This window comes from Microtus oregoni, unplaced genomic scaffold (genome assembly GCF_018167655.1).
Source record: "Microtus oregoni isolate MIOR12 unplaced genomic scaffold, Mior012 000003F_ref0000135, whole genome shotgun sequence".
Taxonomy (NCBI): domain Eukaryota; kingdom Metazoa; phylum Chordata; class Mammalia; order Rodentia; family Cricetidae; genus Microtus; species Microtus oregoni.
In genome coordinates this window covers 13,614,614-13,902,328 of record NW_024543062.1, presented here as the reverse complement: position 1 = coordinate 13,902,328, position 287,715 = coordinate 13,614,614, and the positions used below count along the sequence as shown (strand labels likewise).

General features: G+C 44.7%; 7 protein-coding genes and 1 long non-coding RNA gene across 14 annotated transcripts; 4 read left to right on the top strand and 4 right to left on the bottom strand.

Annotated features, from left to right (window-relative positions):
- Positions 1-74,819: 74,819 nt before the first annotated feature.
- Positions 74,820-89,464, top strand: Kctd7 (potassium channel tetramerization domain containing 7). Its single transcript, XM_041648953.1, has 4 exons — positions 74,820-75,118; positions 77,919-78,088; positions 82,159-82,337; positions 82,774-89,464. Exons 1-4 carry the CDS (start codon positions 74,975-74,977, stop codon positions 83,148-83,150), a joined length of 870 nt encoding a protein of 289 aa, XP_041504887.1. The 5' UTR covers positions 74,820-74,974; the 3' UTR covers positions 83,151-89,464.
- A 12,910-nt stretch (positions 89,465-102,374) lies between these two features.
- Rabgef1 (RAB guanine nucleotide exchange factor 1) lies at positions 102,375-156,092 on the top strand. 5 transcript variants are annotated; one of them, XM_041648285.1, is made up of 9 exons: positions 102,375-102,468; positions 125,424-125,609; positions 129,922-130,088; positions 137,988-138,154; positions 147,899-147,980; positions 149,006-149,138; positions 150,246-150,337; positions 152,299-152,555; positions 153,582-156,092. In XM_041648285.1, the coding sequence occupies exons 2-9, from the start codon at positions 125,431-125,433 to the stop codon at positions 153,978-153,980; spliced, it is 1,476 nt and encodes a 491-aa protein (XP_041504219.1). In that variant the 5' UTR covers positions 102,375-102,468; positions 125,424-125,430; the 3' UTR covers positions 153,981-156,092. The 5 variants fall into 5 exon arrangements, with proteins under 5 accessions (XP_041504219.1, XP_041504215.1, XP_041504216.1 ...); XM_041648281.1 differs by having other exon boundaries at positions 137,985-138,154; XM_041648282.1 differs by having other exon boundaries at positions 102,377-102,443; positions 137,985-138,154.
- LOC121445914 (eukaryotic translation initiation factor 1-like) lies at positions 124,664-125,400 on the bottom strand. The gene is made up of 2 exons (XM_041648088.1): positions 125,358-125,400; positions 124,664-125,076 (listed from the first exon to the last, which is right to left on the bottom strand). The coding sequence occupies exons 1-2, from the start codon at positions 125,398-125,400 to the stop codon at positions 124,664-124,666; spliced, it is 456 nt and encodes a 151-aa protein (XP_041504022.1).
- A 6,528-nt stretch (positions 156,093-162,620) lies between the features above and the next one.
- On the bottom strand, positions 162,621-165,017 carry LOC121446569 (cactin-like). Its single transcript, XM_041649257.1, has one exon. It carries the CDS (start codon positions 165,015-165,017, stop codon positions 162,795-162,797), a length of 2,223 nt encoding a protein of 740 aa, XP_041505191.1. The 3' UTR covers positions 162,621-162,794.
- Positions 165,018-173,172: 8,155 nt separating this feature from the next.
- Positions 173,173-179,097, bottom strand: LOC121446445. Its single transcript, XR_005974057.1, has 3 exons — positions 179,000-179,097; positions 176,794-176,862; positions 173,173-173,697 (listed from the first exon to the last, which is right to left on the bottom strand). It is a non-coding gene; the product is annotated as an uncharacterized LOC121446445 (long non-coding RNA).
- Positions 179,098-179,207: 110 nt separating this feature from the next.
- Positions 179,208-198,319, top strand: Tmem248 (transmembrane protein 248). Its single transcript, XM_041648703.1, has 7 exons — positions 179,208-179,459; positions 184,544-184,721; positions 186,676-186,961; positions 191,634-191,784; positions 192,964-193,147; positions 194,896-195,039; positions 195,811-198,319. The coding sequence occupies exons 2-7, from the start codon at positions 184,563-184,565 to the stop codon at positions 195,829-195,831; spliced, it is 945 nt and encodes a 314-aa protein (XP_041504637.1). The 5' UTR covers positions 179,208-179,459; positions 184,544-184,562; the 3' UTR covers positions 195,832-198,319.
- A 2,255-nt stretch (positions 198,320-200,574) lies between these two features.
- On the bottom strand, positions 200,575-207,714 carry Sbds (SBDS ribosome maturation factor). Of its 2 annotated transcripts, none has more exons than XM_041649355.1 (5): positions 207,420-207,714; positions 206,369-206,498; positions 203,306-203,506; positions 202,903-203,067; positions 200,575-201,269 (listed from the first exon to the last, which is right to left on the bottom strand). In XM_041649355.1, the coding sequence occupies exons 1-5, from the start codon at positions 207,545-207,547 to the stop codon at positions 201,141-201,143; spliced, it is 753 nt and encodes a 250-aa protein (XP_041505289.1). In that variant the 5' UTR covers positions 207,548-207,714; the 3' UTR covers positions 200,575-201,140. The 2 variants fall into 2 exon arrangements, with proteins under 2 accessions (XP_041505289.1, XP_041505290.1); XM_041649356.1 differs by having other exon boundaries at positions 207,497-207,703.
- Positions 207,715-209,572: 1,858 nt separating this feature from the next.
- Positions 209,573-287,456, top strand: LOC121446069 (S-adenosyl-L-methionine-dependent tRNA 4-demethylwyosine synthase TYW1). Of its 2 annotated transcripts, XM_041648432.1 has the most exons (16): positions 209,573-209,710; positions 211,168-211,298; positions 214,055-214,177; positions 217,400-217,501; positions 218,875-219,069; positions 219,631-219,912; positions 225,247-225,369; positions 226,652-226,769; positions 228,216-228,268; positions 233,958-234,076; positions 235,382-235,491; positions 243,241-243,418; positions 244,028-244,163; positions 267,454-267,564; positions 277,539-277,706; positions 286,914-287,456. In XM_041648432.1, the coding sequence occupies exons 1-16, from the start codon at positions 209,707-209,709 to the stop codon at positions 287,133-287,135; spliced, it is 2,175 nt and encodes a 724-aa protein (XP_041504366.1). In that variant the 5' UTR covers positions 209,573-209,706; the 3' UTR covers positions 287,136-287,456. The 2 variants fall into 2 exon arrangements, with proteins under 2 accessions (XP_041504366.1, XP_041504367.1); XM_041648433.1 differs by lacking the exons at positions 267,454-267,564; positions 277,539-277,706; positions 286,914-287,456 and adding an exon at positions 262,047-262,278.
- Positions 287,457-287,715: the final 259 nt, after the last annotated feature.

The following is a 287,715-nucleotide window of genomic DNA, read 5'->3' as shown; positions in this document are numbered from 1 at the left end:
GGTAATACATGCCTGTAATTCCATCTGGTTGGTGGTAATACATGCCTGTAAATCCAACATCTGGGAGGTAATGCTTGCCTGTAATTCCATAAGGTGTGTGGTAAAACATGATTGTAATTCCATACGGTGGGTGGTAATGCATGCCTGTAATTCCATCTGGTTGTTGGTAACACATTCCTGTAATTCCCTCTAGTTGGTGGTAGTACATGTCTGTAATTCCCCGTTGTTGGTGGTAATACTTTCCTGTAATTCCATAAGGTGAGTGGTAAAACATGCTTGTAATTTTATATGGTGGGTGATAAAACATGCCTGTAATTCCATCTCGTGGGGGTAATAAATGCGTGTAATTCCATGTGGTTGGTGGTAATACATGTCTGTAATTCCATCTGTTTGTGGTAATACATGCCTGTAATTCCATATGATGGGTGGTAATTTCTGCCTGTAATTCCATATGGTATGTCGTGAAACATGCCTGTAATTCCATCTGGTGGGTGGCAATACATACCTGTAATTTCATATGTTGTTTCGTAGTACATCGCTGTAACTCCCTCTTATTGGTGGTAATACATGCCTGTAAATCCACCTTCTTGGAGGTAATTATTGCCTGTAACTCCAAAAGGTGTGTGGTAAAACATGCCTGTAATTCCATATGGTGGGTGATAAAACATGCCTGTAATTCCATCTGGTTGGTAGTAAAACATGTTTGTAATTCCCCGTTGTTGGTGGTAATACTTGCCTGTAAATCCAACTTCTGGGAAGTAATACTTTCTTTTAATTCCACACGGTGAGTGGTAAAACATGCCTGTAATTCCATATGGTGGGTGGTAAAGATTGCCTGAAATTCGATCTTGTTGGTGGGAATAAATGCCTGTAATTCCATGTGGTTGGTAGTAATACATGCCTGTAATTCCATCAGTTTGTGGTAATACATGCCTGTAATTCCATCCTTTGAATTGTTATATATTCCTGTAATTTCATCTGGTGGTCTGTAAAACATGCCTGTAATTCCATCAATTGGGTGATAAAAAAGACTGTAATTCCATCTGAGGGGTGGTAACACATGACTTTAACTCCATCTTGTTGGTGGTAATAAATGCTTGTAATACCATCTGGTTGGTGGTAATACATGCCTGTAAATCCATCTTCAGAGAGGTAATACTTTCTTGTAATTCCATATGATAGGTGGCAATGCATGCCTGTAATTCCATCTAGTGTTTGGTGAGTGATGCCTGTAATTACATGTGGTGATATTAATACATGCCTGTAATTCCATTGTGTGGGTAGTAATATATTTTTGTAATTCCATAATCGAGTCGTAATACATGCCAGAAATTCCATCAATTTGGTGGTAGTACAGCCTATAATTCCATCTGATGGTTGGTAACACATGTCTGTAATTCCATCTTCTCAGTGGTAATGCATGCCTGTAATTCCATATGGTATGTGGTGAAACATGCCTGTAATTCCATCTAATTGGGGGTAATGCGTACCTGTAATTCCATTTGGTGGTTGATGACACATACCTGTAATTGCCTGTGGTAGTATTAATACGTGCGTGTAATTCCATTTGTGTGGGTATTAATACATGGCTGTATTCCATATGGTGTGTTGTAATAGATCCCTGTAATTCCATGATTGGGTGGTAATACATGCCTGTAATTCCATCCTTTGAATTGTTATAAATTCCTGTAATTCCATCTGGTGGGCTGTAAAACATGCCTGAAATTCCAACTAGTGGGTAGTGTACATGCCTGTAATTCCATCAATTGGGTGATAATAAAGACTGTAATTCCATCTGATGGATGGAAATACATGCTTGTAACTCCATTTGGTTGGTGACAATACATGCCTGTACATCCAACTTCTGGGAGGTAATACTTGCCTCTAATTCCATCAGGTGAGTGGTAAAACATGCTTGTAAATCCAGATGGTGGGTGGTAATGTATGCCTGTAATTCCATCTGGTTGTTGGTAATACATGCCTGTAATTACATCTGGTGGTTCGTAGTACATGACTTTAATTCCCTCTTATTGGTGGTAATACTTGCCTGTAAATCCATCTTCTGGGAGGTAATACTTGCCTGTAATTCCATAAAGTGTGTGGTAAAACATGCTTGTAATTCCATATGTTGGGTGATAAAACATGCCTGTAATTCCATCTGGTTGGTTGTAATAAATGCCTGTAATTCCATGTGGTTTGTGGTAATACAAGCCTGTAATTCCATCTGGTTGGTGGTAATACATGCCTGTAAATCCACCGTCTGGTAGGAAATACTTGCCTGTAATTCCATAAGAGTGTGGTAAAACATGCTTGTAATTTCATATGGTGGGTGATAAAACATACCTGTAATTCCATCTCGTTGGGGTAATAAATGCCTGTAATTCCATGTGGTTAGTGATAATACATGCCTGTACATCCAACTTTGGGGAGGTTATACTTGCCTGTAATTCCGTAAGGTGAGTGGTAAAACATGCTCGAAATTCCATATGGTGGGTGGTAATGAATGCCTGTAATTCCATCTGGTTGGTGGTAATACATACCGGTAAATCCAAATTCTGGGAGGAAATACTTGCCTGTAACTCCAAAAGGTGTGTGGTAAAACATGCTTGTAATTCCATATGGTTGGTGATAAAACATGCCTGTAATTCCATCTTCTTGGTGGTAATAAATGCCTGTAATTCCATGTGATTGGTGGTAATACATGCCTGTAATTCCATCTTGTTGGTGGTAATACATGCCTGTAAATCCAACATCTGGGAGGTAATGCTTGCCTGTAATTCCATAAGGTGTGTGGTAAAACATGATTGTAATTCCATACGGTGGGTGGTAATGCATGCCTGTAATTCCATCTGGTTGTTGGTAACACATTCCTGTAATTCCCTCTAGTTGGTGGTAGTACATGTCTGTAATTCCCCGTTGTTGGTGGTAATACTTTCCTGTAATTCCATAAGGTGAGTGGTAAAACATGCTTGTAATTTTATATGGTGGGTGATAAAACATGCCTGTAATTCCATCTCGTTGGTGGTAATAAATGCGTGTAATTCCATGTGGTTGGTGGTAATACATGTCTGTAATTCCATCTGTTTGTGGTAATACATGCCTGTAATTCCATATGATGGGTGGTAATTTCTGCCTGTAATTCCATATGGTATGTCGTGAAACATGCCTGTAATTCCATCTGGTGGGTGGCAATACATACCTGTAATTTCATCTGTTGTTTCGTAGTACATCGCTGTAACTCCCTCTTATTGGTGGTAATACATGCCTGTAAATCCACCTTCTTGGAGGTAATTATTGCCTGTAACTCCAAAAGGTGTGTGGTAAAACATGCCTGTAATTCCATATGGTGGGTGATAAAACATGCCTGTAATTCCATCTGGTTGGTGGTAATAAATGCCTGTAATTCCATGTGGTTGGTGGTTATACATGCCTGTAATTCCATCTGGTTGGTGGTAATACATGCCTGTACATCCAAGTTCTGGGAGGTAATACTTGCCTGTAAGTCCATAAGGTGTGTGGTAAATCATGCTTGTAATTCCATGCGGAAGGTGGTAATGCATGCCTGTAATTCCATCTGGTTGTTGGTAAAACATGCCTGTAATTCCATCTGGTTGGTAGTAAAACATGTTTGTAATTCCCCGTTGTTGGTGGTAATACTTGCCTGTAAATCCAACTTCTGGGAAGTAATACTTTATTTTAATTCCACACGGTGAGTGGTAAAACATGCCTGTAATTCCCTATGGTGGGTGGTAAAGATTGCCTGAAATTCCATCTTGTTGGTGGGAATAAATGCCTGTAATTCCATGTGGTTGGTGGTAATACATGCCTGTAATTCCATCAGTTTGTGGTAATACATGCCTGTAATTCCATCCTTTGAATTGTTATATATTCCTGTAATTTCATCTGGTGGGCTGTAAAACATGCCTGTAATTCCATCAATTGGGTGATAAAAAAGACTGTAATTCCATCTGAGGCGTGGTAACACATGACTTTAACTCCATCTTGTTGGTGCTAATAAATGCTTGTAATACCATCTGGTTGGTGGTAATACATGCCTGTAAATCCATCGTCAGGGAGGTAATACTTTCTTGTAATTCCATATGATAGGTGGCAATGCATGCCTGTAATTCCATCTAGTGTTTGGTGAGTGATGCCTGTAATTACATGTGGTGATATTAATACATGCCTGTAATTCCATTGTGTGGGTAGTAATATATTTTTGTAATTCCATAATCGAGTCGTAATACATGCCAGAAATTCCATCAATTTGGTGGTAGTACAGCCTATAATTCCATCTGATGGTTGGTAACACATGTCTGTAATTCCATCTTCTCAGTGGTAATGCATGCCTGTAATTCCATATGGTATGTGGTGAAACATGCCTGTAATTCCATCTAATTGGGGGTAATGCGTACCTGTAATTCCATTTGGTGGTTGATGACACATACCTGTAATTGCCTGTGGTAGTATTAATACGTACGTGTAATTCCATTTGTGTGGGTATTAATACATGGCTGTATTCCATATGGTGTGTTGTAATAGATCCCTGTAATTCCATGATTGGGTGGTAATACATGCCTGTAATTCCATCCTTTGAATTGTTATAAATTCCTGTAATTCCATCTGGTGGGCTGTAAAACATGCCTGAAATTCCAACTAGTGGGTAGTGTACATGCCTGTAATTCCATCAATTGGGTGATAATAAAGACTGTAATTCCATCTGATGGATGGAAATACATGCTTGTAACTCCATTTGGTTGGTGATAATACATGCCTGTACATCCAACTTCTGGGAGGTAATACTTGCCTCTAATTCCATCAGGTGAGTGGTAAAACATGCTTGTAAATCCAGATGGTGGGTGGTAATGTATGCCTGTAATTCCATCTGGTTGTTGGTAATACATGCCTGTAATTACATCTGGTGGTTCGTAGTACATGACTTTAATTCCCTCTTATTGGTGGTAATACTTGCCTGTAAATCCATCTTCTGGGAGGTAATACTTGCCTGTAATTCCATAAAGTGTGTGGTAAAACATGCTTGTAATTCCATATGTTGGGTGATAAAACATGCCTGTAATTCCATCTGGTTGGTGGTAATAAATGCCTGTAATTCCATGTGGTTGGTGGTAATACAAGCCTGTAATTCCATCTGGTTGGTGGTAATACATGCCTGTAAATCCACCATCTGGTAGGAAATACTTGCCTGTAATTCCATAAGAGTGTGGTAAAACATGCTTGTAATTTCATATGGTGGGTGATAAAACATACCTGTAATTCCATCTCGTTGGGGTAATAAATGCCTGTAATTCCATGTGGTTAGTGATAATACATGCCTGTACATCCAACTTTGGGGAGGTTATACTTGCCTGTAATTCCGTAAGGTGAGTGGTAAAACATGCTCGAAATTCCATATGGTGGGTGGTAATGAATGCCTGTAATTCCATCTGGTTGGTGGTAATACATACCGGTAAATCCAAATTCTGGGAGGAAATACTTGCCTGTAACTCCAAAAGGTGTGTGGTAAAACATGCTTGTAATTCCATATGGTTGGTGATAAAACATGCCTGTAATTCCATCTTCTTGGTGGTAATAAATGCCTGTAATTCCATGTGGTTGGTGGTAATACATGCCTGTAATTCCATCTGGTTGGTGGTAATACATGCCTGTAAATCCAACATCTGGGAGGTAATGCTTGCCTGTAATTCCATAAGGTGTGTGGTAAAACATGATTGTAATTCCATACGGTGGGTGGTAATGCATGCCTGTAATTCCATCTGGTTGTTGGTAACACATTCCTGTAATTCCCTCTAGTTGGTGGTAGTACATGTCTGTAATTCCCCGTTGTTGGTGGTAATACTTTCCTGTAATTCCATAAGGTGAGTGGTAAAACATGCTTGTAATTTTATATGGTGGGTGATAAAACATGCCTGTAATTCCATCTCGTTGGTGGTAATAAATGCGTGTAATTCCATGTGGTTGGTGGTAATACATGTCTGTAATTCCATCTGTTTGTGGTAATACATGCCTGTAATTCCATATGATGGGTGGTAATTTCTGCCTGTAATTCCATATGGTATGTCGTGAAACATGCCTGTAATTCCATCTGGTGCGTGGCAATACATACCTGTAATTTCATCTGTTGTTTCGTAGTACATCCCTGTAACTCCCTCTTATTGGTGGTAATACATGCCTGTAAATCCACCTTCTTGGAGGTAATTATTGCCTGTAACTCCAAAAGGTGTGTGGTAAAACATGCCTGTAATTCCATATGGTGGGTGATAAAACATGCCTGTAATTCCATCTGGTTGGTGGTAATAAATGCCTGTAATTCCACGTGGTTGGTGGTTATACATGCCTGTATTTCCATCTGGTTGGTGGTAATACATGCCTGTACATCCAAGTTCTGGGAGGTAATACTTGCCTGTAAGTCCATAAGGTGTGTGGTAAATCATGCTTGTAATTCCATGCGGAGGGTGGTAATGCATGCCTGTAATTCCATCAGGTTGTTGGCAAAACATGCCTGTAATTCCATCTGGTGCGTGGCAATACATACCTGTAATTCCATCTAGTCAGTTGTAATACATGACTGTAATCCATCTCAAGGGTGGTAATATATGCTTGTAATTCCATTTTGTCGGTAAGTAAACATGACTGTAATTCCATTGGTGGTTTGTACGACATGCCTGTAATTCCATCAATTGGGTGGTAATACGTGCCTGTAATTCATTCTTGTGGTTGGTAATACATGCTAGTAATTCCATCTAGTGGCTTGTAATTCTTGCCTGTAATTATATTTTGTTGGTGGTAAAACATGCCTGTAATTCCATCTCATTGGTGGTAATGCATGCCTGTAATACCATCTGGTGGTTGGTGCCACATGCTTGTAATTGCCTGTGGTTGTAACAATACATGTCTGTAATTCCATTTGTGTGGGTATTAATACATGCCTGTATTCCATATGGTGTATTGTAATAGATGCCTGTAATTCCATGATTGGGTGGTAATACATGCCTGTAATTCCATCCTTTGAATTGTTATATATTCCTGTAATTTCATCTGGTGGGCTGTAAAACATGCCTGTAATTCCATCAATTGGGTGATAAAAAAGAGTGTAATTCCATCTGAGGGGTGGTAACACATGACTTTAACTCCATCTTGTTGGTGGTAATAAATGCTTGTAATACCATCTGGTTGGTGGTAATACATGCCTGTAAATCCATTTTCAGAGAGGTAATACTTTCTTGTAATTCCATATGATAGGTGGCAATGCATGCCTGTAATTCCATCTAGTGTTTGGTGAGTGATGCCTGTAATTACATGTGGTGATATTAATACATGCCTGTAATTCCATTGTGTGGGTAGTAATATATTTTTGTAATTCCATAATCGAGTCGTAATACATGCCAGAAATTCCATCAATTTGGTGGTAGTACAGCCTATAATTCCATCTGATGGTTGGTAACACATGTCTGTAATTCCATCTTCTCAGTGGTAATGCATGCCTGTAATTCCATATGGTATGTGGTGAAACATGCCTGTAATTCCATCTAATTGGGGGTAATGCGTACCTGTAATTCCATTTGGTGGTTGATGACACATACCTGTAATTGCCTGTGGTAGTATTAATACGTGCGTGTAATTCCATTTGTGTGGGTATTAATACATGGCTGTATTCCATATGGTGTGTTGTAATAGATCCCTGTAATTCCATGATTGGGTGGTAATACATGCCTGTAATTCCATCCTTTGAATTGTTATAAATTCCTGTAATTCCATCTGGTGGGCTGTAAAACATGCCTGAAATTCCAACTAGTGGGTAGTGTACATGCCTGTAATTCCATCAATTGGGTGATAATAAAGACTGTAATTCCATCTGATGGATGGAAATACATGCTTGTAACTCCATTTGGTTGGTGATAATACATGCCTGTACATCCAACTTCTGGGAGGTAATACTTGCCTCTAATTCCATCAGGTGAGTGGTAAAACATGCTTGTAAATCCAGATGGTGGGTGGTAATGTATGCCTGTAATTCCATCTGGTTGTTGGTAATACATGCCTGTAATTACATCTGGTGGTTCGTAGTACATGACTTTAATTCCCTCTTATTGGTGGTAATACTTGCCTGTAAATCCATATTCTGGGAGGTAATACTTGCCTGTAATTCCATAAAGTGTGTGGTAAAACATGCTTGTAATTCCATATGGTGGGTGATAAAACATGCCTGTAATTCCATCTGGTTCGTTGTAATAAATGCCTGTAATTCCATGTGGTTGGTGGTAATACAAGCCTGTAATTCCATCTGGTTGGTGGTAATACATGCCTGTAAATCCACCGTCTGGTAGGAAATACTTGCCTGTAATTCCATAAGAGTGTGGTAAAACATGCTTGTAATTTCATATGGTGGGTGATAAAACATACCTGTAATTCCATCTCGTTGGGGTAATAAATGCCTGTAATTCCATGTGGTTAGTGATAATACATGCCTGTACATCCAACTTTGGGGAGGTTATACTTGCCTGTAATTCCGTAAGGTGAGTGGTAAAACATGCTCGAAATTCCATATGGTGGGTGGTAATGAATGCCTGTAATTCCATCTGGTTGGTGGTAATACATACCGGTAAATCCAAATTCTGGGAGGAAATACTTGCCTGTAACTCCAAAAGGTGTGTGGTAAAACATGCTTGTAATTCCATATGGTTGGTGATAAAACATGCCTGTAATTCCATCTTCTTGGTGGTAATAAATGCCTGTAATTCCATGTGGTTGGTGGTAATACATGCCTGTAATTCCATCTGGTTGGTGGTAATACATGCCTGTAAATCCAACATCTGGGAGGTAATGCTTGCCTGTAATTCCATAAGGTGTGTGGTAAAACATGATTGTAATTCCATACGGTGGGTGGTAATGCATGCCTGTAATTCCATCTGGTTGTTGGTAACACATTCCTGTAATTCCCTCTAGTTGGTGGTAGTACATGTCTGTAATTCCCCGTTGTTGGTGGTAATACTTTCCTGTAATTCCATAAGGTGAGTGGTAAAACATGCTTGTAATTTTATATGGTGGGTGATAAAACATGCCTGTAATTCCATCTCGTTGGTGGTAATAAATGCGTGTAATTCCATGTGGTTGGTGGTAATACATGTCTGTAATTCCATCTGTTTGTGGTAATACATGCCTGTAATTCCATATGATGGGTGGTAATTTCTGCCTGTAATTCCATATGGTATGTCGTGAAACATGCCTGTAATTCCATCTGGTGCGTGGCAATACATACCTGTAATTTCATCTGTTGTTTCGTAGTACATCCCTGTAACTCCCTCTTATTGGTGGTAATACATGCCTGTAAATCCACCTTCTTGGAGGTAATTATTGCCTGTAACTCCAAAAGGTGTGTGGTAAAACATGCCTGTAATTCCATATGGTGGGTGATAAAACATGCCTGTAATTCCATCTGGTTGGTGGTAATAAATGCCTGTAATTCCACGTGGTTGGTGGTTATACATGCCTGTATTTCCATCTGGTTGGTGGTAATACATGCCTGTACATCCAAGTTCTGGGAGGTAATACTTGCCTGTAAGTCCATAAGGTGTGTGGTAAATCATGCTTGTAATTCCATGCGGAGGGTGGTAATGCATGCCTGTAATTCCATCTGGTTGTTGGCAAAACATGCCTGTAATTCCATCTGGTGCGTGGCAATACATACCTGTAATTCCATCTAGTCAGTTGTAATACATGACTGTAATCCATCTCAAGGGTGGTAATATATGCTTGTAATTCCATTTTGTCGGTAAGTAAACATGACTGTAATTCCATTGGTGGTTTGTACGACATGCCTGTAATTCCATCAATTGGGTGGTAATACGTGCCTGTAATTCATTCTTGTGGTTGGTAATACATGCTAGTAATTCCATCTAGTGGCTTGTAATTCTTGCCTGTAATTATATTTTGTTGGTGGTAAAACATGCCTGTAATTCCATCTCATTGGTGGTAATGCATGCCTGTAATACCATCTGGTGGTTGGTGCCACATGCTTGTAATTGCCTGTGGTTGTAACAATACATGTCTGTAATTCCATTTGTGTGGGTATTAATACATGCCTGTATTCCATATGGTGTATTGTAATAGATGCCTGTAATTCCATGATTGGGTGGTAATACATGCCTGTAATTCCATCCTTTGAATTGTTATATATTCCTGTAATTTCATCTGGTGGGCTGTAAAACATGCCTGTAATTCCATCAATTGGGTGATAAAAAAGACTGTAATTCCATCTGAGGGGTGGTAACACATGACTTTAACTCCATCTTGTTGGTGGTAATAAATGCTTGTAATACCATCTGGTTGGTGGTAATACATGCCTGTAAATCCATTTTCAGAGAGGTAATACTTTCTTGTAATTCCATATGATAGGTGGCAATGCATGCCTGTAATTCCATCTAGTGTTTGGTGAGTGATGCCTGTAATTACATGTGGTGATATTAATACATGCCTGTAATTCCATTGTGTGGGTAGTAATATATTTTTGTAATTCCATAATCGAGTCGTAATACATGCCAGAAATTCCATCAATTTGGTGGTAGTACAGCCTATAATTCCATCTGATGGTTGGTAACACATGTCTGTAATTCCATCTTCTCAGTGGTAATGCATGCCTGTAATTCCATATGGTATGTGGTGAAACATGCCTGTAATTCCATCTAATTGGGGGTAATGCGTACCTGTAATTCCATTTGGTGGTTGATGACACATACCTGTAATTGCCTGTGGTAGTATTAATACGTGCGTGTAATTCCATTTGTGTGGGTATTAATACATGGCTGTATTCCATATGGTGTGTTGTAATAGATCCCTGTAATTCCATGATTGGGTGGTAATACATGCCTGTAATTCCATCCTTTGAATTGTTATAAATTCCTGTAATTCCATCTGGTGGGCTGTAAAACATGCCTGAAATTCCAACTAGTGGGTAGTGTACATGCCTGTAATTCCATCAATTGGGTGATAATAAAGACTGTAATTCCATCTGATGGATGGAAATACATGCTTGTAACTCCATTTGGTTGGTGATAATACATGCCTGTACATCCAACTTCTGGGAGGTAATACTTGCCTCTAATTCCATCAGGTGAGTGGTAAAACATGCTTGTAAATCCAGATGGTGGGTGGTAATGTATGCCTGTAATTCCATCTGGTTGTTGGTAATACATGCCTGTAATTACATCTGGTGGTTCGTAGTACATGACTTTAATTCCCTCTTATTGGTGGTAATACTTGCCTGTAAATCCATATTCTGGGAGGTAATACTTGCCTGTAATTCCATAAAGTGTGTGGTAAAACATGCTTGTAATTCCATATGGTGGGTGATAAAACATGCCTGTAATTCCATCTGGTTCGTTGTAATAAATGCCTGTAATTCCATGTGGTTGGTGGTAATACAAGCCTGTAATTCCATCTGGTTGGTGGTAATACATGCCTGTAAATCCACCGTCTGGTAGGAAATACTTGCCTGTAATTCCATAAGAGTGTGGTAAAACATGCTTGTAATTTCATATGGTGGGTGATAAAACATACCTGTAATTCCATCTCGTTGGGGTAATAAATGCCTGTAATTCCATGTGGTTAGTGATAATACATGCCTGTACATCCAACTTTGGGGAGGTTATACTTGCCTGTAATTCCGTAAGGTGAGTGGTAAAACATGCTCGAAATTTCATATGGTGGGTGGTAATGAATGCCTGTAATTCCATCTGGTTGGTGGTAATACATACCGGTAAATCCAAATTCTGGGAGGAAATACTTGCCTGTAACTCCAAAAGGTGTGTGGTAAAACATGCTTGTAATTCCATATGGTTGGTGATAAAACATGCCTGTAATTCCATCTTCTTGGTGGTAATAAATGCCTGTAATTCCATGTGGTTGGTGGTAATACATGCCTGTAATTCCATCTGGTTGGTGGTAATACATGCCTGTAAATCCAACATCTGGGAGGTAATGCTTGCCTGTAATTCCATAAGGTGTGTGGTAAAACATGATTGTAATTCCATATGGTGGGTGGTAATGCATGCCTGTAATTCCATCTGGTTGTTGGTAACACATTCCTGTAATTCCCTCTAGTTGGTGGTAGTACATGTCTGTAATTCCCCGTTGTTGGTGGTAATACTTTCCTGTAATTCCATAAGGTGAGTGGTAAAACATGCTTGTAATTTTATATGGTGGGTGATAAAACATGCCTGTAATTCCATCTCGTTGGTGGTAATAAATGCGTGTAATTCCATGTGGTTGGTGGTAATACATGTCTGTAATTCCATCTGTTTGTGGTAATACATGCCTGTAATTCCATATGATGGGTGGTAATTTCTGCCTGTAATTCCATATGGTATGTCGTGAAACATGCCTGTAATTCCATCTGGTGCGTGGCAATACATACCTGTAATTTCATCTGTTGTTTCGTAGTACATCCCTGTAACTCCCTCTTATTGGTGGTAATACATGCCTGTAAATCCAACTTCTTGGAGGTAATTATTGCCTGTAACTCCAAAAGGTGTGTGGTAAAACATGCCTGTAATTCCATATGGTGGGTGATAAAACATGCCTGTAATTCCATCTGGTTGGTGGTAATAAATGCCTGTAATTCCATGTGGTTGGTGGTTATACATGCCTGTAATTCCATCTGGTTGGTGGTAATACATGCCTGTACATCCAAGTTCTGGGAGGTAATACTTGCCTGTAAGTCCATAAGGTGTGTGGTAAATCATGCTTGTAATTCCATGCGGAGGGTGGTAATGCATGCCTGTAATTCCATCTGGTTGTTGGTAAAACATGCCTGTAATTCCATCTGGTTGGTAGTAATACATGTTTGTAATTCCCCGTTGTTGGTGGTAATACTTGCCTGTAAATCCAACTTCTGGGAAGTAATACTTTCTTTTAATTCCACACGGTGAGTGGTAAAACATGCCTGTAATTCCATATGGTGGGTGGTAAAGATTGCCTGAAATGCCATCTTGTTGGTGGGAATAAATGCCTGTAATTCCATGTGGTTGGTGGTAATACATGCCTGTAATTCCATCAGTTTGTGGTAATACATGCCTGTAATTCCATCAGTTTGTGGTAATACATGCCTGTAATTACATCTGTTTGTGGTAATACATGCCTGTAATTCCATATGATTCGTGGTAATTTCGGCCTGTAATTCCAAATGGTATGTCGTGAAACATGCCTGTAATTCCATCTGGTGCGTGGCAATACATACCTGTAATTCCATCTAGTCAGTTGTAATACATGACTGTAATCCATCTCAAGGGTGGTAATATATGCTTGTAATTCCATTTTGTCGGTAAGAAAACATGACTGTAATTCCATTGGTGGTTTGTACGACATGCCTGTAATTCCATCAATTGGGTGGTAATACGTGCCTGTAATTCATTCTTGTGGTTGGTAATACATGCTAGTAATTCCATCTAGTGGCTTGTAATTCTTGCCTGTAATTATATTTTGTTGGTGGTAAAACATGCCTGTAATTCCATCTCATTGGTGGTAATGCATGCCTGTAATACCATCTGGTGGTTGGTGCCACATGCTTGTAATTGCCTGTGGTTGTAGCAATACATGTCTGTAATTCCATTTGTGTGGGTATTAATACATGCCTGTATTCCATATGGTGTATTGTAATAGATGCCTGTAATTCCATGATTGGGTGGTAATACATGCCTGTAATTCCATCCTTTGAATTGTTATATATTCCTGTAATTTCATCTGGTGGGCTGTAAAACATGCCTGTAATTCCATCAATTGGGTGATAAAAAAGACTGTAATTCCATCTGAGGGGTGGTAACACATGACTTTAACTCCATCTTGTTGGTGGTAATAAATGCTTGTAATACCATCTGGTTGGTGGTAATACATGCCTGTAAATCCATCTTCAGAGAGGTAATACTTTCTTGTAATTCCATATGATAGGTGGCAATGCATGCCTGTAATTCCATCTAGTGTTTGGTGAGTGATGCCTGTAATTACATGTGGTGATATTAATACATGCCTGTAATTCCATTGTGTGGGTAGTAATATATTTTTGTAATTCCATAATCGAGTCGTAATACATGCCAGAAATTCCATCAATTTGGTGGTAGTACAGCCTATAATTCCATCTGATGGTTGGTAACACATGTCTGTAATTCCATCTTCTCAGTGGTAATGCATGCCTGTAATTCCATATGGTATGTGGTGAAACATGCCTGTAATTCCATCTAATTGGGGGTAATGCGTACCTGTAATTCCATTTGGTGGTTGATGACACATACCTGTAATTGCCTGTGGTAGTATTAATACGTGTGTGTAATTCTATTTGTGTGGGTATTAATACATGGCTGTATTCCATATGGTGTGTTGTAATAGATCCCTGTAATTCCATGATTGGGTGGTAATACATGCCTGTAATTCCATCCTTTGAATTGTTATAAATTCCTGTAATTCCATCTGGTGGGCTGTAAAACATGCCTGAAATTCCAACTAGTGGGTAGTGTACATGCCTGTAATTCCATCAATTGGGTGATAATAAAGACTGTAATTCCATCTGATGGATGGAAATACATGCTTGTAACTCCATTTGGTTGGTGACAATACATGCCTGTACATCCAACTTCTGGGAGGTAATACTTGCCTCTAATTCCATCAGGTGAGTGGTAAAACATGCTTGTAAATCCAGATGGTGGGTGGTAATGTATGCCTGTAATTCCATCTGGTTGTTGGTAATACATGCCTGTAATTACATCTGGTGGTTCGTAGTACATGACTTTAATTCCCTCTTATTGGTGGTAATACTTGCCTGTAAATCCATCTTCTGGGAGGTAATACTTGCCTGTAATTCCATAAAGTGTGTGGTAAAACATGCTTGTAATTCCATATGTTGGGTGATAAAACATGCCTGTAATTCCATCTGGTTGGTTGTAATAAATGCCTGTAATTCCATGTGGTTGGTGGTAATACAAGCCTGTAATTCCATCTGGTTGGTGGTAATACATGCCTGTAAATCCACCGTCTGGTAGGAAATACTTGCCTGTAATTCCATAAGAGTGTGGTAAAACATGCTTGTAATTTCATATGGTGGGTGATAAAACATACCTGTAATTCCATCTCGTTGGGGTAATAAATGCCTGTAATTCCATATGATGGGTGGTAATTTCTGCCTGTAACTCCAAAAGCTGTGTGGTAAAACATGCCTGTAATTCCATATGGTGGGTGATAAAACATGCCTGTAATTCCATCTCGTTGGTGGTAATAAATGCCTGTAATTCCATGTGGTTGGTGGTAATACATGCCTGTAATTCCATCAGTTTGTGGTAATACATGTCTGTAATTCCATCTGTTTGTGGTAATACATGCCTGTAATTCCATATGATGGGTGGTAATTTCTGCCTGTAATTCCATATGGTATGTCGTGAAATATGCCTGTAATTCCATCTGGTGCGTGGCAATACATACCTGTAATTTCATCTGTTGTTTCGTAGTACATCCCTGTAACTCCCTCTTATTGGTGGTAATACATGCCTGTAAATCCACCTTCTGGGAGGTAATACTTGCCTGTATCTCCAAAAGGTGTGTGGTAAAACATGCCTGTAATTCCATATGGTGGGTGATAAAACATGCCTGTAATTCCATCTGGTTGGTGGTAATAAATGCCTGTAATTCCATGTGGTTGGTGGTTATACATGCCTGTAATTCCATCTGGTTGGTGGTAATACATGCCTGTACATCCAAGTTCTGGGAGGTAATACTTGCCTGTAAGTCCATAAGGTGTGTGGTAAATCATGCTTGTAATTCCATGCGGAGGGTGGTAATGCATGCCTGTAATTCCATCTGGTTGTTGGTAAAACATGCCTGTAATTCCATCTGGTTGGTAGTAATACATGTTTGTAATTCCCCGTTGTTGGTGGTAATACTTGCCTGTAAATCCAACTTCTGGGAAGTAATACTTTCTTTTAATTCCACACGGTGAGTGGTAAAACATGCCTGTAATTCCATATGGTGGGTGGTAAAGATTGCCTGAAATGCCATCTTGTTGGTGGGAATAAATGCCTGTAATTCCATGTGGTTGGTGGTAATACATGCCTGTAATTCCATCAGTTTGTGGTAATACATGCCTGTAATTCCATCAGTTTGTGGTAATACATGCCTGTAATTCCATCAGTTTGTGGTAATACATGCCTGTAATTCCATATGATTCGTGGTAATTTCGGCCTGTAATTCCAAATGGTATGTCGTGAAACATGCCTGTAATTCCATCTGGTGCGTGGCAATACATACCTGTAATTCCATCTAGTCAGTTGTAATACATGACTGTAATCCATCTCAAGGGTGGTAATATATGCTTGTAATTCCATTTTGTCGGTAAGAAAACATGACTGTAATTCCATTGGTGGTTTGTACGACATGCCTGTAATTCCATCAATTGGGTGGTAATACGTGCCTGTAATTCATTCTTGTGGTTGGTAATACATGCTAGTAATTCCATCTAGTGGCTTGTAATTCTTGCCTGTAATTATATTTTGTTGGTGGTAAAACATGCCTGTAATTCCATCTCATTGGTGGTAATGCATGCCTGTAATACCATCTGGTGGTTGGTGCCACATGCTTGTAATTGCCTGTGGTTGTAGCAATACATGTCTGTAATTCCATTTGTGTGGGTATTAATACATGCCTGTATTCCATATGGTGTATTGTAATAGATGCCTGTAATTCCATGATTGGGTGGTAATACATGCCTGTAATTCCATCCTTTGAATTGTTATATATTCCTGTAATTTCATCTGGTGGGCTGTAAAACATGCCTGTAATTCCATCAATTGGGTGATAAAAAAGACTGTAATTCCATCTGAGGGGTGGTAACACATGACTTTAACTCCATCTTGTTGGTGGTAATAAATGCTTGTAATACCATCTGGTTGGTGGTAATACATGCCTGTAAATCCATCTTCAGAGAGGTAATACTTTCTTGTAATTCCATATGATAGGGCAATGCATGCCTGTAATTCCATCTAGTGTTTGGTGAGTGATGCCTGTAATTACATGTGGTGATATTAATACATGCCTGTAATTCCATTGTGTGGGTAGTAATATATTTTTGTAATTCCATAATCGAGTCGTAATACATGCCAGAAATTCCATCAATTTGGTGGTAGTACAGCCTATAATTCCATCTGATGGTTGGTAACACATGTCTGTAATTCCATCTTCTCAGTGGTAATGCATGCCTGTAATTCCATATGGTATGTGGTGAAACATGCCTGTAATTCCATCTAATTGGGGGTAATGCGTACCTGTAATTCCATTTGGTGGTTGATGACACATACCTGTAATTGCCTGTGGTAGTATTAATACGTGTGTGTAATTCTATTTGTGTGGGTATTAATACATGGCTGTATTCCATATGGTGTGTTGTAATAGATCCCTGTAATTCCATGATTGGGTGGTAATACATGCCTGTAATTCCATCCTTTGAATTGTTATAAATTCCTGTAATTCCATCTGGTGGGCTGTAAAACATGCCTGAAATTCCAACTAGTGGGTAGTGTACATGCCTGTAATTCCATCAATTGGGTGATAATAAAGACTGTAATTCCATCTGATGGATGGAAATACATGCTTGTAACTCCATTTGGTTGGTGATAATACATGCCTGTACATCCAACTTCTGGGAGGTAATACTTGCCTCTAATTCCATCAGGTGAGTGGTAAAACATGCTTGTAAATCCAGATGGTGGGTGGTAATGTATGCCTGTAATTCCATCTGGTTGTTGGTAATACATGCCTGTAATTACATCTGGTGGTTCGTAGTACATGACTTTAATTCCCTCTTATTGGTGGTAATACTTGCCTGTAAATCCATCTTCTGGGAGGTAATACTTGCCTGTAATTCCATAAAGTGTGTGGTAAAACATGCTTGTAATTCCATATGTTGGGTGATAAAACATGCCTGTAATTCCATCTGGTTGGTTGTAATAAATGCCTGTAATTCCATGTGGTTGGTGGTAATACAAGCCTGTAATTCCATCTGGTTGGTGGTAATACATGCCTGTAAATCCACCGTCTGGTAGGAAATACTTGCCTGTAATTCCATAAGAGTGTGGTAAAACATGCTTGTAATTTCATATGGTGGGTGATCAAACATACCTGTAATTCCATCTCGTTGGGGTAATAAATGCCTGTAATTCCATGTGGTTAGTGATAATACATGCCTGTACATCCAACTTTGGGGAGGTTATACTTGCCTGTAATTCCGTAAGGTGAGTGGTAAAACATGCTCGAAATTCCATATGGTGGGTGGTAATGAATGCCTGTAATTCCATCTGGTTGGTGGTAATACATACCGGTAAATCCAAATTCTGGGAGGAAATACTTGCCTGTAACTCCAAAAGGTGTGTGGTAAAACATGCTTGTAATTCCATATGGTTGGTGATAAAACATGCCTGTAATTCCATCTTCTTGGTGGTAATAAATGCCTGTAATTCCATGTGGTTGGTGGTAATACATGCCTGTAATTCCATCTGGTTGGTGGTAATACATGCCTGTAAATCCAACATCTGGGAGGTAATGCTTGCCTGTAATTCCATAAGGTGTGTGGTAAAACATGATTGTAATTCCATACGGTGGGTGGTAATGCATGCCTGTAATTCCATCTGGTTGTTGGTAACACATTCCTGTAATTCCCTCTAGTTGGTGGTAGTACATGTCTGTAATTCCCCGTTGTTGGTGGTAATACTTTCCTGTAATTCCATAAGGTGAGTGGTAAAACATGCTTGTAATTTTATATGGTGGGTGATAAAACATGCCTGTAATTCCATCTCGTTGGTGGTAATAAATGCGTGTAATTCCATGTGGTTGGTGGTAATACATGTCTGTAATTCCATCTGTTTGTGGTAATACATGCCTGTAATTCCATATGATGGGTGGTAATTTCTGCCTGTAATTCCATATGGTATGTCGTGAAACATGCCTGTAATTCCATCTGGTGCGTGGCAATACATACCTGTAATTTCATCTGTTGTTTCGTAGTACATCCCTGTAACTCCCTCTTATTGGTGGTAATACATGCCTGTAAATCCACCTTCTTGGAGGTAATTATTGCCTGTAACTCCAAAAGGTGTGTGGTAAAACATGCCTGTAATTCCATATGGTGGGTGATAAAACATGCCTGTAATTCCATCTGGTTGGTGGTAATAAATGCCTGTAATTCCATGTGGTTGGTGGTTATACATGCCTGTAATTCCATCTGGTTGGTGGTAATACATGCCTGTACATCCAAGTTCTGGGAGGTAATACTTGCCTGTAAGTCCATAAGGTGTGTGGTAAATCATGCTTGTAATTCCATGCGTAGGGTGGTAATGCATGCCTGTAATTCCATCTGGTTGTTGGTAAAACATGCCTGTAATTCCATCTGGTTGGTAGTAATACATGTTTGTAATTCCCCGTTGTTGGTGGTAATACTTGCCTGTAAATCCAACTTCTGGGAAGTAATACTTTCTTTTAATTCCACACGGTGAGTGGTAAAACATGCCTGTAATTCCATATGGTGTGTGGTAAAGATTGCCTGAAATTCCATCTTGTTGGTGGGAATAAATGCCTGTAATTCCATGTGGTTGGTGGTAATACATGCCTATAATTCCATCAGTTTGTGGTAATACATGCCTGTAATTCCATCAGTTTGTGGTAATACATGCCTGTAATTACATCTGTTTGTGGTAATACATGCCTGTAATTCCATATGATTCGTGGTAATTTCGGCCTGTAATTCCAAATGGTATGTCGTGAAACATGCCTGTAATTCCATCTGGTGCGTGGCAATACATACCTGTAATTCCATCTAGTCAGTTGTAATACATGACTGTAATCCATCTCAAGGGTGGTAATATATGCTTGTAATTCCATTTTGTCGGTAAGAAAACATGACTGTAATTCCATTGGTGGTTTGTACGACATGCCTGTAATTCCATCAATTGGGTGGTAATACGTGCCTGTAATTCATTCTTGTGGTTGGTAATACATGCTAGTAATTCCATCTAGTGGCTTGTAATTCTTGCCTGTAATTATATTTTGTTGGTGGTAAAACATGCCTGTAATTCCATCTCATTGGTGGTAATGCATGCCTGTAATACCATCTGGTGGTTGGTGCCACATGCTTGTAATTGCCTGTGGTTGTAGCAATACATGTCTGTAATTCCATTTGTGTGGGTATTAATACATGCCTGTATTCCATATGGTGTATTGTAATAGATGCCTGTAATTCCATGATTGGGTGGTAATACATGCCTGTAATTCCATCCTTTGAATTGTTATATATTCCTGTAATTTCATCTGGTGGGCTGTAAAACATGCCTGTAATTCCATCAATTGGGTGATAAAAAAGACTGTAATTCCATCTGAGGGGTGGTAACACATGACTTTAACTCCATCTTGTTGGTGGTAATAAATGCTTGTAATACCATCTGGTTGGTGGTAATACATGCCTGTAAATCCATCTTCAGAGAGGTAATACTTTCTTGTAATTCCATATGATAGGTGGCAATGCATGCCTGTAATTCCATCTAGTGTTTGGTGAGTGATGCCTGTAATTACATGTGGTGATATTAATACATGCCTGTAATTCCATTGTGTGGGTAGTAATATATTTTTGTAATTCCATAATCGAGTCGTAATACATGCCAGAAATTCCATCAATTTGGTGGTAGTACAGCCTATAATTCCATCTGATGGTTGGTAACACATGTCTGTAATTCCATCTTCTCAGTGGTAATGCATGCCTGTAATTCCATATGGTATGTGGTGAAACATGCCTGTAATTCCATCTAATTGGGGGTAATGCGTACCTGTAATTCCATTTGGTGGTTGATGACACATACCTGTAATTGCCTGTGGTAGTATTAATACGTGTGTGTAATTCTATTTGTGTGGGTATTAATACATGGCTGTATTCCATATGGTGTGTTGTAATAGATCCCTGTAATTCCATGATTGGGTGGTAATACATGCCTGTAATTCCATCCTTTGAATTGTTATAAATTCCTGTAATTCCATCTGGTGGGCTGTAAAACATGCCTGAAATTCCAACTAGTGGGTAGTGTACATGCCTGTAATTCCATCAATTGGGTGATAATAAAGACTGTAATTCCATCTGATGGATGGAAATACATGCTTGTAACTCCATTTGGTTGGTGACAATACATGCCTGTACATCCAACTTCTGGGAGGTAATACTTGCCTCTAATTCCATCAGGTGAGTGGTAAAACATGCTTGTAAATCCAGATGGTGGGTGGTAATGTATGCCTGTAATTCCATCTGGTTGTTGGTAATACATGCCTGTAATTACATCTGGTGGTTCGTAGTACATGACTTTAATTCCCTCTTATTGGTGGTAATACTTGCCTGTAAATCCATCTTCTGGGAGGTAATACTTGCCTGTAATTCCATAAAGTGTGTGGTAAAACATGCTTGTAATTCCATATGTTGGGTGATAAAACATGCCTGTAATTCCATCTGGTTGGTTGTAATAAATGCCTGTAATTCCATGTGGTTGGTGGTAATACAAGCCTGTAATTCCATCTGGTTGGAGGTAATACATGCCTGTAAATCCACCGTCTGGTAGGAAATACTTGCCTGTAATTCCATAAGAGTGTGGTAAAACATGCTTGTAATTTCATATGGTGGGTGATCAAACATACCTGTAATTCCATCTCGTTGGGGTAATAAATGCCTGTAATTCCATGTGGTTAGTGATAATACATGCCTGTACATCCAACTTTGGGGAGGTTATACTTGCCTGTAATTCCGTAAGGTGAGTGGTAAAACATGCTCGAAATTCCATATGGTGGGTGGTAATGAATGCCTGTAATTCCATCTGGTTGGTGGTAATACATACCGGTAAATCCAAATTCTGGGAGGAAATACTTGCCTGTAACTCCAAAAGGTGTGTGGTAAAACATGCTTGTAATTCCATATGGTTGGTGATAAAACATGCCTGTAATTCCATCTTCTTGGTGGTAATAAATGCCTGTAATTCCATGTGGTTGGTGGTAATACATGCCTGTAATTCCATCTGGTTGGTGGTAATACATGCCTGTAAATCCAACATCTGGGAGGTAATGCTTGCCTGTAATTCCATAAGGTGTGTGGTAAAACATGATTGTAATTCCATACGGTGGGTGGTAATGCATGCCTGTAATTCCATCTGGTTGTTGGTAACACATTCCTGTAATTCCCTCTAGTTGGTGGTAGTACATGTCTGTAATTCCCCGTTGTTGGTGGTAATACTTTCCTGTAATTCCATAAGGTGAGTGGTAAAACATGCTTGTAATTTTATATGGTGGGTGATAAAACATGCCTGTAATTCCATCTCGTTGGTGGTAATAAATGCGTGTAATTCCATGTGGTTGGTGGTAATACATGTCTGTAATTCCATCTGTTTGTGGTAATACATGCCTGTAATTCCATATGATGGGTGGTAATTTCTGCCTGTAATTCCATATGGTATGTCGTGAAACATGCCTGTAATTCCATCTGGTGCGTGGCAATACATACCTGTAATTTCATCTGTTGTTTCGTAGTACATCCCTGTAACTCCCTCTTATTGGTGGTAATACATGCCTGTAAATCCACCTTCTTGGAGGTAATTATTGCCTGTAACTCCAAAAGGTGTGTGGTAAAACATGCCTGTAATTCCATATGGTGGGTGATAAAACATGCCTGTAATTCCATCTGGTTGGTGGTAATAAATGCCTGTAATTCCATGTGGTTGGTGGTTATACATGCCTGTAATTCCATCTGGTTGGTGGTAATACATGCCTGTACATCCAAGTTCTGGGAGGTAATACTTGCCTGTAAGTCCATAAGGTGTGTGGTAAATCATGCTTGTAATTCCATGCGTAGGGTGGTAATGCATGCCTGTAATTCCATCTGGTTGTTGGTAAAACATGCCTGTAATTCCATCTGGTTGGTAGTAATACATGTTTGTAATTCCCCGTTGTTGGTGGTAATACTTGCCTGTAAATCCAACTTCTGGGAAGTAATACTTTCTTTTAATTCCACACGGTGAGTGGTAAAACATGCCTGTAATTCCATATGGTGTGTGGTAAAGATTGCCTGAAATTCCATCTTGTTGGTGGGAATAAATGCCTGTAATTCCATGTGGTTGGTGGTAATACATGCCTGTAATTCCATCAGTTTGTGGTAATACATGCCTGTAATTCCATCAGTTTGTGGTAATACATGCCTGTAATTACATCTGTTTGTGGTAATACATGCCTGTAATTCCATATGATTCGTGGTAATTTCGGCCTGTAATTCCAAATGGTATGTCGTGAAACATGCCTGTAATTCCATCTGGTGCGTGGCAATACATACCTGTAATTCCATCTAGTCAGTTGTAATACATGACTGTAATCCATCTCAAGGGTGGTAATATATGCTTGTAATTCCATTTTGTCGGTAAGAAAACATGACTGTAATTCCATTGGTGGTTTGTACGACATGCCTGTAATTCCATCAATTGGGTGGTAATACGTGCCTGTAATTCATTCTTGTGGTTGGTAATACATGCTAGTAATTCCATCTAGTGGCTTGTAATTCTTGCCTGTAATTATATTTTGTTGGTGGTAAAACATGCCTGTAATTCCATCTCATTGGTGGTAATGCATGCCTGTAATACCATCTGGTGGTTGGTGCCACATGCTTGTAATTGCCTGTGGTTGTAGCAATACATGTCTGTAATTCCATTTGTGTGGGTATTAATACATGCCTGTATTCCATATGGTGTATTGTAATAGATGCCTGTAATTCCATGATTGGGTGGTAATACATGCCTGTAATTCCATCCTTTGAATTGTTATATATTCCTGTAATTTCATCTGGTGGGCTGTAAAACATGCCTGTAATTCCATCAATTGGGTGATAAAAAAGACTGTAATTCCATCTGAGGGGTGGTAACACATGACTTTAACTCCATCTTGTTGGTGGTAATAAATGCTTGTAATACCATCTGGTTGGTGGTAATACATGCCTGTAAATCCATCTTCAGAGAGGTAATACTTTCTTGTAATTCCATATGATAGGTGGCAATGCATGCCTGTAATTCCATCTAGTGTTTGGTGAGTGATGCCTGTAATTACATGTGGTGATATTAATACATGCCTGTAATTCCATTGTGTGGGTAGTAATATATTTTTGTAATTCCATAATCGAGTCGTAATACATGCCAGAAATTCCATCAATTTGGTGGTAGTACAGCCTATAATTCCATCTGATGGTTGGTAACACATGTCTGTAATTCCATCTTCTCAGTGGTAATGCATGCCTGTAATTCCATATGGTATGTGGTGAAACATGCCTGTAATTCCATCTAATTGGGGGTAATGCGTACCTGTAATTCCATTTGGTGGTTGATGACACATACCTGTAATTGCCTGTGGTAGTATTAATACGTGTGTGTAATTCTATTTGTGTGGGTATTAATACATGGCTGTATTCCATATGGTGTGTTGTAATAGATCCCTGTAATTCCATGATTGGGTGGTAATACATGCCTGTAATTCCATCCTTTGAATTGTTATAAATTCCTGTAATTCCATCTGGTGGGCTGTAAAACATGCCTGAAATTCCAACTAGTGGGTAGTGTACATGCCTGTAATTCCATCAATTGGGTGATAATAAAGACTGTAATTCCATCTGATGGATGGAAATACATGCTTGTAACTCCATTTGGTTGGTGACAATACATGCCTGTACATCCAACTTCTGGGAGGTAATACTTGCCTCTAATTCCATCAGGTGAGTGGTAAAACATGCTTGTAAATCCAGATGGTGGGTGGTAATGTATGCCTGTAATTCCATCTGGTTGTTGGTAATACATGCCTGTAATTACATCTGGTGGTTCGTAGTACATGACTTTAATTCCCTCTTATTGGTGGTAATACTTGCCTGTAAATCCATCTTCTGGGAGGTAATACTTGCCTGTAATTCCATAAAGTGTGTGGTAAAACATGCTTGTAATTCCATATGTTGGGTGATAAAACATGCCTGTAATTCCATCTGGTTGGTTGTAATAAATGCCTGTAATTCCATGTGGTTGGTGGTAATACAAGCCTGTAATTCCATCTGGTTGGTGGTAATACATGCCTGTAAATCCACCGTCTGGTAGGAAATACTTGCCTGTAATTCCATAAGAGTGTGGTAAAACATGCTTGTAATTTCATATGGTGGGTGATAAAACATACCTGTAATTCCATCTCGTTGGGGTAATAAATGCCTGTAATTCCATATGATGGGTGGTAATTTCTGCCTGTAACTCCAAAAGCTGTGTGGTAAAACATGCCTGTAATTCCATATGGTGGGTGATAAAACATGCCTGTAATTCCATCTCGTTGGTGGTAATAAATGCCTGTAATTCCATGTGGTTGGTGGTAATACATGCCTGTAATTCCATCAGTTTGTGGTAATACATGTCTGTAATTCCATCTGTTTGTGGTAATACATGCCTGTAATTCCATATGATGGGTGGTAATTTCTGCCTGTAATTCCATATGGTATGTCGTGAAATATGCCTGTAATTCCATCTGGTGCGTGGCAATACATACCTGTAATTTCATCTGTTGTTTCGTAGTACATCCCTGTAACTCCCTCTTATTGGTGGTAATACATGCCTGTAAATCCACCTTCTGGGAGGTAATACTTGCCTGTATCTCCAAAAGGTGTGTGGTAAAACATGCCTGTAATTCCATATGGTGGGTGATAAAACATGCCTGTAATTCCATCTGGTTGGTGGTAATAAATGCCTGTAATTCCATGTGGTTGGTGGTTATACATGCCTGTAATTCCATCTGGTTGGTGGTAATACATGCCTGTACATCCAAGTTCTGGGAGGTAATACTTGCCTGTAAGTCCATAAGGTGTGTGGTAAATCATGCTTGTAATTCCATGCGGAGGGTGGTAATGCATGCCTGTAATTCCATCTGGTTGTTGGTAAAACATGCCTGTAATTCCATCTGGTTGGTAGTAATACATGTTTGTAATTCCCCGTTGTTGGTGGTAATACTTGCCTGTAAATCCAACTTCTGGGAAGTAATACTTTCTTTTAATTCCACACGGTGAGTGGTAAAACATGCCTGTAATTCCATATGGTGTGTGGTAAAGATTGCCTGAAATTCCATCTTGTTGGTGGGAATAAATGCCTGTAATTCCATGTGGTTGGTGGTAATACATGCCTGTAATTCCATCAGTTTGTGGTAATACATGCCTGTAATTCCATCAGTTTGTGGTAATACATGCTTGTAATAACATCTGTTTGTGGTAATACATGCCTGTAATTCCATATGATTCGTGGTAATTTCGGCCTGTAATTCCAAATGGTATGTCGTGAAACATGCCTGTAATTCCATCTGGTGCGTGGCAATACATACCTGTAATTCCATCTAGTCAGTTGTAATACATGACTGTAATCCATCTCAAGGGTGGTAATATATGCTTGTAATTCCATTTTGTCGGTAAGAAAACATGACTGTAATTCCATTGGTGGTTTGTACGACATGCCTGTAATTCCATCAATTGGGTGGTAATACGTGCCTGTAATTCATTCTTGTGGTTGGTAATACATGCTAGTAATTCCATCTAGTGGCTTGTAATTCTTGCCTGTAATTATATTTTGTTGGTGGTAAAACATGCCTGTAATTCCATCTCATTGGTGGTAATGCATGCCTGTAATACCATCTGGTGGTTGGTGCCACATGCTTGTAATTGCCTGTGGTTGTAGCAATACATGTCTGTAATTCCATTTGTGTGGGTATTAATACATGCCTGTATTCCATATGGTGTATTGTAATAGATGCCTGTAATTCCATGATTGGGTGGTAATACATGCCTGTAATTCCATCCTTTGAATTGTTATATATTCCTGTAATTTCATCTGGTGGGCTGTAAAACATGCCTGTAATTCCATCAATTGGGTGATAAAAAAGACTGTAATTCCATCTGAGGGGTGGTAACACATGACTTTAACTCCATCTTGTTGGTGGTAATAAATGCTTGTAATACCATCTGGTTGGTGGTAATACATGCCTGTAAATCCATCTTCAGAGAGGTAATACTTTCTTGTAATTCCATATGATAGGTGGCAATGCATGCCTGTAATTCCATCTAGTGTTTGGTGAGTGATGCCTGTAATTACATGTGGTGATATTAATACATGCCTGTAATTCCATTGTGTGGGTAGTAATATATTTTTGTAATTCCATAATCGAGTCGTAATACATGCCAGAAATTCCATCAATTTGGTGGTAGTACAGCCTATAATTCCATCTGATGGTTGGTAACACATGTCTGTAATTCCATCTTCTCAGTGGTAATGCATGCCTGTAATTCCATATGGTATGTGGTGAAACATGCCTGTAATTCCATCTAATTGGGGGTAATGCGTACCTGTAATTCCATTTGGTGGTTGATGACACATACCTGTAATTGCCTGTGGTAGTATTAATACGTGTGTGTAATTCTATTTGTGTGGGTATTAATACATGGCTGTATTCCATATGGTGTGTTGTAATAGATCCCTGTAATTCCATGATTGGGTGGTAATACATGCCTGTAATTCCATCCTTTGAATTGTTATAAATTCCTGTAATTCCATCTGGTGGGCTGTAAAACATGCCTGAAATTCCAACTAGTGGGTAGTGTACATGCCTGTAATTCCATCAATTGGGTGATAATAAAGACTGTAATTCCATCTGATGGATGGAAATACATGCTTGTAACTCCATTTGGTTGGTGACAATACATGCCTGTACATCCAACTTCTGGGAGGTAATACTTGCCTCTAATTCCATCAGGTGAGTGGTAAAACATGCTTGTAAATCCAGATGGTGGGTGGTAATGTATGCCTGTAATTCCATCTGGTTGTTGGTAATACATGCCTGTAATTACATCTGGTGGTTCGTAGTACATGACTTTAATTCCCTCTTATTGGTGGTAATACTTGCCTGTAAATCCATCTTCTGGGAGGTAATACTTGCCTGTAATTCCATAAAGTGTGTGGTAAAACATGCTTGTAATTCCATATGTTGGGTGATAAAACATGCCTGTAATTCCATCTGGTTGGTTGTAATAAATGCCTGTAATTCCATGTGGTTGGTGGTAATACAAGCCTGTAATTCCATCTGGTTGGTGGTAATACATGCCTGTAAATCCACCGTCTGGTAGGAAATACTTGCCTGTAATTCCATAAGAGTGTGGTAAAACATAGGTGTAATTTCTTATGGTGGGTGACAAAACATACCTGTAATTCCTTCCTGTTGGGGTAAAAAAAATGCCTGTAATTCCATGTGGATGGCCATAATACATGCCTGTACATACTACTTCGGCGAGGTAATACTAGCCTGTAATTCCGTAAGGTGAGTGATAAAACATGCTTGAAATTCCATATGGTGGGTTGTAATTGATGCCTGTAATTCCATCTGGATGGGGGTAATACATGCCTGTAATTCCATCTGGTTGGTGGTAATAAATGCCTGTAATTCCATATGGTTGGTGTTAATACATGCCTGTAATTCCATCTTGGTGGTTATACATGCCTGTAATTCCATCTGGAGGTTCGTAGTACATGCCTGTAATTCCCTCTTATTGGTGGTGATACTTGCCTATAAATCCAACTTCTGGGTGGTAATACTTCCCTTCACTCCATAAGGTGTGTTGTAAAACATAATTCTAATTCCATATGTTGGGTGATAAAACATGCCTGTAATTCCATGTGGTTGGTGGAAATACAAGCCTGTGGTAATATATGCTTGTAAATCCAACTTCTGGGAGGTAATACTTGCCTCTAATTCCATAAGATGAGTGGTAAAACATGCTTGAAATTTCATATTGTGGGTGATAAAACATACCTGTAATTCCATCTCGTTGTGGTAATAAATGCCTGTAATTCCATGTGGTTGGTGATAATACATTCCTGTATATCTAACTTCCGGGAGGTAATACTTGCCTGTAATTCCGTAAGGTGAGTGGTAAAAGACGCTTGAAATTCCATATGGTGGGAGATAAAACATGCCTGTAATTCCATCTTGATGGTCGTAATAAATGCCTGTAATTCCATGTGTTTGGTGGTAATACAAGCCTGTAATTCCATATGGTTAGTGGTAATAAATGCCTGTAATTCCATGTGGTTGGTGAAAATACTTGCCTGTACATCCATCTTCTGCGAGGTAATAATTGCCTGTAACTGCATAAGGTGTGTGGTAAAACATGCCTGTAATTCTTTATGTTGGTTGTTAAAACATGCCTGTCATTCCATCTGGTTGGTTGTAATAAATGCCTGTAATTCCATGTGGTTTTGGTAATACAAGCCTGTAATTCCATCTGGTTGGTGGTAATACATGCCTGGAAATCCAACTTCTGGGAGGTAATCCTTGCCTGTAATTCCATAAGATGTTTGTTAAAACACGCTTGTAATTTAATATGGTGGATGATAAAACATACCTGTTATTCCATGTCGTTGGGTAAAAAAATGCCTGTAATTCCATGAGCTTTGTGATAATCCATGCCTTTACATCTAACTTCGGGGAGGTAATACTTGCCGGTAATTCCGTAAGGTGAGTGGTAAAACATTTTTGAAATTCTATATGGTGGGTGGTAATGCATGCCTGTAATCCATCTGGTTGTTGGTAATACATGCCTGTAATTCCATCTGGCGGTTGGTACTACATGCCTGTAATATCATCTTATTGGTGGTAATACTTACCTGTAAATCGAACTTCTGGGAGGTAATACTTGCCTCTAACTCCATAAGGTTTGTGGTAAAACATGCTTGTAATTCCATATGGTGGGTGATAAAGCATGGCTGTACTTCCATCTGCTTGGTGGTAATAAATGCCTGAAATTCCATGTGGTTGGTGGTAATACATGTCTGTAATTCCATCTGGTTGGTGGTAATACATGCATGTAGATCCAACTACAGGGACGAAATACTCTCCTGTAATTCCATAAGGTGTCTGGTAAAACATGCTTGTAATGCCGTATGGAGGGTGATAAAACATGCCTGTAATACCATCTGGTTGGTGGTAATAAATGCCTGTGATTCCATGTGGTTGGTGGTAATAAGCCTGTAAATCCATCTTCTGCGAGGTAATACTTGCCTGTAATTCCATAAGATGTGTGGTAAAACATGCTTGTAATTTCATATGTTGGCTGATAAAAAAAAACCTCTAACTCCATCTCGTTCGGGTTAAAACGCCTGTAATTCCATGTGGATGGTCGTAATACATGCCTGTACATCGAACTTCGGCGAGGTAATACTTGCCTGTAATGCCAAAAGGTGAGTGGTCAAACATGCTTGTAATTCCATAGGATTGGTTGTAATGCATCCCTGTAATTCCATCTGGTTGGTGGTAATACATGTAATTCCATCTGGTGGTTGGTAGTACATGCCTGTAATTCCATCTTATTGGTGGTAATACTTGCCTGTAAATCCAACATCTGGGAGGTAATACTTGCCTGTAATTCCATTAGATGTGTGGCAAAACATGCTTGTAATTCCATACGGTCTGCGATAAAACATGCCTGTAATTCCATCTGGTTGGTGGTAATAAATGCCTGTAATTCCATGTGGTTGGTGGTAAAACATGCTTGCAATTTCATCTGGTTGGTGGTAATACATGCTTGTAAATCCATCTTCTGGGAGGTAATACTTGCCTGTAATTCCATAAGGTGTGTGGTAAAAAATGCTTGTAATTCCATACGGTAGGTGGTAATGCATGCCTGTAATTCCATCTGGTTGTTGGTAATACATGCCTGTATTTCCCTCGGGGTGGTGGTAATACATGTCTTCAATTTCTTGTTGTTGGTAGTAATACATGCCTGTAAATCCAACTTCTGCGAGGTAATACTTTCCTGTAATCCCATAACGTGTGTGGTAAAACATGCTTGTAATTCCACACAGTGGGTGGTAATGCATGCCTGTAATTCCATCTGGTTGTTGGTAATACATGCCTGTAATTTTATCTAGTGGCTTGTAATTCTTGCCTGTAATTATGTTTTGTTGGAGGTAAAACATGCCTGTAATTCCATCTCATTGTCGGTGATGCGTACCTGTAATTCCATCTGGTGGTTTGTGACACAGGCCTGTAATTGCCTGTGCTAGTAGTAATACATGCCTGTAATTCCATTTGTGTGGGTATTAATACATGGCTGTATTCCATATGGTGTGTTGTAATAGATGCCTGTAATTCCATGATTGGGTGGTAATACATGCCTGTAATTCCATCCTTTGAATTGTTATAAATTCCTGTAATTCCATCTGGTGGGCTGTAAAACATGCCTGTAATTCCAACAAGTGTGTAGTATACATGCCTGTAATTCCATCAATTGGGTGATAATAAAGACTGTAATTCCGTCTGATGGATGGTAATACATGCCTGTAACTCCATCTGGTTGGTGAATCCATGCCTGTACATCCAACTTCTGGGAGGTAATACACGCTTTAATTCCATAAGTTGAGTGGTAAAGCATGCTTGTAATTCCATATGGTGGGTGGTGATGCATGCCTGTAATTCCATCTGGTTGGTGGTAATACATGCCTGTAATTCCATCTTTTTGGTGGTAATACATGCCTGTAAATCCAATCCTGTGGTGTAATACTTGCCTGTATTTCCATAAGGTATGTGGTAAAACATGCTTGTAATTCCATACGGTTGGTGGTAATGCATGCCTGTAATTCCATCTGGTTGGTGGTAATACATGCCTGTAATTCCATGAGGTTTTGGTAATACATTTCTGTAATTCCCTGTTGTTGGTGGTAATACTTGCTTGAAATTCCAACTTCAGGGAGGTAATACTTTCCTGTAATCCCATAAGGTGTATGGTAAAACATGCTTCTAATATCATATGTTGGGTGATAAAACATGCCTGTAATTCCATCTCGTTGGTGGTAATAAATGCATGTAATTCCATGTGGTTGGTGGTAATACATGCCTGTAATTCCATCTGTTTTTGGTAATACATGCCTGTAATTCCATATGATGGGTGGTAATATCTGCCTGTTATTCCATATAATATGTCGTGAAATGTGCGTGTAAATCTTCTCGTGCGTGGCAATACATACCTGTAATTTTATCTAGTCAGTTGTAAAACATGACTGTATTTCCATCTAAAGGGTGGTAATATATGCTTGTAATTCCATTTTGTCGTTAAGAAAATGTGACCGTATTTCCATCCGGTGGTCTGTAAGACATGCCTGTAATTCCATCATTTGGGTGGTAATATGTGCCTGTAATTCCATCTGGTGGTTGGTACTACATGCCATCAATATGATCTTATTGGTGGTAATACTTGCCTGTAAATTGAAATTCTGGGAGGTAATACTTGCCTGTAATTCCATAAGGTGAGTGGTAAAACATGCTTGTAATTCCATATGGTGGGTGATAAGGCATGCCTGTAATTCCATCTGGTTGGTGGTAATACATGCCTGTATTTCCATCTAGTGGCTTGTAATTCTTGCCTGTAATTATATTTTGTTGGAGGTAAAACATGCCTGTAATTCCATCTCATTGGGGGTGATGCGTACCTGTAATTCCATCTGGTGGTTGGTGACACATGCCTGTAATTGCCTGTGCTATTAGTAATACATGCCTGTATTTCCATTTGTGTGGGTATTAATACATGCCTGTATTCCATATGGTGTGTTGTAATAGATGCCTGTAATTCCATGATTGGGTGGTAATTCATGCCTGTATTTCCATCCTTTGAATTGTTATAAATTCCTGTAATTCCATCTGGTGGGCTGTAAAACATGCCTGTAATTCCAACAAGTGGGAAGTATACATGCCTGTAATTCCATCAATTGGGTGATAATAAAGACTGTTATTCCGTCTGATGGATGGTAATACATGCCTTTAACTCCATCAGGTTGGTGAATCCATGCCTGTACATCCAACTTCTGGGAGGTAATACATGCTTTAATTCCATAAGTTGAGTGGTAAAGCATGCTTGTAATTCCATATGGTGGGTGGTAATGCATGTCTGTAATTCCATCTGGTTGGTAGTAATACATGCCTGTAATTCCATCTGGTGGTTGGTAGTACATGCCTGTAATTCCCTCTTTTTTTAGTTATTAATTTATTATATTATGTGTATAGCATTCCTTCCACGTGTGCCTGCAAGCCAGAAGGGGGAGCCAGGTCTCATTACAAATGGCTGTAAGCCACCATGTGATTGCTGGGAATTGAACTCAGGACCTCTGGAAGAGCACTCAGTGCTCTTAACCTCTGAGCCATCTCTCCAGCCCCTGTAATTGCCTCTTATTGGTGGTAAAACTTGCCTGTAAATACAACTTCTAGGAGGTAATACTGGCCTGTAACTCCATAAGGTGTGTGGTAAAACATGCTTGTAATTCCATATGGTTGTTGATAAGACATGCCTGTAATTCCATTTGGTTGGTGGTAATAAATGCCTTTAAATCCATGTGGTTGGTGGTAATGCATGCCTGTAATTCCATCTTTTTGGTGGTAATACGTGCCTGTAAATCCAATCCTGTGATGTAATACTTGCCTGTAATTCCATAAGTTGTGTGGTAAAACATGCTTGTAATTCCATACGGTTGGCGGTAATGCATGCCTGTAATTCCATCTGGTTGGTGGTAATACATGCCTGTAAATCCAAATTCTGGGAGGTAATACTTGCCTGTAATTCCATAAGATGTGCGGTAAAACATGATTGTAATTTCATATAGTGGGTGATAAATCATTCCTGTAATTCCATCTGGTTGGTGGTAATAAATGCCAGTAATTCCATGTTGTTGGTGGTACTACATGCTTGTAATTCCATCTGGTTGGTGGTAATACATGCCTGTAAATCCAACTTCTGGGAGGTAATACTTGCCTGTAATTCCATAAGGTGTGTGGTAAAAAATGCTTGTAATTCCATACGGTAGGTGGTAATGCATGCCTGTAATTCCATCTGGTTGTTGGTAATACATGCCTTTATTTCCCTCCGGTTGGTGGTAATACATGTCTTTCATTTCCTGTTGTTGGTAGTAATACTTGCCTGTAAATCCAACTTCTGGAAGGTAATACTTTCCTGTAATTCCATAACGTGTGTGGTAAAACATGCTTGTAATTCCACACAGTGGGTGGTAATGCATGCCTGTAATTCCATCTGGTTGTTGGTAATCCATGCCCCTAATTCCATCTAGTGGCTTGTAATTCTTGCCTGTAATTATATTTTGTTGGAGGTAAAACATGCCTGTAATTCCATCTTATTGGGGGTGATGCGTACCTGTAATTCCATCTGGTGGTTGGTGACACATGCCTGTAATTGCCTGTGCTGGTAGTAATTACATGCCTGTAATTCCATTTGTGTGGGTGTTAATACATGCCTGTATTCCATATGGTGTGTTGTAATAGATGCCTGTAATTCCATGATTGGGTGGTAATACATGCCTGTAATTCCATCCTTTGAATTGTTATAAATTCCTGTAATTCCATCTGGTGGGCTGTAAAACATGCCTGTAATTCCAACAAGTGGGAAGTATACATGCCTGTAATTCCATCAATTGGGTGATAATAAAGACTGCAATTCCGTCTGAAGGATGGCAATACATGCCTGTAACTACATCTGGTTGGTGAATCCATGCCTGTACATCCAACTTCTGGGAGGTAATACATGCTTTAATTCCATAAGTTGAGTGGTAAAGCATTCTTGTAATTCCATATGGTGGGTGGTAATGCATGCCTGTAATTCCATCTGGTTGGTAGTAATACATGCCTGTAATTCCATCTGGTGGTTGGTAGTACATGCCTGTAATTCCCTCTTATTGGTGGTAATACTTGCCTGTAAATCCAACTTCTGGGAGGTAATACTTGCCTTTAACTCCATAAGGTGTGTGGTAAAACATGCTTGTAATTCCATATGGTGGGTGATAAGACATGCCTGTAATTCCATCTGGTTGGTGGTAATAAATGCCTGTAATTCCATATGGTTGGTGGTAATACAAGCCTGCAATTCCATCTGGTTGGTGTTAATATATGCCTGTAATTCCATGTGTTTGGTGGTAATAAAGGTCTGTAATTTCATCTGGTTGGTGGTAATACATGCCTGTACATCCAATGTCTGGGAGGTAATACTTGCCTTTAATTCCAAAAGGTGAGTGGTAAAACATGCTTGTAATTCCATATGGTGGGTTTTAATTCATGCCTGTAAATCCATCTGGTTGTTGGTAATACATGCCTGTATTCCATCTGGTTGGTGGTAAGACATGCCTGTAAATCCAAATTCTGGGAGGTAATACTTGCCTGTAATTCCATTTTATTATGTCTTACTTTATTATTATCCCTTAGAAGCCTGTTTGTTTTTCTTTTTTAAAAAAGATTTATTTATTATATATACAGTGTTCTACAGCATGCAGCCCAGAAGAGGACACCAGATCTCATTATAGATGGTTGTGAGTCACCATATGGTTGCTGGGAATTGAACTCAGAACCTCCAGAAGACCAGACAGTGCTCTTATCTTTTGAGTCATCTCCTAAGCCTGCCTGTTTGCTTTCTAATGAGAGACACAAAGGGAGTGGATCTGGATGGGAGGGGAGGTTGGGAGGAACTGGGAGGAGTATAGAGTGGGGAAATTGTAATCAGGATATACTATGTGAGAAAAAAAAAAAGCTATTTTCAACAAAAGGAAAAACAATTTCAAAAAAACAAAAAAAAACAAAAAACAAAAAAAAGATGTGTTGTAAAACATGATTGTAATTTCATATGGTGGGTGATAAATCATACCTGTAATTCCATCTCGTTGGCGTAATAAATGCCTGTACATCCAAATTCTGGGAGGTAATACTTGCCTGTAATTCCATAAGATGTGTTGTAAAACATGATTGTAATTTCATGTGGTGGGGGATAAATCATACCTGTAATTCCATCTTGTTGGCGTAATAAATGCCTGTAATTACATGTGGTTGGTGGTAATACATGCCTGTAATTCCATCTGGTTGGTGGTAATACATGCCTTTAAATCCATGTGGTTGGTGGTAATACATGCCTGTAATTCCATCTTTTTGGTGGTAATACGTGCCTGTAAATCCAATCATGTGATGTAATACTTGCCTGTAATTCCATAAGGTGTGTGGTAAAACATGCTTGTAATTCCATCTGGTTGTTGGTAATGCATGCCTGTAATTCCATCTGGTTGTTGGTAATACATGCCTGTAATTCCATGTGGTTTTGGTAATACATTTCTGTAATTCCCTGTTGTTGGTGGTAAAACTTGCTTGAATTCCAACTTCTGGGAGGTAATACTTTCCTGTTATTTCATAAGGTGTATGGTAAAACATGCTTCTAATTTCATATGTTGGGTGATAAAACATGCCTGTAATTCCATCTGGTTGGTGGTAATACATGCCTGTAATTCCATCTGGTTGGTGGTAATACATGCCTGTAAATCCAAATTCTGGGAGGTAATACTTGACTGTACTTCCATAAGATGTGTGGTAAAACATGGTTGTAATTTCATATGGTGGGTGATAAATCATACCTGTAATTCCATCTCGTTGAGGTAATAAATGCCTGTAATTCCATGTGGTTGGTGGTAATACATGCCTGTACATCCAACTTCGGGGAGGTAATACTTGCCTGTAATTCCGTAAGGTGAGTGGTAAAACATGTTTGAAATTCCGTATGGTGGGTGATAACGCATGCCTGTAATTCCATCTGGTTGGTGGTAATACATGCCTGTATTTCCATCTGGTGGTTGGTAGTACATGCCTGTAATTCCATCTTATTGGTGGTAATACTTGCCTGTAAATCCAACTTCTGGGAGGTAATAGTTGCCTGTAACTCCATAAGGTGTGTGGTAAACATGCTTGTAATACCATATTGTAGGTGATGAAGCATGCCTGTAATTCCATCTGGTTGGTGGTAATAAATGCCTGCAATTCCATGTGCTTGGTGAAAATACATGCCTGTACATCCATCTTCTGGGAGGTAATACTTGCCTTTAATTCCATAAGGTGAGTGGTAAATCATGTTTGTAATTCCATATGGTGGGTGGTAATGCATGCCTGTAATTCCATCTGGTTGGTGGTAATACATGCAGTAATCCCATCTGGTGGTTCGTAGTACATGCCTGTAATTCCCTCTTATTGGTGGAAATACTTGCCTGTAAATCCAACTTCTGGGAGGTAATACTCGCCTGTAACTCAATAAGGTGTGTGGTAAAACATGCTTGTAATTCCATATGATGGTTGATAAAACATGCCTGTCATTCCATCTGCTTGCTGGTAATAAATGCCTGTAATTCCATGTGGTTTTTGGTAATACAAGCCTGTAATTCCATCTGGTTGGTGGTAATACATGCCTGGAAATCCAACTTCTGGGTGGTAATACTTGCCTTTAATTCCATAAGATGTTTGTTAAAACACGCTTGTAATTTAAAATGGTGGGTGATAAAACATACCTGTAATTCCATCTTGTTGGGTAAAAAAATGCCTGTAATTCCATGTGCTTCATGATAATCCATGCCTTTACATCTACCTTCGGGGAGGTAATACTTGACTGTAATTCCGTAAGGTGAGTGGTAAAACATGCTTGAAATTCCATATGGTTGTTGGTAATGCGTGCCTGTATTCCATCTGGTTGTTGGTAATACATGCCTGTAATTCCAACTGGTGGTTGGTACTACATGCCTGTAATATCATCTTATTGGTGGTAATACCTGCCTGTAAATCCAACTTCTGGGAGGTAATACTTGCCTGTAACTCCATAAGGTGTGTGGTAAAACATGCTTGTAATTGCATATTGTGGGTGATAAAGCATGCCTGTAATTCCATCTGGTTGATGGTAATTAATGCCAGTAATTCCATGTGGTTGGTGGTAATACATGGCTGTAACTCCATCCTTTGAATTGTTATAAATTCCTGTAATTCCATCTGCTTGGTGGTAATACATGCCTGTAAATACAAATTCTGGGAGGTAATACTTGCCTGTCATTCCATAAGGTGTGTGGTAAAAAAATGCTTGTAATTCCATATGGTAGGTGGTAATGCATGCCTATAATTCCATCGTGTTGTTGGTAGTACATGCCTGTAATTTTCTCGGGTTGGTGGTAATATATGTCTTGAATTTCCTGTTGTTGATAGTAATACTTGCCTGTAAATTCAACTTCTGCGAGGTAATACTTTCCTGTAATTCCATAACGTGTGTGGTAAAACATGCTTGTAATTCCACAGAGTGGGTGGTAATGCATGCCTGTAATTCCATCTGGTTTTTGGTAATACATGCCTGTAATTCCATCTAGTTTCTTGTAATTCTTGCCTGTAATTATATTTTGTTGGAGGTAAAACATGTCTGTAATTCCATCTCATTGGGGGTGATGCGTACCTGTAATTCCATCTGGTGGTTGGTGACACATGCCTGTAATTGCCTGTGCTAGTAGTAATACATGCCTGTAATTCCATTTATGAGTGTATTAATACATGCCTGTATTCCATATGGTGTGTTGTAATGGATGCCTGTAATTCCATGATTGGGTGGTAATACATGCCTGTAATTCCATCCTTTGAATTGTTATAAATTCCTGTAATTCTATCTGGTTGGCTGTAAAACATGCCTGTAACTCCAACAAGTGGGTAGTATACATGCCAGTAATTCCATCAATTGGGTGATAATAAAGACTGCAATTCCGTCTGAAGGATGGCAATACATGCCTGTAACTACATCTGGTTGGTGAATCCATGCCTGTACATCCAACTTCTGGGAGGTAATACATGCTTTAATTCCATAAGTTGAGTGGTAAAGCATTCTTGTAATTCCATATGGTGGGTGGTAATGCATGCCTGTAATTCCATCTGGTTGGTAGTAATACATGCCTGTAATTCCATCTGGTGGTTGGTAGTACATGCCTGTAATTCCCTCTTATTGGTGGTAATACTTGCCTGTAAATCCAACTTCTGGGAGGTAATACTTGCCTTTAACTCCATAAGGTGTGTGGTAAAACATGCTTGTAATTCCATATGGTGGGTGATAAGACATGCCTGTAATTCCATCTGGTTGGTGGTAATAAATGCCTGTAATTCCATATGGTTGGTGGTAATACAAGCCTGCAATTCCATCTGGTTGGTGTTAATATATGCCTGTAATTCCATGTGTTTGGTGGTAATAAAGGTCTGTAATTTCATCTGGTTGGTGGTAATACATGCCTGTACATCCAATGTCTGGGAGGTAATACTTGCCTTTAATTCCAAAAGGTGAGTGGTAAAACATGCTTGTAATTCCATATGGTGGGTTTTAATTCATGCCTGTAAATCCATCTGGTTGTTGGTAATACATGCCTGTATTCCATCTGGTTGGTGGTAAGACATGCCTGTAAATCCAAATTCTGGGAGGTAATACTTGCCTGTAATTCCATTTTATTATGTCTTACTTTATTATTATCCCTTAGAAGCCTGTTTGTTTTTCTTTTTTAAAAAAGATTTATTTATTATATATACAGTGTTCTACAGCATGCAGCCCAGAAGAGGACACCAGATCTCATTATAGATGGTTGTGAGTCACCATATGGTTGCTGGGAATTGAACTCAGAACCTCCAGAAGACCAGACAGTGCTCTTATCTTTTGAGTCATCTCCTAAGCCTGCCTGTTTGCTTTCTAATGAGAGACACAAAGGGAGTGGATCTGGATGGGAGGGGAGGTTGGGAGGAACTGGGAGGAGTATAGAGTGGGGAAATTGTAATCAGGATATACTATGTGAGAAAAAAAAAAGCTATTTTCAACAAAAGGAAAAACAATTTCAAAAAAACAAAAAAAAACAAAAAACAAAAAAAAGATGTGTTGTAAAACATGATTGTAATTTCATATGGTGGGTGATAAATCATACCTGTAATTCCATCTCGTTGGCGTAATAAATGCCTGTACATCCAAATTCTGGGAGGTAATACTTGCCTGTAATTCCATAAGATGTGTTGTAAAACATGATTGTAATTTCATATGGTGGGGGATAAATCATACCTGTAATTCCATCTTGTTGGCGTAATAAATGCCTGTAATTACATGTGGTTGGTGGTAATACATGCCTGTAATTCCATCTGGTTGGTGGTAATACATGCCTTTAAATCCATGTGGTTGGTGGTAATACATGCCTGTAATTCCATCTTTTTGGTGGTAATACGTGCCTGTAAATCCAATCATGTGATGTAATACTTGCCTGTAATTCCATAAGGTGTGTGGTAAAACATGCTTGTAATTCCATCTGGTTGTTGGTAATGCATGCCTGTAATTCCATCTGGTTGTTGGTAATACATGCCTGTAATTCCATGTGGTTTTGGTAATACATTTCTGTAATTCCCTGTTGTTGGTGGTAAAACTTGCTTGAATTCCAACTTCTGGGAGGTAATACTTTCCTGTTATTTCATAAGGTGTATGGTAAAACATGCTTCTAATTTCATATGTTGGGTGATAAAACATGCCTGTAATTCCATCTGGTTGGTGGTAATACATGCCTGTAATTCCATCTGGTTGGTGGTAATACATGCCTGTAAATCCAAATTCTGGGAGGTAATACTTGACTGTACTTCCATAAGATGTGTGGTAAAACATGGTTGTAATTTCATATGGTGGGTGATAAATCATACCTGTAATTCCATCTCGTTGAGGTAATAAATGCCTGTAATTCCATGTGGTTGGTGGTAATACATGCCTGTACATCCAACTTCGGGGAGGTAATACTTGCCTGTAATTCCGTAAGGTGAGTGGTAAAACATGTTTGAAATTCCGTATGGTGGGTGATAACGCATGCCTGTAATTCCATCTGGTTGGTGGTAATACATGCCTGTATTTCCATCTGGTGGTTGGTAGTACATGCCTGTAATTCCATCTTATTGGTGGTAATACTTGCCTGTAAATCCAACTTCTGGGAGGTAATAGTTGCCTGTAACTCCATAAGGTGTGTGGTAAACATGCTTGTAATACCATATTGTAGGTGATGAAGCATGCCTGTAATTCCATCTGGTTGGTGGTAATAAATGCCTGTAATTCCATATGGTTGGTGGTAATACAAGCCTGCAATTCCATCTGGTTGGTGTTAATATATGCCTGTAATTCCATGTGTTTGGTGGTAATAAAGGTCTGTAATTTCATCTGGTTGGTGGTAATACATGCCTGTACATCCAATGTCTGGGAGGTAATACTTGCCTTTAATTCCAAAAGGTGAGTGGTAAAACATGCTTGTAATTCCATATGGTGGGTTTTAATTCATGCCTGTAAATCCATCTGGTTGTTGGTAATACATGCCTGTATTCCATCTGGTTGGTGGTAAGACATGCCTGTAAATCCAAATTCTGGGAGGTAATACTTGCCTGTAATTCCATTTTATTATGTCTTACTTTATTATTATCCCTTAGAAGCCTGTTTGTTTTTCTTTTTTAAAAAAGATTTATTTATTATATATACAGTGTTCTACAGCATGCAGCCCAGAAGAGGACACCAGATCTCATTATAGATGGTTGTGAGTCACCATATGGTTGCTGGGAATTGAACTCAGAACCTCCAGAAGACCAGACAGTGCTCTTATCTTTTGAGTCATCTCCTAAGCCTGCCTGTTTGCTTTCTAATGAGAGACACAAAGGGAGTGGATCTGGATGGGAGGGGAGGTTGGGAGGAACTGGGAGGAGTATAGAGTGGGGAAATTGTAATCAGGATATACTATGTGAGAAAAAAAAAAGCTATTTTCAACAAAAGGAAAAACAATTTCAAAAAAACAAAAAAAAACAAAAAACAAAAAAAAGATGTGTTGTAAAACATGATTGTAATTTCATATGGTGGGTGATAAATCATACCTGTAATTCCATCTCGTTGGCGTAATAAATGCCTGTACATCCAAATTCTGGGAGGTAATACTTGCCTGTAATTCCATAAGATGTGTTGTAAAACATGATTGTAATTTCATATGGTGGGGGATAAATCATACCTGTAATTCCATCTTGTTGGCGTAATAAATGCCTGTAATTACATGTGGTTGGTGGTAATACATGCCTGTAATTCCATCTGGTTGGTGGTAATACATGCCTTTAAATCCATGTGGTTGGTGGTAATACATGCCTGTAATTCCATCTTTTTGGTGGTAATACGTGCCTGTAAATCCAATCATGTGATGTAATACTTGCCTGTAATTCCATAAGGTGTGTGGTAAAACATGCTTGTAATTCCATCTGGTTGTTGGTAATGCATGCCTGTAATTCCATCTGGTTGTTGGTAATACATGCCTGTAATTCCATGTGGTTTTGGTAATACATTTCTGTAATTCCCTGTTGTTGGTGGTAAAACTTGCTTGAATTCCAACTTCTGGGAGGTAATACTTTCCTGTTATTTCATAAGGTGTATGGTAAAACATGCTTCTAATTTCATATGTTGGGTGATAAAACATGCCTGTAATTCCATCTGGTTGGTGGTAATACATGCCTGTAATTCCATCTGGTTGGTGGTAATACATGCCTGTAAATCCAAATTCTGGGAGGTAATACTTGACTGTACTTCCATAAGATGTGTGGTAAAACATGGTTGTAATTTCATATGGTGGGTGATAAATCATACCTGTAATTCCATCTCGTTGAGGTAATAAATGCCTGTAATTCCATGTGGTTGGTGGTAATACATGCCTGTACATCCAACTTCGGGGAGGTAATACTTGCCTGTAATTCCGTAAGGTGAGTGGTAAAACATGTTTGAAATTCCGTATGGTGGGTGATAACGCATGCCTGTAATTCCATCTGGTTGGTGGTAATACATGCCTGTATTTCCATCTGGTGGTTGGTAGTACATGCCTGTAATTCCATCTTATTGGTGGTAATACTTGCCTGTAAATCCAACTTCTGGGAGGTAATAGTTGCCTGTAACTCCATAAGGTGTGTGGTAAACATGCTTGTAATACCATATTGTAGGTGATGAAGCATGCCTGTAATTCCATCTGGTTGGTGGTAATAAATGCCTGCAATTCCATGTGCTTGGTGAAAATACATGCCTGTACATCCATCTTCTGGGAGGTAATACTTGCCTTTAATTCCATAAGGTGAGTGGTAAATCATGCTTGTAATTCCATATGGTGGGTGGTAATGCATGCCTGTAATTCCATCTGGTTGGTGGTAATACATGCAGTAATCCCATCTGGTGGTTCGTAGTACATGCCTGTAATTCCCTCTTATTGGTGGAAATACTTGCCTGTAAATCCAACTTCTGGGAGGTAATACTCGCCTGTAACTCAATAAGGTGTGTGGTAAAACATGCTTGTAATTCCATATGATGGTTGATAAAACATGCCTGTCATTCCATCTGCTTGCTGGTAATAAATGCCTGTAATTCCATGTGGTTTTTGGTAATACAAGCCTGTAATTCCATCTGGTTGGTGGTAATACATGCCTGGAAATCCAACTTCTGGGTGGTAATACTTGCCTTTAATTCCATAAGATGTTTGTTAAAACACGCTTGTAATTTAAAATGGTGGGTGATAAAACATACCTGTAATTCCATCTTGTTGGGTAAAAAAATGCCTGTAATTCCATGTGCTTCATGATAATCCATGCCTTTACATCTACCTTCGGGGAGGTAATACTTGACTGTAATTCCGTAAGGTGAGTGGTAAAACATGCTTGAAATTCCATATGGTTGTTGGTAATGCGTGCCTGTATTCCATCTGGTTGTTGGTAATACATGCCTGTAATTCCAACTGGTGGTTGGTACTACATGCCTGTAATATCATCTTATTGGTGGTAATACCTGCCTGTAAATCCAACTTCTGGGAGGTAATACTTGCCTGTAACTCCATAAGGTGTGTGGTAAAACATGCTTGTAATTGCATATTGTGGGTGATAAAGCATGCCTGTAATTCCATCTGGTTGATGGTAATTAATGCCAGTAATTCCATGTGGTTGGTGGTAATACATGGCTGTAACTCCATCCTTTGAATTGTTATAAATTCCTGTAATTCCATCTGCTTGGTGGTAATACATGCCTGTAAATACAAATTCTGGGAGGTAATACTTGCCTGTCATTCCATAAGGTGTGTGGTAAAAAAATGCTTGTAATTCCATATGGTAGGTGGTAATGCATGCCTATAATTCCATCGTGTTGTTGGTAGTACATGCCTGTAATTTTCTCGGGTTGGTGGTAATATATGTCTTGAATTTCCTGTTGTTGATAGTAATACTTGCCTGTAAATTCAACTTCTGCGAGGTAATACTTTCCTGTAATTCCATAACGTGTGTGGTAAAACATGCTTGTAATTCCACAGAGTGGGTGGTAATGCATGCCTGTAATTCCATCTGGTTTTTGGTAATACATGCCTGTAATTCCATCTAGTTTCTTGTAATTCTTGCCTGTAATTATATTTTGTTGGAGGTAAAACATGTCTGTAATTCCATCTCATTGGGGGTGATGCGTACCTGTAATTCCATCTGGTGGTTGGTGACACATGCCTGTAATTGCCTGTGCTAGTAGTAATACATGCCTGTAATTCCATTTATGAGTGTATTAATACATGCCTGTATTCCATATGGTGTGTTGTAATGGATGCCTGTAATTCCATGATTGGGTGGTAATACATGCCTGTAATTCCATCCTTTGAATTGTTATAAATTCCTGTAATTCTATCTGGTTGGCTGTAAAACATGCCTGTAACTCCAACAAGTGGGTAGTATACATGCCAGTAATTCCATCAATTGGGTGATAATAAAGACTGTAATTCCATCTGAAGGATGGTAATGCATGCCTGTAACTTCATCTGGTTGTTGAATCCATGATTGTATATTGAACTTCTGGGAGGTAATACATGGTTTAATTCCACAAGTTGAGTGGTAAAGCATGTTTGTAATTCCATCTGGTGGGTGGTAATGCATGCCTGTAATTGCAATCGGTTGGTGGTAATACATGCCTGTAATTCCATCTGGCTGTTGGTAGTACATGTCTAAAGTTCCCTCTTATTGGTGGTAATACTTGCCTGTAAATACAACTTCTGGGAGGTTATACTTGCCTGTAACTCCATAAGGTGTGTGGTAAAACATGCTTGTAATTCCATATGGTGGGTTATAAAACATGCCTGTAATTCCATCTGGTTGGTGGTAATAAATGCCTGTAATTCCATGTGGTTGGTGGTATGACAAGCATGGAATTCCATCTGGTTGGTGGGAATACATGCCTGTACATCCAAATTCTGGGAGGTAATTCTTGCCTTTAATTCCATAAGGTGAGTGGTAAAACATGCTTGTAATTCCATATGGTGGGTGGTAATGCATGCCTGTACTTCCATCTGTTTGGTGGTAGTACATGCAGTAATTCCATCTGGTGGTTCGTAGTACATGCCTGTAATTCCCTCTTATTGGTGATTATACTTGCTTGTAAATCCAACTTCTGGGAGGTAATACTTGCCTGTAACTGCATAAGGTGTGTGGTAAAACATGCTTGTAATTCCATATGGTGGTAGAAAAATCATGCCTGTCATTCCATCTGTTTGGTGGTAATAAATGGCTGTAATTCCCTGTGGTTTGTGGTAATAGAAGCCTATAATTCTATCTGGTTCGTGGTAATACATGCCTGCACATCCATCTAGTGGCTTGTAATTCTTGCCTGTAATTATATTTTGTTGGTGGTAAAACATGCCTGTAATTCCATCTCATTGGGGATAATGTGTGCCTGTAATTCCATCTGGTGGTTCTTGACTCATGCCTGTAATTGCCTTTGGTTGTATTAATACATGCCTGTAATTCCATTTGTGTGGTTATTAATACATGCCTGTATTCCATATGGTGTGTTGTAATAGATGCCTGTAATTCCATGATTGGGTGGTAATACATGCCTGTAATTCCATCCTTTGAATTGTTATAAATTCCTGTAATTCCATCTGATGGGCTATAAAACATGCCTGCAATTCCAACTTGTGGGTAGTATACATGCCTGTAATTTCATCAATTGGGTGATAATAAAGACTGTAATTCCATCTGAGGATGGTAATACATGCCTGTAACTCCATCTGGTTGGTGATAATACATGCCTGTACATCCAACTTATGGGAGGTAATACTTGCCTGTAATTTTATAAGGTGAGTGGTAAAGCATGCTTGTAATTCCATATGGTGGGTTGTAATGCATGCTTGTAATTCCATTTGGTTGGTGGTAATACATGCCTTTAATTCCATCTGGTGTTTGGTAGTACATGTCTGTAATTCCCTCTTATTTGTGGTAATACATGCCTGTAAATCCAACTTCTGGGAGGTACTACTTGCCTCTAACTCCATAAGGTGTTGGTAAAACATGTTTGTAATTCCATATGGTGGGTGATAAAACATGCCTGTAATTCTATCTGGTTGGTGGTAATAAATGCCTTTAATTCCATGTGGTTTGCAGTAATACATGCCTGTAATTCCATCCGGTTGGTCGTAATACATGCCTGTAAATCCAACTTCTGGTAGGTAATACTTGCCTGTAACTCCATAAAGTGTGTGGTAAAACATGCTTGTAATTCCATCTGGTTGGTGGTAATAAATGCCTGTAATTCCATCTGGTTGGTGGTAATAAATGCCTGTAATTCCATGTGTTTGGAGGTAATATATGCCTGTAAATCCAATTTCTGGGAGGTAATACTTGCCTGTAATTCCATCAGGTGTGTGGTAAAACATGCTTGTAATTCCATACGGTGGGTGGTAATGCATGCTAGTAATTCCATCTGGTTGTTGGTAATACATGCCTGTAATTCCATCTGGTTGGTGGTAATACATGCCTGTAATTCAATCTTGTAGGTGGTAATACTTGCCTGTAATTCTATAAGGTGTGTGGTAAAACATGCTTGTAATTCCATATGGTGGGTGTTAAAACATGCCTGTAATTCCATGTGTTTTGTGGTAATAAATGCCTGTAATTCCATGTGGTTGGTGGTAATACATGCCTGTGATTCCATCTGGATGGTGGTAATATATGCCTGTAATTCCAAATTCTGGGAGGTAATACTTGCCTGTAATTCCATCAGGAGTGTTGTAAAACATGCTTGTAATTCCATACGGTGGGCGGTAATGCATGCCAGTAATTCCATCTGGTTGTTGGTAATACATGCCTGTAATTCCATCTGGTTGGTGGTAATACATGCCTGTAATTCAATCTTGTAGGTGGTTATACTTGCCTGTAATTCCATAAGGTGTGTGGTAAAACATGATTGTAATTCCATATGGTGGGTGTTAAAACATGCCTGTAATTCCATGTGGTTGGTGGTAATGCATGCCTGTAATTCCATCTGGTTGTTGGTAATACATGCCTGTAATTCCATCCGGTGGTTGGTAATACATGCCTGTAATTCCCTCTTGTTGCTGGTAATACTTGCCTTTAAATCCAACTTCTGGGAGGTAACACTTGCCTGTTTTTCCATAAGGTGTGTGGTAAAACATGCTTATAATTTCATATGGTGGGTGATAAAACATGCCTGTAATTCCATCTCGTTGGTGGTAATAAATGCCTGTAATTCCATGTGGTTGGTGGTAATACATGCCTGTAATTCCATATGATGGGTGGTAATTTCTGCCTGTAAGTCCATATGATATGTGGTGACACATGCCTGTAATTCCATCTGGTGTGTGGCAATACATACCTGTAAGTCCATCATGTCAGTTGTAATGCATGACTGTAATTCCATCTCTAGGGTGGTAATATGTGCTTGTAATTCCATTTTGTCGGTAAGAAAACATTACTGTAATTCCATCTGGTTGTTTCTAAGCCATGCCTGTAATTCCATCAATTGGGTGGTAATACCTGCCTGTAATTCCTTCTTGTGGTTGGTAATACATGCCTGTAATTCCATCTAGGGGCTTATAATTCTTGCCTGTAATTATATTTTGTTGGTGGTAAAACATGCCTGTAATTCCATCTAATTGGTGGTAATGCGTGCCTGGAATTCCATCTGGTGGTTGGTGACACATGCCTGTAATTGCCTGTGCTAGTAGTAATACATGCCTGTAATTCCATCGTGGGGGTAGTAATACATGCCTGTATTCCATATGGTGTGTTGTAATAGATGCCTGAAATTCCATGATTGGGTGGTAATACATGCCTGTAATTCCATCCTTTGAATTGTTATAAATTCCTGTAATTTCGTCTGGTGGGCTGTAAAACATCCCTGTTATTCCAACATGTGGGTAGTATACATGCCCGTAATTCCATCAATTGAGTGAAAATAAAGACTGTAATTCCATCTGAGGGGTGGTAATACATGCCTGTTACTCCATCTGGTTGGTGATAATACATGCCTGTAATTACATCTGGTTCGTGGTAAAACATGCCTGTAAATCCAACTCCTGGGATGTAATACTTGTTTGTAATTCCATATGATGGCTGGTAATGCATGCCTGTAATTCCATCTAGTGGTTGGTGAGAGATGCCTGTAATTACATGTGGTGATATTAATACATGACTGTAATTCCATTTCTTGGGTAGTAATACATTCCTGTAATCCCATAATCGGGTCGTAATACATTCCTGTAATTCCCTCAATTTCATGGTAGTACAGCCTATAATTCCATCTGATGGTTGGTAAAACATGCCTGTAATTCCATCTTCTCAGTGGTAATGCATGCCTGTAATTCCATATGCTATGTGGTGAAACATGCCTGTAATTCCATCTGGTGGGTGGTAATACATACCTATCAGTCCATTTACTCAGTTGTAATACTTGACTGTAATTCCATCTCAAGTGTGGTAATATATGCTTGAAATTCCATTTTGTCGGTAAGAAAACATGATTGTAATTCCATCTGGTGGTTTGTAAGACATGCCTGTAATTCCATCAATTGGGTAATAATACTTGCCTGTAATTCCTTTTTGTGGTTGGTAATACATGCCTGTAATTCCATCTAGTGGCTTGTAATTCTTGCCTGTAATTATATTTTGTTGGTGGAAAACATGCCTGTAATTCCATCTCATTGGTGGTAATGCGTGCCTGGAATTCCATCTGGTCGTTGGTGACACATGCCTGTAATTGCCTGTGCTAGTAGTAATACATGCCTGTAATTCCATCGTGTGGTTATTTTTTTTTAAAATATTTATTTATTTATTACGTATACAATATTCTTTCTGCGTGTATGCCTGAAGGCCAGAAGAGGGCACCATACCTCATTTCAGATGGCTGTGAGCCACCATGTGGTTGCTGGGAATTGAACTCAGGACCTTTGGAAGAGCAGGCAACGCTCTTAACCACTGAGCCATCTCTCCAGCCCCCTATCGTGTGGTTATTAATACATGCCTGTATTCCATATGGTGTGTTGTAATAGATGCCTGTAATTCCATGATTGGGTGGTAATACATGGCTATAATTCCATTTTTTGAATGTTATAAATTCCTGTAATTCCATCTGGTGGGCTGTAAAACATGCCTGTAATTCCAACTTGTGGGTAGTATACCTGCCTGTAATTCCATCATTTGGGTGATAATAAAGACTGTAATTCCATCTGATGGATGGTAATACATGCCTGTAACTCCATCTGGTTGTTGATAATACATGCCTGTTCATCCAACTTCTGGGAGGTAATACTTGCCTGTAATTCCATAAGGTGTGTGGTAAAACATGCTTGTAATTCCATAAGGTGGGTGGTAATGCATACCTGTAATTTCATCTGGTTGGTGGTAATACATGCCTGTAATTCCATCTGGTTGGAGGTAAATCATGCTTCTAATTCTTTCTGGTGTTTGGTGTGACATGCCCGTATTTACATGTAGTGGTAGTAATACATGTCTGTAATTCCATTGTGTGGGTAGTAATAAATTCCTGTAATTCCATCTTGTTGGTGGTAATACTGCCTGTAATTCCATAATTGGGTGGTTATACATGCCTGTAATTCCATCAATTTGGTGATAATACAGCCTATAATTCCATCTGGTGGGTGGTAAGACATACCTGTAATTCCATCTTTTCAGTGGTAATGCATGCCTGTAATTCCATATGGTATGTGGTAAAACATGCCTGTAATTCCATCTGGTGGATGGTAATACATACCTTTTATTCCATCTAGTCAGTTGTAATACATGACAGTAATTCCATTTCAAGGGTGGTAATATGTGCTTGTAATTCCATTTTGTCGGTAAGAAAACATGACTGTAATTTCTTCTGGTGGTTTGTAAGACATGCCTGTAATTCCATCAATCGGGTAGTAATACGTGCCTGTAATTCCTTCTTGTGGTTGGTAATACATGCCTGTAATTCCATCTAGTGGCTTGTAATTCTTGCCTGTAATTATATTTTGTTGGTGGTAAAACATGCCTGTTATTCCATTTCATTGGGGGTAATTTTTGCCTATAATTCCATCCGGTGGTTGGTGACACATGGCTGTAATTCCCTGTGGTAGTAGTAATACATGCCTGTAATTCCATCGTGTGGGTAGTAATACATACCTGTATTCCATATGGTGTGTTGTAATAGATGCCTGTACTTCCATGATTGGTTGGTAAAACATGCCTGTAATTCCATCTCTTGGTAATAATAGATGCCTGTAATTACATCTCATGTATGGTAATACATACCTGTAATTTCATATCAGTAACACATGCATGTAATTCTTATCTTGGTAATAATATATACCTGTAATTCCATGTCTTTGTAATATCACATACCTGTAATTTCATTTCGAGGGTAGTAATACATGCCTCTAATTCCTTCTCATTGTAATAATACAAGCCCGTAATTCCACCTTGTCGGTAAGCCTACAGAATGGGAAAACCTCTTCACTAACCCCATTTCAGACAGAGATCTGATCTCCAAAATATACAAAGAACTCAATAAATTGGACATCAAAATATCACATAATCCAATAAAAAAAAATTGAGTACAGACCTAAACAGAGAACTCTCAACAGAGGAATCTAAAATGGCTGAAAGACACTTAAGGAAATGTTCCACATTCTTAGTCATCAAAGAAATGCAAATCAAAACAACTCTGAGATTCCATCTTACATCTGTAGGAATGGCCAAGATCAAAATCACTGATGGCAACTTATCCTGGATAGGTTGTGGGGTAAAGGGAATACCTCTGCATTGTTGGTGGGAGTGCAAGCTGGTACAGTCCCTTTGGACGTCAGTGTGGTGATTTCTCAGAAAATTAGGAAACAACATTTCTCAAGACCCAGTAATACCATGTTTGGGTATATATCCAAAGGATGCTCAATCGTGCCACAAGGACATGTGTTCAACCATGTTCATAGCAACTTTGTTTGTCATAGCCAGAACCTGGAATCAGCCTAAATGCCCCTCAATCGAACAATGGGTAAGGAAAATGTGGTACATTTACACAACGAAGTACTACACAGCAGAAAATATAACGACAGCTTGAATTATGCAGGAAAATGGATGGAGCTAGAAAACATTATTTTGAGTGAGGTAACCCAGACACAGAGAGACAATTATCACGTGTACTCACTCATAGGTGGTTTTTAAACATAAAGCAAAGAAAGCCAGCCTACAAACCACAAGCCCAGAGAATTTAGACAATGAGGACACTAAGAGAGACTTACATAGATCTAATCTACATGGGAAGTAGAAAGTAGAAAAAGACAAGATCTCCTGAGTAAATTGGGAGCATGGGGACATTGGGGGAGGATTGGAGGGGAACGGGAGAGGCAGGGAGGGGAGCAGAGAAAAATGTAGAACTCAATAAATATCAGTTAAAAAAAGGGAAAAAATGAAAAAAAGAAATGCTTAATAAACACCCCCTGGGTAATCAAGACCCCCTGAGGAAAACATAATTCCATCTCGTCTGTAGTAACACATCACTGTAATTTCATCTCAAGGGTGGTAATACATGTCTGTACTTGCATCCCTTAGTCATATCTGCCTGGAATTCCATCTCGTGGCTGGTAATACAGGCCTCTAATTCCATCTCGTGGGTAGGAATACATGCTTATAATTCCATCTTAGAAATACATGCCTGTGGTTCCATCTCTTGGTAATACATGCCTGTAATTTCATCTCTTGATAATAATACATGCTTGGAATCCCATTAAGTGAGTGGTAATACATGCCTGTAATTCCATCACGTGGGTAGTAATACATACCTGTAATTTCATCTTGGTAATACATTCCTGTAGTTCCATCTCTTGGTAATACATGACTGTAATTACATCTCTTAGTAATACAAGCCTATAATTCCATTTTGTGAGTGGTAATACATGCCTCTAATTCCATCTCGTGGGTAGGAATATATGCCTGCGATTCCATCTTGGTTTTAATGCCTATAATTCCATCTCTTGGTAATTCATGCATGCAATTCCATCTCTCAGTAATACATGCCTGTAATTCAAAATTTTGGTAAGAATACATGCTTGTAAATCCATCTTGTGGGTGGTAATACACGCCTGTAATTCCATCTTCATAACACATGCCTGTAGTTCCATCTCTTTGTAATAATACGTACCTGTAATTCCATTTTGAGGGTAGTAATACATTTCTGTAATTCCATCTTGTTGTAATAATACAAGCCTGTAATTCCATCTCATGGGTGGTAATATATGCTTGTAATTCCATCTTGTCGGTCAGCCTACAGAATGGGAAAAGATCTACACTAACCCCACATCAAACAGAGGTCTGATCTCCAAAATATACAAATAACTCAAGAAATTGGACACCAAAAGATCACATAATCCAATAAAAAATGGAGTCCAGTGGAGAGTCTAGGACCTTCCAGGAACTTGGCCAGAGCCAGGACCTCTGCCAGCATGGGTGTGAGTGAACCTAGGTCCTCCGAGGGAATAGGCAGGAACCAGAGATCACGGCGGGGCCAGGCGCAAATCTGGGACCTCAGAGAGAGTAGACCTGAGCCAGGTCCTCTGTGGGTTCAGGCATTGGTTTGGGACATCAAAGGGAATAGGCAGGAACCTGGAACCCCTGTGGGTCCCAGCACGAGTCTGAGACCTTTGAGGAAGTAAGCAGGTCCTCTGCAGGTTAGGGCACACCCGAGCCTAAAACTTTTCAGGCAGTAGACCAGAACCAGAAACCTTTCCAGGTCCAACTCCAACCTAAGGACTTCTGCAGGAGAGAATCTAGACTAAGATTTACAGATAAAGGTCAAAACTGGTAACCTAAACCAAAGTTGCCCTGAGGCAAGGAACTCCACCTTGGGCAACAAATTCCACAGGAATGGAATTGTTTTTGTTTTATTTATTTATTTATTTATTTATTTATGATTTCTGTCTCTTCCCCACCACCGCCTCCCATTTCCCTCCCCCTCCCCCAAACAAGTCCCCCTCCCTCATCAGCCCAAACAGCAATCAGGGTTCCCTACCCTGTGGGAAGTCCAAGGACGTAGAGAAGTGAAATAAGGAGAACCCAAAGAAAAACATATAGGCATCCTCCTGAATATTAACCTTCATCAGGCGATGAAAGGAGACAGAGACAGAGACCAACATTGGAGCACCAGAAAGAAATCTCAAGGTCCAAATCAGGAGCAGAAGGAGAGAGAGCACGAGCAAGGAACTCGGGACCGTGAGGCACACTGTGACAATGGGGATGTTCTATCGGGAACTCACCAAGGCCAGCTGGCCTGGGTCTGTGTCAGGAGCCAATTTTCTCCTAGGATTATTACAGGAACCATCACCCTGGGGAGTCTGCAGAGAACCCCACACCCCTAATTGTGTTAGGAATTGTTCTATTGACAGAGCCTACCCCACACCCAAATTGGCTGTTAATGGAGAGCTATCTGTTAGTGGAACCCATCCCACATTCCAAACTATCTAGAGAACTAGGTGTGTCAACTCGTGACTTCCTGGCCTAGGTGACCTGACCAAAGGTAACCTCCTGGCTATGTGACCAACACGGACCACGTGACCAACGTGAACCACACGGCAAGAGCCCAGGCCCCTGTGCCCACCCCCAACTCCTTACCCTATATAAGCTGTACCCCATCTCTAATAAACGGAGGCTCTGACAAACCTAGCATGGCCTCCTTCCTCTCTCTCAGCTCATATCTTACAGATAGTGCCTCTCCGGGACCTTGGAATAACTGAACTGCCAGGCGGGTTACAAACCCTAGACTAAGTAACCCGCCAAGGCAATCAACAGTGGCGCCTGAACCAGCGACTCGGAGCATGGCCAACTATTGGACGACGCGCAGTCCCGGGACAACAACAAGAAGAAAAAACAAGATTCTGCGGCTGTAGAACTCAGACAGATCTGCAGAATGAGGTAGGCGCAGGATCACTGTCGTCCAAAAAGATATGGGACTTTCAAGGGAAGAGAAATTCATACAGGAATTTAATCAATCAGGGAGAGAGGAGTAAGAGTCAAAAACAGAGATTTATGTGTTTGCTTTATGTGTTTGCTTGCGGACTCAAAAGGGAGTTCCTCGAGATGCGAGAAGTTAGGGTACAATCCACACAGCTACGCCTGCCAAGCAGGCTGGCTGCTAGGGCTAGAGAGCCTATGTCTTTAACCCCCTGCCATATGGAGCGAAAGCTGACAGGCAGGTTTGCTATACAGAAATCTAGACTCAAAAAGCTGCAGCTTCATTTAGGACAGTAAATATGCTTCTTTTCCATTTTAAAAATCTTGCTTCTTGGTCAAAAATCTTTAGTTTGTAGGTGTATAAGTTTATGTCTAAGGTAGATTAATTTCAGTACTGTGTTTCTGTAAAAAAGTTTTAAAATCAAAGATTGTGATACATTCAGAGGATTTTAAAAATTGTTTAGGCTATCCTGAGTTTTTATTTCTTTCTTATAAAGTTGAGGATTGTTCTTTTGAGATCTGTAAAAAGTTTTGCTATAATTTTAATGAACATTTACATTAAATCTATATGTGAGTTCTGTGAGGAATGTTGCTATAATTTTTAATGGACATTTACACTGAATCTGTAAACTGCTTTCAGTAAAATTGTCATTTTTGCTGTGTTTCTTCTGCTTTCCCAAGAAAGTAGGGGATCTTTCAAGATTTAAAGTTCTTATCCTACAAGTTTTTCCTTTTGTACAGCCCGCTCTTGGGTGGGAGGTATTGTTTCAGCTTGAGGTCCTTTCCTGCTGCCAGGTGTGGCATCAGGGTGGCCTGCTGAGACTCAGGCCTCTAAATTTATCAAGGGCCAGAGTTATACTCTAACAAGTGATAATGGTTAAAAATAAAAAAAAAAATTCTGCCTTCACAGGCAGAGATGACAGGACTCAAACTTCTGTCCTGCTTGCTTAGAGTTACTCCAAGATATTTTGTGGTATTCATGGATATTTAAAAGGATGATGTCTCATTTATCCTAGGTGTAAAAGAGGTACATTTGGATTTTCAGATTCTGGCTATGGTAGGGTAATTCTGCTGTAAGCAAGGCTGAGCACATGGTCTTATAGTTAAACAACTTTGTATTTAGGCCCAAAAGGGGTATTACTAAGTTTTGAGGTGGATATTTGCCTGATTTTAAAAAATAGACAGAATGAGGGTCCCTCAGTGCTGGGGAGACTCTCACTCGGGTCTCGGGATGGCGTGGGCCCCTGCATAGCTCGCCAGAGACCGTCCTTACTGAGGTCACGCACGTGGCCTTGGTTGACGCGGGAGGAGTTCGGCCCTGAGTGACTGGGAGAAAAAATTTTTGAGAAAAGGGACCACAGCCCAGTGGTCCAGGAGGGTCATAAAAATTTCAAAAATCCAGTGGTGGTCACAGGAGGACAGCTCCCTGCCTCGGGACCACTCCAAGGTCGTAATCAGCTAGTTCCTCAAGTAGTACCTACAGGGGGAAACTCCCTGTTTATCAAGATTATTCTCAAGATATGGTCTGGCTTTCTCTTGGGCTAGTTCCTAAAACAGTGATAATAGCAATGGGGAGGCTCCCTGTTTCTTGGGACTGTTATCAGGATTGCAGTCTAACTTTGTCTTCAGGTAGTTCCTGGTGCAGGGTCGCTGAACAGGCTAGTCCTGGATTTTTGATTCTCCTCTTCCTGCTGGGGGGTGTGTGTGTCTGGATTCATCCAGGATTTTCAATATTAGGTATGTTCCAAAGGTGGCTGTGCCAGTATGCACTTCCAGCACCGGTCTGCACTTCCAGCAATAAAGTTTTTTCTTTACCCACATTTTCTTAAGCATAAATTGTTAACAATAATTTTTAATCTTGGTCATTTCTACAAGGATAAGATAAAATCTCAGAGTTTTAACTTGCATTTCTCTGATGGTTAAAGGATATTATATTTAAACATTTTTTAAATGTCTCTCAATCATTTTTAAGCTCATCTGCTGAGAGTTTTCAGTTTAGGTCTGTAACAAATATTTTTATTGGATTAATTTTTAATAACTAAGTTCCTGAATTTTTCATATATTTTTGAAATGGGTTTACGATAAGTAAAGATCCTTTCCCACTATATAGCCTTGTTATACAAAAGTTTCTCAGTTCAGGAGATTTATGGTTTCTCCAAATGTTTATGCCACTGAGGCTGTGTTTGAGATGTGGCAAAGTGTGCTTCAAAAAATTTTTCTCTATGAGGTTCAACATAATTTTTATATGCTGAGGCCTTTGGCTCATTTAAACTGAAGTTTTGTACATGGAGATGGATGTAGATCTATTTTCATTTTTCTACATGTTGGTATCTAATGAGGCCTAAATCATTAGTTCTTTTTTTTTTTTATGGGTTTTCTTTTTCACTTTTTTTTTTTTTTTTGATTTTTCGAGACAGGGTTTCTCCGTAGCTTTTGGTTCCTGTCCTGGAACTAGCTCTGTAGACCAGGCTGGCCTCAAACTCACAGAGATCCGCCTGCCTCTGCCTCCCAAGTGCTGGGATTAAAGGCGTGCGCCACCACCGCCCGGCTAAATCATTAGTTAAAATGCTTCCTTTTTCCACTTTCCTATCTGCAAGGCAGACTTAAAACTTAAGAGGAGGATAGCTTACAAACTTTTAATTAGATATACAATGGTTAAAGCTCTAGTCATAATATTCTTATGGGAGACCTTGAGCCGCTAGGTAAAATTCTTACAAAAAAACAGTTTCCAATAGAGAGCTTAAAGAAAGCTGCCTAACAGGTACTCAAGCAGGTAAAATATAAATCAACAGGTAAAGTATACAATAATCAACAAATACAGTATATTAATTATAATTCAGCTATGGCAAATGTGTATATTAAATGTAAAACTTATTCTACAACAGTTTTATAAAAAAAATGCTGTTTATGGCTAAACCTTCTCAGTTTTGCCAGTTAAGATATTAAACTCTTAATTTAGAACAGTAGCCTGTCGGATACAAAAGGGCAGGATAAAAGCTAAAAAAAAAAAATGGTTTGACAAAATGTTGACTATGATCAATACTTCTTTTTTTTTTTGGTTTTTTTTTTTTTTTTTTTTGGTTTTTCGAGACAGGGTTTCTCTGTAGCTTTGGAGCCTGTCCTGGAACTCCCTTTGTAGACCAGGCTGGTCTCGAACTCACAGAGATCCCCCTGTCTCTGCCTCCCGAGTGCTGGGATTAAAGGCGTGCGCCACCACCGCCCGGCTAGTACTTCTTATACTAAACAATAGATTCATTGATAATTTTAAGATTGATTCGTGGACAATTATGTTTGCTCAATTCAAAGGCAAAAACAATAATCTTTTCCCAGATGATCATTACTACAATTCACACAACTGTATTTTGCTAATGTTATAGCAAAAAATCCCTTAAAGGATTTTATGCTAAATTTTACAAATGGCTCTTCCAATGGAAGAACTGCATATATGCCTAATAAAAAAAATTGTGGAGCGTAACAAGGCTCCTTGAAAGCAACTCATAAAAAGTTGCAAGCAGATCCTGATGCAAACGGATCTGGTGTGATAACACCAAGCTAATCTTTGCTAAGGCAAGGTGGAAAAGCCCTTGCAATGCATTATGAAAAAACCCGACCTATATATATTTGGGGTCAAGGATATGTTTATGCTTGTTTTCACAGAAAGAAAATAAAAGCTGGATCTGATGATGTCATGGCTGCAGACACCACACAGAGGAGTTCCAGAGGCGACTGGGGAGAGGTCCTTGGTCCGGCCTTTCCTGCCCCCAAGGAGAGGAGTGCCTGATAACACAACCTGCTACACCACTCTGCAGGGTGTCAATTCTGCCCCTAGAGAGTCCAGGGAGACCCGCCTGAGATAAGTGCCAGGATGTGCTTCAGATAGCTGACTCCAGCTCACCTTACTCAGGAATCCCACCTGCTCTGAAGCACAAATGCTAAGCTGCTTCTGATGCAGACTAAACATCTGACAGTTTTAATCTTTGGGACACAGAACTCATTTTAATTAAAATACTAACCTCTCTTCACTTAAGAAGGGGAAAGATTGGGGGTTCCTGTCACTGTTGCTCAGAGACTGGAACTGATGGTATTTGATAACAACAATGTATGTCATTGTGCTCTTACCACAATTGACCTGATACTTATAACTGCTTATAGATGTTGGGAAAGGATTGACACATGCTGTAAAGTGTTTGGGTTTAATGCATATGTTAAAAATTTTAGATTTAGATCCCTTTTACACTGCCCTAATTGTTGGCAGGCAGCACACGTAATTTTATGTGGAGTAGGCATTTAGGAAGGAGGATGTACCAAAGGCCAGACTAAAAGGTGAATACTGGGTTTGGAAAACGCCCTTTCTTCTTGTCTGGAAGATGGAGTTATTGGTGCCCAAAATTATATCATTATATTTTGTTTGAGGAGTTCCTCACAGTCTTTTCATTAATGATAGACGCAGGGGCACAATGACGGGAGTTAGTGTGGACCCTCGCCTGAACAGCATACCATACAGAGGTTGTAGAAACCGGCTCAAAATGGCATGTACCAGGCACGAGGGGTGCACTCCACATGGCCTAAGACAGGGTGCCCTGTGATCTGCTTACTTTAAATCTCGCTAGATACCTTTCATTTGAGGAGCTCCAAGGACGGGTGACTTGTGGCAGGACATCCCCCAACCTAAGACAGGATACTGGGAATCCTAGGATGGGTAAGGGGGAAAAAGGACCTGGTCCTCACTCGACCTAAGAATAAGGCACCCCTCTGTTCCCAGGAGAGGTAAATTGCTTTACCATTCGAGAGGAGGGTCTCTCCTGGTCCCAGTCCCTTCTCCTTTGGATCTGACACCATGGTTGGACTCTGACCTGGTGCCCTCCACTTAATAGCTGCCTGTCTTTATAAAAGAAAGGGGGATCTGTCAGGAGCCAATTTTCTCCTAGGATTATTACAGGAACCATCACCCTGGGGAGTCTGTTAGGAATTGTTCTATTGACAGAGCCTACCCCACACCCAAATTGGCTGTTAATGGAGAGCTATCTGTTAGTGGAACCCATCCCACATTCCAAACTATCTAGAGAACTAGGTGTGTCAACTCGTGACTTCCTGGCCTAGGTGACCTGACCAAAGGTAACCTCCTGGCTATGTGACCAACACGGACCACGTGACCAATGTGAACCACACGGCAAGAGCCCAGGCCCCTGTGCCCACCCCCCAACTCCTTACCCTATATAAGCTGTACCCCATCTCTAATAAACGGAGGCTCTGACAAACCTAGCATGACCTCCTTCCTCTCTCTCAGCTCATATCTTACAGATAGTGCCTCTCTGGGACCCTGGAATAACTGAACTGCCAGGCGGGTTACTAACCCTAGACTAAGTAACCCGCCAAGGCAATCAACAGGTCTGAAAAAGCCTGGGATAAAACACAGGAGTGGAATTGAATGAGACTCCTAGGACAGAGAGAGCTGGAGGAAACAAGCTCCACCTAGAGCAGAAGCCAGGAAGGAGTAAACCCAGCCCTGGGAGCCAACCCAGTCCTAGAACACTGGCAGTCCAGGATTGAGCCAAAGACCTGACTCAAAGTCTGTGACCTCCACCGGAACTGGAGTGGGACTGAACCAGTTACCTAAGACACAGAGAGAAAAAGCTCCACCAGGAGCAGAAGCCAAAAGCAAACCCAGTCCCAGGACATGGGCAGATCAGGATTGAACCAGCGACCAGATCCAGAGTCAGCGATTGCCACCAGAACAGATCTAACTCCAAACCGGAGACTTCTGCAAGAGGAGATCCAGACCAAGATTTACAGAAACAGATCAAAGCCAGAAGCCTAGGCCAAAGTAGACCTGAGACAGCAAACTTCAAGGGAGGAAACCAAAGCACAGGAGCACTGAGCTACCTCCAGGAACAGGAATAACCAACAGGGTAACTAGAACTGTGACACTGACTGTACCACGAGGAACAGCTATCTTAGCTTTGGATTCACTGACACCTAGAAGATTATTCAACAGAATCTCAGACAGCCCCCACCACACCTATTAGAGGAAAAGATGAGTAGAAAAGGTAAGATCACATGAGCAACACAAAGAGCAGCACAACACCAGTAAAACCTGAAGACCCTACAAAAGTAAGATGAACCAGAAGAAAATGATCAAAAAATAACCTCAAGAGAATGTTTGAAATTCTTAAAGATGAAATGAGAAATTATAAGACTTTAAGACAATCCTGAAGCCATTCTTTGACAATTCTGAATTCTCTCAGCCTCTGTGCCATAGTGCTTCTCCTCCTGGTTGAGGATTAACAAAAAGGACTTAGTCTCTTTCACCCATACCACACCAAAAAAAAAAAATCTAAAATCACAATCACTTTCACTAAAAAAAAAGAGCTAACCAGTTAACAAACAATACTTAAAATTTATAATTATAATCCAAAAAAAAGACATAGGGATTCTGTTCACCCTATAAATTATTATAACACTTCCAATGACCATAATACTAGGGCCCAACTTAGTATTATCTGACCAGGGCCAGCTAGCCCCTGCTGAGATAGCCCCCCTTTCCAGGGCCCTGGGCCCCACTCCTAGTCCTAAAAACCCTTCTACAACTCCTGCTTCACTGCTGGCAAGCTCTAATACAGGCCAGCGACTGTTTAATCTGATAGTGGGAGCCTTTTCTTTGCTAAATAGTACTGACCCCAGCTTGACACAATCATGTTGGCTATGCGTGTCAGCAGGACCTCCCTATTATGAAAAAACAACACTGGTTTGTTAATCTCTGTGTACAGATCCAATTGGTCTTCCAAATTTACTAATATCTCAAGATTGAGATATTTGGCCAAATAAGAGGAGTGAATGTAAGACTTTAAGACAATCCTAAAGCCATTTTTGACAATTCTGAATTCTCTCAGCCTCTGTGCCATAGTGCTTCCCCTCCTCCCCTGGGAACCAAGGACCTAACAGCTACACTTGCACGTACTCAGTTCCTGAACAATTACCCATATGTATGCTTTGGTTCGGTCCCCTGGGAAACGGGGTCAAAATGACCTCTTACCTCATCTGATCTGACAACAGCTCTCCAATCAATTATTAGTAATAGCCCTTTCAAATAAGCCAATCAGAATAGTCAAAGAACAATCCCCCTTGCTTCTGTGGCCCCTTTAAAAGTAGACTGTACCAGCTATTCGAGGTCCCTCGGCTTCCCGAATGCTGGGGGACCCTGTCATGACAGAATTAAAAAAATCTTCATGCTTTTGCATCGGCTGTAATATATAAGATGGTCTCTGGGGGCAACTCCTTCTCGGTGTTTGGACGTTAGAATCCAACAAAATCACCTTAAAGAAATGGAGAAAAAACAAAAAATTGGAAGATATCAGCAAATCACTTAGAGAAAACCAAGAAGAAGAAGAAGAAGAAGAAGAAGAAGAAGAAGAAGAAGAAGAATTCAAACATATAACAGAAACTATTCAGGACTTGAAAACTGAGATAGAAAAAATAAAGAAAACACAAGCTGAAGGAATTATTAAAACAGAAATCATGAGGAAAAGAACAGGAACCACAACTCAAGTACGAACAACAGAATACAAGAAATAGAAGAGAGAATCTCAAGTGCTGAAGAAAAAATAGAGGAAATAGACTCATCAGTTAAAGAAAACATTAAATCTAACAAAAGCTTAACCCAAAATATCCATGAAATATGGGACAATATAAAAAGGCCAAATCTTAGAATAATAGGTATAGAAGAAGGAGAAGTTCAATTCAAAGTCACAAAAAATTTATTTAACAAAATCATAGAAGAAAACTTTCCCTACCTAAAGAAAGATATACCTATGAAGATACAAGAAGCTTACAGAACACCAAATAGACTGGATCCAAAAAAAAAGTTCTCTCGCCACATAATAATCAAAACACTAAACATACAGACTAAAGAAAGAATATTAAGAGCTGCAAAAGAAAAAAGCCAAGTAACATATAAAGGTATACCTATCAGAATTACACTTGACTTCTCAGTGGAGACAATGAAAGCCAGAAAGTCATGGTCAAACATTATTCAGACATTAAGAGACCACGGATGCCAGCCCAGACTTCTATACCCAGCAAAACTGTCAATCACCATTGACAGACAAAACAAGATATTCCATGACAAATCTAGATTTCACCAATATCTAGCCACAAACCCAACCCTACACAAAATACTAGAAGGAAAATTCCAACCCAAGGAAAATGACTACATCAACAAAAACACAGACAATTGATGATCTCATCACAGCAAATCCCAAAGAAGAAAACATGCACAAATTAACATCACCAACGATGAAAACTAAATTAACAGGAGATAGCAACCACCAGTCATTAATATCCCTTAATGTAAATGGACTCATATCACCCATAAAAAAGGCACAGGCTAACAGATTGATACGAAAACACAATCCATACCTCTTCTGCATACAGGAAACACATCTCAACCTCAAAGACAGACATTGTCTCAGAGTAAAAGGTTGGGAAAAAATATACCAGTCAAATGGACCTGAGAAACTAGCAGGTGCAGCTATCCTAATATGTAACAAAATAGACTTCAAGCTAAAAATCAATCAAAAGAGACAAAGAAGAACATTTCATATTAGTCACAGGAAAAATCCATCAAGAGGAAATTTCAATACTGAACATCTATGCCCCAAATACAAGGGCACCCTCATATGTCAAAGAAACACTTCTAAAGCTTAAATCATATTAAACCCCACAAACTAATAGTGGGAGCCTTCAACACTCCCCTCTCGCCACTGGACACGTCAATCAGACAAAAAAAAAAAACAGAGAAATAAGAGAACAGATGTTATGACTCAAATGGACTTAACAGACATCTATAGGATATTCCATCCAAACAGAAAAGAATATACCTTCTTCCCAGTACCTCATGAAACCTTCTCAAAAATTGACCACATACTCGGTAACAAAACAAGCCTCAACAAATACAAAAAAATTGGAATAACCCAATGTACCTTATCAGATCACCATGCTTTAAAACTAGAAGTCAACAGCAATACCCATTCCAGAAAACCCACAAGCACATGGAAATTCAACAGTGCTCACCTGAATCATAATGGGTGAAGGATGAAATAAAGGGGGAAATTAAAGACTTCCTAAAATTCAATGAAAATGACCACACAACATACCCAAATTTATGGGACACAATGAAAGCAGTGTTAAAAGGCAATTTCACAGCACTAAATGCCTACATAAAGAAGCTGGAAAAATCCCACACTAGTGAATTAACAGAACATTTCAAAACTTTAGAACAAAAAGAAGCAAACTCACCTAAAAGAACTAGACAAAGGAAATAAACAAATTAAGAGCTGAAATCAACAAAATAGAAACAAAGAAAACAATACAAAGAATCAATGAGATAAAGGGTTGGTTCTTTGAGAAATTCAACAAAATAGACAAATCATTATCCAAACTAACCAAAAGGCAGAGAGAGAATGTCCAAATTAACAAAATCAGAAGTGAAAAGGGGACAACAGACATGGAGGAAATACAGAGGACCATCAGATCATATTTTGAAAACCTGTACTCCACAAAATTGAAAAACTTGAAGGAAATGGACAACTTTCTGGATAAATATCACTTGCCAAAATTAAATCAAGACCAGATAAACAAATTAAACAGACCTATAACTGCTGAAGAAATAGAAACAGTCATCAAAAGTCTCCCAACCAAAAAAAGCCCAGGACCAGATGGTTTCAGCTCAGAATTCTACAAAACTTTCAAAGAGGAACTAATACCAATATTCCTCAAATTATTCCACACAAGAGAAACAGAGGGAACATTGCCAAACTCTTTTTATGAGGCTACAATTAGCCTAATACCCAAACCACAGAAAGACAATACTAAGAGAGAATTACAGACCAATCTCACTCATGAACATTGATGCAAAAATACTAAATAAAATACTAGCAAATCGAATCCAAGAACACATCAGAACCATCATCCACATGACCAAGTCGGCTTCATCCCACAGATGCAGGGATGGTTCAACATACGAAAATCTGTCAACGTTATCTACTATATAAACAAGCTGAAAAATAAAAATCACATGATCATCTCATTAGATGCCAAAAAAGCATTTGACAAAATACAACATCCCTTCATGATAAAGGTCTTGGAGAGAGCATTTACACAATAGAGTACTACACAGCAGAAAAAATAATGACAGCTTGAATTATGCAGGAAAATGGATGGAGCTAGAAAACATTTTGAGTGAGGTAACCCAGACACAGAGAGACAATTATCACGTGTACTCACTCATAGGTGGTTTTTAAACATAAAGCAAAGAAAGCCAGCCTACAAACCACAAGCCCAGAGAATTTAGACAATGAGGACACTAAGAGAGACTTACATAGATCTAATCTACATGGGAAGTAGAAAGTAGAAAAAGACAAGATCTCCTGAGTAAATTGGGAGCATGGGGACATTGGGGGAGGATTGGAGGGGAACAGGAGAGGCAGGGAGGGGAGCAGAGAAAAATGTAGAACTCAATAAATATCAGTTAAAAAAAGGGAAAAAATGAAAAAAAGAAATGCTTAATAAACACCCCCTGGGTAATCAAGACCCCCTGAGGAAAACATAATTCCATCTCGTCTGTAGTAACACATCACTGTAATTTCATCTCAAGGGTGGTAATACATGTCTGTACTTGCATCCCTTAGTCATACCTGCCTGGAATTCCATCTCGTGGCTGGTAATACAGGCCTCTAATTCCATCTTGTGGGTAGGAATACATGCTTATAATTCCATCTTAGAAATACATGCCTGTGGTTCCATCTCTTGGTAATACATGCCTGTAATTTCATCTCTTGATAATAATACATGCTTGGAATCCCATTAAGTGGGTGGTAATACATGCCTGTAATTCCATCACGTGGGTAGTAATACATACCTGTAATTTCATCTTGGTAATACATTCCTGTAGTTCCATCTCTTGGTAATACATGACTGTAATTACATCTTTTAGTAATACAAGCCTATAATTCCATTTTGTGAGTGGTAATACATGCCTCTAATTGCATCTCGTGGGTAGGAATACATGCTTGCAATTCCATCTTGGTTATACATGCCTGTAATTCCATTCATGGCTGGTAGTACAAGCCTGCAATTCCATCTTGGTTTTAATGCCTATAATTCCATCTCTTGGTAATTCATGCATGCAATTCCATCTTTAAGTAATACATGCCTATAATTCAAAATTTTGGTAAGAATACATGCTTGTAAATACATCTCGTGGGTGGTAATACATGCCTGTAATTCCCTCTTCATAATACATGCCTGTAATTCCATCTCTTTGTAATAATACATACCTGTAATTCCATTTCGTGGCTGGTAATACATGCCTGTAATTTTATTTCATGGGTGTAATACATGGCTACAATTCCATCTCGTTTGTGATAATACATGTCTGTATTTCCAGCTCAGTTATACATGCCTGTAATGACATCTCTTGGTAATACATGCCTGTAATTCCATCTTATTATACAACATGCCTGTAATTCCATCTCGTGATTTTAATAATACCTGTAATTCCATATCGGTAATACATGCCTGTCATTTCATCTTGGTCATACAAGCTTGTAATTCCATCTCTTTGTTATACATGCCTGTAATTCCATCTCTTAGTAATCCATGCCTCTATTCACATCGTGTGAGTGGTATACATGCCTGTATTTCCATCTGGTGCGTGGTAATACATGCCTGTAAATCCATCTTGGTAATATATACCTGTAATTTCATCTCTTAGGAATACGTGCCTATAGTTCCATCTCATGGGTGGTAATACATGCCTGTAATTCCATCACTTGGGAGGTCAGTCAAGGAGTATTCGGAATTAGAGGCAATCTTGGGCTATATGAGATCTTTGTCAAAATAAAAAAGGACTGGAGAAATGGTTCAGTGGTTAAGAATACTGCCTTTTCACAGAGCCCAAGTTCAGTTCCTAGCACCCATGAGGTGACTCCCAGCTGTCACCCTTTCTGACATCATCCAGCACAGCCCAGATGGTGTACATGCAAACATACAGCAAAACACTAATACACATAAAATTTAAAAATAGTTTTTAAAAATAAAAACAGGGGGGCTGGAGAGATGGCTCAGTGGTTAAGAGCACTGCCTGCTCTTCCAAAGGTCATGAGTTCAATTCCCGGCAACCACATGGTGGCTCATAACCATTTGTAATGAGGTCTGCTGCCCTCTTCTGGTATGCAGACATACACACAGACAGAATATTGTATACTGTATACATAATAAATAAATATTTAAAAAAAATAAATAAAAATAAAAATAAAAACAGAAAGGAAGGAGAAAAATATAGCAATGCCTTAACCAGGCATTCTGAGGAGGATTACCGAGTTCCTTCAAGGCCCAGTGGGAGACACTTTGCCTGAAGCTGGGGCCTGAATGATTGATCTCTCAGTGGGTGAGTGCTGTGCTGAGACTTATGTTTGTCAAGATAATTAATAAGTTCAGGGAAATAAAGTATCTTGCCCAACGCTGCCCACTGAGTAACTGTTGGGGGTGGAGCACAAATCCAGGGAGCCTGGACCCAGAGCCTGGGTCTTAATCATCACCTTCCAATGACCATCTTCAAACACGACTTTTTCCCTTACTCATCATTAGTACTGCCGAGGACTTTTTAAATACCACCCTAGACTTAGTAATTTGACAGCCATGATTGTGTACTAAGAGCTTTACGTAGATTACTGTCTTTAGGACTTCAAGACAGTGTGGAAATCAAGGAAAACATATGTAAACCCGTATTTCTTCTTTTTTTTCTTATTTAAATAACTTTTTTTCCATTTATTTTACTTACCTACCAATTTCCCCTCCCTGCTCTCCTCCCATCCCTTCCCTTCCCATCTGCCCCCTCCCCATCCACTCCACCTCCCTCCATCCAGAAAGGGACAGGCCCCCCACTGGCCGGTAGAAAGCCAGGCACTTCTAGTTGAGGCAGGACCAAGCTCCTCCCCCGACGTTGGGGCGGGGCCTGGTAATCCAACGTGGGGAACAGGTTACCAGAAGCCAGCTAAGAGCCAGGGAGAGGTCCTGCTCTCACTGTTGGAAGTCTTACTGTTGGGCTGGAGAGGTGGCTCAGAGGTTAAGAGGCTGCTCCTCCGGAGGTCCTGATCTGGCGCCCTCTTCTGGTCCGCAGGCGCACATGGTGACAGAACATTGTTACGTAATAATTCTGAGGGGGGGAGGGAGAGAGGACTGGGGGGATGGAATGATGAGTACAAGGGGGAGCAGGTTGGGTGGGCTGAGTGCAGGTTGTGGGTTGAAGGCAGAATGGAGGGGGAGAGGAACAAAAGCGCCATCTTGATGGGGTGGCTTTTGCCAGGGACCCACAAAGATGACCCCAACTAAGACTTCTAGCAATGGGGGGGGGGGGTTCAAACTGGCCACCTACTGTAAGCAGATTGGTGACAAACTTAACTTATAGTATTAGTTTTTAAAAACTGGCCGGCAGGCCGGGCGATGGTGGCGCACGCCTTTAATCCCAGCACTCAGGAGGCAGAGGCAGGCGGATCTCTGGGAGTTCGAGACCACCCTGGTCTACAGAGCTAGTTCCAGGATAGGCTCCAAAGCCACAGAGAAACCCCGTCTCAAAAAAAAAAAAAAAAAAAAAAAAAAAAAACTGGCCGGCAGGTGATGGGCCAGGCAAGACATTCCTTTTTGCTTCAAAATCAGGCTGGGTTTTTGTTTGTTTTTTATTATTTTGAGTCTTTTTTTGTTTTTAAAGACTCATTTTAGTTTTTGCCTGTATCTTGTATGTCTGGTGCCATAATGGCTAGAAGAGGGTGTGGGATCCACTTGAAGTTCCAGATAATTGTGAGCCACCATTGAACCAGATCCTCTGGAAAATCAGCAAACATTCTTAACCTCTGAGCCATCTCCGCAGCCTCTAAAGGTTGTAATTTGTAATTGTGTCTGTGTGTGTGCAGGCACACATGAGTTCAGTGCCCATGGAGGCCAGAGGGGCCATCAGATCCCTTAAAGCCAAAGTTAAAACTGTTTGTGAGCCCCTTGATACATAAAATGGGAACCAAAGTCTGGTTCTCTGTAAGAGCAGTGTTTGTTTTTTTTGAAACAGGATTCACTATGTAGCCCAGGCTGGCCCCAGTTTCCTGAGTGCTGGGATTACAAACATGCCACCAAACATCTGTATTTGTAAAGACTGAAAACCATGTCCCGTCTGCAGGGCTCTCCATGTCAAGTTGCTTCTGCTACATTGTCGCTGTTCCCTGTGTGCCTTCCAGGACTTTGTGTCTTTGCAAAGAGAACACTGTCATATGTGGAACTGTGAGAGAGAGGTAAATTTTATTCCTTTAGAACTCTTAATTTCTTTTTCTCCTTAAGGTTTGGTTGATTTAATTATTCTTGTATCTTTTGCTCTGTAAAGTTTAAATTATAACAAAATAGTTTGTGATTTTGAGCGCGTGGGGGGGGGCACTTGTATAAGGCTTATTTTAATATTTTTTTGTTTGTTTCCTGAGGTGGTCTACTCTCTGTATAGTCAAGGTTGCTTTGACTTTTCCATCCTCTTACCTCCGCCTCCCAGGTGCTAGGTGTCAGGAGTTCACTACCATGCCTGGCCCTGTCTTGTTAAACAAGTCTCATTTTCTCCGGGGTTATTAAAGATCTAACGTTGGTTCATTTTCACAGCAAAGCCTCTGTTTTGTGGTTACATAGTGTAGAAATGACCTCATTGTGGGCTTTGGTGGAGAAGCCTAAAGTGCCCTCTGTTGGCTAAACATGGAATGACTGTGGGATTTTCAGAAATAGACGAATCAGAATGTCGGAAGCTGTGTCTACTTTGCGTCCAGTGAGCCGGCTAGTGAGTAGAGGCAGCTGCTGTCCAGCCTGGCCGCTTGAGTTCTATCCCAGGACCTCACGTGGTGAGCGACGGAACTGAATCCTGCATGTTGTCCTCAAATAAAGAGATGAAAGGGATTGTTTTTAAAAAGAGGAAGCAGGGCTGGAGCTGCGGCTCAGTGGTCGGGAACACCTGTTGCTCCTGCAGAGGACCCCGGTGTCTTCTGCACGTACCAGCTGTCTCACAACTGTCTGTAGCTCCAGTTCCGGGATCCGGCGCCCTCTTCTCAACTTTTCAGGCGGGCGCTAGGCAGACATTCAGTGCATATACATTATACACATACGGGCTAGACATTTAGAAAAACAAATCTTTAAAATTTTTAAAAATTAACAAAAAGGAGAAAGTTTTGTCTACAAAAAGAGTCCACTGCATTGAGCCTCTTTTTTTTTTTCGGGGTGGGGGTGGTGTTTTTGGTTTTTGCTTTTTTTGTTTTTCTCTGTGGCTCTGGAACCTTCCTGGAACTCACACTGTAGATTGGGTTGGCCTCGAACTCACAGAGACCCACCTGCCTCTGCCTCCCAAATGTGGATGGTGTGCGCCATCACCACCACTGGCAACACATTTATTTTCTAATGACTTATTACTTAACCTGCCCCTTTGAGCTAAGATTACCAATATTGATGCTGTCAAGACATGGCTCTTTTTCCATCTTCACAACTAGATCATTGAAAGGTGACTTAAGGGTGAAACAGTCTCCTGTCCGTAAGGCAGATGGAGCTGGCTTAGAGAGAACACAGTGAGGCTAAGATTTATGGTTTCCTTTTACAGCGATGGCAAAAGATAACCAGGGAGCCAAATCTGGCCACACACTCACTCATTTCGGTCTTGTCTGTGGCTGTTCTCCTGCTACATTGACAGATACCAGAAGGCTTGCCAAATCTAGAAACCTTGGCTCTGTGGCTCTGGGCAGGAAAGCCTGGCCAACATACACTCTTGCTATTTTAATCCTATATCGCCTTGGGACTAGTATTTCCCAGTGCCTGAAAGTTTCTAGCCAACCTAAAGAGTTCAGCTGAATTCAGTTCCAAATAAACACCAGAACTTAAGAGCTAGTAAATCAGGTGTGATGGTGTATGCCTGTGGCGGAGGTAGGAGGATTAGAAGTTCAAAGTCATCCTGGGCTGCTAAAGGAGTTGTAGGCCAGTCCTGGGATATGTGAGGCCCTGTCTCAAAATAAAGACTGGAGAGAGACGGCTCAACATTTAAGAGCACTGGCTGCTCTTCCAAAGGAACCGGGTTCAATTCTCCACATACATGACAGCTCACAACTGTCTGCAATTCCCGTTCCAGGGGATCTGACACCCTCACACAGACATACATGCAGGCAAAACACCAATGTATGTAAAGTAAAAATAAATTATTAAAAAATTTTTTCTTTGTGGAGAGTTGGCAAAACAATTGCACTGAGTGCCTAATTTCAGGGCTTGATGTCAAATGACTTGTTTATCCGATTCTTGGGGGAGTTCCAGGGCCTAACAGCCTCTGTTCTCTGAGAGGAGACTCACCCAGCCCATCCTCAGCACTCCCTGACCTTTCTGCACAGCCTCTGGGTGCTGCTGGGAGTGGTGTGGAGGGTCAGCAAGCAAACTGTCCATCCCAGACATCTCCTTTAGGCCTTCCTAGTTTCCCAACAACCCTCACTCCAGGCTGCTGACCTTGGATTTCCCAAACCGTGTAAACAAAACCAAGAGGGAAAGTACATTCCTAAGGGAAATTCTTGGCAGAAAATAGAAGAAAGCTCCAGCACATAAAAATGATTACGTAGGCATTGTCCCGCCTGACATTTTGGGGCTCTGTGTTTTCTTTCCTTTCTTCTTTCTTTCTCTCCCCCACTCTCACTTTTTTTGTTGTTAGATTTTGTTGTTGTTTTTATTCTTTTGAGACAGGGTTTCTCTGTGTAGACTTGACTGTCCTGGAATTCACTCTGTAGACCAGGCTGGCCTCGAATTCACAAAGGTCCACTTGCCTCTGCCTCCCAAGAGCTGGGATTAAAGGTGTGCGCCACCACTACCCAGTCCACTTTCATTTTTGAGACAGGGTCTCACATAGCTCAACCTGGCCGCAAACCCACTCTCTAGTCAGAATAACCTTCAATTTCTGATCCTGTTTCTACCTCCATGGTGCTGGGAGTTATAGGTCTTATTTTTGTATTTCTTTGTGTGTTTGTGCGCACATGCTCACATGGATGCCGTGGTGTGGGTGCGGAGGTTGGAGGACAGTTTCCAGGAGTTGGTTCTCTCCCACCACATGGGCTTCAGTGTTCGCACACAGGGTGGTGGCACGTGCCTTGACTTGATGAACCACCTCATCAGTCTGAGTTTTATTTTGATTATTGTCTCAGTATCCAGTTAATATATTACTGGGGGTGGAACACAGGGTTTAGTTCCTTGTAGGAACTCTACCAACTAAACTACAGCGTCAACCGTTTGTTTTTTAGGTCTCACTATGTATCCCGATCTGGCCTCAAACTCTTCCTGCCTCAGTCTCCCAAGGGCAGCGGTTGCAGGTGACTGCCACCCCCACTCGGATCCTCAGCCTTTCAGAATGTCTTCTCCATGCTCCTTAGCCACATGTCTTTCTCACGCAGACTCCTAAGAGGGGAGAGGTCCTCTGGCAGAGTGGATAAACGAGGAAAATCAATCCAGCGAACCAACCTGGGCCTGCTCAGATGTCTTATTATGTATGATAAAATTCTTTCTGTTGCCTAAACCAAAATCTGGTTGCAATTTCTGTTGCAATGGAAGCACTCTCTCATAAGGAAGAGAGGAAATTGTTGAGTTGGTGGCGGCTTTTGCTAGCTTGTGCTCCCCTGACAGGACTTCAGGGAACTCAGGCTACCCTCTAACTCATTATATCTCTGAGGATGACCGTCTGTGTCCATCTCCCAGGTGCTGGCACTACAGGTCTATGCCCCTACGCCCTGGCTTCATTTTCCATTTCTGTCAAGGTATGAGAGTATATTAGGAACTCAGTGAGAAAGTAGTTTAAAATCTGAAGTCTGGGCTGGAGAAAAGACTCAGTGGTTAAGAGCACTGACTGCTCTTCCAGAGGATCTGAGTTCTGATCCCAGCACCCACACTGGGGCAGCTTAGATCCACTTTCACTCCAACTACAGGGACCTGATGCCCTCTTCTGGCCTCCAAGGGCGCCTGTACATACTCACACACAAAGCAGGACAAAAACCTGACTGACTTCTCTGTCCCGGTTTTCTTTGTGTCAAAGTCCTGGTTGATTCTACATAGGTATGCTTATCATTTGAGTCATCTGCCAGAACCTATCCCTTCAGGATGGGCAAAAAGACGAGTGGCTGAGGCATCTTACTGTCCACTCTTGACACTGTCCTCTTCCAGGTGGATTCTCGGAACAGAAGAGACTCACAGCAAAGACACCCACCCACAACCCCCTGGGGGGCCATTGTCCACGATGGCAAGGCCACAGGGGAAGCAGGAGTGATCCTAATCAGCTTGTCTCCAGCTGAAAGGATTTCTCTGGACCACCTCACAGAATCCGAACCAAGACAACCCACTTGACTGGGGCTGCTTTATTTGCGTATCTTGTCTCCTCTGCCCCAATCCATCATCTACTTAAACCCCAAGTTCACGTCAATTATCAGATGAACTTGGAGGTAACAGGAGTCCTTTAGCATTTTCTCTTCCCAGTGTGGCTGCGTGGATTAACTCTCTGGTTTTCTCTTTAAGTGGTTTACTGAAACGGGTGACAAAGCCTGTCTGAGCTGCTGAAAGGTACAGGGTTGTATTTTTTTTTCTGAAGGAGCCTCCCCAACAGGTCACACAGTCCCTGAGTGACTGAGGTGTGTTGCGTCAATAGGTCATCTGGCTAGCTGGGACGATCCTTCTGGAAGAGCTTGTTTCCAACTGTGTCCTGGTGCAGAGGTCATGATGCCATCATGGTGAGGTCATCTAGAGCTGCAGGTATAGAGAATGACACAGCAGGGATGGCAAGGACTCAGCAGTCAGCCAAGTTTTACTGAAGTCATACACATAGCAAAAGACACACACTCCCTGCCAGGGGAGAAGGGATTTGGAAATCCAGCCTAAAGGTGGGCTTGAGTCTTTTCGTGGTATAGGGTGGATCTCCATCCCTATTAAACACACAGGAGGGAGCTGATAACCCATACCGTTATGAAAGCTGAGTTATGTCTGGGCAGGTCTAAGAGAGAAGGGGAACCCTGCTGGCAGGGGTGGAGGTAGGGTGGTAGGGGTGGTGTTGAACTGCTGGCTTTTGCTCTTGGTGAAGCACCTGATCTGTTTGCCATCTTGTCTACCCATAGGGCTTCTTTGCCAACCTGTCAGGAGAAGCTATCATTCATTGATCTCACTGGGTCCTATTTTGGTTTTCTTTCTTTTTTTTTCCCCTCCATGATTTTTATTTTATTTTTTTTCCTTTTAAGTATCTTTTTTCATCATGCAGTCCAAGGTGGACTCGAACATGCTGTAGCCGAGGCTGGCCTTGACTCCCAAGCCTCTCCCAAGTACTGGGATTACAGTGTGAGACACCATGCCCAACTCTATTGTTGTTGTTATTATTATTATTAGAGACGAGTTGAATTCTCAGAAATCCTTCTAAGCCTCCCAAGTCGCTGCGATTAAAAGTGTATGCCACTAAGACTGGTTTTTTCTTCTTCTTCTTCTTCTTCTTCTTCTTCTTCTTCTTCTTCTTCTTCTTCTTCTTCTTCTTCAGATTTCTGTGTGAGTCCACGGAAAAAGCCTAGCACAGCAGCCATGCCCTTGCGGTTCAAGAAGGGCCAACCACATTGTTGCAGGGCTCTACTTCCATCTTCTACACTGCCGGTGCCCTCAGCCCTGCTCAGCGCATCCTCAGAGACAGCCTGCCCAGGCCTCTCTTTACTATGGAGACAAACAAGCTAGTACTGGGTGCTTGCGGCTGGTGAAGACAAGGTGGCTTGGAGCTTCGCGCCCGCTAGTCAGAGAGCCAATGCCAGCTGGACCAAGGCGCTGTCCCTATGAGCGAGCTTCGTGCCCGTTAGATGGCCAAAAAGAGCGGGGCGATCGGCAAGCCGGCTGTCAGCTGTCATTCTAGCTCCAGGCTCGAACGTGTTTTCTCTAAGGTCGGACCAGACCTTTATCGGTCAGGGCGGGGCTAATCACACTTCGCCCACAGCGGGAGGCGGCAAGGTCGGGGCAGAGATGCTACCTGCGCCGCGGTCGCTAGGTAAGCGGCCTGGACCAGGGGAGGCAGCGCTCCCGTTAGTCAGCGAGCCAATCAGAGTGGAACAAGCCGAACCCGCGACCCCGCCTCGAGGCCAAGCGTATTTCCGCTCTGATTGGACGAGTCCCCTGCCAATCACAGCAGGAGCCAGTGAAGTCTCGGCCAATAGCAAGAAGCGCCTGGTTCCGATTTGCGGCGTATGGTCCACGCGGTGGTGGCCGATCGCGGTCGGCGCCTGGAGATCGCCTCCCCTTGGCCAAACCCTCGAGCAAGCCGGCGTCGCGCGCGCCCGTCCGTCAGCGAGCCAATCAGAACTGGGCAGGCCTGCGGCCACTTCGGCTTCAGGTCGAGCTGTTTGCTCTGTGATTGGACGAACCTCCCGACAATCAAGGCGGAGCTAGCGGAGGCTCGGCCAATAGCAGGAGGCGCCCAGGTCAGACCAACGACTAACTGTAGGCGCGGTGGTCGTTAGACGGTTGGAGGGCAGCGCACGACGTCCTGCCTACTGCTGCGCGCTGGCCCTCGGCGTCGGGCGCCCGCCGGCGTCCCGTCTCGTCATGTCAGGCGCTGCTTGGCTTTAGTTCTCCAGGCCTCCGCCCACCCGCCTACCCGAAGCCGCGCCCACCGCCCAGAGCCAGAGGGATGGTGGTAGTCACCGGGCGGGAGCCAGACAGCCGTCACTCGGACGGTGCCATGTCCAGCTCCGAAGCCGAGGACGACTTCCTGGAGCCGGCCACTCCGACGGCCACGCAAGCGGGGAACGGGCTGCCCCTGCTGCCCCAGGAGGTACCTGGACCGAGCGATGGAGGGGGGAAGGGAGGACTGGTGCGTTTAGAACTGACCTTGGGAGGTGAGCCTCCAAAGGAGCTGTCCACCACTGATGCCACTGGTGCACGAGGTGTGTCCTCCCTGCCCGGGGTCACCTGCACCCCGTGTGCCTCCTTCCTATAATCAGTAGCTACCAGGATGTCCAGTTCCACTCCTGTATCCTATCTCCCCTTTATCATCTAGAGGAGGACTCGGGACTTTTCAACACATAGCACGTTCCATACAATCCAAAAGGAGGCCCTGGGTTGCCCAGGTGTATTCTCCAGCAGTCCAGACAGTGGTGTAGGAAGCTGTGCTCAGATAACCTACATGGTGCCTTGGTATGATTTGGGGAAAGGACACACCCGCGCGGAGCGACCTCTCCCATCCAGTTGCTTTCATGCAGTGAACAATCTGCATCAGCACACGGGGCAATTTCATTTAGATGGACAGAAATGAATGGTAGAGCATCGGGAGCAAAGAAAACAGCACGAACAAGGGCGTAAAGGTGATAAATTCTGGAACTAGCAGGGGGGCACTGAAGGCTTGAACTCTAGAGCAGAGATGGTGGGATTGGCCTGCTCAGTCATCTGCTACTGTGCTCTGGCACACGGTGACTTCGTATAGTAGTCCTTCGTGGGTGTGACACTTTGCACCAGCAGTGACTCTCGAGACAAGCAGGCAGATGGGTACAGAAGTGGAGACTTCAGCCCACAGAGTTGTCTGAAGGGGCCGGCTGGGTGAGGCTCTCAGGCAGCAGCAGCCAGTATTGCATTCCAGTTAGGAGCCCCGAATTGCCCACATCATGGGAATCTTGAGAAAATAAGCAAAATTTTAGATATAACTGCAGTCAGGGAAAAGAGCCAGTAGAGATACAGTGGAGGGGTTTGTGTGTGTGTGTGTGTGTGTGTGTGTGTATGCGTGTGTATGCGCGCGCGCACTGTCATTAGATAAAAGATGTGGTTTGAAGGAAAGGGCACGACTCCCCAGACTGCGGGCCAGGTGTTCAGTCCCAGCTTCCTATGAATCACATCCCTCCATGCAATACTGAGAACCCTCTTAGGTGTTTTCTCTCACATGTGGTTCAAAGAAGTGGATGAGTATGAATTCCCTCTAACACAGACTCCCGAAGTGCAAAGCGTTGTACCAAGACGACATTTGAGTCTTGGCACACACGCAGAATGGATTTGAGTTTCTGTAGAAAAGTAGAAGGCATTTTGCACTGAGGGTTGAAATTTGCTGGGCATGGTGCTGCACACCTTGAATCCCCACACAGCAGAGGTAGAGGCAGATGGATCTTTGTGAGTTCTAGGACAGTGAGGACTACATAGTGAGACTGTCTCAAAAAAAAAAAAAAGAGTTGAGTTCATACTTAGAATTGTACATCCTGTGTGTTTCATTAATTGATTTTGTGGATTTCCGTTTTTACTATAAGGCAGGTCTTAAGTAAGTTGCATTCTTTCTTTTTATGAGACAGGGCCTCTCTATGCAGCACCCTGATTAGCCTATCTCACTTTGTAGACCAGGTTGGCCTCAAAGAGATTATTCTTCCTCTGCCTCCCAAGTGTCGGGATTAAAGGTTTGCACCATCGTGCCTAGCTGTGCCTTTTTTTTCTTTTTTCTTTTTTTTTTTTTTTTGCAAAGGACTTGTGAAAACTAGGGGAAAGGACTTTCACCATAGCTAGAGTGATGTCATCACATTGAAAAATAACAGTTATGCTGGGATAAAATTTTAGTTGATTTGGAGGCAGTCTATGGGAAAGTTAGATCGGAAACAGTTCTTTCATATATAGTTTAGAGAAAATAGAGCATTGAAATATTTTTTTTTTAATTCTCAAGCATTTCAGGAAGGGACCCTTGTGAGGGTCCCACGACTAACCTTTACCACCATTTTCCTGTCATCACTTAGCCCTTGCCATGCAAACCTTAGGGGACTTGAAACCAATAAGTCACTCTGGTTTGAGAGGAGAGGAGTGGAGTGCAGTGGATGATGGGGATGGGGATGCTGAGAGAGAGAAGCTCAGCCTTAGGTGCCCTGCATAGCATGTGAGGTCTGGGTAAGAAAGGGATGAGGACCGGATGCCTCGGGCCATTGGAACACAGCTGGTCCCTGGTAACCACTGGCAAGCACACACAGTCTTTGCGCATTTAGGATGTGTGTTAGGATGCCTGGCATCTGGTAAAATGGGTTGACAGAGGAAAAAGATTGCCATTGCATTGTTCCAGAGGAACAGAGGAGAACATGGCGCATGCAGGGAAGACATAATGGAGGACTAGATACAGAATTCTGTCCTGGGGACCTGAGAGGGAGGACAGAGCAGTAGTGGCCACGGAACCTTAGAGAATAAACCAGTGCTGCCAGTTGACCTCGTGCCTTGGTGTGAATTAGAAAAGGGCACACACCTGGGTTGATAGGTGATGCTCATCCAGGTGCTTGCCTGGTGAACAACCTATACCACCACATTTGGCAAGTTCATTGGCTGGCTGGACAGGAGGAGGCTAGTAAGAGCGTTTGTGGCCAAGGAGATGGCATGTATAAGGACATTGGGATGATATGTTCAGGAAGGGGAAGAGGATGAACGCTGAGCAGTGTGGGGTTGTACTGAAGAGGGACCTGGTGTAAGAGATGTTAGGTAGAATGAGCAGGACTCCAGAGAAGAGGAGAGACGGGGAAAAAGAGAGTATTCAGATGGTCCCCAAGTTTGGGGTGATTGAGTGGTGTGACATTAACGAGCCTAGGCAGACTGCCAGTCTGAAAGCTGTGCGGGTTCCTTTCCAGTTTCCTGAGGTTGTCCCCCTTAACATTGGAGGGGCTCACTTTACCACACGCCTGTCTACCCTGCGGCGCTATGAAGACACCATGTTGGCTGCCATGTTCAGCGGGCGACATTACATTCCTACAGACTCTGAGGGCCGGTACTTCATTGACCGAGATGGCACGCACTTTGGGTATGTCTCTTCCTCTGCAATCAGCTCCATAGTCACAGCAAGCAAGTAGCCTAGGATTCGGTCTTGAGTGTTGCCATATTCTATGGTACCAGAGGAGATAGCCTGGTGGTGGGATTTAATAAATGTTCTTATTGACTTAGACTAAAACACTTAGTTGCTTTGCCAGAGGAGGTGAAGAAAGCAAGAGAAAAACATTTTTTTTAAAGATTTATTTATTATCTATACAGTGTTCTGCCTGTGTGTATGCCTGCAGGGCAGAAGAGGGCACCAGGTCTCATTACAGATGATTGTGAGCCACCATGTTGTTGCTGGTGATTTTACTCAGGACCTCTGAAAGAGTAGCCAGAGCTTTAACTGCTGAGACATCTCTCCAGCTCTGAGAAAAAAAAATTAAAATATTTGGAGACAGGGTTTTTCTATGTAGCCCTGGCTATCCTGAAACTCACTCTGTAGACCAGGCTAGCCTTGAACTCAGAGATCTGTCTGCCTCCCAAGTGCTAGGATTAAAGGCATGAGCCACCACTGCCTAGCCAATAAATTCTAATACTGGCAGGATTTTATGGAACTTTTCCCATCTCATTCAGTTTGAGACTTGGGGAGTTATCTCTATGGAGAAGAATGCATTTGGAGTCAGAGACTGTCAAAAAGCATCTTGGAGAACACCTGTACATTTAGATTCTGGGGCTCAATAATACCATGCAAATTGGGTATGTGGCACTCAGCTATAATCCCAGCTTTTGAGAGGTGTAAACAGAAAGATTGCAAGTTGTTTCTAGGGCAGCTTGGGTTACATAAGGAGACCCTTAACACTCCCAACAAACAACACCTACCGCAACACGGAGGAGGCCTGGTCTCTACCAGTGGTTCTGAGGCTTGCAGTGGCTCAAAACAAAAAGGGTGAGGGGAAGGCTGGTGCGGGATAGCTACCCCTTTGTCTTGCTAAGAAACCCTTAAAAAGCAAACTTGTATTGTTCCTGAGATTTTAACAACACACATACACACACCACAGTCTCAATGTATTTGATATATATATTCTAAAGAAATGCATGTGTGATTTATACACCTTCCCATGAAAACACTTCTGGCAAACCTTATAAAGAATGTCTCAACTTAATTGCTTTTGTTTGTTTTTTGAGACAGGGTTTCTCAGTGTAGCTTTGGTGCCTGTCCTGGAACTCTCCATTGGATCAGGCTGGCCTTGAACTCACAGAGATGATGCACCTGCCTCTGCCTCCCAAGTGCCGGGATTAAAGGTGTGTGCCTCCATCACCTGGCTCAACGCAGTTTTGTTTTAAGATTTATTTTTATTTATGCATGTGTCTCTCTTGTGTGTATCGGATACCCTCAGAGGCCAGAGTAGGATGTTGGATCCCCTAGAACTGGAGTCACAAACAGTCGCGAGCTGCCATTGTGGGTGGTAAGGACTGTTTTCTGGAAGAATAGCAAGTGCTCTTAACATCTTAGCCATCTATTTCCTTGTTGATATGAGAAATAATTGTAGCTGTCTGGTGGGCTTGTCAAAGAGGGTTAAGTAAAGAGCCTGTATGTGGCCTCAGCTAGGTCACATCTTCAGAGCACATGGCTGGAATCCTCTGTTCCTTTGGTCTAGCTGTAGAGATGACTAGAGGATTGGCATGGCCTTTGACCTTGAACCAATGGTGGGGAAGCGGAAACTCTTCAACTGATCTATACGTCTTTGCGTTGACCTCCAGTAAGGTTTGCCTACAAGGGCCATTTTTGTCCTTAGAAAGGAGCCTCTGGCCGAATTCTTTGTTTTGCAGTGTCTGGTTCTCCCCAGTGGGCTATCAGCTGCCTCTGGTGGTGAGGAAACAAAGTGTCACATCACCCTGTAACTATAAAAAGATTTTTGTTTGCAGGCATTTGGGGAGGAAAGTGCTGGCCCCAGCTGGCAGCTCTTAGCTGGGCTTGGCCCAGGGTTCTGTTTGTCAGAGTGCATAAGGGTTTATTGACGATCCCAGAGGACTGAAATTCAGGGGGTGGGAGTGGCTAGAGAGATGCTCAGAGGTTAAGTGCGTGCACTGCTCTTGCAGGGGACCTGAGTTAAGGCCCCAGCACCCATGTCAGGTGGCTCTCAATAGCTTGGAACTTGAGTTCTCGGGGGTCTGGTACCTTTACCCTCCTCAGGGCGCCTGCACTCTGTGCCCGCATCCATTCCCACACACCAGACAGTGAAAAATAATAAAAATCTTTAAAAGGGCTGTGGGGGGCTGGAGAGCTGGCTCAGTGGTTAAGAGCACAAACTCTTCTTCTAGAGGTCCCGAGTTCAATTCCCAGCAACCACATGGTGGCTCACAACCATCTATAATAAAATCTGGTGCCCTCTTCTGGGGTGCAGGTACCAAAAAAAAAAAAAAAAAAAAAAAGGGCTGTGAGGAGGAAGAACAGGATCCAAATTAAGGCTTATATGCCAGTGCCCTGTTGGCTAGAAAGTGGCCAAAATATAGCAGAAAGCAAGATGTAGGCATTGATGTGTGGGCTGCTGGACCCCAGTAGTCTGGTTTATCAGCAGGAGATAGAGTTCTTCAAAGATTCACAGTATTAGGCCAGGGTATTAGGAAGGGTACACACACCTTTGCTGGCAGAGTTCATGCATCGACACTACCATCATGGGGACTGCTTGGGCCTGGAGGGAGTCCCTCCTTGTGTGGACAGCACTTTGGTTTGGCTGTTTCTAATGAAGTCAGGACCATTGTTGCAGATCAGCGTCAGTTGTGTCCAGAGCTGAGCCTTTGCCAGCTGTGGCTCCTTCAACAAGTGTCTTCCATAACCTCTTAGGTCCCAGCCAGGCCCCATTTATAGACAGGAACTAAGAGAGACCCTGCCCTAGAATGTCATTAAAAGGATCAAATGGGTGGCATGTGATTAGTGGCTAATGCAGATTAATACTTGGTGTTAAGCTGGGCAGTGGTGGTGACACCTTTAATCCCAGTACTCAGGAGGCAGAGGCAGGAAGATCTCTGAGTTTGAGGCCAGCCTGGTCTATAGAGTGGTTTCCAGGTCAGCCAGGGCTGTAGAGGGAGACCTTGTATTGAAAAAAACAAAACAAAAAACAAAACAAAAAATGGTGTTAGCTCTTGTCATATTACAATTTAGATTAACTATTGATGTAACAGACTAATTTAAGGGTTTCTTTACTGTCTTCCATAACCACGGCAATAGGCCTGACTAATGTTACTCTCAGCACTAGCTAGAGAGTCTGAAGAGGATCAGAAGGACTGAATTATACCAGGCAGTGCTGGTCACAATTTTAAACCCAGCACTAGGGAGGCAGAGGCAGGTGGATATCTGTGAAGTCAAGGTCATCCTGGTCTACAAAGCAAGTTCCAGGATGGCCAGGATAGTTACACAGAGAAACCCTGTCTCAAAAAAAATAATAATAATAAAAGGACTGAATATGTACTTTAAGAAACTATATATGGCTGGGTGGTGGTGGCGCACATCTTTAATTCCAGCACTCAGGAGGCAGAGGCTCAAGGCCAGCCTGGTCTACAAGAGCTAGTTCCAGGACAGCCACAGAGCTACACAGAGAAACCCTGTCTAAGAAACTATATATGACTTTCCTTAGTTTTAAAACCAGTTAATTCCCATGTTGTTAGGTATTTTGTCTTCTCCATAGAGCTATAGAATAACTAATGGTGGGGATGTGGGACAAGGAGAGTTTGTTGTTAGCACTGGGCATGTAAAGCTTCAGTTACTCTACTACGCCTGCACTTATGTTATGAGTGAGCTTTTTGTTGTTGCTCAAAAGACAGGTTTTCTCACTCATTCTGTAGACCAGGCTGGCCTCAAACTCAAGGGGATCCTCCTGCCTCCGCCTTCCAAGTGCCGGGATTAAAGGTGTGCACCACCACAATCCTGTGAGGTACTTTTCTTATTTTCTTTCATCTTGTACGTGATGACACCCAAGGCACACAAAGGCCAAGTTCACGTACCAAAGTTATACAGCTGACAATGTGGCCCAGATTCTTCTCCAGCCACCTTGACAGCCCCACCCACTCACCTCTCACCCCCATGATCCTTATCTCCTTCTCACCCTTTTTCCTGCACAGAGATGTGCTGAACTTCCTGCGCTCAGGGGATCTGCCACCCCGGGAGCATGTGCGAGCCGTGCACAAAGAGGCCCAGTACTACGCCATTGGGCCCCTCCTGGAGCAGCTGGAGAACATGCAGCCGCTGAAGGGCGAGAAAGTGCGCCAGGCCTTTCTGGGGCTCATGCCCTATTACAAAGGTGAGGGGTCAGCTGCCCTACACACCTGGGGAAAGGGGTTGCAAGGCATCTTTCAACTCCAGGCCTTTCCCAAAAGTGGGTGGGTCCAGAATTCATCCAGATTAGGAGAAAATGTTCCCCTCCTTCAGTAACGCTGGGACTTTTCAAGTTTGGGAAGGACATCTCCCGTACACTCCCACAGTTTTCTCAGGACAGCCAGCAGATAGATAACATTTCAAGAGGATAGCCCTCACCCTGTGTGGGGTTCCTAGCTTTGGAATACCATGGGCCTTGTTGAAGTGTGCCCTTGCTGAGTCCATGGAGTCCCCTCTTGAAATCAGCCTCTTCCCCTCTGCATCTTGTCACTGGGTATCTGTCCCTTTTTGTTTGCCTGTATCTCTCTTTCTCCCTCCTACTCCACCCTGCCCCTTGACGGCTGTTGTGTTAAACTCTATAGACCATTTGGAGCGGATTGTGGAGATTGCCCGGCTGCGCGCAGTACAGCGGAAGGCCCGCTTTGCCAAGCTCAAAGTCTGTGTCTTCAAGGAAGAGATGCCCATCACCCCCTATGAGTGTCCCCTCCTCAACTCTCTTCGCTTTGAGCGGAGTGAGAGTGATGGACAGCTCTTTGAGCACCACTGTGAAGTAGATGTGTCTTTTGGGCCCTGGGAGGCAGTGGCTGATGTATATGACCTGTTACACTGTCTGGTCACGGACCTCTCAGCCCAAGGCCTCACAGTGGATCACCAGTGCATCGGGGTGTGTGACAAGCACCTTGTCAACCACTACTACTGCAAACGCCCCATCTATGAGTTCAAAATCACATGGTGGTGAGTACCAGTAGCCAAGTCCCATGAAAGAGGTGTCCATCCTCTCGGGCGGCTCTGGGAATCTGATCCCCAGAGGAGCTGCTGACTGTCCCCGAACCTCCTGAGGTGAGGACAGTGTGCTGAGGCACAGATGCAAAGGCACGGGTGCTGCTGCAGTCCCCTGGCTTGGGGACTCAATCTGCACTCACCCCATCTTTTCCTCGAGGCATGGCGTCTTCACTGGAGGCCACAGGATTTAGTGGGGAGGATATCATCGGAAGTCCGGAGAGGTTTGATACCTTCTTGACACCTTGCAAGAGAGCATCTGCCCATTTTAGAGCCATGTTGCTGATGAAGGTGTCAATCACTTCCTCACCCTCTTTGAATATTCCTGTGCTCAGTGTGTCAGTCAGAATAAGGAGTGTGGTAGGGGATTTACCCAAGTGTCCACCCTGTAGCCCTGGCCAAAGAAGAAAGAGTCCTTTTCTCCCCAATGTGCTCCTTGCTCTTCCAGTGACTATAGTACCTTGTCTTAGGATGTGGAAACATATGTCCCGCACTTCCAGAACATGCCCGTCACCTTCTCTTTGAGATTAACCACAGCTGCCAAAGCCATGTACCAGTTGAGCCTTAGAAAAACCACAATGTTTACAGCCGTGCCCTGGAGCTTTGGCTTTACATTCTTTGCAGAGTTATACTCTTTATAGGACTGGAAGGTTTCAAAGGTTCTCTCCAAAGATTCCCCAAGTTAGGCAGACAGGGAGTCTAGGAACTCGTAACATGTAGCATCCCTCCAGAGGCCGAGATCACGGCTTGCTGCCAAGTCTTGTGTTAGGATCCAGTGTGGTGAACCTCTTTGGCACGGAAACTCTCTTTCTTCGGAAGCTACTGTTTGGGCTTGAGGGAGAGGAAAGTAAGTCCCAGGTGGAGGCATAACCATCCTAGGAGCTGAAGATGATTGTAGTAAATGTGTGTGTTCTACTTCCTGCTTCAAAAAGAGAAAACAGTCCACAATAATTTCTTGCTCAGAGGTCAGGATGCAGCATGTAGCCCCCAAAGAGAGAGATGTGTAGCTCTCTTCCGAGGGCATTACATGTCCACACTGCACAATGGGTTCTATGTAATCGTAGGTATCCTTGACCGTTTCTGGATAGTATTTTTTTTTTAATTAAACTTTTTTTAAAAAAATATATAAGGAATTGGCAGCACCCCCAATATTAGTCTTGTAAAGTCAGAGTGGTCCAGTCAGACACTTGGGGGTTAGAGGCATCCATGAGCCTCAGAGGACCAGAAGGCCAAGCCCTGGGCTCTGAGCTGAACTTCTCAGTGCAGGTGGAGGGGGTGACTTTCCAGGGCTCCTGGGAGAACACATGGTTTTGACCTTGTGCTTCACTCTGAGTGTAACAGAGGTAGAGGCTGAGGTCCAAGAGCGAGGGAGCAGCAGCCGTTTTCCAGGATAGAGTTCTCTCTGTGGTCCTCAGCAAACAATAGGATCTTCTGGGGTCATGAAGCCCCTGCTTGGCTCTTAGCCCAACACCGTGGCTCTGACCTTGTCTTAGCAAAGAAGCTCTTTGTTTAAATAGGTTTTATTTTTATTTTGTGGACAGGGTCTCATGTAGCCCAGATTGGCCTCAAATTAGCTCTATAGCTAAGGACAACCTTATACTCTTGACCTTCCTGCCTCTACCTCCAAAGCTCTGGGGGACATAGGCATGTCCCACCACACCTGGCTCTTGTGTTCATTTTTTTTCTTAATAACATAAACAGAGTTTGCAGAGTAGCCAGCTGTTTGCATTACAACATACTACTCATGCTTAACTCACTCAGAATATACAAATTTAACTTTAAACCATTAACTTCATGACCAAAACAGGGCAAGAAACATATTTGAAACTCTGGTTTTCTGTCCCTGAGGTTGCAAAATTATCCCTGAGAAATGGACTCACCTTGTAAGACCAATTAATATGGAGGTAGTTAAGTTCCTTTTATGGGAATTTATGAATAATCAATGCAATATACACAAGTCGTGACTGCAGGTCAAGGTCAGACCATCAAAGCATTTGCCCATCCATGGCGATGGTCCCATCTGTCCCAAAGTGCCACCCTTCTTGATTGTTTATTGGAGCAGTGGCCCCTGTTAGGCTTGTTGGGAACTGGAGAATGGCTCCATTCGAAGTGGGGAAATCCTTGGGTCTACCAGTTCACCTGTGGTGAAACAATTGCCCCGCCCAGAGGCCTTCATTGGCCATTATGTTCTGGTACTCCTGTTCCATTTTACTGATCTGCTCAGTTGTCAAGTTGGGTGTTACTGAGGGAGCACCAGTTGGGGACTTTAGGGTATTTCTAAAGGATCTACTTGGGGTGATTGAGATGTTTCCTTGTCAATGTCCAAAGAAGGATAGACTGGGGGAGGTGGTGGCTCAATGAAGTAGGAATGGGTCCAACTCTACCCGGTTTCAGGGATTGCAGTGAGGTTTTCCCTGGCTAAAGCAGGTGGAAGCTTTTGCCCTGAAGCATCTGGGCTTTCCTGCAACCCCAAGGTTGTTGCTGTTGTCTCATAGGAAAAGCCTGATCTTGGGGTGTCTGCTGACTAGTGTCCACTGAGTTGTTTTGGGAGCTTCTTTCTTCAGGTTGCTTAGTCTCATCAACTGGGCTCTTGCGTGACCAGTAAGGTCCAACCAGAAAACCAGGAGTGGCAATGAGTGAGCCATAGTCCTCTTCATACTCATCATCTAAGCTTGCATCTAAGATCTGAAAAGAGGGATCCTGGTCTTACACATCTCTGCCATGGGTTATTATTGGATCTTTACCTCCTGCAGCTAAATCATCCAGGTGTTGGAGGCCTTACTCCCTGGCACTGGTTTCCTGATCATCTGGACCCCTAGTAGAGGTATTCGAAGGGGCAGGCTGCTGGGGTGCTTGACATAGAAGAGCCTTGAGGTGTTGGGCTCCCTTGATTTGCAGTGTGAACCAAAGCTGCAAGTTGTTGGATTTTTTCCCCCTCTTTGCTACAAGCGTCATCTCTGCCTTGATGTCCAATGTTGTAGTTTTTAGGTTTTGTTTTTTTTTTTTGTATGGAAGTCCACCAGGATTCCCTGTTCAGCATGATCAAGGTCTAGTTGGTCTATCTCTTGCTCTTCAGCATGCTTTTTTGGGCGTCTCTCAGCCTTACTGGCAGCTTGTCAGAATTGCTGGTATTGTTCTCCAACAGTAACACCCACTAGAGTACCACCATGAGCCGTAGCTGTGCCCGGTGCAACGACTGACAACTGGGGAAACAGTCTGTGTTCCAGGCTGTTGACTCCTCAGAGATTGAGACTCCGTGCGGACGGAGCATATTCTTGGCCAGCTCCTGCAGTGCGAGCTTGAAACTGTCAACCTCTGCTTGAACCATTACTGTCCAGACAAGAGTAGAGAGTGATCTGATTGCCTTCTTTGCGGAAGATGTGGTCTAAACAGTCTTAACTGTCAAGAGACCTGAGCATCTTCCTTGGGCTACCGGATTGGAAATACTGCTAGCAGAATCATGCCCAGCTTCCACGTTGGTTCCTTGATGGGTCAACATGAATTTGAAGGTAAAGCTGGCCTGCGTGATCCCAGAGATCACCATCATGAACCCGGGAGTGTTCCAACCCTGGGGATGTTGTATTAGGCCCTGCTCAGCATGAACGGGTATTTGGCACTGAACTTTTTCCAGGCATACCCTCTCACCTACAACTAGCTTCGGTAAAAAACAGGCTACAGGAAGAAAGAAATTGCCCTACTTTCCAATGTTCATTATGGTTGTTGGCAAGAGCTAAGAGGGCTTGTTGTGTTCAGCTGCCAAGCCCTGTGTCAAGACAAAATTCAGTCAAGTTGCTGGTTGTCTTATTTTCTAAGATGCAGAAAACCAGTCTGTGCCGTTCAAGATAACGTCTGGCCACCCTTTGCTCAAAATTCCCCGAGTTTCCTTCTTAGGGATGCTGGGTGTGCAAAGTCAACAGGCAGCTGTCCAATAAGTCCCCTAATTCAACCCCAGCCTGTATAGCGCGGATTATCTGTAGACATAGTTCAGTGGGTTCTGGGGCCCGGTGTGAAGGATTCCACTGGTTGTGTCCTGAAGTTGAATATGCTATGTAGCTCGAAGTCCTCTTGGGTTGGAGAATGAGAAGTGGGATCTGCCCCCAAATGGTTTTGATTTTGCCGTGTCAAGGATGCATCTTAAACCTGACTGGAAGCGAAAGTTGGAACACTAGGGCAGTCAGTGTTAATGCCAGTGCTCGATGGAGTGAAGAACTGATCGTCCCATTTTTAAACTGTTAGTGAAGCACACTGTTGAGAATGTTGTCCATATCAGCAGAGAGCTGACAATTGAGCGGGGGACTTCTAGTAACTAGGCCTGGGACCCTTTCTCTTCCTGCTAGAGAGTCCTTCAGTGCTTGGAAATTTAGAGTCCACAAATATAAGACAGAGGGAAAACTCATCTGCTCAAAACCAGGCCCAGACTGATTGCTTAATACAAAGATGCTGGGGAAAGACATTGTCTCTATACTTCCTGGAGACAGTTTCTCCGTCTCCTTTTTTATTCTCAGGATGATAGGTTTTGTACCGTTGTGGCAAGAGAATGTTCCAGGCCACTGGAGCAGACAGAGGAGGGGCACTAGATAACCAGCTCAGAATTCCCTCCCCTCCCCTTTCAATTCCTTTATTATTATTTTTTAAATAGTTGACTTGATGTTTGCAATATTAGGGCAGACCGTATGCCAAATCTTCTTGTGTGTATGTGTTTTTTTAAATAACAAAACCCTTTTTAAGCCAGTGACTTCTGTACTTTCTTGCAGCACAGAAACTTTTCTTTGTACTATAAAATATATTTATTATAATTTTCCCTTGACTAGTGAAATATGAAATAAAGCAATATATATTGGGATCTGGGGTGTGGTTTCATAAGAGAACACACCTGCCTACTATGCACAATGCCCTAGGTTCCCTTCTCAGCACCACAAAAAAAAAAAAAGAAAGAAAAAAAAAAGACAAGCATCATGTCAAACTATATCTTTGATTTTTGGGGCTCTACACTCACTTTCTACTCTCTTGGAGCTTTTCTTAAATGGAATAAAAGAATTCATCAGCCTATTCTGGCCCTCTCTAATGAGAAGCTGAGCTTATTCTGAAATACGCTGTTGTATGTGGTGGCTGCAGATGGCTTCCAAATGAAGGGGTCGTGTCTGTGGAAATTACCTCCGTCTGTCCGTTTGATCCCTTTCCAGTTGCAATTGCTTAGACCCAGACCAAAAGATTTGCAAGGAAAGCTTTTCCTTGGTCCACAGGAGGTCTGTCCTCAAAATGATTTGTGCGCTGTGTCAATACCTCTCGCGGTGTGAGTGAGACCAGTTGTTGCTGAAGCAGACCCAAGTGCCTAGCCTTGAGCTTCCCTCCTGTTTGACTCTGGGCACTTTTTCTCCTGGGTGGCATGCTCACTGGTCAGGACAGTGAGAGATTTGATAGCGGCACATGGTGCAGCGTTAGAGTCGAGGCAGAGAAGACTGAGGGAGAGCCACATTGAAACAAAATATTCCAAGGTGTGTGTGTCGGGGGGAGGGGTTCATTGTTACTGATCTAATAAAGGAACCATCACCATCCATAACCTTTCTCTGTGTGCTCACCTGGCTGCCCAGTACTTCCAACGCTGAAAGCCAACAATACTCTGGACCCTCCTGTTCATTTCTCTTGGGGTTTGGGGTGTCTGGGAACTAACTGCCTGAACTCTGTGTCTTGGGCTGATCAAGTTCTGAGTTGCTCTCTGGAGGACTACCACACACCTGCAACACAGAGCCAGTGGGGAGCAGGGTAGGGGGGAGGTGTCGTGTGATGCTGGGCTGAGTCCTGAGACAGACGTCACCCAGCACACTTTTCCCACAAAGCATTTTGATCCTAGGAAGAATGTCAAGTGTCCTTCTGCATAGTTTTAAACCATATTTGATTGTAATATAAACAGTTAAGCTCTCTCGGTGCAGGCTCTTGCCTGGAGGGGATGCCCGTTATTCTTAAGGGAGCCTTCCCTTATCTAAAGGCAAGATGTTGGGAACTGGGATGGAAGAGACATTTGGGGAGGCAATTTTGGGGGAAAATATCTGTAGTGGGGAGGGTTAGATTGGGAGTGTGGGAACAGATTGGGTGTCAGAACAGACATGGCCTTCTGAGTGTGGGAGGTCAGCTGGATCCATTGTCTTCATTTGCATAATTTTGTTTTTGTGTACTGACTATAACACTTCCTGTGTTCAATAGCGTACCTGTTTGTGACTACTCTTGCATATAGAGCCTCAGTTCCGTTGGATGACATTAAAATCAAGAACTAGAACCTGGGTGCTGTGCCTTGCTTTACTGACTGAGGTCGTCTCTGCTTTGCCAGCAAATGTCTTGACCACTGCTTTAGATCTGGTGTTTGGGGATGCCACAATAAAATAATAGCCCCAGTGCTGGACTTCTGGGCTAACGGAGTCGAGGGGAAGTCACCCTGAGAAGGCCCTATGGGAGCTCAGACAGGAGCGTGCCCACACCAGCACAAGCACTGCTCAGTCCCTGTTGAAAGTGCCCAGGGGAGAACGCTCTGTCCAGTCACCACTTTTTCAAGGGAGAAATAGTGGCTCAAAGCATGTATGAGCCTGAGTGTTTAAGTCCAAGACCCCCGAGGAAGTGAGTGGAATTTGTTTTCCCTGAGAGCAGAGTGTGGCACCTCCCTGGCTAACCTCATCAGGACACTCCTTGGAATCATTTCCTGGATTAACCATGCAGATGAGTTCTGAAGTCTCTAGGCTGCACAACTGTCTAGTACAATGGTTCTCAACTTGTGGGTTGCGACCCCTTGGGGGAGTCAAACAACCCTTTCACAGGGATCATGCACGTATCAGATATTGGCATTACGATTCATAACAGTAGCAAAATCACAGGAAGTAGCAATGAACATTTTATGGTTAGGGATCACAACATGAACTGTACTAAAGGGTTGGAGCATTGGGAAGATTGAGAACCACTAATCTCTGATTCCCTCAAATCTCTGATTGGTCCGTCTGTTAACTAAAGCTGTGCCTCACCCTTGCTGAGTGTTTTCCCTGGCCCGCTGGTGATGCGACACCTTAGCCGCTGGAAATGAGCTTCCGGGTGAACCCACAGAGCAGAGCCAGGCTCCCTCGTGCAGATCAGTAGCTGCCTCTGGGGCCTAAGCACGGAATCTTGAAAGGCACATATGACAGCTTCTTTGATACAGGAACCCGTGGGAATTTTACATCATGCAAACTAATTCCACTCACCTCCAGTCCCTCCATATCCTCCCACCCCCTGCAGTGCCTCCGCCAATTAAAACACACACACACACACATACACACACACACACACACACACACACACACACAAACACACCTCTTCGCTCCATCTTTTCCACCTCTTCATTCACCCTACTGGCATTGGGAGCCAAGATGTATCACATAGTATTATTCTCTTTTGCTCACTTTTGCTCAGTCAGCTCTACTTGGTACAAGTCTCTGAAAACCCTGACTCTTAATTGAAGGAGAACATTAAAAAAAACCCTAATTTATAGCCATTTTTTAATTTTTCTCTTTTGAAGCATGGAGCTTAATATGGCCTTAACCTTGGAATTCCACTGCTTCGGCCTCCCGAGTTCTGGGGTCACTTGTGGGTCCCACCTTGACATTGACTGTCCTTGTGACTGAGATAAGTGTCTGAGATGGAGGAAGGCCTTGTCCTGGGACAGCGAGGTCAGGATGACCTCCTTGTTTAGTGATGGCATGCTGGTTGGGCCCTGGGTCTGGGAAAGCCTGCGCTAGTGGAACTGCAGCCTTCTGGAGCTAACTGCACACACACACTGGGCATTTCACATGTGAGGGGCTATCTCAGGGTATGGCCTCTCTTCCAGGGACCTGTGGGGTTGGAAGAGCCGAGCTCCATGCTCAGTTGCTCCAGGTCTGGCTTCGGCTCGTGGCCTTAGACCCAGGCTTTCTACCCTCCTGTGCGGACCTCTGGCTTAGTGAAGGCATCTTGACTGAATTTACTTACCAGTTCATTTTTGGTTTTTTTTTTAATATTTATTTATTATGTATACAATATTCTGTCTGTGTGCATGTCTGCAGGCCAGAAGAGGGCATCAGACCTCTTTACAGATGGTTGTGAGCCACCATGTGGTTGTCGGGAATTGAACTCAGGACCTTTGGAAGAGCAGGCAATGCTCTTAACCACTGAGCCATCTCTCATTTTTGGTTTGTCTTATTTACAGCAGGACCCCTTCACTTCTTTGTAGCCTGTCATGTTCTTTCGCTCGTTCTCCCCACCTCCCTCCTTTTCCTTCTTCCTATTTCCCTTCTCTATATCCCTGCTTGATAGGTGTTTTGTTTGAGAAAGGAGCTTCCTGTGGAGCCCAGGCCAACCTCACACTTGCAACAATCCCCCTGCCTCTGCCTTCTAAGTGCTGGAATGACAGACACGTGCCACCTTCCTCTCATGTGACCTCGAATCAAAGCCCATGTGTGAGAAGGAAGCGGATGAAGGTTGTTAACCTGAGCAGCTGCTTCTCCCCCAGTCACTTTGGGGGACTCTTACTCTCTGGAGGCTAACATGCTTCATTTCTGCCTTCAGTGAAGACAGTGCTACTGTAGAATTCATACATTGGGGTTACCCACTCGATCCAGTAGCCAGAACTGTACTTCCTCTTCCAAAATCTCACACTCCCCAACATAAAATCACAGCCAGAGTAGCCTTTGGCTTGGGGTGGCTTAATGACTGAATGGCAAGGATTTCTGCCGGAACACAGTTGTTCAGAAAAAGCATCCAAAGATCTTGGGATCCACCTGTATCAACTTCGTGTTCTGCAAAAACTACCAGGGATGGAGCGCATCGTGCTCTCCCAGAGGACCTTAGTTTGGGTCCCAGCACAGATGTCGGGCAGATCACAACCACCTGTGACCCTAGCTTCAGGGGATCTGATCTTGGGTACTGGCCTCTTTGGGCCCCTGTATTCACACACACTTCACATGTCCACACTCAAATGGATGGATGAATGAATGAATGAATGAATAAAATATAAAAACTACCAGAGATAATTTATAGAAAAGGTTGATTTTGAGCCTGTGGTGGAGTAAAGCCATTCACAACATGGTTGGGAAGGAGAAGAGATCAGGGCCCTAGAATCTGTCTTGAGGGATCTCAAACAGCGGTTCTCAACCCCTTTGAGGATAAATGACCCTTTCACAGGGATTGCCCAAGACCAGAGGAAAACACAAATACAATTCATAACAGTACAAAACACGATTCCTAACACATTACGAGTCATAACAGTAGCAAAATTACAGTTATGAAGTTGCAACAAAAATAATTTTATGGTTTGGGGTGGGGAGGCCTACCACACCTTGAGGAACTGCATTACAGGGTTACAGGGTTAGGAAGGCTGAGAACCTAATGCCCCTTGGTAGGCCCTACCTTTGAAAGGCTCCTTTACCGCTCAGTAGTGCCAAGTTGGAGACAGGGTCTCATGTCTCCCAGCTAGCTTTGAACCCGTGGAATCGAACACTCTTATTGCTCCAGCCTCTAGAGACAGTGGGATTGTTTTTTTTAATTAATTTATTTATTTATTAAAGATTTCTGTCTCTTCCCCGCCACCGCCTCCCATTTCCCTCCCCCTCCCCCAATTAAGTCCCCCCCCCCCACTCAGCCCGAAAAGCAATCAGGGTTCCCTGTCCTGTGGGAAGTCCAAGGAATCCCCACCTCCATCCAGGTCTAGTAAGTTGAGCATCCAAACTGCCTAGGCTCCCACAAAGCCAGTACGTGCAGTAGGATCAAAAACCCATTGCCATTGTTCTTGAGTTCTCAGTAGTCCACACTGTCCGCTATGTTCAGAGAGTCCTGTTTTATCCCAGGCTTTTCCAGACCCAGGCCAGCTGGTCTTGGTGAGTTCCCGATAGAACATCCCCATTGTCTCAGTGTGTGGGTGCACCCCTCATGGTCCTGAGTTCCTTGCTCGTGCTCTCTCTCCTTCTGCTCCTGATTTGGACCTTGAGATTTCAGTCCTGTGCTCCAGTGTGGGTCTCTGTCTCTGTCTCCTTTCATCGCTTACGGTTAATAGAGACAGTGGGATTGTGACTGCATGCCAATACCCGGCCAGGGACCAGGCCTGCCTCCAGCCGTCACTAACAGACACCTAAGGTCCACGGCGTATCATTAAAAATCTTCTCCCACCTGCCACCAAATGGAAACAGGGCATTTGTGTGCCGAAGGAAAATCCAGCCAACTGTGTGAAAGACTCAGAACCATCCAGAAATACTCCATGCCTCGAGGGTGGAAACTGGAAGGAGATTCCATGCAAATTTTCTAGAGTGTTCTGCCTTCCACGATATGATTCCCCCTTCCACAGAGCATGACTTGGAGGAGTCTCCTGCTGTGTTAGAGCCTGTGATTTGATTTTGAGTTCGGGTTTTGTTTTAGTTTTGAGCTTCCCTCCCATAGCCTTGCCTGGCCTCAGACATGCTGTATAGCCAAGGGTGACTTCGAGCTCCGGATATTCCTGCTTCCATATTCCAGGCAAGTAAGTCTCACTACACCTTCCTCTATTTTATATTTATTTTTGTTGATACAGGTTCACATTCCCTGACTGGCTTGGAACTCATGGCGATCCTCCTGCTTCAGTCTTCTGAAGGCTGGAATTACAGTTATGAGCCATCATACCTCACCATTAATTTGTTTTTAGACAGGGTCTCATGTATCCCAGGCAGGGCTGAAGCTCACTGGGTAGCCAAGGATGATCAGTAACTCCTATTCTTTTGTGGGCGGTGGTGGTGCACACCTTTAAAAGGCAGGTGGATCTCTGTGACTTCGAGGCCAGCCTGGTCTACAGAGCGAGTTCTAGGATAGCCAGGACTGTTACACAGAGAAACCCTGTATCAAAAAAAGGACATAGCGCCGGGCGATGGTGGCGCATGCCTTTAATCCCAGCACTCGGGAGGCAGAGGCAGACGGATCTCTGTGAGTTCGAGACCAGCCTGGTCTACAGAGCTAGTTCCAGGACAGGCTCCAAAGCCACAGAGAAACCCTGTCTCGAAAAACCAAAAAAAAAAAAGAAAAAAAAGGACATAGCCCCCTCCAAAAAAAAAAAAAAAAGAAAGAAAGAAAAAGAAAAGCAAACCTCCTAATCTCCCACCTCTGCTTCCTTTCTGGATTACAGACATGAACCACCTTCCTAGTTTATACAGTGCTGGGGACAGAACACGTGGCTTCCGTGTCGCAGCCGCAGCCTTCTCCCTACCTCAAACTTCTCTTTTTGTGAGGCCTTTCATGTAGCCTAGGCTAGCCTCACAAGTAGCTGGGATTGCAGGCATGTGCCACCACACGCATTCAGACCCCAATGCCGTTGTGTTTTGCTTTGACTTCATTCACTGGGTGCGGGCACACTTGCACCTCAGCACGTGGGGTCAGGGGCAGCCTGAAGACTGTCAGCATGTTGGGGTTCTCAGGAGGACCCTCTCACTGGCCCTGCTACAATTTCTTAAATGAACCTGTGCATCCCTCCATTCTGTGCTATGCATGCATGTGAAGCAGCGTTCTCAGCACTGAGGATTATACAAAATCAGTTAGCTCTGAAATGCCACTGGAGATGCTCTGTCTTGCAGCATCGAATATTCAGCTAAGATTTAGTTCTTTGTTCATCTTACTAGAAGGCAAATTTGCCTTTGTCTTTTATAAATGATGATAAAATTGTATATCTGCACCAAAGGATTACCCTAAAATAAATTCTTTAATGATTTATTTTCAGAAAGTGTTTGACTTGTGTACCTATTTCACATACCCGTATGCCCAGTCATATAAAATGTCAAGGCCTATCCTTAGGGGTCAGGACTGTAACGAAGTTTAAGCCTTACCTAGAGTTGGGTTAGAGGTCAAAGGAAAAATTCCTTTCTCCCTCCAAACTGAGTTCTTGTTGGAGAAGTCACGGCCATGTCTTACAGAGTGACAGAGAAGTCCCTGGGTGCTTGCTTCGGGGGGGGGGGGGGGGGGGCGCACTTCAGATAAAACCACGGGAGAAGCGTGCTGGCTAATGGTGCTGTTGCTGGACCATGCATTTCCACGAAGGCAAATAAATGCCTGAACTCTTCCGTGGCTCACCAGCGCCCACTACCGACAAAGAGGAATATCCCTTTTATAAAAATCGAAAGGTCTCCCATTTCTGTTTCTATTGCCCTCTTCTAGAAAAGGCAATGAAAGGTGAATTTGCTGCTGAGAGACAACCCGTTGATAACTATCACATTTCTGTGTTGACTGACCCTGCTTTATAATCTTGTCTAGGCTGCTTTCCTCAGCTTTGAATATTACTACTGTCATGTCTATGTGGGTGCTCTTTACTCCTCTCTGCCACACTATATAGTTTAGCTAGGACTGAACTCTATATAGATCAGGCTAGCCTTAAACTTGCAGCGCTTCTCCTGCCTCTACTCCCCAACCCCTGCATGCTGGAATCACACATGTGCACCATCATGCCTGATTCCAGGTGGGGTTTTTTTGTTGTTTTTTTTTTTTTTTTGAGGGGGGTTGTTTCAAGACAGGGTTTCTCTGTATAGCCCTCAATGTCCCGAAACTCATTCTATAGATCAGGCTGGCCTCAAACTCAGAGATCCACCTGCCTCTGCCTCCTGGGTGCTGGGATTAAAGGTGTGCGCCGCCACCACCTGGCTTTTATTTTCCTCTTTTAAAAATGTTTCTATGCAGACGAGTTTTGCCTACACGTCCATCTATGTACTGCATGTATACCTCAGACCTCCAGAAGCCAGAAGAGGGTGTTCCGTTCCCAGCGCCCACATGAAGGCCAACAACTGTCTATAACTCCTGTTTCAGAGGACCTGACACCCTCTTCTGCCCACCACAGATGCCAGGCAGTGCACATAAATACACACATGCCGTTCCCAGGAAGACCAGAAGGTGCGGGATCCTCTGGGTGCTGGGAACTGAACCCAGGTCTTCAGCAAGAACAACAAAATGCTCTTAATCACTGGCCTACCTTTTCAGCCATGGTCCTCCCAAAGGTTTTGGAATCAGTTTGAGTTTCTCTAGCTCACCCCCAAGAACCCTGTGACCTCTGCTCTTGAGCAGTCTATCTCCATATGGTTCCACTTTCACTCAGTGATCCAGCCAAGCTGTAGACACGATACAGCACAGCCTCAGGCCGATTCCCAACTCCGTGCCTTGCCTAGCAAATGGTATTCCTCACCTGAATCTGGAGACTTCCTCTCTCTTATCATCACCTCTTACAAACATAATAGAACCCTAAAACCGACACTTGTGCGCCTCTCCACTGTGTCCCCCCATCACAGCACTGAGAGACAGAGCTGGCATGGTACAAATGCAGTCTGAAGGGTGAGCGGAAGGAAGGGCTAGGGAAGCCTCGACTTCGAGCAGAAGCTTGTGGCGATTCCGAGGAGACAGGAAGCAGGAGTTGATGTTCTGAGAGCAGACCAGGTAAGACCACCAGGGAAACCTGAGAACCCATCATCTACACTTGAGCTCTGCTGGTCTGAGGTCCACGTCAAACCCCTGGAGTAATGTGTGTGCAGGAGAGAAGACTGGCAGAATTCCTGCAGACCTAACTGAGCTGGCCTGTGAGGGCCAGTGTCCCTCTCCACAGCTGTGTGCCTTAAAGGGTGATCTCAGGATAGGAGCAGGGGCTGCTAGTTAGGCACTGAGAAATAGAGATCAGGCCAAATCCAAAATAGTAAAAAACCAACTTTGGTGTCATGGGGACAAGAAGCAAACCTTTAGTGGCCCACACTCTGCATTCTGTCCCCTTAATTTCCAAGACCCTGAATTCTGGCTTTGGAAGAAATAGTGCATTGTACTGACTACAATATGTCAACCACAGTCAGGACAGGCCTCAAGCCAGGTGTGGTGGCCCATCCATGCCTGGAGTCCCAACACAAGAGAGGTGGAGGCAGGAGGATCAGAAGTTCATAGTCAACCTCTGCTGCATAATGAACTTGGGGTCAGTCTGGGTATCAGATGCTGTCTCAAAAAAAAAAGTGCTGAGGGTGTGCTGTGAGGTCTGCTCTTCAGTGTCGTGGCTGTCCATAAATTGTCCATGCTGTTCTTATGGAGGGAGTGCTAATTAAACACAGGGGTCAGTAAGGCAGGCTTAGGTGGCACGGTGTCCTTGGTCTGCTTTCTGTGTCCATCTGTGGGGAAGAGACATTTGTCCATGCCTTCCCAGAAAAGTCATGAAACCAACTCCACAGGCCTTTCTTTCCAAGATAATTCTCTATCCCCTTCCCTCCTACCCAGCTTGTGTTTCAGACCAAGACAAATTTGGAGACAAAGGAGGCCAGTGGACACCAGTGTAAGATGAAACATGACCATGTGGAGCTTCAGACATTGTAATCGCCAATGACAAGCTGGGGCAGGGGGCTGGAGAGGTGACTCAGTGGTTAAGACCACTGGCTGTTCTTCCAGAGGACGCTGGCTTAAATCCTAGAACCCACAGGACAGCTCACAACCTTCTGTAACCCAAATTCCAGAGAATCTGGTGCCCTCTTCTGGCCTCTGGAGGCACTACATGCATGTGGTACACAGCCACATGCTGGCAAAACCCCATAAACATACAAATTAAATTAAAAAAAATTGACAGGGCAAGGAAAGTTTATGAACACCATCCAGATTAATAATTTTGGGACAGGCCAGGCGATGGTGGCGCACGCCTTTAATCCCAACACTCGGGAGACAGAGGCAGACGGATCTCTGTGAGTTCGAGACCAGCCTGGTCTACAGAGCTAGTTCCAGGACAGGCTCCAAAGCCACAGAGAAACCCTGTCTCGAAAATCAAAATAATAATAATAATAATAATAACAATTTTGGGACTAAGCCAGTACTATAACGAAGACACGAAATAGTAACTTAGTAGCAGGTTTCCATTTGTGACTGGAGCAAAAAGTGCTCAGTGTGATAATTTCCCCTTTAAATCAATGAGCAACATCAGAATTGGCAGAGGAGCGATAAGACACGAGGGTAGATTGTTCCACTAATGGCCTCAATGAGTCAGAGCTTCCAGGGTCCATGCTCCAGCTAGTTCCTTCCCATGCTGACCTTGGTCTTGTCCACTTGCCCGCCCACCCTTCCTTCCTACAGAGTCTTGTTTTGCAGTCAAGGCTGGACTCCAACTCACAATTCTCCTGCTTCAGCCACTGAGTGTTACCAGCTTGGGCTATGACGCGAGCCCCAGATGCCAATTTCTCCATTGCGTTACTTCCCCTTCCCTGCATCATTTCCCTCACACATCACCAGTGAATGTAAATTTCTTTTTGGCTCCACCACCTAGAATTTAACAGTATTTCTTTTCTTATTTTACATTTTGAGACAGGGTTTCTCTGTTTAGCTCTGGCTGTTCTGCAACTCTCTCTGTAGACCAGGCTGGCCTTGAACATATAGATACTGCATCTGCCTCCCAACTGCTGGGACTACAAGCGTGTGCAGCCATGCCTGACTCATTTTTAATTTTAAAATAAAATTTATTTAATTTGAGACAGGGTCTCGCCATTTCTCTGGCTGTCCTGGAAATATCCGGGTAGACCAGCCTGGCTTCAAACTTGGAGAAATCCTCCTGCTTCTTTCTCCCGAGTGCTTAGCTAGATGAAAGGTGTTTACTACCATGCCTGTTTTTTCTTTTATAGACATTACATTTCTGTGTGAGCACATGTTTGTACTTGCATGTGTGCATGCCACGCCACACACTGAGGGCAGAGGACAACTTGCAGGAACCAGTTCTTTCCTACCATCTGGGTCTCAGGGTTTGAGCTCAGGTCATCCGGCTTGGTAGAGTGTGTTTACCAAGTCAGCCATCTCCTTGTCCCTGTTCCTTAGAAGTGAACTCCTCACCAGGGGGACCTTTGTTCTATAATCTGTTGAACAATAGGCACTTAAGGAAAACCTGAGTGGGGAGTCCAGGAACCCCCACTAGGTAAACGGTGAGATAAATGATTAGCCTGAAACCAGGGACTGCAGCTCAGGTTGGCGTTTGGTGACTGCACTCGGATGCGCTACACATAGCATCTTGTACCGAGCCTATGGACACAGAACAGCCATCACTCCACAGGAAAGGGGTGTGTTTGCAGTCAAATATGAGTGACTACGGCCCTTCGAGCGCCTTCAGATTGTCCCAGATGATGTATTTATCCACCATGGTGGTGGTTATATTAACTTTTTTTTTTTTTAAAGCTATGTAGAGAAGACTGGCCTCAGACTCACCACGTAGCTGATGATGAACTTGAACTCCTAATCTTCCTGCCTCAGCCTCCCATGTATTGGGATTATAGGCACGCACCATCATTATATGTGAACTTTTCATAGTAAGTCATATATGAATGCCAAACACACTGGTGGGGACACCGGATAGGGAGTTAGAGCAAAGTGAGGGAAATCTCTGCTTTAGGCTTCTGGCTCCTAAATATCTGTTGACATTTCCAGCTTTGGGACTGGTGGAAGCTATGATTGGAATGTGCGAATACATTCCAAAGATTTTACCCTACGGTCAGAAGGAGCCAGAGATAGAGCGGGTCATAAAAGGCTGTTGAGCAAGCCAAGGACAGTCGGTCTGAGATATGATCTACAACATTCCAACTCTCCAAAATCAGTCTACAGGATCTTTAACCCAAGTGTAGCTTTTTAGAACACACTCCAAGGCAGACAACGCTGCTCTGTTGCCTCTGACATTCCTGAAACGGGAATTCAGACTAGGTTCTGTTTGTGCCCCCACTATTAATGCTGTATAGCACTGGCTAACTTATTTAACTCTTAGGTCTCAGTTATACTCAGATCTTTTTTTTTTCTTTCTTTCTTTTCTGAGGCTTGAACCTATGTCCTCTGCAGGCAGGAGCTAGTCTTCTATAAAAGGTAGGGAAGGAAAAGGGCTTGTGGTGATAACTGCAAGTTGCTCACACATTTTGTAGTGAAATGGAGCTAAGGTTTAAAAGACTGTTAAGAGTTCAAGCACCAGCCGGGTGGTGGTAGCGCACGCCTATAATCCCAGCATTTGGGAGGCAAAGCAGGTGGATCTTGATGAATTCAAGGCCAGCCTGGTCTACACAGAGAAACTGACTCAAAAAACAAACAAGACAAGTGTGGGGGGAGGAGGGGAGAAGGAAGGAAAGGGAGAGCGAGCGAGCAAGAGAAAGAGAGAGAAACAGAGAGATTAGTTTAAGCAAGGAAGCCACGAACACTAGGGATGAGAAACAAGGAAGTTTGAAGTCAGGTATGAGATAGCCAAGGGACCCGATGAAGCCAGGTCAGTGTCAGCTGGCCTGATGGATATACAATATATAATGCTAGTCATTATTACTCTCCCCCCTTTGGTTTTTCAAGACAGTGTTTCCCTGTGTAGCCCTGGCTGTCTTGACCAGCTTGGCCTCAAACTCACAGAGATCCTCCTGTATCTGCCTCCTGTGTGCTGGGACTAAAGGTGTGCACAACCACTGCCTAGATCCCCCCCTCTAATGCAGCCAATTACAGCAGACTAAATTGTAGGATGGCTGCTAACAATCCTGCCCTGCTTTGCTGATGCTGTGATATTTTTCTGCTCTAGTAAATAGGGAGTAAATAGGGAGTCTCCCTCACTTTGCCTCTTTTAAACTTTTAGAAATCATGATTCTGTGTGTGGATGCATGTGATATACTTTGTGAGTGGTTCTTTCCTTCCATCCTTATGATGGTTCCAGGATTTGGATTCAGGTTGCCAAGCCTGCACGGCCAGTCTTTCCTCACTGAGCCATCTTTTTGGCTATCTTACTTGTCATCCTCTTTAATAAAACTTGCCTTCATCTCACTCCTGCAAGTGCCTGTGTCTTTAATCTTCATAAACCTTAAACATCCAGCTTGGAAACCGGGAGGTGGTGGCGCTCGCCTTTAATCCCAGCATTCGGGAGACAGAGGCAGGCAGATCTCTGTGAGTTGGAGGCCAGCCTGGTCTACAAGAGCGAGTTCCAGGACAGCTAGGGCTGTGACACAGAGAAACACTGTCTGGAAAAACTAAACAAAAACAAAACAAAACAACCCATCTGGCTTGGAGCCATTTTCCCAGGCTAATTTGATCATGTCTGGTACCCTAAGGTCCTTGTGTCAAGTACAACTGGGCCATCAATAGCACACAAAACTCCTGCATCATCCACATGTGCTCTGGCTAGGAAGGTATACCCACAGCTTTCCTTTCCTTTTTTTTTTGGAGGTGGGGGGAATACAGGGTTACTTGACATTAGAGTAATACGTCACCACATCTGGCTTTTTAATTCCCAGAGAGGGTCTGAGTCGCCCAGGCCAAGAAACCCGGGATGAGAACTCTTGATCCTGTCTCCACCACCCTAGTGCTGGCATTACAGCCTGGTTGCTCTTAGATTAATTCCCTTCCATTTAAAGTCCTGAGATTTGTGAAGGCAAACCGGGAGTGTCAGTTCTGTGGGCCACCTGCCCAGCTGCCCTTGTTCTTCCTCGAGGTGAGCAAGAACTGAGTGCCCAGAAACAACAACAAAGACTCAGAAGAGATGACAAACATTAAGTGAGACAGAAAAAAGCATTCAGCCAGTCGGGAAGGGTGGTTTTTCCAGAGCTGGAAGATTGTCTAATAGTTCCGGGTTGATCATTTGTAGGGCTCAAGGGTTCTCATCTTCTTTACTTTCTTTCTCTATTCTTTCCTCCCCTTTTCTATTACTTATCTCCTCCATCCGGAGGGTTCTTGGCCCGGGGAGATAACGAAGGCGGAGACGTTGCGTCTCAACTGTGGAGTGGGATTGTTATCTATCTTTCCGGTCCGGCAGCCCCGCGTTATCTCTCCCCCGATCTCTTCCCTGAATACCTAGTCCCTGCTAACTCCTCATCTTCTTGGCGGCCGCCTTCGTTACGATCCGGGACACGTCTCCTGGACTACGGGTTCCTCTTAGACTCGGAGGTCCCATTCCTCGCTACGACTGTCCTCAGGGCTTCCTGTCGCCCTCAGGCTAGTGCAAGCAGAAGATGAAAGCACGGAGTAAGTAATGACAGGGGAAACAGCGACTTCTCGCGAGTGGCGGACACTCGCTGGGCTAAGAACCCAAGCGTGGTCTCCACAGCCTTTCTGGTCACCAATAATCCTTTCCGGCTGCAACATCCAGACCCCGGAAATCCGAAGCGTCGCGGAAGTGACGCAACACGTACGCAACGCGCGCGTGCCGGTGGTGCCGGGGGCGGGGCGTGCGGGGGCAGGGGCGGGTCAGGGAGCCGACTGACTGGAGCGGCGCTGGGAGCGGCTGTTGGACGCCGGCGGAGCCGCGGACCAGGTTCGGAGGGACGGGGGCTACGGAGGTGCGTTACCCTCGGAGCGGGGTGGCGGCGGCGGCGTCCGGCCGCGCGCTGACCCCGGGTCACTCGGGTCCGCCACTTAGGCGGGAGGGCGGGTTCGGAGGGCCAGGCCGCCGGAGCTCAGCGCTCGGCCTCTCCGCCTTGGCCGAGTTCGTCCCAGCTCGGCGGGACTCGGGCTCACGGGAGGACGCGGTTCTCCGTCGTCTACCGCCGCTCTCGTCCCGTCGAGTTCGGAACTGGGGTTGCGGCCGGGAGGGTCACATTCGGACCCCGCGTGGGTTCTCGGGGACGGTGCAGGCTGCTGTGGCGCGGGGTTTTGAATACTTCTACTAGGTGGTAGTGGCCGAGGTTATGTGTGTCTCTGAATGAGAAGTCCTGAAGCTGAGGCAAGGGGAGTGCCGCGATTTTGAGGTCAGTCCCCACCACATAGCAAGAGCCTCTTATGGGGAAAAAAAAAATGAATTAAGGCAGCCCCTGGTGCCTAACTGTTTAAGAGAAGAGCCGAGGGGATGTTCCTCCATCCCCTCGCGGAAGTTCACTCCAAAGAGGGAAGCGCCTTGGAGACTAGGTCACTGGCAGCTGGCTGTGTCTCAGAGCTGATGACCAATCTCTGTGGTTGGGAAATGTGGGGCTGGATACGGTAGGCTCCGTCAGCCTGTGGAGTTTAGATGGGACGGTTGGGCAGCAGAAGTTTACAGCATTTACAGCATCACCTGGTTTTGTGTTAAGAAATCCGCCCCCCGCCCCGCCCTACCTGGAAGTTAACAGTTGGACCTTTTAACCTACAAACCTAAAACTACTTTTAAAAGAAAGACCCAATTAGTCACCCACTTCAGTTTTCTCAGTATTTGGGAATTGAGGCAGAACAGCCTCGGGAGTTCGACATCAACTTCAGCAAGGGCCACTTAGTTTGAGCCCAGCCTAAGTTACCCAGTGAAATTCCACCCCCGCCCTCCAGTCGCAGTTAAAAGAAAAAAAGAGTATCAAATAAAATCGGCTTGTCAAGAAGCTTGGTATAGCCCGGCGGTGGAGGCACACGGCTTTAATCCCAGGACTCAGGAGGGAGGCAGCGGCAGGCGGATCTCTGTGAGTTCGAGGCCAGCCTGGTCTACAAGAGCTAGTTCCAGGACGGACCCCAAAGCTACAGAGAAACCCTGTTTCGAAAAACCAAAAGAAAAAAGAGAGAGAAGACACTTGTTACTTATGACTTTAAGGTTTAAACGCACGTGCTTGATAGGACCAGTTTAACCAGTTTCCTTTCAGTCTTTAGGAAGAACTGTTGGGGGCTTTTCTGTCTGTCTGTCTGTCTATCTAGGTTGTGTATTTATTTGCTTATTTATTTATTTTTGGAGAGAGGCAGAGTCTTATAATGCAGTCCTGGATGGCCTGGAATTCCATATGTAGACCAGGCAAGACTCAGAACTTAGCGCAATCCTCCTGCCTGCACCTCTCAAGTGCTAGGATTGCAGGTGTGGGGCAGTGCCTGCTGTCCTTTTCTTTTGGTATGTGTGTTCATGGTGTGTGAATATGGGGCCAGAGGCTAATGTTGCATATCTTCTTTAGTTTCTTACTAACCTTGGTTTTTGAGTCAGTGAACCTGTAACTGGGTTTGGCTAGACCCATAGCAGGCGGGAAAGCTACAGGATCTCCCAGTCCCTGCCTGCAAGTGCCGGGGTTACCGACAAAGCACACTTTTTTTTTAAGTGGGTCCTGAGGATCTGAACTGGGGTTCTCATGCTTGTGTGGCAAGTGCTTTGTAGATTTAGCTGTTTCCCCAGCCCTGCTTTTTGTTTTTGACAAAATGAAGTCGGAATTTATTAAGAAACAATTTTATTATAGATTTAGGCACAGGTGTTAAGGAGAGGGAGAGACACTTAAAAGGACAGTACACCTGCAGGGCACGGGGGTGGACATCTCAAGAGAGTCTCCAAGATTTACTGATTTGTTTTTCAAGACCGGGTTTCTTTGTAGCCTTTACTGTCCTGATCTTGCTCTGTAGACCAGACTGGCCTCAAATTCACAGAGATCTGCCTGCCTCTGCCCTCAGTTCTGGAAATTAAGGTGCTCCACTACCTCCTGGCAATTTACTGATTCTTAATCAAACAGTTAAATGTAGTCAGGATTTGAATTTTTATTTGCTTAAAAAAAATTAGATTAGAGAGTTGACCCAGTGGTTAAGAGATCTGGCTGCTCTTGCAGGTCTGGTTCCCTGCACCCACATGGTGGTTCACAACTGTCTGTAACTCCAGATCCTTCTCTGGTCTCCAAGGGCACCTGGCACACACATGGTGCACATGCATGTCTGCAAGCAAATACTCACACATGAAAATTAAAACATTTTCTAAAAAATCACTGGGCAGTGGTGGTGCATGCCTTTAATCCCAGCACTCAGGAGGCAGAGGCAGGCTGATCTCTGTGAGTTCGAGGCCAGCCTGGTCTACAAGAACTAGTTTCAGGACAGGCTCTAAAGCTACAGAGAAACCCTGTCTCGAAAATCATAAAACAAAAGCAAAAAAAAAAAAATACAAAGGTGAACAGTAAAAGTACTTGAAAGTGTAGAGTGTTTGCCTAGTTTGCAGCATGGTCCAGGGTTTGATCCCTAGCACTACAAAGAAACAAAAGTAGCAAAAATATTTCAGTATAATTTTATCATGGAGCACTGAGGATTAAAACACAAGTCAGCCTTGTCAAGTGTGGAAGGTGGAAGAAGGGATCAGGGAATACCTCCCTAGTGTCTTGAAGAATTTGTAACAATTCAGACCAACAATCTGGAGCAGGAATTTTGGAAGCAGGTGAATGTATAAGTGTTGGGGGAGCAGGGACTAGGAGAAGAGGCCACCCAACTATATGGAGTGGGTGTTGAAGGGATATGCAGGGCGGAGATGCCAGTTGGAGCTTTTCTGTGCTGGTGACAGGGCCAGGGAGGGCATGAAGCAAGGTCATCCTGCAGTTAAAGATAAACTTTAAGCAGCAGCTCTCATACAAAGGCTGTTGCTGTGTGGTTGAAGATGATTGTGTCCAATGTAGTGCTGGGTTAGGTACTGTTTTGCATAGCTGTCTTTTCTGGTCATTAAGTATTTGGGTTGAATTGTGTACTCATTTACTAAGATTGGCTCCATTATAAATATCCAATAACGGGAAATCTACTTTTATCTCTCCACTCTCAATTTATAGTGGACATTTATTGGTTCCAATAAGTACTTGCTGACTGCATGAGAACACTCCATGAACTTCTTCCAGTCTTTGGCTAGATACTATAGAATTTTAAATCTCGACTGTGTGCAGTTAAATCCTGGCACTCATTTTTATTGGCCATGAGATAAGCATCTCTAGTAGAGGTTATCTGTGCAGACAACACTTGCGTGTCAGTAGAAATGCTGCTAAATGGCTTTCTTAGTCTAATAATACAGTTACAACGCTAAAAAGGAGAGTTTTATGGAAATGGAATGGTTTGTGAATCTTAACCTGTGATCACCTTTAGCAGGCAACACTGAGAAGTAGTATGTACAGGAAAATTGACTTTTATCACACTGACTAATTTGTTTTTGTTTTTTGGGTTTTTTTATTTAGTTTTTTTTTTTGAGACAGTGTTTTTTGTTGTTTTGTTTTGTTTTTTGAGACAGGGTTTCTTTGTAGCCCTGGCTGTTCTGGAACTCACTCTGTAGACCAGGCTGGCCTTGAACTTATAGAGATCTGCCTGCCTCTGCCTTCCAGGTGCTGGAATTAAAGGTATGTGCCACCATGCCTGGCTTAACTGGTATTTTCTAATATTTGAATAAAGTTCCTAAAACGCTGTAAGAAGAGGCTGTGTAGAAGATTCCCTGAGCAGGACAGCCTGGCAGCTTAGTGAGACTGTCAGAATAGCAAAAGAAGACCTGCATTATCACTCAGTGGTGGGGCACTTGCCTGGCATGCTGGAGACTCTGATGGCTGCATTTATTTTTTTCAGTTATGTGTATGTGTGTATTTGTGTGTGGGTGTGAGTATGTGCACACAATGTGCGCTTAGAGACCAGAGTTGGAGGTTGCTGGGAATTAACCTTGGGTCCTCTGCAAGAGCAGTACTTTCTCTTAACCCCTGAGCTATCTCTCCAGCATCATGTCTGTTTTCAGAGATTTCTGGGTTTGGTTTTTGTTGTTTTGTTTTATCAAGACAGTGTTTCTCTGTAGCTTTGGTCCCTGTTCTGGAACTCACTCACAGAGATCTGCCTGCCACTGCTTCCTGAGTGCTGGGGTTAAAGACGAGATCCACCACCGCCCAGCAAGATTTCTGTTTTTAATGAAGCTCTTCCCACTGGAGTGGGAAGTATAACTTCAATGGTAAAGGAGAGTGCTTTTTCCTTATTTCTGTAACATACTTTACAGACTTTTGTTCTCCAGGGCAGCCGATGATTGTGATTATGATCAGTTAATTAGATGTAACAGACTCCTAAATTACAATCAGAGGGACAAGCATTGTTCCCTGAGTAGGAACCATAGGACACTACCTGTTGAGGTGGGGCTTCTTTGGCTGGTGTTCTTGGCAGGGGGTATTGGGTCGCCTGGAGCACCTGCTCTGCAAGTACTCTACCACTGGTTTACCTTCTCCTGAGGCATCAAATGATACAGAGGCGATTGTTAAAGGACCTGAAGCAGGAAAATAGCCAGAGCCTTGAGGGCTCTAACCTTAGGGAGTGTTGCAATGAGCGAACTGAGTAAAGTCGTGTTTTGTTTGTTTTGGAGACAGGGGCTTCCCGTGTACCTCTGGCTGTTGCATGTAGTAAGAACTGCGGGCCTCTTCCCACAGCCCGGCTAGCTTTACACCAGAAATAACAACACACAAATTGTATTCATTTAAACACTGCTTGGCCCATTAGCTCTAGCCCTTACTGGCTAATTCTGATATCCTGATCAACCCATCTCTAATGAACTGTGTAGCACCGGTCTTACCGGGAAAGATTCAGCATGTCTGACCTGGCGACTTGCTTCACTGCGTGCCTGCCTGGGAGAGGGGAGCATGGCCTCTGAGCTCACTTCCTCTTCCTCCCAGCATTCTGTTCTGTTTACTCCTCCCACCGATGTTTTAACCTATGAGGCCAAGCAGTTTCTTTATTACTTAACCAATGACCTTCCTCCATCAGTCGCGGAACTCCCTACCATGTGGACTGTGCCACCACACCAGGTTCTTAAGTAGAGTCTATGGATCACTTTTCAAACTAGTCTGCTGAGTTGTCATTCAATGTAATCATTGTAATTAAATTTATGGGTATTTTAAAATTAAATGTGGGGATTAAATTTTTTAAATGGGGTGGGGGCTGGAGAGATGGCCCAGTGGTTAAGAGCACTGACCGCTCTTGGAAAGAACCCAGGCTTGAATCCTAGCACCCACGTGGCAGCTCACAACCATCTGTAACTCTAGTCTCAGGGAATCTGGATGTCTTTGTAGTTTGTGATTTTAGCATGTACACAGGTAGCTCTGTGTTTTTTTTCTCTGATAAAAGTATTTATTTATATTAATTTACACTTCTGTAACCTAAAAAGTAACATTGGTTCTTTATATGAAAATTGTGCTGGTTTTATATTTTATTTTTATTCTTTTTGTTAGTTTGTTTGAGATAGGTCTTCACTTTGTAGTACTGATTGTGCTAGAACTCACTGTGTAGAACAGACTCACAGTAATCTGCCTGCTTCTGCCTCACTGGGATTAAAGGTCTATGCCACCATATACCTTTTTAAGTGTAAAAGTAATGCATTTCATATGACCTTACCATACATGTCTCATAATTTGGGGTATTTTTGCTTAGGATACATTTACTATTTTCTGTGTGTTTTCAAGCTAAAAATACATAATGACAATATTTTCTCTATAGCAGTGAATATAGAATTTTCTAATTTTAGGCATGCTGTTTGCTAGAGCAGTCCCCCCCCCCTTCCCGTTTAGATGGCACTTTGGAGCACAGTTTAAAGATGCTTTTAGAGATTGGACTCGAAACATTTATTAATGGAGGACACTCTCTTTGTATTATGCCGTAATTTTCTTAAGTAGACCCTATCTCTGGTACCACATCTTATTCCAGAAAGGATTCTTAATGACTTGTGAAGACTTGCCCAACCTGCTATTGCTAACATAGCAAGCAAGATGAGTGAGTGGATGAGTGATTTGGAGTAGGTGGAGAGTTAAGGTGGGATCAAGGACCAGCTCTGTACCCAATGCTTGGGCCCGAGTCTGAAGTTTCTGGCTGAAGGCTACAGAGGTGGCTGTGCTCCTCAGCAGCCAGTTGAGAAAGGAACAGAAAGGTTTAGTGACCTTGAAAGATAATCAGAAACTCCTCAGCTCTGCCCTTTAATTTCCGTGTGCTTTGGGAGGGCTGTGTGCTCTCTCCTGTCTTAGCTGAATTACTTCTGGCCTCATGTGATCCAAGAGTTTTGATCTTACCCTTCAATCAAGGGTCTGTTTTCACATGATCCAGTCTGCACGCTACCCTCAGAAGTAAAAATCAGCTTTTGCTTTGCTTTTGTGCTGTCTGGAAAGCACCTTCAGTAGATCTGTTTCGTGTTGTTGGGCAGTCAGAACTTCGTGTGTGCGTGTGTGTGTGTGTGTGTGTGTGTGTGCGTGTGTGTGTGTTATATAGAAAAGGCTGACAGGAACATGAGATTGACTGAAAGGATAGCAAAACCAGAGTGAGGATTCATTTCTAGAAGTAAGTTTTGAAATCCCAGCTTCAGCACAGATTGTTAGCTTGAAAAGCCCACTTGTAGGATTTATGTTTAAGGTGGAAACATAGCCACTCATCTTAGGTACATAGCCAGTAAGTCACTGCAGTTTGTTCTTTCAGTAATAATAGTTAGGATTTCTAGAGTGCCAGCATGGTTGGTGTGGCCAGGAGACTGTTCTTATTTACCCTTAGTAACAGTAGATGGGACCGTCCTTGCCTAAATACAGTTGTGTAATGTTGTGGCTCCTTAATTGCTTTTCCATCAACTTTTGACATTGTTTTTTAAATGTGTCCTGAAGAATGAATTGGACCAGTGACTGAAGATTTGACTATAATAAGGATAAAACAAGTGAGAATTCTAGAAACAGGACTGAAAGCTAATGAGATAGATTAACTAAGATCTATCACAGGGTCTGGTGTGCAGTGCAGTGATGCTGTATGTTCATAGTGTGCACAGACCTCTGGCCTTCATCTTCAGCAGTCCGTGGAAGAAAAGAAAGACAGGAAAAACCCGCTAAAGTTCTTTATTATTAGTGTCTTGAGATAATGTGCTTAGCTTCTATGTAGCAAATTAATTATGTTTCAGTCTTCAAACATTTTCTAGCCACTACAGTTGGAACCTAATGTGGCAATTGTGTAGTTTGTGAAGTTCAAATATTGTCTAGTCATGACTATATCACCTTTAATACTATTGAAGAGATTCAGATGGCAAAATTACTTTCACACCCATATGTTAACCACCGACTCTTCTGCAAAACTTTATGTTGTTACCTGCCCCACAAAATAGCATGCTTTGTGACAGAGACAGCGTTGAAATACCATATTTTAGCCATATATATATGTGCTAGGGATCAGACCCAGTACCTCATACTTTTTAGGCTGGTGCTGCACTGCACCCCCAGCCACACACACACATTAACGTCACATTTATTCCATTTCCCCTGTAATTTCTTTTTTTAGAAAATAAGTTTATTGTGTGTGTATATGGGTGTCTTGCTTGCATGTATGTGGATGCAGTGCCTGAGGAGGTCAGAAGATCCTCTGGAGTTGGGATTACAAGCAGTTGTGAGCTGCCATATGAGTGCTGGGAACAGAACCCAGGTCCTCTGCAAGATCAGGTAGTGCTCTTGCCATCAGGATGGCTCCACTAAGCCATCACTCAACCCTTCCAATAACTTTTTTATATATATTTACTTATTTATTTCTTATGTATACAATATTCTGTCTACATGCATGCCTGCAGGCCAGAAGAGGGCACTAGACCTCATTACAGATGGTTGTGAGCCACCATGTGGTTGCTGGGAATTGAACTCAGAACCTTTGGAAGAGCAGGCAATGCTCTTAACCACTGAGCCATCTCTCTAGCTCCCCACATTCTGGGTTTTGCCCTTTTGCTGGAGTCACCTCCTTTTATAATACTGTTCCCCGTTTTCCGGGATCTGGACCCTCCTAGTGAAGTACTTGAGAAGCTCTTTGGTGCATTTGGGATAGTGCCTTTAACACCAATAGTTCACACTGTTTCTAGCTTTCCATTTCCTAGCTGGAGATTGGCAGGTTTCTGTCGTACTCAGAAAAGGGCATCTCAACCTGTACGAGCACTTGTTGATCTTCAAGGACTTGGACTCACAACCACCTGTAACTGTAGTTCCAGAGAGCGTGTTGTCTTGTGGCCTCTGTGGGCACCAGGCACATACGTGGTACATAGACATACATGCAAACAAAACACCAATATGGATAAAATAAAAATAATTGAAAAAAAGAAAAAGGCACCCCCTCCTGGGGTCAGGAGCCGAGATGAGTGGCCTCACACCTGTGGTGCTTTCTTTATAGCCGTGGTATCCAAGGTGGCTCCCAGTAGCATCGCTTAGGACCTAGATAAACTCAGATTCTCACACTGTGACTTAGAAGTATATGAGAAAAGGTGAAATGGCTGAAGCAGAACTGAGTCAGATAGGACTGAAAACAACCCTCCTGGGGTGGAGATGCTCTATGTATCACAAAGTACTGCTACTCAGGTGGAGCCGAGTCTGTTTGCTTACACACTTGGCGAGCAATTGCCCATCTGAGTGCTGGCTGCTCCTCTGGAGAGTATTGAGGGAGGAGGTGCTGACTGGGCTAGCACAGCTGCATAACTGTGAGCCTTAGAAATGGCGCTCCAGAGCTCTAACTTTGTTCACGGGAGGAGAATGTGGCTGAGCAGAGCACAGCTGCCTGGAAGTCCTGAAGAATGCCTGCACTGGCTCTGCTCCCTCTAAATTGTGTGTCCCCCGGGATTGATTATCTTTGGACAGAGCAGTGTTTACATACTTTGTTTGGTAACAGTGAAATGGAAACCTGACGTCAGTTGTATACAAGAAGTACTGCTTTTAGAAGGAGTGCTTCAGGCAGGGAAGTTGATAAAACCTGTATACAGATTTGAAATGCCATGTGTTTATGTGATGGTGCCTTCATAACATAAAAGTTTGAGACCAGCTTGGTCTACAAGAGCTAGTTCCAGGACAGGCTCCAAAACCACAGAGAAACCCTGTCTCGAAAAACCAAAAAAAAAAAAAAAAAAGAAAAAGAAAAAAAAAAGGCTAAACGATCATTCAAAAAGAGCTCTTGCGAATCAAAGGGAAAATTTAGAGATAGAGACATAAAACCAGTGAATATCAGTGGTTAATTTATTTGAAGAAAGTACAGGTGGTAACAAATACCAATAACACGTAGGGTGCTGAGGAGAGGACTCAGCGGTTAAGAGCGCACACCGCCATCCCAGAGAACCTGTGGCTCCAGCCCCCTGGGACCCGATACCCTTTTGTGGCCTTCTTGAGCACCTGCACTCACGTGTGCGTGGACATCCCCCGCCCCCGCACATGTATCATCTAGTTAAAAATAAAATCTTTAAAGACAAATATCAATAACATTGGTTACATGTTGACTAGCAAAAATTAAAGTTTTCTAACGCTGTGTCAGAGGCTGTGGGAAGTAGGTTCCCTTACCCCGGGAGTGGGACGGCAGGCACCTTTCTGAGGCCCATTTGGAGGCCTGTGTCAGAATGTCAGGTGCATGCACTGGGACTTTCCACTTGTGTCAAGAAGGCTGCTCAGAGTTTGCAGAGAATCTGCCCGTGTCCTTGTCCTGCCAGCTGCCAACCAGTCTCAGGCTTTTTATTAGTACTGTCTCTCTCTATAAGAATATGCCTCATTGTCACATGTAAATGCTATTTTCCACTCTGTTTTTGCCCATCTATTTTGGTCACAGGTGAGGTCTTTAAAAACTAGATGGACGTTTGAATTTGTATATTCAAATTTTACTTCCTTTTTGATTTTCCTGTAGCTTCTAGGTATAGACGTTCCATAAATATATGTCTTTCATCTTTCTGTCTCTCTTGAAAGTTTTTAAGTTGTACCAGGTATGATGGTGGGCATCTTTAGTCCTATCATATGGGGGTCTAAGTTAGGAGGACTGCAGGCCAGCTTGGGTTACATAGTGTGACAAATTGGAAGCTTTGTCATGTCTTCCCTCATTACAAAAGAAAAAAGAGTCGGATGTGGTGGTGCACACCTTTAGTCCAGCAGAGGCAGGTGGATCCCTATGAGTTCATTAGTTATGTGCATATATTTTTATGTGTACCCATCGGTGCAGGTGCCCATGGAGTCCAGAGGGCACCAGATCCCCTGGAGCTGGAGTTATAAGCATTTTTGAGCCAAATATTGTGGATTTGGGGAACCAAATTCAGGTCCTCTGCAGCAGCAGTAAGAACATAATCTTATTGAGCCCTCTCTACAGCATCTTATTTTTATCTATCATCCATCCATCCATTTATTTATGGTTTTTGGAGACAGGGTTTCTCTGTGTGACAGCCCTGACTGCCCTGGAACTTGCTCTATAGACCAGAATCTCCTGGAACTCACAGAGATACGCTTGCCTCTGCCTTCCAAGTGCTGGCATTAAAGTCTTGTGCCAGCACCGCCGGCTTGTTTTTAATTTTTGAGACAAGTTTTCATATGACCCAGTACAGCCTGGACGTTCTGTTGTTGGGTTTCATGTGTGGGGGGTTTCATGTTTTGTCAGCATGTGTCACAACTTGCATGCGGTGCCTGTGGAGGCCAGAAGAGGGTATTAGATCCCTTGGAACTGGAACTGTGGGTGCAAGCTGCCATATGGCTGCTGGGAATCGAAACCAGGTCCTCAGCAAGAACAGCTAGTGATCTTTTTTTTTTATTGATATTTATTGAGCTCTACATTTTTCTCTGCTCCCCTCCCTGCATCTCCCTTCCCCCCTTCAACCCTCTCCCAAGGTCCCCATGCTCCCAATTTACTTGGGAGATCTTGTCTTTTTCTACTTTCCATGTAGATTAGATCTTTGTGAGTCTCTCTTAGTGTCCTCATTGTTGTCTAAATTCTCTGGGATTGTGCTTTGTAGGCTGGCTTTCTTTGCTTTATGTTTAAAAACCACCTATGAGTGAGTACATGTGATCATTGTCTTTGTGTGTCTGGGTTACCTCACTCGGTATGGTGTTTTCTAGCTCCATCCATTTTCCTGCAAAATTCAAGCTGTCATTTTTTTCTGCTGTGTAGTACTCCATTGTGTAAATGTACCACATTTTATTTATTCATTCTTCGATCAAGGGACATTAAGGTTGTTTCCAGGTTCTGGCTATGACAAACAAAGCTGCTATAAACATAGTTGAACACATGTCCTTGTGGCATCCTTTGGATATATACCCAAAAGTTGTATTACTGGGTCTTGAGGAAAGTTGTTTCCTTATTTTCTGAGAAATCGCCACACTGACATTCAAAGGGGTTGTACCAGCTTGCACTCCCACCAGCAAGGCAGAAGTGTTCCCTTTACTCCACAACCTCTCCAGCATAAGTTGTCATCAGTGTTTTTGACCTTGGCCATTCTTTCAGGTGTGAGATGGAATCTCAGAGTTGTTTTGATTTGCATTTCTCTGATGACTAAGGATGCTGAACATTTCCTGAAGAGTCTTTCAGCCATTTTAGATTCCTTTGTTGAGAGTTCTCTATTTAGGTCTGGACTCCATTTTTTTTATGGGATTATGTGTTCTTTTGGTGTTCAATTTCTCGAGTTCTTTGTATATTTTGGAGATCAGACCTCTGTCTGATGTGGGGTTAGTGAAGATCTTTTCCCATTCTGTAGACTGTCGTTTTGTCTTGTTGACCATGTCCTTTGCTTTACAGAAGCTTTTCAGTTTGATGAGGTCCCATTTATTAATTATTTCTCTTAGTGTCTGTGCTCCTAGGGTTCTATTTAGGAAGTAGTTAACTGAGCCACTGTGTTCAAGTGTACTTCCCACTTTCTCTTCTATAAGGTTCAGTGTGGCTGGCTTTATGTTGAGGTCGTTGATCCATTTGGACTTGAGTTTTGTGCATGGTGATAGATATGGGTCTATTTTCATTCTTCTACATGTTGATATCCAATTATGCCAGCACCACTTGTTAAATATGCTTTCTTTTTTTCCATTTGGTTTGAAGATGTATGGATTGATATCCTGGTCTTCTGTTCGATTCCATTGGTCCTCCTGTCTGTCCTTATGCCAATACCAGACTGTTTTCAGTACTGTAGCTCTGTAATAGGGTTTGAAGTCAGGGATTGTAATGCTTCCAGAAGTTCTTTTTCTGTACAGGATTGTTTTGGCTATCCTGGGCTTTTTGCTTTTCCATATGAAGTTAAGTACTGTTCTTTTGAGGTCTTTGAAGAATTTTGCTGGGCAATGCGTTGAATCTGTAGATTGCTTCTGGTAAGACTGCCATTTTTACTATGTTAATTCTGCCTACCCAAGAGCATGGGAGATCTTTGCACTTTCTGGTGTTTTCTTCAATTTCTTTCTTCAAAGATTTAAAGTCCTTGTCATACAAGTCTTCCACTTGTTTGGTTAGAATTACTCCAAGATATTTTATGTTATTTGTGGCTATTGTGAAGAGTGTTGATTCTCTGATTTCTTTCCCAGCCCTCTTATCATCTGTGTACAGGAGGGCTACTGACTTTTTCAAGTTAATCTTGTATCCTGCTACATTGCTGAGCAGCCAGTGATCTTAACCACTGAGCCATCTCTCTAGCCTCTTTAACAGGTCTTTCCAGTTATTTTGAGGGATGTCAGATTGCTGGCCGGTTATTTACAACATTCCTTTCCCCTTCCTTTAATATTATTTTTATGGCATATTAGGATTCATTTGGAGGTTTTGTACTTTTTAGTGATTTGTCTGTGTTAATTCTGTATTAACTAATTTGCAGGAAAAAAATTCAGAAAATTAATTTAGAAAATTAAAAACTATCCTGTGGAGTTTTTGCTTTGTTTTGTTTTTTTGTTTTTCGGGAGAGGATTTCTCTCTACCCTTGGCTGTCCTGGAACTCACTCTATAGACCAGGCTGGACTCAAACTCAGAAATCAATCTGCCTCTGCTTCCTCTGTGCTGAGATTAAAGCCTTGTGCCACCATCACCTAGCAAAACTGTCCTGTTTATTGTTTCTGGTGAAATATGGGATCATTTTTCAAGTTCCAAAAAGTTTTAAGAATTTTATTTTCATTTGTAGTAAATTTATAGATTTTGGAACCTATGTCATTACTAAAGCTTTATATGTATTTTATTCAGTGTCTCTTACTAGTTATAGCCTTACTATTAAAGCTTTCTTCATTTTTATTTTTATCTTTTGTAGTCCAGGCTGATCTTGAATGTGGACTCCTCCTACCTCAAGCTCTTAAGTACAAGGAGTATAGGCATATCTTTCACCATCTCTTATATATCAGTAATTTTTACATCAGCTACATAACTTTTTTATTATAATATTTCCTAGGTGTTTTTACATATTGATGTTACTGTAAGATTTTATATATTATATCATGATATTATTATATAATATATAATTAATATATCTCATTATATATCTGTTATTCAGCAATTATTGGAGTTCCGTAGATTTCATATACACATATCTCACTTGTTTCTTAAACGTGGGTTCATAAAATTTAGTTTTTTCAAGATTAATTTATTAAGTGGGGGAGATGGTGGCACGGGCCTTTAGTTCCAGTACTTGGGATGCTGAGGCAGGTGGATCTCTGAGTTAGTCTACAGAGTTCCAGGACAGTCAGGGCTACATAGAGAAATCCTGTCTAGAAAAACCAAAAGAGAAAAAAAATACTCAATAGTGTTTCTTCATTCAGTCTCTGAGCTATATACTGCCTGTGTTAAGCACTAAGATCCACAGAGCTTTTGCTTATGGTAGTAGCCCAGGTATCTGCCAGTATTAAGAATATTTGTTGATCCAGTGAGTAAACACTATAGAGTATGTGGCTGGATATGGTGGTTCACACCTATAATGCCGGTACTCAGGAGCTTGAGGCAGGAGAATTGCTATGAGTTTAACATCAGTATAGATCTCAGAGTGGGACCCTATGTCAGAAAACTAAAACAACAGAAAAGAAGCTATCGACTCTCAGCTATACTATTTCACATCCCCTCGGAATGTACAGGAATGCTGTTGGTAGTATCGGTGCTTGTTTGTGTCACTCTGATAGGTGTGAGTGGTGCCTCACGCTGGTGGAGTTTTGGTTTGTTTTTTGGCACTGCTGGGATCAAGCCCAGGACCTTGAGCAAATAGGCAAGTGTTCTACCACTGAGCTACACCCCTAGCCTTATCTCCTGACTATGGATGGGAATGGCTTTCTGTGGACTGCTTGCTGGAAATGTTAAGGACAGTGAAGGACTGGAGCTTTTGCCCCGCTTATAAGTAGCAAATAAGCCTGCCAAAGTTGACAGATGCAGGCAGAAGACCTGAGACTCCTGTATCAGGAACAAAGGAACCCACCACCCAGGATATCAGCAGAATAGGCTTTATGTACAGTGTACCTTTGCCCCACAAGTCCCATGAAGGCAGAGTCACAGCTAAGGGGTTCAAGATTAAGGAACTCAGATTTCATGACTTTTGTTAGCTTATTGACTTTTATGGGGACGGACATGGTATACTCATTCGAATGCATGGTAAATAGCCTCTCCTCTTGTTCTGAAAAAGAACACTTTGATCTCTTTTCTTTTTACATTTCCAGTTATATTTTGTATATGTTTGTGGATGCATCTATATCATACTGTATGTGTGGAGGTCAGCGGATAACTTGTTGGAGTTCATTCTCTCCTTCCACCATTTCAGACCCTGGGCAGCAAGCTCTACCTGCTGAGTCGTCTTGCCAGCCCTAGCCCATACAGAGTCTCATTGAGTAGCTCAGGTTAGCCTGAAACCTACTGTGTAGCCCAGGCTGCCCTTGAGTCCATGATCCTACCTACTGCCTCAGTCTGTACAGTACTTGGATGACCCCAATACCTGGACAGAAAGTTCTTTCTTTCTCCTTCCTTCCTTCCTTCCTTCCTTCCCTCCCTCCCTCCCTCCCTCTCTCTCTCTCTCTCTTTTTGTTTTTCTCTGGGTAATAGCTCTGGCTGTTCTGGAAGTGACTTTGTAGACCAGGCTGGCCTCAAACTCATAGAGACCCACCTGCCACTGCTTCCTGAATGCTGGAATTCAAGGTGTGTACCACCATTGCCCAGCTTAGAAAGTTCTTTCTTGAGAGTTGCCTCAGCAGTTTTTCCTGTAATTTTTGTTTACTAGGGGCTTGTCTTTCCTTTTTATTTTCTGTCCAGGATACTGGATTTAGTTGTTCTGCTCTCTGTTATACTCCCACAAGTATCCCCACATTGGCACCACCTAGGAGAAGCACAGCCAGAAGAGACCGAGTTTGGCTCCTGCTCTAGCCATTGCTGCAAATGCACAGGGTTGTTTGTCCCTGTGGCTTAAGAAAAGGGAATGGCAGTAAAGTAGGGGCTGGAGAGAGAGCTCAGTCAGGAAAGTACCTGGGGAGGCCCACTTGTAATCTCAGCACTGAGGAAGTAGAAGGGCCCCTGAGGCTCAGTGGCCAGTCAGCCTAGCCTAATTGGTGGGAGACCCTGCCTTTTTGGGGGGGGGGGCAGAATCCTGAGGGATGACACTTGAGGTTGACCTCTGGCCTCCATGTGAGTACATGCACATACCCCCTACCCACCCACCCACCACCAGACACAGTAGAGGAGAAGGGTTTCCCTTGTGCCTTTCTCCTGCTTAGCCAGAACTTGAACTTTTCCTGCGTTTCAGGACTAGGGAAATGGCTCTCTCTCTGAGGGTTTGGTTTTCTCCCATACATATTCATTCATTCTCATTTTCTCTTTCTTTCTCTGCCTCTCTGCTCTTCTCCCTTATCCCCTTCCCCTTCCCCCCCATAACCCTCCCCACACACGCACACACGCACACACTTTTGAGCATCCCCAGAAGAGTGTTCAGTGTGCCCTCTCTATCTTTGCAGCTCACGTGGCAGTCAGGTCTTTTTCTCTGCATCCACTCATCTCTGTGGTCTGCTTTTGGTTTTGGGTTATGCCTGACTTCCTTCTGAGGTTTACCTAGTGTCTGCATACCTAAATATTCAACCAGAGGGTGAGGTTGTGCTCAAACCTCTCTGGCTAGTAGGGCTTTGGTTCTGAGCGGCAGAACCCGTGTATATAGAGACAACATGAGGTGGCTCCAGAAAACATACGATGGTCTGAAATCTGAGTGCATGCTTTGGCACATACACAGATCCACTAGTCGGGTGCGAGTTTCATCTCTTTTTTGTGTATGGTGTATGTATATGTTCATATGAGTGTGTAGATAGGTACACGTGTGTGGAAGCCAGAGGTCAAAGTCGGCTAGACTACCTTCTTCAATTGCTGTTCTCCTTATTTTTTTTTAAATATTTTTATTTGTCAGATGTGCTGGCACACATTTTTATTTTCAGAACCTAGGAGGCAGAGGCAGGCAGATCTCTGAATTGGAGGCCAGCCTGCCTGGACTACATGCCATCCAGAGCTATATAATACAACCCTGTATAAAAGTTTTAAAAATTAGTTACTTAGTATGGGTGAGTGTGCTTGTCACCACATACTTGTGGAGTTCAGAGGACTTTAGGAGTTGGTTCTTCCCTTGCACCATGTGGGTTAGAGGGATAGGATTCAGGTTATCAGTGTTGGCAGCCAGCACCTTTACCTGCTGAGTCATCTTACCAGTCCACCTTAACTTTTGAGTCAGGGTCCCTCACTGAACTATCAAACTCCATAAGGATCCTCTTCGATGCCCATCTTCCTCTTGAAGTAGATTGGTGCTGCCAGGAGCAGAGTGTCTCATTGTCATGAAAAACCCTAAGTTATTAAAACATTAAAGGCCATATTCTGCAGTCTTTGAAAGATATGAGGAATGTCTATCTAACTGAAATGTATCTCTATATATCTAGAAAATCTAACTCACCATTCATTTCGGCTAATCTGACTGACTAGCAAGCTCCAGGAGGCTGTCTGTATGCCAAGCGCTGAATAACAGGTACAGAGCATTGTCATTCCAGCGTTTAGGTGTTGCTGGGGATTGAACTCAGGTCTTTCTGCTTGTGTAACATTACCTTATCTACTGAGCCATCCATCTCCCCAGCCCCAGTTTTAACCAATCTTTACAGTTGTTTTTGAATATTGTCTTCATTGTGCTATAAGTATCCCGCCATTTTAACCAAACACATGAGATAAGAACTTACAAGAAGGCTGGGCAGTGGTGGCACACGCCTTTAATCCCAGCACTCAGGAGGCAGAGGCAGGTAAACCTCTGTGAGTTCGAGGCCAGCCTGGTCTACAAGAGCTAGTTCCAGGACAGGCTCTAAAGCCACAGAGAAACCCTGTCTCGAAAAACCAAAAAAAAAAAAAAAGAATTTACAAGAAGTAAAGGTTAGGTTTGTTCATTCATTCTTTCAGACAGGGTCTTTCTATGTAGCCTAGGCTGACCTTGAGCTCTTGACACCTCCCAGAGGTCGTAGCTAAGATCACTTCAGAGTTGAGCTGCTGAAACTGGTACCCGAAACATTCTGATTAGTTTAGATGGTTTATTTTTTTTTAAGATTTATTTATTTATTTATTTATTTATTTATTTATTATGTATACAACATTCTGCCTCGATGTATGCCTGCCGCCAGAGGAGGGCGCCAGATCTCAGTACAGATGGTTGTGAGCCACCATGTGGTTGCTGGGAATTGAACTCAGGACCTCTGGAAGAGCAGCCAGTGCTCTTAACCTCTGAGCCATCTCTCCAGCCCCTAGTTTAGATGGTTTATATTCCTGAGTTTATGTTAAGAATTTACACAATGAATGTGGAAGCACTGCTAGTACCTGATCTCTGCCCTTGTTTTTTCTACTTCTGACTTTGTGCTGAACTACCTTTTGAACCATTTGGGGAAAATAGCTAACATTCACAATTACTGGTAATAGTAAAAGGAAAAACTTTTTTTTTAAATATTTATTTATTTATTATGTATACAATATTTGTCTGTGTGTATGTCTGCAGGCCAGAAGAGGGCACCAGACCTCATTACAGATGGTTGTGAGCCACCATGTGGTTGCCGGGAATTGAACTCAGGAACTTTGGAAGAGCAGGCAATGCTCTTAACCACTGAGCCATCTCTCCAGCCCCAAGGAAAAACTTTTTAAAATTATTTGTTTTATTGTTGTTATTTTTATCTTCTGCATGTCTGGGTGACCTTCACATGAGTTCTTTGTACCCCTGGGGTCAGGGTTCCAGGCAGTTTTAAACTCCTTGATATGGGTACTGTGTGTGTTTGTGTGTGTGTGCGCGCGCGTGCATGCACACATACATTCTTACATGCACCCATGTGAGTACAGATTCCCGCTGAGGCTAACAAAAGGGTATCAGATCCCCTGGAATTGGAGTTATGGGCAGTTCTGAACTGTCCAACATGGATGCTGGGAACCTAACTTGGGCCTCTGTAAAAGCAGTAAACATTCTTAACTATTGAGCCAGATTCTCTGCTTTAAAAAAAAAAATGCGTGCAGATAGGTGAATTTGGACAAGCAGTTTCGGATAGATAGTATAGTAGAAAAATGTAATCTTACCTGGGCGTGAACCCCTTCTCTGTTGCTGGTTTTTAGTAGAGTTTGAATACTCTTGTTCCTTCAGAAGTTAAAGGTCATCCTTGGCAGCATAGCAGGTGCGATGCTGCCTAAGCTACATAGTAAGACCCTGTCGGATGGATGAACAAACAAACCTACCTGTCCTTTTAAGTTGTTTATTATCATCTGTTTGGTTACAGTGATGGAGTGACACATTCTCCGTCAGTGACTTGAAGGTTTATTATTATTAGTGTGTGCATGTGTGTGTGTGACTGAACTCCATCATGCTTGTGGAGTTCAGAGAACAGCGTGGAGAATTGGTTAATAATTCCTTCCATTTTTTTTTAAATATTTATTTATTTATTATGTATACAATATTCTGTCTGTGTGTATGCCTGAAAGCCAGAAGAGGGCACTAGACCTCATTACAGATGGTTGTGAGCCACCATGTGGTTGCTGGGAATTGAACTCAAGACCTTTGGAAGAGCAGGGAATGCTCTTAACCACTGAGCCATCTCTCCAGCTCCAATTCCTTCCATTTTTATGTGGTTTACTAGTATTGAACTCAGGTCATCAGGTTTTTGCTGAACCATCATGCCCACCCTATAGTGATGCTATAGTAATTGTCACATGTTTGGGGGCAATAGCACATACATTTAAAAATATGCCAATCAGGTCATCTCCCTCCAGAAGAGCACCAATAGCTGCTTTCTAGAAGCACTGATCTGAACTCTAAGGAGTGTTTGAGAATCAGATCAGTGGACTTGTGTCAGAGAGAGCCACAGTAGCAGGGCTTCCTCACCCCTGCAGAGAGGGTGTACTCTTGCGAGCAGATGCTTTACATGGCTCCTTTGGTAGGCAGCTAACTATGTACCAACCGAGCCATGATGTCCCTGCCTACACTGCTTCTCCTTGGAGGTGGCTCTGATGTTATGTGGCTGTCAATATGTTTAATCATTTTTTTAATTTATTAGGCAAATATCTTTCCTTAAAAAGTTCTTATGTGAGCTGAGTGGTGGTGGCACATGCCTTTAGTCCTAGCACTTGGGAGGCAGAGGCAGATGGTTCTCTGTGAGTTCAAGGCCAGCCTAGTCTACAAAGCAAGTTCCCGGACAGCTACGGCTGTTATACCCTGTCTCAAAAGAAAAAAAAGTTCTTATGTGTATTGGTGGTTTGCTTGCGTGTATGTCTGTGCACCACATGTGTACCTGGTAACCATGGAGAGCTGCCGTGTGGGTGCTGGGAGTGTAACCCAGGTCCTCTGGAAGAGCAGCCAGGTGCTCTTAACTCCTGAGCCCCCTCTCCTGCCACATGGAGATACTTTCCTATCCTTCTGAAGCCCTCAGTTTGTGCTGAAAGAAAAGCTTATTCACTATGGAAAGGGAGCAGTAGAAACAGTGTATCCTTAGAATAGATAGAGCTTTGACAAAGCAAAAGTATAGCCAATGGTTCTAGGTTATTCTTCCCTTGATGCCTCTCTCACTCATCATTTTCCTTCATATATTCTTAATAAATCTGCCTTTACTCTGCTCAAAAATTTAAAAAAATTTCTCAGCTGAGGCATAAGCATGATTAATTAGTATGGAAAACAGTGATCCTACCGAAATTTTTGTGCAGATGTGTGAGTTTGGACAAGCAGGTGCAGATATTATAGTAGAAAAAAGTTGTAATCTTGTCTGGGTATGAACACCTTCCCTGTTACTTGTTTTTAGTAGTTTATATACTTTTGTGTTCTTCTAGTACTGTGGATTGAACACAACCTCCCACACCCTAGGCAAGTACTCTACTGTTGAGGTAGATCCTTAACCCTCTCTTTACATTTCTTTTTAACATTTAAAAATTATTTATTTACTTTTATTCATTCATTTACTTAATAGTCTATGTGTAGGGTTGGGTCGGGCACATGCCACTGTTTGTGGAGGCCAGAGGACAACTTTAAGGAATTGTGTCTTCTACCATGTGAGCCCCTTACCCATGGAGCCATCCTGCCAACCCATGTACTAAATTTTTTTTTTTTTTTGATTTTGAGACAAGGTCTCTGTTGCCATAGCTGTCTTAGAATTTTCTGTGTAGACCAGAGTGGCCTCAAACTCAAGAGATTTGCCTGCCTATCCCTCCCTAGTACTGGGATTACAGGCCTATCCACTATACCTGGCTTTTTAATTTTATTTTTTTAAGATAAAGTCTTGTGGGGGCCCTTGTAATTGTCATGGCAGGTAGGGAAACAAACCTCAAAAAGATGAAAATGACAACTCAGTTTAGCCCGACTTACTCAGCCAGGCTAGATCAAACTTTGGGAATCTGGTACCAGGTGATTTATTGCCAGCATATAAAAACAAGTAACAGTACAGTTTGGGAACTCAACTCAAAGTGCATGTTACTTTTTCCTAGAAGATGGGTTCTAGAGATAGGCTACCTGTGCTAGCTTAAGGGCCTAGGGAAGGATCTGGTATGTCTCAGTCATACAGGTCGTTTGGGCTGTTAGCCGTCTCTGGTCCTGATTGTGGGAGCTTGGGGAGGCCCTAGGCTATATGTGTGTGTGATATATATATGGGCCATTTAGACTATTACCTACCTTTGGTCCTGGTTGTGGGAGCTTGATATGACCTGGCCCTACAGATAACACAGATTACTAGGTTGTTAATCACCTCCAATTCCCAGCCTTATAGTTGGGAAAACAGGTTATATAAAATGGGCAGGTTGTCTTTGGTGCCTACACCTCTTTACATTCCTACTAAGAGTACAGAAGGGTTCTGATTTCTTTATATTCCTATCAACAACACCTCCAATTTGTGTGTGTGTGTGTGTGTGTGTGTGTGTGTGTGTGTGTGTGTGTGTTTAAGGGGGCTTTCCTACTAATGTGAAATGATGTTGGCCATTATACAAAGTATGTTTTATTAATTTTGTTTATGTGTAAGTGTGTGCCACAGCACATGTGAGGAGGCCAGTAGACAGCTTTCGGGAGTTGTCTCTCCATCTCCTATGTAGGTCCCAGGGATCAAACTCAGGTAATCAGTCATGGTGGCGGGAATCTTTAGCTGCTGGGTCATCTTTTCAGACTATGATGATGATGAAGATGATGTGCTCTTTTGTTACAAGATCTTGCTCTCTGTTGGCCATTTTTATTTCTCTTCTGGAGAGTTGCCTATTCTACTTCTTTGTCTATCTTGTTGGGTTGTCAATGTTCTGGGTTTTACCTTTTTTTGTAGAGGTTAAAAATGTCTTCTCTCATTCTGTAGGCTGCCCCTTTACTCTGCTGATTGCTTTGTTTGCTGTGCAGATGTTTTCAAGTTTGCTGTCATCCTATTAGTCTGTTTTTGTTGCTTCTATTACCTGTGCTTTGGTTATTGACGAAGTCCTTGCCAGCTTTTCCTCTAGGAGTTTAAAACTTTATGCTTAGGTCTTTAATCCAGTATTAGTCTCTCTCTCTCTTTTTAGCTCTTTTCAGTTTATTGCATGAAGGAGTTACGATAGTCCAAGTTAAAAGTGGACCCCAAATGGTTACATTATACAAGCTGTGAGGTTTTTAAACTTGTGACAAGGGATGGGAGGGAAATTCTACTCATTGCAAGGAAATCCTCTCTTAAGCTTTAGAGTCCAAGCACTTAAAACCCATGAAATCTTCATCTGATCATCCTTAGCCAGTCCAATCTCTATTAGGAACTGACATATGTTCTTGCACTGGTCACCCTGTAGCTGAATTACTTCTCCATGTTCTGGATGCTCAATTACAGTACCATTGCAGGCAAATTTCTTCTTAAACGCCTTCACTAGTTTCTTTTTATCGTAATCATCAGCGATCCCTTGGACAGTGGTAAGGGTCTTCCTGCCGTTTCTCTGTTGAATTCTTACATGGATATAATGCTCAGTGCCAGCAGGAAGCAGGTCATCATCCTTACTTGCATCAGCAAAGGGGTTGAAAGAGTGGAGGTTCTGATACGATACTGTTCCTTTTCCTCGGTGGAAACGGCCTGCAGAAGGACAAGGGGGACGGGGGGACGGGGGGGGGGGGGAACCGTAGGGAAGCGAGGGGACTCGAGGGGGAGGCAGCTGAGTCCTCGGCAGCGGCTCAGTGACTGGGTCTCTTGAGGTGCACTGTGTTTTTCAGGCCATCAGATTAAAGTCTTTCTTTAGTATGATTCTGCTTGAACTTTCTATGTTATACTTTGGGCTTTGCACACTGTCTTCCTTTCCTCTCTTCTTCCTTTCTCCCCTATGGCTTGAAGATCTTGACTCACTTGAATTTTTCTACATGAGTGTTGTATTTTAGTAATATGATACGAGTTAATTTCCATTCTTTCTCACTTCTTTTTATCAGGAAGAAGATGAGCCTAAAGTCTGAACGCCGGGGAATTCATGTGGATCAATCTGAGCTCTTGTGTAAGAAAGGATGTGGTTACTATGGGAACCCTGCCTGGCAGGGTTTCTGCTCCAAGTGCTGGAGAGAGGAGTACCACAAGGCCCGGCAGAAGCAGATCCAAGAGGACTGGGAACTGGCAGAAAGGTAAAAGGACCTCACTGGCTGGCTGGAGGTGGGTATGGCTACCAGTGACATAACCAGGTACAAGGTCCTGTCATTGCTTAGCCATGCTTTTCTTCTGTCAAGAGCTATCAGCAGGTCAGCTCATCATCAAGAGAAGATTCTTTCTGCTCTCTGGTCAACACTTACTAAATCTCTTTTAGTGGATTCTCCATTTTGTGTTTGTTGATTTTCCATTTGAGTGTGCTATTCTTACCTCTTATGAAGGCAAGCATCCTTTGTGGTGAAGATGAGTGATATGCTGCCTCCAGGGCTCGGCAGGTGGCTCTCAAGAATTGCTTTCCTCATTCTTCTGACTTACCCACAGTAGTCAGTACTAGTTAGTTTATGTACATGGTCCTGAAATTGTGACCATTTGATTTTTCTTGTGAAACCAGATTACTCTGAAGTAGCTGTGTCATCTCTAAACACAAGTATGACAAAGATTAAAAGATAGAAGTGCTGGTAAGGGGCTGGAGAGATGGCTCAGAGGTTAAGAGCACTAGCTGCTCTTCCAAAGGTCTTGAGTTCAGTTCCCAAGAACCATATGGTGGCTCACAACCATCTGTAATGAGATCTGGTGCTCTCTTCTGGCCTACAGGGACACATGGAGGCAGAACATTGTACACATAATAAATAAATCATTAGGGAAAAAAAGCAAAACAAACTAAATGGTCTGTAACTTGTAATTCAGTCATCCTCCACATAGGTTTTGTAAAACAGTGCAGTGGGTGCCAGGCGATAGTGGTGCATGCCTTTAATCCCAGCACTTGGGAGGCAGGTGGATCTTTGTGAGTTCAAGGCTGACCTGGTCTACAGAGCAAGTTCAGGACAGCCAGGGATGGTGCTGGTGTGTTCAGGGGCTTGGAAAATGCCAGGAGGAAAGCCTACCCTTTGCCATGACATCCTGTAGACTGGTAATATGGTCAAACCAAACGCTAGCTTTTGCTGCTTTTCCTTGTCTAGTCACTTAATATTTGTTGTATAACTGCTCTGTTCACGTTCTCGTCTGTGGTGGGTGAACTCAGAGAATTATGGCCTGTGATCTTAACTGTGGAGCCATCTCTAGCCTCTTAAATTTTATATAGCTACTTGCATTAGTGCAAAAGTATAGCTATTAACAGGGTAACTTCTTGGGTTTATAATCTTTATGGGTTTGCTTCACTGAAGCAGATGAACAAGGCAAGTAGTGATTCCTGGACACTCCGTGATACAAGCAGGGGCAGAAGGCAGGAGAACATGTCCTGATCACTCAAAATGAACTGAATTTATTTAGGAAACAGCAAGTTGCCACTCTCTAAATGGATATAAAGACTGTATTTCCTGAGTCCTGAGAGAATCCTTTAAATTACATCCACAGAAGAAAATATTCCCCATTGTATGCAAGCAAGAGAAGTCAAAAATAAAACATTTTTATTTAAGTAAAAAAAAAATAATAATCTTTATGGGTTCTTTGCCCCACAATGAATTCCCGAATGATAGTTGGTTTGCAGTCAGAGTTCCTCATCATCTGGAGACCATTATATCCAGCACACAGTCAATCTCATCATCAATGATCCTCCTGTCTCTGCCTTCCAAGTGCTGGGGCTACAAGTGTAAGCCACTATGCCTGACTAGAAGCCACACTTTATGTCTATAATTTCCTGTTGAAAACTGTCCTTTCGCTTAGTAGACTCCTAGTCATCTTGTAGACCTGCCCCTAGTGTTACCACTGTAGACCCTTAGACCTCTCCTCTGGTGGAGTTTTTCCATCCTGTGTTCCAAGAGCACTTGCTTAACACTCTGCTCTAGAAAGTGTCCCTCTCAATTAGGGAAAAGAGCTACATCATCCCATCCCTAATTTTCAATGCTGATTACTGAACCTCATGCTTGCTGGGCATGTACTCTACCTCTGAGCTACATCCATCACAGCAAGACCATTTCCTTCTTTGTTTATGAAAGGTCCCTCCCTCCCTCCCTCCCTCCCTCCATTCCTTCATTTATTGTGATTTTCCTAGACAGGGTTTTTCTGTATAACAGTCCTGGCTGTCCTGGCATCTGCTTTGTAGACCAGGCTGGCCTCGAATTCACAGAGATCCGCCTGCCTCTGCCTCCTGAGTGCTGGGATTAAAGGTGTGTGCTACCACTGCCCAACCATGAAAGCTTTTTTAAAAAAAAGATTTATTGTTTTATTAATATAAAGTTTTGCTTACATGTATGTATGTGTGCCTGGTGCCTATGGAATTCAGAAAAGGTCATTTGATTCCCCTGGAACTGGAGTTACAGATGTTTGTGAGCCACCATGTGGGGTGCTGTGAATTGAATTTAGGTTCTCTGAAAGAAAAAGTACTCTAAACAACTGAGCTGTCTCTCCTATTGTCCAACACCACTGATGGATTCAGTTTTTATTTGTGAGTGTATGACATGTGTATGGGGACCTGCAGAAGCCAGAAGCAGTAGTCAGATTCCCTGAAGCTGGAGTTACAGGTGAATGTGAGTTTCCTGACATGGGCTCTGGGAACTGAATTTGGGTCTTCTGCAAGAGCAGCAAGTGTTCTTAACTTCTGAGTCATCTTTCCAGCCTGCTTTTATCTTTTAAATAATATATATTACATATATACATTTATGCATATGTGTATATGTACAGACACACGTATATATGCAATGTATACACACACAGAGATAACTTATTTTTATTTTTAATTAATGTGCATATGTGTATTGTGTTTCTGTGTATTTGCATGTGAGAGCAAGCGCCTGAGGAGGCCAGGGCCATCAGATTCCCTGTGAGTTGCTAGATGTGGGTGCTAGGAATTGTACTCAGGTCCTCTGCAAGCCAGTATGTGCTCTTAACTGCTGAGACATCGCTCCAACTCCATAACATACATACATTTCATAATCTTTTTTTAAAAAAATATTTATTTATTTACTTATTATGTATACAATATTCTGTTTGTTTGTATGCCTGAAGGCCAGAAGAGGGCACCAGACCTCACAACACAGGTGGTTGTGAGCCACCATGTGGTTGCTGGGAATTGAACTCAGGACCTTTGGAAGAGCAGTCAGTGCTCTTAACCACTGAGCCATCTCTCCAGCCCACGTTTCATAATCTTTATAATTTAAAAATTATCTACCTGTGTGTCTGTCTAGTTTTGTGAGAGGGGTTGTCTCCATATATAGAGGTCAGAGGTTCTCTCTTTCTGCTTTATGAGTTTTGGGGATTGAATTCAGGTCATCAGGGTTGGTGGCACGAGCCTTTTTATCTGACCTACTGAACTACCTTGTTGGCCGATGTTTTGAGGCAGGCTCTTTCTTGTCTCCCAAGCTGACCTCAAACTTACTGTGTCAAGGATGACCCTGGACTTTACCCCCCAAGCGTGTGCCACCGTGTAGGCAGTGAGGGGACGAGCGCAGAACTCTGTGAGTGTTGGGCCAGCAGTCGTCAACTGAGTGCCATCCTAAGCCATACATTTTTAAAATTACATTTCTTTCTATATTTTTTAGATTTATTTTTATGTATGTGGATGCTTGCATGTATGTAAATATACTACATGTGTCCAGTGTCTGAGGAGACCAGAAGAGGATGTCAGATTCTCTAGAGCTGGAGTTATAGGAGGTTGTGAGCTGCCATGTGGGTGCTGGAAACCAAACCCAGATCCTCTACACAAGCAACAAGTACTTTTGGACACTGAGCCACCTGTCCAGCTCCTACATTGATCTTAGCAGCCTCCTTTAGCCCTGTTTCTTTCTTTCTTTCTTTTTTTCCTCCTCCTCCTCCTCCTCCTCCTCCTCCTTCTTTTTCTTTTTCTTTTTTTTTTTAAGACTGAGTTTTTCTGTGTAGTCCTGACTGTTCTGGAACTCACTTTGTAGGCCACGCTGGACTGGAACTTAGATCTCTACCTGCCTCTGCCTCCCAAGTGCTGGGATTAAAGGTGTACACCGCTACTGCCCAACTATAGCTCTGTTTCTTAATATGAAAATTTGAGACAGGGTCCTAGTCTATAACCCAGGCTGACCTCAAACTCAGCAATCTTGCCTTAGCCTCCCAAATGTAGAGATTAAAAGTGTAAAACCTGGTTTATTATTATTATTTATTTATTTGAGGTGCTGGGTGTTAAACCCATACATCGGATCTTCAGCAGCTATATAATTTCATCTTACAGCTGTGTGCTCAATGGCTCAGACCCACCTGGTATATTTAGCTCCTGTTTATGAAGTCTTCAGCTCCTCTTCAGTCATTTAAACAGGATCTCCTTAGACCCTGGGAAAGCTTGGAGAGGAGACTCCAATCATTCACAATCCTCTTCCTGAATTTCAGGCTTCAGCGGGAGGAGGAAGAGGCCTTTGCTAGCAGCCAGAGCAGCCAAGGAGCCCAGTCCCTCACATTCTCCAAGTTTGAGGAAAAGAAAACCAATGAGAAGACCCGGAAGGTCACCACAGTGAAGAAGTTCTTCAGCGCCTCTTCCAGAGTGGGATCCAAGAAAGGTAATTTTCTCTTTCCTTCTTGTGTGACTAAATAAACAACAAACTAGATCTAGAAAGAGGTGGACTCAGTCTTTTACATCTGTAAGCCTAAGAGAATTCTAGTTCAGATTTAACACAGAAATCTAGTTTGATGGTCAAACAATACATGAAATATACTCTCTTTTACTCAAAGATACTGTCTTTTAAAGAAGCTATTTATTCCACAGGAGAACTAAAGGGAGTTGAAATGTGTAGCTCTGTTTATAAAGCTCTCTATTTCTTCTTCTTCTTCTTCTTCTTCTTCTTCTTCTTCTTCTTTTCCTCCTCCTCCTTTATTTTTTGGCCTTGTTTTCCATGTATAATAACCGCTGTTCATAAATTATCAGAAGTGGCTCTTTCTGGGATCGAAAGTCACCTGAGAAATTTTTCTCTCAAAGTTTATTTCCTATGCTAGTAGGGAACATACAGATAGGAGAAGGCTCATTTGGGGCTCTTGAGTAACTCATATTAAATATTTTCTTATAGATGGATTTGTATTATTTCATGTATTTTGAAAATTTTTATTTGTTTATTTTTTACTTGTATGTCTGTGAACTGCTTTGTGCCTGGTATGTCAGATGCTTTGAAACTGAAGTTACAATGGTTGTGAGTTGCCATTAAGGTTCTGGGAATCAAACTTGGGTCTTCTTGATGAGCAGTCAGTGATCTTAACCACTGAGCTATCGCTCCAGCTCCTCATTCATCTACTTGAGTGTGTGTGTGCATGTATACTTGTGTAGGCCAGAGATTGTCATTGTGTATCTTTGATTGTTCTCTATGTTTTTCTTTTTTCATTTTTTCTTTTTGGTTTTTTGAGACAGGGTTTCTCTGTGTAATATCTCTGGCTGTCCTGGAACTCACTCTGTAGATCAGGTTAGCCTCGATCTCACAGAGATCCGCCTGCTTCTCCTTCCCAAGTGTTTGGATTAAAGGCGAGCGCCACCACCACCACTGACTGGCTTCCACCTTATTATTGTGAGGCAGAGTCTCTTAATGAACCCAAACCTCCCTGATTTAGCTAGACTGGCTGGCCATTGAGTTCCAGGGGTCTTTGTCTATCCCCCAAGATTTGGGATTATAGGCTTGTGCCACCATGCCCAGCTTTTGTGTGAACTCTGAGGGTTGAACTGAGATTCTCATACTGTGCAGCAGAGAACTTTACTGAACTCACAGTGTGGCTCAGGCTCACTTTAAACTTGGGATCTTTCTGCCCTCATCACCTGCTGGAGTAAGAGTCACACACCACCACATCTGCCTTTTGCTTTTTCAGTGTTAGGAGTTAGACTTTAGCCTTTTAACATTGTAGCTGTTTTTGTGGGTAGAAAGCTTCAAAGTCAGCCAGGCTGTGGTGGCACAGGCCATTCATCTCAGCACTTGGGAAGCAGAGGCAGGCGGATCTCTGTGAGTTCAAGGCCAGCCTGGTCTACAGAATGAGTTCCAGGACAGCCAAGGCTACCCAGAGAAACCATGTCTGGGGCGAAAAAATAAGAAAGCTTCAAAATCTGTAAAAATCCTTCATTTCTAAATAAAGGCATTGGGTCACAGGTTACTTAGGTAAATTTGCAAGCAAGCTTTCCACTTGAGCCTGCTTGCTTGTTGGCCTTTGTGTGAGTACACTCAGCTGATAATAGGGGCAGCTTCAACTTGCAGTCTAGACCCATGGTCAACTTTGTTATTCTGTGACTGTATTTTACTTCCTCTATATGCGCTCCTGTTAGTTTATTTATATTAGTAGTACAAAAGAAAGCTCTTAAGCCAAGAGAGTGTGGTTCAAGCAAAGCACAATCTCCTAAGGGATTTGAAGAATTTGTGTGTATGTGGTAAGTATACATGTTTGTGTGGGTATGTGCATTTGTGTGTGAGTGGGTGTGGAAACCATAGGTCAACATTGAGTATCTTTCATTATTCTTCTTTTTAATAATTTATTTAAATTTATCTTATGTGCATTTGTGTGAGGGTGTTAGATCCCCTGGAACTGGAGTTACAGACAATTATGAGCTGCCATGTGGGTGCTGAGAATTTAGCTCAGGTTCCCTTGAAGAGCAGCCAATACTCTTAACTACCAAGCCATCTCTCCAGCTCCTCATTATTCTTACCTTACTATTTGAGATAGGGTCACTCAGTGAACCTGGAGCTCATCAGTTTGGACAGACTGACTGGCAGTGATCTCCTGTATCTGCCATCCTATTGCTGGGATTACAGACACATGACACTTAACCTGGCTTTTTAGTGGGTACTGGGAGTCAAATTCAGGTTTCCATGATTATTCTACAAATACATGACCCTTTGCCACCTTCTCAGGCTGCCTTTATTCTTCATAACCATTCAAATCAAATTAGCAAGGGTATTATTCTCTTCATATATCAAAGATTAAGTTTGACATAATATTTGGTCTGTCCTTCTAACAAGCATACATAGCAGGTGACTTGCTCACTGACTTATTGAGTGACTGAGGTAAGATCTCACTGTGTTCTCCATGCTGGCCTCCAGCTCCTGGACCTCAGTGATCCTCCTGTCTTGTCCAGCTCCTGGACTTCAGTGATCCTCCTGTCTTGTCCAGCTCCTGGACCTCAGTGATCCTCCTGTCTTGTCCAGCTCCTGGACCTCAGTGATCCTCCTGTCTTGTCCAGCTCCTGGACTTCAGTGATCCTCCTGTCTTGGCATGCTGGCACACTTGTGCCCTCCTGTTGGCGGAGGCTGCCCATTTGTTCCCGGCTACCCAGACTTGAATAACCCCTCAGAAACTATATTATTTAGATCACTGCTTGGCCAATCACTTAAGCCTAAAGCCTATTGCTTGCTAGCTCTTTTATCTTTGGTTAACCCATTTCGATTTTATATTTTACCATGAGGCTCATGGCCTACCAGAAGGTTCTAGCTGGCAGCTCGCATCTTTCCCCTCTGGTGGCTACATGGTGTCTCTTGACTCCACCTTCTTTCTTCCAGCATTCAGTTTAGTTTTCCCTGCCTAGCTCTATTCTGCCCTGCACAGGCCCAAAACAGCTTCTTTATTAACCAGTGGCATTCACAGCATACAGCATACATTACCCTCCTCTTTGGTGGTGGTGTTATTATTAATGTGTAAGAGTGTATGCATGTGAGTGTTATGTCCAGGGAGCCAGAAGAGGGTCTTGGGTCCACTGGAACTGGAGTAATGAGTGCTTGTGAACCATTCAGTGTGGGTGCTGAGAACTAAACTGGGTCTTCTGGAAGAGCAGTGTGTGCTCTTAGCCCCAATCCATTTTTTTTAGCCCCTCCAGGACTATTTAGGTTGAAATAGCAGATGCTGCAATAATAATAGGGTGGTACAGTGTACTTATAAAGAACCTGCCTGGGCTTGGGATTCCAATCTGGTTTCAAATCCTAGCTCTTCCTTTTACTAGCATGTGGCATTGGACAGGTAAGTGGTAAGTTCGCTAAGATTCATCTGTAAGGTGGTATTATCACCCACCTTGTGAAATTGTTAAGAATTAATGAGTGGTTAATGAGCATAGTGCCTGGCACCTACTAAGCGCTCCTTGAACGATAGCTGAGGTATGGCTTTCCTTTTGGCCCAGGGTTGCTCAGCTGGAAAGCCTTGTATACTGTTTAGCTGGGTGATAGACAGCTTGAGAATCCTGTTTGACTGGATGGACTTGAACCGCAAATTGTGTTTCTATTTGAGAAACTCAAAATGAATATAAGTAAATGTGTAAACTCTGGCTGCTTGGTCCCTACAGTTCTAGCTGTAGCATGACTAGATTGTTCTTTTCCATCTCCCTTCTTGTTTTCTTGAAAGCTTTTTGTGTTGTCTGGAGAGTACTGATAGAGCCAACCCTATCTTTTTTAGTGCTGAGCTCTACTCCAACCCCCTCTGCTTACGTTTTAAAGGGGAATTTGGGGTAGGCTGGATTTTTTAGACAAGATCTCACTTTGTGGTCCAGGGTGTCCTTGAACTCCTAACAAACCTCCTGCTTCAACCTTGAAAGTGCTGAGGGCTGCTCAGCTGAGGACTTTTCCGCTCTTTGTTTAGTCAGAAGTATTTGTTGGAGAGGAATGTACAGAAGTGAAACAGTGAAGGAGATAACTGGGCTTTCCCTGCTTTTAACCCCGAAGCTTTCAGTCCCTGAAGCTTTTCAGTCTGAGGGCTTGGCATTCTCTGGAGGGTCCTCTTGGACCTCTGAGGTCCAGGGAATATAGGGAAACATCTGCTCAGAAGTCAGACCCTAGTTCAGTTCTGCCCTTAACCACAGAAGCAGCTGAAGTTCAGTTTCTAAAGACCTTCAAGCCTTGGCTACTTCAGTTGTCAGTTGTAGGGATACGGTCTGGTGTATGTGAGGGTTGCACAGCGGTCTTGTAGAAGCGCTCAGCATGCGGTAGTACTCACAATAAGTCATTGCCATTATTATCTTGTCACATGGAAGAAATGTTGTGTTTCTGTTGTAGATCATTCTATAAATTTTAGTTTGGGCTTGTGTATCCACAGTATTGCACAATATTGTGGGATTTTAAGAAAGTGTTTTATTACACACATATATACATATACGTAGGAAGAGTGTGAATGAGTATGGGATGGTCAGATACAATGTATGAGAGTTATTTTTCTCCTTTCATGTGTGAACTCTGCTGAGCCATCCTGCCAGCCTAAGTATTGTGTCTTACTGTCTTACCTCCTGTCTTGTCAGTGGAGGATTGAACTCTCCAGTTGTGATTTGTTTCTCACTCCTTACATTTCTGTTTTTCCCTTGTGCTTTTTTTTGGGGGGTTTTTCGAGACAGGGTTTCTCTGTGGTTTTGGAGCTTGTCCTGGAACTAGCTCTTGTAGACCAGACTGGTCTCAAACTCACAGAGATCCGCCTGCCTCTGCCTCCCGAGTGCTGGGATTAAAGGCGTGCGCCACCCCCCCCCCAGGTCCCTTGTGCATTTTAAAGCTGTGTTGTTAATTATGTATTTAGGACTGTTGTGTCTTGGAGAGTTGACTTTTCATAGTATAATGTCCGTCTTGTTAGTTGGGAGGAACTTCTTTTTGATTCTTTGACTGTATCTTATTCCTATCCTTAGTGTCTCAATTTAGCCTCTTTATTGTTGTTGTGACATGGGATCTCACTTTGTAGCCCAGCCTGGCCTGGAATCCACATTTCTCTTGCCTCAGCCTCCTGAGTGTTGGGATTGCTGTGCAGCTTCCATGCCCAGCAGGACATGTGGGTTTTAACTTTGGTAGTTATTCCTAAACGGTCTCCTTTTAAAGTTCTGTCACTTGTATCCCATCTGCACAGTGTTAGCGACTGTTATATTCTTGTCAAGATCAAATTTCAGATTTTGTCTTAGTTAGGGTTTCTATTCCTGTGAAGAGGCACCATGACCAAAACAACTCTTAAAAAAGGAAAACAGTTCATTATGGGCTTGCTTATAGTTCAGAGGCTATTATTAGTCCATTTTCCTCATGGTGGGGAACATGGTGGCACACAGGCAGACATGGTGCTAGAGCAATAACTGAGAACTTTACATCCTGATCTACAGGCAGCAGGCAGAGAGCCACTGGGCATGGCATGGGCTTTTGGAGACTCAAAGCCCACCCCTAGTGGCTCACTCCAACAAGACCACACCTTCTAATTCTTCTAATCCTGCTTAAACAGTTTACCAACTGGGAACTAAGTATGCATATATATGAGCCTATAGGGACCACCTTATTCAAACTACCATAGATTTTTATAATTTTGATTATTATTTTGTTACTAAATCATTAAGTTAACTTTTTTCTTTTTCTCCTTCCCCTCTCTCTTCCTTTCCTTTCTTTCTCTCCTTCCTTCCTTCCTTCTTCCTTCCTTACCCTTTCCTTTCTTACTCTCCCCTTCCCTCCCCTTCCTTCCTCTCTCTTCCCCTACCCTCTCTTCCCTCCCCTCCCCACTCTTACCCTCTTTTCCACCCTGTGTAGTCCTGAAACTAGCTGCGTAGACTAGGCTGACCTTGAACTTACAGAGACCCACCTGCCTGTGCCTCTCAAGTATAGGAATTAAAGGTATATACCCAGCAAGTTACCTTTTTGAATGGCATCTTCTTGTGGTTTTAATTTGTGTATTTGTCATTCTTGAAGTGCCCATCTTCCCTGTTAACCACTGCCCAGCAAGGGCTATATAGTGAGACCCTGTCTCATAAAAAGACCAATAAAATAATAGTGTGAAGTTGGTCGATTTTAATGCCTTTCAGTTTCTTTTTCTTGTGGGATGTGGTGGTCCACACTTGTAGTTCTAGCATTTAGGAAGCCAACGCAGAAGGATCCTGTTTCGAAAGGAAAATATAAACAAAACCTTTTACTCAGTGTCTATTGGGGGATGTGTGTGAGAGAGAGTGGTAGAATGTTGCTATAAAGCATAATCTGGTATCACATATATTGTGTAATCTAGCCTGACCTAGGACTTGATCCTCCTGCCTCAAAGTGCTAGAATTACAGGCATGTGTTATTGCACCCAGCTTGGATGCCTTTTTACTATGAGCAGTGTGACTTGTAAGCTGAATGGTGGGGAAATAAATTGGCCTTTGTCTGTTTGGCAGGTGAAGTGTGATTTGGAAGTTCTCTAATGCTTTGTGTTACCTGATGCCTTTGTACTCCCATTGATGGTTACTTTGGTAATTTTTAGGTGATCATCAAGAAAGTTGTTCAAAAAAGGGTACCAATTCAGTATTGGTGATTAATGATACAGCTTAATGCATTGTGTATTTTGGCTAAAAGAATGCTAAGGAGCAGCTTCTATTGAGTATTTTTTTATTTGTTTTCTGTTTGTTTAAAAAATTAAAAATGTATGAGTTGGGTGTATGTCTATTCGCCTGTGGATATAATATTACCACATGTGGAGTTTTTTACTTTTACTTTATATGGGTTCTGGAGATAAAACACATCTCTAGGCCTGTGTGGCAAACTCTTTTCCCTTTTGAGCCATCTTACTGGCCCATGGGTATTTGGTTTTTATTTTTTACGTTTTATTATGTTGGGGCCGGGTGTGCTATTATTTTTTCCACTGCACTCAGAGGTCATCTCTGTGGAACTTCCGACTTCAGGGAGCACAGGCCCCCTTCGCCTGTTACCTTCTATCAGTATCCTGCCTTCCTACACCTGTAACTCCCTTTAACACATTAGACTGGTAGCACAAATTTGAGAGTTTTTGTTATTACTTGATTTGCTTTTAATATTTGATTATTTATTTTCTGGATCTCACTTTGTAGCTCTGGCTGGCCTGGCACTCACTATGTAGACCAGGCTGGCCTCAATTTAGATTCGCCTGCCTCTGCCTTGATTAAAGGTTGTTGCCACCATGCCCGTCCCTATATTTGTACTTTTAAGAATAGTTATGCCTTAATTCACTTCTTACAATCAGGAGTCATTCTCTGCTTCCACTCTGTGTGTCTTGAAGATTGATTCAGTCACCAGACTTGTACATCCAGCTCTTTTGCCTGCTGATCCATCTGGCCATCCTGCAGTTAAGTTTTTTTGAGACAGGGTCTTATGAAGCCCAGACTGACCTCAAACTCACTAGGTAACTGAGGATGACCTTAAACTGACCTGGATCCTCCTGCCTCAACTTCCCAAGGATTATAGTTGTGTGCCACCATGCTTAGTTTATGCATTGCTGGGCTGGAACCCAGGGATTTTTACATGCACGGCAAGCACTCTACCACCTGAGCCACATTTCCAGTCCAGCTGAATGTTTCAGCTCGTGTAGTTTTTATCTGCTTATACTTTCAAATTTTCCATACTTTAAGGACACTCATCCAAATGTTTAAATATAAAATGATATAAATTTAACTTTAATTAAACATAATTTCAGTAATCTTGTTAACTACATAGAGTAATTCCATACATCAGTTTTCTGGGTAACAAACTTACTGTGTTTAATTTTCTCAGCAGAAATTCAGGAAGCCAAAGCTCCCAGTCCCTCCATAAACCGGCAAACCAGCATTGAGACGGATCGAGTGACTAAAGAGTTCATAGACTTTCTCAAGACCTTCCACAAGACAGGGCAAGAAGTCTATAAACAGACGAAGATGTTTTTGGAAGCAATGCATTACAAAAGGGTAGGCTGAGACTAACCCCTTGGAAATAAGAGCTGTGGTTTTAGGGAGGGTTAGAGATAACTGTAATCTTGTCATTTTACACCTGACAACAAGAAGGTGATATTTACCTAAGACAAGCCTTTTAGCTCAACTAACACCTGACTCCCTGGCTAGTACTTTTCCACCATGCTCTGGTGATCTCTGTGGGACTTCTGAAGTTAGAGAGTTACCTTGTAATGGAGTAGCCTGCCTCCATGGACCTTTAGCTCAACTCTGCGGCCAGTAGAATGAAATAGATTTTGTTATTACTTGTTTTACTTTTTGTGTTTGAATCATTCCTTTTTCCACCTTGTATTCCCTGATTGAGACAGGGTCTCACAGTATAGCCCTGGCTGGCCTGGAACTCACTATATATACCAGGTTGAGCTTGAACTCACAGAGATCTGCCTGCCTCTGCCTCCCAGGGTTAAAGGTGTGCACTGCCATGCCTGGTGCATATTTAGGTTTTTAATGTTCTTCTCCATGTTCATTTAGAGGAAAAAACCGATAAAGTGTAGACATTGAAAGCTGCAGCTGTCAGCTTGGTGGCTACAGTTTCAGTCCCTTTGCTTTGTAGATGCAGGATGTATGAAACCAAAGAGAATGAGTGAGCTGTCTGCTCACTCGTTAGGGTTCTCACCAGTGCTTGGCTACAGCTCAGTTTTCTACATGCATGGCACTGTGTAGCCCGGGCTAGACTTTAGCTCCCTACCTCCTGCCTCAGTGCTGGAATTATAGGAACATACCACAATGCCTGGTAGGGCGGTTGTTTTGTGGATTTTTGAGGTGTGGTCTCAATGTTTGTAGTCTGTGTCCACTTCAGACTTGCCACATGTCTGAGACTGAACTCGATCCCCCTTCCTCAGCCTCTGGAATGCTGCTGACATTTGTAGGTACTGTGTGCCACCATGCTCATTCACACCTGTGTCTTAGTCTAGAATTTATCAGTAATTTCAGTTTCCATAATTCATAAGACTAATTGCGAAAGAATTCATTTTGTAAATAAAGATGAAGTATTTTCATCTTCTGCAGCATTAAACTCATGTAGTGTTGACAGAGGTTTCTGTCCTACCCAGTCCCACAGTTGTTTAGTCCCAAAGAAATACACAGAGGTCTACATTAGTCAGAAACTGGTTGGCCAGGTAGCTCATGCTTCTTATTAACTCTTATAGCTTGTATTAGCCCATAATTCTTGTCTGTGTTAGCCATGTGGCTTGGAACTTTTTTTGGCGAGGCAGTCACATCTTGCTTGCTCTGTGTCTGAGTGACATCTGCAGATCGACTCTTTCTCTTTCCAGAATTCTCCTGTTCTCATTGCCCCACCTCTACTTCCTGCCTGGCTACTGTCCAATCAGTGTTTATTTAAAATACAACTGACAGGGTATAGACCATTGTCCCACAGCAATGTAGGTCTTCTGTGTGGTGAAGAGAGCTTACATAGAAGGGAATGGTAATCAGGAAGCAGAGTTGCTTAACTGCCCTTTGGTTAGACACATCTAGCCTCAGAAGTGTGGATCTGTGTCCTACATTTCTCAGTGTTCCTAAGATTCAGTTCTCCAAAGGGAAGCTTTCCTTCTTGCTCTTCAGGGGTGTTGTGACCCCATGTTAGCAGGCAACTGTTTCTTCTTTTAAGTATTTGTGAAGAAACAGTGACATTTAAAGTTAAGGCAAGCTACCACCGGTGAGACTTGAGTGTGGGAGAAGGGAGGGAAGCAATGATAGGCTTGTTTAATGTTGAAAAAGCGAAGTCTGAGGGTTTTTTGTTGTTGGGCTGGAATGGTTTCTACTAACTTTGCATTTATGCTGCAGTATGTACAGAATATATGCCGTAGATTATATTGTATTTACAGAAACACTGCTCAGCTGGATTTGTTTTTCTTATGAGAAGTATAATGTACCCGTGTTCTGTATTCATTTAATTAACCATTTAGTAAATATGAAAATAAAGAGGCAACCCTGATGTGGTGATGCATGCCTTCAATATCAGCATCCTGGAGGAAGAGACAGGCTAGTGTGGTCTACCTAGTGAGCTCCAGCCAGGGATGCACAGTGAGACCCTGTCTCAAATAAGTAAATACATTAAAAAAAAAAAAAGTAAGCAGCTATTAGAGATGCCACCGTGCTGTGTGTTCAGGGCACCACTAATTGACACTGGAGACCATGATAAGACTCATTCCTCCTGTTTTAAAAACCACTGTGTAACTAAATTTCCGTTTTACACTAGCGCCAACTGTTTGTGATAAGGGTCCCAGTCTTACGCATGCGTCCTGGGTATCTTTGGTGTCTAGGATGATGGACCACATACCTGATACATTTTTATGGATTTATTTTTTATGTACATTTATTTATTATTTATTTATCTGTATGCTTGTATATAGGCATGCATGTATGGAGGCCAGTGGGCAGCTGTTCTTTCCTTCCACCATGTGGGTTCCAGGGATTAAACTTAGACCTCCAGACTTGGGAACAAGTACCTTTATCTAATACCAGGGGCTTGAAGGAATCCCTACCGGCCTTTGACTCCAAGTCATAAAACTTGTTGTTTATGCCTGAACTCACATACTCTAGCTTTAAGACACTAATTAGATAAATTTATTAAGTATAACGTAGGGAACAGTTCCTGGAGATTTTGAAATGTACTGTAGATTAAGGTGCATTCTGTATTGAGTTTTTCAAATGTGCTCACAAACCTTTACCCAATTTAAACTTTCCTTTTTTTTTAAATATTTATTTATTTATTATGTATACAACATTCCTTCCATGTATGTTTGTATGCCAGAAGAGAGCACCAGATCTCATTATAGATGGTTGTGAGCCACCATGTGGTTGCTGGGAATTGAACTCAGGACCTTTGGAAGAACAGGCAATGCTCTTAACCACTGAGCCATCTCTCCAGCCCAATTTAAACTTTCTTGATACTGCTCTAAGGGCCTCCTCAGCATGAAAAATAACTCTTATCTGTAGAAACAGCCCCACTGACCATTGATATAAGTCGATCTTTGTTTCTGTCCCACTGTACAGATTCTCCCAAACTGCTGGTGTAGAACAATGGCGCACTCTTGCTTTTGTCTGGCTCTGCATCATTCCTGTTTCCTCCAGTCCTGCTTTACGCCAGGGTTGCACAACCTGTTCTGATTAGACAGTTGTTTTCAGAATTGCATTAAATGTCTTTCCCAGACATTTGATCTTTGTTAGGAAATACTTAATCTGCATTTAGACTTTTAAAAACATCCCTAAACACTATCCCTTTTGATTAAAATTTCAGCACCTACATATTTCACTACAGTATTATATGGTAATACCTTACCGGCCAACAATTTTTGCTAATATTTTTCTGAAGTCTTTTTATTTTACCTCCATTTTAAAAAGCAGAATTAGTTTATTTGAAATATTTTGAAATAGATTTTAAGCTCAAGGGTTGAGGGGCTCTTCAGGAGAAAGACACACCCTAGTGTGTGTTTGGGGGGGGGGCTCTTAGAGAGTCATTCTTTTTTTCTCCTTTAAGATTTAATTTTCTTTATGTGGGTATTTGCACAAGACCAGGAGAGGGCATTGAATCCCTTGGTGCATGAGTTATAGGCAGTTGTGAGCTGCCATGTGGGTGCTAGGAACAGAATTAAAATCCTCTGCAAGAGCAGCAAGTACCTTTTAACTTCAGAGCCATTTTTCCAGCAACCCCTCTTTAAAAAAAAAAAAAAAGATTTATTTATTATGTATACAGTGTTTTGTCTGCATGTATGCCTGCAGGCCAGATGAAGGTTCCAGATCTCATTACAGATGGTTGTGAGCCGCCATGTGGTTGCTGGGAATTGAACTCAGGACTTCTGGAAGGGCAACCAGTGCTCTTAACCTGAGCCATCTCTCTGGCTCCCCCTTTTCTTTTTTTTTTTTTTTTTTTTTTTTTTGATTTTTTGAGACAGGGTTTCTCCGTAGCTTTTGGTTCCTGTCCTGGAACTAGCTCTTGTAGACCAGGCTGGCCTCGAACTCACAGAGATCCGCCTGCCTCTGCCTCCCGAGTGCTGGGATTAAAGGCGTGAGCCACCACCGCCCGGCTTCCCCCTTTTCTTTTTAACGTATTAGTACCTACTGGGTTCTCTTTCATTTGAGGCAGGGTCTTGCTATGTAGTTCACACTGGCCTTAAATTTGTAATCCCCTGAATACTGAGGTTGTAACTGTGTCCCACCACATCTAACTCTGTTATTAGCTATCTGATTTAATACATATTATCGAACCTCTTCATAGTCTTTAGAATGATATGTTTCTATTGCAATGAGGAAAGCAGGCTCATAATTAACACAGCATTCTTGCATGAATCACTTCTGTAATCTTCAACACTTGGGAGGTCTAAGCTAGAGAATCACCAAGTTTAAAGCCTGCCTGAACTACATAGTGAGTTCCTAGTAAGCCTGAAACTCTGTCTCAAAAAACCAGCCACAAAAATGTTTTAAAATTAAGAAAACAAAGGAGATAGTCTGGGAGTATATCTCAGTGGCAGAGAGCTTGCCTAGCACACATTCCCAGTGCTGTGGAAAGAAATTGGAGAAGGTCTGCCAGGCATGGTGGTACACACCTTTAATTCCAGCCCTCGGGAAGTAGACATTGACAGATCTCTGAGTTTGAGGTCTACATAGTGAGTTTCAGAAACTCTGTCTTTAAAAAAAAAAAAAAAAAAAAAAAGGAAATTGTTAAGAATATTTCCTAACATAGCTCTCTGCTTACACAAAAATCCCAATCATGCCTAATCAAACCAAATTAAAAGATACCCAGGTTTAATTGGACTCCTGCACTCTTGGGTGGCCCCTAGGGGAACCAGAAAGCCACCAACGCGACCACGGGGAGGAAGGGATGATGGGGGGCACACAGGGACCACATGTTTATTTGGGGGGGGGAGCAGTCTAAATAGCCTGGGGGAGTAGTCTTTACCTTTTCTGGGGAGGGCTCAAAGTTTGGTGGGCTACCTTGACCCTCCTGGGGGGAACCTTGACCCTCCTGGGGGGAGGGTCAAGGAGCACAGGGACGGGGTCTCCAAAGATGGAGGCTGGAGACCGGGATTTACATAAAAAAAAAAAACAAAAACCAACTCACCCCCACAGAAAGTGGAGAAGAGGCCATGGATATGGCTCAGTTGACAAAGTTTTGAGTTCAGCCTCCAGCACCTAAATAAAGGGGGAAAAAAAAAGCAAATGGAAAGTCAATGGAGGAGAGTTACAAAGGAAGCTAGAATTTACTATGCTTGGTTTCTTTATCCTTTTTTGTTTTGTTTTGTTTTGTCTTTAGTTTTGGTTTTTCAAAACAGGGTTTTCTGTGTAGCCGTGGCTGTCCTGGAACTCACTATGTAAATCAGACTGACCTCGAACTCACAGAGGTTCACCTTCCTCTGACTCCTACCAGGATTAAAGGTGTGTGTCACCACCACCTGACTTCTTTGTGCTTCTTAGTTGTATAACATTACTTGAGTAGAACAGTCTTAGTAGAAAAGACTATCTCAGATGACTCATTGATCAAGAGTATGCTGGTCCTGCACTTTCTGAGGACCAGAAGTTCAGTTCACAACGTCCTTGTTGGGGTGTTCACAATTGCTGGTAACTCTAGCTCCAGAGGACCTATTGCTCTCTTCTGGCCTCTGCGAGCTCTGTGCTCATGCACATCCCCCTCCACAAATGCATTTGTACACATAATTAAAAATAAAATATTAAGAAAAATAGTCTTACTGTGAGACTCAAGCTTTAATTGGGTAAAACAATGACTGTGGGTTCAGGGTGTTTGTGGTCACCCGTGCAGTATAGGATCTATAGCTTTCTTTGTTGTGCTTTATTACTTTATAGGTATTTTGCCTACATGCATATTTGTGTACCTATTTCATGCAGGGCCCACTGATGTCAGAGGAGGGCATTGGATCCTCTGGAACTGGGGTTGGAGACAATTGTGATCTGCCATATGGGTGCTGGGAGTCAAAACTGGGTCCCCTGGAAAAGCAGCAACAGCTCTTAACTGCTGAGCCGTCCCTCCAGTCCTTCAACAGTAATTTTAAAGTATGGTGAAAAGTTGGGCATTGTGGTGTATACCTTTAATCTCTGCACTCAAGAGGCAGAGGCAGATGGGTTGTATCTCTGAGTTATAGGCCAGCCTGGTCTATGTAAAGTTCCAAGCTAGTGAGAGCTACACAGTGAGACCTCATCTCAAAAAGAAAGAGAAAAGGCATGGGAGATACAAAGAGACACTAATCTTTCCCATTCCTAACTAGAAAACCGTGTAACCTGATTTTATGTGGTCCATGACGTGGTGAGGAATTGTTTTCTTCAAGTCTGTCCATATGAGAACATGTTATTAGGCTGGGCGTGTTAGTGTAAGCCTGTACCTGCAGCACTTGGGAGGCCCAGGTGGGAGGGCTACTTGAGCCCACAAATCTGAGACTGGCTTGGACAAAACAATGAGAGCCTGTCTCAAAACCCAAAATCAAGCTGGGTATAGTGTCATATGACTTTAATCTCGGCACTTAAAAGACAGGTGGAGTGAGTTAGAGGATGGCCTGAACTGTACTGTGAGGTGTGGAGCAGCTCGGGAGCCAGGGGCAGGTGGATCTCTGAGTTCGAGGCCATCCTGATCTACAGAGCGAGTTCCTCAACAGCCAAGACTACACAGAGAAACCCTGTCTTGAAAAAAAAAAAGTTAAAAATAGGTCCTTACTTTCTGCCTATCCTGAAAGAACAGCCTGCCCTCTACATCCTCAGTGTACATTGCCTTTTAGTCTGTTGAATAGTGCAGTAAAACCCAAATATCTTTTTGAAATTGTGCTTATTTTCTGAGTTTCTCATTCGAGGTTTTTCCTCTGCTTGCTTGTTTCCATCTCTGCTCTTTGAGCAGGGTCTCGCGTAGCCTGCATTACCTCCACCTCATTGCTCAGTTCAGGTTTTTTTTATTTTTCTTAATTTAAAGTTTTTAGTGTGTGTGTGTGTGTGTGTGTGTGTGCGCGCGCGCAATGGCTGCATGTAGGACTATGCACCACTTGATTGCCCTGTGTTAACAGAGATGAGAAGAGAGCATTAGAGCTAGAATTACAGATGACTGGGAGCTGCCATGTGGGGGATGGTAACTGAACCCAGGTCCTCTTTAAGAGCAGCCAGTGCCCTGACCACTGAGCCGTCTCTCTAGACGCTTAATCCAGGTTTTAAAGACACAATTCCCTAGGGCTGGAGAGCCAGCTCCCTGGTTCGGAGGGAGCACTTACTGCTCTTGTCGACCAGGCTCAGTTTCAGCACTGTCAGCAGACCTGACACCCTCTTCTGGCTTCTGGGGCACCACGCATGCATGTGCTACAATACGTATTTGTAGACAAAGCTTCATAAAAATAAATCTTTAAAAATAAAACCCAGGCCAGGCAATGGTGGCACACGCCTTTAATCCCAGCACTCGGGAGGCAGAGGCAGGCGGATCTCTGTGAGTTCGAGACCAGCCTGGTCTACAGAGCTAGTTCCAGGACAGGCTCCCAAGCCACAGAGAGACCCTATCTCGAAAAACAAAATAAATAAATAAATAAATAAAACCCAATTTCTGTATGCGCAGCTACTGTGTAACCTCACTTTTCTTACTAAGGAAGTAATCAAGCATAACATAGGACCTTTTAGCCATTTCATTATGATAACAGTCTTGCTATTAAAATTTGCTATGGCCAGGCAAGGTGATGTACACCTTCAATCCCAGCACTTGGAAGGGAGAGGCAGGTGGATCACTTGAATTTGAGGACAGCCTGGTATACATAGGAAGTTCCAGGACAGCCTGGGCTATGTAGAGAGATCCTGTCTCACAAAAACAAAACAAAATAATTGCTACTGATTAGTTTGTATTGATTAGTTTGCTTGGTATTAATGTTTACGGAAAAGGTGTTTTTCCGTTTAATGAAGAGATTATAGTTTAAAGTGGGGCTGCATCTTCATTCACTTACACTTTCACAGAGTAAATGGAAAGATGACATCCCTCCTGTGTTTGCTCCTGGTGTGCCCTGTGCTGGGAATCAATCCCAGGACCTTTTGCATTCTAGTTGAGCTCTCTACTCACAAAGCCACATTGCCAACACCCATGTCAGTGTTCTAATCCAAACAGTAGTTTGCCATTCCTGGTCACTGTGGGAAACCAGAGGGGTATGTTTAAAGAAAGACTCATCAGCACAAGCTCTAATTCTTGAGGAAGTTGGGAGGAAGTAGTACAGACTTAGTTTTAAAATTAGAAGCAGTGTGTTCTCACTTATAAGCAGAAGCTGAAAAAGTCCATATTGTAGAAGTAGAGTGCAGAACAGGGCAGCAAGGCAGAGGGGTGAGCAAAGGAGAACAGGTACAAGGTGCACTTAGCTGAAACCTCCAATGTTCTTTTGGGGGGGGGGTATTTTTATTTGTATGTATGTATGTGTGTGTCTGCATGTCAGTATGTGTACTTTGCAAGCAGCCCAAAGAGGTCAGCAGAGGGTGTGGGAGCTCAGGAGCTATAGCTACAGGCTGTTGTGAGTGAGTCGTCTAATGTGGATGCTAGAACTTAGTTCTGGTCCTCTGGAAGAGCAGCAGGTGCTCTTAACCTCTGAATGACCTTCTTCAGCCTCTTTAATGTTCTTCAGCACAGTAGAAAACTGTGGTTGTTGACAATCAACGGTGTATTTCTAAATAACGAGGGGAAAGGAATTGGAATGTTCCTGGCACAGCACACTGACAAGTCTAGGATCGCATGCTAGGTGCCGCGATCTGTTCACTGCACCTTGGATAGAAATATCACAGTGCCCATGAATTTGTAGTTCCTAGAAAGCAACTGAGAAAAACACTTGATTAGTACTGGGCCTCTCCTGGATCTGGGGGATGGCTCAGAGGTTAAGAGAGTGTACTGCTTTTCCAGAGGACCCGAGTTCAGTTCCTAACACCTGCGTCAGGGTTAGGAACTCCATCTGTAACTAGCTCCACAGGGTCCAACAGGTCCAATGTCCTCTTTGGCCTCTGCTGACACTGCACACACACACACACACACACACACACACACACACACAGTTAAAAATTCTTTTGCTTGAAAAGATTTTATTTTAATTGTGTGTGGGTGGGTGGGTATGTGCACATGAGTGTGTTGCCCAGAGTCTGAAAGAGAAGCTGAAGTTATAGGGCAGCAGTGATGAACTGCCTGATGGGTAGTATCGGGAACCAAACTTGAGTCCTCTGCTAGGGCAGCATGGGCTTTACCTAGTGAGCCCTCTCTTCAGCACCCCAAAATAAATTTGAAAAATGGAAATGTGGGGGCTGGAAAGATGGCTCAGAGGTTAAGAGCACTTGGCTGCTCTTCCAGAGGTCATGAGTTTAAATCCTAGCAACCACATGGTGGCTCACAACCATCTGTAATGAGATCTGGTGCCCTCTTCTGGCCTGCAGGCATACATGCAGACAAAACACGTATGCATAATAAATACATAAATTTTTTTTTAAAGTCTAGACAGCAAGACCCTGAACAACAACAATAGTAATAATATATAAGGAAGGTGATGATGTAAATGAAATAAATGCAGTGTGCACAAATTTTATGTACATATAGTGAAATGTAAAAATCATGAACAGGGGATTTTTTTCTTGTAGAATGTGTGTAATTTGTAAGTGTTTTTAGGATTGGCTCAATGTAAGGAGTGTGTTTTAGAAACTTGATAAAATTTAGTGTCCTGAAACTTTTCAGCTGCTCACTATTCTCTTGACTGTTGATTCCAGGACTTAAGCATCGAGGAGCAGTCAGAGTGTACTCAGGACTTTTACCAGAATGTGGCCGAAAGAATGCAGACTCGTGGAAAAGGTATGTGTTGTCAGCCAGCTGTTATGGTGCTGTCACCATATGGTGTTGTCAGCCAGCTCAAGGTAGCTGTCCTCGGCTCCCCTGATTGGCCTGGCTGGTGTCTGACAGCTGCTTCATAGCTCACTACACCCTTGAATGTCTTACTTCCTATGTATGACCAGGACAGTTGAGTGGTATTTTGAGTGCTATAATACCCATATTATGGGTAAAGTGAGGAAGATCAACAGTGCTCAGGAAATTTTCTGTATGAATTTCCCACCTTGGAATTGCCATTTCAATGAGTTCACGATGACGTAATCCTAAGGGAGTTGAGGCAGAAAAAAATTGAGACCATCTTAGACCTTTGGGTTTGTGGCGATTCTCTGGGCCTGGCCTTTCATTAATACTGTACTTTAGGATACATTTCACATATGCATGATGGCTATGTATGTGCTTCAGGGAGAACATGGTGGGTATGGGAAAGCTCAGAAGAATGGGAATTTGTCAGCACTTGGCAGCCTTGGGAATTCCAAGTGTTTTAGCAATGTAGCAATCGAGAGGGACCTACAGAAAGTCTTCCTACTTGGTAGGGCATATACCTGATAGATCCCAGAGAAAGTTTAACAAATAGGTGGGAATTCTGTAAGATGCAGTTTAAAAAGTTGTAATTTTGTTGTTGTTGTTTTGAGACAGAGTTTCACATAGTTCAGGCTGGCTTCTAACTTGGTTATAACCAAGGATGACCTTGTAATTCTGATCCTCCTGCCTCTACTTCCCAAGTACTTGAGAGGTTTATATATGTCTAGACCATTCCTGGTTTATGCAGTGCTGGGGGTGGAACCCATGGCTTCCTGCATGCTAGGCAAGCTCTCTATCAATTGGACCATATCCTAAGCCCAAAAAAGTTGTCAATATTTAAAGGGGATTTTTAATGTCATATTTGTAATTTCTTTACTGGGTGTGTTTATAGTAAATTATTTTTTTTTCTGTGTGGAAAATACTATAAAAACCTTTTCTGAGCTGTTCTACCCATCTGTGTATTCCAGTGCCTCCAGAGAAAGTGGAGAAGATAATGGATCAGATCGAAAAGCACATCATGACTCGTCTCTATAAATTCGTGTTCTGCCCAGAGACTACTGATGATGAGAAGAAAGATCTTGCCATTCAAAAGAGGATCAGGTGGCTGGCATGCCTGTCTTTTATCTGCTTTCTAGAATGGAATGATAGCATGTGGGCAGTAGTGCGTGTGAGCGTCCAACCTTGAGCAGTGCAGTGTGTGAGCTTCTCAGCCAGGCTCATGGTACCTGCTTTTCTGTCTGACTCAGCTGGCTGCAGATGGGACCCATGTTGGATAGTTGAGATTGTTTAGATCTCTAACATTTTCAAGGAACATAAGGACTTGATTTCTTGTTTTGTTTTGTTTTGTTTTTTCCTCATCGGGAGGGAAGCTGTGACTGCCTGTCTCAAGGCAATGGATGTTATTTCTCCTCCTTCCCACCCTGTTGGGTTACATTTTCCAGGCAGCCCTGCAGGCACATCTTTGCCAGTCTGAAACTGGTGATTACTGACCCATTCTTAGGGAATCATGGAGTGACCCAGGCTCTGCAGTTCTGCAGCAGTGGAACACTTACTTACTAGCCAATCACCTGGTTTAGTTGGTTACTTGTGCATTGTTGGGGATGCCTGCTAGAGACAGCTGAAAAGAAGGAATTATTTGGCTTGTGGTTTAGGAGGGTATAGCCCCTCATGGTGGGGAAGGCAGGCAGGCCTGTGGCAGTAACATACAGCTGGGGCTCCTTATGACTCCTGATGGAAACCCCTTCTCTCTGCCTCCTTTAAAAACATACTTTATGTGTGTATGTGTGTGCTTGAGTGTATCTTAGGTGTGCCATGTACGCACAGGAACCCATGCAGGTCAGAAGAAGCATTGGATCCCTGAATCTGGAGTTACAAATGGTTGTGAGCCTCCATATGAATGCTTAGGACTGAACCCAGGTCTTCTGCAAGCGTAGACATTGCTCTTAACCTCTGAGCCATCCCTCCAGTGCCCCCCCCCTTTTGATATAGAGTCTCATGTAACTGAGGCTAGCCTTAATCGCCTGTTCTTCTTGCTTCTGCCTCCCAAGAAATTAATTACAGGCATTCCCACCATGCTCTTTTCTTCAGCTCGAGTCCTCAGCCCATGGATGGCACCACTGAAATTTAGGGTAGATCTCACCTCCTTTTACACAAGATTAGAGCCTGCCTTCTGTTCTTGGACTTTCCTGACCACTCCTCTCTTTGCAGGGCTCTACACTGGGTGACACCTCAGATGCTCTGTGTCCCTGTCAATGAGGAAATCCCTGAAGTGTCTGACATGGTGGTGAAAGCCATCACAGGTGAGTGAGCCTCGCCGTAGATGAGCATGGTGCTGCAGCAGTAACCATAGGAACGCCCTTGAAATCTATCATTCTCTCTCTTCTCTCCCTCTTTCTTTCTTACTGCTGTTCATTCATTTAAGACAGAATCTCATATAACCCTGGCTAGCCTGGAACTTGCTATGGAAGACCAGGCTGGGTACTACACACTACAGCAAGTAAACTTCTTTCCCCTTCTTGTTTTGTGACCAAGTGTTCTCTTTTTTACTTGAACTGCTTTTGATGTTTAAAAAATGATTTATTTATTTTTACTTTATGTTCATTGGCGTTTTGCCTGCATGTATGTCTGTGTGACTGAAGTCACAGACAGTTGTGAGCTGCCATGTGGATGCTGGGAATTGAACCCGGGTCCTTTGGAAGAGCAGCCAGGGCTCTTAACTGCTGAGCCATCTCTACAGCCCATGATTTTGATAATTTTTTTTTAAGTAGCATGACTTATCTATTCGTTTGTTTATTTATATGGGACAGCATACCACATCTTGAGTGTAAGGACAGAGCACAATTTGTGGGCAGTTCTCCCCTTCCACAATGTGTGCCACAGGGATCAAACTCAGGTTGTCAGGAGTAACTGCCAAGTTCTTTTACATACCAACCAATATTGCTGGCCCAAAGTCCATTATTTGATCATTGACCTAACTAAAGTCAAATACAACTACATATTACAATGGCTACTACTCTAACCTACTTAAGGCCACTCTTCTGACTTCTTTGTCTAAGAAATAGTTTGTTGGTAGCCATATCCCTGAAAAGCAATGTGCACAGCCAAGGTGTTCTAAACTGAGTTTAAAGGTATCTAGGAGAGGCTGGGAATGGGGCTCGTTATGTTTGAAGAAGCTGGGGATAGGGTTCAGTTAACAAAGCCCGGGGTTCTGTCCAGTACTGCACTAACTGGGTGTGGTGGTGCACACCCTTCACTGAAGCGCGTGGGAGGTAGTGCTAAAAGGGTCAAGTCAAGGTTATCCTTGCTACACAGGGAATTTGGGGCCAGAATGGGATAGATATAAACCCCAGTTGCAAAAATAAAAACAAAAAAAGCAAACAGAAAGAAATGGTGTAACATTTTTTTAAAGCCTTTGTAGCATGAATAGTAAAAACTCTGAGACAGATATAAGGGTTAAAGCCCAAGAACAGAGAAGCAGAGCAGAAAGCCACTAGAGAAACCTTTTGCCTCTACCAATGCTCAGACTGCCCAGACTGTACTGTGTCTCTCTCCACCAGACCGCAGACTCCACACTCCAGTGAGTTCCTGTCTCTTCCCCTTTATATTCCTTCCTCCGCCCAGTAGTATCGCTCCTGTCTCCACCTTCCTAGTGCTGGGACTAAAAGTGTGTGACTCCCAAATACTGGGACTAAAGGTGTGAGCCACTACCACCTGGGTCTGTTTCTCAATTATCTCTGTAGCCTGGGGTAGCCTTGAACTCACAGAGATCTGTCTCCTGAGTCCTGGGATTAAAGATGTGTGCCACCACTGCCTGGCCTCTAGTGGCTTAGCTTTGCACTCTGATCTTCAAGAAAGCTTTATTTATTAAAATACAATAAAATAATAAAATAATAAAAATAAACTATCACTACAAGCCTAGTTTTTAGGGGTGCTTTCCCATGGGCTTCTTGGGCAAACTTGTGTCATTCCCACTGATGGATGGCTTAAAGGTGGCATGCCTGGTTCATGCTATGTGTTCTGTGGATATGAATTTGTCTTTACTGCTTTGGGTATCTAAGTTCTTCCTATACTAAGTTAACTGCTGGAGGGGTGAGTAATGAGGCAACTCTGAATCCTGAAAGACTAAAAATACTTAGTCCAGTCCTGCCCAACCCCCTCAAGATAAAAACAAGGTCTCACGGTATATTTCTGCTTAGCAGCCTATGCTGGGGTGGCAGGTGTGGTAACTGCCTCATGGTGGTGCTGTCCCTCTGCTTCACAGACATCATTGAGATGGACTCAAAGCGAGTGCCTAGGGACAAGCTAGCCTGCATCACCAGATGCAGCAAGCACATCTTCAACGCCATCAAGATCACCAAGAATGAGCCGGCCTCTGCTGATGACTTCCTTCCCACCCTCATCTACATCGTCCTGAAGGGCAACCCCCCTCGCCTGCAGTCTAATATCCAGTACATCACTCGCTTCTGCAACCCCAGCCGGCTTATGACAGGCGAGGACGGATACTACTTCACCAACCTGGTAAGAGTGCACTCCTGGGGGATGTGACTCGGTCCTGTGTACATCCTCTGCCTCCCTGTACTTCTCCAGAAGTGCACATTACTCAGAGCAGGTCATCTCATGAGTTGAGATCTGAGGCTTGCTTGGCATCAGCATCACTGCGGCCCCACGTGATCTGCTGCAAGGAGGAACCCCCTGCTTCCAGTGCTGTTGACTTCCTGGGGGAGATTCAGCATTGCCACTGCCATGAATAGGGATATTGGGATAGGAAGGTTCACTAGACATGGGAGCTGTTTTGTTTTGAATATGTCTTTCACAGGTATTAAGTAACTGGAGCTAAGGGAAAGTTGAAGGCAGACAGCACAGGCCTATGAATGCTCCTAGGGGGACAGCTAGGAGAGATAACAGAGATGACGGGATGGGGAACAGGAATAGTGAAACTGTGATGCCACTGGACTAAAGAAATTCTTGAACAAAGGGAAAATCAAGTGTTCAGAAAACAGGGCACGTTAGCACATGCCCACAGCCGAGAGGATGAGGTGAGTAGATCACCAGCTTTTGTTACATAGTGAGACCATGTCTTAAAAAGAGAGCAAGCCCAGCAGCCCGAGCCCGTAATCTCAGACTCTAAAACAGAGTGTGAGGATCCAGGAGATCAGAAACTCAAGATCATTCATAGCTATAGAGTGAGTTTAGGGCGTGCCTGGGCTACCAACTGTCTCAACAACACAAGAAAGGGCTTGGGGTGTAGCTTATAACAGAGTACTTGCCTAGCATGCATGAGACCCTGGGTACAATCCCCAATACTTGGTGTAGGGAAAGAGTTTAAAATCTGCCTGAGGACTGGAGAAATGACTTATTGGTTGAGAGCACTGTCTGCTCTTCCCGAGAACCCGGGTTCAATTCCCAGCACCCGCACAGCAGCTTGCAGCTGTCTGTGACTCCAGTTCACACCAGTTCACATGAAATAAAGTTTAAAAAAAAAATCTTTCTGAACTCTTGCGGCCTTTCTGCCTTGACTACCCTGCTGTTCTCTGTCCTCTGCAGTGCTGTGCTGTGGCTTTCATTGAGAAGTTAGATGCCCAGTCTCTGAATTTAAGTCAGGAAGATTTTGACCGATACATGTCCGGCCAGACCTCCCCGAGGAAACAGGAGCCTGAGAGCTGGTCCCCCGAAGCCTGCTTAGGCGTGAAGCAAATGTATAAGAACTTGGACCTCCTGTCTCAGCTGAATGAACGGCAGGAAAGGATCATGAATGAAGCCAAGAAGCTTGAAAAAGACTTAATCGACTGGACAGATGGAATTGCCAAGGAAGTTCAAGACATTGTTGAGAAATACCCACTTGAGATCAAGCCTCCAAACCAACCCTTAGCAGCCATTGACTCTGAGAATGTGGAGAATGACAAGCTCCCTCCCCCGCTGCAGCCTCAGGTGTACGCAGGGTGACGTTTTGCTCATGGCCATGTTTAGTTGGGGCTGATTTCAGAGAGCTGCTGTGTTCCACTGTTGAGGTCCGGAATACAAGTTAACTGCTTAAAACATCAAAGTATTTTTAAGGTACAGTTTTAGGGATTGTTTTATTTTTTTCCTAGCAGGGAAGTTAGTAAATAATAATGCACTATTTATTTGAGTGGGTGAAGTAGGTTTATATGAATTCTGTTTCAATCTTTTATGTCCTTTCTGATTTTCCCATGGGCTTCCTCTGTGGTAGACACTGTTATTTGTTTTGGGCAAATACTGCCTTTTTTAAAGGATAAACAGATTCTACAAAGTCTACGTTGAAATGAATTTAATGTTCCCACACTCTCCCAGTGTGAAGTAATTTTATAATTGTAAAGATAGAAGATATATTAATAAGTAAATATGTAAAATTGTAAATATGTAAAAAATAGGACTTGGGGAGGGATGGTGTCTGCGTGCATGGCATTTCACATGCTGATTTTTTTTAGGTGAAAATGAAATATATTGAATATTTGCCTTTAGCACAATTTTATTTGTTTTTGTCCTACTGAAAATAATCTAAATATTTTGTGCTTTCACATTTAACAGTACATTAGCACTAACTGCCCTAACTCTGAGGTCCTCTCAGGTACACATTAGGAAATGTGACACCAACTTTTAGGTCACATGAAGTATTGTTTTGGGACCTTGGGGAGGTGGCTCAGTAAGCACTTTCCACACCGGTGTGAGGACCTGAATTCAATGTCTAGCACGCATGTCAGCAGCTCAGCATGGTGACATGTACCTGCGATGGCACTGCTGGGAGGCGGTGACAGGCAGGTTCCTAGAACTTACTGACTAGCAAGCTTTGCCTCACCTACCCATCGAGTTCCAGGTCCCACTGAGAGACGCTGTCTAAACAACAGATGTAGATAGATGGCTCCTGAGAAATGACACCCAAGGTTGACCTCTGGCCTCCACATGCCCGCATATGTGCCTGTGTACCTGTGCACACGTGTGTACCACACACACAAACATATCACATACAGAGTTGCTAGCTAGTACGGTTGACTTTGAACTGTGCTCGTAGCATCCTCCCCCTTAATCATCCAACAACTTCTCCACTTGCTGTGGTGGTTGTTGCATTTTTGTTGTTTTTTTCTTTGGTTTCTTTTTTTGTTGTTTTGTTTGTTTGTTTTGTTTCTTGAGACAGGCTGTTGCTATGTAACCCAGGCTGGCCTCAAACTTCTGATCGCCCTACCTCAACCTCCCATTGTTGGGATTTATGTACGAACCACCACACAGCTCATTCAGACACATCACTGAGTTGTGCGATGCAAAGACTTAGTCTTGGATGGAAGTTGGAATGAACTGTCAACAGGTAGTAGGCAACAGATGAAGTAAACCTTTCAGAATTCCCACCTCAGAACTGACAGTAGTGGCCTGAGAATTCTGTTGCTGTGCATAGTGTGGGATATGTGAGTAACATTCCTTTCTGTGCCTAGTAGATGCCAGCAGCACCCCACATTTGTGGGCTAATGGTCTCCATTCATGTGGTGACACATGCTTATAATCCTGGTACTCGGGAGGTGGAGGCAGGAGGACAGGAGTTCAGGCCATCCTTATACACACAGTGAGTTTGAGATAAGCCTGGGCTGTGGAGATCCTGTCTCAAAGAAAGAAAGAAAAAATAAACTTGACTCTGGGCATTATTAAATGTCTCCTGGGAGACAGAGCTAGCCCCTGCTAAGTAAGAATCACCAGTCTCTTGTAAGCAAGGAGGTTATGCTCCTGCTAGTTAGTTAATAGGCTATAACCAAAGAATATTGCATTGATTATATAGTATCATGCTACTTGATGTCTCCCTCAAAGAGGCCCTTCAGTGGGGAACCTTCTCTAATCCTGTGGAACTTTTTACAACCTGGTTATACCATGGATGGATGACTCTTCTTCTATTAGCACCCCTGTGGAATTAGGAATTCCTCAGGACACCATTCTTGAACAGTATCATGGCATTCAAGCAGCTGAGAAAGGCTTTCTTCCTTTCTCAACATATTTTCCTAAATGTTTACTACAAATATGTAGTATAATAATTTTGGAATAAAAGTAGGACAAGTATATAACTTTTAAAATATTTGTTTTTAATTATGTGTATGTCTCTGTGTGTGCATGTTCGTGTGAATGCAGTTACCTTTGGAGGTCAGAAGGAGGGCATCAGATCCACTGGACCTAGGGGTACAGGCGGAGTTGGTAGTGAGCTACTTGGTAGTTGCTGAGAATCAAATTCAGATTCTCTGCAGGAATAGTATATGCTGTTAACTGTTAAGCCATCTTTCCAGCATGAATATAAAACTTTAATGCTTTATTTAAGCTGGTATTAAATATTCCAAATTTGACACATCGACTGTCACTAAAGACAGAGAGCAGCTGAATCAGCTGTCCCCAGGTTCAACCACAAGGCGGTGAATTACATTCAGTGCCCCTGAAAGGGTTGAGGAAATGGCTCAGTAGGTGAAATGCTAGCTTTGCAAGCATGAGACCCTGTTTTTAATCCCCGGAACCCATGTTAAAAAACCTGGCTTGTTGGCGCATCCTTGTAGTCCCAGCCCCGAGGAAGTGGAGACAGGAGGATCCTTGCACTCCTTGGCTAGCCATCCGACTCTCCTTGGGGAGTTCCAAGCCGACGAGAGATACTGTATTTTCAAAAAGCAAAGTCGGTAGCATTTGTCCAGGGGAACTAAATTAAAGGCTGATCTGGCTTCCACATACACATATAACCAGTCAGGATCGTCTCTCACAGTGACGTGAGTCCAGGAGATTTCAGTGACTCACTTTCATTTTCTCTCTTTTCTAGGTGCTAATCCAGGCCCACATAGTCTTAAAATTCCTGGAAACATCTAGTTCTTTTAGTTGTACATTGGTAAATAGAATAATATCAAAGCTGGTGGGATAAAAACAGATTCCAAGTTCAGTTTGATCCCCAGCACTGTATAAACAATCAGAAAAATAGTTTGGAGTCAGCCTTGGCTACATTAGGAGCCCACAGCCAACCTAGGCTACATAACAGCTTGTATCAAAAAAACAAAAACAAAATAAGAAGTACCCGTCAGCCTCCCACAAAAGCTGACGGCTGCGTTTCTTGCAGGTTGTTCACTGAATTTCTGTGGATATGTCATGTTGGTCCAGTGCTGGAGATAATGTCTCATGCCTCAGGTAGAGGCTTATGTTTCTCCTCAGTCAGCATCAGGATGGCGGCCAGAGATTGTTTTCTAAACAAGAAAGTGTGGTATTTATGTATTGTGAATGTGATTTAATCAAGTGTTGGGAAAGATGTCCATATCAATAAAAGTTTATGATCCATCCTTCTTCCAGGTAGATTGCTGTTTGGCTCCTCACTGCAGGAATACACATAATTAGTAATATTTTTAGTTCTGTAATAAACGTGGGGAGGTTTCAAAAACAGTGGTTGACAGCTGTATTGTTTTTGTTTCTATGACAGAAGACCCAACATCACAGCTCACGGGAGGGCAGTTTACCTTGGCTCCTGGTTTTAGTCTTGGTCTGTTGTGACAACAGTGAGGCTCCTAACATGGTGGCAGACCAGGGAGCAGCAGCCGGAATGCTAAGTGCTGACCCACTCCACGAGGGGAGCCCCCAACACTAAGAGGCTCCTCAGTCTCTTAAACCATCAGCATGGGCTGGGGAACAAGGGGCCACACATCAGTCTGTGTGGACATTTCACACCGCTGTTATTTCCCCCTCACAACTCTCCAGGCACCAAAGACTTCCTGTCCTCTCCACATGGCTAGGACTAGTAGAACACTTTCTGGGCTCTAGATGGGCCTACTGGAGAGGTAGGCTGGATACTTACTGTCTGAGACTTTCTCGGACCAGCAGCCCCCAAATCATGACGTGGAGACTTACTACTAGTTACAAATGCTCAGCCTTAGTTTAAGCTTCTTCCACTAGCTCTTATACCTTCTAGTAACCTGTTCTCTTCACCTATTTTGCCTCGGGCTTTTTACCTTTCTTTCAGTCTGTATGTCCCAATTTCCTGCTTCTTCTGTCTGGGTGACTGGTGGCTGCCTGGCCCCAGGCATTGCCCTCCTCTCTCCATTCTCTCTCCAGCCTAGAGTCCTCCTCGTATGAATTTATTCTCTCTACCCACCAGCCCCGCCTGTGTCTCTACTGTCCACCTATTGGGCAATCAGCTTTTTATTAGACCAGTCAGGTGCCTTAGGCAAGGCGAAGTAGCAACACGTCTTTACATAGATAAACAAATGCATCATAAACAAAAGCCACACACCTTTACATGGTTAAACAGTTATTCTGCAATGTAAACTTAATACATCTTAACAAATGTGCTATTCCACAACTCCAGTTGGGAATAGCAGTTAGGGTTACAACTTCAGAAAAGGGGGTGAAGAAAACAGGAGGTGAGATTGGAGTAGGCGATTTAGGACAAAAAAGATCCCAAAGAAAAGTTTGCTCCAAGTCAGGCCAAGTCTCAGCTGAGCTGGCAGCTGTGCCCTCTGGTGTGTGTGTGTGTGTGTGTGTGTATTCGCAGGTGCACACCTCCCTGACTGTATGCAATAACCCTGCCTCCCTGTTTGACTATATCATAAACACATGGCACTTCCAGGTTACTGCAGTTTTTCCACTAGGAGGCCCAACTTCCTATGCCTGTGTCCATCTGTTTGTCAAAGTAATTGAAGCACGATTAATAAAGTCTCAGAGAAATTGGGGTTCATCCTGAAGATCATAAAAGCAAAGCAGCCAGCCACTGGCTCTAACTTCTATGTCAGTCTGAAATGGCCATCTTGCCTCCAAGGATCTCAGAATGAGACTGTGGCTGAGAGCTGTTTCCTCCCGTTTTATAATCCTCTCTGGGGCTGGGACTAAAAGCATGCACCGCCAAGTTTCTGTGGCAACTAGTATGGCTATTAGGATTAAAGGTGTGTGTTACCACTGCCTGGTCTGTTAGACTAACCTGTGGGGCTGTCTTACTCTCTGAACCTCAGGCAAGTTTTACTTATTAAAATACAACTAAAGGGGGCTGGAGAGATGGCTCAGTGGTTAAGAGCACTGCCTGCTCTTCCAAAGGTCCTGAGTTCAATTCCCGGCAACCACATGGTGGCTCACAACCATCTGTAGTGAGGTCTGGTGACCTCTTCTGGCCTGCAGACATACACACAGACAGAATATTGTATACATAATAAATAAATAAATAAATATTAAAAAAAAAAAATAAAATACAACTAAAATGCTACTTCACTTCCCATTGTTGTCTAAAATAAAAAAGACTAACGCTAATATAAGAAAAATTATACACAATATGTACAATAACTAAATGCAATATATAGAGGCAATAAACACATCAACAATATCTAGTCCATTTGCATTTGACAATTTCAGAGAAAAATACTCCACATCTATCCTATCTTGGTGAGTCCAAAATTTTGTACCTAGTTGACTTTCTACCACAATTTGCATTGCCATCCAAAACTGTTTTGATATCTCTCATCCTTTTACGTTTCTTTAGTGAATCTCTTTTCTGTGTCTCGTAAACAAGGGAGACTATTACCATGACTACCTAGTCTTCAGCTACCTCAGAGGCCCAAGGTGGAAATAATATTAACTGAATAAGCAGGAAGTGCAAGCAAGCAATTCCAAAACATGTGAGTGATGACAGAAACAGCTGGCTGCCTGGACAGTCACCCAAAGTTCCTCTGCAACGTTGGGGCATCCATCTTCAGCCTATAGGCCTAGCATATCTGACAGACTTTTCTGTGAAGCAGGATATTTTGTGTCCTGCTTGTTCGATTAGGACAGCTTGCTGTAAGCCATCAACACAGGGGCATCTTCTTAACCAATGGCTTACTTTCGCCACAAAGAAAACTCCATGTGGAGTTTCTTCGGTGCCCATTATCTTCTCTGAAGTAGATTGGTGCTGCCAGGAGTAGACGTATCTCATTGTCATAAAAAATTACCTATGTTATACAAACATCTTAAATGCCATATTCTGTAAATCTGTGTTTGAAGATGACCTGTCTATCGAAAATATATCTTTGTCTGCCCTTGAAAACATACCTAATGTGACTACAAGTTCGATTATACTAGGTGATTAACTACTAACCTGCATTTCCTTATTATCGTAAACCCTTGGTAATAATATTTCAAGGACCAGCCTGAGATAAACCATTTCTCATAGCCAGTGCAGAGATGTGAATGAGACACAGTTCACACGACAGTATCAGGAGGGAGTTTCAGGGATCATTCAAATCCTGAAAATCTATAATCCTAAAATCACCCGCATTTATTTTCCAAACAGCTTTTATATCAAGGTGAAGTGAGGGGGGGCAGGTAACACACAATTCCTTAGCATTAATTCCTAGGTAGCAGGGGAGTGACTTAAGTCATGTCCTGCCCATGCCTTTTTTGTCACCTGGACTGAAAACACCTCTTCCCCAGGCGACCTCCTAATTTACAAGAGAAGGAGCAGAACAATGTTAGCATTCTCATAACCTGACCACTTGGTAGGATGGTGTCAGGATGTCTTACTATCAAAAGGCCAGGCGACCACCTCCTCTGTGGCAGGTGCAAATTGCACCTTGTAGGTTGCTCAGAATTCTCTGCCTGCCAGACTATGTGGAATATGGGCCTGCATAATTTGGCCTCCACACTTCCCTCTTTTTATTAATTTTAACAAACCTGTGCTTCTGCAACAGGACAGATGATCGCGTCTGTCTTAGGCAAAGACTCCTTCATTTACTCAGATTTACCCACTTTTGGAACAGGCATTCTAATTATGTGAGTTCCTATCTTGGGTATCTGGGGAGAAGAGACTTCAAACCCGTCTCTGACTGCCGACCTCTGTGAACAAAAGAGATTGAGGGAGAGAAATACCTTTGGGCTCTGTGCCTCAGAGCCGTACTTTCTTGCGTGGAGAGATCATGTTTTAAGGATAGTCATGCTCCTAAAGACTATAGTCTCCTATTTAAAGGAGAGGAGGTCGCCTGAGTTTAACGTGTTTCTTCAGCTGGTCTAGAGCACCTCTTAACAATTTTATACTGTATCAAAATCTAAAACTCTTAGCCGGGCGGTGGTGGCGCACGCCTTTAATCCCAGCACTCGGGAGGCAGAGGCAGGCGGATCTCTGTGAGTTCGAGACCAGCCTGGTCTACAAGAGCTAGTTCCAGGACAGGCTCCAAAACCACAGAGAAACCCTGTCTCGAAAAACCAAAAAAAAAAAAAAAAATCTAGAACTCTTAACACATGCATTAAATCCAAACATTTACAGGGCATGTCAAACTATTCTCAGCATCTTATAAGCAGTTCCAAACATTACCAGGTCAATACCATAATTCTAAAATGGGAATTAACAATAAATCCACAATTTAACATATCACGGCTTTCTGAAATCCATTTTAATTAAAAGGCAAGAAAAGTTTTTTCTGATGGGTAAGAGTCCAATGGCATTGCTGCTATCAAATACCAGTTCCGGTCTCTGAGCAGCCATTATACCCTTAGGTTGCCCCTTCTTAAGTGCTTCAGTCACTCCTTTATTTAGAGTGTTTCTCCCCCTGAGGGGAAAGTTTAGGTCTTAGTTCTCAGTTCCAATAATCACAATGAGTTCTGTGTCCCAAAGATTAAAACAGTCAAATGTTCAGCCTGCATTTCTAGTCCTCCTCCAATGCCAACAGGATTCAGACTGCAGAAAACTATAGTCATCGCGGTCATCGTAGCAGGACCTCTGTCACATGTGGGTCCCTAATGTCTGGAAGCAGCTCAGCGTCCTTCAGTGCAGAATGGCATCGGCAGGTCCCATAGACCAGACACTCCTCTTTGTGGGGGCGGGAAAGCAGGACCACGGGCTTTCTCACCACAGTAACAGTTCTTGTTCTTATTTCCACAGACTTATTCTACCTGCAGGACCACATGTGGTTTTGATACGTTTAATAGGAAGCTTATTCTAGAAAAAAAAAAAGAGGGAAGCTATCAAGAGAGTTTTTGATTGTTTCCTTTCCTAAAACCTCCTCAGATAGAAAAGTTTAACTTAGCGGACTCTTTTGGATTCCTTTCAAAGCCCTGTGCTACTAGAGGCTCCTCCCTACCCAGCAGAAAGCAGTAAGTCAACTTCTCTTTGACATATCTTTTACTTAAATTCTGAAGTCAAGGCATTTTCAAAATATATAGATTGGATTGAGTAGCATTTATAAACCAAATATCATTTAGCAGCTGTTGCTCCTCCCTCAGCCGTCTTAATAATTCAAAGGCAACACAATAAAATAGACTATCCAGATTCTCTGTGTGTTTTCCATCTTTCCATGGAAGCTGTATCCATCCAAGGTCATTCTCAGGAATGTCTGGGGGATGCAAACATCACCATCCTATACGTTGACCCACTGCTCTCTGAGGGTAGGGAGCAGCCTCCAGTAGCACAGGGCTTTGAGAGGAATCCAAAGGAGTCCGCTAAGTTAAACTTTTCTATCTGAGGGGGTTATAGGAAAGGAAACACTCATGCACTCTCTTGATGCTTTCCTATTTTTTTTTCTCCTAGAAGAAGTTTCCTAATAAACGTATCAAAACCACAAGGGGTCCCACAGGTAGAACAAGTCCGTGGAAATGAGAACAAGATATCTTTCCCACCTGAAGCAGTTCTTTCAGAGAAACAGTTAAAATCCTTTCCAGGTGGACTGCGATCCCAGGGGGCTGTCGCAGGCACAGTGCCTGGGACTGGCACCCAGAGGATGCTGAGGCAGGCTCCCATCCTGCTCCCTGCCCATGGACCTGTCCTAGGCCAGCCCTGCCCCTCGGGTGTCACCGGCGGTAGCGGTAGCGCTTGAAGTGGAACCACAGCTGGAAGATGCCATTGGCGAACTGGCAGCGGAAGCCATGGCGCTGCGAGTAGTTCCACTCGCTACTGACGATCTTGAAGGCGATGTCCTCGTAGGGCGGCCCAGCATGGAAGCGCAGGATGGCGAAGTCGCGGTTGTCCGCACAGGCCTCCAGGAAGTACTCTGGCGTGGCTTGCTTGCAGATGAGGTCGGGGTAGAAGATGTTGAACTTGTAGCCCTGCACGATTTTGGGCGGAGGGTTGTCGAAGTCGTAGTGCGTCTGGTTGTACTTGTTCCACTCGAAGCCTGTGTGCACGCGGTTGAAGAAGCGTGGCTTGCGCGGCCGGTACTTGTCTGCCCACAGGTAGGCGCGCTCGCCCAGCGGCATCTCCACGCTGAACTGCGCCTCATCCTGCCCCATGCCCTCTCGCGCGCGCTGCAAGAACAGGATGTCCTCGGCACTGTCGCTCGTGTCGCCTGTGGCCTGGAGCTGCTGGCGCGAATGCTGCAGGCGTTGCAGGTCCTCCTGCGGCTCCAGCACGTGCGCGTCCAGCGGCAGCTCGTGTACCATTAGCAGCCGCGGGCTGTAGAGGCCTGCATCGTAGTAGTCTGCCAAGCTCTCCTGGATCGGGTCCTCCTCCATCAGCACCGCCTCGCCCTCCATGTCCTTCTTTGCTTCCCCATTCCCAGGTACCGGAGCCCCCTTGGCTTCTGCGGGGTCCGCCGAGGGTCCAGGCCCGTGGATGGCCTTGGGTTCGGACTTGAGGATGGAGCACAGTGTCTTGCTTTCCACCCCCTGCTCCTGTTTCAGCTTGAGCATCTTTTGCCTCAGAACGTCCTGGTGGCGCTCACGGAGCCTGGCCCTGGCCATGCGCACACGCAGCTGCTGCAGCAGGCTCTCCCAGTAGGCCATGTCCAGGTTGGGACCACCTGCACGGATCTTGCCCTGGATGCCCTGGAAGATGACCTGCAGCTGGTTGTATGTCTTCCCCTTGAACACCGACTGCACATCGGAGCTGACCGAGGCATTGATACCCTCGCGGCGCTCCCTTGGGCCCTTGCCTGAGGCCTCCAGCTTGCGGAGCTTTGAGATCTCATCCTCCGTGATGCTTGTCATGTCCCGCCAGAAGTCCACGTTCTTACCCTGCTCCAGGTCCATGTACACCCGGATGTCCTCCAGCAGGTCTTCCATGTCCGCCACCGTGAGGCCAATGAGGAAGGTGTAGGGCTCATGCACCTCCACAGCCAAGTCCTCGTCGTCCTCTGCACTGATGTACTGGGCCAGCAAGTCGATGGGCTTAGCCCGCCCGGCTCGGATGCGGATCTTGGAACGCAGCTTGGCCTGCTGCAGGTGGAAGTTGTCCTCCTGCTCCTCCCAGGTCTTGAAATGCTCGGCATCTTTCTCCCTCTGCAGCAGCTCCAGCTCCTGCTCCAGCATGGCCTTCGCATGCTCGCGCTCCAGCCGCAGCTGTTTCACCTTTTGGAGCTCCAGCCGGTTGTTCTCCTGGATCCTCTTGTTGCGTTCCTTCAGCTCTTTCTTGTCCAGGTGGCTGATGCCCTTCTTCTCCAGTGCCTTGTGCCAGGTGAAGGTGCCCAGTAGATTGCTGTCTCCAAAGGGGTTGTCAGTGTTGGTGTAGCCCACATAGTCCTCACCCCAGCCCATCCTCTCTCGCTTCTTGCTCTCCTTAGCTTCCTTCTTGGCTAGTCGCCTTGCACGCTTCTCCTCTGGCGTCTCAAAGGCCTTGAGCAGCTCTTCTTGCTGCCTCTGCTTCTCACGGGGCCGCAGCCGCTGCTGCAGGTTCCCTGGCTGGCTCGGGGCCAGGTCAGCTGTCCCAGGGCTCAGAGAGCTTCTAGGGGATTCAGAACTAGATGCCCATGACCCTGGGGACCTTGAGTGCCTGCCACTCTGCGGGGCCCGGGAACTGCGTGCCCGCTCCTCACCGGAGTCAGACTCTGAGGACTGGTCCTGTGAGTGCCACCGGGGTGGTCGAGGGCTCCTGCTTCGCCTCCCAGACCTTTGCAGCAGGTCTCCCTCTAAATCTGACCTGCGCCCCCGGCTGTGCCGCTTGTCTTTATGCCTCCCCTCGTACTCCTGATGCCACTGCATGCTCTGTCCATGGCTCTGGCTGTGGCTCTGGTTCTGCCTTCGTTGTCTCCGACCCCTGCTCTCTGTGGACCTTGAGCGTGAGCGAGTGTTGCGACCCATTTAGCAGATGGCTACCTTCTTTATTCTCTACTCTTTTGTGTTCTTTCTAGCTTCTTTCTTTGTTCTTTCTATCCTATACTCCCCCCCCCCCCTGCAAGTTTATAGACCCCGAGGTAGCACAGTTAATAAAAAAACACATACAGTTATTGGAGTTCAAGTGGAAGATCAGAAAAACAAAGCAGCCAAATCACTAGAGAGTTCTTAACTCTCCCAAGGCTCAGACAAAGGGGCTAGCTATGCTGTGTCACTGCGGACTGCAAGGGTCTCCACCAAACCTGGGACCACAGCCTTATATAGAGTCCTCTCTAGTGCTGGGATTGAAGGTGTGTCATCCCAAATCCTGGGATCAAAGGCGTGGCCTTGAACTCAGAGAGATCAGCCTGCCTCTGTCTCCTCCTGAGTCCTAGGATTTAAGGTGTGTTAACCTAAATGCTGGGATCAAAGGTGTGACTTCTGTTTTTCTTGTAGCCGGATTTACTCTCAAGTAGCCCTGGGTGACCTTGAACTCACAAAGATCTGTCTGCCAGTCTGGAATTAAAGGCGTGTGCCACCACTGCTTCTGTGGCTAACTAGTGGCTTGGCTCTGCACACTGATCTTCAGGCAAGTTGTTTGGTTTTTTTGTTTGTTTGCTTTGCTTTTTCTTGTTTTCTTAGACAAGGTTTCTCCGTAGCTTTGGAGCCTGTCCTGGAACTAGCTCTTGTAGACCAGGCTGGTCTTGAACTCACAAAGATCTGCCTGCCTCTGCCTCCCAAGTGCTTGAATTAAAGGCCTGTGCCACCACTGCCCGGCATTCAGGCAAGTTTTATTTGTTAGATTACAAACAAAATATCACTACATCAAGAACCCACATACATTCATAGCCAAGCAATTTGGCACAGATTAAGCGCATGGCAAGCAAGGTGTTCTGGTCTGGTTTTTCAGTGGCAGGCAGCACTTTGAAGTCATAAAGAAAGGGCCAATTACTTTATTACTTATCTTGCAATGTAATCTTATGGAGAGTCTTAAGGGAATTACAAACCTAAACTTTTATGTGTGAAAAGATCAGTCAGCTCTACTTTTTTTTTTTAGATGTATTTATTGTGTATACAGTGTTCTGTCTGCAAGCATGCCTTCGGGCCAGAAGAGGGCACCAGATCTCATTACAGATGGTTGTGAGCCACCATGTGGTTGCTGGGAATTGAACTCAGGACCTTTAGAAGAGCAGGCAGTGCTCTTAACCACTGAGCCATCTCTGCAGCCCCAGTCAGCTCTACTTTAAAACTTTAGGGCACACAGCGACTCATCAATAGTTTTTTATAGGGCTGGAGAGATGGTTCAGTGGTTATGAGCATTGCCTGCTCTTCCTAAAGGTCCTGAGTTCAATTCCCGGCAGCCACATGGTGGCTCACAACCATCTGTAATGAGGTCTGGTGCCCTCTTCTGGCCTGCAGACATACACACAGACAGAATATTGTATACATAATAAATAAATAAATATTTTTTTAAAAATAGTTTTTTATATCAGGAGATTGAGGGCAAAAATGGGAATGAGGAATTAATCATCGCCTTAGCTTATTAACCAGACCTAGCAAGGGAGCTATCCACAATCAGGCCATTTTGTATCCTCGACTCTAGCCTAGTAAGTCAGACAGCTCAGCTGTGCGTCCTTGTGAACCTTAGCTAGTTTTCTGGGGTTATTTCTCTGAAAATTATTAGCAAGGCCTCTGGTCTAACCTGACGTTATCTGGAAGCTTTGTCTTAGTGCCACGTGACTGCCTCTTTCCAGCAGGAAGAGAATTAGAGCCAGCCTGGCTCGTGGACTCAGGTGCTTTCCATTTAAACATTAACCCAAGCAGCTCCCAATGTGGAACTCATAGGCCTTAGCTGGGAAACATACCCTTGTATTTATTTTTACTTTATTTTATTGTATTCATCAAAGTTCTCATTATTATTCTTATCAAAGTAGACAGTACCGCTTAGAGGGAGGTCATCCATCTTCTTAACAACCCACAGGGGCTGGAGAGATGGCTCAGAGGTTAAGAGCATTGCCTGCTCTTTCAAAGGTCCTGAGTTCAATTCCCAGCAACCACATGGTGGCTCACAACCATCTGTAATGGGGTCTGGTGCCCTCTTCTGGCCTGCAGATATACACACAGACATAATATTGTATACATAATAAATAAATATTTAAAAAAAAAAAAGAGTAGAAGTTTCAAACGGAAAACATTAATAAAAAAAAAAAAAAAAAAAAAAACAACCCACAGGTCAAAATGTCCAGTAGAAGGCGATGTTTCCACGAGATAAACACACGGTATTACAGGCAGTGGAGCCCTCCCCACATCTACGCACACCATGATAGATACCACAGAGAGAGAAAGAGCCACAGCAAGCTTGTAAAGGCACAGCAGAAGCAAAAGTCCTTTCCGGGTCTGCGGTCTCATGTAGAATCCGAAGGGAGTGAACGTCCTGCCCTGGTGTGCTTGCTGGCCTGTTTTGGGGTCCAGGGATATACCCTTTATACAAAAGTAAATGTTTTTTGCTGGGTTACTTTCACTTTCTGTTTTCTGTTGGGGTGGGGTCGCCACAACATGAGGACCCACGTTAAAGTGGTTCCCAACAATCTTGGGAAGGTTGAGAACTGCTGGCTCTATTAACCATCCATGAGGACAGGTGAGATGGTGGCAGTGGCTTACAAGTGCTCACTGCGAGCCTGACGACCTGAGTTCATGCATATGGTGGAAGGCAAGTGTCCTTTGACCTCCATATGTGAGCCACAGCCCAAACATGCATGGAAATAAGACGCTTTTTAGAAGCCGTCCCATGATCCCATAGGACGGGGTAGGAATGGGGCCGAACTTTGTTTCCTAACAAATCAACCTATCATTTCGTCCAATCAGAACGTCAAGTCGGGGTGACCTAAGGGTCTGAACACTGGGGGCTCTTTCCGAGGACCTGGGTTTCATTCAGTAGTTGGTAATCTCAGTTCCACGCGTCTGACACCCTCTTCTAGCCTGCACGGACATTGTGCATGTGCACACACACATTTAAATAAATAAAGGAAAACATTTTATTTTGTTTTTTTTATTCAAGACAGGGTTTCTCTGTGCTACATCAGTACACCAACTCCATAATAGCAGGTAAGGTTACCTGTTCAGAAAGGGAGGGGAGAAGAAGGCAGGAGGTAAGATTGGAGTAGGCAGTTTAGCACAAAAATATCCCAAAGAAAAGCAACCAGGCCGGGCGGTGGTGGGCGCGCGCCTTTAATCCCAGCACTTGGGAGGCAGAGGCAGGCGGATCTCTGTGCGTTCGAGCGCGTTCGAGACCAGCCTGGTCTACAAGAGCGGTCTACAAGAGCTAATTCCAGGACAGGCTCCAAAACCATAGAGAAAAAGCAAAAAAAAAAAAAAAAAAAAGCAACCAGTTTTTCTCTTGAGTGAAAGCCAGATGCCATGGGCATCTGCATCCTTACCAAGGGCCCAGAGATGCCAAAAGTGTTTGGGGTGTCTGAACTCCGATCTGAATCTTTTTTTATTATTTGATGGTTTATTTTTACTTCATGTGCATTGATGGTTTGCTTGCATGTGTGTCCGGGTGAGGCTGTCAGATCCCCTGGAGGTAGAGTTACAGGCGGTGTGTAAGATGCTATGTGAGTGCTGGGAAATGAACCCGAGTCCTCTAGAAGACCAATCGGTGTGCTGACCTGCCAAGCCATCTCTCCAGTCCCTCTGATCTGGTTCTTAAATGTTTCTAGGGTTTATGTTGCTAACATTTCTTCTTGGGAGGAGAGGTTAGCTCTGTCTACCTCTAAGGTCCCTGAGAAACCAAGGCACAGGTCAATCCAAGTTCAGTATTTATCGGACTTCCTTACACAGCATCTGTGAGGGTTTACTTACTGGGGTGTGGGCCTCCTTCCTTATGAGCCACATTTGAAAAGCCTTACCCAGTAGGAAGAAGGGCTCCCATACCCACATAGATGAAGCCCCTCCCCCCTGCCAACCCAACAATCCAGCCCCTCTTGTGGGGAACTGAGGAAGCCCCATGTGGCTGTGTAAATAGCAGACGAGGTCCTGAGGAAATGCGCAGGTGTGCACTGTCAAATCAAGGACCAGTGCCTCAGGCCCATGGGGCTTGGCAGTCTTCTATGGGGTGAGGCTCAGAGGGATGTCAAGGCCTTCCTCTGGAGTGTGAATGTGGACCGTGTGTGCAAACGCGAATACTTAGGAAGGACTGATTAGTGCGTGCGAAGTACACGTGGAAATTGCAGCCTCCTTCTCCCAGATGTTACAGCCTGGGGCTGGTCAACTACAGATAGGAGATTAGCTCCTGCTTCCTGCTGTTCTGTGAGGTTCTGGGTTGTTTCTGTACGTGATGCCATTTCACAGAGTGGCCTTGGTCCACCAGACTCCAGCTTTTCAGGACATGTGCGTCTATCCCTTCTTCCTTCCCTGTTTGCTGCAAGTCAGGCCAAGTCTCAGCTGAGCTGGCAGCCGTGCCCTCTAATGTGTGTGTGTGTGTGTGTGTGTCAGGTCAAGTCGCAGCTGAGCTGGAGGCTGTGCCCTCTGTTCTTTGCTTGTGTGTTTGTTTGTGTGTGTGTTTTGTGCATATGTGCAATGGTGTATGAGTATGTGTGCACGTGTGTGTGTCTTCCTCCAGGCCATGTGCAAGGTTTCCAGATAGTAGAGAGGAGTTGGATACTTAGGGGCGGGGTGTAAACTCTCATCAAACCATCTGAGGTTCTGCTTAGCAAGGGGGAGGCACACTGCCTGCTCAAAGATGGCAGTTGCTTGGCTCAGAGGTCAGTCACAGTAGTTTAGTTCCTTAGAGGAGGAGATGTTAAAGTAGTAGGCAGGTAAGGCTTGTTAAGAGAAAACCCTTTCTTCTCTAAGGAACAGAATCTCCTGCCTGGGTGGGGACCCAACATTCCAGTTGGGCCTGGCCAATTGACAAGAGCCTTGGGGTGGGGGAACCAACCATCCAACCAAATAAAAACAGAGAGAGAGAATAATGAAAAATTTCTTGTCTTAGGGCCCTTTTCCAGAGGCTCAATAAAACACTATCACCAAATGATTCCAGTAACTTATCATAATACTATTATTTTTGTTTATGCAACTTTAAAAACTGCATATACTGGCCAGGTTTAAAGAAAAAAATGTATAATGGGGAATTGTGAGTTGGTTTTTTTGTTTTGTTTTGTTTTTTTCCTGTCAAAAGTTTGTTAGCTTGCTAAACATACCCACTCATCGATAGTTTTTTTAATATCAGGAGATTGAGAGCAAAAATGGGTATAAGGAATTAATCATTGCATTTGGTATTAACCAGACCTAGCAACAATCAGGCTGTTTTGTATCTTTGACCCTAGCTAGGCTAATAAGTCAGACAGCTCAATGGGCTAATAATGGGCTATATAAGTTATAAGAGTTAATAAGAGGCCTGAGCTAATGGGCCAATCAGTTTGTAACTAATAAAGACCTCTGTGTGATTTCTTTGGGACTTAACAACTGTGGGAACTGGGCAGGATAGAAACCCCAGAAAACCTCAGACAACAAATGGTGCCCCAAATCTATTTACACCATGCTATAACATAACAGAATATAGCATGAATGATAAAAAGCAGACACAGATATTAGGATTAAACCTGAAGGTCAGAAATGCAGAGCAGCCAGCCATTGGCTCTTACCTCTACCTCAGACCAAAATGGCCATCCTGCCTCCATGAATTCTCAGAATGAAACTGAGCCTGAGACCTGTCTCCTCCTTTTTATCTTCCTCTAGTGCTGGGATTAAAGGCATTACTACTACCACCTGTTTTTTTTTTTTTTTTATAGCAACTAGTGTGGCTAGTGGGATTTTTTTTTTTTTTTTTGTTTTTCGAGACAGGGTTTCTCTGTGGCTTTGGAGCCTGTCCTGGAACTAGCTCTTGTAGACCAGGCTGGTCTCGAACTCACAGAGATCCGCCTGCCTCTGCCTCCCGAGTGCTGGGATTAAAGGCATGCGCCACCATCGCCCAGCCGGCTAGTGGGATTAAAGGTGTGTGTTACCAGACTGCCTGGTCTGTGAGGCTGACCAGTGTGGCTGTTTAACTCTCTGACCTTCAGGCAAGCTTTATTTATTAAGATACAAATGAAATATCACTACACTTCCCCTTGTTGTCTAAAAAAGGCTATAACTAATATAAGAAAAACTTTATATGCTAAGTACAATACCATATGCAATATATACAGGCAGTAAATACATCCACAATGTCTAGTCCATTTGCCTTTGACAAATTCAGAGAAAATACTCCATATCCATTCTCTCTTGGCAAGTCCAAAGTCTTGTGCCTCATTTACTTTCTTTCATAACTTGCACTACTATTTAAAACTATCTTTTGATATCTCTCAATCTTATATACTTTATATTTCTTTTCTGAGTCTTGTAAACAGTGAAAGATATAACTGTCTAGTCTTTAACTACCTTGGAGACCCAATGAAGAAATAATATTAACTGAGTAAGCATGAAGTGTAAGCAAGGGTCTTCAAAAAAAAAACCTGTGAGAAATGACAGAAACCGATGGCTGTCTGGACAGTCACCCAATGTTCCTCTGCAATGTTAGGGCATCCATCTTTGGCCTACAGGCCTAGAATATCTGACAGACTTTTCTATGAGGCAGAGTTTTTTTTTTCTGTTTTTTTTTTTTTTTTGGTTTTTCGAGACAGGGTTTCTCTGTGGCTTTGGAGCCTGTCCTGGAACTAGCTCTGTAGACCAGGCTGGTCTCGAACTCACAGAGATCCGCCAGCCTCTGCCTCCCGAGTGCTGGGATTAAAGGCGTGCGCCACCATCGCCCGGCCCCGAGGCAGAGTTTTTGAAGGACTGTCCCTGCCTTGTCTCGGCAAGGTTTGGCAGTCACTGTCTTCTGTGATCTTCTTGTCCCATTAGGACAGCATATTGTCACGAGTTGAGGAAAGAGCATTTTGTTGCCCAGTGGCTTACTTTTGCCATGAAGAAAGTAAACTCCCTGTGGCATTTCTTCAGTGCCCATCATCTTCTCTGAAGTAGGTTGGTGCTGCTGGGAGCAGACATGCCTCATTGTCATAAAAAAAAAGAAAAAATAACCTATGCTATAAAAACATCTTAAATGCTATATTCTGGGGGGGCTGGAGAGATGGCTCAGAGGTTAAGAGCACTGGCTGTTCTTCCAGAGGTCCTGAGTTCAATTCCCAGCAACCACATGGTGACTCACAGCCATCTATAATAAAATCTGGTACCCCTTCATCTGTAATAAAATCTGGTACCCTCTTCTGGTGTGCCAGCAGAACACTGTATACATAGTAAATAAATAAATCTTTTAAAAAAATGCTATATTCTGTAGATCTTTGAGGTGTTTGAAAATGACCTGTCTATCTAAAATATATCTTTATTTGACCAAGAAAACATACCTAATGTGACTACAAGTTTGTTTATAACAGGTGATTAACTACTATTTTGTATTTCCTTATTATCCTAAACAGTTGGTAATAATAATTTTCAAGGACCATAGATTTGCATTACATTGGTAAATGAGTTGTATATGTAAAATACCTTGAAAAAGAGTGGAAATGTAGTGGAAATGTCCTAACAAAATTAATCTCAAATGTGTATTAATATGTTGTAGTAGGAGCGGCGAGGCTGCGTCCCCGGCACCCAGCCACCCGCATGGCTAGTTTATGCCCTGAAATAATTACACGGAAACTGTATTCTTTTAAACACTGCCTGGCCCATTAGTTCCAGCCTCTTATTGGCTAGCTCTTACATATTGATCTAACCCATTTTTAATAATCTGTGTAGCCCACTAGGTGGCTTACCAGGGAAGATCTTAACCTGTGTCTGTCTGGAGTGGGAGAATCATGGCGACTCCTTGACTCAGCTTCTTTCTCCCAGCATTCTGTTCTGTTTACTCCACCCACCTAAGGGTTGGCCTATCAAACGGGCTTAGGCAGTTTCTTTATTAATTAACCAATGAAAGCAGCAGATTAGAAAGAAATCACTCCCACATCATTAATATACAAAATTTGTATACAACATACAAAAATCCAATCCAATGTAAATATTTTAAAGCTAGTAGTTGCTTTTAAAAGTAGATTTGATAATCTACCTTTTTATCTTATCATATATATATATATATCCTCATTTTTTTTCTTCTCAAAACAAGAACCTTGAATCTAATTACCTTTGTTTATCTTTTTTCCTGACCATCACCAATAACAACTTGTAACCAGTCCCCCTAAACAATGACAAATATCAATAACTCATTGAGTGACCCAAAATCACCCACCCCACCTCCTTGGAATGTGGCATCATATTCTTAAAATTACTTCCTATTGCCTGAGGGTGACAGCACCTTTAGGAGATTCTGAAAAGAAAAATTGGGGTTAATTTACAAGTCCTGGGAGAGGTAGCTGTATCATTTGTAGTCCAGTCTCTACATAATGTAAAACTGTAGGGCTTGTCTCAGATCCTGGCTAGAGTAGTCTGTTAGGCTGGATCATCTCAGCTAGCCACCTCGAGATTGTTCTAAGCAGTTTGTAGTCCACAGTCAATCTTTAGGTTGTGTTTTTCAGCTTAGTGGTGTTATCTTAGTCTTGGAGGGATTGTCATTGGGGGCCCCATCCTCCTTTTGGAGACTTCCAAGATCGCTGTGAGGTGTGTTCATGGTTCACTGCAGAAAACTGAGAGAGACTCGAACCTGAAATCATGTACAGGGAGGGAGATGAAACCTTTTTCTAGAATTAGTTAGTACTCAATATGACTATTAATATCACGACAAAAATTAAAAATATATGAAATATAAATATATTTAAATATATAGATATATAATATTAAAAATATAAAAAATATAAATTATAAATATATCTTACCTTAAAAAAGCTGCTAAAGAATCAGTATATAAACAAAGGATTATGGGTTAGTAGCAATGAAATAGTCCTTAATTTTTTGTTTTTCTTCTGTCCCATATCAGGTGGTTCTTCTGACATGACACAGAGGTTTTAGATTTCACTTAGTAAGCATGCTTGGGTTTAGAGAAGGAGAGAGCCATACTCCAGCTCCAAAGCCAGCTTTAATCTTTAATTGGACTGGGATGGCGGTGACAACAAGACCATTTGCATATATGTTTGTAGACAACAGCAGAAACAAACATTTGGGAAGATTTATGAAATTTTATCCTGTTGGAAATGTGATATACTAATAGGCCAATTTACTCTTTTTTTTTTTTTGAGACACTTTTTCTGGATGATTTGCCCGTTTTCTTCAGATGTCTCATTTGTCTGGTGGTGTTTAGATTCCTTAGCTGAAAGCCTTTATTCTCCTGAAAATACAGAAACAAAACCCTTCCCCAACAGTAATTTCGAGGAGATTCTCTTTTGGCAAGTTATAACTGATCAAATGAAAAGCATCTGTTAGTTTTATAAGTTAGTACAGATTAAATGGCCATGCTGTTTGATGAACTATCATCTCTTCTAATTAAGAGGTGTCTCTTCTTCAGATCAAATCTTTATCAAGTGAACTTCCTGCCCTGGTGTGCTTGCTGGCCTGGTTTAGGGTCCTGAAATGTACCCTTTATACAAAAATTTCCCCAACAAGTTGATGGCTTATCTTAGATTTCAAGTCCATCTAGGGGAGTGCTCAGACCCTCTCTCCCTGAGGAGAGATATGTCCCATGGCTCTGTTGCATTGGCCCACAGGGGCTCAGGTGATCGACACTCTTTTGAATTGGTATTGGCAATGATCCTAGGATAGGATTCACAAAGCAGAAAACACCAAGGTATCTAAGAAAAGTCCGTGTATAGATCCAGTTATGAAATGCATAACGGCCACTGCTCTATGGGGCTGGGATTTTCTGGAGGTTGGATGAGGGTGGAGGTGTCTCTGGCTTGAAGTGAGGACAGGGTCTGGATCCAAAGCTCCATGGCTGTCCCTGGTGATTTCATACAGGCTTGCTTCTGGCCGTGCTAACTGGAGGACTGTACCGACATGCCTGTTTCTTTCTTTCTTTCTTTTTTTTTTTAATTTATTATGTATACAGAGCTCTGCCTGCATGTATCCCTGCAGGCCAGAAGAGGGCATCAAATCTCATTACAGATGGTTGTAAGCCACCATGTGGTTGCTGGGAATTGAACTCAGGACCTTTGGAAGAGCAGCCAGAGCTCTTAACCACTGAACCATCTCTCCAGCCCCCGACATGCCTGTTTCTTAAAAGCACTTAACAGGAGCTGGAGAGATGGCTCAGCGGTTAAGAGCACTGACTGCTCTTCCAGAAGACCTGGGTTCAATGGCAGCTCACAACTGTCTGAAAATGCAGTTCCACAAGATCTGACACCTTCACATCAATGCACATAAAAATGAAGTTAAATAAATCGTTAAAAATTATTTAAAGGCCGGGCAGTGGTGGCGCATGCCTTTAATCCCAGCACTCGGGAGGCAGAGGCAGGCGGATCTCTGTGAGTTCGAGGCCAGCCTGGTCTACAAGAGCTAGTTCCAGGACAGGAACCAAAAGCTACGGAGAAACCCTGTCTCGAAAAATTAAAAAAAATAAATAAAAAAAATTATTTAAAAAATTTTTTAAAAAAGCACTTAACATAGGACCCCAACCTGAGAGGGGGTCAGTCAGAGATGGACAAGGCAAAGCATTTGAGCTCGGAGTTCTCACCCTAGGAGAACCACCCTAGAGGGAGTTGAACCTAATGAGAAAGAAACACATTCTCCATCTGAAAGCAGCACCCTGCTCCTTGGCACGCTCAGGACAGAGGGAAACAGTTGTACGACAGGCTTTTCAACTCAAGAAAGCTAGAAAATGCTAGATTTTTTTTTGTTTTTTGTTTTGCTTTTTGAGACAGGGTTTCTTTGTGTAGCTGTCGCTGTCCTGGAACCCACTCTGTATACCAGGCTGGCCTCGAACTCACTGATCCACCTCTGCGATATCTCAAGGTTTTTCTGCTTATGCGTTTTATAGCCTCATCTGTGAAGGAAACTCACCCAGTGTTTGAGAGTGCTCTGACGTTTGACATTCTAAGGACAGAAGGAAATGATCTTTATAACAGATATTACCAACTCGACGATCTATTTCCTAAGATGGACAGGGTGTTCTGTTCCCATATGTTTTTCTTCCTGTACTTCCTCGTCTTTGTTCTCCCTGATATTAATCAAGTAGAACATTTGATTTCCTTATAAACATGGCTTAAGGATTATAGTGTCTTTGTATGTAGTTGCCCTTAATAAAAACACAGCCCTGGAGACACTCTGGAACCGCAGAGAGTCTCCCATGAGCTACCATGCTTGGCTTGGCTGGGTCCTAATGTTTGTTCCTCTAGCCCACAGTCTCCAAACTAGTTCCTTCCTCTCCCTCCCCCCTTTTGTTTTGTTTTTTTCGAGACAGGGTTGCTCATGTTAGAGACCTGACTATCCTGGAACTCACTCTAGACCAGGTTGGCTTTGACTTTAGAAAGAGAGCTGCCATTCTGCCTCCTGAGTGCTGGGATTAAAGGCTTGCAGCACAATTCCCAACTTCTCTCCCCTTAAGACTCCTTTTGCTTTATGTTTGTAATCTGGTTCCAGTGGCCCACTCCTGACTTCCTTGCACCCTGAGGATCCTCGCTTTTGTTTTTCATTTCCAGTCACAGTGACAAACACAGGCTACAGAGAAAGAACAGGCTGATGCCATCACATTACATTTCTTTTAGCTGCTTTTCTGTTTTCTGTATTTGTCTTAGGTACCTGTTCTATTGCTATGAAGACACACCACTGGGGAAACTCAAAAGAAAGCATTTAACTGGGGTTTGCTTACCGTTTCTGAGGGTTAGTCCATGATCATGGCAGGAGCAGACAGGCATGGCACTGGGGCAGTAGCTGAGAGCTTTACAACCCGATCCAAAGCATGGGCAGAGAGAGACGATACTGGGGCCTGGTGTGGACTTTTAAATTCGCAAACTTCCCCCAGTGACACACCCACCCCATCCAGGCCACACCTACACAGTCCACACCCTTAGTCCTTCCCAAATGTTTCCTCTAACTGGGGCCCAAGCATTCAAACATATGGGCCTATGGGGGCCATTCTCATTCAAACCAATACAATATTTGCTAGGTAATAGGTACTAAATAAAAAGTAACAATACTGTTGAAGTCAGACCATGGAGAGGATACAGAGGATTCCCTGCCTAAAATAACTCTCAATAGCTACTCCAGTCTCAGGGTTTTTGTTTTTGTTTTGTTTTTCTTTTTTTTGAGACAGGGTTTCTCTGCAGCTTTGGAACTCTGTCCTGGAACTCGCTCTGTAGACCAGGCTGGCCTCCTGTCTCTGCCTCCCGAGTGCTGGGATTAAACGTGTGCACCACCACTGCCTGGCTTGTTTTTGTTTTTTTGAGACAGGGTTTCTCCATGCAGCCCCTGGATATCCTGGAACTCACTCTGTAGACCAGGCTGGCCTCGAACTCAGAGAACTGCCCGCCTTTGCCTCCCGATGCTGGGATTAAAGGCACGCACCCCCACCGCCTGGCCGATACTAAAACTTTTAAAAATTTATGTGTACGGAAGTTTTGCCTGCATGTATGTCTGTGCACCACAGATGAAATGGAGTTATAGATGGTTGCTACTGCTTTATAAGCTCTGGGAATCCAATCTGAGTCTCCCGAAAGAGCAGCTGGTGTTCTTGACTACAGAGCCATCTTTCCAACCCTGGTATTAAAACTTTTAAGCTTTAAAGTTTAATACTTTGATACCAAACCTCTTCTTATATCAATGAAGTTATTGGTTTGCTCTTTCTAATAATTTTAGAGACTGGCTTAAATGACATGAGTGTACAATACAAAGTTTAAAGTGTTTGGTTTTTGCCCAACTATTTTCTAAAGATTACACGGTAGTTAAAAGTGCAAGACTATGAGTGTGGTGGCGCACGCCTTTAATCCCAGAACATGGGAGGCAGAGGCAGGTGGATCTTTGAGACCAGCATAGTTTACATATTGGGTTTTAGACCAGCCATGGCTATAGAGCAAGATCTTGTCTCCCATCTCTTCGCTCCACCACCACCACCACTCACACAGGGGTTTCTGTGCAGCCCCAGTGCAGGCACTCTACAGAGAAAGCCCTGCCCTGGCACTCTTTCTGTCTGTCTGTCTATCTCTAAAAAAAGACAAGACCAAAAAAGTGGACAAGTTTTCAATAATCGTATCTGGAGGTCTGCATTAATGTGCTCAGAGGGATTAAAAAATATTTTGCCTCTTCAAAGGTCAACTAGGTTCCAGAGGACTGAGACATGAAATAATGAAATGTCCCGTTCTCCAGGGAGGCAATAGAGACCCCGTGCAGAAGGTTCTAAACCAGTCGTGTCTACGGAGAGGAGGGCTGTGTTAGCCTTCCTGTTGCTGTGAGAAGACACCATGGCCAAAGCAATTGATGGAAGAAAGAGCTGATTTTGGTTTACGGTTCCTGGTGGTTCGAGTCCATGATAGCCTGATAGCCGGGAAGCGTGGCAGTAATTGGCAGGCACGGCGGCTTGAGCAGCAAGCTAAGGAGGGTTCAGCCCATCGGCTTTGGTTTGGGTCAGGGTTCACCCCTTTTACGAAAACATATTGCCTTGTGGGAATACTTTCATTTTGTTTATGTGGGTTTTGTGTTTGTGTGTGTGTGTGTGTGTGTGAGAGAGAGAGAGAGAGAGAGAGAGAGAAAGAGATCTATTTCCTCCTCCTCCTTCTCCTCTTCTCCTCCTCCTCCTCCTCCTTCTCTTCTTTTTCTTTTTCAACTCAGAGACCCGCCTGCCTGAGCTTCCGAGCTGTGGGATGAAAGTTAGGCGCTGCCACACCCAGTTTTGAGATTATTGTTTTTTCCCATCAATTACTTGGAGTCAGGCTAGGCAACATAGTTGGAACCTACGTTAGGTTCCTTAGAAATGGCGAAGCCGGGCTGCAATTCACGAGACGGTGTCTTAAAATCAACCCAGAACGCCAACAGAAATGAACGAAAATTGTGCCCTCCTTACTCTCTCACCCGGTACACACCATGCACTGCACACGCAGATGCACTCCCGGACGGAACCGAACAAGCTCACCGCGATCCGCGAACTTGAGCGAAACCCTTCACGGTCCCTAACCTTTCCCGGCCCGGTAACCAACTAAAGACACGCCCCCTCCCCGCACGCCACGCCCCCGCGCGCGAGCAATTCTGTCCCTGCCGCTCTGCCGTCGCGCGCGGGGTGTCACAGGTCACGGCGGCGTTTGTGGTGACGTGGTTTTCTGCTCTCACCCGGAAAGGCCGGCGTTCGCGGCGGGCGAGCGGAGCCGGCGTCTCCTCGGCGCGCTCTGGCCTGTCTCCGGCTCGTCCCGTTGGCCCCGGGGAGCCACTCGCTGTCTCCGGAGCGGCGGGGAGGATGGTGCGGAGCAGCCCGGGACCCGCCGCGCGCCGCCGCGAGTGACCGGGGCCAGGCCGCGGGCGTCCGCGGAGCCGCCGCTGTGTGGGGCGGTGAGTAGGGGACACGGTCGGGGTCGGTATAGCGGGCGCGGGGGCCAGGACCCCGGGCGGTCGGTGCGCGGCGGTGCCCGGGCTCCTCCGCCCGCTTCAGCTGCGCTAGTCTTCCCGGCCCGTTCCATCCTCCCGAGGCCTGAGGCCTGCAGAGTCCTGGCTCCCGGAGCCAAGGCTTGTGGTCGTCTGGATACGGCTGAGTGGACGTGCTTTGCAATTTTTAGGAAAGAAGGAAAAAAAAAAAAAGATTCGGTTTTGGAAAATTTAGAAACGTTGCGTTTGTGTCTGTTTGTGCACGTGAGTGCAAGTACCTTCAGAATCCGGAAGAGGGCGTTGTGTTCCTAGAACTGGAGGTAGAGGCCATTGTTAGGTGCTTGATGAGGTGGGGGTTGAGAACCTGACTCCGGCCCCCTGGGGTAGCAGGTGCTCTTAACCCTCGCGACAGTCTCTCCACTCTCCATTTGTGAGTGTTTGTGTGTGTGTGTGTGTGTGTGTGTGTGTGAGAGAGAGAGAGAGAGAGAGAGAGAGAGAGAGAGAGAGAGAGAGACCGACCGACCAGTTTTAGTTTTTTTGACTTTGGTTGTTGGTGACATTCTCCTGCTGGAGAGAAGGTGGGAGGGAGCCACCCATCCACACAAACCCAACACGAAGCAGTGAAATTCTGTGCGCTGTCATCTTAGATATCTTCCATCTAGGTTGGCTTGGAATTCCCTACGCAGCCTTCAACTACTGATCTTCCTGGCTTAGATTTGCTAGTTCTGAGATACAGGTGTGTACCAGCCTGCCACGCTTGACAGGGTGATAACGGTATTGTTTTGGTTTTAATCTTCGGAGTACTGGAGATGGGAGTGGGTGTCATGAAACCTCGGACAGCTCAGGCTCACTGATGCTGACCTTAGATTCCCGATTTTCTTGTCTCAGAAGCCCTAGTTCTGGGATAGTAGGTGTGCGCCACCATGCCAGTTAAGCCTGGCTTTAAAAAAAAGTGTTTTCTTTGTTGTTGAGACAGTCTCACTGTGTAGTTCAGGCTAGCCTGTAACTCTCAGTATGGCTTGGTTGTGATCCTGCTGTCTCAGCCTCATAGTTGGGGTGATAGGTATGTGCCACCAGGCCCTGTGCAGAAACCCAATAGTGGTAGCCTGCTTGGCAAGGCTAGGGAATGAGGTCAGTTCTTGTCTGCCGTCATAGTTTGACACAGCAAACCAAGGGATGATGTCCATGATTTCCACATAACTGAGGCATTCAGCTCCAAGTCTCTGATCCAGGTGTGGGTTTAACATTCGGGAAATTAAACTGAAGGCACACCACAGCTCTGGAACTGTGATTTTTCCCAGACCGATGCTGGTTCAGTCTTTGCTTTTGTGCAGACATGTTCAGGAGAGCATCAACTTACTACGTCATGCTTCTTCCGTCTCGTCCTTGGTGCTCCCCTCCTCTTGAACACACAGCTGAGGAGACATGGTCCTGATGGGGGAGGCATAGTGTAGGATGGTGGACCTACAGGCTGGTTTTTGATTGTGGAAAATCTGTAGAATTCCATTTGTGGCCCACGCCTATGGCACATGCCTGTAATCTTAGACACTTGTGAACTGCCACTGGGGTGCTGGGATCCTGACCCGGGTCCCCTGGAAGAGCAGCTGAGCCTTCTTTCTAGTACCACAAAACTTGTTCTTAATGGTTTATTTTTATTTTTATTTTTTTGGTTTTTGAGACAGGGTTTCTATGTGTAACCTGACTGTCCTGGAACTAGCTTTGTAGACCAGGCTGGCCTCAAACTCACAGAGATTCACCTGCCTCTGCCTCCTGAGTGCTGGGTTTAAAGGTGTGCGCCACACCCCACCCCCACCCCGCTCCGGCCTAATTGTGTGCTTATTAAAGTTATTGTCCATAATGATGTAGTTGGTGCGTTCATAGCATGTGAAGCCTTCATACTGGCCCTGGTATTGTGTGATAACAGTGAGTCGAGAGAATCAGCCTCTGCCACTTACATGCCCGCATACATCCTTGTCAATTACCTAATCTATTTTGACTGGGTTTCCTCTTCTGTAAGATACTGCCTATTGGTGGTGGTGCACGCCTTTAATCCCAACACTCAGGAGGCAGAGGCAGGCAAATCTCTGTGAGTTCGAGACCAGCCTGGTCCAGAGAGCAAGTTCCAGGACAGGCTCCAAAGCTGTACAAAAAAACAAAAAACAAAAACAAAACAAAAAAACCCATCTTGAAACCCCCCCAAACCCAAACAGACAAAAAGAAAGCTAGGGCTAGGAATCCTCACCAAGCAGTATTGGTAGGATTAGAACACCCATTCGGTATATACTAAGCAGTTATGCGCTCAGCTCATTGGCATGTAGTAAGTAGTTACTTTCTCCTTACCCTGTTGTAATCTGGTTTTGCCTCTGTTACTCTTGAGAGTTTCTTACATAGTGTTACTGACGTCTTTAATTTTCATTTCTCTTTATTTTCGGTCACATAACTTAGTTTGTATTTGCGTGTGTGCTTGCCGTGGTGTGCATACGGAGCTGAAAGGACAACTTTGTGGAGTCAGTTCTCCCCTCCCACATTCATGTGGGCTCCAGGGGTCAAACTCAGCCACTACACTTGCAAGGCGACACCTTTACCCCCTGAGTGGTCTTAGCAGGCTGTTTTTAATTTAATATTTTACTATTTTAAACACTGCTAGGCAAGCAGATCAGTAGTTAGACCTTTATTTTTTTTAGTCATGGTTAAGATTTTGGAACTAGAGTTGCAGACACAGAAGGTGTGCTACAGTTAAATAATAAAAATCCTGATCTGGGGCTGGGGTATAGCTGTGATCTGACAGGTGTTTAGCCTTTGTGAGGCTGTGTTCACTCCCAAGCACCAAAATAATGCTCTTCAGTCTTCAGTCAGGCCCAAATTATTCAAACAGTGAAATCAGCATGATAAAGATTAATCAGATTATTTGTGTCAACAGATTAAAAGGCAGAAACTGATGGTTTGGACATCGCACAAGTGGCATCCATTGGAATGTAGTATTTGACTGAATTCAGTAGATCCATAGCAAGCAAGAGATCTTGGGTTAAATACCCAGAACCAAGAAGTCTTCTGTTGTAGTTAGGCTTCTGTTGCTGTGATAAAACACCATCACGAAAGGCAACTTGGGGATAAAAGAGTTTATTTATTCCTCTCAGGGCACACTTCATCGCTTGGGGAAGTCAGGGCAGGAACCTGGAAGCAGGAGCTAATGCAGAGGCCATGGAAGAGTACTCTTCATAGCTTGACCAACCCGCTTTCTTTTTTTTTTTTTTTTTTTTTTTTCGAGACAGGGTTTCTCTGTGGTTTTGGAGCCTGTCCTGGAACTAGCTCTTGTAGACCAGGCTGGTCTCGAACTCACAGAGATCCACCTGCCTCTGCCTCCCAAGTGCTGGGATTAAAGGCGTGCGCCGCCACCGCCCGGCTACCAACCTGCTTTCTTATAGAGCCCAGGACCACCAGCCCAGGGATGGTACCGCCCATAGTAAGCTGAGCCCTCCCACATCAATCCTCAGTCAAGAAAATGCACCACAGGTTTGCCCTCTGGCCAGTCTAATGGGGAACATTTTCTCAGTCAGGGCTCCCTTTTAAAGGACTTTAGCTTGTGGCGAGTTGACATAAAACTAGCCAGCACAGCTTCCCATCAGAAGCCTATGTTGTGTCCCAGATTTAATAGTGAATCATTACAAAGCATTTTTGCTAAAGTTTAAGTGAGGCAAGAATTTTATTACAGCTATTATTGCTATTTCGTTTAAGTAGTAAAAAAAGATAAAAGGATTTGGAAAGAAGAAATACTACTAATGCACTTGTTCTTCAACAGTGTAACTAACTATGACACCAAAGAGAGGTCCCAGACAGCTTAGTTAGAATTTAAAATATGTGAGCAAAGTGTCCAGAACCAAGAGCGTTGGAGGCCAGGGCTGTAGCTCAGTGGTAGAGCACTTGCGTACCTCTGCAGGTCAGATCGCTGGGTAAAAGTCTAATAATACTGATGTACTCTGTGGATAAGAGAGTGCCCTGTAGCCGAGCTTGGTCCTGTGTTGCCAAGGATAAACTTGCACTCATGATTCTTTTGCCTCTCTATCTCTAAAGTGCTGGTCTTAAAGACGTGTGCCACCATACCTGTTTTATGTAGTGCTGGTTTGGGACCTGGGGCTTTGTGCATGCCAGGCAAGCACTCTACCAACTGAGCTAACAGCTCCACCCTTCCCCCTTGACCTTTTCTTTGGTTTTTATTGACTGAGTTATCTGTCCTGCCTGGTCCCTGCAGTCATTAAGTCCCAAAGAAATCACACAGGTCTACATTAGTTGTAAACTGATTGGTCCATTAGCTCAGGCTTCTTATTAACTCTTTCTTTTTTTTAAAAAAGAGTATATCTTTTATAATTTATTTATTTATTTATTTGGTTTTTCGAGATAGGGTTTCTCTGTAGCTTTGGAGCCTGTCCTGGAACTCCTTTTGTAGACCAGGCTGGCCTCGAACTCACAGAGATCCGCCTGCCTCTGCCTCCCAAGTGCTGGGATTACAGGTGTGCTCCACCACCGCCTGGCTATTAACTCTTATATTAGCCCATTATTCTTGTCTGTGTTAGCCACGTGGCTCTGTACCTTATTCAGTGAGGCAGTCACATCCTCTGTGACTGGATCAGGACTGCAGACCAAGCTTTCCTCTTCCCAGAATTCTCCTGTTCTCATTGACCTGCCTCTACTTCCTGTCTGGTTGTCCTGCCTATATTTCCTGCCTGGCTACTGACCAATCAGCTTTTATTTAAAATATAATTGACAGAATACAGACAATTGTCCCACACCAGTTTTTGTTTTTGTTTTAAAACACAGTGGCTCATATATTTCAGGCTGGCTTTGCTACTAGCTGTGGATACATTTTGACTCCTGATCTATTTCCTGGGGCCATAGGTGTGCACCACCATGCCTGGCTCCTTCTAGTCTTCTGAATGAATTCATTGAGACTCAGACTCAGCCTTTGCCCCACAATACTGTTATATGAAACTGAAGTGAGAGCTACAGCTCCCTTGTGCAGGCAGGCCACCGTTCATGTGCTGTGTCTGTTCCAGGTCGCAGCTGATCAGAAGCATGTTCAGCATTAACCCCCTGGAGAACCTGAAGCTCTACATCAGCAGCCGGCCGCCCTTGGTGGTTTTCATGATCAGCGTCAGCGCCATGGCCATCGCCTTTCTCACCCTGGGCTATTTCTTCAAGATCAAGGAAATTAAGTCTCCAGAAATGGCCGAGGTACGGTATACTCCTAATTTCCACTCGTGCTGATGGACCTTGTATTAAGTGGGGGCAGCTCTTTTTTATTTTTGAGGTCTCACTCTAGTGAAGCAAAGGCCGGTCTACAACATACTATATATTTGCTGATCTAGAATTTGAAGTGATCTTTCTCCCTCAGCTTTATGAAAAATATTGGGATACTATTATGTGTGTGTATTACCACACCTAGAGGTTTTTTTTTTGTGTTTTTGTTGTTGTTGTTGTGTTTGTTTGTTTTGAGGCAGGGTCTCATGTAGCATATACTGACCTTAAACTCCAGATTCTCTTGCCTCTGCCTCTCAAATGCACAGATCCATCCAGCAAAAGATACGTATTTATACAGAATTTCCTGTCATTTTCCTTGTGAATGCTTTGTTAGGGTATACTTACATAGTGGTTTTTTTTGTTTGTTTGTTTTTTTTTGGGGGGGATTTTTGAGACAGGGTTTCTCCGTAGCATTTTTGGTTCCTGTCCTGGAACTAGCTCTTGTAGACCAGGCTGGCGTCGAACTCGCAGAGATCCGCCTGCCTCTGCCTCCCGAGTGCTGGGATTAAAGGCGTGCGCCACCACCGCCCGGCTTACGTAGTCGTTTTAAATAGTAGTACAGTTCGTGTAGACTATTTCAGTAGAGAAATAGATGCATTTGGGATAGTGTATTTATAAAACAAAACCTGAGTCAAAAGAAGGCTGTAAATTGTGGCGTACTTCTATGATACAACAACGGGAGATTGAGGCAGAGGCTTGTGAGGTCGGGGCTATCCTGGGCCATGTAGAGAGTGCTTGAGCTAGGGAGTCCACTTCTTCTGAGAGTCATGTTCCATGGTTGTGAAGTTGTTACTGGGACATTTAAGGACGCAGAGCCACCTTCTGCCTTTCTCATTTGTACAGATGGTATTTTTATTAGATAAGGGGTCCTATTGACAAGGGCACCATGTAGAAGTGGTCAGAGGATGTAGAGAAGGAATGAGCGGAAACAGTGGATAGTGAAACGTGTGTGAGATGCTGTGCTGAACCCATAACCCCGGGTGCTGGTGGCGCACTCCTGTAATCCCCACACTTGGGAGGCAGAGGCAGGCAGATGTTGTGAGTCTGAGTGCTGGGATTAAAGGCATGAGCCACCACCACACAGCCATAAATACATAAATCTTAAAAATGTTTTGTTTTGGATTTTGTTTTTGTCTAGATAGGTTTTCTCTGTGTAGCCATGACTGTCTTGGAACTCAGAGATCCATCTTTTTTTTATAATATTTATTTTTAGTTTATGTGTATGAGTGTCTGCCTGCATGTAAATATGTGTATCATGTGCTCAAGGAGAACAAAGGATATCAGATGCTCTGGTACAGGAGGTACACATTGTTGATACCATGTGGGTGCTGGGAACCGAACTTGGTTCCTTTGTAAGAGCAGCAAGTGTTCTTAACCACCGAGTTCTCGGCAGCTCTCACAGCCTATTTTGTTTTTCCTTTATTTACTTTTCTTTTATGTGTGTGGATGTTTGCCCACATTTATGTCGGTACCATGTGTGTGCAGTGCCAAGAGAGGGCGTCAGGTCCCTTGGAACTAGAGTTAGAGTGAGTGCTAGCAGCCCTGTGGGGCCAGGAATCTCTGGCAGTGCTGTCTTATCTACTGAGCCATTTCTCCAGCCCATCGAGATCCCTTTTTGAGTTTGATCTTGAGGCTAGTTGGTTTTCTCTTCCATATAATCTGCTGGATTCTCAGATAATGTGTAGAGTGTGCAGTTGAGGTTTCCAGGGCTAACGTGATTACATCACCCTGTTCTGCAGGTGAGGATGGTGGTGTGTTATGACTGGGGACAGTCACTGTCAAGTCACTTTTTTCCTCTTGTCCTGTGGTAGCAGTTAAGGATCATTGTTATTCCTGCATTGGAGATGCTGGGGCCTCATATCTGTCTCTCTGTTTTACTTTGCTGAAGGATTGGAATACTTTTCTGCTGCGCTTTAATGATTTGGACTTGTGTGTATCAGAGAACGAGACACTGAAGCATCTCTCCAATGACACCACCACCCCTGAGAGCACCATGACCATTGGGCAGGCCAGATCATCCACTCAGCCGCCCCAAGCCCTGGAGGAGTCAGGCCCCATCAATATCTCAGTTGCTATTACCTTGACCCTGGACCCTCTCAAGCCCTTTGGAGGGTACTCTCGAAACGTCACACACCTGTACTCCACCATCCTTGGACATCAGATTGGACTCTCAGGTGTGTCAGCTTCTTCCCTTTCAGAGCTGTTAGGCAGCAACTGAGATAGACTCAGGGTTCTGTTTTGTTTGTGAGTGATTCTCCTCTTGAGACTTGGACTTACTCAGGTCCAGAAGGAGTGGTTGCTGTGCACCTTCATTCAGTTGGGTTGTAAAGCATCATACGCAGTCTCTTGTTTGTTGTTTGAAACAGGGTTTGTCTTTGTATTCCTGGCTGGCCTGGAACTCACTCTGTAGACCTGGCTGGCCTTAAACACAAAGATCTGCCTACTGCTGCCTTCCGAGTGCTGGGATTAAAGGTATGCACACCATCACCTGGCCATACACAATCAGAGGGGCTGGAGAGATGGCTCAGTGGTCAGGATCACTGGCTGTTCTTCTAGAGGACCTGGGTTCAATTCCTAGCACCCATATGGTAGCTCACAACTGTCTGTAACTCCACTTCCAGGGGATCTGATACCTTCATACCAATGCACATAAATTTAAAATAAACAAAAGCTTCTCAGAGTCAGTACTGATGGGTCCAGAGGGACAGCTCAGTCTTAGAGCTTGTGTGTGTGTGAGGCCCTGGCTTCCTCTATAGCACTGGGAGAGGGAGTGGGGAGGAAAAGGAGAGAGAATTTCAAGGTACAAGGTCTGTTTCTGACCTCAGTATAATTGACCTTTGACCAGCATAGGTTTTACTTTAATTTATACTTTATACTTTATATCCAGTTATACTTTAATTTTTTTTATTATTGAAAACTTTTTTTTAATTTATTTATTTATTATGTATGCAATATTCTGTGTGCGTCTATGCCTGCAGGCCAGAAGAGGGCACCAGACCCCATTACAGATGGTTGTGAACCACCATGTGATTGCTGAGAATTGAACTCAGGACCTTTGGTAGAGCAGGCAATGCTCCTAATCTCTGAGCCATCTCTCCAGCCCCTATTGAAAACTTTTGTGTGAAGCTGGGCGGTAGTGGCGCACGCCTTTAATCCCAGCACTCGGGAGGCAGAGGCAGGCGGATCTCTGTGAGTTCGAGGCCAGCCTGGGCTACAAAAGCTAGTTCCAGGACAGGCTCCAAAGCTACAGAGAAACCCTGTCTTGAAAAACCAAAAGAAAGAAAAAGAAAAAGAAAACTTTTGTGTGTATAAATGTTGTATGGATGTATGTACATCCATGTGTATTCCTGGTGTCTACAGATGGCTGAAGAGGGCCTTAGATCCTCTGGAACTAGAGGTACAGATGATTGTGAACCTCTACAAGAGCACCCAGTGCTCTTAGCTGGAGCCGTCTCTCCAGCTCTCTATTTGAAACCAAGAGAAGTCTAAGCAAATGTGAAGATGCTGTATTAGGTCATGAAGGCCATGGGCCAGGCGTGCTGGTGCAGTGATAATCCCAGCTGTGGAGAGTGAAGCAGTAGGATTTGAGTTTCAGGCTCTGCCTCAGAAACAAAAAAGCCAATGGCACATACCTTTAGTCTCAGCACTCAAAAGACAGAGGCAGGCAGATCTATGCAAGTTTGAGGCCATCTAGTCTACAGCAAGTCCAGAACAACTGGGCTGTATACTGAGACCTTGTCTCAAAACAGAACAAAACAAAACAAAAAAACAAGAAAAAAAAAAGCCTAGAGGATTAAAAGAAAAAGACTTGGTGGCCCTTGGTAGAAGCAGGAGGATTGTAAGTTCAAGGTTATCAGTATTGAGTTTGAGGCCAGTCTGCGACACATAAAACACAAAAACATTGTAGAAGCTCAAAATGAACTATATTCTACAGTCTTTCTGTGATAGCTTTGTAGCCAGCTTCTGATTGCAGTGGGGTCATGAGTGTCCACTTAAAACATCTTAGTTTGCTAAGTCACCACTGTGTGCGCAGTTCATCTGTCCAGTCAGTGACAGTGGCACACAGCAGTCAGTGGGTTTGCTGTTGTGTATTTCTCCTTGTTTATGATAATGAATATTTATGTGCTGATTGACTGTCGATGTTATCAGTCAGCATCAGGCAAAATTAGTAGTTAAGTCTGGGGAGTCAGGAATTCTACTCAGTTTTTGAACTATGTGGGAACCATAATACCATGTTGCTCAAGACACAGTGTGTTTACAAACATCTATGAATAGGTGTGTTCTTCTGGGGTTTGTAATATGTTGCCATTTTTATTTATTTTGTGTGTATGTACAGTAACATGTAAGGTCTGAGGTCGTTCCCCGGTAGTTGGTTTTCTATACGTGGGTTCCCAGGACTATTCTTCCTTCACCATGGGACTTCCTTGCTCTTGGCCCACTGCACTGTCATGCTGGTTATTTTAATATTGCTTATGATGCTGAAATTTGAACCAAGGCTTTGTGGATGTAAAAAAAAGTGCTCTTTCAGGCCCTTTCTTAACTTAAAATTTTCAATTAATTAAGCCTGGTGGTGGTGGTGCACACTTTAATCCCAGCCCTCAGGAGGCAGAGGCAGGTGGATGGATCTCTCTGTGATTAGACCAGCCTGGGCTACAGAGTGAGTTACAGGATAGCCAAGGTGGTTACACAGAGAAACCCTGTCTTTGAGGAAAAAAAGTAAATTATGTGTGTGGCCTGGTATCATGGAGGCCAGGAGAACAGGATTCCCTTGGGACTGGTGTTACAGACAGTTGTGTGCTGCCATATGAGTTCTGTAAATTGATTCTTAACCACCGAGCATCTGTCCTGCCCCAGGTCTGCACAGTTTTAAATGCCCACCATTTATTTAGCAATGTGCTAACTTTCAGGAAGAACTAGAAAAAACCTCAGACCCTTGGAATTTGGGGGTCATACAAGAGGCAAAAATAACAGGAATTGGGTTGTTGAGGGCTTGTCTAGCATGTCTGAGTTCCTGGGTTCAGTTGCCAGTACTGTAAAAGATAAACCAGACAGCAGCTAAAGTCTATATACTGCCTAGTTTGTTTGTTTTTTTTTTTCTTTTTTTTTTTTCTTTTCCGAGACAGGGTTTCTCTGTAGCTTTGGAGCCTGTCCTGGAACTAGCTCTTGTAGACCAGGCTGGCCTTGAACTCACAGAGATCTGCCTGCCTCTGCCTCCCAAGTGCTGGGATTAAAGGCATGTGCCACTACCGCCCGGCTATATACTGCCTAGTTTTATGTCAGGTTGATATAACCTAGAGTCATCTGGGAAGAGGAAACCTCAATTGAGAAAATGTTCCCACTAGATTGATCTGTGGGTAAGCCTGTGGGTTAATTTTAGTTGGTGATTTATGTGTGAGGGCGCTCCTGGACTAGCACACCTGGGTTCAATAAGAAAGCAGGCTGAATAAGCCAAGAGGAGCAAGCCAGTAGTCAGTTCTATTCTATGGTCTCTGCACAGCTCCTGCCTCCAGGTTCCTGCCTTGTTTGAGGTCCTGCCCTGACTTTGCTATGCAATGGAGTGCAACCTGAGAGATATAAACAAACAAACCCTTTCCTACCCAAATTGTTTTTATCACAGCGATAGAAGGCTAACTAAGACAGTTCACTATAAATTAATACTTACAAGGTGCTTAAAATAATTGCTGGCACAGAGGAAATGCTATCTAGAGATTTGTTAAATGTATTTACTTTTCTGTTCCTGTGATGAAATACCATGATCAGAGTAACTTATAAAGGAAAGCTTAATTGGGCTTAAGGATTCAGAGGTTTGACTTTATGATGACTGATGGTAGAGCAGGCAGGGCTGCAGGGACTGGAGCAGCAGCTGAGAGTTCACTTCGTGATCAAAAGCAGGGGGCAGAGAGCACACTGGGAATGGAGGAGGCTTTTAAGCTTTAAATCCTATTCCTGTGCCTCATAATCCTTCCCAAATACTTATACCAAATGTGGACTAGTGTTCAACATTTGAGCCTATGGGGGCCATTCTCACTCAAACTACCACGTTAAATAATAATAATAATATCCCGTGGCATATGGCCATACCTGCTTGTATGTGCTAAGCCTTTCAAGGCTTGGGAGCCCTTGAAAGTGGAAGCTGGAAGACTCTGGAAAGGCTTTGTTCATCCTGAGGGCCGGCTGAGCCTTGGAAGAAAAACCTTTGGTCCCTTGGACCACAAGGGGCTGGTGAGGTCTTACCTGTTGCCTTTGGCTATTAAGAGTGGAAAGTTGATGCCATAATAGTAAGGGTACAAACCACTCCTGTTTGTTCCAGGAAGCAAACATACCCTTTTCTTCTTATGACCTTAGAACATCTTGATTCAGTGCAGACTTCACTTTCTGGTCCCAAGGCCTTCCCTAAGTCTATTAGACCTGCTACTTCTGCTCACTCTCTCTCTCCTCTCTCTCTCTCTGTCTCTGTCTCTCTCTGTCTCTGTCTCTCTCTCTCGCTCTCTGCTTGTGTATGTGTGTACATGTACAGAGACGCTTGGGTCACATTCATGGCATGGTAGGTTTTGAATGAAGTAATACATTGGTACAGAAAATTACTGCACTCAGTTTGTTCAACTCTGTTCCTGCCTGGGCTCTGGAATGGCTCTCTATCGTGACTGAAACACAGTAGCCTTTGTGAGCTGTACTAGTCAATCAGGTCTCATTGTTCAGATCAGGACTGTAGCTTCCAGAAATCCCATAGAGCAGGTATGCAGGCCAATGGGTGGCTGTTGAGTTTGACTTCAGACTCATTGGAGTACCAGAGAACAGTCTGAATTTCTGCTCGTGCCCACCAATAAGCCACTAATTCTTCTGCAGGCAGGGAAGCACACGAAGAGATCAACATCACCTTCACCCTGCCTGCTGCCTGGAATGCTGATGACTGTGCCCTCCATGGCCACTGTGAGCAGGTGGTGTTCACAGCCTGCATGACCCTCACAGCTGCCTCTGGAGTCTTCCCTGTCACTGTGTAAGTGGAGACCAAGAGGACAACCTGCAGGAGTCAGTTCTCTCCTGTGTGGGTTCCAGGGGTGGACCTCAAGTTGTTAGACTTAGTGGCAAGCACCTTTAACTTCTGAGCCATCATGTTGGCTTCCAGGACTGTTAAGTTTAATTTGAAATCCTAACTTCTACATATACAAATGTGCTGGGCTGGGGTTGTTTGCTTAGCATTCATGAAGTTCTGGGATCCATTTCCCACGCAGAATAAATGGGAGTGGTGGGGCACACCATAGTCCCAGCACTGGAAGGGTTGGGTGGGAGGATCAGAAGGTCAAGGCATCTTCCTCTCCATGGTGAGGTCAGGACTAGCCTGGGGTACATGAGTTCCTGTCTCAACAAAACCAAACCAAACCAGAAAGAAGCCCCGTCCCAGAGCTAGTGATTGAGTAAGGTAGTGAACACGATGCGGCCGCTCTCCAGATGCCTTTCCTGCTGAGTCATACTGGCACAGGAAGGAGCCAGGCCCCTCCAGAGTGACCTGTGATTAAAGCTGCCTAAGGGGAAAGCTTCTGTTCATCTGTGACCCAGAAATTAATTTTTGTTTTAGATTTTTTTTAAAAGATTTATTTATATAGTGTTCTTCAGGCCAGAAGAGTTGTGAGACACCATGTGGTTGCTGGGAATTGAACTCAAGACCTCTGGAGAGCAGCCAGTGCTCTTGACTGAGACAGGGTTTCTCAGTAGCTTTTGAGATTGTCCTGGAATTCACTCTGTAGACCAGACTGGCCTTGAACCCAGAGATCCACCTGCCTCTGCCGCTGGAGTGCTGGGATTAAAGGTATGCGCCACCATACCTGGCAAGAACTGATCTTTTTGTCTCAGGCTCTGGAATTCTGGGATTATTGGTATGCAACCATATGCCTGGCTTCCTATGTGTTTATTCAAAAAACAAAACATTTGGATGTATTGACGCACACCTGTAATTCTAGCATTTGTAGGCCAGCCTCTGCTTATATTGAGATCCTGTCTCAAAATACGAATAACAACAGACCATCAAAACATAATAGCACTTATCCCAGAGAATTATGGTAATTGTTAAAAACGTCTTATTTCTCCTTTCGTTATGTTGCTCTGTTCAGTGTTGCCAGGGGCTGCGTGTAAATAAATGTTTCAAGTCACTGAGCTGGCTTCCTTTTCTCCCCTGTAGTCAGCCACCTCACTGTGTCCCCGACACATACAGCAACGCCACACTCTGGTACAAGATCTTCACAACTGCCAGAGATGCCAACACAAAATATGCTCAAGACTACAATCCTTTCTGGTGTTATAAGGGCGCCATCGGAAAAGTCTACCATGCTTTAAATCCCAAACTCACCGTTATTGTTCCAGATGTAAGTGAAACAAGTTCTGTTTGTGTGACTGTGACTCTGTGTGTGTGTGGGAGAGAGAGAGAGATGCATCCTGGAACTATGAGTGTATGAATGTTTACATCTTGGGTTGCTCAGTCCTGGCCAATTAAGGTTTCCACCTGGTTTGGTAGACTAGACAGTAGAGCTGTGAAAATCATGGTACCTTTGTGGTTAAGAAAAGCCTTGATCCTTAGTTTTGTGTGTTTTTCAGCAGGATATGTTGAGATCTGTTGCATTTGTAACCCGTTGCAATCACTATTCCTCTGTGGTCTTACATGCAGAGTATCTGCCAGTAGGATGCAAAAAGGAGACTGCAGTTCATAGGAAGAGGCAATCTTTGCTTTGTCTTAGACAGTGTACACTATGTAGCTCAGGCAGGCCTGGAAATCGTGATCCTCTTGAGTGCTTCAGCCTCTTGCGTGCTAGGACTGTAAGCCTTGCCACCATGCCTGGTCCAGGATGTGTCTTTGACTTGATAGTGGGGCCTGCATAGCATTTAACTTTGGAGGAAAGAGGAAGCAGTTAATTCTGCTGTCAGCAGTTACAGTTTGCCACACCAGTGATTTGTACCCTTGCTTTCCTTCCTGAGTGTGCTGCATGGATTTCTTATTTTTCCCTATCCACTTCTAGAAGTTGGTTGCCTGGAAGCTCAGGCGTGGGGTGGAGGGGAAGGCCGCATGATGAGGAGTTGAGATTCCAGAGCCTTCCTTGCCGTGCATTCACCTGTCTCCTCCAGCAGGGAGGGCCCTCACTACCTGTGTCAGGCCACTATAAAGCAGTCCCTTAAGAAGACTGGGGCTAGGGAGATGGCTCAGCAGCTGGGAGCACTTGCTCTTGCAGGGGGACCAGAGTTCACCCATATCGGGCAGTTCACAACACCTATAACTCCAGCTCCAAAGGACCCCATGTACTTTCCATAGGCACCTGTACACACATGGCACTTACACACATAAGTGAAAACAAAATCCTAAGGGGAAGAAAACCTTGTTTTGTCTGGTATATATTCCTGAGATCTGGGCACTTGGGAGGCTGAAACAAGAAGAGTTCCAGGCCACTGCGTGCTACATAGTGAGTTCTAGGTCAAGCTGTAGTCAAGAGTGAGGCTGTCTCTAAAATAAAGACTTTAATCCACTCTCTGCTTTGAGGCTGTGAGCACGGGAGGTAGCTAGGGTTTCTCATACACTCCTCCTCCTGTGGTTGCCTGTCAGTCTCAGAAATGAGGCCAGCCTGATCCTTTCGAGCCAGGGACTTAGTAAAAACAGAAGGAGAAGGGATGCTGTCTGGTGGGATGTACCAGCTGTCCATCTGAGGAGACGCACAGGTGAGGATAGCAGACAAGCTGTTCTGTGGGATCACGAGGACCATGTCCAGAGAAGAGCAGCCCTCCCCGTAGAAGATAGGCTGGTGGGGCTCTGGCAGTGTGAGGTACAGAAGCCACAGTAGAAGAAGCAGTGGTTGCTCCTTAAACAAGGTCGCACAGAAGCTCCAAGTCTAACTAGTGAAACCTAGTTTGGTTTTGGAGAGAAATGGAGGGACTGCCTGTTCAAGCTTAAGAATTAATATTGGGCAGGAGATGTAGCTCAGTGGTAGAGCATTTGTCTAGTGTGTGTGAGGCCTTGGGTTCAGTTCTGAGCACCACAAATGAAGTTGCTGCAAGCACAGAGGCTGATGTTTGAAAAGTTGTTATTAATGGACTATATGTGTCTGGTTTCTTTCCTTTTGTTCATTAGGACGACCGTTCATTAATAAACCTGCATCTCATGCACACCAGTTACTTCCTTTTCGTGATGGTGATAACGATGTTTTGCTATGCAGTTATCAAAGGCAGACCTAGCAAATTGCGTCAGAACAATCCTGAATTTTGTCCTGAGAAGGTGAGCAGTGGGTGGGTCTGTGTGGCTCCTGGTGACAGGCCTTTCTCAAGAAAAAAAAAAAGGGGGGTCCTGACATCGTGATAGCTGTTCTGAAATCTCTGTTGGAGAGTTCCTGGGTGCCTCTCTACCTCCAGTCCTTCCTTCAGCACAGGAGTCATGCAGCAGAGTGCCTGCCAGGGGCTGTTTCCTGTGGCTAGAGATGTGGCTTGGTTAGTAGAATGCTGGCCTCACATGCATGAAGCCATAGGTTCAGTCTTCAGCACCAAATAAACCAGACATGATGGTACATGCCTGCAGTCCCAGGACTTGGGAGGTTGAGGCAGGAGGATCATGAGTTTGAAGTCATCCATAGTGAGTTTTTGGCCAGCTGAGGCTACATGAATCCTTGTCTCAAAGAACAAATCCAAGGTGGTCCACACATCTTAAATTTCTGTTCTCAGGAGGCAGAGCAAAGGCAAAGCAATCAGTGAATTTAAAGCCAGCCCGGTCCACATAGAGTGTTCCAAGCCAGCAAGAGTTATATAGTGAGACCCTGTCATCAAAATGAATGAATAAATAAATAATAAATAAAAATAGCACAAGTGGTTTTACAGGTTGGCCACTGCTTACAAACTGAGGTTTTCTTTCTTGCCTCCTTGAGGTGAGATGGTCTCCTTAAGGTCTTGTTAATTCCCTTGCCAAAAGATAATACGTGTTCAGTCAGCACGACCTTGTGGTATTGGGCTAGGTGCCAAAAGCTCCCTGTTGACTTGTCTGCTTACTGTCTTCTAGGTGGCTTTGGCTGATGCCTAATCCTACAGCTCTCCATTTTCTGAGAGACCAAGAACCATGATCATTGCCTGCTGAACCGGCCAGGGCCTGGCCCCTCTGTGAATACACGATCTTGCAATGTTGGGTTATTCCAGCCAAAGACATTTCAAGTGCCTGTAACTGATTTGTACATATTTATAAACATTGATCTGGAAATTGGTCCTGTGATGCACGTGCTTTGCCCTGAATGCAGCCTGAACCCGTCACCCTCACTGGGGGAAGGAGGTCCTTCTGTATAGTGCTGGGGCATGTGGGGGTCTTGCCCGAGCTGAGGTCATGTTCCAGTGCCAGTGGGCTGATGTTTGCTGTGGTTCTTGTTGCAGCCTGATGTGTTCAGTATTGGAAGTGGTTTGCACCTTTGTTAGGATACTGCATTTCAGAAGCCACCATTCCCTCCTGTGGCTCTTACATGTCTGTGGCTTAATGATCATAGTGACAGCAGTAATACCTTTGTTTTCTGTTTGCTTGCAAGGAAGCTTTTTTTTTTTTTTTAAAGAAAAAAATAGTCACATTTTACTATTCCTCTGTTTAGGGGAGACGTGTTCGTCTGTCCTAGGTAAAAGGTTATGCATCTAAAAGTCACGTAGTGAAGATCAAAGTTTCATTTTGCACACCGGCGGCTAGGAACTTGAGTGCTCTGCTGTTGTCTGCTCCTGATGAAGTAGCTGTGTAGTAGAGGCACATGGGGCTGACTTCACAGTGCAGGGCATAGCACTCAGAGAATGAAGGTTTGGTCTAATAGTCACAAACAGGAGGGCTTCCTTCTTTTTTTTTTTTTTCCTCTTTTTTTTTTTTTTAAAGAAAAGGAGATGTTTTCTCTTTAACTTCTTTTTTGCATTCCTTTTTTGTACAGCACACATCTCCAGAAGGAAATGGCTGTTATGAGCTGTGTGATGTGGAAACGGTGCTGGTGGAGAGGTCTGAAAGAAGGCGTGAGGTGCTGATGGCTGTTGACTGAGCAGTACCAGAAGCATTTTTCATAGGAAATTTTGATCATCTGGTTTCTCTATCCTTTGCCTGTTTCCATTTAAAAAGCCATCATCTCTTCCACTCCGTTTTGTTTGTATTTTCAGTTTTTCTATCAACGCTTTCTTTGCCTTAACAGCTCCAATGCAGTGTTCCAGCCTTGCTGGGTGTGGGGATGCATGCATGTATGCCCAGCACTTTGGAGGCTGAGGCAGAAGAATCTCGAGCTCAAGACCAGCCTGGGCTCCATACTGATCCTCTGCCTCTCAAAGCAGTCATTTTCTTTCTGGAGGTGTGTGTTGTACAAAAATGAATGCAAAAATAATTTTTTTTGAAAAGAAAACACATCTTCATTTCTTAAAAAAAAAAAAATGTCCATCAGCACTTTAGTCCTGTAACTGTAGGTCTATAGTCTGTCTCAATTCGAGTTAACTCGATGGATTTTGAACCTTACTGGCGTAGAGATTTTTCCAGGCATTCTACATGGAAAACAATAGTTTCTAAATTGAAGATTGTTAATCACTGTAGTTATATGATGCATTATTTTTGTTTTTTAAACCAGTGGTGAGTTGCTTATTAGTTGGCTAATGTGTGAATTTAATTAGTCTTTAAATGAGATCCTTGTCAGGCAGGATGAAGAAAAAGCCACGTGATTTGGCTGATATAAATCTGTCATCGGGACCATCAAGTTCCAGGTTAAGCTGCTGAATAATAAAACCCAGAGAAGTAGAGCAAGACAAATGAGAGGAGTCACTTCCACTGGTCTGCTCAGCTCAGCTGTGTTCCTCTTAGTCACCCTTGTTAGTGACAGGCAGTGGCTGGGATCTGTTGGGGTGGGAGGGAGGAACAGGGGCCTGCGGAGAGGAAGTGCCAAAGTGCTTGGAACGTCACCCATCCTGAGCCAGATACATACTGTCAAACCTAGTATTCACCGTAGCAGGTGGACAGGTGGATGGGTGGGGGAGAAGGGTGTTACTGTGTTTAGGGGCCTGGAGACACATCTACAAAACTTGTTACTGTGGGGCGGTTCCACACAAGGCCTGGTCCTCAGCTGCTCCTTGCTGGTAAACCTCAGGATTGGAGTATCAGCCTGGGCCACTGGAGACTACGACCCCAGCAGCACTGGCTTATCCTCAGGTGTCCTAGACTGGGGCTGCAGTCAGAAGTCAGTGACTTCCTGTGAATGGTTGTTTCAGATCATATTGATCTCTTTCCTTTTGTCCTTTCACCATACGGTATGACTTGAATCAGTTTTGATTCTATTTGTAAGTTCTCATCATTTGGAACCTGGTGTTTCTGTTGTGTTCTTGGCAGTGCATAGGAACCAAGCCTCCTGTGTTTTGACCCTCCTGCAGGCACTGTGGGACTCAAGGGCAGCAGATCCATCTCCCGTCCCTTGCTGCATGATGGTCACTAGCTGATCTGTAATGGCGTCCCTCCCTCGTTGATTTTCTGTGTTTGAAGTATGTGCATATGTGCTTTACAGAATAAAGCATCTGGGTTTACTTGGTTTGTCTTCTTTCTTCCAGCCTGGTAGCGATGTAAACAAAAAGTGTAGGCAAGAACACTTAGAGGGTTTTGTAGGCTGATTTTTGAAGTACCACCTGCCATGAGAATGAAGCCAGTATTTATTACTAAGGTGACCTCAACAAATCCATGAGTCTTTGTCCAAACAGTGTAAAACCTTGTACTGTATGAGATCAGCAAGTGCTCACTGACCTGGCCCAAACTCTACCAGAAGACATTAGTAAGAGCCAGGGCTGTGGCTCAGTGGTAGAGCTCTTGCCTAGAAAACCCCAGTGAGGGGCTGAGGGCATGGCTAAGCAGTAGGTTTCTGGGTTCTATTCTCAACACACAGGATACACAACCAGTGAACCAATATAGGCTAAAGATACCCTGGCCAATTACCTAAATCCTTAGCGTGCCCTCAGCTAGCCAGGCAGTGGTGGCACATGCCCTTAACCCCAACACTTGGGAGGCAGAGGCAGGCAGATCTCTGAGTTTGAGGCCAGCCTGGTCTACAAGAGCTAGTTCTAGGGCAGCTTGACTCTAGGACTATTACACAGAGAAAACCCTGTCTTCAAAACAAAACAAAAGACAGGCTATGGGCAGGAGACAGGGCTCGTGCTTCAATTCTCAGAGGACCCGAGTTCAGTTTCTAGCACTCACGTAACTGTGACTCTAGCTCCAGGGGATTATATGCCTCTTTTAGCCTGTGTGCAGTTTTTTTTGGGGGAAAAATAACCAGCCCACTGCTGTACAGGTAAGGTCTGACGGAAGCATGGGCATTAGGCTCTTGTCTTTCCCTCCACTTCCTCCTACCTTTTGTTGGAACACCGTGCTTAGAATGCTCTGTTCATCTCCACTGGGAGAGAATACACCAATGAACACACGGAGAAGAAACATGTCTCCCTTCTGTAGTACAAGATCTTTAGAACTGAGTGGTGGTATTATGCGTTAGGTTTCCTCACAGTCAGGAAAGTGAGATGACCACTATGCAGCGGGCAAGCTCACTGTGTGCATAAGGCAGCTGTGGTGATGCACACTTTGTGGTCTTAGTAATGCGGAGAGAGGCAGGAAGGATCACGAGTTCAAGGCGAGGCTGGGCTACAGTCCCTGTCCTTTCAAAAAGAATTTATTTTGGAGACAGGTCTCACTATGTAGCCTTAGCTGATCTGAACTCTTATGTAGATCAGTGCTGGCATTAAAGCCATGTGCCACTATGCGCCCCTCCTCCCCAGTTACATTTATTTTAATTGTGTGTATGTATATGGGTTCATGTGTGCCATGGTTCATGAATGGAGGTAAGAACTTGCAGAAGTCAGCTGTTCTACTGTATGGGTCCTGGGGATAGGTCATTAGACTTGGGGGTATGGGCCTTTAGTGTCCATCTTGCTGGCCCGAGAATCTATCCAAAAAAAAAAAAAAACCCAGAAAGAGATAACCTCATTTACGATAGCTGGCCTTTTAGCCTCTGAAAACTGAATTTCTTGTGCCATGTTAGTTGCAGATGGATGAACTCTTAAAAATAGGGGTTGGGCACAGGTCTAAAATTCAGGAGGAGGCAGGAGGATTGACTCTAAATGAGAAGAAAAAATTGAAGGCAAACCCAAAAATCTGTCAAAGTGTATTATGCTCTTGGATCTTTATTTAATGTTCATTGGTGTTTTTCCTGCCTGTTTTGTCTGGATGAGGGTAGCCCTGGAACTGGAGTTACTGACAGGTGTGAGCTGCCATGTGGGTGCTGGGAATTGAACCATCCATTGAGCAGTCTCTCCAGCCCCCGTCCCCCTTTTTGAGATGGGATTTCTCTGTGTAGCACTGGCTGTCCTGGAGCTCACTCTGTAAACCAGGCTGGCCTTGAACTCGGATCCACCTGCCTCTGTCTCCCTAGTGCTGGGAGTAAAGAAAGGCCTTTGATTAAGACCCTCAACCCTCCCCCCCCCCATTGTGAGGTTAATATTGTCAAATTGACAGGATCTAGAATTAGCAGGGGAACAAACCTCTGGTCACATCTGTCAGAGTTTCTAGACTGGGCATCCGAATCCATCTTTCTCTGCTTCCTGACTGCAGACGCAGCATGACCTCATGATGCTGTCACCAGGCCTTCTCTGCTATGAGGGGCTGGGACTCCTCAAACTGAGCTAAGGTAAAACCTTCCCTTCCTGAACATGCTTTTTCAGGCATCTCATTAGTGAGGGAAGTCCCTGCTACAAAACCAGAACAAAAAGGAAGCTGTCTAGAAATGCAAGCCAGAGCTTAATAAAAATAAGTTTTATTGATTATGTATAATTTTAGCTATACTAACATATAAACTTTTAAGAATTAGTATTAAATGACTTTATATATTTTACCAAGAATAATCTAAGTCAGTTGTGTGGTTCCACATTTGTTGGAAATTAAAAATTCAAATTTTCCCTAGTCATTATATATCTAAATTTAGGGAACCAGCTCACACCCCAGACCTGGACTTCATTATGCAAAAGTACCACATCTTCATCCCAGCAAACACTCCTTTTTGTTATACAGACCCCTCTCCAATGATGTATCACATACTGACTCTACCTTCTTATCCACCAATGTCTGATCTTTCCTGTGGAACTAGAAAGGCATAGACAGCAAGCTGTTCTGGACGCTGTATTTTGGGTTTGTCATTTTTGTTGGAAACCCCAATTTAACAAAAACACCCAGTACCTAGGTAAATGTTTAACACAAGATTGGAAAGTGGCACGTTGCTTGAGCAGGGCTTTTGGCAGGTCACAGAAACAAGCTGCTGCAGGGGACAAATGTCCTCTGTCTTGTTCCAGCTGAGGAGTTGGAGAGTGTCACTCGAATTTCTCATCTCCTTCCTCCACGTCTTTCAGACTGAGCACTTCCAGAGAACCTTTGCCTTTGGTTTCCTTTTTTATTAGCTCATCAATTTCTCTGAAGCAGCCTGGGTCGATGAGACACACCTGTAATGATCATGTAGCTGTTTACCAAGGGAGGATTGATAACAGCGCAGATTAAACTCAGTTTTAATGCTCAGGGTAGATCAGACCGTGTTCTAGGTATTGCTAACACAGTGGAGACCAGGGCAGCAGGCTTGATGTTCAGTCTTGATGCTAAACACTTGTTATTGGCCTTTGGGAAAGGCATTCACTCACCTTGCTGGAGCTGCAGCTCACAGTGAGAGCCAGCATTAGCCTAGCATTCAGATCCTGGGTTTAATCCCTAGCATCTCACTTCTCTTAAAAACATACCCAGATTCCCCAGCTGTAAACTAACAGGGTTGTAACAGACTATGGTCTCCAGGCTGAAATCTAGCATTAGACCACCAGATCTCAACCTGTGGGTCATGACCCCTTCAGTCACCTAAGACCATCGGAAAATAGATTTTTTCCATTATGTTGCATACAGGTCACCTGAGACCATTGGAAAACAGATATTTACATTATGATGCATAACAGTAGCAAAGTAGCAATGAAAATAATGTTATGGTTGGGGGAGGGTCACCACAACATGAGGAGCTGTATTAAAGGGTCACAGCATTAGGAAGGTTGAGAACCTCTGCATTAGACCCTTATAGGTCAGTGACAGTCACCTCCACCTGTGAAGCAGACCCTTGGGACATACTGAGAAGCCATGGTGGGTTCTGAAAAGTGCAGATGTTCACAGTGCTGGCACAACTGTTTTTCTTTAGAGGAACCACCCATGACCCAGGAACAAATCCTCTCATCGCTAATGCTTAAAACATGTTCTGATTAAAAGGAAAGATGGTAACTTCTAGTCTCAAATTCACGTTGTAGCTGAACTCACAATTCTCCTGCCCCTACCTCCAGAGCGCTAGGGTGACAGATGTGTACCACGTGGCTCCACCTCTATTATTGGTTGTCTCATCATAGAAGACTCAGTGGAAAATATATTATTTCAAAGAAAATGAATACAACCAAAACAAATCTATTGTCAATAAGTTGACTAAGGAGCAAATAAAATCTTGTGTTTAACTGCAGTGTTCTATTTACAATCTGACAGGCTAGCCTAGCCTACAACTTCTTAATATTGTCTCATGGTTTGAGTATGAAATGTCCCCAACAGGCTCATGTGTTCAAAGCTTTATACCCAGTTGGTGGTACTAATTTGCCAAGTCTGGAAACTTGAGGAGGTGAGATCTCTATGAAGGAAGTAGATTCGGGGGGAAGGGGCTCTCTCTGTAAGGTACACCTTGTCTTATTTTCCCTCATTACAGATGGTTGCGAGCCACTATGTGGTTGCTGGGAAACTGAACTCAGGACCTTTGGAAGAGCAGGCAGTGCTCTTAACCGCTGAGCCATCTCTCCATCTTCCACCGTTTCCCCTATTCCTTCTCCTTCCTGTTCTGCCCAACTACACGAGGCCAAGCAGTCATAGACTGAACTCTCTCAGACTGAGCTGAAATAAACCTTATTCTGTTCTCTCACGCATTTGGGTTACAGCTATGCAAAAGTAAGGAAAAATACAGTATTAATGATCAGACAGTAAGTTATTCTGGTAGAATGAAGCCAAGAATGTGTTAACTATAATCTTGGGGCCCAGTCCACCACTGGCTCCCCACAGCCATCATCTTACTATCTCCAGCTGCTGGCTGTAGTCCTCACTCTCCACGACCTTCATCAGCGGCTTCAGTTTCTCCTTCAGCTTCTTTCCTTCGTTCACCGGCAGGATGAAGCGCAATCGCATGTGGGCACGCTCAATCTTTATCTTCTCTTTTAACTGCTTTATCACTTCCAAAGCCTTTCAAGACATAATGGGGAGGGCTTGTTATTTAATATATGCACTAACTCGTATGTCGGATATCAACAAAACAGTTTGCATATAGCTGCATTATGCCAATGGCCACACAAGCAATCCCAGGAAGACGGAGAGAAGTGAGACGTCTCATTTTGTGAAATGGAAATAAAGTAGTTCTTTGCTTTGGAAGAAAGCACGGTCAAAGGTTGGGGAAGTTCTGAGGACAAAGAGCGCTCGCTACCTGCTGCTTTGTGCTCTTGTTGGGCTTGACCGAGTAGTGGATGTCCTTCATGGCTCTCTCGATGAGGATAACCGTGTAGGGTCTTTTTGTTTCTGGGTTCACACACTTGTCTGCCACAATGGTTGCAATATCCCGAAACATCTGCTCCAGCTGTGTGTGCCGTTCTTTATCTGACACCTGAACTTCTCCTTTGGTCAGAATCTAAAACAGCAGAACATACAGCAAGTCTCCATCAGTTTTAGTTATCTTTTTCTACTGCACAGAATTAGTTAGCATGTCCAGGACAGGCTCCAAAACCACAGAGAAACCCTGTCTCGAAAAACCAAAAACCAAAAAAAAAAAAAAAAAAAAAAAATTAGTTAGCAGGGAGGAAATGAAGTTTTGTTCTCTGCAGCAGCTCATGAGAACCAAGTGCTGCCTAAACCCAACACCGGGTTATGAGCAGCTCCAAGATCCTGCTTCTGGGTAAGGAAGACAAAGGGGAGAAAATCCATCCAGAGCAGCAGTTTTCAATCTGTGGGTCGTGACCCCATATCAGATATCCTGTATATCCGATAGTTACATCATGGTTTTTTTGACTACAGGGTTTCTCTTCGTAGTCCTGGCTATTCAGGAACTCACTTTGTAGACAGACCAGGCTGGCCCAGAACTCACAGAAATCCACCTGCTTCCCAAGAGCTGGGATTAAGGGCGAGAGCCGCCACCACCACCAGGCTTACATTATGATTTTTTTTTTTTTTTTTTGGTTTTTCGAGACAGGGTTTCTCTGTGGTTTTGGAGCCTGTCCTGGAACTAGCTCTTGTAGACCAGGCTGGTCTCAAACTCACAGAGATCCGCCTGCCTCTGCCTCCTGAGTGCTGGGATTAAAGGCGTGCGCCACCACCGCCCAGCTTGTTTTTGTTTTTTCGAGACAGGGTTTCTCTGTGGCTTTGGAGCCTGTCCAGGAACTAGCTCTGTAGACCAGGCTGGTCTCGAACTCACAGAGAGCCGCCTGCCTCCCTGAGTGCTGGGATTAAAGGCGTGCGCCACCACCGCCCGGCCTACATTATGATTCTTAACAGTAGCGAAATTACAGTTGTGGAGTGGCAATGAAATAGTTTTATTATGGTTGGGGTCACCACAACGTGAGGGACAGTATTTAAGCGTGAATGCAATACATTAGGAAGGTTGAGAACCACTGCTCTAGAGGCATGACATACAAAAAAAGGCAAGGCCCTGGGTTCAGTCCCCAGAACCGCCACAAAACAAGCTGAGTTCGAGGCCTGCCTCGTGAGCATAGCAGATTCCAGGCCAGCACGTGCTGCATAGTAAATCTGGGGTGGGGGGTAGGAAGCACAGTGAGGTAAAAGAGGTGATTTATTAGAAAAGTTAATTTCTAAAGTTTGATTTTAAATATCCAGGAAAAAAAAAAAAACAACCCAGAAGCGGTTCCCTTTGTCTCCAAAAACAAAACAAAAACAACCCCGAGGAGTTTGGAGGGTTCCAGGATGGCTTTGTTAAGATGGAAAACCCGGCAGTCATGTGCTCTGAGGAAGGGCTGAAGTGGGGTCCAGTGTCAAGCAAGGCCTTAGGACGGAAATTGCAAGTTTCAATGCCCAGCAGCCTTGCCTAAACCTGCCAGAGATGCTCTGAGAACATTCAGCAGTTGCGGGGAAGCCTGAAGACTAAGAAACCCCTCAAACAACACAGCCAACTTTCACTGTGGAAAGATCAAGAAGACCGAAAGGTACCAGGCACTGCTCCTGCATTCGGGCGCGCCTACCCAAAAACGCAAAGTTCTTTTCCTTCCATGCTCTGCATCTCGAGCGCTTTCACCTGCCTGAAGAGGCCCAGACTGCACTCCTCCTCTTGAATGGGGTAACCCTTACCATTCTGAGTAAGGCGAGGGGACTAGAGAAGCTGCAGCACATGCAGCCCCCTTGCCTACGAGGAGGCCCTTTCTACCATGGCAAGCTACTCCACTGCTGTCTCCTCCCAGCATTTCCTCCAACCTGGATGTTGAACTGTCACCTGTTATAAGATTTCATTGTGCAGCCCAGGCTGTCCTGGAACTAGCTCTTGTAGACCAGGCTGGCCTCAAACTCAAGAGATTCGCCCGCCTCTGCCTCCCAAGTGCTGGGATTAAAGGTGTGCACCACCACAACCCGGCGGCAAACACTTTTCTAGGCTTGCCTTGCCCTAAGAGAGACCCCACTTTTTTGTTTTGTTTCGTTTTGTTTTGCTTTTTGAGACAGGGTTTCTCTGTAGCTTTGGAGCCTGTCCTGGAACTAGCTCTTGTAGACCAGACTGGCCTCGAACTCACAAAGATCCACCTGCCTCTGCCTCTGAAGTGTGTGTGCCACCATCGCCCGGCTTGTTTATGTTGTTTTAATAAAGGTGTGTATGCATAGTAAGTAGACTCCTACTAATACTGTAATCGGTATTTCTCAGAATTAAAGCAGCATAAAGAAGTTGAGAGTCTGTGTTAGAAGTGATACTGGAGGGGCTGGAGAGAAGGCACAGCGGAGAGCTTGCTGCTCTTTTTGAGTTTTGGGGTTCATTTCCCAGCACCCACACCAGGGGCTCACAAACGCTTGTAACTCCAGGTCCAGGGGATCTGGTCTCCACAGGCACCTTGCACAAATGTGCACACTCGTTTGTTGATACAGGTTAAGCAAACAAACAAACAAACAACCCAGACCAGCGGGGCACAGAGGTGCACACCTTTAATTCTAGCACTCAGGAGGCAAAGCCAGGTGGATTACTGTGAGTTTGAGGTCATTTTGGTCTACACAATGAGTTCTAGGTCAGCCAGAGCTACATAGTAATATACTGTTTCCCCTCCCCAACCCCCAGTGTTATATTGGAGCTGAGTTAGGTGGCGTGATGCTGGAGGATTAGAAGTTCCATGGCTATCCAGCTGAGTTTGATGTCCCACTGTATGAACCTCCCAAATCTTCCAACATGAACTGAGAAAGAAAAAAAAAAACTAAAACAACAAACAAAAACTGATCAAGAAGAACAGAGGTCCTGATGTTGCCTGTGAACATGGCCATGCGTTACGCTGCGACCGGCAGAACCTACCTGCTTGCAGATCTCAGTCTGGTCATCCGTCCCAAAGGCACTGATGAGGTCTTCCTTCTTTGCAACCTGACCTTTGGAAACATTTACAAACACTGAGTGGGTCTGCAGAACTTCATCGAGGTCTTTTTCCCTTGAAAGGGCGGGAGAGAGAGGCCTCTGTGAATCCACTGCACAGCTGGGAACGCATTCACAGTTAAACACAAGAGAGATGGCAAGTGCTGCAAGCCTGGAGTGACATGCTCATCTGTAATCCCGGCCACGTAGGAGAGGGAGGCAGACATTGGGAGTTCAAGGGTAGCCTTGGCTATCTAATGGGGTTCTGTGCTACTTGAAACCTTGTCTCATAAAACCAAAACTAAAAAACGAGAAACGGAATACACATGCGTCCCCACCTCTCCCAGATGACTTCTGTCAGGAACAATTTCAAACTCAGGACAGTATCTGTATTTTCTCAGTTAATCAAGAAGGGGGGCGGGGAGGAAATCCAAACACGTCATTGTTTTACATAAGGGTGTGGTGGGGTGGGGTGCGGAAGCTTCCACCCTGGAATATCTGTCCCTAGATGGCAGTAGTGAAGACACTATGCACTTTGATAAAACTGGGCATTCTGAGGGGTGTGTGACACATTACTTTCCCGATTAGTATTCCAGCAAAATGACCATAGTAAGTTTCTTTTCTTCGTGACAGTATTTGGACTATCAGATTCCCGTCTTAATCATTTATCCAAGAAGCCCCCAACCCCCAAACCTAATTTCGGGCTTCTTTGGCTTCAGCTTTGTTTTGTTTAAAGAAACAGAGTCTCACACACTGGCCTGGAACTCGCAGCAATCCTCCTGCCTCCGTCTCCTGTGCGTTGGGATTACAGGTCTAGGCCACCTGGCCCAGCTATGACGGAGTTTCTAGTTGTCAGCTTTTGATACCAACAAAATCCCAAACCAGAGGCCAGTCCGAATCCAGCAAACCAGGCCTGACAGGTACCCATGGCTGTCAGGGGCCGTGGTTAGGGAAGCCAGCCTCGGGGTGGCCGGTTCGCTGGACTCTGGGCACTCACACGCCACTCCGCCAGCCGACGACCTTGTTCTTATAGCAGGCGATTTCGAAGCGCTTCCCTGCCCGCTTCATCCTCACCACCGCCACATTGGTCAGTCGGATCTGGTTGGTGGGGGTGAAGATCGACATGGCGGCTGCTCCCAGACCGAAGGTTCTCCAAGCGCTCGGCTGTAACGACCCCGCGGCACGCGAACCCCAGGACTGCTAGGCTCTTCCCTAACCTACGCTTGGGCAGTAGTCACTGCGCACCAGACTGCCCTACTGCGCCTGCGTCCGGTGGCGCACTAGCCAGGGAAAGGAAAAGAAAGCAACTACGGCTGCGCGGTGTGACTCTTATGTCACCGATCCCCATCCTTAGAGGAAGGCGCGGTTCGATGGCGTCATTTACGTGCGCGCGCAACTCCTAGTAATGTGAGTAATGTTTATTGGCCCAGTGGAAACGTGGTGTCTAGTTGAACAGTTCTGCAGAATTCAGGAGCTGCATTCATTTTAACCTTTTAAAGAGGAGAAAAAGGTGTAACGAGCTTCCATCATCCTGATTCAATAATTATATCCTCCCTCTTTTTTATTTACTTTATTTATTTATTTATTTGGTTTTTTTGAGACTGGAGCCTGTCCTGGAAATAGCTCTTGTAGACCAGGCTGGTCTCGAACTCACAGAGATCCACCTATCTCTGCCTCCTGAGTGCTGGGATTAAAGGCGTGCGCCACCACTGCCTGTCCTATCCTCCCTCTTTTTATTGTATCATGTTAAAGCTAATCACCCGATATGATGGTCCTCACCTATAATTCTAGAATTTTGCAGGTAGAGAAAGGATATCAGGAGTTCAAGGTCATCTTCGCCTACACGGAGGGTTTGAGGGTAGCCTGGGTTTCCTTGAGACCCTGTCTCATCACACATATCAAAGCATATCATCGTATGGTTTAGCCTTAAATACGTAAGGATATACTCTTAGCAGATACTCCCACATACATTTACTCAAAAACCTCAATATCATCTGATAGTCACTTTATAGTCTACATTCTACACCCAAACAATGCCTGTTACAGTCGATTTGTTACAGTTAAGATGCAAATGAGCCCACACACCTGGACCGCATACTATAGTCAATGTCCTTTCTTTGTTATTTTGAAACGAAGTCTCACTATGTAATCCATGCTGGTCTCTAATTTATGGCCGATCTTCCTGACTCAGTCTCTCGAATATTGGGTTTAGGCTGGATGGTGATGGCGGACGCCTTTAATCCTAGCACTCGGGAGGCAGAGGCAGGTGGATCTCTGTGAGTTCCAGGACACCTAGCCCTGTTATACAGAGGAACCCAGTCTAGAAAAACCAAAAACCAACCAAACCAAACCAGCCAACCAAACAAATAAACAGCAGCAGTAGCAGCAACAACAGCAAAACCTGAGTATTGGAATCAGAAGAATGTGCTCCTATGCCTGACAGTCTGTAGTCTGATTTTTTTTTCTCCTAAGATTCTTTTCTTTTCCTCTCATTTAATATTTCTTTTGACCTGGCATAGTGGCCCATGCACTCGGGAGGCACAGGCAAGCTTTGTTAATTCGAATCAAGTTACAAGCCAATCAGGGATACACATGAGACTCTTGTTCCAAAGAGTAACTATCCCGAATCTCGTGATTCTCCTGCCTCAGCCTCAAAAGCGCTGGATATTACAGGCCTGTGTCACTGAGCTGTCAGTCATTTCTTTCATTTATTTACTTACTTGAGACAGGGTCTCTCTACATAGCCTACGTATGTCCTGGAACTCAGTACGTAGGCCAAGCTGGCCTCGAACTATGAATTTACAGAGATCGTCTGCCTCTGTCTCCTGAGTGCTAGGATTAACAACGGTCAGTACCACCAGGCTAGGCCGTCATTCATTTCTAGACAGTACTTTCCTCCGTCCCGCCCTTTTGCATTTTAGCCAAACCGAGTGGAGTCCAAAGCATGCTCTCTTCTGCACCTCTGGGCGGAGCTCCCCTCAGGCCCGCCCCCTCCCTACTCTGAGCCAATCCGAGACGTACAGGAAACGCTCCAGCATCTGTCCCAGCGTTACGAGCTGGGCTTCTCTCTGGTCCCGCCCCCTCCTCACCTAAGCCAATCAGAGAGCCGCCTTTGAACTTCCGCTAGCTCTGTCTTCCCCCTGGGCCCGCCTCTGTCCTCTGTGGCCAATGCGGGCGGGCCTGCTGGCGGCATGGTGCCTTAGTTTTGTGACCCCTATCCGTGTGCTCGCAGGCCCGCGCACTCTGACTTTGCTGTGACCTGCGGGGCTTGGGCTCCGCGGAGGATGGGTGAGGCCGGGTTGGCCGGGGTCTCGGGCGGGTTGGAGGAAACAGCTTCCCTTCCCGCTCAGGGGGCGTAGGTGTTGCACTCGATCTTTTACTTTCTGTTTTTATTGTATTTTATTTTTCCCCTTGTCGTTTCATTATATTTTTCCTTGTTTTGTATCCCAGGTTGAGCTAGAACTTACCGTGTAACCCAGGAGAATGGGACTCACCATGTAGTCTAGGTCTGAACTCATCTGTGTAGCAACCGGCTTGGCGCTCAGAATGTAGTTGAGGGTGACTTGGAATTTACTACCCAGGGGGATTAGGAAATTGTTATGTAGCCTAAGCTGGCCTGAAACTCGGCATGTAGCCCAAGCTAGCCTCCAGATTTACAGTGTTCCTCCTGCCTCAGTCTACTGAATGCACATAATAGCAGGAGGCTGTCACTACTGGGAACAGGGAGGACTGATCGTTCTCCTAACTAGTTTTTGCCTTTCTGGGACTAAGGGATATGTTTTGAAGGAAACTGGCCTATCCTCGAAGAAAAAAATGGCTTCCTCCTTAAACACATGTTTCGAGACTTCTGAGTCTATTGAATAGCACCTGTAAACCTAAATTTCAGGTTTCAAGTCCCTTGAAATTTCAGCTTCAGTGTTTAAGGCAAGCCTCAAAGGAAAAAAAAAAAAACAAAACAAAAAAACCCCCCAAAACTCAGGTGTGAGCTGGAGAGATGTCACAGTGGTTAAGAACACTTGCCACTTTTCCATAAAATTGGGGTTCAGTTCTTAGCATTCACAGATACCTGTAAGTCCAGCTTCAAGGGATTTAGTACCTCTGGTCTGCAGGGCTTATTGCACGTGTGCACATGAGCATATGCAGATACACCGGCCTCTACATAAATAAAAGTAAAAAAATATATAAAAGAAATCAGGGCAGTTACTGTGGCAAAGGCATTTAGTCTCAACACTTGGGAGGCAGAAGCAGGTGGATTTCTATAAGTTTGAGGCTAACTTGGTCTTCATAAATGAGCTCCAGAATAGCCAGAGCTAGAGAGACCCTGTCTCAAGACAAAACAAGCAAACAGAAAAAGGCAGACATAGTGCTGTTTGGATAGTGAGGCAGAGAATTATTGTACGTTTGAGGGTGGCCTGGTCTCCATAATGAAATCTTGTTTCAACAAAAAAAATAAATCAGCCATTGAAATTTCTTAATTGTTGAATATGAAGTTTGATTTCAACTCTTTCTTTCCTTTCTTTTTTATTTTTCGAAACAGGGTTTCTCTGTGTAGCCTTGGCTGTCCAGAAACTCACTCTGTAGGCCAGGGTGGTCTCAAACTCTAGAGATTTACCAGCCTCTGCCTCCCGAGTGCTATGATTAAAGTCACGTGCCACCACCACCAGGCTGCTTTTAGTTCTTAAACCATCAGTGGGCATCTTTGTGGCTGCATGTGTTGTTACAGCTATGTGTTGTTTTGAACGCAGGGCCTCCTGTTGACGTGTGGGACTTTTCTTCGCCTTTACTGCTACTATGGATGAATAGGTTCTACATCTACCTGGGCTGTGCTCTGGGAGTCACCCTTTGGATCTGTGTCCAGGTTGTCATCAAAAAACAGGTAATTGCCATAGTTTTTTTCTCTCTACCTCTCCCTTTAAAACATTTTTTAAAAATAAATCTTTATTTATTACATATACAGTGTTCTATCTGCATGTATACTTGCAGGCCAGAAGAAGGCACTAGATCTCATTACAGATGGTTGTGAGCCACCATATGGTTGCCGGGAACTGAACTCAGGACCTTTGGAAGAGCAGCCAGTGCTCTTAACTGCTGAGCCAGTTCTCCAGCCCCTGACTTTTTTTTTTAATTAGGTGCATATATGTGGGCATATGCACATGAGTGCAGTGCCTGTGGAGGCCAGAAGAGGGCGTTGGATCTTCTGGAGTAGGAGTTATAGGTGCTGGGAACCAATCTGGGGTCCTGCAAAAGGAGTACATGCTTGCAGGAGTTGGTTCCTCCTATCATGTAGGTTCTAGGATTGATCTCTAGTCGTCAGGCGTGGCCACAGGGCCTTTGTCCACCTACCCGTCTAGCTTGTGAGAGAGAGTCCTGTTATTATGTAGCCAACTAACCTTGGCATCTGGGTAGTCATCCTGCCTCACCTCCTGAATGCTAAGATTACCAGCAAGCATTACCCTTCCTACATTAAATCACATTTTTGTTTCTCTAGATTTTTTAAAAATTGAATTAATTTATTTTACATTCTGACCGCAATTTCTCCTTCTCCTTTCCTCCCATCCCTTTCCCCCACTGTCTATGGTTTATTTTGATTCCTTAATTTTTTTTTCTCTTAAGATTTTAGAGACTATGTTATAATGAACTAAGAATCAAGAATATTTTATAATGGAATTTTGACCTATCAAGAGAACTAGCTGGCGGTGGTGGCCCACGCCTTTAATTCTAGCACCGAGGGAGCAGAGGCAGGTGGATCTCTGTGAGTTCAAGGCCAGCCTGGTCTACAAGAACTGGTTCTAGGACTGGCTCCAAAGCCACAGAGAAACCTTGTTTTGGAAAAACAAAACAAAACAAACAAATAAACAAAAAGATTAGAACTCTTAGAACGTGCAGTTTGCCCTCCATATCCTGGTGGTCTTCAGGTTAAGCCAAAGAATAGAAAATATTTGGCAAATGGGCTGGGAGACGGTTCAGCTGGTCAAAGCTTTGGCCATGCAAACCTGACAACCTGCGTTCAGGCCCCAAAACCCATATAAAAAGCTGGATGTGGGCTGGAGAGCCAGCTTTGCCGCTAAGAGCACGTGCTGCTCTTGCAGAGGGCCCCCGAGCTCCACTCCCAGCACCCGCGTCACATGACCAGCCAGACTTCTCTCCCTATCTGTCATGTGACTTTTCCTCAGATACTGTTTCTGTCCACCCCAGGAGAGAGGGGGGTCAGACTGAAGAAATGGTTCTTCCCAGCCGTCTTTGTGAGCCAGTCAGTGTGTGGCGGGGTACTCCCAGCAGTGCCAGTGCCGGTTGGGAAGCTGTGCCACCTGGAAGTCCTGTTCCAACATGGCTCATGACTGGGCATCTCTGAAGGCTGCTGCTTTTCTCCTCGGCAGCTCCACAGGGGGCGTCTCCCTAGCAGTCCTTCCAGCCTACACAGCTGAGTTGGGGCTGGCACTCGCTCTGTAAACCAGGCTGGTCTCGAAGTTACAGAGATCCACCTGCCTCTGCCTCCTGGGTGCTGGGATTAGAGGTGTGTATACCACCACCCTGCTGTGAGGCTTCTCGAGTCTTCTCAGTTTTTGGTGAGTTTCATGCCCCTCTTGAGCCTCCCTGCTAGAAGGGAGGTTTTAGTTTGGAGAAAAGAGTTGATAATACCATTCTCAAAACCCAAACGGTGTAAAAACTGTATACCATTTTCATTGGATCAAATGTAAGTGTCTACAGATGGTTTAAAGTCTCTGGGAGGGTGTGTGTAGGTTCTACGTAAATTCTAGGCCATTTTTATTGAGGGACTTGAAACCAGGTTGGAGAGAGCACACTTGTAATCTCAGCACATTGCAGACTGAGGCAGGAGAATGATTAGTTTGAGGCTAGTGTGGGCTACACAGGTAGACTGTGTCTCAAAATAACAAAATCCACCCCCAAGAAAAAAAAAAGCAAAAGAAAATGACTTGAATATTGTTGTTGTGTGTGTGTACACACATGTGCCATCCTCTGAGTACAACAGCTGTCTTCATCAGAACCTGTGACTGCTTGCAAGAGACCTCTGGAGATTGGACTTGGTGACTGATGGCTTTCCCTCACAGGTAGAGGGGCAGCTAGTGACCCAGAGGAGATTCTCTTGCTTCCCCCAACCGCATTCCTCTTGGCCAATTGTATGTAATATTGGTCTGATTGCACATAGCCTTGTAGTCTTGGACGGTGCTGGAGTCTGTGGATTGTGTGAGGTTACCCGAGCAGAGGGCTCCATCCATGCAGCTGTAGGGAAGTTACCCTCCATTCTCAGGTGGTACGGCGGCTCTGAGGTCCCCAGGGTGGGATTCTGTGGAATGGTTTGTTGCTGGAGTCCTCTTAGGAGGGGTGGACATTGTGCGCATCTCCCTAAGGGAAGTGGTCCTGCCGTTGTGTGTGTCCGTCTGTCCTGGAACCAGGTCTCCATAATCAGGTAGGTTACAGCTTCCTTCTGCAGGTATTGGACATCATATAAAAAAGGTGGGTCCTGTATGGACCTAGTTAGATCAAGAGGATGAGTTGAAGGATACACCCAGAAGGATGAAGAGAATCAGACTCAAGAGTCTGCGCTCATTTTCATGTCTCCCAGAGTGAGGGAGAATCTTGATGGATTCCCTTCCCTTGTTCATCTTCTAGGTCGTTCGCTCCCAGGAGAGAAGCATCCCAGGTGCCCCTGACAGCTCTCCCTCCCTTCAGCAGAAGCAGACCCACGTATCTGGAGTGAAGATTTTCTACGGGTCGCAGACCGGCACTGCCAAGGTGAGGGCTTTGCACAACGCCTCTCAGTGTTTCACAGCGTTTAAAGAAGATTCTAGAAACCCTCCTTCAGCAGTGAGTTTTGTCAGTCTTCCAGTCCTTCTAGCCTCTCTTCCTTCCTGGTATATGTTGGGTGGCTTCCTTCTGTTGGGCCCAGTGTCCGTGCATCCTGGGTTTGAAGGGCCCCAAAGCCCCTCTGTCTCTGGAGGTTGGAGATTGTGCCTGTGGGGACAGGACGTGGACTTCAGGCACATCCAACCCTGTGACGTTCTGACATGACATTGCAATCTCCTATGTGAGACCCTCATAACGAGGTGGAGAAAGTTGTGGAACACTGGTAATGAAGGAAGTCTATGGGGTTTTTGTTTGTTTTTTGTTTTTTTTGAGGACTGCATTTATAGCTTCCTTGGGGTGCCTACTCAAGAAAAGTGAATCACCGTGATGTTGTTAGGGATGGGTCCCATCTCTGCAAGTTCACATATCTGTTCAGTGCAATCAGTGTACCAAAGCCGGGGAAGGTTGTAGACCCCAGCTGGAGATGTGTGACCAGAGCTGTCAGCTTCTCTTCTTGGCTCCACTGTCACTGGCCTCCCTGGAATGAGGTCACAGCTGTTGAATTCTTTCCAGGAAAAGACCCAGGAAGACTGCCATGATTATGAATTAAAAAAGCAAACCCAATAAAACAAAAAACCAAGGGCTGTTATTTTGTGTGCTGCAGAAGAGGGTTCTGCTGCCCTCTTGTGGGTATTATGCAGAAGAGCTGTTTTGTTTTGAGACAGTCTCAGGTGGCCTGTTCAGAGTAATACTGTTATTTCATTTAAAAAACTATTTATTTTAGTGTGTGCATGAGCGTGTATGTGGACACACATGTGGACGCCAGAGGGGCATCTTGCAGAAGTCAGTTCTCCTTCTCCCGTGTGGGCTGGGGATGGGACTTAAACTCTGGATATGAGCTGTGGCAGCGAGTGCCTTTCCCCACTGAGCCGCCCGTCTCGCTGGCTCCATTCAGAACCTTAATTTTTCTTTTTCAGACAAGTTTTTCTTTATGCCAAGTTGACTTTAGATTCTCTTTGTACCAGAAAATGACCTTTGCTGAATAATTCTTAGGCGTTATCTCGACATATTAATTACATAATGACTCCTTTTAATGGGAGGTCATTGGTCATTAAGTTCTAGTCACATGGTTGGTTTTTCTGGCCGCCACTCTCTATCCTGAAGCCATCTAAGGGCTCTCTGGTGAGTCTTATCACTGGCACGATAGTGAATTCAGGGGTTCAGAGACTTTGTGCTTGGTAACATAGATCGGCTGCTTATTTTCTCACGTACGCACTTTTATCAACTTGTGCAAGTGTGCATGCGCAGTACACGTGTGTGGCACGCACCTTGCCCAGCCTGGATTCTGCCCACTCTTCTGAGTGTGTTTTCTTCATCTCCGTCTGGTTGCTTTTACTGACTCTTGTGTATTCATCCAGTAAGCCAGACGCTTCTTCAGGACCAGGGCTCTGTCCATCTTGTTGGCTTCCGTGTAATAGTGCCTAGAATGAGGCTGACACGGTCTAGCTATTGGTCGGCTTTTTATTAGACCAATCAGGTACCTTAGGCAGGCGAGGTAGAACACCAACACATCTTTACATAGTTAAACAACAAACAAAGGCAACACATCTTTACATAGTTAAACAACAAACAAAGGCAACACATCTTTACATAGTTAAACAAAGGCAATACATCTTTACATAGATAAGCAAATACTCTATTCTACCACATATGAGGTTCCTGTGCTCACAGATGCGCACTAGGTAGCTGGGAATTTTAAACATGTAGGGTTAGCTCTTTGAGGAATAAACGTTTAACCTGTTTTCCACCCGGCAGGCTGGGAATGGATGTGGTTGATAGCCCCATGACCCCTGCTGTCTGTGGGCCAGGCCCCACTCGACTCCCCCAGACTCTTCCTTCCCAGGCCTCATCTGACCAGTCAGTGCATCTTGTCTATGGAAGAGGCCATATGCCCTTTGAAAAGAGTGCCAATGTGTTTGAGCTTTGTTGTACACATGGATTGAGTTAGTTATCAGGAAAGTTATTTTCCAAAATTATGCTCTGCTTAAATATGGCTAAAATAAACTGCCTGGGGTCAAACTCCTAGTTTGAAACAAAACTGGCTCCTGAGTCGTGCGGAGCCGGACTTCCTTCTTGCCTCACTCAGACTGACCCGGCCGGCCCTGGTGTTTGCATCCCTCCCCACCTACCCCCAAGGAAAAACCCTGGACGTTGTTCTTCAGAGGCAGAAGGGCGTCCTGCTGGCTTGGGAATCTCCAAATAGGCTGGGTTGACTATCCAGGGAGCCACCTGTGTCTGACTCCTGGATGTGGGATTATAAATACATACCATCATGCCTGGTTTTTTCTTCTTTTCCTCGTCTAAACATTATTTGTGTGTGTGTGTGTGTGTGTGTGTGCGCGCGTATGTGTATGTACACGTGCCGTAATGGACAAGTGGAGCTCAGAAGACAAACTTGGGTGTTTGTCCTTATTTTCCACCTTGTTTGAGACTGGGTCTGTGTTGCTGAAGGCTGTGGACCTCAGCTAGCCTACCAGTTTCTGGGATGCTTCTGTCTCCACGTCCATTGTGTTTTAGCAGTACTAGCGTTCCAGTGTGTGCTCTTGTGTCAGGTCGTCATGCTTATGTGGTACGCTCCCTAACCCTATGAGCTATCACCCCAGTCTAGCTTCTCTTTTTAAGATAACAATTTTTTGCTTTTATTTAGAGTGAGTGTGTGTGTGTGTGTGTGTGTGTGTGTACTCACATGAATGGGTGTGGCTGTCAGGACAACTTGTTGGAGTTGGTTTTATCTTTCTACCATGTTTGTCCCTGGGATCCAACCTAGGTCATCAAACTTGGAGGCAAGTGTCTTCCTTTATGCACGGCGCCATCTCACCAGCCCCCAGCTTCTCTAGTTTCCACTCTCCTTACAATTTTTCTGTTCCTGTTGGCAAAGAACTGAAGTCAGTGTGGGTTTAGCCCCGTGCACACCTTTATGGGTTGAGAATACGACTTAGTGTCTCATTTCTGTGAGAATACCCTGCTCCTGATGATGAACACTCAGGACAAAGCTGCTGGAGAAGCATCCACCATGACTGGCACCGTACTCCCTTGACGGCTGAAGCGAACAACAATTTTCCTTATTTGGCACATCGAAGAATTATTTTTCATTTTTTCCCCTCTTTTTAGGGATTTGCAGTGACTCTTGCCGAAGCAGTTACCTCTCTGGACCTGCCTGTGGCCATTGTTAACTTGAAGGAATATGATCCAGACGACAATCTGATAGGGGAGGTTGGTAGCTGCCTTTATGTTTTTTCTTCAATTAAAACCCCAAATTTGGGGCTGCAGAGGTGGCTCAGCAGTTAAGAACTCGTATGGCTCTTGAAGAGGATCCAGTTGGTTTCCCAGCACCCACCTTGGATGGCTCACAGCTGCCCATCATTCCGGATCTAGGGAATGTGGTGTCCTCTTCTGGCCTCTTCAGGCACAGCATTTATGTGCACAGACCTCACTCATTCACACAACTAAAATGAAACTTTAAAATCCAAATCTAATTGGTCACCTGTGTCGTGGGGTTATTAGACTCTCCAGAATGAATTGAATTTTCATGCTGAATCATTTCAACTGGAAGCTTTCCCACCATGACTCAGAAACTTTGATTTATTTGGTTTTGAGTCAAGCTCTTGCCCTGTAGCCCTGGCTTGACCTCAGACTGAGGCAGTCCTATTGCCTCTGCTTCCTAAGAGTGCTGGGATTCCTGGTATGCCACTATGCTCAGCTCCAATACCAGTGTTTAAAAAATGAACGTCACTTAGGTAATTGATACCTTGTATATAATTATTTTTACAGGTTTGTTATATCTTTTTATTTATTTATTTATTTATTTATTTATTTATTTTTTGAGACAGGGTTTCTCTGTAGCTTTGGAACCTGTCCTGGAACTTGCTCTGTAGACCAGGCTGGCCTCCAACTCACAGAGAACCACTTCCCTCTTCATCCTGAGTGCTGGGATTAAAGGTGTGTGCCACCATCACCCAGCTTATATTTTTTGAATATTAGTGTTTGTCTGTAAGTGAACCATGTACTTATCTGGTGCCTATGGAGGCCAGAAGAGGGCATTGTTGAATCCCCTATGTAGACAGAGATTGCACTTTTGTTTTCCGGCCTCCCAGACCTGAATAATCACACAGAAACTATATTAATTATTACACTGGCCAATGGCTCAGGCATATTTCTAGCTAGCTCTTACATCTTAAATTAACCCACTTCTATTAGTCTATGTATTGCACATGCCCGTGGCATTACCTCATTTTCTACCTGGTTTATTTCCTTGGCTGCTGGCTGGCTGGTGTCGGCTTGACTCCTCCCACACTCTCTATCTCTGTTCGGATTTCCCGTCTGGCTTTATTCTGCTAAGCCATTGGCCGGAACAGCCTTATTCATAACCAATAAAAGCGGCACATACACAGAAGGACATCCCACATCACCCTTGAACTGAAGTTATAGCTGGTTCTGTTCCCCCAAGTGGGTTTTGGGAATAGAACCTGGGTCCTTGTAAGAACAGCAGGTGCTCTTAACCGCTAAGCCATTTCCATTGTGTCTTGAATATTCTTGTAATTTTTCCTAGTTCTATATCCTTCTGATGTAAACACTGTTTTATTTAGATCGCTAGTAAAAATGTCTGCGCCTTCCTGGTTGCTACTTACGCGGACGGCCGCCCTACCGAGAGTGCGGAGTGGTTCTGCAAGTGGTTGGAGGAAGCGGCTAATGATTTCCGCTTTGGCAAGACTTACCTGAAGGGTCTGAGATACGCAGTGTTTGGTTTGGGAGACTCTGCCTACCAGACCCACTTCAACAAGGTGGGTGCTCGGTGAGCTATAGGGCCAGGCCCTTCCTTAACGAAAAGACGAGCAGATAGACAAGGCCTCACCCATGCCATGTGTGTGAGAACAAACCTACAAACTTTGCTGCTTAAATCGTTATTCAATTTTACCGTATGTGTATGGGTGTTTTGCCTGCCTGGGTGTCTGTGTAGCACAGAAAGCATTGGATAGCATGGAGCCAGAATGACAGACAGATGGGAGTTGCCATGTGGGTGCTGGGAATTGAATGTGGTCCTCTGGAAGAGTAACCAGTCTTTCCAGCCCCAATAATAATAATTTTTGTTTGTTTGTTTGTTTTTTGTTTTTTTCAAGACAAAGTTTCTCTGTAGCTTTGAAGACTGTCCTGGAACTAGGTCTTGTAGTTCAGGTTGGTCTTGAACTCACAGAGATCCACCTGCCTCTGCCTCCTGAGTGCTTGGATTAAAGGTGTGCGCCACCACCACTTGGCTAGGTCAGTGGGCTTCTGTAGTGCAGTCTGGGATTTTCAGTCTGTGTGTTTGTGGGTTGTGGCTTTTTCAGTCTCTCTCTTCCCTAAAGGTCGGCACGAATGTTGACAAGTGGCTTTGGATGCTCGGCGCCAAACGGGTGCTCACCCGAGGCGAGGGAGACCGCAACGCAGTTCAGAGCAAACATGGCAGCATCGAGGCTGACTTCACAGCCTGGAAGACCAAGTTCACCTCCCGGCTGCAGGCCCTGCAGAGCGGGGAGAAAACGGCCTGTAGTGGGGACTGCAAGAGAGGGAAGTGCGAGTCCTCGCAGCCTGGCTCAGGAGAGGTGCGCCCGCACCTGCAAGGCGACCTGCATCCCAGGGATGCTGAGGTGTGTGCCTTTGTTCCTTTCTTACTTGTGAGTGAGTGAGTGTGTGTGAGACAGAGAGAGAGAGACAGAGAGAGAGAGAGAGAACGAGCATATGTGTCTGTCCACTGTATGTCTTGTGTGATTGTGTGAAGATACCTGGCTTTACCTCTGCCCTAATTAGACGATCTGAAGCTCAGGTGCAGCTGTTTCAGAGAGAGAGCAGCTCATGACTTTCACCGTGTGCTAGTCATGGACTAGATATGTCCATGACCTAGTCATGGACATATCTAGTCATGTTTCTTCCCCCTTTTCCCCTTCTCCCTCTTTTCTCTGTCTCCTCCCCCTCCTCCCCTTTTCCTCCTTCCTCTCCTCTTCTTCTTCCCCTCCTCCCCCTCAACCCCTTCCACTTCTCCTTCTTTCCTTCCTGCTTTTCCTCTTCTTCTTCTCCTGCTCTCCTCTTCTTTTCTTCATCTTCCTCACCCCATTTCTGTCCCCCTCCCTCCCTTCTTTCCTTCCTCCTTCCCCATTTATCCCTTTCCATGTTTCCCTTTGTCTTTGTTTGACAGGCTCTGCTGTGTAGCCCAGGCTGGCCCGAAACTCATTACCTAGCTGAAGCTAACCTCAGTTTCCAAGCACTGGTCTTGAAGCTCAGGGCATGACACTTGTTCTTGTCCCTTTCATTGTTGCACTGCTGAGTCAGGCAGATTTTTAACATCTTCCTCAGGTCAAGAAATGGAAGCTAAGAGGAGTGACATATGTCTTAGTCTGAGCATATACCTCCCCGGGTCACATCCTTCCTGACCCCAATGACCGTCACTCACTCTTACTAGAGCAACAGGCCAGCTGGGTTCACTTGTCTACCCCACCCCCTTAGCCTCTAAACTTTGTTGATTCTTTAGGTGTCCACTTCCTTAGAATTGCCTTCAAGCTGTCCAGTGGCTGTTGTCACAGCTGGGACCTTCTGACTGTCGTCCTGGCCACATCTGTCAGGCTCAGCTTTGAGTGCTGGCCTACTGTATCTTTTTCCACTTTTGTTCCAGTCATTAGGCGAGGCTTCAGTGTCCGAGTAAATGGTCAGCCCCTCTCCCTGGCTGACTGCCCCAGCCCTCACACCCCCAGCCATGCTGCTGTGTTCATTTCCCTCCATCAGGGTGGTGCAGGGTTTTCTTTTTGATTTTCAGATGTAGTCTCCTTCTGAGACTGGCCTCAAACACACAGTCCCCTTGTCTCAGCCTACCAGGGGCAGCCACTCATGGCCAGAGGCGTTTGTTTCCTCCCAGTGTGTGGCACTGGGGATTGAACCAGGATTCAGGTCTCGCCAGTGTGTCTCCAGCATGCCATTCTTTACATGTTTTAGACTGGGTCTTACACAGCTAGCCTTGAACCTGACTCGTAGCTGAGGAAAGCATTCCTGCCTAATATGCTGGGATCACGTGGGGATCCATCTTGATTTCTTCTTCCTTTTTGAGGGGAGGGGTGATAGGGTCTCATCAAGTTGTCCAGGCTAGCCTTGAACTCACTCTTCAGCCTAGGTTGATCATTTCCTGTTTTAGTTTTGTGAAAAGTGGGGATTACAGGTGTCTGCCATTAGGGTTTGGTTTTTCCTTTAAAGACAGGGCCTTCCTCTGTGCTCCCAGTTGCCTTGGAACTGAGTGTGTAGCCCAGGTTAGCCTAGACCTCGTGATCTCTTTCCCAACAGCTGAGATTACAGTGATACACCACCACACCTGGCAAAGAATAATTTTTTTTTTTTAAAGATAGTATCTCAGGGCCAGGCATAGTGATGCACACCTTTAATTTAAGCACTCTGGAGGTAGAGGCAGGAGGATCTCTGTGAGTTTGAGGCCAATTTAGTCTACAGAGCAAGTTACAGGATAGCCAGGGCTTCACAGAGAAACTGTCTCAAAAAACCAAACCAAAAAAAGAAAAAAGAAAAGATATGATCTCACTATATGGCCCTTGATATTCTGGAACTGTGTAGACCGGGGTGGCTCCACCTGCCTCTGCCTCCGAGTGCTGGGGTCAAAGGTGTGCCTCACGCTCTCCCAGTACTGTAGAGTTGAAACCCCACTCCTTCACCCGACTGACCTCAGCACCTGGTCACCCTTCTGTTCCTCCATCTCGATCCCTCTCTTCCGTCTCTTCCTTACCAGGCTGTTGCCACACTGGTGTCCTTGGTGCTGAGCGTAGGTGTCAAGTGACAGGTGAGTTTGAGCACCAGGCACCTGCTCTCGTGTCCCCTGGGTTGGGCCAGCATCCTTCTTCCCTGTTCTGTAGCAGCTTGTTCCAGCTGCTCCCGTCTGCAGTCTGTCTACTCAGGTTTCTTGTGGTCCAGGTATACGTGAGCTAGCGTGCTTTCTTTTCAGGCAATAGTTTCAGAATTTGTCTTTTTCCCCCACATCTTCATATGTGTGTGTGGTGTGCATGTGCGCGTATGCTGTTTTTGCATGCTGTGGGCATATATATGTGTTTGGATATACATACACGTGTGGATGCGCATGTGGATTCCAGAAGTTGGTACTGGGAACCATCCTTCATCACTCTTGTGCCATATTTTCTGAGGCAGGGTATCTTAATCAAACCCAGAGCTCAGAGAGATATGCCTGGTCTCTCTAGACAGCTTGCTCTGCATTCCTGCCAGGCTGGAATACAGGGACAGTCAGTGCTCACCCACGATTTATATAGATTCTAGGGATCCGAACTCTGGTTCTCACGTTTGCACAGCAGGGACTTGAACCACTGAACAGTTTCCCGCGCCTCTTTCAGCCACTTTGCCTCCAGGATGCGATCTGCCCGCATCTCTTCCCCACCCCACACCTGGCTTCCCAATCTGCTGGTCATTTCCCAGGGGCTTCTTGTTGCTGTGTCCACCTCCTATCAACTCAGGTGACTTTCCCCATCCACCCTTACAGCTGTGCTTTCCTAATGTTTGGTCACTTGTTCCGTGACGGAGGCAGCCTGTGGCTACTTATTCCTAAACCTTTAGCCACAGCGTGAGCGCTCTATAGACCTGCTCCCTTATGTTGCTATAATTGGACTGGAACCTTTCTGGAGAGGAAGGGAGTGTTTCACATTAATTGTATAACCCTAGTGGCTTCCATGAATTACATTTAACTTTTTATTTGTTCTTTTTTAAAAGTTCATTTATTTTTAAGAATGTTATGTGTATGGGTCTTTTGCCAGCAAGAATGTCTGTGCTACACCTGCGTGTAGTGCCTGTGGGGGGCGGAAGGGGGCATGGGATCCCCTAGAAGTAGAGTTCCAGACCATTGTTAGCTACTGTGTAGGTGCTGGGACCCGAACCCAGGTTCTCTTCAAGAGAGCTAGAGCTTTTCACGGCCGAGCAATCTCTCGAGTCCTCTGCATTCATCTCCTTTTGAAGACAGGTTTTAGACTTTCTGAAGGTCACAGAACTAATTTAATGGCAGTTTTGATTAGTTTTTATGTGGCGATGAAATGAGGTTCTCTGAGAGGCAGTGAATTCATTTCTGTCAGAGATGTGATTCTGAGCGTAAGTTACAGAAGAGCCCAGGATGGTCTCATGAGCTAAATGCCACCTGCTGCCCATTTTCAAATTGTAATTAAATTGATTACTTTTGAGATAGGGTCTCAAGTAGTTCAGGGGGCATTGATTGACTGATACTTAGTGTGGGTGACCTTGAACGTCTGAGCCTCCTGCCTCCACCTTCCTGGAGGTGTGCATGATAGGTGTGCATCCCCATGCCGGCCTTGTGCGGTGCTGGGGATGGAGCTCAGGGGTTTGTGCATGTGGGTATGCACTCTATCGGTCTGTCCACATCACCAGACTTTTCTTGAAGGGTTTGAGGGTCGCAGCTGTGCTCGTTCCCTCTGTGTTGATGCAGGGGAGTGGCAGATATAGCTGAGGCTGGGGTTGCTTTTCGTGCTGGAAATACTCACTCTTGACCCTTCCACAGCAGGACCTTAAGTTACTCCTCTGTATTGGCCTGCAGAGGCAAGTCCCGGGCACATCACACATCACCACAAGATACTTTCTGAGCTGTGGGATTTCCAGGCTGTTCAGTGTTGGTGAACTTTACCACATTCACTAAAAGGAACTGAGAGGGCTGTGATGTTACAGGCAATACTGACTCCTGGGGCCGCTGCCATGTATGTATGTATGTATGTATGTATGTGTGTATGTATAAATATACATGGCCTGCTGTAGGATGACATTTTTTTGTGACACATTTTGTCATCTAGAAGCAAACAAGTCCCTACCCTCCTCCCCAAAATATTTCTTTGTGCGTGTGTGTGTGTGTGTATGTGTATGTGTGTGCATGCGAGCGTGTGCACACATGCTGAAACACTTGTGTGTAAGTCGGATGATACCTGGTAGAAGTGTGTTCTCTCCTCCCAGGCTCTCCGGCTTTGTGGCAGGCACCCTCAGTCACTGTGCCGTCCTATGGCCCCATCTTCTCTGCTCTTAGTGCTGATGATGACCTGGCCTCAAGTCATATGTGAAGGGCTGTCATATCAATGTACCCCACACCCCCCTGCTCCCACCTTCTCTCTGGCAGTTTCTTCCTCTGAGCATCATCACTTCTGCTTTCACATGGGAGGTTTGCTGAGGTGTTAGCTTTTGTCACTGAGTTTTTTTTTTCAAGGTTTATTTTTGTTGATGAGTGCCTGTAAGTAGGTATGTGCACCATGTGGATGCAGTGCCCATGGAGGCCAGAAGAGGGCACCAGATACCCTAGAACCAACGTAAGAGACAGTTGTGAGCCACCATGTGGGTGCTGGTAACTGAGCCCGGGTCCTCTGCAAAGCATTCAGTGCCCTTAACCACTGAGCCATCTCTCCAGACCCACTCTGTCATGCCTTTTCACAGGGATGACCCTGAGACCAAAGATCTAGGGTGGTTTATACTTTTAAAAATTAATACTGTAAAGGGGGGGGGCTAACAAGGTGCCTCAGCAGGTAATGGCATGTGCCAGCAAATTTGATGACCAGAGTTCCATCCCTGAACCCACATAGAGGAAAGAATAGATTTCACTAGCACACCATGGTACTTGTGCACACGCGCGCGTACACACACACACACACTAAATAATAATGTAAAAAAAACCCCAGGAAACAAAAGTCATACAAAAACACCATAAACTCACTCATAAGTGGTTTTTAAACATAAAGCAAAAAAAAAAAAAAAAAAAAAAAACCGTAAAGATGGCTTTCAGTGTGGCTCAGTGGCAGAGCACCTGCTCAGTATTGTGAAAGGCCAGGATATGCATCCCCAGCAACACAAAGTCATCCAAATACCATAAAGCAATCAGGTCCCCTGTGGAAGGAGAAGCGAGGGATCGGCTTGTGTGTGGTTCTGAAGCTCTTGCCTTGCAGGAGGAGGAGCCCTGCGAGAGCAGCAGTGAGGAGGAGTCAGGGGGCCAGGACTATCAGAGCCTAAATTCCGTGGTTGATGTCGAGGACCTGGGCAACATCGTGAGCCCCATGAAGAAGGAAAAGGTACTGTTTGGGGGAGCTGCAGTTGGACCCTGTGGTCCAGTCACCTCTCAGATTCCGTCACAGAACAGTTCTGGTTTGCAGGGGATGAACTTTGAACATTAAAAATGGCATTTATTTCATGTGTGTATGTATGTATTTTGTGTGTTATTTGTGTATTGGGGCACACATGCCCTAGGTAGAGGGCAGCTGGTTCAGAGATGGCGTTCAGGGCTGTGGAGGCTGACCATCCTCAAGGATTCTTTCTTTTCTTTTTTTTTCCTCTTTATGGTTTTTCAAGACAGGGTTTCTCTGGTAGCAACAGCCCTGGCTGTCCTGGAACTCGCTTTGTAGACCATGCTGGACTCGAACTCACTAAGATCCACCTTCCTCTGCCTCCCAAGTGCTGGGATCAAAGGTGTGCTTCGCCCGACTGGGAGGATTCTTTATCGCTAAGATTTCAGATGAAGCAGACTTAGTGCTGCGTGCATGTCATCACAGCCTCTTGAGTCCTCCCTAGTCCTGAGTCCCAGGGTCTTCTGTAACTCAGGTGGCCTCAAACTCTCCTTGCAGCTGAGGATGACTTTGAACTCCTGTCTAGTGTGATTTTGGGGTACTTAAGCAGGACCCAGGGCTTCTTGAGTCCCACCCCAGCCTCTTTCTGACATTTGTTCTTTCACAGTCTTTTCCCCAAATCAGTCAAACTGTGTGCAGTGGAGGTAATTTTTGGCATTTGACTAAAAATTTAATTTTATTTATTGAAACAGCCTTAAAATAGAAAATGAAGCTGCAGATTTAGATAGAATCTGGAATTTCTACCTGACTAAGCCTTCCTTAAAGCTTTGCCTATGAGGTTAGGCAGACTTCTTTGCTTTTCATCTAGTGGCCAGTAGAGGTCGCCAGAGAATGTAGAAATGAAAACTTAATGCCTTGAAGCTGTCAGTGTATAGTATTTTTAACTTTCTCATAAAAATCATCAGATGGAGGGTTCTGTGCATGTTTTTCATCTTTAGTAAGACCTGGAAATAAGTCACCATTTTTTTTCTTCATATGTGTATGTGTGTGTGTTTACATGTGTATATTTAATTTATTGTGTTGCTGTGGGTTGACCCTGCGGGCTCCTGTGTATGTTGTACTGTGATATTGAATTGCAGCCTGAATACATCCCCTCTTTTCGCCTTTTTGTTGTTGTTGTTACTGTTTCTTTGAGAGAGTCAGATGTAGCCCAGGCTGGCCTTAACCTTGGTGTTGCTAAGGAGCTTTGATTGTTGCCAGTTCTAGATTTTCCTTTCTCAATTCAACACAGAGAGAAAAGGCCCCCCAGGAGGAGAAAGCTGGCGTAAGGAGGAGCTCAGAGAGGAATGAAGGCAGCGAAGGAAGAGCCATGATAACGTCTGCCCTCCGAGAGGCCCTGACTAAGCAAGGTGACCCTCTGCCGGGACTGGGACGTTACTGCTCTCTGGTGCCCAGGACAGGAAGCATAGGCCAGGGTTGTTACGGGGACAAAGAGAAAGTCTCTTGCTGGTTAGTGTGTCAGTTGGGTCACAGCGTGTGTTATTTGGAACTTAGGACTCTGGGACTTGAGAAAAACAATAAGGGAGGAAACTAAGTTTCAGATGCTTAGTCTGTGTGGCCCGTGTTCATGCGACTCCTTTCATCTGGTCCATGCTCATGGGACCTGTGCTCATCTGATCCATGCTCATGGGACCCGTGCTCATGGGACCTGTGCTCATCTGATCCATGCTCATGGGACCCGTGCTCATGGGACCTGTGCTCATCTGATCCATGCTCATGGGACCCGTGCTCATGGGTCCTGTGCTCATCTGATCCATGCTCATGGGACCTGTGCTCATCTGGTCCATGCTCATGGGACCCGTGTTCATGTGGTCCATGTTTCCGGGTCTGTAGTGAGATAGAGCCTCGGGGCAGCAGGACTGCCTGGGAGAGACCTCAGAGTGGGAAGTAGATTGTTTGGAAACAGGAGAGAGCTACACTCCAGTCAGGTTTCTCCACCATCTGGGTTTCAGGGAGTGAACTCAGGCTTGGCAGCAAATGCCTTTATCTACTGAGCCGTCTTGCCAGGCTCACCCAAAGGACTCTTAAGTCAGAGTACCACAGATTCCTGCGCGAGCATGACTACTGTAGTTCTGTCGTCAAGGGCTACAGTTGCCAGCTAGCCGAGACGTGGATGGAGCCTGGCCAGGAGTCAGTGGGTGAACGGGGAAACAAATTGTTCATATATATTTTGTTGACTCTTAAAGAAGAATGAAATTATATGTCTGTAATGTCTGTAGAAAAGTTGACAGTTAAAATCATTATAGTAAGCGGGGCTCAGAAAGACAATGGCATTTTCCTCTCCTATGTGGACTCACATTTTATATGGATATACAAAGTCATTTATGTGAGCCTTTGGGGGACATAGCTCATCCACACTGTCACATGTACTCTGTAGTTGTTGAGACCAGTGTGTTCTTGGGCAGGCCCTAGTCAGCTTTAACTGTCAACTTGATACCGCCTAAAGTCACCTAAGGAAGGAAGTCTCAATCAGGTTGGCCTCAGACTTGAGGATGCCCTTGAACTCCTGCTCACCGTGGGTAGATTTTAGCCGTTTCTCATGGTAGTCAGGCTGGTGGCTCACAGCCCACCACCTCGACACTTTACGGAGGACTAGGGCCACTCAGTGAGACCTGGTCGGTCACAAGTCAGACTTAGTAGCCGACAAAAGAAAGCTCTCTCACCTCGGCAAATTAAACTGTTTTCTGTAGCAGTGCTGTTGACTGTTGTAAAGAAAAGTGGCCTTGCTGAAGTGTCCCCTCTTGTCATGAGACTCTGTGTTCACTTCTCTTTCTGTTCCCTGGTTTTCCATGTAGGGTACCAGTTGATTGGCAGCCACTCTGGTGTGAAGCTTTGCAGATGGACAAAGGTATTTATTGGTTTTATTCCAATATCATTGCTATTTTCTGCAACTTATTTTTTATTTCCATTTATTTTGTGCATATGTATGTGAACACATCGGGTCAGAGCGCATCTTACAGGAGTTGGTTTTCCCCTTTACCCTGTAGGCTCTGGGGATTGGACTCAGGTCGTGAGCTTTGGCAGTGGTGCCTTTACTCTCTGAACGTGTCACTGACTCCCCGTGCCCTGTCAGCGGCATTGATGAACTTGCTTTATCTGCAGCATAACTCCCTCATCCTAGCGTATCCATAGGGTATGCTAGCGCACCACATCCATCGCCCTCACCACAGTCTTAACTGTAGGGTGTTCTTACCTCTGAAGGAAAGGTCGCACCCTCAGCGGTCTCCACTCTTGGGTCTCCCTCTGGCTCCTGTGAAGCTTTGATCTGCCTTTTGTCTCTACATTAAGTGGCTGATTAGATATTGCAGATGACTCTGTCACTCGCTGTGCTGTTCCTGTGGCACATCCGTGCTACCCGAGGACACTGTGTGCCACACCCTGTCTGTTCATTGAGCAGCTGGTGGGCACTCACTCGGGTCACTTGTGTGCTTTGGATGTTGAGAATGTGCTGCTGGGGGCGTCGTTCCGTGTACAGGACTTTGTGTGGTGTGCACACTTCCAGGTGTCATTGTTGGATCACAGTAACTACAACATTTTTTCTTTCAATGAACTTTCTACTTTTCAAAGTGGTTGTACCAGCAGTGTAAGGAGGGACCTCTCCCTTACCACTCTCCACAGTCCCACGAGCCCTTTCTCAGGGTCTGTCTCTGTAACCCAGGCTGGTCTCATTCATGATTCTCTTGCCTCAGCCTATTGATTTATTTATTTACTTTTGAGACAGGGTCATATGTAGTCCAGGCTGGCCTCAAACTTTTTATGTAGCTGAGAATGGCCTTGAATTCCCGATTCTCCTTCCTCTACCACCCAAATGCTGGAATTACATACCTGGTTTGTCTGGTCCTAGGGCTCGAACCCAGAGACTCCTAAGCACTGGGTAAATGCTGAGTAAGCGTTCCACCCGCTGATCCACACCCTGAAGAGACATTTTTTTTTCCTTTTCCTTCTTCCTTAAGGTACAAATATTCTGTGAGATTTTTCCTCTGGTCCTTTCTGGTTTCCCACTACCTTTGGGGACGGTGTGCTCAGGCTGCACATTGGTAAATGAGTCCCACATGTTGCGTTCCCCACTTTTCTTTTTCCCAGTCCAGTGATTTTCAGTCACGTCAGACTCGGTGCCGTCTGTGCATAGCCAGCAATGTGCAGCGTCCCTCTTACTGCTGCTAAATTCAATTTTCAGATAGTAAATCACAAGCATAATTTTGAAAATTGGTGTTTCATCCAATCTGTAATGAAATGAAAGAGGAAGCACTTTATGTTAAATATGTATTTCCTTGCAAAAATGCTGTGATGCTTCAGTGTGGATGGCTTGGGGAGGGGCCAGCTGCTGAGTCTGGATCGCTTGCTTCTCCTCCTTCTCCTCCTCTTCCTCTTGCATCTCCTCCCCTTCCCTCTTTTTTCCCCCCTCCTCTTTCTCTGTCCCTTGCTGTTTCTCCTTTTGCTCTTCTTCCTGCTCCTCCTCCTTCCGTGTGTGCTACTGAGCATCACACCAAGGGCCTTGCATGTGCCAGGCAAGCATTTTATCACCTTCACAGCCCGTTCACTTAAATGGACACATTTAAGTTGAGAAAGATTTGAAGTTACTCTGCAGGGGCAGCAGTGAAAAAGCCAGGCTTATTTGTATATAATGAGACAAAGACGGAAGCAGCCCTTCCTTCCTCAAGTAGGGCTGAGAGTCCCAGGGATTCTGTCCCAGCGGGGAAGGTGAGAACGGAGTCTGTACTAACAGGGACTCAGGCCTCGTTTATAAATTGGAATTGGTGTGTAGAGTCCCGAGATGTCACTTGGTCGGGGCTTGGGATGGAATGCCACAGAAAATAGAACTTCTGCTTTGAAGCCCCATGACTTGTTAAGGCCCATGTTTTGTTTCTAATTTATTTATTTTAATTTTATAGGGTGTGTGTTTGTGTTTGTATGTGCGTGTGTATATGTTCACATGAGTGTAGTGCCCCCAGTGGCCAGAAGAGGGCATCGAGTCCTCAGGGGCTGGGGTTGCAGGTGATTGTGAGTTGCCTGATGTGGGTGCTGGGAACGGAACTTGGCGTGTGGTCTTAACTGCTGAGCTATCTCTCTAGCCCTGTGTCTGATTTGTAATAAGACTTTGAAGATGGTCTTCTTTAAGCTCTTCCTCCCAGAATAGGTGATGTATTGAGAACAGGGATAATTAGCACTAAAAGGGCTGATCTAAGGTGGATGGCAGACCTGTGGTGACAGTTTCAGAGAAAGTGGATAGGCAACCCTACAACAGTTTTATCACATGAGTATTACAGGCTAATTTTTATTCATTCATTCATTCATTTTAGTCATGGAAATTATTAACAATTTATGTGATATCAGCAGTAATTTTTAGAGCAATTACATTAATGAGAATTCTACTGGCAGTTTTTTTTTCCATTTTATTTCTTGACATTTTTTGATACAGGGTCTTACTAAGTAGCCCAGGCTGGCCTTGAACTTCCTATCCCCTTGAGTCCTGGGTTTATAGGTGCACACCCCCACACCTGGCCAGGTTAACCTTGCAGCCCAGCTCCACACGAGCTGTTGTGCCTGAAGGTGCCCCGGGACTCGGAAACTGGCAGTGTTTTGCCCAGTTGTGGATCTGTGCTGATGTCTCGTACTTTTCCAGCCCTTCAGTGGCTTGTTCTTCTCCCAGCTTTGCCACCCTCCTCTCCAATTAGCGATCAGTTATCCCTGTCTCTTTATCTTTCTCATCGCTGTTTGTGAACAGATATTCCCAGGGACTGGCAGGAAGGCTCAGTGTGAGGGTGCTTGCCGCCACATCTGATTGGTTGAGTCAGGAACCATGAGCCATATGTTGGAAGGAGAGAACCAGGTTTATAAGACTATGCTGATGGTTTTCCAATAAAACATTTTGTCATTTAACCGAGCAGGGAAACCACACATAAATAAGTCTGTGGGGCTGTGGGTGTGGCTCAGATAGAAGAGTGCTTGCCTAGCATGCGTGAATTCTTGGGATCCTCCATCTCCAGCACTGGGTAAACTGGTATAGTGGTGTACCTGGGAACCCCAGCATCCTCAGAAGGTGATGTGTTCAGGAGTGATGTGTTCAGGACCATCCTTGGCTACATAGAGAGTGTAGGACAATCCTGTTACATGTGAGACCCTGTCTCAAACAAACAAGCGAACAAAGCTCCTTTGTTGACTTCCTGGAGGACAGCAGGTAAAGAGGGATGATGTGAGGGCCAGCATCAGCAGCTGTCACAGACCTGAACGAGGTCTTCCATGAGTGACCACAGCTTAGTTCTCCTGATCGCAGTGTGTGACTGAGTGGCCCCAGTCCTTAATTCAGCCTCGGTGTTGTATTAAGTCACGAGGCCTGACCTGGGTGGCGCTAGATAGTTGTACTGCAGGGTCATGGGTTGCTGCTTGTTTGGAAAATGTGAGTTATCTGTGGGGCGGAGAAGCCCTGACCCAAAGCAGCGCTGTGGAGAGGGATGGAGATACGCTTGCTGAGAGAAGCAAGTGATCTGCCATTGTTTTGGGTTGTTAACCCGAAAGATTAGGAGCCTGGCTGCATCTCAGAGCATGCCAGTGGGGCTTGGGCCTTATGTCTGGGCAGTTCGGGGGTTCCTTAGCCAGAGAAGCATGGCTCTCGGGTGTGCTGGGGAAAGGGGTGGGAAAAGGAGGGCAGCTGTCTGGGTTGGGGCGCCAGAACTGGGGACGTCACAGAAACAGGAAGTCTCTTGTCCTCCACCTGGAAGGAGAAGGCGATGGAGGTCAGCGCTCACTGCCTCAGCCTCACAGTGAGCCTTGTCAGGCTCAACTCCTTTCTGGCGTGAAGGCGAATTGCTCCAGCTGTGTTAGGAAGCCCAGGTCTCCTGACAAAGGGTGCTGGGATTCCCACTAGCAACAATTAAGGCATATGCTCTTCTGTCCAGCTGGGCCCGGAGTCCCCATGCTGTCTGGAGATACCAGTCAGTCAGGTCGCAGTGAGAAGAGCCCATTCTCCACAAAGTACCTAGCCCGAGATCTGCTTCCTTCCCTGCTGGCCTGACACTTTCTTCCCCCATGGTACCATAGCAGTGCCATGGTAACTAGGTGTCTCTTAGAAGGTGATGCCACCTGAGTGTCCAGTCAGGGCAGCCTCTAGGTCCTCAGGAGGCCGAGAGTCTCCTTTTTGCAGAGTGTTCACAGAGGAAGCCCTACTGCAGAAGAGCCCAGGCTGAGAGGCCAACAGGGTGGTGGTGGGGGGTGGGGATACCCTGCTCCCTCAGCAGCAGGGACCAGCAGGGGCCAGGGCTTCCTCAAGATCACTTAACACACTCTGTAAAGGCCAGGGAAGTTGAGTCGCTGTGGAAAGTGAGAGAGGGAAGGGCTCCAGAACAGTGGATCTCAGCCTTCCTAGAGCTGGGACCCGTCAGCACAGTTCATGCTGTGGTGACCCAACCGTAGGATTATTCCATTGCTACTTCATAACCGCCATTTTGCTGCTGTTATGAACCGTGATATAAATATCTGATATGCAGGGTGTCTGATAGGCAACCCCTGTGAAAGGATCACTTGACCCCTACAAGGGGTTGAGACCCGCAGGTTGAGTCCACTGGTCTAGAGTCTTCTCACTGACAGAATGCCCAGGGTGCTACAGAAAAATCACCTGTCACAGCCAGGACAGGAACAGTCATGATGAAAGATAATCAGCTGCTATCAGCAGCGGCGGAGTCAATGCACGGGCCAGGCTGAGGCAGCTACAGCAATCGGCCGTTAGTGGTCTTCAAACAAACGAACGAATAATAGACCAGCAAAGAGCAAGGCTAGAAAAACAATGGGGAAGGTCCAATACCACAGGAAAGCAGAAAAACGAATAAAACGGCTTCCTGAGGGCTCAGCAGTCAGGCGGGGTGGCGGGCTGTGTGCTCTGACCTCAGCAGATCGATGGGACAGTTTGCACCCAGGACTAGTCAATAGGATTTACCCAGTCTGTACCACAGAGATCAAAGTAGATTAAACATGAAGCAAGCAAAACAGGAAGTGGAGCCTTGGGGATTTGTGGACTAATGAGCTACTCAATCAACATCTGTGCCACTGGAGGGTCAGGACGAGGATGAGAGAGTGGAGCTGACAGTGGGGACACACGCTGGGAAAAGCACAAGCAGAACTTACTAACTTGGTGTGTGTGTGGGCGAGCATGCCACAGCACATGTGGAGGTCAGAGGACAACCCAGAGGCGTTGGTTCACCTTCCACTGTCTGGGTCACGGGGAGCAAACTCAAGTCCCATCTTGCCCTACGGTGTCATCTTAAGATGATGTCTTTGAGCTGACGAGACAACTCAGAGGGGAAAGGTCTTGCCTGGTGACCTGAGTTCAATCTCTGGGACCCACATGGAGGAGGAAGAGTCAGTTCCTCGAAGCTGTCTTTGGCCCTTTGTGTGTTGTGATCTGCCTGAGCCTTCTCCCCCACATCTGACACACACGGTAATGATAAGTGAGAAGACTGAAGCGCGCACGCAAAGAAGCAGCGCCTCGCTGTTGCGCTTCTGTTCGTTCACTCAAATGATGGCGCGTTTCCTGCTTGTCACAGTCAATGCTGCGGGGCAGAGGAGGTTGCTACAAGCACACGTTCTACGGCATCGAGAGCCATCGCTGCATGGAGGCCACCCCCAGTTTGGCATGTGCAAATAAGTGTGTCTTCTGTTGGCGGTAAGTGGGGACGCACAGGGTGGTGACCAGATGTTGCGCACTGCCCTGGGTGTGCCAGACACAGCCCCTGTGCTGTGGCGTGGTCTCCAGGAAATTACTCAGAAGCATGTCAGCCCATGTAGTCCTGTCGTCAGGGTGTTAACCGAATTCGTATTTAAACATTACAGCTAGGGGCTGGAGAATGGCTTAGTGGGTAAGAGCACTTTCTGCTCTGAGAGAGGACTGAGTTTAGCTCCCAGCTGTCACATGGGCAGTTCACATTGGCCTGGAACTCCAGCTCTAGCAAGATAGGGTGCTCTCTTCTGTTCTTCAGAGGTCATCTGTACATTTACGTAACCACACACAGATATACACAGAGAAACATCATAACTGGAAGAAATGATGCCCATATGTTTTGCCTATTCTAAGGAACAGTGAAGAAAAAAGAACTTGCCTAAGAGTAAGAAGTGCTGTGGGTGTGGCTCAGGTGGTAGCGTGTTTGTCTCTCATGCATGAAGCCCTGGGTTCCATTCCCAACACTGCATAAACCACACATGGTGGTCCACACCGTAGTTCCAGCACTGGGGATATGGGGGCTGGAGGATCAGAAACTCAAGGCTATCCTCAGTTCCGTAGGAAATTTGAGGCCAGCCTGGGCTACATGGGAGTCTGTCTCAAAATGAAAGTCTGGAGTACAGAACTAAAAGCCACACCCACTCTTCCTGAGAAACTCAGTGTTTGGTGTAGGTTGTCCCTTCTAAACCGTGAGCGCCTCTGTTCTTCTCGTGTGGTTTAGCAATGGTCAGTCCACACTGCGAACGTGTTGGCCACAGGTCACCTCATGCTGGTGTCTGTTTTCAGTTAGCATGGTTAACAGCAGGAAAGAGGAGCTGGAGGTGGCTCAGCAGAAGCATTTATTCCCTTTTTGGAGGACCAGAGTTTGCTTTTCTGCACCCATGTTGGGCCATTCACAGCTGTCCATAATTCCAGTTCCAGGGGATCTGATACCCTGTCCCGGGCTTGTTGGACACCTCAACACAGGTGCACATGCACCCACAGACGTGCCTATAAATAAGTAATCAGAATCAGGTTAGTGTATTTGGTCTACCTGTACCTGACATTGACTGTGAGCTGAGAGCTGAGCAGGTTGCCAAGGGACCTCTAGGACCTCTCTCCGCTCATCTCTGCCATGTGCCGTGACTCAAAGTAGGGAGAATCTTTTGAACAGAGGGGCTTTTATCGGACCACCAACTCTGGCTTTCTGTTGGATGGGCTGTGATGTCACAGCAGATGCGGAGGCCTTAGCACTCCACGTTGTGTTTACAGGCACCACACCAATCCTGTGGGCACTGAATGGCGGTGGAAGATGGACCAGCCAGAACTGATTGTGAAGGAAGCCATCGAGAACCATCAGAACATGATTAAACAGTTCAAAGGTATTTGCCTGCTTGTTTGTTTATTTCTTTTTCTTTTTCAGAGACAGAGTCTTATTCATCTCAGGCTGGCCTTGAACCTGCTATGTGGTGGAGTGTGACCTTGGCGCTCTGATCCTCCTGCCTGTGTCTCCAGAGTGCTGGGGTCACAGGTGTATATATATCACCACAGATGGTTTTATCCCTGCTGAGGATGGGAGCAGGGCCTCAGATGGCTAGGCAAACATTCCACCAGTTCCACCAGCCGAGCCACATCCTCTCTGAAAAGGAATGCTAATCCCGTCGGCACCGCCTGGATCCACATGATGGAAGAGTAGCTTCTTTTCCTCTTCCGGTGGGATTTTTGTCTTTGCCATGCGGGGTCTTTACAAACACCAAGGCTAGCAGAGTGGACCGGTGAATGATAAGGCCGTTCAGTTCAGCACGACTCGACTCAGTAAGTGGTGTTTCAGACTTCTAGAGTCTGACCCTGAGCAGTTTATTTTAGTCATATTGAGCACAGCACAATTTGGAAAGAGTTTCCTGGTGATAAGGAACTCAGTCCCATGTGCACAGCAAAGCTTAAGACATGACTGTATGGGAACAGTAGTAACATACAGTGACTTCTTCCATAAAGATGGGTCCCATAGAGTAACTGAGGAAGCGGGCTCAAGATAAACAAGCTCACGGCAGGGTCTGGGGGAGGATTTGGTGTGGCCTAGCCACAAGACAACACAAATGGTTCACCGCCTCTGTTCCTAGCCTTCTGGTTGGAAATAGGTTTATATCTCATCCTTTGGAGATACAACCCTGTGTGTTTAACATTCCTGTTTCCCCTGTGCTTATTCATCCGTGAGCACAAGGATCCACATGTCTCCTACTCTACTGTAAGTCTTTGTGGAGGCCAAACCTTGATAGAAGTATTTGATGTATATTTTGGCCCTTGTAACTTTTTTATTTCCATTAGATGGAAGAATTAAACAATTCCAGGCACAGCTTAGTCCCTTGTGAGACACGGCTCGAAGTTTCTCTTAGAGACAACTTGCCTTCATTCCTCAAAGTCTTTGCTCTTGCTTCATGGTGATCATGAGGTGGCTGTGTGAACTGAGCTGATACTTTGGTCTGTGGACATTTTTTGTGGGGCTAGAGAGAGGGGCTCAGTGGTTTGGTGTGTGCCCCTGAGGTGTGTTCCCATCACCCGCTTCAGGTGGCTTACAGCCCCCTCCCCCACTCCAGTTCTGGGGCTCTGGTGCCCTCTTCTGGCCTCTGCAGGTACTAACTATACTTATGTGCATATACCTCTTCTCCCCCAGACACACACCCATACTCATAATTAAAAATGAAAATAAGGTAGATGTGGTAGTACACACCTTTAATCCTCCAGCACGCAGGAGGCGGAGGCAGATGGATCTCTGAATTTAAAGGCCAGGCTGGAGTTCTAGGCCTCATTACATAGTCTGAGAAAAAAAAATAGTAATCACATTAAAAAAAAAAAAGATATGGTCATTGAGTTGGAGTTGTCTGGGAAAGGGTTTCCGAGCGAATGGCCCGTTGAGAAGTGGGCGCTCTTAATAAAATACCTTCCACATCTCCCACATTGAGGCGGCAGAAGCTCTGCCCTTCATTTTCTAGCTTCCCAGCTCGGTTCTGCCGAATACTTAAATATATTTGGCTCCACTGGCGAGCGCTGGCTCCAGACCCTCCTGTGAGTCAGAGCCATCTGGGGCTGCTCACACGCCGACGGCTGCTCCTTCCAGAGAGGAAGTCTAGCGAGCCGCAGCCTGTGAATGTACAATTCTTTCTCTTCTTGTTTGCTTTCTCTTCTATTTTTGAGAAGAGGGTCTTGCTGTGTAGCTCAGGCTGGCCTTGAACTGACCCTCCTGAGTACTGGAATGGCAGATAGGAGTCGCTGTGGCCAGCACCTGTGTGCTTCTCACAGGATTCCAGGAGTCTGTGCTGTTGAACTTGGGTGCAGGATTGAAGCCTGCTGTGGGCAGATGGGTGGTCTTGCAGCTCGATGGCTTTGTATGACGTGTCCTCCAAGGCCCCCTGTCTGTGCATGGGCAGCCCCCATCCATCCCCACGCAGATATGTGACCGGGAGGGGAGGGAACAGCAGAACAGCCCAAGAGTGAACCACTGTTTCCTTGAGGACGGCTGGAAGGTGACCCATTTCCAACAGAGGTCACTAGTGTTCACCCACAACATAAACGTGCCTGCACTGGGGGGGAGAGAGAGAAGCTGGACTCTTAGCCATGGAGACAATGCCCTGTCTGGAATCCAGCTGACTGCTTAGACTTCTGCTCAGTTTCTGCTCGACACTGTGAGCCCCTATCCCTTTGTCTGTTCGTATCTTGCTATGTATGCTTTTACTATGGCTTGCTGTCTACCTGACAAACTCACTTAGAACTGTAAGTACAGCCATCCACGTAGCTCATCCTCTGACTGAGTAGAATAGTGAACGACAGCTGTCAGTGATGAATTGACATTTCTTAAATCTTTGTGGTCTTGACTCCTCCAGCACCAAGGTCTTCAGTTTCTTTTCATATGTAGCAGCAACAACAACAAAAAAAGCCAAAACAACAAAAAAAAAGAATAAAAGTTCTTTTGTTATATGAATATCTTCATAGGCCAGGTGTGTGGTATATGCCTTTGGTGCCAGCACATGTAGACTCTGAGTTCAAGACCATCCTGGTCTATGTAGTGAGTTTCAGGCCAGCCAAGGCTATGTAGTAAGATCCTGTTTCAAACAAAACAAAAACAAATCTTTATAAGTCCTAGTCACTGTTTTTTTTGAAAATCAGGGGATTTGTTTCTCCTTTGGGTTTTCTCAGGTGACTCTTTTATTCCATGAATTTTAAAAGCGATTTATTTTTGTTTTATGTGTATAGGTGTTTTTATTTGCATTTGTATCTGTTCACTATGGGCACGCAATACTTACAGAGGCCAGAAGAGGGTGTCAGACAACGTGGATTGGAATTACACACTCTTGCTAGCTGTAGTTAGGGTGCTGGGAACCAAACCCAGATTCTGCAAGAACAATAAGTGCTTCTAACTGCTGAGCTATCTCTCCAGCCCTGTAACTAATTTTTAAAAATGTTATGTTTGTGTTTGTGTGTCTGTTTATATGTAGCTGTGTGTGTGTGTGTGTGTGTGTGTGTGTGTGAGAGTGTCATGGCATACATGTGGAAACCAGAGGATAACTCATGGAGACAGTTCTCCTACCTTTACATGGCTTATGGTTTAAATGCAGGTTGCCTGGCTTGTTACCTGCTGAGCCATCTTGCTGACCCAGTTGTCGTTGTGAAACAAGGTCTTATGCCGCTCTGGCTGACTGGAACTCACCGTGTAGACCAGACTGGCCTCGAACTCAGGGATCTGTCTGCCTCTGCCTTCTGAGTGTTGAGACTAAAGTCTGCACCAGCTTGCTTTAGTTATTTATTTGATAAATTCTCACCATGTAGGCCAGGCTGTTGTTGAACTGCATCCTCCTGCCTCAGCTTCCCGCCAAATGCTGGGATTCCAGACGTGCATCCAGGTTCACAGCTTGCCCTTAAAGATGAAGCTCTGGGTCTCATTTTGAGCCCAGGAGGGGTCTGTGCTCTGGTCTCCCTGGGTCTAAACTGTCCCTGGAGACTGGCCTGGAGGGAGCTCATTTCCTGAGGTGTAGAGTAATGCCCAGGCCTCAGGGATCACTGCTCCTCTCCCTGCCCCACCGCACCCACGGCTCCAGACACCGCACCGAAAGGAGATGTGTGCTCACCTCCTTGTTAGAACTACGCCCTTTCCTAAGTCAACAATAGGAGAAGCTGCCTGGGAGACATCAGAGTAGAACTGTTGCCTGCATGTGTGTCTGCCCCGCTGTCTCCCTGCAGGAGATCGATGCAGGATGGTGAGTTTGAGACTTGCCTCATAAAACTGAAAAAAGAGCTGGGTGGAGGGGACAGAGACAGAGAAGGGAAGAGAGGGAGCATATTAGTGTCATTTAGGCTCTGCAGATTAATATGGCATTTGTATGCTGTAACCAGAAATTCTCAGAAACAGTTTTTCTTCTTCTGCTTCATTCTCCTCCTCCTCTTTATCACCCGCCATGCATATCCATTCTTGAGGTCCTCCTTTCTCCTCTTAGCAGCTATCGGGGCTCCTCCACCCCAGCCTATCTCTACAGCTACACTCTTAGATAGCACGTCAGCCTGGAGGTGTGGCTCAGCCAGGAGAGGGCTTGCCTGGCATGCGTATGAAGCCCTGGGCTCCAGCCCTAGACTGGGTGTGGTGGTGCACACTTGTAATCCCAGCACTGGGGAAGTGGAGGCAGTAGGATCAGGAGTTCAAAACCAGCCTTGGCTGTGTATTAAATCCAAGGCCTGTCTGGGCTAGGTGTGGCCATGTCTCAAGAACAAAGAAACATACCCCAATAACAACAGAAAGAATGTCTTTTATCCTGACTTGAGATTCTTTGTTTTCTAGAGCAGCTCCCCACCCTGCTGGGGAGGCACCCACTCCTTCCAGAAGGTCTGGCCGCTCAGCTCATGATTTTGCTTTTGAGGTCATGGGTCTTGTTGCCCATTGTCTCTGGTTTTCTAACATTAGCACACCAACCAGCCTAGAGCCGTTTTGTGGTTTTTTTTTTTTTTTTCCTTCTTCTTCAGATGCTTCCCTTCTGTGCTCTGGGTTGGGTGGGCAATCATTGTCTCTTCAGCTCCTCCACCCAGGCATTAAGCTGGCTTTCTTCTCACGTCCCTTGTTGGCATCTTTATACACAAGCACAATTAACAGCACATTGATCAAAAGTGGGTCAGGACTTCAATGCAGCTCAGCCTGTGCTCGCGTTATATACCCTGTCCCTGCTGAACACCACCCTGATGGGTGGGCACAGTCTTGGGGCCACCAAGTGGGCGACTGCACTGTTGAGCACGTCCTGGGTCCTGGGTTAAGATGCAGATGAAATAGACACTTGTTGCTTAGGTTCCTGTTTGTTCTTAGAACAGACACACAAAAGACTGCTGGAAACCACACGGTCAGCGGCACGGAGGTGCAGAGAGCGTGTGCAGCTTGCTTCCTTGTTCTGTCCTTTATGATAGAAAATCCTGACTGCCCAGAACTGGAGTTGCCGAGGGTTTTGAGCTGCCATGTGGGTGCTCAGACCAAACCCAGGTCCGTGGCTACTCTGAACCTCTGAGCCATCTCTCCAGTCCCTGTCTTCTGAAAGTGATTTACGAAAGGGGTGGAGAGTGGCAGAACACAAAAGTCCGACGTTGTAGGAGCCGAGGAGATAGTTCAATGCCTGTTGTACAAGCTGACACCCTGAGTTCAATCCCCACAAACCACAAAAGAAATCTGGGCACAGTGGCATGTGCATGTCATCCCAGTGCTGGGGAGACAGAGGCAGATGGATCTCTGGGGCTTTGCTTCCTCGGCATCTACAGGCTGTGAGAGACCCCGTTTCTATACGAGGGCCGGTGCCTGAGGAATGAGGATGTTGCTCTCTGATCTTACATGTGCAACCAATGCAAACACGTGCACACACCTGACATTGTGACATTGTGAAGTCTCCATCAAATGTTTGTCTTGGCTGTCGCTCCCAGCAAGATGTTTAGCCAGGACCTCTATCATTGTGAGAACAAAGAAGAGAATGTTTCATTTCCTATTAGCCCTGACTTCAGATATGGAGATACTTGAGCCAGGCATGGTGATGTACTTACCTGGTACTCAGGAGGCTGAGGCAGGAGGATAGCAGGTTCCAGAACACCTTGGGCTTCATAGTTTGAAGCCAGCTTGGATTTCACAGTAAGACCCTGTCCGAAGTAACCAAGAAGAAATAAGAATATTGTGTTGGGAGCAGTGTGTCATCGTGCCATGCTGTGTTCGTGTGGCCCGTTCCAACATCAGGTGAACCCTGAAGCCCTGCTTCAGTTCGCTCCCTAGTTCATCTGATGAACTTTCTGGTGACGATTCAGGATGAGGAAGCTGGCGGGGATGAGGGAGCGGTGCAGAAGTTGCTTAGCAACATCCAAACTGGGAAAACTCGGAAGGGTTAAGATTTTGTAAATTGGAGTGTGTGTGTGTGTGCATGCTGTTTCTGGAAACCATCCTCTCTTTTAGAGTCGTTTAGAGCCCACGTTTGTACACTTCGTATACACTCAGCTGTCTGACAGACGGTTCAGCTTCATGTCTGACTTTTAACACTCTGCGTACTTCCCCTCTCTCTGTCAGTTAGGTTTCTGGTTACCTTGTTGGCTTGGTTGCTGCTTTTGTCTCTTGGTCCGGGTTCGGTTGCTCTGCCCACACACTCTAAACCGCGCTGTGGGCCTCCTTATTCTCTCCGGACGGCCAGCAGAACCCGTGCTGGTTGTACCTTCCACATAGACTCAGCTCACACCACACTAGCCACCTTCCTGGTCCCTCAACTCTCACTGTCTTGCTCCGTGTCACCAGCAAGCCTTCATTTTTGCTTATTTATTTTTGTTTTGTTTGTGTGTGTGTGCTGCCTCCCAGTCTCGTGTAGCCCAGGCTGGCCTCCCACTCACCATGTAGCTGAGGATAACATTGAAATTGTGGCCCTTTGGCCTCCTCTTCCCAAATGCTAGAGTTACAGGTGTGCACCCAGTGCCTGATGGGCAAGCACTTGGCCAACTGAGCCGCATCCGCAGCCCCTAATTTCATTCTTGTTCTCCCTCTCCAGTCACCATGTTAAGCACTGGCTGGGGAAGAGAAGGCCAGAGCCCTGCCCAAGGGTATCAGACTGGCCTCCGTAGAGTCAGATTTGAGCCCAGTGCCTCTGCCTAGCCCCGCAAGGCCTAGCCAGCACTTCCTTGTTCTCCAGGCGGAGTCGGAGGCTGATCCACCTTCTCTTCTCTTCTGCTGCTCACGGGGAGTTTAAAGTTAACCAGGCTCGTTAGGCTCAGCGCTAGGTTGTCTTGGCAACACAGACTGAGTTTAAGGATCAAGTTTTATTTAAAACTTGGATTTATTTGAGTTAAATCTTAGATTTTGATAACGCAAGAAAAACTCTCACTCAGAAATCCTGACAGGAAATGCACATGCAGAGTGTCGGGCACACAGATGCCATCTGTCACTTTTAGCTTTCTGACCTGCGTTGCGGTGATTAGATCCCAGGTGGGGGTGGGGGCGCAGACCTTCATGTTTTTATTTCCAAGTCCATTTTCTGTTCTTGGTTATTGTTGGGGTGGTAGTGGCAATACTCACTGATTGTGTATGTGTGTGTGTACACGTGTGCGTGCTCGAGCTCACAAGCAGTTGTCCTTCCGCAGGCTCTGCTCATCCTATTATTTTTATTTTATTTTTTTGGTTTGTTTGTTTTGAGATAGGGACCTGAAACTTACCAAATAGGTGAGGCTGGCTGACATTGAGCCAGGCACTCTCCTGTCTCTGCATCCCCAGCATTTTGTTTTCTTGAGACCGAGTCTCACTATGTAGTCCTGGCTATCCAAGAATGTGCTTGGTAGACCAGGCTGGCTTCAAACTCAGCTGAGATCCACCTGACTCTGACTCTGCCTCCTGAGTGCTGGGATTAAAGGCCCGTTCTCACTACCGCCTGGTGAGAATTGAGTTTTAAGGTGGGTGTGGTGGCTTGCTCCTGTGACTGCGGCTCTGGGGCTGAGGCAGGAGCATTCTGGTCCAGCCTGGGCCAAAGTGAGCTCCCATTTCAAAAAATAGGGAAGGAGTTTCCGCTAAAGTCACAGCGCCATTGGTGGCGGAAGTGTCGCGCTGTGTCTATGCCTTGCTCTGACTTGGCTCTTCCTGGGGTTCTCAGGTGTGCCAGGGCTCAAGGCAGAGCGTTTTGAAGAGGGGATGGAGGTCAAGCACTGTGCGTTGTCACTTGTGGGGGAGCCCATAATGTACCCAGAGATCAACCGGCTTTTGAAGCTGCTCCACCAGCAAGGGATCTCCAGCTTCCTCGTCACCAATGCACAGTTTCCCGAGGAGATCAGGTGAGCTGCCTGGCATCTCAGCCTAGGTGAGGCTAGAGGCAACCATTCCTTCTTCTGAAGCTTGGGTGTGGTGGCTCAGTGCTCTTCACATAAGGTGTGTGGGCTGGGTGCATTTCCTGTCCTTTGGAGATTCTTCCAGTGACCTGGGGATGCAGGTGGCCCGTTGATCTAGACAGGACACAGTTAGGAGTTTCCACCTGCATGAGCGCGGGGCAGAACTCATGAGGAGACCCTGTCTAACTGTCCAACTGCTACGCCGCGGCTGCAAGTCTCGGACTAGGCTTCATTTCATCTTCCCATTGAAACCTAGTGTTCAAAGATGGACCAGGTTCAAATAATTAGTGTGATGTTTCAGCTTATTAGACTTCCCGTTGTGTCTCATTCTGAAGTCACTGTGGCTGGGCTGTAGCTCAGGGGTGGAGTCTTCCCTAGCTGCACATGGCCTTAGCTTCCATTCCTAGCTCTGCCAGAGGTGCTTTGGACATGTGGGCCAGATGGACCCTTCTAGACCAGAGCAGTGCTGAGTTGTCTCTTCCAGACGATAGATTTTATGTCATGGGATCTGATGAAGGCAGTATTTTCTCTTTTGTTTCCTTTTTCATTACCAAGGAACCTCACACCAGTTACTCAGTTGTACGTGAGCGTGGATGCCAGCACCAAAGACAGCCTGAAGAAGATCGACCGCCCGCTCTTCAAAGATTTCTGGCAACGGTTCCTAGACAGTTTGAAAGCTTTAGCTGCAAAGGTAAGAGTTCTGACGTCATCCTAAAAAGGAATAAATAAGGAAGAGAAATGAATGGAGTTGTGTTTACTTCGTCTTTCTTTAAAATACGGAAAGATTAAAATACTTGCTTTTCTTTTGGATTTTTCTCTATATTATTTTTTGAAAATTTATGTGTGTGAGTGTTTTGCCTGCATGTATACTGTGTGCATGCCTTGTACATCGAGCTGAGAAGAGGGTGTGAGACCCTGGCCGTGTGGGTGACAGGGACTGAATCTGGGCCTCTGCGAGAGCAGCTAGTGCTCCAAGGCACAGAGCCGTCTTTTCAGAGACAGAGGAGGGTAGCAGGCGGTTGTGAGCTCCCCATGTGGATGGTGGACGGCAAACTTGTGCAGGAGCAGCAAGTACTGCTGACTGCTGAGCCCTCTCCAGTCCCACACCTTCAGTTTTTAAGTATTTATTATGATTGGGTGATATGCGTGTATGGGCGCATACCAAGGCATGAAGACAGTATTTGGGGTTGGGTCTCTCCTTCTACTTCGCTGAGGAAGGATTTCTCAGTTTTACCCATTGAGCCTTACTGGCTTTCTGGCTCAGAAAATCTTCAGATATTTTTGAGGTGTAAAGGGCATTTCCCATGTGATGACTCTTACCAGGTTTCTCTTTAGTGTGTTGACTTTATGTCCATTTGATGTCTTCTTCCTGTCATGCATTTAAAAAGAATAACATCTCCACAAGGTCCATAGTGCAGTGTGCTGGGTAGCAGCATTCAGCATGCCTACTTGGGATGTCAACAGACAACCTTCGTTTAAGTATAAAGCTGATTTCCAGACATTTTTGGAATTGAGTATGTGAGCTCCTGAGTAACCGAGTGTCAGTGTGAGCTCCTGAGTAACCGAGTGTCAGTGTGAGCTCCTGAGTGTCGGTGTAGGCTCCTGAGTAACCGAGTGTCAGTGTGAGCTCCTGAGTAACCGAGTGTCGGTGTGAGCTCCTGAGTGTCTGTGTGAGCTCCTGAGTAACTGAGTGTCGGTGTGAGCTCCTGAGTGTCTGTGTGAGCTCCTGAGTAACTGAGTGTCGGTGTGAGCTCCTGAGTAACCGAGTGTCAGTGTGAGCTCCTGAGTAACTGAGTGTCGGTGTGAGCTCCTGAGTAATTTGAAGTCAGAGCATCTGAATTTAATGTCTTGGGGCTGGGGAGATGTCTGAGTGGTTAGAAGCCTGCACTGCTCTTGCAGAGGAAGGGAGGTCAGTTCCCAGCAGTTCCCAGCCTCCTGCACCTCTAGTTCCAGGAGATCTGCTGTCTCTTCTGGTTCCTGTGGGCGCTTGCACTCTTATGCACTGTGCACATGCGTGCATGTGCACACACACACACAGTCACACACACACAGTCATACAAACATATCATACATGTAAATAAATAATAGTACAAATCTTTTAAAAAAGTTTTAATGTCTTCTTGGAAATAGCTGTCCCTTGTGTGTGTCTTCTTTTTCCTCTCTCATTGTGCTGTGAATTGAAGCCGAGATCACATGTATGTTTGGCAAGTCCTTTGTCACTGAATTTTATGCCCCAGGTATTTAGCTCTCTGTGAATTCAAGGCCAGCCAGGGACACATAGTGAGACCCTGTTCCCCTCAAAACAAAACAAAAAAATAAAGCCCCCAAACCCAAAAACAAACATTAGCTTGGCAAACTCCAGGTGCTGGGATGGCTTGAGGGAGTTAAATCACATACTCGTTAAGAGAGTGTTCTATACGAGTTAGTATTTGTGTTTGCCTGTGTTTGTATGCAGGTCAGAGGTCAACCTCAGAGTCTGCTCCCCAGGTTATTTTGAGGCAGTCTTTCATTGACCTGAGACCCTACAGTGGTCAGAGAGTTTCTATAGCATTAGGGTTCCAGGCACACATCACCACATCTAGTTCTTTTGTGTGTTATGGGGGTCAAACTCAGGTGTTCCCTGCTTGTACAGCAAGCATTTTACAGACTTTAGGCATCTTTCCAACCTGTGCCTACTGTTTAAACTAACCAGTCTTTGAAGTGGCCCACAATTCACGCAGATGAACATTTAATAGCCCGGCTCATCTCTGACCGTGAAAATGTTACGGGCTGAATGTTGAAGCTGAGGGCTAATAAAGAGAGCTACAAAGAAGCAAGTAAAGAAATGAGATGTGATCTTTATTTTTTTCTTTTTTGAGACAAAGTTTCTCTGTGTAGCCCTGACTATCCAGGAACTTGCTGTATAGACCAGGCTGGTCTCCTACTCAGAGATCCTCCTGCCTCTGCCTCCTGAGTACTGGGATTAAAGGCCCGGGCCACCACTGCCCGGCTGTAACTTTAATTAACTTTCATTTTAAAGCTATTTTTAGTTTTATTGTGTGTGTGTGTGTGTGTGTGTGTGTGTGTGTGTATGTGTGTGTCTGATGCCACACATTTAGGGTTGACTGCAGAGACCAGAAGAGGATATTAGACCTTCTGGAACTGGACTTGCAGGCGGTTGGTTGTGAGCTGCTTGACATGGTGCTGAGACCTGAGCTCAGGTCCTCTGCAAGTGCTCTTAACTACTGAGCCTATCTCTTCAGCCTGCTGATGCTTAGTCCTGATTGGCAGTTTGGTTGGATTGAGAGACTGCCAGGAGAAAACGGTAGAGAATAAAATATAACCTCTGACTGGGTCAGTGAGGACAGATCCAGGGACAGCTGGGTCCCGAGGGCTCTGACCTAATGGGAAGACACTTCCTGTGGTGATGACATTGGTGGCGGCTTCAGCAGCGGCAAGTAGGAGGCGGAGCCTGTTTGGAGGCACTAGGTCACAGGGCATGCATTCTAGGGACTGGTCTTTTCTAACCTTTTCTGTGTGTGTACATTCTCTCTCTCTCTCCGCTCCCTGTCAGTTTTGAGGTCACCTTCCCCATTCACACTTCTGCAACCAACCCCCCCCACCCCCCGCTATTTCTGGAGACTGTATCTCAAAACAAAGCCACCTCCCTACCGAACGAAGTCCCCAACATAAAATAACCATATTTTGTAATTGTTACTTATCTTTGGAAGTTTGCTGAAATGATGATGGTTGTTTTGTAGCACTAGAAAATTGATTCCAGAAATTTCTACATCTTGATGAGCTAGCTGACTATAAATACACAGAACAGAGGGTGACTTTCAGGAAACAATACTTATTTTTTTGTTTCAGTAAATTGTCTTTTTCTCCCAGCTAGTTGTATATTGAGGTCAGCTTCGAGAAGATTGGGGCTTGAGCAGCAGTGGCTACTGCCTAAAAATGACAAATAGTCTTCAAGCTCTGTCTGTCCACAAGGTAATAGAGTTTTATATGTACTTTCTTTGACTTTTGGCTCACATACCGTATAAAGAATATTAGCATCCATATATCTTCCAAATGCCTCCCAAATCCAGGCAGCTTCTTGCAGATCTTCTGCCTGGAGGTTGTTGGTTTTCCAGCAGAACAGAAATTTAATATCCAAATTTGACTTTGCATACAGATCTTTCAACACAGTGTTTTAAATGGATGTTTGCAGGGGCAAAATTTATGTTTCTTTTCTGCGAACTGTGTGCATTGTAGATACAGTTGATGGACCGCTGGAGTCAGTTGAATCTGGAGTGACCAGATTACTAGATGTCACCAAGACAGGGGCTTCCTGGTTGGTGCTGGCACAACGACCCTATGCCCAGCAGCTGCTACTGACCTTTATTTTATTTTATTTATTTTTAAAAATTTATTAAACTTTATGTGCATTGGTGTGAAGGTGTCAGGTTTCCCTGGAACTGGATTTACAGACAGATGTGAGCTGCCATGTGGGTGCTGGGAATTGAACCTGGGTCCTCTGGAAGAGCAGCCAGTGCTCTTAGCAGCTGAACCATCTCTCCACACTTTTATTTGTCTTTTCGAGACAGGGTTTCTCTATAGTTTTAGAGCCTGTCCTGGAACTAGCTCTTGTAGACCAGGCTGGTCTCGAACTCACAGAGATCCACCTGCCTCTGCCTCCCGAGTGCTGGGATTAAAGCTGTGCACCACCACCACCCGGCTGACCTTTATTTTTGATGTTAGGCCTGGAAGTGTTGTTTGCATGTTGTTGTATAGATCTATGCAATTGTTATTTCATGTATAGTAATCTTATCTTTTAGTTTTAAGAAATTCTTCAGAGTATTTTAATTGATATATAACCCATTTTAATTTTTCCAGTTGATTCTCAGGGTCTCGTAGTTAAGGCTGGCTTTGAACTTGCCACATACTGACCCTCACATAAGCTTGGGTTTTGGGTGCATATGTTGTTGTAATCATACTATATGTGTGTGTGTATGTATGTATGTGTGTGTGTTTTTCTTATGCTAGAATCATGTCATAGTAGTTTTTGGTAAAAATGGATTGCCTTCTTCTCACACTTATAGATCTTCCTTTCCCTTGTATTTTTTGTTTGTTTGTTCAGTTTTCCGAGACGGGTTCTCTAAGTGTTTGTGGTTTTTGTTTTAGTTTTTCTTGATGACGGAGGTTTGAGCTCAGGGCTTCACACCTGCTAAGCATACACTCTGCCACTGGGCTACTCAGCTCTGCACACCTGTCCATAAACAAATGCAAATGTCCCAATTACACAACACTTCAGCTGTCACTTTGTCCAACAACTAATTATTGATTGCTTAATATCTGGTAAGGTTAATCCTAGCCACAGGGCAGTGATACACAAGGCAGTGGAGGCCCCTGCTCTCTTCAGGATAGAAGGAGAGAGGCGTTTGTATGGAGTTTATTGCCCAGCATGGCTTCTTACTGGCAAGACCAAGATGAGTACCAGCAAAGAAAGCTCAGGCCTGGGATTTCAGACACTCAGCTTAATTTTTTTCTTATTATTTGTGTGTGTGTGTGTGTGTGTGTGTGTGTGTGTGTGTGTGTATGTATGCCGTTATGAGTGCAGGGGTCTGAGGAAGCCAGAAGAGGGCTTGGGTTCCCTGGAGCTGGAGTTGCAGGCAGTTGAGAGCTGCCCTATGTATGTGCTGGGAACCAAACTCTGATTCTCTGGAAAAACATCAAGTACTCTTTTTTTTTGTTTGTTTTTTTGTTTTTCGAGACAGGGTTTCTCTGTGGCTTTGGAGCCTGTCCTGGCACTAGCTCTTGTAGACCAGGCTGGCCTCGAACTCACAGAGATCTGCCTGCCTCTGCCTCTCGAGTGCTGGGATTAACATCAGTACTCTTAACCATGGATAAGGCTAAAGGTTCCGAAGTTACCATTACAGATATTTGTAGTGCACACGCCTTTAATCCCAGCACTCAGGAGGCAGAAGCAGGTGGATCTCTAAGTTTGAGACCAACCTGGTCTACAACGTGAGTTCCAGGACAGTCAGGGCTACACAGAGAAACCCTGTCTCGAAAAGCAAAAACAAACAAAAAATCAAGCACACACAACACACCCCACACACGCACGCACCCCCCCCATGCACGCACGCACGCGCACACGCACCCTGCAAATACTTGTGAAATAGTGAAAGTAAGCATGCTGCATGGAGAGCCAGGTTCAAGCCTAAGGGGAGGGTGGCGTGGATCCAGATCAGCTGCACAGCGCAGATTCCACAGAGACTGAGATGTGTGAGATAGATACCTGGGGTAGGTGAGCAAGGGCTTCGTATGCAGCCTCCAGTTCCTTCTTTTCTCCCTTGGCATGCAACAGTCAACAAATTTTAAAGATTGATTTTTATTTTTTTTAATTATGTGTATATATGTATGTGTTTGTGTGTGTGTGTATGTCTGTCTGTCTATATACTGGTATGTGCATGTGAGTCTGTACAGACCAGAAAGGTTGTGAGCTGCCTGACGTGGATGCTTGGAACTGAACTTGCGTCTTCTGCAAAAGCAGTGTACACTTTTAACTGCTGAGCCATCTTTCCATCCCTTTGAGTGATTTATATAACTGTTTCATTGGTATCATGTTTGCCAAGCTCAGTTCCTTAGCCACACTCTGCTCAAGGAAGCATGGAAAATGTGTTCTTTATTCTGGATGGCTTGTTACATAAAACCGAGTATCTCAAGCAGACTGCTTAGGAGGAGGAAGCATGCTTGGGATTGAAGGTGGTTTGCCATCTACCACCAGGGAATCAGTGCACAAACAGCCCTAAGAGCAAGGGGCAAAGAGCCCAGGGAGGTCAGGAAGAAGGAGAGATAATAGAGAAGGGTGGCCAGTGGCATCGGTAAAGTGCCTTTAGAGCAAGGGTGAGGGCCTGAGTTCACATCCCAGCACCATGTAAAAAGCTAGGCATAGTGGCATGTTCTTGGGATCCCAGCACTCGGGCAACAAATATCGGTGGATCCCTGGGCTCAGTGGCCAGCCAGCCATGCTTACTTGGAGAACTCCAGGCCACTAAGAGAACTGTCTCAAAACAAACAAACACCAAAAATATAAACGCAATGTAAGTTGGAGAGATGGTTGAACACCTACTTGATCACTTGCTACTCTTCCAGAGGACCCCAGTAGGTCAAAGCTCAGCACCTACATCAGGTGGCTCATAGCTCCAAGCAATTCTGCGCTCTCTTCTGGCAGTGCCTTCGTGGGCATTGCCCTCATCTGAACAAGTCTACTCTCCCGACCAAAGGTAGATAGCACCTGAGAAACAACACCCAAGGCTACCCCAGGCACCATGCAGATGAGTGTACACGCCACGCAGATGAGTGTACATATGTGTATATGTATAAATATGTGTACTCACAAAAGAAATAATCAAAAGGAAAGAGGTAATCAACTCATATAAGGGGGGAAAAGTAGATACTTAAGCATTGGAAATACTTAAGGTTTTTACTGAAACCATCTCAGTGGTGTGTTGGAGATGGTAGACAGAGTGTAGTCATAAAATTTAAAAAATTACTTATTTTTATTTATTTTATATGCATGAGTATTTTTTTTTGTATGTCTGTGTACCATGTGCATACAGTGCCCAAAGAGAGGGCGCCAAATCGTTTTTAACAAAAGTTATAGACTGTTGTGACCCTCCTGGTGGCTGCTGGGACTTGAACCTGAGTCTTCTGCAAGAGCAGCAAACTGCTGAGCCATCTCTCCAGCCCCACCCCTTTAAGTTATTTTCCTGTAGCTGTCGGCAGTGAGAAAGTAACTCAGACAGACACGTGCTTTTGTATGATGGTTGATTGATGGATGATTCTCTGTAGAGGTCTGTCACTTTCTGCTTCCAGGATGGAGTACTTTTTAATGATTGTCCTACATGTGTGTTCTTATTTATCTGTTCATCCATTTGTCCATCTGTCCATTCATCCATCCGTCCGTCCATCTGTCTGTCCGTCTATCAAGACATAGTCTCACCATGCAACCCTGGTTGGCTTGAAATTGGCTTATAGAATAGGCTGATCTCAAACTCTATGGAGATCCCCTGCCTCTGCCTCCCAAGTCCTGGAATTAAAAGATATGTGCTACCTAACATTTTTGGGTTTTTAAAAATGTTTGTTTGCTTGTTTGTTTTTTCTTTTAAGGCAGGTACTCATGTAACCCAGTCTGCCCTCAAACTTGCTCTGTAACCATGAATGACCTTGAATTTCTGACTTTCCTTCCTCTCCTTCTAGTTTCTGCCCTGATGTCCTTCAGTGATGGACTGTGACCTGGAAATTTAAGCCAAATCTTTTCCTACTCTAAGTTGCTTTTGGTCAGAGTATTTATCATACCAGAGAGCGAAAGCTAGAACAGGACCCCAGGCAGTGACGCTGCTTGACTCAGATCAGCCCAGGACATAGCTGGGAAGTGGAAAGGCATGCCCCTCTCCAGTGGGAACAAGGCATGCCCCTCTCCAGTGGGAACAAGGCATGCCCCTCTCGGGAACAAGGCATGCCCCTCTACAGTGGGAACCAGTCTGTGTAGCTGAAGAAAGGGAACCATGATCTCTCATTTTACTGTCATCCTTCAGAGTGCAAAAGTTAATGCCCCGGTTTGGGGTGTCAGTAGAGAAGGCACTGAATGTGTGTGGTAGACACATTTGGAGGTCTGCACTGTGACCGTCTCTGGTGTGCCTGGGTGTCAGGGAGTGAATTACCCTGGGATAAGGGGCATGGGCTGCACCTCTGGGGAGGCTTTTCATAGTCTCAGCAAGGCTGGTAACAAGTTTTGGCCCTTCACCACTAAAGTGGCCATGAAAATTTCTTTTTTACATTTATTTACTCTGTGTGTGTGTGTATACACGTTCACTTGTTTGGAGGGTAGAGGACATCTTTTGGGAGTTGGCTCTCTTCTTCCACCATGTGGAGCGTTCTGAGGATTGAACTCAAATCGTGAGGCTTGCCTGCAAGACCCTTTTACCCCTGAGGCTGTCTTGGTGACTTGAGTGGTGAGCTCTCTTCTTTAGTTTTCTTGCCAGTGGGATCCTTCAAGGCTGCTCATCTCTAGGTCTGTTTTAAATTTCGAGCCTAGCCATCCCCATTTTGGAGATGAGAAACGAAATCTTTTATGAGAATCATCATATTTGACTTATTAAAAGCAGAGTTTCAGGGGAAAGGGGAATTAGAAGGAATGATCAGGAGCTAATGTCTTTACTAGTAAAGCCGGGAGGAAGGAAGCACTTTCTCAAATTGACATCTGAAAAGTCTTTCTTAGCACTTTTGGGGAAATAAAGATGCTAGAGACCATTTGGGGTCTGTTTGATTTATGACGATTTAAAGATAACTCATACCTCTGATGAGGGCCTGCAAGAAGGCCCTACGTGTGGGAGAGACTCCTTTGCCTTCAGAGGAACAGAAGAATTACTCAATTGGTCCTTGAGGTATTGGGTTAGAATAAATACCATTTATATCCAGCTACTTGTTGTGTTCCTAAATCCAGCCATACACTAGGGAAAATCAGCTGCTCCTGGGACCAGTCAGAAATGTTCAGTTTTGCATAAAGAACAATCCCTGGAGTGTATGCGGTGCTGGGGATGGAAGCCAGGGACTTTGTGCATGCCAGACAAGCATACTGCTCCCTCCGTGTGTCGCCTGAGCTGCAGCCCTGGCCTGATAGGTTCTCTGTGTGTACTCGTGTCGGGTGTGTGTGTGTGTGTGTGTGTGTGTGTGTGTGTGTAGATCCCCTGGAGCTAGAATTGCTAATGGTTGTGAGCTACCTGCTGTGGATGCTAGGAGTTGAATTTGGGTCCTCTGGCAGAGCAGTACACTTTTTTAACATTGCTGAGCCATCAATCCAGCCCTAGCCTGTCACTGTGGTGTGTGGTGTGGTGTGGTGTGTGTGTGTGTGTGTGTGTGTGTGTGTGTGTTTGAGTGTGTTTGAGTGCCACAGGACACATGTAGAGTTTAGAAGATGACCTTGTAGAGTTGGTTCTTTGCTTCCCCCTCCAGGTCTCGGGGATGGAAGGCAGATCTCCAGACTTGAACAAGTGTGTTTAGCTGCCATCCCATCTCCCCGGCCCTGCCTCTTCTGGCAGGTCCGACTTGCTGTCGTTTCTGATTTTACTTTAGAACAACAGACGTGAGTTCTGTCCCCACAGGACATGTCACTAGTTAGTGTTCCAGAGAGGGAACTCGATCAGCTTCAGTTAAGGGCCAGGTCACCTGTAATCGGTCTTTTTTATTTCTTTTTGGTTTTATTAACGAATCTAAACATTCCTGACCTCCAAAGTCTTGCGTTTAAACAACCAAGTCCTGGAAGGGGGAGTTGTTTTCTTACTATTTGGGATGCAGACTTGGGTTGGCTTACGCAGCATTTCTGGAAAGTCGGTCTGCTGTTGAGTTTATCAGTTTGATCTGAGGACGTGTGGTTCCCAGTCACCCAGCATTCTTGTCAAACTGGCCCTGTTGTGGTAGTTCGGGGAGACCGATGATGCTTACGTTGGGTGTTTTTCCCATACCCTGTGTTCCATGTGCCTTGGGATCAGCCACTTCTGTTCATGTGAGTTTACCGCAGGAATGATGGATGGGCTGTGTCTCTGAAAGTACTGCCGGGGGCTTTGCTTCTCTGTCCGTATCTTCAGATGTACAAGTCAGTGTGCAGATGTAAGTCATGGGGACTGACGTGCTATCTGGGCAGGGTCGCACCGTGAGCAGCCACTTACTGGTTTTGGTGACACTGGTCTCTGACCTCTTTATAGTACTCTTTGTGGACCCCCTCTTCCACCTGGTGGCAGCGATCTTCAGTCGTGAGTGCTAGGATTGCAGGTGTCTGTCTCCACACCCACCTGTTACTACGGCTTCTTACAAATCCAACATGAAAATCTCTGCCTGGCATTAGCATTCTTCTAGAACAGGTTTTTCCAAGGCTTTGGTGGGAACGAGGGCCTAAGAAAACAAACTCACTCAACCTTTGCTCACCCTCCTTTTTTGAGAATCCTGCCATGATGGCTAATGTTGAATGCTGATTTGGCAGGACCGAGGAGACAAGCCTTGGGGGGGGGGGCTTTCTCTTTACTAGGTTAACTGAGGTGGGCACCCCACTCTACAGTTGGGATGCGCCATCGCTGGGCTTGGTTTGGAATGCATATAAAGGAGTAAGTTAGCTGAGTGTGAGCATGTGAGCCTGCATTGCTCTCCCCTTTGGACTGTGGATGCAATATGACTGGCTGCCTCTGTCCTGCTGCCTTGATTTCCCCACCGCGATGGACTGCACCCATGAACTGGGAGCCAAGGCACCCTTCCTCCCTAAAGCTGCTTTTGTCAGGGCATTTTTATCACAGCCATAGGACAAGCAACTAGCCCACCTGTCTACGCCTAGCCCTGCTCTCATCATGAATATCTTCCTCAGCCGTAGAGTTCACAGATGTCACCTGAAATGCCACCAAAGGTGTTGACTGAATAGCCACACTATAGATGCGTGGACTGTTGCTTGGCATTGAACATCTTGTGGCTCTGTGTCTCAGCATGATAGAGAGGCTTGGCTGAATAGTCTTGTGCCTCAGTATTCAACTGTAAGCTTTATCATTCCCATAACCTAAATTTTTAGAAGTGTAATTTCCAGGTCAACAGAGTTTGATATTCTAGATTCTTTAATCACATTTCCATGTTACTTCCAAAATGTGTGCATGGATTCACAGTCCCACGCAGGGAATGGTATTCCTGTCTAGGAAGCGTTGAGTACTGCTATTTAAAAGAAACAACCTGTGCCAACTTGATAATCCACTCTGTTGCATTTGCACTTCCACTAGCGGTCACCACTGGAAAACCAGTGCAGCAACTGGGGCGGAAGCCATGGAGGAACACTGCGGACTGGCTCACTCCTCATGGCTTGTTCAACCGCTTTCTTATACCATGCAGGGCAAGCTCGGCCCTTCAGATCAACCATTAAGCAAGGTGCCTTACAGAGTTACCTGCAGGCCAGTGTTGATGTGGAGGCGTTTCCTCAGCTAAGAGCTTCTCTTCCCAGGTGTGGCTAGTTTAGTGTCAAGTTGACAGAAACCAAGCAACACCAGGAGCTTTGCCTCGTTTTGAACTTTTTGCAAATGGAACCAGGGCAGTTCACTTGGTTTTGGGACTATTCCTACACTTTTCCTTTATGTGTATCTATTGGATGTGTGGAACTATATTTTCATTACCATATCTCAGTGTTTGAATATGCCATAGCCTACCCATTCTGTTATTGACAAATATTCACGGTCCTGATGATTTTTTCTATTGAGAATAGCTGTCACAGTATTCTGATACATATGTCTAAGTATGCATACATGCTTGTTAACACTCGCTGTAGGAACGGTGTGTACTTGTTGTGTGTTCGTTCACCTGTAGTAGGTAAATTATGTCTGTCTATCTGTCTGTTTGTTTTGTGGTACTGTGGAAAGAACCTAGGGCCTGTGATTTCTAGACAACAAGAGGAGTTCACCACTGAACCACCCCCCAGCCCCTCACTGGGGGATTCTAGGCAGGGACTCTACCACTGAGCCACACCCCAGCCCCTCCCTGGGGGATTCTAGGCAGGGGCTCTACCACTGAGCCACACCCCAGCCCCTCACTGGGGGATTCTAGGCAGAGGCTCTACCACTGAGCCACACCCCAGCCCCTCACTGGGGGATTCTAGGCAGGGACTCTACCACTGAGCCACACCCCAGCCCCTCCCTGGGGGATTCTAGGCAGGGGCTCTACCACTGAGCCACACCCCAGCCCCTCCCTGGGAGATTCTACTTTGAGCTGTCCCCCTGCAGCAGCTCATTTCTGAGCTGTGTGTGTCTGTGCTCTAACAGCAGGTTGTGTATGGAAGTCGCGTCCTACCCAGGCTGCCACTAGTCTTGTCGGCTGCTGTGTTACTGGTCAAAGTAGACTTTTGCATTTCTGTGCATTGGATTTTTAATCTTCAAAAATCATGGTAGATGTGCAGGAATTATTCTTGAGGAGAGGGCAGTACAGTTCTGTTTTTTGGTGTGAAAACTTGTTTTATTTTTTTGTTGTTGGTGGTCTGGTGGCCTCATGTGCACACCAGGTGTTCCGTTTCTGGACTTCATCCTGGGGCCTACAGAAACTCAAGGCCATACTCTAAGATCTGCTTGTTTTATTTTATGTGCATGAGTGTTTGTCTCTGTGTGTCTGTTCCCCATGTGCCTGCTTGGTACCCATGGAGGTCAAAAGAGAGCATCGAAGCAGTGCAGGGGTTGTGTGCAGGGGATGCTGTAGGCAGGGAGGCGTCAGAGCTTTATAAACCACACCTGAGAGGTCCAGACCACAGCAGTGAAGACTGAACACAGTGTCCAGTTGCTTCTGCTGAGGGGCCCATGCCCTGACATCTGTTGAGGTGTGGTGTGCTTTGCTTAATTGGACTTCACGGTTTCTGTTCTCAGTTATGAGACTGTAATTGTTCAGACACAAAATCCATTTTTAGGTCAAGGCCAAAGGAGAACAAGTGGAAGACCACATTCAGCCTGTGGGCCAGAATTGATTGATTAGAGTGTTGATACAATTTGTCTTTTTTGAGACAGGGTCTCCTGTAACCCAGACTGGCCTCGAACTGACCCTGTAGCCCAGGTTGGGCTTGAATTTGAGATCTTTCTCCAGTCTTCCAAGTGTGGGGATCTTTTAATTTTTTATTTAAGTGGCATTTTACAGTTTCTCTGTAGAGGTCATTCCTATGTTTTGTAAGATTTATTTACAAATATGTAGTGTTGGATACTATTGGTAAACGACTATTTAATTTTTTCAGTTTCAAAAATTATTATATATATTCAGGAATTAGATTTTTGGATACTTACTTTGTATTACAAATACTTCTAAAATGATTAATTCTTTGTTTTTCAAGTCATATGGAATGTTTAAAAGATCTTCTAAGTGTGTTTGTGTGCGTATGTGAGTATGCGCGCGTGTGCTGGTACACGCATACCATAGTTTATGGACTACATCACACATGTGGAGGTGGACGGCTTGCGGGCATGGGTCCCAGGCATCAGACTCAGGTCGCCAGGCTCAGTGGTAAGCACTTCTTCCCACTGCACCGCCTCGCCAGCCTGGGGTACCCTTTGGTTGCTTGTGGAGCATCAGTTTCACTGTGTGTGCAGGTTCTAGGAGAGTCCTTGCGCTGCCTCCCCATCGTCTCCTGGATTCCGGAGGAGCCTTTGGTGTCTCCCCATCGTCTCCTGGATTCTGGAGGAGCCTTTGGTGTCTCACCGATGAGTTTTCCTGTCGACTTTTCAAATTCTTGTCATTACTCTGGAGACAGCTCCTTTTGTTCCCAGCGCCTTATGATTTTTTAAATTATGAGTAACTGTTGAGTTCACATGCTCATTCTCATTCTGTTGAGTAGATTCTGTTCTTTTCTTCTGCTAATATGGTGAATAGCACTGATTTTCAAATACCAGGCCACATTTCATTTCTGAAATAAGCCTGTCGCTGTATATCTATTTTGTGTTATTGGGCTATTCTGCGTATTAAAATTTAAAAGCTGTTTCTGTGTTCCAGAGAGATGCTGAACTATAATTTTTCTTTTTTGAAAAGATTTTCATTTATGTGTTATGTTGTTGCCCTTGGGGGCCAGAAGAGGGAGTCTTCCTGAGGGGCTGCAGGTACAGGTGCTTGTGAATGGTTCAGTGGGACCTGAAACAGGTCCTCTTTAAGAATAGCAAGCAACCTCTGAGCCATCATTCTAACCCCGATTTCCTTCCTTAACTTTTTTTTTAATTTTAAAATTATTTTATTCCTTTTTTTAAAAAATGCATATGAGTCTTTTGCCTGCATACAAGTGTGTGCACCATACATGCACCTCGTGCCCAAGGAGACCAGAAGAAAGCTTTGGATGCCCTAGAATGAGTTTACAACTGTGAGCTGCCATGTGGTTGCTGGAATCAAACTCATGTCCTCTGGAAGAGCACCAGTGCTCTCCACAGCAGAGCCATCTCTCCAGCCCCATTAGAAATCATTTTAAAAATTTATTCCTTCCCAATTTCACACACACACATATATATGTATATAATGTAGTTTGATCATATTCCCCTACTCATCTCTTAGTTCCCCCTTCTCCCACTGAAGCCCTCCTTCCCAGCAATTCCGTTCATGTCCATGTGGCCCCCCCCCAACTTTCATGCTTTTTTTTTTTTGTACCCATCTGGGTTTAATTAGGGCTGTTCAAATGAACTGAACTGTAGTTTTCTTTTATCAACTTTGTCTTTGCTAAGAGCATTACGGTGACCTCTTAAACACAAGGTGCTCCCCATGCTCTGGAGGGGTAGGATGCTGCTGTTGACTCCGTTGACTCGTTTTAGTAAACTGGTTCTCAAGTACTCTAGTAAACCGATAGTAACCATCCCATGATGCTCTGCTGTCACCTCTCTGTCTCCAGTCTCCATGTTGTTTTCTCCTCATTTGTTCCGTCCACAACAGCAGATTTTCCTGTTACTCTTGCCAATTATTTTTTAAATATTACTCAGTTTAAAAAAGCTGTACATTTGTTCTCTCTCTCAGGGGCTGCAGAGGACTCTTTGTGGGAGAGATAGGTTCTCCTCTTCCACCATGTGGGTCTGGGGTAATTGAACTCAGGTTGTCGGGCTGGTAGCAAGTGCCGCTAGCCTCCCTCACTGACTGCCTGGCCACTTCCTCAGCTTCCCTGTGACTGAGTCCTGACAATGTTGCTGAGCTGTATTTTCTCACAGTTTCCTCTCCATCTCACCCTTTCGAGTTTTTTTCCCCAGTGTCTATGCTGCTATTTACATACATTTATTTATTTTGCTGGGGGTGTGCGTATATGCCTGCATACATGCCTGCGTGCGTGCGCGCGCGCGCGCGTGTGTGTGTATGAGTGGTGTATGCATGTGTACGCATGCCATGGCGCATGTGGTGAAGTCAGCAACTTTCTGGAGTGGGTTCTCTTCACCTTGTTGGGAAGTATCTGTCTTATTTCTGCTGGTGTGCGGCATACACCAGGATAGCTGACCCCTGGATGACAGCTGATCCTCCTGTCTCTGTCTCCCATCTCTCAATAAGAATGCTGTGGTTACAGATGTGAGCCTCCACATCTGGCTTCTTATATGGGTTCTGTAGATAGAATGCAGGTTGCCAGGATAATATGGTAAGTGGCAGGGAAAGGGCATATTGTGGCTCACAGTTGAAGGCACAGTGCAGCAGGGGACAGGGAAATCAAGGAAGCAAGAGCCTGAAGCAGCTGGCCACATGGCTTCCAGAGTCAGGGACAGAGCAGTGAATACGTGCTGCTGCTTCGCATCTTCTCTGTGCTGCAGGTCAGGATCCCAGCCAAGGGATGGTCCTCCTCACCATTAGGGTCTTCTCCCACATCAGCTAATGAAATTAAGGCAATCCCTCGAATGCATGCCCAGAGGCCACCTCCCATATGATTCTAGATTCTGTCAAGCTGGCATTAACCAACGCAGGGAACATGAGGTGCTGCCTCAAAATAGATAAATAAATAAAAATCTTTCTTTAAGTTGTTTTTTCCTGCTCTGTTTCTGGTGAGGGTCTTCTGTTGCCACTTCTGCCTTTGGGATACTGAGGGAGACCAAGCCTACTTGGGACTCCATGCCAGACTTGGTAAGATGGAAACAGATGCAGATAAATTATTTTACCACTTTTTATTTGTATGGGTGTTTATCCTTAGTGTGTGTCTATGCACTATTACCTGGTGCCCATGGAGGCCAGAAAAGGGTGTCAGATCCTCTGGAACTGGAGTTACAGGTGTTTGGGAGCCGTCTGTCATGTGGGTGCTGGAAGTCAAAGCTGGATGCTCTGGAAAAGCAGCCAGTGCTCTTATCCTCTGAGCCATCTCTCTGGGTTATCAGTCTAGAGCTTCCTTCCCCATGACAAGAAACAAATGTTTTTGCAGAGACAAAGTCCCTATTTTAGTAAAGAAAGACTTAAGATCAATACATATTAAGAAGTTAGAAATGAACCGCAAATTACCTACAGAGTAAGCCCTAGGGAGGGAGTAAAGAGGTTAATGAGACAGAAGAACACCCCCGGAATAGAGATGATTATAAAAACCAAAGCTGGCTCTGTCCGAAAAGCCTAGAAGACTGCAAAGTCAGCCAGTGAAGTGAGAGAAGACGAATGTGCGGTATTGGGGATGAAAAGGGAGCATTTGGGGGGCCGAGTTACTGTTCTGCTGCTGTGAAGAGACTCCACGACCAAGGCGGCTTCTGGAAGAAAGAATTTAATGGGGTCTTGTTTAGAGTTTCAGAGGGTGAGTCCGGACCGTCATGGCAAGGGGCATGACTGTAGGCAGGCATGTGCCGGGGCAGTAGTGAGAGCTTACCTCTCACCTGCCGAGTGGAGGCAGAGAGCGAGAGTCTGGGCCTGGTGTGGGCTTTTGAAACCTCAGAGTCCATTCCACAGTGATGCGCCTCCTCCAACAAGACCTCATGCAGTTCCAGCATGCAAATACGTGAGCCTGTGCGGGCCGTTCTCACTCAGACACCACACTGGACACCACGAGAGTTTGCAAAACTCTAGGGAGGCTAAGAACGTGGCTCAGTGGGCCAAGTACTTCCCACACACAAAGCTGAGGCTCTTGAATTCAAATCCCTTGAGCTCATGTAAAGCCAGACTGAGCAGTGCTCACCTTGAGTCTCCGTGCCCCGTCAAGCTGAGATGGGTCAGCCAGCCTGAGTTAGGCAGCAGTGACCAACCAAGGAAATCCATCACAGAAAAGATAGCAGGTGAAGATGGTCAGTCTCGGGTGGCCTCTGACCTCCACACATATGCTGTGGCATGTGTATGACTGCCTTCATGCATGCTCACAAATTTATAGACATATATAATATTTGCATATGTATAAAAGAAAAAAATAAGATTTTTAATGACTTTGTGCTGATTAGACGAAATGTACAAATTCTTAGGAAGCAAAGCTAGAAAAACAGCACAAGAAAAAGCTAGGGTGCTTGAGTCTGTAATGGCCAGATTTCTACCAGCGTTGATGCAAGATTGGGTTTCTCTGGAAGAGGAAACCTGAATTGAGAAAATGCCCCATTATATTGGCCTCTAGGCTTGCATTTTCTTGAATAATGAATTGCTGGGGATGGGCCCAGCACCCTGTGGGTGGTGCCACCTGGCTGGCCCTGGGTTGTATAAGAAAGCAGGTGAGCAAGTCAGCAAGCAGTATCCCTCCATGGTCTCTGCCTCAGTTCCTGCCTTGTGTTCCTGCTTGATTTCCTTCAGTGATGGACTGTGACCTGTAAGCCAAGTAAACTCTTTCTTCCCCATGGTGCTTTTGGTCTTGATGTTTTATCGCAATAATAGAAAGCAACTATAATGGAGTTTACAAATGATTTTCTTTTATTATTTTTTACTTACTGAGACAGGGTCTCAACTATGTAGCCCTGCTTGGCCTGGAACTCACTATGTAGACCAGATTGGCTTCAGAGTCACAGAAATCCACTTGCCTCTTCCTCCCAAGTGCTAGGATTAAAGGAGCGCACCACCACACCCTGTTTATTTTAATTTCTCTCTCCTCTCTCTCTCTCTCTCTCTCTCTCTCTCTCTCTCTCTCTCTCTCTCTCTCTGTGTGTGTGGAGTGCAGTGCCCTTGGAGTTCAGAAGACCCCCGCCCCCCAGCTGGGGTTGCAGGTGCTGGTGATCCACCTGCACAGTCCTCCCGAAGAGCAGTGCGTGCTCTTAACCACTCACGGAGCCGTCTCTCTAGTCTTCTGGTTTGATCATTTAAAAACCCGCCCAAAGAGAGTTGCGGGCCCAGATGGCTTCATGGGTGACTCAGCAGTTAGTTCCAGGAAGAACCAACACCAGCTCTACCCAGCTTCTCCAGGAAGAAGTCCAAGCTCTCTCCAGCTCAGGCTTTGTCATCCACAATCACTTCTAGCAATCGGCAACGACTTTGCTGGGCGTGGTAGTGCATTCCTGAATCCCAGAATTTAAGCTCTGATCTGACTTCTGCAGCACACTGTGGCACGTGCATGTACACACTTAAATGAATAGATTTTTATTATGTTTAAGTTCACAGAGGGGTGTTGTATATTTCTGGAAGGCGATAGTTGGATCCTAAACATAGACACTAAGCAAATGGCCATGAACAGCCAGGACTCCATTAATGGGCATGGGAGGACCCGCTCTAACAGGACTTCTGTTGTGATTTTACCTTACTCAGCAGCAACTCTGGCCTTTGCCCACTAGATGTCAGTAGCACCCCCACTCGGGGAATCTGGAAAGGGCTCTCAAGGTGTCACCCTATGGAAGGAAGTTTCAATGTTTGAACAGAATAGCCCCAGGGTTGCTGAGCTGCCCCTGGTTGAAAGCCACCACGTCTACAGGATAGCAGACTCTGTCACTGCAACAGTGTTAGCAGTGTAAGCTGGAAGTGGGTCAGCAGAACAGACTGGAAAAGCTGTGAGAGCCAGCGGGAGCCCCTCAGGTCTAGATGCAGGCTTTATTATATTTATTACAATGGAAGATCAATATGGATATGAGTTTAGTTACACATTTTAACTGATGTTTATTATGTGTGTCTCTGTGTGATTATGTGCATGCAAGTTCAGAGGCGAAGAGAGTGTTTTGGATTCTCTGGAGCAGGAGTTAGAGAAGCTTTTGTAAACCTGCCAGTTTGGGTGTGCAGCACAAAACTCAGGTCCTCTGTAGGAACGGTGAACACCCTTGACCACTGAGCCATTCTCTTGTGCCCTCATCTTGTCATGGGTCAGGGTCTCACATACTTCAGGCTTGCCTCAAACTTGCTACGTGTCTCAGGATGACCTTGAACTCTCCTCAGTGCTGGGACGGCAGCTGTGAGCCGTCCTGCTTGGTTTTATGGTGCTGGGGGTGGACCGGAGCCTCACTGCAGGGTAGGCAGGCACTCTACCCACCAAGTCACACCCTAAGCCTTTCTTTGTGGGTTTTCGCTGTTTTACAGGGTGTAGCAGATAGAGCCAGAGACAGACAGCAAGCGTACATGCAAGCCCAGTTGCTAGGGCTTGTGTTGCTGGGGAGCCCATCTTGGACCACCTGCTTGGCTACCATGTAGCTTCTGGCAGTTTACTTGCCCTGTTTACTTTGGGCCCAGATTTTATAGTTGTCAAATGAATATCATAATCACACGAATCTGGTAAGATTCTTTCTGAAGTTTAGACAGATCCAAGAATCTTGAAAAGAGACAAAACACTTGGACGACTGATCTGGCGCCTGGCAAGGGTTGGCTCACCTTGCTTCGTTTCTCTTGCTAGCTCTCGCCAGGTTCTTCATTCAGAGGATTTGTGGAGCGCCCCCCCCCCTTTTTTGTGGAGGCAGAGTTCTGTTTAGGTCTCCCAGGAACATATTTTACTTACTTATTTATTTTTACCTTTTTTTACATGTAATTTCATAAATGAATCATTGGGTTTTTAATAGAGCAGTTGAAATGGAATATTCTGCCTTCTATTCTGTACATGGTCTTTGCTGGCGTAGAACCATTCCTCTCTTAGGGCTGGTTTCGGTGTGGAAGTGTATGGTGTCTACATGTGTGATGTATTTTTGTGAGCGTGTGGGAGAGGCACAGGTGCCTATGCTGCGTGCGGAGGCCAGGGAAGGAGAGCAGATGTCCTGCCGGGTCCCTCTCTGCTTGATTGCCTTGTAATGTGTTCTCACGCTGACCCTGGAGTGAGGCTGGCAGCCAGTGACCCTCTTGTCTCCACACCCTGCAGCTCCCCAGCCCTAGAGTCACAGGTGTGCGTGGCCATGCCTGGCTTTTTATCTGAGCCCTGGGATCAGAACTTACGTTCTCAGGCTTGTATCCCATGCATTCTCACACACTGAGCCTCTCAGCTCTGTCATTGGTCATTGGCTGGGGTTTCTGTGGGCTTTTTTTTTTTTTAATACTGTTTTGTTTTGTTTTTTTGAGACAGGGCTTCTCTGTGTAATAGCCCTACCTGTCCTGGAACTCCCTCTGTAGACCAGGCTGGCCTTGAACTCCCAGAGATCCACCTGCCTCTGCCTCCCAAGTGCTGGGCTTAAAGGTGTGAGCTAACATGGTCCAGCCTGTCACTGGGTTTTTTAAACGGATCCCTGGTATTTGACATGATTTATTTCTACAAGGCTTGGTTCTAAGTGCTATAGAGTGGAATGCTAAGTCCTACAGAAAGAAACAAACCAACCCCACATTTTTGTTTGGAAACAAGAGTTGCACTGTGTGGCCCCGGGCTGACCCAGCACTCACTGTGTAGGCCAGGCTGGCCTGATATTTACTGTGTAGCGAGGCTTTAAACTTGCTGAGTTCTTGCCATGGCCTTCCAAGTGCTGGGCTTGCTGGGTTAGCATTGCTAAGCCTGCACAAAGCCTATTTTACAAAGATGGAATTGACCATACCGAGGAAGCGTGCATGCTCTGGATCCCATCCTACCTCGAGTTTCTTTCAGCCCACTGGTGCTCTAGGCTAGGAGAGATGGTGAGTATTGCTTGTTGACTAGCCTCTTTCCTTGCATTTGTTTCTTTAGTTTGTAACTTTTCATAGTTTACTGCTTTTGTGTGCATGTCAGTCATTTTTGCCCTGGCTGCCTTGATTTGATCATAGCCTTCAGGAAAACTTTAAAACAGGATAGGCAGTCTTCTGTGAGTCTAACTGGGAATATCCCTTTTATTTTTTAAATTATATGTTGTGTGTGTGTGTGTGTGTGTGTGTGTGTATGCGTGAGGGTGCAGGTGTCCACGGAGGCCAGAAGAGGGCGTCAGATCACCTGGCGCTGGAATTCTAGGTGATGTGAGCTGATCAACAAAGATGCTGGGATCTGAACGCAGGTCCTCTGCAGGAGCAGAGTGTGCTATTAACTCCTGCAGCGTCTCTCCAGCCTGACTCGACTCCAGATGGCTTCGATTTGGTGGTGGGAGCCTGGTAGCTGTTTAAAGGGAGTTTAGAAGTTTCCTGTCTTTTCTTCCCTGGTAAAATCCTCTGTAAAGAACTAAGTAGACAGGAATGAGATGCCCTTGATGTACCTGACAAATGCCCTTTACTATTCATCTCTGAGCCTGCTCTGTGAAAGATCTCAAGCCTGCAGGGTGCTGTAGGGCAGCCTTCATCCCAGCACCCAGGAAGTAGAGGCAGGAGAATCAGAAGTCAAAGGTCATGCTTGGATACAGAGTCAGTTCAAGGCTAGCCTGGGCTGCAGGAGACTTACCTCAAAAAAATCACAAAATGCTCTCAAGTGTCTCTTCTTTCTGTGAATTATGCTTTCCCCCCAAACATAGAGGTAGATACTTGGAGTTCTTTATTTTCTCTCAATTATTTGAGCCCTGCTCTTTAGGATACCTGGGAATTTGTCCCCCAGGTCCTCCAGGTCCCCCAGGTCCCCCAGGTCCCCCAGGTCCCCCGAGTCCTCTAGGTCCCCCGAGTCCCCCAGGTTGGCTCCTCTCTAGGGTTCAGCATTGGACTTTAAGCTCTCAGCAATGGTCTTCTGAGGGTTTCCAGTACGTCCTCGAGTCTTACTTGTTTATTTTGGGCCGGAAAGTAGCCGAGTCTCGGATTGTATGCCTTTCATAGCCTTTAGTGACTACAATCTTAATGCTTTTTGAAAAGCCTGCACCAGTTTGGGTTTGTGGTAGATGTTGGCGATTACCCATGAGTGTGACTTCCTGGAACAAGAAATGCCAAAGATTATAACTAACAAGAAAACTGGGAAGAAAAGAACCATGATTCATCTACAGTTCACAGGATTGTTGTCTGAGCACACAAAGGTTATTTGAGTTAATTTCTCTTCTCTTAAAGTGATTTAATCAACTAATTGCTTACTTTTTAAAATTTTTATTAGCGTGTATCAATTTACTTAATAATGGGTTTCATTTTGTTATTTTTACTCATGTGTGTTCAGATAATTTCACCCTCCACTGCCCTCTGTCCTCCTCATCCCCTCATAATCCTCTTCATCTTCCTAGCAAATCTCCCTTTTATTTTAATGTCCCCTTTTTTATGACACACACACACACACACACACACACACACACACACACACGACATGGAGATCAGAAAGACAAAGTCCTATCCCCTAGAGTTACAGATGGTTTGAGCCGCCATGAAGGTACTGGGAACTGAACTCAGGACCTCTGTGAGGGCAGCCGGTGCTCTAACCACTGAGCCAACTCTCCAGCTCACCATGACTTTAATTATGATTTCTTCTGTTAGCACTGGGAGAGGGGTTGTTTATTTACAGGAACATGGCTGGTGACTTATCAGTGCCTGCACTAGCGGGGATCTTGCTGTTTCTTCAATAGTCATTTTGTTTATTTAGTGTGTGTCTGCTTGCAAGCACATGTGAGTGAGGAAGACAACTGGTTCGGAACTGGTTCTCACTGGCCACCATGTGGGTCCCAGAGACCGATTTCGGGTTGTGACGATTGGCAGCAAGCACCTTTACTCACTGAGCCATCTCACTAGCCCCCTTGCTCTTATTAAAGCTAATTCAGTGTGTGTGTGTCAGGCAGCTGTTTGGTGACTAACATGGTTGTAGATACTGGGAATATGGGTGAGGGCGTGGGGAAAACATGTGCTAGCAATTTGTGCCTTCTGAAAGGTGTATGACAATCTTTCTATCACTAATACTTTCCATCTGTCTGCAAAATGTAGTTTCAGGGGCTGGAGAGGAGAGATGACTCAGTGGATAAGGCATTTGCTGCTCTTCCAGAGGACCCAGGTTCTATTCTCGGCACCTGTGTTGCAGGGGAGGGTGTGATGCCCTCTACTGACCTCAGAAGGAATTACACCGTACACAAACCCACACACAGACTCAGCCATATGCACACAATTAATGAAAAATAAAATCTTTTTAAGAGCCTTGTGCTCGACCAGTTGAGCTAGCTGAGCAACCGTCTTCTTTTCAAAAGTAACTTCAGTCTGTAAAAGTCCATAGGGGCTTCACCTGACCTGAATTCTCTGGGAGTCAAGTGTCGGCCAGGGCTCTTGGGTGAATCTGTGACTTCGGCTCAGTTTTAAACCAAGTCTTTTTTTCCCTGTTTCAGCAACAGCGAACAGTCTACAGACTGACACTTGTGAAGTCTTGGAACGTGGATGAACTCCAGGCCTATGCGGAACTGGTGTCCTTGGGGAACCCCGACTTCATTGAGGTCAAGGTGAGCTCTGCTGGCTGGTGGTGGGCAGGCTGTGACTTAGGGATGACTGGCCGAGGCCCAGGGACAAGCTTTTAGAACTCCTGGTCATTTGGTACACAGACTCACTGAGAAGATGTCTCTGTCCTGGTCATCGGAGCAGCAGTGAAGGAGACCAAGCTGTTGGTCTTCAGAAGTATCTCCTTTGGGGGCCGGAGAGATGGTACCATGTTTAAGAGCACTTGCTGATTTCCCAAGGACCCGAGTTTGGTTCCAAGTTATTGGACAGCTCACAACCATCTGTAACTCCAGCTCAGGGGATCCAGTGCTCTCTTGACTTCTGAGGGCACTGTCTACACACACACACACACACACACACACGCACGCACGCACGCACGCACGCACACTTTTTAAATCTTTCTTTCTTCAGAGTAGAAAATAAGTTAATTATGGAACTGGCCAGTTCATGAAAATCAACCATTTCACCAATTTATTTTCACAGTATGTCAGTGCTGCATACAATGTGGTCGGTTTATTCTGACAGTTTAGATATTTGGTATTGGGTTAAAAAAAAATCATTGAGAGCTTCTCCTCTGATGGGAGGTAGATAACATGAGATGAGCTAAGGAAGTTGTGCTGAGATGTTTCAGACCTATTCAGCTGTTGGTGGGGTCTAATGAGCTCCGCCCACTTGTCACCTCCAGCAGGAGACCAGTCTGGGCTAGTCTAATTTCAGCTCAACTGCTACCCCTTTCCTGCTCTTATCCCTGCTTATTTTCCCCGAAGTTGTGTAAGTTAAAGGAGAAGTTCTCCATTTCATCCATTCATTTACTTAGTTCTTGTTTGATTTTTGAGATAGGGTCTCATTCTGTAGTTCAGGCTAGCCTGGGATGCGCTGTGTAGCCCAGACCTTGGGCCAGCTAGCCTGGCATACACAGGAGGCCAATAATGAGTCCCTTTCTCAAGCAAGGGACTGATATCCTCTCACACAAGCAACAAAGATTGAAAAAAAATTGTACCACTGGTTGTACATAATGTCATAGGCATGTAATGCCAGTACCCAGGATCACAAGTTCAATCTCATCCTCGGCTGTACATGAGTTTGAGTTAAGCGTAGGCTATGTAAGACCCTGTTTCATAAAAAACTGTGTGTGTTTGTGTGTGTGTGTGTATTGCACTGAAGCCTGACTAACTGGTTATGTGGAAGGTGGGAATGGTTTACTGAGGTAGAGAAAACCAGGGAAATTAGGGGAGACATTTTCTGAGTTCCCTGTTGCCATATTAAATTTAGGGTATCTTTTAAATATTGAAGAATGAGTTTGAAGAACTCAATGGTTTGGGGGTTAGGCAGGAGTGGAAGTGACAGTGGGAGCCCTGCCTTTGAGGTGGAGCATAGAGTAGCTCTCTGGAGGCCAGAGAGCATCCAGAAGAGGACTGAGTGCTAGGAGGACATCCCCATTCTGGAGGCCAGCTCTCGCTTCTCGGTGTGCAGTTTTGAGTCTGAGTATTACCTGAGTCCCAAGGGGGGGAGTTGTAGCGTTTCCCTGCTCCCCTGGAGGTAGGCACTCTGGAGGGAAGGGGGAGGGGTAGAAGTGGGGACACCCATGGCTCCTGCTCAGCTCTCTGAAGGAGGGGTGTGGAGGGGGACACCCAGGGCTCCTGCTCAGCTCTCTGTAGGGGTGTGGAGGGAGACACCCAGGGCTCCTGCTCAGCTCTCTGAAGGAGGGGTGTGGAGGGGGACACCCAGGGCTCCTGCTCAGCTCTCTGTAGGGGTGTGGAGGGAGACACCCAGGGCTCCTGCTCAGCTCTCTGAAGGAGGGGTGTGGAGGGGGACACCCAGGGCTCCTGCTCAGCTCTCTGTAGGAGGGGTGGGGAGGGGGACACCCAGGGCTCCTGCTCAGCTCTCTGAAGGAGGGGTGGGAGGGGGACACCCAGGGCTCCTGCTCAGCTCTCTGAAGGAGGGGTGGGGAGGGGGACACCCAGGGCTCCTGCTCAGCTCTCTGTAGGAGGGGTGGGGAGGGGGACACCCAGGGCTCCTGCTCAGCTCTCTGAAGGAGGGGTGGGGAGGGGGACACCCAGGGCTCCTGCTCTTTGAGCCATTATCAGTTTATCTCTGGTCAGGCCACAGACACTCTTTGATTTTGAAATTGCTCTTGAGTTCAAAAGGTTTCTCTTGGCAGGAGTTTTAATGACGCACAAACACCAACTGTCTGAGAATATATGTCCGGTTCAGGGACAGCTTGCCAACTGCAGAGATTAGTGGCATTTTAATTTATGGCTTAACTATTAAAAATGTTGCTACAAATTATATGGTAGTAAAATCTTTGTTTTTATTGTGCTTGGCTGGATAATGGGCGTCTCTTCTCTCCCTTCTTCCCCCTCCCGCTTCCTTTCCCTCCGCTCACTCGCCCTTTCTTGTCATGTTTCCTATGATGAACATTTACAATTTGGAAAAAAACCTGGCAAATATTATTATAATTTTCCTTTAAACAGGATCTTCTATAGATGTTATATTGTGCAGCCAAGGATGACTTGAGTCCCTGGTGCTGGGATTATGGGCGCCACGGTACTGGCGGTCGGTCAGTCATTACTTACTGATAGTAGTAACTGCTGGGTTTTAGATAAAGATGACTACTTGTTAGACAGTGAATTCCCCTGCTGGGAGCTTTGTGTGTTTGACACCTGTTCTCTTGACTTGGAATAGAGAAAGCTGTGTTACAAGCTCATGGCTTCTTTCAGATGACTTCCTACTTGGTTGTTTTATCCCCGTGCTTACCAGTATGTCTGGTGCGGCTTGTGCCAGCCTCACTAAAACACTCACTGAGACAACTGATAGAGGGCATTGGAGGGGTGGGCATGGATGTTGTGCCGAAGGCCATAACAGTAAATGAGGTGATCATGTAAAATTCTTAGAGAAGTCCGTTGTCTAGCAGCAGTGGCTGGCAGAGGACAGTTTCCAGGAGTCGGGTTTCTCCTTCTGCCATGTGGATTCGAGGATCAAGTTCAGGCTGTCAGACTTGGTAGCAATTGCCTCTACTCACTGAGCCATGCCGCCAGCCCCTCTCCTTATGCCATATTTCCCTACCTGTTCATCTGTTGATGGACAGCTGAGCTGATTGCACATGCTGGCTGTTGTGAATGCTGCTGCAGTAGGCGTGGACATGTGACTGTCTCTGTGGAGACCTGGGGCTCTTCCTGGGGTTCTGCGAGGAACAGGCTGGCCGCAAACATGCTGTCCCTGAAAGACAAATGGAGACCAGTTAGAGATTAGTATCACTGAACTGTCCCCAGTCCTTCTCTCGCTGTTTATTTTGAAGCAGGGTTTTGCAAAGTTGCCCAGTCTGCCCTTGGCCTCACCCTGTAGCCCAGGTTAACCCCCTTTACTAGTGCTCTGCCTCAGCCTTCCCTGGGCTGGGGTTGCAGGTATGCACCAGCTCATCCCGCCACTGGAAACTCGGACTGAAACGGGACTGAGGACATGGCCTGGTGGCAGAGTGCTTGCCTGGGATCTATGAGGCCCTGGCTTCCATCCCCAGCACTTCAAGCGCACAGACAGCAACCAATTAAAAATAGGTTAGTGAGTGAGCCGGTAAGCTTCTCTGTTCAGGAGACTCAAATAGTTTGCTGCCATGGTGGCCTCACGCCTGTAATCCCAGTGCTTGGGGGGCCCAGGCAGAGTTCGAGGTCATCCTGGGCTGCAGGATGATTCGGTGTCAAAAACAAAACCACTGGAAGAGGCCGGAGAGATGGCTCAGTGGTTAAGAGTGCATGCAGCTTTCACAGAAGACCCGGGTTCAGTTCCCAGTACCAGCGTCTGGCAGCCCTCTGTTAATTCCAGCTCCAGGGGATCTGGCACTGTCTTTTGGCATCTGTAGGTACTAAACTCAGGTACACACGGGCACACATTTACATCATTAAAGATAAAAACTTTGAAGGAAAGCCATTGGAGGCTAAGGAGACATTAAAAAGGGGGGTGGGGAGGAGAAAGAAGGCTCTCTAAAACTCCTTTGTTGAGAACCAGTGTGACAGGCTGTGATAGCCCTCATCCCCCTCTCTGTTAGATGAGATGCTTTAATGTCAGGTCTGCAAGTGGCACCCTCAGAGCCTGAGGACGGGCGGGTGTGCATCCTACTCCATTGCTTCAGGAGGGACCCCATCCTAAAGCATAGGAGACAGCCTTTCACTGCAGGGCGGTGTACTGAAGGAACACTTTTCCACAGGCTGAGCCTAGCACCGAGAAGCCTTGAGTCCTGTCCACCCCTACTTTGCAAAAGGGCAAAGTCTCCCTTTGAGCCGGGGGAGGTTTGGTTCAAGAGTAACAGTCCGTTGGACTTCACACATGTACCCAAGTTGGGGCCAGACCACGCCATGCCCACAGCCCACGCCCTGCTGCCCCTGCCTGTCCCCCGTAGTTGAGTCAGTCTGCTTGTTTTCTTAACATTCCTTCCTAGGAATCTAAGGCAGACACGAGCTGGGCATGATGGTGCACACTGGAATCCCAGCATCTGGGTCAACACGGAAGGGTCACCTTCAGCTACCGTGATCCCAGGCAAAACTAGACTACGTGTCTCAAAAACGCAAAAGCAAAAACAGGGGCTAGCAAGATGGCTCAGCAGGTAACAAGGCTTGCCACCAAGCCTGGTGACCTGAGCCTGATCCTGGGTGGAAGGAGAGCCAGCTCTGGCCACTTATCCTCTGACCTCCACCGTGCACACGCAATGACCATACAAATAAATCCCGAAGAGTAGAAGCATGTGTGTTTTCAGATGTGTTTCTAGCATGGTTCCTAATCAAAACTTCTTTTTAGTGTATGTCTTGTTTTACTGCCTGAACCACAGTAAGAGATGTTTTGTCTGTCTTTTTCCTACCTTCTCTGTCTTTTCATTCTTTATGAGGCTGAGTGGGGCATGCATCACAGGTTTTGTCTTTGTTTTTAATGTACATATGTATGTGTGTGTGTCTCCCATCCTAACCACGGGTGCATGCAGAGATCAGTCCAAAACTGGCAGGAGCCGGTTTTCATCTTCCACTGTGTGGGTTTCAGGGATCCAGCTCAGGTGCTCAGGCTTGGCAGGAAGCACCCTTGCTCGCTGAGCCATCCTGCGTCCTGCGCACATTTCCGTACACACAGTCAGCTGTGCCAGTGTAGCCTTTCAGACTAAGCTGTCGTCCTGATCTTAGAGCGACAATGGCGCCTGTTCTCTGAGGCAGGTGTCTGGCTGCAGAGCCCAGGCTCTCTTGTCTCAGCTTCCCGAGTGCTGGGATTGTAGGTGTGCACCACCCCCTCCCCACCTGCCCTAAAGTAGTAATCCTTCAAGAGGTTTGTTTGTTTGAGAATTCAATGGGATAATCTGTGCCAGGATCCAGTAAATGTTGAGACTGCCTTCCATTAGGCACTGTATTTAAAATAAATCAGTAGATGCTGTCTCCTCATTATATTGATTTCCTCTTTCCTTTCATTGCCAGTCTGGTAAAATATTTTTTTCTTTTATATTCCCTGTAAATTAACGTGCATTTTAGCCTCGTTAGGCTTAAATGGGGCCTTCATTTGTGAACCCGAGATTCTCAGCCCTCATCATCTGTCTGCTGTGGGTAAAAACGTGCTTCACGGTGTAAACATCTGCTGCATCACGGAGCCCGTTTGTAGGAAGTCCTGAGTTTGCGCTCTCTGCAGAGCCCAGGAAGGGATGGTGATTACTGTTGTCCGGGGATGTTATCAGAGCTACCCTTTGTTAGCACCAAAACTGTTCCCAGACCCAGCAAGTGGGTGAGCAACTTCCCCTCACTGTCCATACACAGAGTTGGGGTCAGGAGGTTACCAGTTACTCAGCCTGCAGTGCCGTATCCATTGTTTTTCTTGTTCCTGCATCCAAATCCTCCAGAAGAGGCCATTTACAGGAGGGCAGGATTTTTTTGTGGGGGAGAGGGGTGCTATGGTGCGAGGAAAGCCTGTTTTCATCTGGGTGGATCAGTAAGCAGAAAGATGAGCTCTAGCATTCTGATGGCGTTCTCCTTTGTTCCTTTTTAATTTGATCACAGTTTAATCTTTATTCATTCATTTATTCATTCCTTTTTGGAGACAGGGTCTTACTGTGTAGCGCTGGCGGGCCTGGAATGCACTGTGTATGCAGGGCTAGTTCTAAACTCACAGAACCCGTCTCTGCCTTCGGAGTCTGAAATTGAAGGTGTGGGCTACCACACTCAACCATTTTTTCTTCATTAAAAAGATTATGTTGTGTGTGTGAGAGAGAGAGGAAGGGAGGGAGGGGGAGAGAGAGAGAGAGACTCATTTGAAAGCATGAGTGTTTAGACAGTAGAACCTGGGAGAATAGAGCTAAACAATGAGGCAGACTAAAGTCACGTGCAATAGCCAACTTTATTCAGAGCATCAGACAGTTTATATACATTCTGAGGAGTAAGGAAGGTCACGTGAGTTCAAGCTGCATGACACCAGGACAAGCTGTACATGGACAAAACATGTTCTTCCGTAGAGGCACATAAACAGACAACTGCATGCCAGTTGTTCCGGGGATCTGAGTAAACTCACACCTATCAGCTTCACCTGGGAGGGGCGCAAAAACCCATTCCAAGAACCGTTCGGTGTTTTTGAAGAAACTGAGGTCATAAGACAGTCATCTTGTTTTCTTGGAGTTTTCTCCCGAGCACTCAGAACTCCCCTCGCCCAACTCCATTCTTGGGCTGTGTTCCAACAGCAGAGACTGTTTTGGGAGTTAGCGTGCTCCTACCCTGTGTAACTTGGGGATCAGCTCCAGTCTTTGGGCCTGGTGACAAAGCACTTGTCCCTGAGCCCTCTTGGTGGCCTTCCCTTTTCCTTTTCCTTTAGTTTGGGTCCTCAGCCCACAGGATGGTGCCGTCGCATTCACACCCATGGTCACGCCTTCCCATTCAGTTCACCGTTTTGGTAGCACCTTCACAGACACACCTCGGGGTCAGTCTTGGAGGTGGTTGTGAGTCCAGCCAAGTTGAGGTAAATGCTTATCTCCCGTTTAACTGCTGGTTCCTGGTCCTTAGGGGGTAGGCAGTTCAGGGCTGTGGCTGTTGCTCTGCTGGTGGAGAGCCTGCCTAGCAGGCATGAAGCCCTGTCTGTCCCCAGCACTCCCTGAACCGGAATCTGCGGTGCTGCCTGTAAGCCAAGCATGTGGGAGGGAGGGGTGAGGGTTAGGGTCATCTTTGGCTACAGTGGAATGGAGGCCAGCCTGGGCTACATGAGACACACAAGGTTTTAATGAGCTGCAGCATACAGTCCATCTTCACACTGAGTTCCTTAGCAGCTCGTGATTTGTTATTGCTGCATAATTAAATATTAAAATATCTTCCTCGATCATAGTTATGAATATAAGAGCGTGTCTGAGAGCGCTGTGCTTCGGGGAGCTTTTAAATATTAACGAAAAGTTGCTTTGTGATGGCTTTTCCCCACAATCACATACCTCGCCTATCATAGGCAGGGCTGAAACCTGATGACCTGCGTGTGAGCCCTCTCACCGCCTTGTGTGCATTCGGTTAGGAGCACACTTTTCCAGCTTGATTTTCCTTATGGTGTCTTGAACTCTGTTACCACTGCTTTTGAAAATCCACTGAAGCTCATCCTAATGAGTTCTCCAAATCCCCGAGCAAACAAAGGCCATTTCCCCATTTAGCCTAAGGAAGCAGGGCTGTGGGTAGTTAACACTCAGTGGCTGGCATTTGGGTGCAGTGTCTGCAGTACCTGTGAACCGCCATCTGCAGTGCTCAGCCGTCTGCAGCGAGGGTCTGCAGCGCTCAGCCGTCTGCAGCGAGGGTCTGCAGCGAGGGTCTGCAGCGCTCAACCGTCTGCAGCAAGGGTCTGCAGCGCTCAGCCGTCTGCAGCGAGGGTCTGCAGCGCTCCTCTGTCTCAGGCCAAGTCCCAGCTGTGCCATCTGTAGGGGCGGGTTACCTAAGGCTCATCTGTAGGATTGACTTTTCTTTTTAATGTGATGAGTTGTGCTTCTCACACAGTATATGTAGTGTGTATGTGTGTGTACACAGTGTCTTACTATGCAATGTCTCTATATATCTGCAATGCCTGTGTATGTGTGATGTGTGTCTCTGTATTGGTGCATAGTTGTCTCTGTGTGCATTGTGTACGTGTGGCATATGTGTCTGTGTTTGAATCTGTGTGTGTGTAGGGACAGGGGCTTGGTTTTTGTTTGGTTGGTTTTTTTTGGTTTTTGGTTTTGGTTTTTTTTAAGGCAAGGTTTCTCTGTGTAATAGCCCTGACTGTCCTGGAACCCACTTTGTAGACCAGGCTGGCCTCTGCCTGAGTGCTGGGGTTAAAGTTTAAAGACGTGGGCCATCGCTGGCCTAAGGGGTAGGAGGGGCGTCGATAGTGCGCATGCCCTTCTGTGTCAGTTGCTGCTTGTCTCTAGGCTATGGAAGCTAGCTCTTGAGAAAGTCCAACTCTGAACTGGGCATGGTGGCCATGGCTGGAATCCCAGCGCTCAGGAGGCGGAATCAGGAGCGCAGGCTCATCAGGCTGCAGAATTGAGGCTACCTGAGCATCTCTGAAGCACAACAGAGAGATCTGATCTGGAGATGTCTGAGGAGACAGAATCATTTCCCACTCTGTATTTGCCAAGTAGAGAACTGAGGAGGAGACTTGGAGGTTACATCTGGGTTCACAGGGAGGGGTCGAGAATTAGATGCCAACTTTACCTCACTACAGTTGTATTTAATAGGAACTTCCATGTTGGTAAAATAAGTAAGGCTAGTGGTAAATCCACAAATGCTTCTTCTTTGGTGTAATATTTATTTTTAATTCTTTTATTTTTGAGGTTATAACTACGTGACTCCCCCTTCCTTTTCCCCATAAGCTCTCACATATACTCTTAATTGCTCACTTTCAAATTCATGGCCTCTTTTTTCATTAATTGTTCTTATATGGATATAAAATATATAGATATAGATTTTATATCTTAAATATAATCTATATATAGGTTATTATATAAATATATTATATATCATTATATAGATATATAATACACATGTTTTTTGTGTGTTATATTTTTGTTTTTTTTCTTATATGTTATGCATGTTATGTAATTTTATATATAATGTATGGGTTATTACTATATAATATAATATGGGTATTATTATATCAGTTATATAATATATAAAAAGTTTTTATACAATACATTACTATATATTTTATATAATACATTATTATATGTAGGTTTTTAATATATTATATAACCTATATATAATAACTCATACTTTATTTTTATAAATTCACACTCAGTGGGGCTGGGGAGGTGGCTCAGCAGTTAAGAGCTCTTGTTGCCCTTGCCAAGACTTAATTTCAGTTCCCACTACTCATATTGATGGTTCATGACTGCCTGTAACCCCAGCTCCAGGGGACCTAACATCCTTTTCTGGACTCCACAAGCCCCAGGCTGCATGTGGAGTATATAAATACATGCAGGCAAATACTTCCATGCATGAGATATAAATGAATTATTTTAAAAAATCATACTCAAAACATACCACAAGTTTGGTATGGTGATACACACTAATCCCAGTACCTTTTTAGAGGCAGGAGGACTACTATACAAATTCTAGGCCAGCCTGGGCTACATAGGCAGACTGTCAGAAAAATTTGCTATCTCCTTAGAGAATTTCAGTGGGATCTGTATTAGTTACTCGTTTTATAGCTGTGGGGAAATACCTTACAAAATGATTTAAGAAAGGAAAGATCACATCACGGTATGGAAGTTATGACGGCAGCACTGTGAGGCCGCCGGTCACATGGCGTCCGCAGGCAGGAAGCAGAGAGAGATGGATGCTGACCCCTTTTTATGCGGTCCAGGACCCCAGCCTAGGGAATGGTGCCGCCCACATTCATTGTGAGTCCCACCTCAGTTGACCTTTTCTGGAGACGTTCTCATAGAGTGTACAGCGAGAATGAGATGTGACCAACTCAAGCCATCACCCGCAGAAAGGTCTGTAACTGCTGTCCTTCGCAGGGCGTGACCTATTGTGGCGAGAGCGCAGCCAGCAGCCTCACCATGGCCAACGTACCCTGGCACGAGGAAGTGGTCCAGTTTGTCCAGGAGCTGGTGGCTCTGCTTCCCGACTATGAAATTGCGTGTGAACATGAGCACTCCAACTGCCTCCTGATCGGACACAAAAAGGTAAGAGGATGCCAGCGTGTGTGCATCTGCCCCCACTGCTCCTTCCCCTTGCTTCTGTTCTCTTTCTGGCTCGCCTTCCCTTGATCACAGTGGATGTTCACTTGTCTGCTGTCTTCCCTAATGCACACATTAAGAATGCCCTGAACAAAACAGAGAGCACCATTCCACTGTGGGAGTCCCTAAGCTCTGGTTTTAAAGGTTTACTTTTATTTTTAATTATGTGTGTGTGTCTGATATGTACATGTGAGTGTAGTGCCCTCGGAACCCTGAAGAGGGCGTCATATCCAGTGGTTGTGAGTCTCTTGCCCTCATCATGGGTTCTGGGAACTGGATCCTTTTGTGAGCTGCCTAACTTGGGTTCTCTGTAGGAGCAGTACATGCTCTTAAATGCTGAACCACCTCTCCAGTCTCTGTTGTCTTTTTAAATAAAAAATATAATCCTATCCAAATGGAAGGTTCCATTTTGTGGTAGGTACACTTCTAACACTGGAAGAAAGTCTTCATTAAACCCCCAGTGTAATGAACTGTCATGACGACTATGTCTTTCCTGAAATATTTACAAAGAAATAATCTGTGATTCGACTCAGTGATGTGAAGTCCTGGGTATGTGAGTGGGAGGGCTGAGGTGAATCTGGAGGCCCATGGTGCCACCCTGCCGAAGTCATTGTTCAGATTCTTCATTAAAGAAAGCCTGTTTTGGACTGCAGAGATGGCTCAGTTGGTTAAGGCCTAAGCCCCTCTGATCCCAGCACCCTGTAGAAACAGCTTAGAGTGGTGGTGCACACTTGTGATCCCATTGCCGGGGAGGTGGAGCCAGCCGAACGGTGCTTGCTAGCCAGCGAGCTTGATTGCTTGGTGAACTTGGGGTCAGTGAGAGACCCTGTCTCAACACGCAGGGTGGATGGTGCCTGAGCAAAACCATTTGAGATTGCCCTCTGGCTTACATGTGTATGCACACGCACACACACACACACACACACACACACACACACGCACACACATGCATACACACACACGTGTACCTATATACACTACCCAAAATATACCCCTCTTTAGAAAAAAACAGGTTGGGTGGTGACGGTGCACACCTTTAATCCCAGCTTTCGGGGAGATAGAGGCAGGTGGATCTCTTATGAGTTGAGGCCAGCCTGGTCTACAGAGCGAGTTCTAGGACAGGTAGAGCTACATAAACAAACCCTGAAAAACTAAACTTAAAAAAACAAATGTATGTAGAGCTGAGGGTGTAGCTCCATCATAGAGCTTATTGTTGTGTGGTAGCTGAACCTTGAATGGGACCAAACCTTCTAAGGGAACCATGCCAGACAGCAGATACCACTTGTGGCACAATACGGTCCCTTCATAGGAAATGCACAGGATAGGCCAAGCCCACAAAGATAGGAAGTGGGTAAATGGTCGAGGGGCTGAAGAAAGAATGGATTGGTCAGGTTTGGGGCTTCTTTTGGGGTGATGGGAGCTTTCTGGAATTATGTGGTCACTCAACTTTGTCACTGCATTAAAAAACCACTAAATTATATGATTAAATCATGTAATGTTGGGTGATGGTGGCATACACTTTTAATCCCAGCACTCAAGAGGCAGAGGTAGGCGGACCTCTGTGAGTTTGAGACCAGCCTGGTATACAAGAGCTAGTTCCGGGACAGCCAGAGCTACAGAGAAACCCTGTCTTGAAAAACCAAAACCAAAACAAACAAAAATCAAGTCAAAACAAAATTATCATGTAATAAGACAGGCTTCTTACCAGAAAAGTGGTAACGACCAAGTGTAGAATACCTCTCTCCCATAGATTCTCTCAAGGTTTCTGTTTATTTGTTTAGATTTTTTTTTATTTTATTTTCATGTGTATGAGTGTTTGCAGCATGTCTGCCTGGTACCCTTGGAGGCCAGAAGAGGGAGCTGGGCTCCTGGAACTGAAGTTACAGATGGTTGTGAGCCACCACATGGGTGCTGGGAACAGGACCTGGGCCTCCTGCAAGATCAGCTGTGTTCTTAACCTCTGAGTCATCTCTCCAGCTCCCTATGGATTCCCTCCTCCCTGGCCTCAGTGGGTCTGAGCAGCTGCTCAGCTTAGTGACACAAACAAATGAAAATGAAATGAACCCTGCCCTGGCAGTGCTGAAGCTGCGTGGGCAGCCCGTGTATGGTGGTTCTGTTGAACTTGTCCATATTGAGTTTCATGGTCTAAGTTGATCAACTGACCAGGTCTCTCAAGAGGTCACCAGATCGCATTACAGACAGTTGTGAGCCACCGTGTAGTTGCAGGGAATTGAACTCGGGACCTTTGGAAGAGCAGGCAGTGCTCTTAACCTCTGAGCCATCTCTCTAGCCCTTAATGACATATAGAGTCCCCAGTAAAAATTTCACCCACTCCAGTCTCAATGCTGAGATTGACGGCCCCTGTGTTTTGACTGCAGTTAGATTGTGAACCTGTGACCTTGGTCTGTCACAGACTTGGCCGTTTAGAAGAGAATGTATCCTGGGAGAATAAAGGGTCAAAGATACAAAACACAGTCTGCCCTTAGCTCCAAGGAATTGCCAAGGTCAGTCCTAAAGACTAGGAGGACAGAGCCTCAGGTGGCCTGTCCTGCCTTCCTGATTGTCAAGTGCTTTTGTGTGTGTGGAGGGGGGGCAGCTTTCAGAGCACCCTACGTCAATCCCTGCACATCACAGCTGCCTGTAGTTCCAGTCCAAGGGACCAGACCCCAGATTCTGTCCTGAAGGTACAGGCATTCGTGCGGGCATTTACAAACAACAACAAAATTAATATGGAAGGGGTGAAAGAGGGCCCCTGCCTTCAAGGTGTTCCAGCAGAAAGAGACAGCTATTAATTGCATTGCTTTTAAAAGGTGTGTGTGAGAGAGAGAAGGGGGAGGGGAGAGAGACTGAGCATGTGCACATGCATGCTCACATCACAGCGCTCAGAAGACAGCTTGGGGGACCCATTTCTTCCCTTCTGCCATGTGAAGCAAGCCCCCAGTCCAAGACAGATGTTAAAGGGGGAAAAATGGGCCGGGTGGTGGTGGCGCATGCCTTTAATCCCAGCACTCGGGAGGCAGAGGCAGGTGGATCTCTGTGAGTTCGAGACCAGCCTGGTCTACAGAGCTAGTTCCAGGACAGGCTCCAAAGCCACAGAGAAACCCTGTCTCCAAAAACAAAACAAAACAAAAAGGGGGAAAAATGTTAAAGATGTTAAAGGGCCGTGGTGGCAGAATAGGATAGAGCACAGAGGGGCTGCTGCAGGGGAGTTGCTGTTCTAACTGGTCCTAAAATGGCCAAGAAAGGAAGAATTAGGCAGCAAACAGTCCGAGCAGAGGCCTGGGGAGACTTATGAGACAGGATTTGGGGGGGGAGGGGGCTGGATGCCTGGAGGGCACTGGGGGGGGGGGAGCCGGGGGATGGGGAGAACGCTGAGGTGAACCAGATGGAGACAGACTTGAATGCAGTCCTAGTATTCATCCTGCGGGGATGGGGAGGCACTGCCAGAGGGTTCTCAGTAGTCAAATGGGCATGGGAGGAAGCTGAGGGTCATGAAGTCATGAAGGTGCTTGCTGTGCAAAGATGAAGCCCTGAGCTCCATCCTCAGAGCCCGTGTGGAAATGCTGGGCATGGCGGGCATGTATGTGTAATCCCAGTGCTGGGGAGGCAGAGGCAGGTAGGTCCTAAAGCCCCCTGGCTGGCCAGCCTAGCCAGCTTGTGAGCTCCAGGTTCAGTAAGAGACTGTCAGAAGATAAGGTGGAGAGCGATTGAGGGCACCCAACGTTGCCGTCTCCCTCCATACACACACACACCCGCACACATGCCACCGAGTACATCCCGCACAGAATAAGACCTGCGCTTTAGAAGCACCGTGGGAATGTCCTGAGTTGTAAGACAGACAGTGAGAAGTTAGAGAGCGAATGAGCTGTTTATGTGGATTAGGTGGTTCAGCTCCCAGTGTGCACCATCTACCTGCTCTCCAGGCTTCTCAGTAGCGGATGGGATCCTTCACTGGGGTATTTTAGTGTTTGTTCTTTTATTTATGTGCCTGAGGACCCATGGGAAAAGACCTGGTTGGACACCAGAAAAAAAGTTCCAGAAAGGCTTCAGGCAGCACATTCAGAGAGGCTGTGCTTGAAGCTGACTGGTGGTGCACGCTTGGGAGGCAGAGGCAGGAGGATCTCTGTGAGTTTGAAGCCAGCCTAGTCTATATAGCAAGTGCCTGCCAGCCAGGGCTGTGTGGAGAGACTCCAGCTCAAAAACAGAGAGGGAGGAGGGGGTAAGGGTAGAGAGATAGTGATTGACAGGTTGATTGTGTTTAGCTGCACAGCAGAGGAAACCCCACCCACAGCTATTCCCATGCCCCGGGAGGAAGCTTCACAGCTCCATCTGCTGTGATACAAGTAAAAGGACTGTGAGCTCTCAGTCCAGTGGACATCCAACACCAGGTCCTCCCTCTGAAACAGCTTACTGTGGTGTTCCGCTGAGCTCTCTTCTGATACATGGTATCCATGCCTGTGAAGAAAAGTCCAGAAGCTCACACGGAGTGGGATGAAATCCCAGGCCATATTATTTCTGCCTCCATATCTCCTGGTGTGTTTCCTCCTCAAGGTTGGTGGGGCGGGTCTTATGCACTCCAGTGTGTGGTGGAGGAAGCAGAAATGTGGCCCGCTTTCTGTGAAGCAGTCTCTTTTGATACTTGTCTCCCTCTGGGCTCACAACTGGATGTGTCGCTTTAAGCCAGCAAGGTCAGAGACATCAAACACAAATTAATCTGGGGCCAAGAAGTGGCTCAGTGGGTAAAGGCACTTGCCCCCGGGCTTGATGACCTGACTCTTGGGACCCACGGGGTGGAAGGAGAGAACTGACTGCTTCAAGTTGTCCTCTGACCTCCACACACAAGCACCTCCTCCCCCCAATAAATAAATGTAATAGATATTTTAAAATACTATAACAGTAATCAAAATATGAGAAATATGCTCCCAGCCAAGGTGTTGGGATCCAGGCTTAGATGACCGGCCATCTAATAAGAAAGGGATCTTATGCTGTCGTGCCATTTAGGGGATTTTCCCTGTGTGGGGGTCAGATAATAGCTAGATGAGGTTGTGCGATTTTTTTTTTCCCCTCACAGTAGATGCTCATGCCCGTGCGTCAGCCTCCATGCTGATCTCGTCTAGAGCGGCCTGACTGTTCAGTCCAGACCGTATTCCTCACACTGTCACAGGATTGCCTGTGGCATTTGTAGCTAGCTCATAATTCTGCATAGATTTACCTCTTCTCTTCAGTATGGGGCTTGTGAGGGTGACCCCATGTCTTAGGACACTTTCCCTCACATCTAGAGCTGGGGCTTTGTTTCCCTGTCAGCACAGCTGTCTTCCGGCAGTTTATGTCAATCATGCTAAATGCTGCCCTTTTAGCTTCTACTTTCTGCGTGAAACAGTTGAATTTCTCTGAGCTCCTTTTCCCGCAGCTTGTCCTGAGGAGTGTGGAGATTCGTTTGATCCTTGTGGCCTGGTGGCTCAGCATTGTTCTAGAGTCACCCATACTGTGGGTGGAATTTTATGTCTCCTACTCCCCAAATTCATTTGTGTTGAGCTTCTGATCCCCCAGTGTGACTGTATTAAAGATGGGGCTTCCAAGGGTTGGATGACGTCATGAGAATAGGGCACCGATTGGACAGACACTGAACAGCCTGCACGCAGGGAGAAAGCCTGTGTCGACACAGTGAGAAAGAAGGCATTGTTTGCCAGAGACCGGGCTCACGGGGACCTGACCATGGGCTTATGCCTCCAAAACATATCTGTCGCTGAGCCGCCCCGTCTGAGGTGCCCTGTCGCCGTGATCCATGCTGCGTCACATCAGCTTGGTCCTCCGGTTGTGTCCTTAGAGACTGGGAGTTGGAGCTGTTATCTGTCACTCTTAGCTTCTAATCGCCCATTCTGTGCAGGTGGTTTTTTCAGTCTGGACCAGAGCACAGTTCTAGAGGACGGTTAGCATGGCTTCCGGTGCCTGAGTTTGCAAACCGCCTCTGGGATTGCAGATGAGAGGCATTGCGGATAGCTTCTTGTGTTTTGTGAGAAAAAGAGAGCAGAGACTCAACCCTAATGTATATATTTAATGTCACCTGGCTAAAAGAATGGGGTTACAGTTCTCATTCAGTTTCTCTTCAACTTCCCTCATGCCGCGACCCTTTAATGCAGCTCCTCATGCTGTAGTGACCCCCTCCAGCCATAAAATTATTTTCTTTGCTACATCATAACTTTCATTTTGCTACTGTTATGAATCATAGTGTAAATATCTGATAGGCAGGATCTGATATCTGTGATAGGGTCGCTCCACCGCCAAAGGGGTTGTGTTCCCATGGGCTGAGAACTAGCGCTCTAATCTAAACAGATCCGTTGTCTCTCTGAGTTTATCCATGACAAGGAATCCCTTAGTTCTTACTTTTTTTTTTGTTTTGCTAATGTTTTATTTTTAAATATATTAGTGTGGGGGTGAGGGGTATGTGTGTGTATGCAGGTGCCAGTGGAGATAAGGTCCCTTGGATCTGGAGTTACAAGTGGCTATGAGCTGCCCAGTGTGGGTGCTGGGAACCAAACATGGGTCCTCTGTGATTGAAGCAAGTGCTTTTAACTACTGAGTCATTTCCCCAGCTGGCACCCCTCCTTCCTTTTTCTTTTTGGAGACTGCGTGGTGAGGATGACCTTGAACTCCTCTTCCTGGCTCTACCTCGGGAGTCACTGGGTTAGCGTGCACCACGCGCCTGGCTGGAGAGCACTTGTGGGGAGTGTCTTGGGAGGGAAAGTGAAGATGGGAGTTTAGGCCCTGGGCTGTAGGATGCAGGAAGCCTTGGAGCGGCATTTCAAAGACTGGGCCTCATAATTCATCAACAGACCAATTAAACTTTTACATACATTTGGCCCTGTCTACTAGAAAGCTCTTAACTGATATAAACCACAAACCATTTAAATTCAATAAGTATCCTAACTCCAAGAAGATGTTTTTCATTTTCAATACTTTTTTCTCAGCTGTAACTGGAAACTGTTCCTTCAATTGGTAATTGGTTCATAGAATTAATTAGGCTTTTATTGTCGTTTTTCCAAGATTTATTTGAAAGGGCTTGTGTCGCGCGCGCGCACACACACACACACACACACACACACACACACACACACACACGTGCCCTCAGAGACCAGAAGAGGGTGTTGGGTACCCTAGAGCTGGAGTTATAGGTGGTTGTGAGCCACCCAACATGGGTGCCGGGACCTCAGCAGGGTCTGTCCTCTGCCTGAGCAGTGCCTGCTCTTAACCACTGAGCCGGGTCTCCAGGCTGCTCTGTTTTGAGACAGACTCTCACTGTGTGGCCCTGGCTGCCCTTGACCTCTTGTTCTTCCTGCCTGGGACAGAAACACTTGGCTATTTCCAGGTTACCAGTCAACAGTAACTTTACACATGTGAATGCCAGGCAGAGGCTCTGGATGAAAAGCCTTCCCCACAAAAGGAGTCTCCTTGGCCCCTCCTCTGTCGCCTCTCTGTTCTCTTCATTCACGGCCACAATGACTTTTGAGAAGCAATTTACTTAAGAGAGTACAAATTGGATTATTCCCATTATTGAATTGAAATTCTTAACGAGGCTTTCTGCTAATGAGATATTGTATGCGTGTTAGGATGCAAAGGCTAGCTTGAGTCATTTAGCAGCTCGGAATTAAAGGCCATTGATTAAGGCTTTACTCAAGCAAAGTTTAGCAATAAGAAGCCCTCCACACATTCTGCTAACAGAAGGGTGAAAACACACACCGGATAAAAGCAGCCACAGCAGGGCGAGTCAGAAGCAGCGTGAGACCAATGCTTAGCTCTCTGGTCCTCTGCAGTCACCCTGCTCCAGGGACACTCACTGTAGGCCAGCTTGGCCTCTGACCACCTCCCCCATTCATATAAGTTCTCTGTTTTTTAAGGCTTTGTGCTTTTCTTCTTTTATTTTTGAGATTATAGTGCAGTTAGCATTTTGTCCCCTCCACTTTTTCTCTAGCCCCCCCCCCCCCCCGCATTGTCCTTCCTTGTACTCCTTCAACTTCTGACCTCTTCATGAATTGTTACATGGCTGTCTGTATATGATGTACATGTATGTGTATTCCTAAATACAACCTGCTCTGGCCTCTGCCTTATGGTCCTTCTGCCTCAGTTTCCCAGGGTCTGGGCCACCACGCCCGTTCAGGAAGTATTCCTTATCAACAGTCCGGCCGTCTGTGCCTGGGGTGGAGTGGGCTTCAGGGACACAAGCATTCTGAAAACCTGTGAGACCGTGACACCAGAGGAGAACCAGGCCGATTAGCAATTTAAAACATTGTTTTGGGCAAGGGTCACATATAGCTCAGGCTAGCCTTGAACCTCTGATCATCCTGATCCATCTCCTGAATGTGGGGGTTTCTGGCGGGTACCACCATGTCCAGCCTGTGCGGTGCTGGGGATGGAAGCCAAGGCTTCATACGTGTTTGGAGAGCAGTCTACCAACACAGTCACATTCTTGGCTCTCGCACTCGGAACTTTTTGACATTTCTTTTATCTTTACAAAAACATTTATTTTTATTTTTGTATGCTGGTGGGGGGGGGGGTTGCCCATGGAGGTCAGAAGAGGGCACTGGATCTCCTGGATCTGGAGTTACTGGAAGATGTAAGCTGCCCGTCATGGGTGCTGGCACAAACTCTAGTCTTCTGGGAGAACAATACTCTTGACCGCTGAGCCTGCACCATCTTTCCAGTCCAGACTCATGCTGTTTGTCTCAGTTAGGGTTTCTGTTGCTTAGATCAACACCATGACCAAAAGCAACCTGGGGAGGAGAGGGTTTATTTCAGTGTATTGCTTGTAGTCAGTCTATCACTGAAGGAAGTCAGGGCAGGAACCTTGAGGCAGGACCTGATGCAGAGACGATGGAGGGGTGCTGCTTACTGGCTTGCTCCCCATGGCTTGCTCGGCCTGCATTCTTAGGCACCTAGGACCACCAGCCCAGGGATGCCACCACCCATGGTGAACTGGGACATCTACATCATTCATCGAGTAAGAGAATGCACCGCAGGCCAGTCTGATGGGTGCATTTCTCTCAGTTGAGGTTCTCTCTTCCAAAATGACTCTAGTTTGGGTCAGACTGTCATAAACGTAGGCAGTGCAGCCACCTATCACAGTCATCCACGTGGACTGACAACTTTTCTTTGCAGTTTAAGGTCAGTGGAGAGTGGTGGACGTGGATCGATTACAGCCGCTTCCGAGAGCTCGTGCTGCGGTATGAAGAGAGTGGAGGCGCAAAGACGTTCAGCGCGAGCGATTACATGGCCAGAACTCCACGGTGGGCACTGTTCGGGGCCAGGGAAAGAGGCTTTGATCCCAAGGACACGAGATACCAGAGGAAGAACAAAGCAAAGGACATTTCTGGATGCTGAGCTTATCTGAATTAAGGATCTCCAAAGACAAAGCCGCCCGGCCCCAGAAGATTCTCAGTCCCCATCACCCTGTCAAGGTCAGAACTTGGCAGCTGTGTTCCAGAGTGACACTACCGGGCAGCTGGGCTGCAGATGCAGCACCCTCGTCAGGATCGGACACTCGGCCCAGTGCTTCTCACCAGAGCACAGGCCCTTCTCTGAGCTGATTTTTGAAACAGTGAAGGCGACAGTCACCCTTGGATTTTTAATAGTTTTGAATTTTCCTAAGTGCTATTCCTGGGTGTTACACAGGGAATAAATATTTCTGCCTCTTTCTTCCGAGCTACTGGCTTTTTCCCCGACCTTCTTTCTTTTCTTTACATCTGTTCTGGTTAGGTAGCACAGTCTGCCATCCACTCACGGCAGTGCTCCTGCCTCAGTCTGCTGAGGGCTGGGATTACCAGGCGGTGGCACCGGCTGTGCTCTCTTAGCTATTGCCTCTTTCCAGAGTGAGCACCAGTATATTTAGCTTACAGTGACTGAGCCAAACCTTTCTGCCCTTTTCAAGGTAAGGGCTCCATTCCTTTTCTCAGTTTTTTTT

Coding starts and splice junctions, on each gene's coding strand:
- LOC121445914 (XM_041648088.1), bottom strand. CDS start 125,400: ATGGAAATTAACTCGTATCATATTACTAAAATACAACACTCAT. Junction 125,077..125,357: donor TACTAAAATACAACACTCAT/GTAGAAAAATTC, acceptor GTCCTTCTGCAG/GCCGTTTCCACCGAGGAAAA.
- Rabgef1 (XM_041648281.1), top strand. CDS start 125,431: ATGAGCCTAAAGTCTGAACGCCGGGGAATTCATGTGGATCAATCTGAG. Junction 130,089..137,984: donor CAGAGTGGGATCCAAGAAAG/GTAATTTTCTCT, acceptor TAATTTTCTCAG/CAGAAATTCAGGAAGCCAAA. Junction 150,338..152,298: donor GGTGGTGAAAGCCATCACAG/GTGAGTGAGCCT, acceptor TCTGCTTCACAG/ACATCATTGAGATGGACTCA.
- LOC121446569 (XM_041649257.1), bottom strand. CDS start 165,017: ATGGGTCGCAACACTCGCTCACGCTCAAGGTCCACAGAGAGCAGGGGT.
- Sbds (XM_041649355.1), bottom strand. CDS start 207,547: ATGTCGATCTTCACCCCCACCAACCAGATCCGACTGACCAATGTGGCG. Junction 206,499..207,419: donor GTCGGCTGGCGGAGTGGCGT/GTGAGTGCCCAG, acceptor CGCCCTTTCAAG/GGAAAAAGACCTCGATGAAG. Junction 201,270..202,902: donor ACAGCCAGCAGCTGGAGATA/GTAAGATGATGG, acceptor TGATCATTACAG/GTGTGTCTCATCGACCCAGG.
- LOC121446069 (XM_041648432.1), top strand. Junction 234,077..235,381: donor AAGTGTGTCTTCTGTTGGCG/GTAAGTGGGGAC, acceptor TTGTGTTTACAG/GCACCACACCAATCCTGTGG. Junction 235,492..243,240: donor CATGATTAAACAGTTCAAAG/GTATTTGCCTGC, acceptor TGGGGTTCTCAG/GTGTGCCAGGGCTCAAGGCA.
- Kctd7 (XM_041648953.1), top strand. CDS start 74,975: ATGGTGGTAGTCACCGGGCGGGAGCCAGACAGCCGTCACTCGGACGGT. Junction 75,119..77,918: donor TGCCCCTGCTGCCCCAGGAG/GTACCTGGACCG, acceptor GTTCCTTTCCAG/TTTCCTGAGGTTGTCCCCCT. Junction 82,338..82,773: donor GCTCATGCCCTATTACAAAG/GTGAGGGGTCAG, acceptor TAAACTCTATAG/ACCATTTGGAGCGGATTGTG.
- Tmem248 (XM_041648703.1), top strand. CDS start 184,563: ATGTTCAGCATTAACCCCCTGGAGAACCTGAAGCTCTACATCAGCAGC. Junction 184,722..186,675: donor AGTCTCCAGAAATGGCCGAG/GTACGGTATACT, acceptor ACTTTGCTGAAG/GATTGGAATACTTTTCTGCT. Junction 186,962..191,633: donor ACATCAGATTGGACTCTCAG/GTGTGTCAGCTT, acceptor ATTCTTCTGCAG/GCAGGGAAGCACACGAAGAG.